The 225,771-nt window shown below is 39.5% G+C and overlaps 1 protein-coding gene across 8 annotated transcripts; it reads right to left on the bottom strand.

Moving 5' to 3' along the window:
* Positions 1-210: 210 nt before the first annotated feature.
* RASGRF2 (Ras protein specific guanine nucleotide releasing factor 2) lies at positions 211-223,615 on the bottom strand. 8 transcript variants are annotated; one of them, XM_074328774.2, is made up of 28 exons: positions 222,761-223,185; positions 148,758-148,864; positions 131,177-131,324; positions 127,956-128,045; positions 120,613-120,866; positions 117,572-117,651; positions 116,960-117,153; positions 111,979-112,088; positions 111,201-111,319; positions 104,346-104,506; positions 103,345-103,411; positions 102,444-102,580; positions 95,670-95,752; positions 89,871-90,119; positions 88,861-89,249; positions 81,519-81,647; positions 78,878-78,967; positions 50,671-50,712; positions 42,622-42,728; positions 26,845-26,957; positions 20,464-20,524; positions 20,060-20,163; positions 17,854-17,938; positions 11,148-11,345; positions 9,755-9,834; positions 8,152-8,269; positions 7,493-7,561; positions 2,892-4,544 (listed from the first exon to the last, which is right to left on the bottom strand). In XM_074328774.2, exons 1-28 carry the CDS (start codon positions 223,046-223,048, stop codon positions 4,452-4,454), a joined length of 3,765 nt encoding a protein of 1,254 aa, XP_074184875.2. In that variant the 5' UTR covers positions 223,049-223,185; the 3' UTR covers positions 2,892-4,451. The 8 variants fall into 8 exon arrangements, with proteins under 8 accessions (XP_074184882.2, XP_074184881.2, XP_074184875.2 ...); XM_074328775.2 differs by having other exon boundaries at positions 81,519-81,644; XM_074328778.2 differs by having other exon boundaries at positions 88,987-89,249.
* Positions 223,616-225,771: the final 2,156 nt, after the last annotated feature.

The following is a 225,771-nucleotide window of genomic DNA, read 5'->3' as shown; positions in this document are numbered from 1 at the left end:
TGGAAAGACAGTAGGACTAGATGACCCTTAATAATCTCTTTTGAGGTCCCTTAAATTGTCTGATAGTTGAGTGCCTGCAACGTGGACTTCTAAACTTTTTATTCTCCCTGAACTGTAGAAGTAAAAAAGTATCTGAAGGAGCTCATGGCTACGAAGAAGACAATGTAGAAAAATATGAAAATAATTAAATGAAGAGTCGGAGATGTTGGATAATTCAAGAAAGTTAAAGTTTAATTTGTATATAGGTATAGCCCACACCTCACCAGGCACGTGTTAGGCCACAGCACAAACCCCTCTGTCGGAATTACAAAAGTCAGCAGATTTGCCAAGTAACTGGACACAAACAATGTACTTTGCATGGGTTTATCCATTACACACACACAAATAACAAAAAAATACATTTAAATCCTCTGCAAAAGAGAGATGAGGATGGTAATCATGTTACCTAACATTTGGACTTTATAGTCTAACCCATTTTGTCCTGATAACCATGTGAGGTAGGGAGCACAGAAATTACTATTCACTCCATTTTGCGGGTGAGGAAACTGAGGCTCAGAGAGGTTTCAGAACTGGCCTAAGGTTTCCCAGCTTGTCGGTGTAGATCTGGGCCTAGGACTCAGAGCCAGGGAGCCTAGCCCAATGCTCTTTGATAACTGTCCTTCTAGGGGAAAATGAAATGGGTTGTGTGAAAGACTGGTTCCACATCATTAAGTAAAACTATTATTTTTCTTGAGCAGATGAGATCAAGTATAATCAACCAGAATGTGACTGCCATGCTGTGTGGTAGCCAAGATGAACTCTGTGAATCATTCATGTGTTTACACCTCCAACACAATGATTGTTTTCTTCTTTCTACTGTTGTCTGTGTAGCTCTGTCCTGTGTTAATTTTAAGTCGCTAATAGAAATGAAGAAATGACACTCTGATTAGATTTCAATGACTCAAGTCTTACTACCAGGATTCACATTGTGGCATCTGGAATCAAGTCATTATTCAAACTTGCAATCTGTTGTCTTCACTGAAATGAGAATGAATCTTATTCATTTATTCCTTCTGGCTGTGGGCATTAGCCTGGATCTATTCTTTTACCACAAATAATAGTCATCATTTTATCCCATTTCAATAGTAGTAAAAATGATCAATTTTACAGGTTGGATTTTTAAAAAATCTTACATTTTCAAGCAAAGGGAAAGATTTTTTTCAGGAAGAATCAAATCAAACTTTGAAAAGCTAAATAAAATCCTTCATTTTAAATAAAAGTTAATTTTATTGAGAATAGCCCCTCTTATTGCATTACTCTTTTTAGTTAACAATTTAAAAGTGGCCTAGTCATTGCTGACCCAAGTTCTGGTCTTGTATAATACCGTGAGAGAAAAAGAAATGTTGGGCCATCACCACATGCACTCTCCAAATCGGAATGTAACAGATTTTCCTCTTTCAAATTATTCAGTATCTATGAGTTTCATTTGTTTTTAAGTAGTACTTTAAGATGTACTGAAATGTAACAAATAGTAATGGGGACTTTGTGTGAGAGCCACTTTAAATATCGCAAGTCATTTAAAATTCCCTCTTTAAATTCCTTCAGAGAAATACTAAGGAAAAGTGACAACGTTCTGCTTTATGCCTCAATCTGTCACATAACATATTGGCCTAAGTAAAAGATTTGTCCCTGTAGCAAAACTGGATGTCTTAGTTAATAACCAATGGCATTCCCTAAAAGCCCCAAGATAATTTCATTGACAGTACAAAATGTGGGTATTCCTATGCAAGCATGAAATTGCGTTTTATTTCTGATTTTCTAGGTTAATTTTGCAATAATATAAGTGTTTGCTACTTGGTTGTTAGAGGTTGACCTCTCATCTACTCTTAGAAAGGGGTCTCAAATAGTGGAATTTAGGCAGCGGCAGCCTCATGTAGCTGGGAATGCATGCTCCAACAACACACACAAAGCTTGCAAAGCAGAAGAGGATGGGTACTTTAGCAACTGGAAAAAACATCACAGATTGCTCTTAAGGATTTTAAATGAGACCAAACTGAGGTTTGTAAAATGCCCATTCCTACCTCTGCTGGTCCAGAAATGGTGCACGTCATTAAAAGGAACTCCCTTAGAGGCAGAGTTCTCTTTCTTATAGCTCCAGCAAGGTTTCAGACTCTAGGAAGCTGGAGGGACTTGTAAAGCTCAATTAAACACTACAAGTCAGCATAGCAATTGACAGTGCCCATAGCTGACCATTGGGGGGCGCTTCCAACATTCTGCAGGAAATACACGTGAAAGCTTTGTCACTACTTGAGGAAAATCTGCGTTCCAAAGAGGGAAGAGCATTTGGAAATTCCTGTCTTCAATTTTCCTTTAATAAGAATGGCTCTGGAACATTTTGGTCACAGAAATAAGAGTCTAAACTTCCAGGGAAAGCGCACACAGAATCATCCCCTCCCTTTTGGAAGACTTTGGGGACTCCAAGGCAGAATCATATGACCTTTCCATGTGTTGTTTTGCCTGGAAGTACTATATGTTTGGTCCTTTCACTGATTTGTCCTGGTTTTAATTTACCTTCCAAGACTATGTAAAGTGAACCTTTACATTCCTTTTCTTCTGCAAGACCTTTAGGTGCTTGGTGCAATTGACATGTATTAGTTCAAGCCCTCAGTTTCTGAACACTGAGAAATATATTGCAGTTATGCACTGTTAAGATCCAAACAATCATGCTTCTTATCATGCATCAAGATGCATCAACCTCTTATTTGGGACTAAAGAGAACAAACAAGCAACCTTGTGTGAAAAAGAAAAATAAAGCATCCATAAGTAACCCTCCTTGGATTTAGTGCTACACTTTTGGCTAATATGAACTACTGGAAGTATTGTTTTTGAATGGTCTTCAAATATTATAAATATTTTCTTTTACTTATTTGATATTTCACTATATAGTTATGTACAGAGATGGCCCTTACCATGCAGGAAAAGTGTACATTCTCCATCTCTATGGTATGTTATCAAAGCTGGTGCTTCCAATGGGTCGTATGAGCCAGCAAGTTGAATTTGTCAGCTGTTAGCTCTAACAACATAATTAAAGTGCAAAGAAAGAGGGAAAACAGCCAGACAGATCGATTTTTTTTGATTGTCAGCATCAATATACTTCATGCCTCGAAGTGAAAATGTCAGGTGCAGTAGGCTCAGGTGACAATAACTGTATATATTTTCTCTTTCTCCTTTTAAAGCAGAGCTCTCTGTAGGGTGGCAGGACTAAGCCCTGCAGTTGGTCTTCTGATATAAAGGCTGTTGAGTAGTTGCACCCATTTCTCATACACGTACAACCTTTTCACACAGAAATACCTCAAATTTTAAAAACAAAGATGGTTGGGGAAGAACTGCCTACCAATAGCACATGCAACTGTGGGTTTTCAAAAGAAAATCCAACTAAACAACTTAAAAAAAAATACAACCAATGCTCATAGTAAGCCTACAAATGGTTTGTGTAAATCAAAATCGATTCCCACATTACTGTGGGGGGGGGTGGTGAAGAAACACAGCAAGGTGCAGAGATGACTTATGAGTACTGTATCTTTTCACTTACTGAAACCCACTCTTCCCCACAGCGCTTTGTGGCCTCTGTCTTATTCCACAGTTTTGTCGGTGAGGTATGCGGACACCTTTCGGCAAACTCTGAACCTGCCCTTCTGAGGGTGTTGTCTTCTTGGGCAGCACAGCCTCAGTTAGAAGCCCCCACCCTACCTCACGCAGTTACTGGCTGGAATCCTCTGGGGCACAGCCTACTGACTCTTAATTAAAGAAATGTTACATACAAATCCAGTTGACTTTCATCATGGCTTTCTTACCCTGTTGCCTAAAGACTGAAAAAGCAGGTTCAGAACATGCCATTACGCCTCCATGCACTGAAAACCATGCACATGCTGTAGGCTGAAATTGCTTCTATGTTGGCCCATTCCTACAAAGGAAGCCTCAGCTTTTCTGGAAGCTTGTAACAAAGGAAATGTAACGGAAGCAGTTAAATCCTAGGAGAAGACTGGTAGATATACCCAGGCCAATAAAGTGCCAGAGAAACATCACAAGCCTTTTTCATGAATCCTTGTCCCCAAGTTCTAACAGAACCTGGGGCAGAGTTTGCAAGTAACCTTCTTGCCTCCTTCATTAAAATGGCTACCACATCTCCCATCTTACATTCTCTTATGCAAAATGTGCCATCAGCTTTACCAAATATCACTCTTTTCACCTTCCCACCCAAGTCTGAAGCATCTGTCTTTGACCCCGAACAGCTGGGCTTCCCTGGCTGGAGACAGAATTCCAGTTTGGTTCCGTCTTCTTCCGTGGAGAAACGAGAACTGGCTTCGTCTCCATCCCCGCTGTCCTCACTGCACTGTGGGAGGCATGGCATGCAGTTCTGTCCATCCCGCTTTCCATGAAAATTCCACAGACTCAGGGGCAAGGCCAAAGTTTCAAGCAGGGAGCCGAGGTTCAATTTTTAGCGACAGCTCATACAGCGTATCTTCATCTATGATGAGGGCTTTGTCAAGCAAGTACTGAGTGACCTGGAGAAAAAGAGAAATGTTCACTTTCAGTTTTTTTAGAACACTAGTACATATATTTTCTGAATGGAATTTGACACTTTCTCTTAAACATTTAAAAATTTTATATAACTAAATATATATATATATATATATATATATATATATATATATATATATATATATAGTCTCAGTGTAAAAAAAAATAATCAAATTTCTAGTTCTCTCCCAACTCTTCGGGTACTTTCCTCAAGAGGCACACTGTTATCGTTTGGTCTGTATTCTCTCAAATGCTTCACTGTCTTTCTAGATATTACATGTACTTACAGAAATCTCCCCCCCCCCATCATGGGTGGTATCATACTGTATATTTTATTCTGCTTTCATCTCTTAACTAGACGTTGTGGTGAGCTTCCATGCCAACCTGCTCTCTAGTACTAAGAGTGTGATACATTAGTGTGTATTTCATGATCTCACGTGGATGAATGTGCAGTTACTTCAATATTTCACTATTACACAAAGTCACAGTGAAATCCTTGTTCGTACACTTCCTAGTACTCACATGGGAATGTTCCCTTGGGGTAGAGACTAGAAAGGAAATGGGAAAAAAAATTACACCGAAATAAAAATGTTGGGGCATGAGGTATTTCTACGAAGATGGTTCTTTATTTTTTTTGAGAGAGATAACTTACGTAAGTAAAATTAGTTTGATTAGTTTTGACAAATGTTTACACCATACAACTCACACATACATATATCACAATAGAGACTAGTTCCACCGCCCCAGAAAGTTCCTTCATGCAGCTTCCCAGTCAAATCTGTTCCCAGAAGCAGCCACTGATCTGATTTCTATCACCATATATTACTTTGTCTACTCCAGAATATGATGTAAATCATACAGTATGTTCTCTTTAGTGTCTTGCTTCTTCCATTAGCATAATGATTTGGGACTCATCTCCGTGTGGTATGTATCAGTAGTCTGCCCTCTTTCACTGCTGAATGGTGTTTCATTGTGTAGATAGAAACACCACATTTGTTTATCTATTGATCTATTTATGACACCTGGTTGTTTCCAATTCTGGCTGTTATTAAGAAATGCCATGAACATTTTATACGAGATTTTTAATGGGCATGTTTTCACTTCCCCCTTGGAGATTGCTGGGTCATAAGTAGATGCACATTTAACCCTTTAGGAAACATCCAAATGACACAGTTTCCGAAGTTGTTGTACCATATTACTCTCACCAGGCCTGTGCAAGAGTTCCGGTTACTCGGTATATCAATTTTTAATGTTAAAAGATGATGTAAGATGTTGTTTTCTTGGGCAGCACAGCCTCAGTTAGAAGCCCCCACCCTACCTCACGCAGTTACTGGCTGGAATCCTCTGGGGCACAGCCTAAATCTGTTGTACCTACAGTACATGAGAGTACCTGTTATCTTACTAATATCCAAACTAATATTTGATATTATTAATATTTGAAAATTTTGTTTATCTGATAGGTGAAAATGATGCCTCATTTTAATTTGCATGTTTTTCCTTCTTACTAGTAAAATTGAGCATTTTTCAATTATGTATTGGCCATTTTAGTTTCTTCTTTTGTGAGCTACCTGTTCATAGCTTTGCCAATTACTCTATTGAGTTGTTTATACTTTTCTTTGGCTTTATAGGCATACTTTTATTCTGTCTCTTTGTTTTATATGCTACAAATATCATCTCCTAGTTTACTGCTTGTATTTTGATTTTTTAAACAATTGCCTTTTGTCATGTAGAAATTTTTAATTTTGGTGTGGCGAACTTACCAGGTTTGTCTTTCATAATTTGCATTCTGTGCTGAAGAAGGTCTTTCAAATCTAAAGATCATGACTGTTTTGTCCTATATTTCATTCAAATAATTTAATATTTCTTTTTATATGTAGGTAATGAACTCATCTGGAACTTATTTTTGTGAATGGTATAAGATGGAGAGCCAAAATTCCTATTCCATTTACTGAATAATCAATTTGTTTCTGGCACTTTTTAAAAATGCCTCCTTTATCTCCTAATAGATTTTTATATAGATAAAATCTGTATCTGGACTCTATTTTGCTCCATTTCATTTGTATTCCTGTGCCTGTAAAGTCCTGTTTTATTCATTATGGTATAGGATATGTGCCTGTATCTGATGAGAAGAATAAGGAAGAGCTTTGTCTATTTTAAAAAAGTCCTTGTCTGTTTTTTGTTTTTGTTTTTTTACCTCTCTAAGTTTCCTTATGAGTTTTAGGATAACTTTGTCAAGTTCCTTGAAATAGTAAGGAAAACTGGCTGTAAGTTATATGGGAATCTTCTGTACTGCCTTGTCAATTATTCTGTAAAGTTAAAACGATTCTGAAAAATAATGTCAGTTGAAAAACGAAAGGAAGGGAGGGGGGGAGGAAGGAAGGAAAGAAGGCAAGCCACTTGTGGCTGGGATGGAGAGAGGAAGGGGGAAAGGAAGTATTATAATATGAGATAAATCTTGAAAGGTGAGTAGGAGCCACATAATGCAAGACTTCTGGGACACGAGACTTTCCTCTTTCTTTATCCTAAGAGCAACGGGAAACCAATAAAATAGTTTATGCAAGTTTCAGACATATTCTACTTTGTGTTTCAAAGAATTCTATCTGGCTGTAATTTGTAGAATGAACTTTGTATTCCAGATTGAATGCAAGTAGACCACGTAACAGATATCAGTAGCTTGGACCAGGGGTGTTGGTGGTGTAGACAGATTCAAGAGAGATATAGGATGTAAAATCGACAGAACTTGATGATAAATTGGTGTTTCTTGCCTTCTTTCTTTGCTTCTTAATTAGAGTTGCCAAAGATTTGTCTGCTTTATTGGTCTTTTCTGTGTGTCAGCTTTTGGTATTATTGATCAAATCTACTGCTGTTTCTAATTCATTAATTTCTTCTTCATTAAGTTACCTTACAACCATAAATATTTATATAATATTACCTTTGGCTGATGGTCTATTCGATAGGAAGTCTGCTGGAACTGGCGTATCTCTCTGACAATATGCGATATCTAACGGAGAAACAACAAAAGCAAAGCAAAAGTATTTCCCTGTATCGCAGCACATTCTTCTGGGGGGCTATCCTAGCATAGTCAGAGACTTTCTCCAGTGAGGTATCTAGAGCCCTGCCTCATCATTCTTTATGCCCAGGGCTTTACAGCCATTCTGTGAGCCATAGGAAATGCTGACAGCAGGATGACAGCTCAACTCACAATCAAGGAAACAGCTGGTGCTGGGTGGCCTCAGGCTTAGGAGTGGCAACCTCTGCGTGCTACTGTCGGTGGGCTCCTTGCCTCTAACTCGGTACTCAGAACCCGGTTGTCCAGCAGGAAGCCTTCACTGCCTGTCTATCACTGGTCAGTCTCAGACCGTCATCCCTAGAGCTTTATTTCCCACCCCATTTGCCCAGACTGCCAGCTGAAATGGCTCAGCTGAAATCTCCTCAATTGGCCCTCTATGGGCCAACATCAGGTACCAGACCCAGGGTCCACCATCTGGTCTACCTCAAATTAAAAAGCAAACAGTGACTTTCATGACTTACTCTCTTCTCCATGAGCCAGTGAAGTCATTGAAACAGGCTGATTATTAAATTATGACCTACCATTCTCATTTTGGAGAAATTGACAAGGCCTTCCTCAGTAAAGTTTGGTGTCCCTTCTTCAATAAATGCCAAGTCCGTTAGGTACATCCCCAGATAAGGAACGGTTGGAGGATTACAACTGCAAGACCAAGAGGCACTTTTCTGAGGCTCATTCACACAAATGTTGACTTCCCTCCCCAGTTTGACAGGAAGCAGCTATGCTGTTTCAATCCTCAAGAATAAAGTCTTTTAATTCCATTTTCAGAAGCACACTCATGACATGCAGAGTTTTAAATACATCTCACAATAGAATATAATACAAAATTATGGCCCATGATTTACTATGTGTTTGAGATAATGGCATGTTCAAACAACAGGATATTTTATAGACAAACACAAAACATTTGCTAGCAATTCTTGTTGGCAATATTTGTTTGCAGTACTTGTAAATTGGTCAGACTCCTCTGAGGGGTAAAAGCATGTATGTAGGAAATCCCTATGTTCTCACATTAAAGTGCAAACATTCAACCTTAAAGAACTAGGGGGAAAAATCAATGTGATTAAAGCTTGTAAAACTTGTTTTCTGTTTCAGTTAGTACTTAAATGTTTTAGAAGGTATAGATGTAATTAATATCACAACTGCACCCTAAAGTGAGACCTTTATTTTTTGTTTGTTTATTTGTTTGTTTGCTGAGGTGGGGTACACTGGGTCTTCCCAGAGTCTACATCTGAGACCTCTGATCCAGAGAGAACTGGGTTTGAGTCCCAACTTGACCACTTACTAAGTGATGCTGGGTCAACTCTGAACCGCAGTTTCCTCATCTGTAAAATGAAAGCAATTAAACTTCTCTCTCTAGTTAGTTATGAGGCTTAAATAAAATACATCAAACACTTAGCATGGAGTCTTTCATTTAGTAAGTATTCAGCGAATAGTTATTGTACTATTATTATCACTATGAGTCTTTCTTTCACTTGCGGCATCACAGGACTAACGTTTTTCCCAAGTAAGTCAAGTACGTGTGGCAGATCATTAAGAATAAAGTCTGTCTCCTCCCCTACCTCTCCTCCCGTTCTCTTTTTCCCTCTCTCTCTCTCTCTCTCTTCTTCTCTCTCTCTCTCTCTCTCTCTCTCTCTCTCTCTCGCTCTCGCTCTCGCTCTCGCTCTCTGTCTCCTTCTCTCTCTCTCCTTCTCTCTCTCTTTCATTCTTTCTCTCTCTCTCTCAGAATGATCCAGCAATAAAAGGCCAAAAATAGATAACAGTAATCAATAGGTACTATAACATTTACATTTTAAAAATCACAGAATAACATTGTGCTTAGATTAAGAAATAGCGAATCAAATTTTTAATAGTAAAAGATTGTTTGATTTACTATGGTGATATTTTCTTTTTATTTCAAAATCTCTGCATACCATGAGTACATCCAATAAGACACGTACTGTGATATATGCACAGCATTCCAGGTGAAAAGGAAAATAAGAAAAATACCTAGATGATGGAAATTGTTTCCCATTTGGTTTTTTCTTTTCAAGGCAAAGTAGGAGGTAGACCACTATTTGTATACTATATAAGTTATTTAAATATACTTGTGAATTATGGATAATTTAATAATTATTATAGACATACTTTTTAAGGGTTTCTCTGAGATTTTTAAATCTTCCTTCAGATGAAACAGTCTTCTGAAGCTTGTCCATTAGAGCTTTTGTCTAGAAAGAAACAAATGACTTAGTATGTTATGAAAATTCTCCTATGGTTTGATAAAATAACGAGTTACCACAACATGCTCCATTCTCTTCCATAGTGTCAGGTGCTAGTACCTCTGCCAGACGGTTGTGATGTGATATGATTTTGTATGATAAGAGTTTCAAAGTACAAAGATGGGGCATTATGATTAAATATGGTGTTCAAAAAAGAACATGTGGGTAAGAGAAAGTGACTAAGCTATTCATTTAGCCAAAAAGAGAGGAAAATGTGTAGAAAAGAAAAATTGCAATGCACGAGAAACTCAGGGACTTAAAGAACTGAAGCACACGTGTGAACAGGGACTCTTAAAGGAGAAGTGTCACATCAGGGGGGTTTCACAATGAATCTTTTTGAGTGTTAATTTCCAAGTCATCAAAGCACACATTTGGTTGCTTGGCTATTAACTGAATAAATACCCTCTACACCAAATCCTTTCTTTTGTGATTATCTTCACCAATTTGTTAGAAAAGTCTAACTGATACTTACCAAGAAATAAAATCGTTGACATTGGTCTGGACTTGTTTCCATGGACATGGGAGAATGGGAGGGTGTCCCCTGAGGATGATGAGCCACTCTTGGTGACACCCACACCCAGGCAGCTGCGAGAAGCAGACCACCCTGTCCCACAAGCCTGGAAGGGCCCTCGGCAAAACCCACCGACACCCACAGAGAAGGCCAGGAGAAAAAGCAGGGAAGTTGTGATTTCATTGGAATCTTGAGGTGATCTGAATGAAAGTGATAGGTAGGAGCAAGCTGAGTCCAATGAAAACAAAGTTAAGAAAGTTCTCTTTCTGCGCATAGAAGTCATCATGCCAAAACTTTAAAGTGACAGCATGAATGACCAGGGAAGAGGTGAATATGGAGGCCCTTGGTCCCTGGTGTTTGGCCCGAAGGCATCTGCACCCTTACTTTGGGGGAGAAAGAATGGATTCACTCGGTATCACTGTGTCACTTGGCATCAATGTGCCCTCTCTATAAATGACTCAGGGGACAACTCCTGTCTGTCAACCACATTGTTTGAGGTTCTCCCTGAGTATGTTATAATGAGTGTTTGGGGTTGTATTTTCTTTTCTAAATTAACCATTGAGAAATGCACATGAGTGGAATCAATTAAGTGGTAAGAACACAGTAATTACCCACATTGACATCTTCCTTTGGTAAGTGAGCTGCTCATTTCAGTTAATTATTTCCTAATTAGTACTATTTATCTTGGCTCAGGTCTCCCTGCCTCTCCTCTTCTCCGTGGCAGCGGGACGGGTAGTTGGCTGATGCTCACCTGCTTGGACACCTTGGCCCAGGTTTTCTTCAGCCTGTAGATGGCGCTCCTGTTTAAGGCTGAGGTGATCTCCAGCACCCCATTGTAGTTGTGCAGGCACCGGCAAATGTCCGCCACCGCCACCCACTTCTCAATAGCGATGGCACGCGAGCTGACATCTGTGTAATTCATTATCTGGGAGGCCACCAGGTTACTCATCTGAGACAATGGGAAAGCCAAGAGAGGTGGCTAAGAGCCAAAGCAATGCATCAGGCCAAATACCCGAGTTACCTACAGAGATGTCAGGAAAGCAGGCTGCAGAGGGATGTGGAGATCATCGTTGGTGTTTAGATAACTTTCTGAAGAGATAAGAGTCTGTAACAATAACAAACTAATGAACAACTGTTCATCCTCAGAGTGAAGATACGCATTGTTTGGAATCAGCTTGGTGGGAGCAGAGGTGAGTTTGTTAGTCATTTTTTTTTAAATTCAAGTTCATTTGGGTGACAATTGTTAGTAAAGTTACATAGATTTCAGGTATACAATTCTGTATTACATCATCTATATATCACATTGTGTGTTCACCACCCAGAGTCAGTTCTCTTTATATCACCATCTATTTGACCCTGTTTACCCCTCTTCTAGAGTTCTCCCTTCCCCCTTACCCTCTGGTAACCACTAAACTATTGTCTGTGCCTATGAATTTTTGTTTCTTCATTTGTTTGTCTTGTTCTTTTGTTGTTTTCAGTTTTATATACCACATATCAGTGAAATCACATGGTTCTCTACTTATCTATCTGACTTACTTCGCTTAGCATTATAATCTCAAGATCCATCCATGTTGTGACAAATGGGACTATTTCATCTTTTCTTACCGCTGAATAGTATTCCATTGTGTATATATACCACAACTTCTTTATCCATTAATCTATCGAAGGACATTTTGGTTGTTTCCATGTCTTGGGAACCATAAATAAAGCTGCAATGAACATTGGAGCACACATGTCTTTATAGATAAATGTTTTCAGATTTTTTGGGTAGATACCTAGGAGAGGGATTGATGGGCCACATGGTAATTTTATTTTTAATTATTTGAGGAACCTCCACACTGCCTTCCATAACGGCTGCACCAGTCCGCATTCCCACCAACAGTGTATGAGGGTTCCTTTTTCTCCACAGCCTCTCCAACACTTGTTACTATTTGTCTTGTTGATGATAGCCATTCTAACTGGGGTGAGGTGATATCTCATTGTGGTTTTTATTTGCATTTCTCTGATGACTAGTGATGTTGAGCATTTTTTCATATATCTACTTGCCATTTGTAGGTCCCTTTGGAAAAATGTCTCTTCAGGTCCTCTGCCCATTTTTCAATTGGGTTGTTTGTATTTTTGTTGTTGAGTTGTATGAGTTCCTTATATATTTTGGATATTAGCCCCTTATCGGAGGTGTTGTTTGCAAATATCTTCTCCCATTCAGGTGGTTGCCCCTTTATTTTGTCAATGGTTTCTTTTGCTGTGCAGAAGCTTTTAAGTTTGATATAGTCCCATTCATTTATTTTAGCTTTTACTTCCCTTGCATTTGGAGTCAAATTCATAAAATGCTCTTTGAACCCAAGGTCCATAAGTTTAGTTCCTATGTTTTCTTCTAGGCAGTTTATTGTGTCAGGTCTTATGCTTAAGTCTTTGATCCATTTTGAATTAACTTTGGTACATGGTGACAAATAGCAGTCCAGTTTCATTCTTTTGCACGTGGCTGTCCAGTTCTCCCAGCACCGTTTTATTGAAGAGGCTGTCTTTTCTCCATTGTATGTTTTTTGCTTCTTTGTAAAAAATTATCTGTCCATATTTATGTGGGTTTATTTCTGGGTTCTCAATTCTATTCCATTGGTCTGCGTGTCTGTTTTTCTGCCAATACCATGCTGTTTTGATTACTGTTGCCCTGTGGTACAAGCTAAAGTCAGGGAGTGTGATACCTCCAGCATTGTTCTTTTTCCTTAGGATTGCTTTGGCTATTTGGGGTCTTTTGTGGTTCCATGCAAATCTGATGATTTTTTATTCTATTTCTTAAAAAAAAAAAAAAATGCCATTGGGATATTGATGGGGATTGCATTAAATCTGTATACTGCTTTGGGTAATATGGCCATTTTAACTATGTTGATCTTTCCAATGCATGAGCATGGAATGTCTTTCTATTTCTTTGTGTCTTCTTCAATTTCTTTTAAAAATGTCTTATAGTTTTCAGCATGTAGGTCTTTCATGTCCTTGGTTAAGTTTATTCCTACGTATTTTATTCTTTTCGTTGTAATTGCAAAAGGAATTGATTTTTTTTTTCTTTTTCTGAGATTTCATTGTTAGTATATAGGAATGCAATGGACTTTTGTACGTTGATTTTGTAGCCAGCAACTTTACTGTATTCGTTGATTATTTCTAATAGCTTTTTGGTGGAGTCTTTACAGTTTTCTATATATAGCATCAAGTCATCTGCAAAGAGTGACAATGTAACTTCTTCATTTCCAATTTGGATGCTTTTTATTTCTTTCTCTTGCCTGATTGCTCTGGTGAGGACTTCCAACACAACACGATGTTGAAAAGCAGAGGGGACAGATGTGTCATGTTCCTGAACGTAGAGCAAAGGACTTCAGTTTTTCACTGTTAATTATGATATTAAATGAGGGTTTGTCATATATGGCCTTTATTATGTTAAGGTGTTTTCCTTCTATACCTATTTTATTAAGTGTTTTAATCATAAATGGATGTTGTATCTTGTCAAATGGTTTTTCTGCATCAATTGACATAGTCATATAATTTTGGTCCTTTATTTTGTTTACATAATGTATCACATTGATGGATTTGCATATGTTGAACCATTCTTGTGCCCCTGGGATGATCCCCCCTTGGTCGTGATGAATCATCTTTTTAATGCATTGTTGCATTCGATTTGCTAGAATTTTGTTTAGGATTTTTGCATCTGTATTCATCAGAGATACTGGTCTGTAATTTTCTTTTTTTGTGTTATCCTTACCAGGTTTTGGTATAAATGTAATGTTAGCCTCATAACATGAGTTAGGGAGTGTTGTCTCTTCTTCAATTTTTTGGAAGAGTTTGAGAAGGACAGGTATTAGATCCTCTTTGAAGGTTTGGTAGAATTCACTAGTGAAGCCATCTGGTCCCAGACTTTTGCTTTTGGTTGGGTTTAGGTTTTTGATCCCGTCTGCTACTGTGCCTTTTTATTGGTGAGTTCAGTCCATTTACATTTAGGGTGATTATTGATATGTAAGGATTTCCTATCATTCTATCTTTGGTTTTCTGGTAAGACTGTGTCTCCATTGTTTCTTTGCCTTTTTGCTGTTGTCTATTATTTCTGTGTGGTGGTATTCTATGATGTCTGCCTGTTTCTTCTTTTATTACGTTATATTTTCAGTTCTGGAGTTTTTTTGAGTGGTTACCGTTAAGTTTATGTAAAAGAAAGTTTCATATTTAGAGTATTCCATTTTCTTCAGAATGCTTATTTTCTCCATTCTCATATTCCGGTTCAGGCCTTTACTCTCCCTCTTTTATATTTTGGTTGTCACAAATTATCCCTATTTATGCTGGTCGAATAGCCTCCTTCAGTATTTCTTGTAGTGCATTCCCTCAGCTTCTGTATGTCTGGAAAGGTCTTTATTCCTCCTTCATATCTAAAGGATATCTTTGCTGGATATATTATTCTTGGCTCATAATTTCTCTCTTTCAATAGTTTGAATATTTGATTCCACTCCCTCCTGGCTTGTAGAGTTTCTGCTGAAAAATCTGATGATAATCTAATGGGCTTTCCTTTGTAGGTTACTGTCTTCTTTTCCCTGGCTGCCTTGAGGATTCAGTCTTTGCTCCGAGGGCTCTGCCGTGAGCGTTGGGTTCAGCCGTGTTATATGCTGTCCCTTCAGCACTGTGGGCCATAAGTAGAGCCCCAGCAGTCCGAGTTCTTCCCTCTCCCACAGCTGTGGTACTTCCAGGATGCAGCGAGCTCGGAGCACTGAGCTAGGTCTGCATCTTGCACCCTTGCGGCTCCATCTCCACACTTCTCCCTTCCCTCCTACCCTGCTCGCGCAATCTGCCCACCTTTAGGTGATTTCAGTAGTGAGCCTCTTCGTCTTGCCTGTCTGCGGCACTGGGAGTCCTTTGTGGAATTATAGTTGTTCAGTTTGTTGTAAATTCCAGGGGAGATTTCAAGAGGCTCACCTCACACCGCCATTTTTATGATGTCTCACTAATCAGTAAATTTGATGCAGTTATTTCCAACAATTTTCCAGGAAACGGAATAGAATGAGCTAACCATTGAGGAATGGCAACCTTTGTAGATCATGGGTTTCTCTTCTTGGGGCCTCTCCACATTCCTTGCCCCCACACCCCAATAGCCAATCTAAGAAGCCTCGATTATCACAGAGAAAGAAAACATTTTATATTACCCTTAATCAAGTCATTTCTAACCTAATCAACTCTCAAATCAGAAACACTCTGGTGCAAGAAAAGAGAGAACATTTTCTCCTTTTCACCTTGCTAAAATTTTTTCCACCAGCAGTTTAAAGGACCTGCAGTTTCAAGGCTAAGTACTATAATTCTGTTAGTTAAAGCCAAGAGAAAAACAGGCAACTTAAGAAGCTCAACACTTAGATTATGGAAAGGAAAAGAGCAGAATAGGATTGGTTGCTGATAAAAGAATATGTGGTCTAATCTTATATCCATACGTTAACTCTGATGGATACAAGCATTGTTTGATTCCTTAGGTACTGAAGATCTCACAGTGCCTCAGAATTACCATTCTGCATATTCATTTAAAAAATATTTTTGTATTGAGCACCTACTATGAACCAGGCATTCTTTTAGGTGCTAGGAACAGAAAGGCAAATAAATCAGCGTCCCTGACCTTAGGGCACTGAGCCTAGCTAAGTGGGAATGTATGTGGGGGAGGGGGGGGCAGACATAAACAAGTAATGCCACACAGTGAAATGCAAAGCCAAGTCTGCCTGTGTTGGGGGTGAGGGGGTGGTTGGGGGGTGTTGAGTACATGGAGGCAGCATGCAGCATCTGGTCTAGTACAGAGGGGGCTTCTGGAATGAGGTTGTGGCTGCACTGAGTCCTAAAGGATGAGAAGGAGTTAGCCACTGCTTTCCATCAAAGTAGAAGAGCATTTGCACAGGGACAGAGGTGGAAGGCGTGGCATAATGGAGGATCTGGCAGCCGCCTGAGAAGCTCAGGGGGTCGTGAGAGACAAGGATGACAGGTAGGCAGGGTTCCCAAAGACCAGGTGGAGCAGCTGGAACTATATCTGGAAGGTGAGGGGAGGTCACTTTGACAGATTTTTGTCAAAGAAAGTGATATAATTAGATTGGCCTTTCAGAGAAGCTATTGCCGTGACACTGCACGAGTAGTGGGTGGAAGGGCAATGAGTGAGGTAGGAGCTGGAGAGAAAGGATGAAAGACCAAATCAAGGTTATGGCAATGGGAAATAAGGGGGAAAAGGGTTTGAGACATACCTAGATTTAGAGTTCACGTACACATTGGGTGGTTGAGGGTAGGTAAGGGAGAAGGAAGAGTCAAAGGTGACCTCTAGCTTCCATGCATGGGCAAGTGAATGTAGGGTGAGGCCATTACCTGAGACTGAGAACAGAGAAGAAGATGGAGAAGCAGGCTTGGCATGTCTGGGGAGCTGATGATAAGTTCATTTGCAACCTGTTGAGGGCGCAATGCAAGTGGCCATCCAAGTAGAGACATGTGGGTCTGTAGTCGGGGACTGAATCTAGGATTTGGATGCCCATTATACTCCAAGTGTATGTATGGCACAGGCAATAGAGGCTTATTTCCCACAACAGGTGCTCTGCTTCTCAGAGAGTGGCCTCGATGGGTCACGTGTCCTGTCCTTTAGGCAGCAGTGGCATTGATCCTCATTATGTGATAATGCCAGTCAGCATTTAAGCATTCTGCAAGTACCCTGTGCAAAAGCACTGTCTTGGGAGTCTACACTGTTGTTTTGTATTTTGCTTCTAAATGACTTATTAATTTACCTACAGGGTTCTGGTAGTTTTTTGTTTTTTTAAATTATCATTATTCCTTTTACTATAGTTTAGTGGAACTGCAAAGCAAGCCTTCCCTTTGCTCGGAAAGGCCTGAAGACACTCCCACATCTGTGGTTATATTACAAGACTCAGACCATTAGAACAGAACAAATTAAGAGTTAGTGGGTGTAAAGCAACTCCATCTTGCTGCTGGAGAAAAGCAGAGTGGGAAGATGGACTGATAGCTGGTCACCATTGCACAGTCACAGCAACACTGGAATTATGCCCAAAGAGGTCCTTTTTAACCCTGGAATGTAATTTGGGCTCAATGATCAGTAATGATGATGAGGAGTTACAACAGCCCAATGTTACTGTCACCAGCACCACCAGGGGCCAGTGAGATACGCAGCTCATTCTGCTAGAAGTAGTCAATCTATGACCAGGACGTAATGATGAGTATGATGAAAATAAGAACAGCACCCTATGCATTTCTGAGCACTTACTAGCAAAAGTGAACCTCTTACATCTAGAAATGATGACATCATTATGAGCTTTTAAAGGAGATTTAAGCTTGCCTTTACTGTTCCATTAGTTCTGCCTTAAATGTGGGTGGCTTTATTTTAGAGAAGGAGTCTTAAGACCCTGATAGTCATCTTCCTGTAACGAGCCCAAGGTTTTATTTTTATGGTTACTCACATCATTGAAGTGCTGGCTGGTTTTCATAATGTAAGGTGTTCTTTCATTTTTATCCAGCTTCATCCACCCCTGCCCAAGAAACTCTCTGAAAGCAGAAAGAAAAATAGAAAACCAATTAATTTTTTAAGTGGTCAGTTATTGGTATGAATAATTATTATTAATATTACATGCGTTAAACTTGACATTCCCCAACACCTGGTGCTACGGCACATCTCAGATGAATTTTAGCTCAACTCTAGCATTTCACCACTCGGAAAAAGACAAAAACAAAAACAAAACAATTTTTCAGTTTCCAGCTTTTTCTTATAAATGTTTGAACTTTGTCTCTATTAGGATTGTTATAAGGGCTTCTCTGAAGTTGGAAAACAATGACCAACACAAGAGGAATAAAGAGGTTAAGTACGAACTGAGAAACCAAGACTATTTTCCTTGGATCAGCTTTTTATTTTATTTATTTTATTTTTTTATTTATTTTTGGGTCCGCTTAAAAAAAAAAAAATAGTAAGTCTTAGTAGAAGGTCCAAAAAATCCATCACTACCAAAAATGCTAACCAAGAACAAACAGCATGGTTTCCTCCACTTTGCTCTGACATTCTCCAGGCAAATGTCGATGCCATGGGCGGGGACTTTCCCTTGTCCTTCCCCGAGCCCAGCACAGTACACTGTGGGGAGGGCTGCATACATGTGATGAAGGCAGTTACAGTGGTGGCCGCTCAGCCTGGGGAAGGTCTGTCTTCAAATAACATCCCTGCTCCTTCACTTCCCCCATGAGCAGGGCACCAGCTCCCCGCAAGCAATGGACAATCAAGATGGAGCATATAGGAATTATTTTATAGAGCCAGGAAAACAACTTGAAATAAAATTACTCTGACATATTCTTAATCCAGAAATATTAACTGAGTCCCTGTGCAAGTTTCTTTGTCCCTTACTGTCAGTGGTACTACTCCCATCCTGCAAGGCTGTGGACATAAATGTATACCAGGTGCATGGAAGAAAATAATTGGTAGATGTTCACACCGGCACAAAGGGGCAGGGAGGAGAGGTGGGGAGGGTCCCAGGAAGAGACCACACCAAGAGCCACCACAAAGGTTCCAGCTTTGCTTTCTCCTCCTCCACAGAGATCACGCTCTTCTTTCCCTGGAATCCTCACTGCACCGGAGGGTAGTCACGAGTAGCGGGGAAGAGGCACTGTGGTTCCTAACTCAAGTCCTCGAATACTCACGGGGTTCACTGGTATGACCAATGGACCACATTCCTATTTTATTTTATTTTTTTCAGGTTTGTGGATCGGTCTATGAGTGCTGGAAGAGGAGAAGGGAAACAAGATAAAATACATAGAAGTTTGTCTCTGCCCCTGATGTCTCTCTGACAGAGCTGTAACTCTTACCATCTAACCATCATTTGACCCTCCACCTTCACAGACGTCCTCTTTGCTGGATATGACATGTTCATATCTCTTGTCCAGTCCTTCCCTTATCTTCAATTTAGTTTTTAGTTCACAGAGGACATGTGCCAACAGTTGCCACTTGTCTAAACAAAGGCCTTGCTTGTTATAGGCTACGGAATATAACAGCTGGGGTGCCAGGGTTGGGGTGGGGTGAGGGGGCTTAAACAGCCTCCCCTTACTCTATGAATGAGGAAATTAAAAGGCTGTGTGATGAGCCCATGGTCTCAATGCTCAGCAACTCTTGTTGATTTATGCAAGTGGGTAGCAGAATTTACAGAATTTACTGAAGATCAGTCTTTTTTGAAGTCTTGGACCACCCAGAATTATCTGTGCTTCCTTCTCACATAAAACACAGTTTCTGGGCCTCAAACCTACCAGAATCAGAATCTCTGAGGGAGGTATCTAGGAATGTATATTTTTAACAAGTTCCCCAAATGATTTTAGACACACTGAAATTTGAGAACCACAGTTACAGCTGTATTGAAGTTTCTGTAATGCATGATGTGAGAGTAAAAAGAAATTTTCATTCTGTGGTAATCATACTACATATAGAAACAGAAGAGTGACCATCTTGAGAGTCTCCAATATTCTCAAATCAATATTTCCAACATAAACTGGAATCAAGACATTCAGTGGGACCAAACTATTTTAAGACTAAGGCTCACCCCTCTGCATACTCATCTGCCTTAGTAATAACGTCAACTCTAAGCGGGTTATTCCTGCCTAAGGTGGGTCTGCTGCTGTGAGGGTAGCACTCACTCATAGGGAATGCTTCTGAAGACGACGTGGTCCAGAAGGGTAATCTGCTCAGCCAGCTCCATGGCTGACAAGGTCTCAAAACACTCAGCCTTCGCACAGTCCGTCTGCAAGAGATGAGGGGGTGGGGGGAATGAAACACACAGGAGCAAGGCTCCTTCACTGCAGTTGCTGAAGTGCGAAGTCCATCAAAGATTCTAGCTATGAAGAGAATGGCAGAAAGCTCAGAACTCTCAGCCAGCATCATGGACCAACTGTTCAACCCCAGGCCAAATTTGGTGCATCTCTCAGAGCTCCATGGGTCATATGTACAGCCAAGCACTCATTTATCAGTTACAGCCACATTGCTTGCGTTTGAAAGGTAGTTTGCACATAATTGTGCTGGATAAGACCACGGCCAAACTTACCAGTTGAATGATATCCTCTAATTTTAGATGGATGTCATCTTGATCATCTTGTGAAAGAGCCCTAAAAAAAATAAAAATAAATAATAATATATATATAATATGAATCAGAATATCCTCCATGAAAAGAAAATAGGCAAGCCATGCACGAAATGACAAAATGCAGTTCAGTGTTCCCTGGGTAAGAAGTCGGAGCGTTTGGGTCTGCAAGGCTGTGCTGCCAGCTGGAGGCTGTGGGGCTGTGAGCTGGAGACAGGTGGTCAAGGAAACAGAAAACACACATGGTAAAGGCACAGGAAGATCATCAAGAGAGCTGACTTATAACAAGGAGCTGACTTGTGACATACAAGGCTGTAAATAAAACACCCACCATCAAAGTGAACCTGAGGGTGAGCTGCTGTGCTCTGTGTTACCACGGGGATCCCTGCTGTGAATTTGGGGCCCCTGCAGTACTGTCAGTCAGGGAGTCTAACAGGCCTGAGTGCTCCATCCGTGCGCCTCTGTTTCCCTGCTCTTCCCTGCTCATGCTGACACAGAGCAGGCCCCACCCCACTCATCTGCAGCCCAGGAGCTCAGGGGACTTCCTAGGTGGCAAGAATTCAAAGAACAACATGAGATAGAAGCCAGCAGGTCAATTCTTTCCCTTTGCTTCCTAGGTGGACTTTCCTGAGATTTGCTGCTGTAGCCCCACACATAGCATTATTTAGCTCTCAATAGATGTTTTCTTTTGATACGTGACGAATGAATGGATAAATCCCTAAGTTAATTAATACTGAAGTGGGTGCTGGTTTCAGAGTGGGAATGATACGTCATATCCAAGAGCAGTTCAGAGTCCAGAATTATAATGATTATGTAACTTGCCATCTGAGCCAAGCATCTTCAGTTTTCCAAAATGAAGGAAAATATTAAAAGTATTAAAATATTTAAAGAGTCCCAAACCATGTAGCCTGTCTGCTGGAGGAAGCCGGTTTCAAAAGAAATAACGATGCTATATTCTGTTGTGCTTTGAATGGATGAAAACAAAACTACCACCGTCCAAAACACTACAGCAACAGAAATGGGTTACTGTGTGCCCACAACATGCCAGGCATGTGCTAAGCATGTGACACACACAATCTCTTATATCAAAAAATCCCTTCACAGTAAGCATCATTACCTCCATTTTACAGATCAGGAAACAAAAGCTCAAAGAAATTGACTAAACTTGCCCAGGCTTCCGTCCAAATCTGCTCTCCTGTTATTCTTGCTTGTCTTAAGCAGGCTTATGGGAGGCACCTCTTCAAGGGTCCAGCATAGAACACACATCAATTCCCTTTCTATCTTCTTCCTCTGTTACAAAGGCTCCCCGCTGTTTACCAGGGAGCAAAATCCTTTTAGATTAGAGGAGGGGCAGTCTTTTTGTCAGCAATTAGCCATATCATTTGTGAGCAGAAAAAAATTGTCCTCATATGATAAAGGGCAGGTTGAGGTGAGGAAAAACTAAGTAAACACAACTCTTTCTCCAAAGACTGTTAAATCACCCCCATGGGTTACACACAAGGCATAATGTGACTCTTTCCTAAAATGTATGTCATTCTTTCCACTGTAGTCTAGGTTCCTGGAGAGAGCTCAGTGGCCACGAAACTATGTGTACTTATGGAAAAGATCTTTTTTTTATGAGACTGGACAATATTCTTCCCTTGGAAAGAAATGGTCAAGAAATCAGTTAACTTCTATCAAATGTTACTCTCCTCAATGATCTTACCCTAATGTTCCAAGATATAGTCTGATCCCATTAAGTTATTTGACATTTTCTCTCTTCATAAGAGCCTATTGATGCTGCTTGGGGATTTGGGGGGTTGCGGGCGGAGGGGGGCGGTCACCTTTTTGTGATCTTAACTCATTCCAGGTGACAGTCCAAGAAGTTATTGTTTCTTTTCATTTTGTGGCATGTTTGTTGTCTACAAAAACACACACACAAAAAACACACTACACTACATAGATTCAGAAACCAGCTAGTCAGACAATATAGGGAGGGGGTTGGTATTTTAGAAATACAAACGTCTTGAGCAGAGGGTTTATTCACAAACAGGGCAACAAACTACCTGTGCCAGTTAAGCTTAAAGTAACCCCTGTGAGACTGTATGAGGCAGGGATGGCTCGTCACCGAAAGCTTTCACTTTACTGTATTCATGTAATACATGTTTAAATATATGTTTTATGTTAACATCTCACTGTTACATGACTTGAACGCATATAAATCTCTAATGTCAGGGCTACATTTAACTACAACCTGATATGTTTTTATCTCACAATCATAACTCATATTCACTGGGAGATACATTCAGAAATGTTCTCTTCAGATGTGAAGTCCCCTGTACCTCTCTGGTCCAGTTCCAAGAGAGGAGGAATTCGCTCTAGTCTGACTATTAAAGCTTTGATGAACACTCCAGGATCCTGCGTTTCCCTCACATCCATTAATCAGTACGATAAGTTTAATATTTTATAATGAAACACGAGATTTAAAAAATGGGATCACCCACGTTCTGTGACTGGAAAATTCCTCCTTCAATTGTAGACATCAGGTAGTGTTAAAATCAGAGCCAGGAGCAACGGGCCTCTGTCCTTGCGTGGTTCGCACTCTCTGGGCTACTTGCGTGCTCCTGTAACTGTCTGGCTTGTGCTGTGCAGGGCCTGCCCCAGACTCAGGGCCTGCCCCAGACTGGGCCCCTCCTCACCTTGTGACTGGTTTAATCGCCTGCTGATTTGCCTGCTGGGCCCTGCCAGACCATCTCTTTCCTGTGCTGTCTCAATCCTGGTTTTCCTTCTCTCTAGGTTTGCTTGAGCCCATTGCTACCTATGCTCTGCCACATGGAAAAAAAAAAAAGAAGTAGATATCTATAAATGCATGGATACTAAAATCCCCTGGGTTTGGCTGGAAACAATCCTTTGTTTTCCAAATTAAGAAATGAACCAACAAGAAAATATTTATAATGGTCAGGTTGTTAAATAATCCTTTTAATTTCTATTTCTTTGTCAGGTACTCCATGATTTTTTTCCACAAAGAGATTTCCAAAGGATGGCATTCCTTCAGTTGATGGTTATATCTAGGCTTACTTCCTACTTTACTTTCTAATCATTCTGACATGATTTTTAAAAATATAAATTTCATACATAAACATAAGTATGTGATACGGCAAATTATCAAAAACTCTAAGAACTTAATGTATCATTTATTTCTCCTATAATTACAATCGTATGTGCCAGAGCAGGGACTCGTCAGGATAGCACGGATGGAGTGAATTACTTGGCAGGGGACATTTGAACAAGGATCAGTAGGGTATTTTTTCTGCACCAGGATTTTTTGTACAAATCTATTCACTGGCTTGTTGCGCAGATAAGTTAGTGATTCAGAGACCCAGCTGACCCAAACTGGGACTCAGGGTCTAGCTGTCTGCTCAACTAATGGGCTGGTGACCTCCCTTATATCTGTCTGCTTCCATTGATACACTTAGGGCTAAACAAAGACTTGTTTTGTTTTGGCTTCACAGGAAGAAAGATAGTCAGAGGTGGGAGAATAGATGGTGTCACACTATGCCCTGCTTGGCTCTGCGGGTGGGTTTTGAACTCTTATGGTGAAGGATGAGGAACCAGTTGCTGAAGGAGAGTCTGAGGCTCTGGGTTGAGTGAGGCTGCTCTGGAGCCCAGGTGGCACAGGGATGGAGCGGTGGGATCTATCTGAGGTTTTTGAGAGGGAAATGGTGGTTTCAGGAGACTGGCGGGCAGCATTCGCCACAGAAAGAGTGGTGGCACTGATAAGGTCTCTCCTTCAAGTGGCCTGGGGGCGGTGAGCTTGAATGAAGATGCCGAGGCAGGAAAAATGACTGGGTTTGTTCCTGAGCATACATTTCTTGGGACTTTTAGAATGCTTTGGGGAGACTTTGCAAGAGACCAGAATTCTGGGTGGGCAGCTGGGGCACCCCCTCAGTGAAACTGTTTTTCTGTTTTTGACTTTTTTTCTTTTACAAAATAGCAGCAAGTTGGTTATGACTGTGAGTCTATATTTCTTTTATTGTAACAGCTATATTAAGATTTAAATCACATACTAAACAATTCATTCATTTAAAGCAGGGGTGTCCAAACTGCGGCCTGTGGGCCAACTGTGGCCTGCAATCCATTTTTTAATTGGCCCGCAGCAAATTCCAAAAATATATTTAGTTTACTTAAATAAACCAGGTGAGGCAATACATACTTCACCTTGAGTGAGTGGACTGGCTGTTTGTGTATTTTACTGAATATGGCCCTTGGTGAAAAACGTTGAAAAAAGTTTGGACACCCCTGATTTAAAGTATACAGTACAATCTCTTTTGTATCAACAAGGTGATGAAGCCCAAGGAAAGCTGAGTTTGACTAAGAGCTAGCCTGGTTTAACTGGGGCCATATCACCTTGATGGCAGAAACTCTTTTTCCCAAGAGCTACTCTCAGTGCTTTCTAATGCTAATTATAACAACAAGCATAGCAGTCATATGAATGCTAATTATGTTTTAGGCATTGTGTTAGCCTCTATACAAATTACATCACGTATTCTTCACAACAACCCAATGGTGTAGATATTATTAGCCCCATTTTATAAATAAGGAAACTGCAGTTTAGACTGGATAAAAAACTTGATAGCTGCAAGTAGCTGAGCCAAGATTTAAACTTGTGACGTCCTGCAGAAGTTAAAATCAGGCAGGCTCTGCTAGAATTACACTCCCAGGCTGTGCCATTTCCTGAAATTTCTGTTCCTTCTTGATCTCACACCTCTAATTTTTAGGTCATCTATTTAACAAAGAGAATTTGCACATCTTAAGCCTGATGAATAATAAAAACCTGGGATGGTAAATAGGAATCATGTGAAGTGCCAACTTCTATTAACTGGTAGTGTCAAGTCAATGAATTCTGCATGTATTGGTGCAGGCAAAGAGCTCTCATGATTGGGTGGTAATGCCTAGCATGGGGTGCTGTGAGGGGATGGCAACATGAAGGCTTCGTATTCCCAATCCTCACAGTCTTTCCCAGCCTGAACGCCCCCATTCCCCTGACAACTATCCAGTCAAATGTCTGGGGACACAAACTTCTAGAATGTGGTTTTAAAATAGCAGTGTTTTAAATACAAAGAGCATAATAAAGTGTTTCTATGAAGAGAAAAGGAACAGTCTTCTCTCACAGATATAACCACTCATCCACTGAAACCAGGCTTTATCTAAAAACGTATTTATAATTTTAAAATCTGAAAATAGACATAATAACAGAGTCCTTAAATTTACCGAGATATTTTCATAGAATGAAAAAAAAAATGAAGGCCTAGTTTCCTAGGGTTGCACTGACAAAGAACCACTGACTAGGTGGCTTCAAACAACAGAAACTTACTGTCTTAGAGTTTGGGAGGCTAGACGTCCAAAATCAAGGGTCAGCAGGGCGAGGTTTCCTGAAACCTGTGGAGGAATCCTCCCTTGCCTTTTCCTAGCTTTTGGTGGTTTGGCTGCAATCGTTGGCATTTATTGGTTTGCAGCTGCGTAACTCCAACCTCTGCTCCATCTTCACATGGCATTCTCCTGTCTCTCTGTCTTGGCATGACCATCTTCTTATAAGGACACCAGTTATGCTGGCTTAGGAGCCCATCCTACTGCAGTACAACCTCACCTTAACTCATTACATCTGCAATGGCCCCATTTTCAAATAAAGTCACATTTTGAGTTACGGGGAAGTAGGTGTTCAACATATTTTTTGTGGGTCGTGGGGGTATAATTCAACCTATAACTGCTCCTAGATCAAAGAAGGGGCTGGTGATGAGATCTTGAGCTAATGGGGCTAAGAATGTCTTGTGGGCAGTTGTTAAAACATTACAGACCCAAATCTGTCCTTGCTGCATCAGGGAGGGACTTCCAAAAATATGGTGGACTGAGCTAAAATGGACTCCCCTCCACACACAAGCATTCTGGGCAACAAAGAAACAATATAGCCGAGCTTGGAAGAAAGAAGGTTGCAAATGAATAGGGAACTAGAAGTCAGAATAATGAAAAAGTACCACATGAGGAAAACAAATCTCTCTGCCAATGCCTGCTGGGCTTGCAGGAGAGGATCCTCAAGGCTTCCTCCCTTTCATTTTTGGTTCTGTAATAAACCACTGTCTGCCCACACAAACAGGAGCAGTCACACGGCACACAAGTTGTGTTGCCCAGTCTAACATCTTCCTGAGGCAGCAGGAAAAAGGTGACAGGTAACACTCTACCAGTGAGAACAGAATCCTTGCTGCCCCCAGGAGTCTAAGATGTATCCTTCTGGTTTGACAGAATCTTATTTTCTATGAACATGGCACAAATTGACCAATGTAATTAATAGGCACCTGCAATTGCCTTTACCTCAGGATATTTGCTGTGGCTTTCCTTTCTTGGGGAAGAAGGTCTGGGTCTCGCAAAACTTCTTCGAGCAAATTTAGGACATTCATTTTCAGTTCGTTGTTGAGTTCAAAATCCTACAAAATAAAATGGATTATTAAAAATTTTAGTTTTAAAGGGTTTTGCTCCATGATATGTGACACTGTTCCTTGAAACAAATTCTCTAGAAGCTATGTATGGAAGAGAATAAAATGTATGGACCCTAGACTTCCCCCCAGAGATCCTGATTTAATGGTTAGAGATGAGGCCCCCGTTGTTGGTATTTCTGACAGGCCCTCCAGGAGATGGGAATGCCTCAAAGAGATATGTGCTTCCCTTAGCTTGGAACACTGTGCCTTCTCCCCACTTTTATTTCCATTCAAATGGTCCAGGAGGTGATATATATTTTTTCCCAGGAGCCTTCTTTAGCTGACCCAGTGGGGTAAGGAGCTTTGCCTTGGTCATGGCGCCCTCTATCATAACGTACTGTATTGTAAAGGCTGATTTGATTGTCTGGTTTCCCATTGGATCATGAGTAAGATCAATAACTGGGGCACAGCAATCGCTCCATAAATGATTTGCTGCAAGAGTAAAATCTGTCACGTTGACAGTGATTTGAATGAAGAAGAACTTCATTATAGATACACTAAGGGCCAAAGAACAAATGATCTCCACAAACTGATGGGGCTCAGTCAGACACAGGAGACTGAAGGGACACCCACTGGGCATAGTGGGGACAGTATGCACATGAAAATGAGAGTAATAAGTAATAGCCAACTGAATCAAAGTCCCTACTGATGCTCCCAAACAAATACATAAATAAATATATAAAGAGGGTGGAAGAGAAAACTATCCTTTATAATGGAATTCCAATTAATAAATGCAAAGGAATAAAACAATTAGAAAGTCACCATTCTTGACCAAAGCAGTAATAACTGATCAGGTGAGGGTCATGAATGGATGCTGGACTTTATCAGTAAACAATTAATAGTGTCAGAGTACTCCCTTCCCCGCGCCCCATGCACCCACACCAAAAATTATTAATTACACAGGGAACTCTGGAGACACCACCTTAACCAAGTGATCAGAGTTACCACCACCAGTGTTGGAACAAACCAACACCATGTATCCACTAATGTAATGCTCTGTCAAGAAGCATCACTCAGCATGTTTACTCCAAATGCATAACTTCTCATTTGCATTGTGAGGAAGCTTTAACCTGTATTCTTCAAAAATGTTAATGTCATGAAAGGCAATGAAAAACTGAAGCACTGTTCCAGTTTAAAGGACACCAAAAGGACCACAGCTAAATGCAACATGTGAACTTGGATTAGATCCGGGATCAAGGGGCAAATGCTGTCAAGGGCATTACTGGGACACTTGGCAAAAATTGAGCCTGGACGACGTACTAGTTTAGAACATTCTATTATGGTTAAATTTTCCTGAATTTGATCATTTACTGAGGCTATTTAAGTGTAGATCCTTCCTCATTTGGGGGCGGGGGGCGGAGAGAGAAGAGAGAGAACACAAACATGATAAACATATTAATTATTAGTGACTCTAGATGTGTATCTGTACTTTTTTTTATTCTGACATTTTTCTCTTGATTTGAAAATTTTCAAGGTAAGAAGTTAAAAAAATGAATAAAAAGGTAAAGTTGTAGTTCTTGCACTCCATGCATTCTTATAAAACACCCACAGGCAGCCTGCTGGGATTGTCAGGTATTCGGGGATGACCTGAACACAGCAAAGTCCTGTTTTCAACTTACTCTGTTGGACTCTCTCTGTGCAGTCAGTCATGAGCGTGTCTTTTCCCTCCTACATTTTAACTTTAAGGAAAGTAATTTTGAAGCACTGATATTCTGAATTATTTTAAATGATTAGAGAGAACATTACTAACTGCAATGAATCTAATTAAAAAAAAGCACACTTTTATTATATCTAGTAAAGTAGGTGCAAAAAGTTCCATGATTTCATAAAATATAGACAATGCAAATTCTAACTTAATTTGAATTGAATATTTTTGTGTCCCAGTTTGGCAGAGAACTGAGTAATAAATTTTCCTTAATATTCACTTTCACTGTTTGACAATCAGTATCATTTCTTGCCACTGGGGCCCGGGGCGACACAGATGTTAGTTATCTCTTATCAATCTTAGGCCTTCAGATATGTTTTCCAAAAATTTTACCCATATTCTCCAACAGCTTCTTGGCTATTGATTTTTTTTTTAAATGTATGCAAGAAGAGAGTAATATCTTGCTGTTTATTTCTTTGTCCCACTCTCTCCCCCAATTCAAGGTAAAGGGAATGATGTTTGTAGATAGTTGATGATCTCACCTACTTCAATCTTCGTATACAAGCAAAGAATTTCTCAGCCATCAGGAGTTGGTCTTCTTAATGAATATTTGATATTTATTAGGGAGATGACAGAGTCTTCCTGTAGGTGTCTCTACTAATGTAAATAATCTGATTATCATAAATGGATTACTGTGAAGGACATCAGGCCAGTGTTTGGACCTTGCTGAGGGCTAATTAGTGGTTTAATCAACAAACATCATTAAGTACCTGCTGTGCCCGTTCCTGGGCTCAACAGGGGTAACATTTTTGAGACCCTCTGAAGGTAAATTGTGTGAAAGGTTTTAAGGAAAACATAATGTAATTTTATTATTCTGAGCTCTGGGAAGACTAGCATGAGAGAGACCATTGAAAACTAGGTAAAATCTGCCCAAACAATATTTGAAACATGATGAATGGTTACAGGTGAATATTCACTCTACTGATGATGTAGCTCATATAAAGCAGATTATCTAATGATGGCTGAGTATGAAATGTAAAACTTCTCACTCATAATTTCCCCTTACATTTGCACAGGCTTTTGTTTTATTTATTTATTTTCCCTCCAAGATCTTGTTTCACCATCGGCCACTGGGCTGAGAGGAGACCTGTAAGGAGGTAGTGGTACAGGGACGCGAACGCAGGTCTGCCATCGGCCTCTGACAAGAGTCCTTTACACCTGCGCTTCTCAAACTGCCATGTGCCCATGAATCACCACAGATTCTGATGCAGCAGGTCTGGAATGAGGACTGAAGATTCTACACTTCTGATGAACTCCTGAGTGATGCTGATCATACTTGGAGAAGCAAGATTTTACTTTTTTTTTTTTTTTAATTCATGCAAAACACAACTCCTTGAAAACTAACTAAAACATCTGAATCCTTTGATGTAATACCTAGAATGTAAACTTTTCTTTTTTACCAATGTGTGTAAAATGCAGAATTGGCCATTCAAAAGTCCCTTTTAAAAACATACTAGCGACTACCCAATAAAATGAAATCTGAAGCATCTAAAAGTCACTTGCCCTATTTAAATCCACAGGTAGATTATTCTTAATAAGCCTGCCTGACAGCCATTTTGTAATTATCTAGAATCTAATTTTTGGCTACATTTCCCTAGGCCCTGAAATGGGAAACGAGATTATCAGGTGGTAGAGGATCTCAGGCTCCTTCTCCGAGGCAGCATTCGGCGTGCCCACAAGATGGCGCTCCTGGGTCGTCTGGCTACCGGGCGTTGGCTTCACCTTTCGAATTGGACCTGGCCGGCTGGGTGCAGAGGGAAGCAGGGCCCTCAGTAGGGAAGCTACCTGCTGAAGGTTACCTCACAAAGCTTCATGCACCAGGTGAGCGATCCCTGTGGCACTAAGAGGACCCGAGGCATGCACTGAATTGAACATAGCAAGAGTTTATTTAGGTTAGTTTTTGTTTTCCAATTTATGAAGCAGGAATATGGAAGGAAGCAGATGATTAGAAAAAAAGGAACCACCTTGCTTTCAAAGGTGGAGAGCCCAGAAAATGCGAGACTTTTACATTTCAATGTCTTAAAAGGAGACCACAGCTCCTATTCTTTCTACAGTTACTGAGCACCTCAATATATAAGGCTTTGGGGAGAGGCAGAACAGCAAACAGAAGTCTGGGCAGAGGAAGGAAACACTACCCAGTGGAACCCAGGGAGAGAGACTTGAGGTAGGGGGCATCTAAACACAGGGGAAAGCATGGTAGTGCCCGACTGAGCCATGAGAGAGGGTCTGGACCTAGAAATGTATGTCTGGGAACTGCCTGCCCAGAGGGGACAGCTCAAGGAAGTGTTAAGGAAAGGAGTATGGTAGACAGCAAATGCTTAGGAACAAAAGTTACTGATGGAAGAGGCTAGAATCCTCCTCAAAAGATAAGCTGTTGAGGATATTTTACCAAGGTTTTATCGACGCTACTCAAACACATTCATAAATGATTAGAAAGTCAGTATTTACCCTAGGTTAGGGAGCAATTCCTGGGGCAATTATAACTAAGCTTAGTTATGAATTTGCCACATGATAGGTGATACTTTAATAATTTTATTATCTAATTTAAGCTTCAATACCAAATAGTTACAGTCCTTATCATTTCCATATTACATGCAAGGAAGTCAAGGTACAAAGAATCTAAGTATCTTGTCCAAAGTCACATGGGTAGCACGTGCCAGACCTAGGACACAAACCCAGGCAGTAATGGCTGAAGCCTGAGTTTTTAACTGCTATCTCACACAGACTCTGCAGAAAAAGTGGCTATCAGTGAATTACTGCTGGTGGCTTGGGCTGAAAGACACCTCAAGTAGTAGCTTGTTACCATGCTAAGTCGGGCACTATTTCTCACCTATGCTAACAGCCATTTGAGATACAGATCTTGAGACTTAGCTCCAGACTAGATCATACAACAGACAAATAATCTGTGAGGCAATAAATCAGATTCTCCATCACTTTAAAACTAATCCCTGCTGATAGTTTAAGCATCTTAGAAATTATATTCATTCTTTCAGGAGAGCAGGATAATCATTAGTAATACGCTATGTATGGCCAAGGGAATTCTAGGACATTGGAAGAATCTGATTCAATAAACACAGTTTGAGGGTAAAGAGAATTATGAGAGTAATTTTCTCACTGTAATCAGTACAGTGCATTCCTAACAGTGGCCAGAGTTTTTAAAAGGAAAGTGGAAATACTGCAGAGTGGAGTAAGACCTCATAAATAATTGTAAAACCTGGAACAAAGGGCTCATAAAGAAGGGACTGAGGATGTGTTAGGCTTAAAAATAAGAACCGAGGGTTTGACTTAATGACTTTCAAGAAAATGAAAAGGATGCTACTGTTTTCTGTCTTCTTTGACTACAGAAGATGAAGAATTTAATTTAAATTGTGGCGTAGATTTAGGTTAGATCTGGGGCCATTTTATCAACTGGGAAACTGGGTAAAGATGCTGAGTGGTCTCCCCAAGATCTATGCAAATTAACCCTGGCAGCCCTAGGCCATGCTTCTCTGGATTCCTCATTTTAATAAACTAGAGGTAACAAGCCTTGATACCAGCATGTTTTTTCAGCTCTTTTGAGGAGGGGAACCTTTATCCAGAACGTTAGTATTGCAACCGGATCCCAGGGGAGATTGTGCTGGCTTAAAGCTGGCAAGGGAGACTCTGCATAACACCTGCCTGGCCTTGTCCACTCACCACCACTCCTGGTCTGCCCGCCTTCTCACCACCCCTGGGCAACCTTGACTCTGAATCTGGGTTTCTCACTGGAAAAGTGAAAGGCAGGGTTTTCCAGCATTTCCCATCACCTAACTACAAAAATATTTTAAAAGCCTCTTTGTTCACCACTATAAAAAAGAATAGCCCTACTGAAAAACACGAAGAAAGGCATTAAGGTTGGAATGAAACCCTACAAAGCAATACGATAGTACTTCTAAACTTTCCAATACCTGTTCAACACTCACTAGTTATTAATTACTCATAAGGTTCTAGAATCTTCCAAGAGGAACAAAACATATAGGAAATGTGTACCTATCATGTAAGAGACTAGGTACCAGGAAAAGTTAGTAAAATCCGGATTTAATTAAACCCCAATTTGGTAAGCACAGGTTCTCCTACTGGGCCCTCAAAATATTTGTTGAATGAACAGACAAAAGTTCATGGGAAGGGTACATGACTTTGCGACAAGTGGTAATAAGCGACCTAATTGTTCTTAAACTGGCAGTTGGGGAAATTATTTTAGCAGATGTGAAGTGGGAAGCTACTAGGAGAAAGCACAATGCAAAATGTGGAAGATATGTTAGAACAAAAATAACTGAGAAGAGGCAAATGGCAATGAAACACACCAACTCAGCAAGATGGAAAAACACATTCAGATCATTTATGCGATCATTTTCTAAAAAATGACTCTGCATTTGAATGACTTGCTAAAATTCACCCTCTAGACCTGAACAGCTGTGCTATTAGGAGTTTTAAATACTGCCCCACAACCTTGAAATCAGATAGCTCCCATGCTTGTATCTTAAGCCTCAAAAGAGAATCAGTCAGTTTAAAAAGAATTTTTCAGGAAAAAAGAGAATTTTCCCAGATGCTGTGTTTTCCATTGGTTTCCAGATTGGTGGTTAATGAACATGGATTGCAGCTTTTAAGACAATGACAAAGACGGGAGGGCAAAAGTAAAGTTTGGAAGGGCCTGCCTTTAATCCTGATTTTTCATTTTTCTTAGTTAATGAATGCCACGTGACAAAAAAAAGAAAAACAATCTTTGAGCTCAACTCGAACACAAGCCTTAGGAAAACTGTAAGTTCTACTGTGTTCTCCATGCCCTGATTCATAAGAGGGAAAAAGACAGATAAAGGAAGCTAGCTGGTAGGCAAACTGTACATCACCCCTTTGCCCATGGAGAAGGGAGACCTAGAATCATAGCATGTGATGGAAGTAGACGCTTTGACGTCCATCTAGGGAGACGTTCTTTACAAAGACATTAAGAGATACAGGTCGATGGCATCTGGGAGCAGAGTGGACAGGAGAAGCACACAAAGAAAAGGCCACAAGTGAGGCAAGACCTCGGGGCCTGCACAAAGCAATGGATGCCCCAGAGTTGGCTCCATGGAGTCCTGAGGTGGCTCTAAAGTGCCAGAGGGGGTGAAGGGTCTGAGGACTCAGTCCTGCATGCCACGGTCTGCAGAAGTGCTTCCAGACTCCTAGGGTGATGGGGAGGGTGCAGAATGTGAACTGGGGAAAATACGGGCTCTCCACAGCACTTTTGTCAGAAATGCTTTACGACAGAGATAAGAGGAGCTCAGTGTACATAAAATCCCATTTGGTTGCTTCTCAGTGTTTTCTCTGTTAACGAAATCCATCCACAAAGGTTAAAGAATCCCATTGACTCTATAGGGAAACCTACATGTCTGTCACGGCAACTAATAGAAACTGAAAATAAGTTCCATTTAAGATACTGGCTTCTTAAACGCTTAATTCTCTTTCACACTGACTTAAGTAAATCCTGTTGTAAACGTCTCACCACACATTTTTTTTTTGAGATAAGCATGGAAGGCTTAAGGAGAGTTTGAAGGATAACAATAGGGTTATATAAAAGATAAGAAAAATCTTAGGTAAGTAGTTAAAGGAACTGGGAATCTTCTTACTTGGTTGTTTACCTGGTCCAGAGAAAAAGAGTTTAAACAATGAAAAATCTACCTTCAGGATTGAAAAAAGAAAACCCATACTTATCAGGTACTAGTTCCTTACATTTTACATTTTCTACAGCGATCTGACACATAATTAATTTGCGCATAAGAACCCCATACAGATCATTTTGCCAGTTTTTCAAATGAGGAAGACAGGAAGCGAACACTGTAATCTAGATAGAATTCAAGTTTCCAGATTTCTCTCCTCACCTGAGTCCTCACCAGGAACTAAAGTGAAATGTGATGCCCAAGGCAGTTTGTTCTGAGGGGAGAAGGAGAGGACAAATGATAAAATAACAAGGCAGGATGAAATACAACAGTGTGAAAATAAGCACCAGCCTGTGTGTCCAGGAAATCAGGAGGAACCAAACAGAGCTTAAGTTGCTGGCCTAATTAAATTAAATACAGCACTCTCTATTTCACTTTGGCGGCCTTCCTGGGAAATGGGAGTTTGTGAACAAACACTGGTTTGTACCTGGTGGACATTTGGGATTTCTTAGCTTGGCTAGGCAGAGGTCAACAGGGAGTGGTGTGGGCAGCTGGAAGCAAATGGGCACTGATGGATAAGCATGAGACTAACACGACAAAGTGTGTGGCCCATCGATTGTCTTCCCATTTGGTGATTTTATAAAACCATTTGCAAGGTTGAAGCAGTAGGCTTCAAATTTGACAAAAATGACAAACAAATTTGTCATTAAAAAGAAATAGTTCATGGCGGCCAGTACCTCACATTGCAACTAACTTCTCTCTTGTTCCTGGCACCCCATCAGTACCCACTGTCCGGGGACAGGCCCCAGGAGACGCATTGCACTTTGGGGCCCCTGAGCTGGGGGGCAGCATCCTAATCCACCTGTCAACTGGGATGTCTGGGGTCTCAAGAAGAGCAGGGGTTTCCTGACCCATCACCATGACAGCACTAGCGCCAACGCCTGCTGGGGCCGGTTTCCCGCGGAGGCTGGCATGGGAGCCGCTCATCGCCACCTGAACACAAGGAGACACCTACTCTACTGCAGTGGCCAACAGAAGGGAGGGAGTACTCTCCCCACATCAACTTTCAGCAATACGAATTCTTTGTTTAAGGGACACAAAATAGACTCTGGGGCGAAAGCAAGTTTTCTAAGCAAAGATTTAGAAACAGAGAGAGAAAGCATTGTCAATGTAAGCGTATGATAGTCTCACTGTTTGGAGTCACAGTGGTTTTTTTTCCATTTTACATAGTGAGTGATCTGCATCCCGGCGATGACCGATGAGCTGGAAAGGCTGTGAGCTTAGCGGTGATGGAGAGCATGCGCTGGGCAGCCAGCAGCCGTGTGTGAAACCTGCTTCTGCCACTGGCTCTCTGTGTCACCTCTCTAGGCTTCAATTTCCCTACCTGTGAAACAGGGATAACAACAACATCTGCCTTCTTTCCCTCCAAAGCCTGGAGTGAGGAGTCAATGACTTCATATTTGAAAACGGCTTAGAACAGTGCCTGACACATAGTAAGCGATAAAATAGTGGTGACAGAATTTTCTTAAGACGGTGGGAGTCTGTTATGCACGACGCATCCTCACAGAGGAAACTGCTTTCTGAATGGGGGGGGGGTGAGGTTTCTTTTTCAGATTTGGAACAAAGAATAATTATGAACGTAGTGTTCTAATTCGATGCTGGATTTTGTGTTTTACTAAGCAATGCCAAAAAATTAAAAGATGTAAAAGGGCCCCCTGTCATCTGTCAAGACAACAAACAGAAGACATGAACTTCATAAACTCCCATTCTGAGACACCCCGATCCAGGCCATCACTGCAGCCCCCATTTTTCCACCTCAGTCAGTCAACAGAGCATGTTCCCACTATACTACTGACCTGGCCCTCCAGGCTCGAAGCCAAAACATGAGGATGCTCATGGGTAACGTTCCCTTACTGGGAAAATACCTTCATCTTATCTGAGATTTATAATCCCAACACCAATGTCACATAAAGGTTTTGCTTTTGTCTACATACACCGAATATAAGGTGTGGCTGTCTTTAACGGGCTTATTGCTGGGGACATAGTGCAGACCACCCCATCAGGTTCCTGTTTCAGAGGAATGGGACACTGCAGGACAGGAAGGAATTCTGAGCTGGACGTCAGAGAGCTGGGTCTGGCTTGCTGCTGTAGTTTTGAGGGGTCTAGAACTGTAGTTAGACCGTCACCATTAGTCACATGTGGCTATTTAAATTAAATTAAATATTATCAAAATTTCAGTTTTTCAACCGCACTAGCTACCTTTCAAGTGTTCAGTTAGCTACATGAAGCTACAGGCTACTATACTGGACATTGCCGACATAGAATGTTTCCGCCATTACAAAATGGTCACTGGGCAGGGCTGACTGAACCTCTCTGAGACTTAATCACTTCACTGGTGAAATAAGGGCAACACCATTTACCTGGGTGTAGCCCAGATGCTACCCTTATAGGGCTCTACCAAGAAGAACCATCCGTCGTGTTTTGAGCCTCCACCTTTAACGGTTTCTCTGATAGGTATTATGTAATCCTCACAATCATTAGACAGAGTGATATCATCCCCACTTAAATAGAGGCTTGCAGGAGCTAAATAGTTTGCTCAGCCACACAGCTAATACATGATAAAGAAGGATCTCAGTCCAGATAGCGGACCCTGATGCTGTCCCACGCTGACCTATACTTCCTTTATCATAAACAATGATGAAATCATCAAGCAACAGTACTACTTCTCACTAAACTGCTCTGTAGACCATCCTCCCCCACCTGACTGTAGTTTGGGGGCTGGCACCAAAGGCTTCCAGAACCTTTTAGTTATAAGAATGATCTTGTTTCTTCAATCAAAATGTCCAGTCCAATATATTAATGAAAATTTCACTTCGGTCCAGAATAAGACATTTCTCCGCTGCCCTAGCCTGGCCTGCTTCAAGCCCGAAAGCCTATACAGGAAGCGCCTTCTCTGTGCACCACCTCCTTTCCTCTTGCTTGTGATCGCTTCTGACCTTCCAGGTTCCGGTCCAGGGGAAAGAACGTAGCCTGACGTGCCGGCGCAGGTGGAGCTGGCTCTGGTTCCCTCTGAATGTGGCAGATGCATAGAGGCGAGCTCTTCCTCTTATGGGTAACTTGGTGGGATGTCTGGAGCCTTCTCTGCTGGAGACTTAAGGCCAGCTACCCTGACTCAGGCAATGTCTGATCTCCTGAGGCTCACTTTCAATTCCCGTTAGGCCTTAGAAGATTTTTATTATATAAGTAGCTCATTTTGGTCTGATCTCATGCTTTCAAAATATTCCCCTTAGCCTACAATTGAGGAAATGAGTGATTGTTTTATTCTCGTCCATTTGCCATTCAGATGGTATCCAGAGTCTGATGACATGAATTGTAACCTACAGGCACAGCTGCAGGCTCCTTTATCAGTGCCATTCCGTGGTCTGTAAAATTCCTCAAATAATGGGGCAGAGTATCTTTTCAGAATTAGTTGGTCAATAAGACAATTCAAGGGAAAAATTGCTGTAGATTACACATACAAGGCCTTCAACAGAGACGCGAGCACAGATATGAATTGTCTATAGCCAGCCTCGAATCCCTCCCCCACCTGTCTGCACAGAAGACAGAAGCAGTCACAGGAGCATTTGGTGACAAGCTCAGCAGCTCTGGAACCTGCAGACACCTTGGAATCATGCAAATGACAAGTAAGGCCTCCCAGCAGGAGACACGCGAGAAGCGAGAAGCGTGAAGCGTGTAGAGTATGAAAACATGTCCTTTATTTACTCTCTATACAAACAGCCCTGATTTCTGGTCTATTAGTGGTTAAAGTCTCTGTCTTGGCTGACTTGGAAACTTTAAAGGCTAGAAAATGACCTCCTGGAGAGAATGAATACCAACAACATTAAAATACAAACTCGATTTGACAACTATGACCAGGCAACTATCATGCACCCCAGGCTAGAGAACCCTGTGACGGGAGGTATCAAACTGAATGGGACAAGCATCGTCTGCAAGGAACTTACGGGCTAGGTGTTGGGCGATGAAATGTGGAAACTGGAAGGGACTTAGTCACACATATCGATATCGTATCTTTCATGCTTGTTAATTCAGCATAGGCTTTAATTCTAACCACACCCTTGGGGGAGATACACAGGGATGGTTGTTCCTATTTTCAGAGAGGAAATTAACACCCCGAGAAGCCAAGTGACTGGCTGAGGGCCCCAGAGACGAGACAGTGGCAGAGCTGGAAGAACACCGGTCCCCCGGCTCTGTGCTGCTGCTCCTTCTGATAATCCAGAAACACGGTATATGGGAGAAACCAAGCTTTGCCTTGTGGCTTCACTTGCAACATAAAAGGTAACAAATGAGCGAAGAAGTACAACAAAATGAGGAGAAACTAGGGCAGAATATATTAACAGGCGAAAATTTTTAGAATCAGAAAAAAAAAAAAAGAAACATTCTAGCTTTACCAAATACTTACTAAAGAAAAGGCTAGAAGTTTCTAGAAAAAGAAATGGCATTCTAGCACCACATTGCGGGGGCAGGGAGCGGGGAAGGGGGGAGTTGAGCATGACATGGAAGGAAATTTTATTTCTCTGGAGAACCAACACCTATACCTCTGCAACTTTTTATTTCTCCAGAAGTAAGTTCAGGGTAGTATCTGCCAATATTAGTAACCATTGATGAGAACTGAATGCATGATATCTAATACTGTGTGGTAGACTCGATTCTCTAGATTATTTGTGGATGAATCTACACCTAGTGGCTTCACGGTGGCTTTTCTGTTTTCTGTGAATTGGTGTCCCTGGTTAGTCTACCATGTGAGGAAAAAGGCAATTGTTCCCATGTTGGGCTGTATTTTTGAAAAATCAAGTACAACCTACAACCTCCTACTCATTTTTTTTTTAAAGCTACTAATTCACAATAATCAAGTTGCCAAATAATGCTCTTCCTTAAATGAACTCAATTGGCACAGAGTGACTCAGATAATGAAAAATCCTCTTGATCAAGCCCTTCATTTTGTGATGTGAAAACCAAAGACAACAAAGGTGACCATTAATTGGCAGTCAGATTACAGCCCAGGTTTACGGACCAGCAGTCTCATCTCACAGCTAGACATTGCCTTTAAGAGAGTAAAGACCTTTCGACAAATTTAGATAAAGCTGAGTTGTTATTGGTTCTGTAAGTACCATAGTGGTCGCCTTGCTTATGTCCATCAACTCAGGGGCCACACTCACACCTCCTCTGAACTCCACTGTCTCAGGCTGAGCCCATAGTCAGTAAGAGGAGGCAGTGGGCACACAACGTGGCTTCCAGGACCATGAGCTGAAACCAGCGCTGTGGGTTCCAGCTGTTACCAATCCATCACTAAAAGTCTGCCTTGACTTCCTCAAACTGATCTCTGAGGAACTCAAATGACAACCAGGAGCCCAAAAGCAAGTCAGTAAAGGGAATAAGGGAAACCCGGATACTGATGCCAGCAAAAACTTGTCCTAAAACAATTGCCAACAGGAGAAATGTTACAGAAACATCCTGCACATGTGTGGTTATACAGAGAGGGTGATGGAGTACTCACTGGGATGAGGAAGGTGACAGAATATACACATGATGAGGTTACACCAGGACAATCAGACACCAACCACAGACCCTCCCAAATCTTCTCACACATGCAGGGAAGGTAAGAAGAGACAAATGAGGTAAAAAGAGACAAATGAAAGTAAGAAGAGACAAATGGTAAGATCTTTCTTTGGCACACTAGGGTCTAAATTTTATAAACATATCAGGAGAATAAACTGAATACCTGAGCAATTTCTACCATCCACATATGCTCCTGAGGGAGGGAGAGTCTGAGAAGCTGGGACTCCCAGTGTGGCCCCTTTAACTGAAAATAAAGAAGTGCTTGCTTCCCTGTGTATGAGCACATCTGAAATAACAGCCCACAAAGTATCTGAACCATCCCATCAACAGCTAACACTTAGGGTGCTCTTTGGATTAGAACTAAAGATCACCAGGACACAATATAAATAAAACACACTTATTTTCTCATGAATCCATTTTTTATTCCAATGATTTGATGCTATTCACCTAATACTGCCTTATAAGCACACATGTATGTATGTATGTATGTATGTATGTATGTATGTATGTTTGTGTGTGAACGTGTATATGTATGTATATACTATGCAGCTATCAAATCAGACGATAACATCTATTGAAAATCTCTTTATTATAAGTGAGGGATTCAGTATGCCAATCTCTCCCCATCTATGAATTCTCTTTACCAAAAATAAAATAGCTGTAGCATATTGTAATTGGCTTTGTGGTACTTTTCAGTTATTATAAGAGTTATATGTGAGTTGTAAGGGGTTCCTGTTTGAGATAATTAGAAAAACAGGGCACTGAGGATTGAGAAAAGGGAAGAGAGGCTGATACGGACACAAGGTTAGTTTTTGTGGGAAGATTTGGAAGAGAGGAGGGAATCTTGGGCCAGGTAAACCTGGGCTTTGGTTTGTACTGTGATGGTGTGAGTCTTGGCATGAACTTGCACAGGCCAAGCTTAGACCAGGGAAGAAAACAGAGCAGTATCTGCTCGGCCCTGTCTATTGAAGTTACTTTGCATTTCTGAAGCTACTGAAGTCAAGACCCTGAGTCAAAAAAACAGACAGGAATGGGATGAATGATCAGATACAGGAGAAACCTCATTATCACGTTTTATCTGCAATGGGCAAAAGGGAGTTACAAGAAGCTCACTGAGACCATAGAGGAGACGCTGGACGTTTCCAATGAGCTAAGGATGGTTCTTCGAATTTGAGTCACAAAGGATCCATTTTTACTTAAGATGTGTTAAGAAGAAAATTTTACCTTTTCTTTAATGTGCTATCTTTGTTGTTTTTACTTAATATTTAAGAATTTGTATGGGCTTACTGGTGGTGAGGTCCAAATTTTTCTTAATTAGCGAATTCTTCTATCACAGGTATTTCAGGAACATGGCCCTTGTGTGACCCTATCTGATGGCCTATCATTACCAAGGCCCATATGGCCGCTGAGAATAGAATGAAGTGAAACCTGGAACTCCTTGCCCTTTTCATTAACTAACTCACATTTCCTATGTTTCACATGGTGTGATCTGAGCCATTCAGGACACCGCTTCTCTCCCTCCAAAACTCTCCATGCAGGGTGCTAGCCAGTCCAGGAGGCCCACCCATTATTTGGCAGTGGGTGAGAAAAGGACAATGCATGCCTTAAACCAATGAGGCAAAGGGGGGCTATGCTTTATTTTAGGAAATAGGTATAAATTCTACAAACTTGCACTGAAAACACACAAATAGATAGAAAGTAAATGTCCTGTCAGTGTGACCCAATTTAAAATTAGGATACTAGGAACCAAAACATCAAAGAGCATGAAGCAAAACATGTCCTGAATCAGGCTGAGAAAACACTACCTGACCAGATACCAGAGTGTCTGGTACCAGGGTGTTACTTCCAGGGAGCACCTGCTGTTTACCTCCAGGGACACCTACTGTTTACCTCAGGGAAGCACCTGCTGTTTACCTCAGGAGAGTACCTGCTGTTTACCTCAGGAGAGTACCTGCTGTTTACCTCAGGGGAGTACCTGCTGTTTACCTCAGGAGAGTACTTACTGTTTACCTCCAGGGGGTATCTGTTGTTTACCTCAGGGGAGTACCTGCTGTTTACCTCAGGGGAGTACCTGCTTTTTACCTCCAGGGGGCATCTGCTGTTTACCTCAGGGAAGCACCTGCTGTTTACCTCCAGGGGGCATCTGCTGTTTATCTCCAGGGGGCATCTGTTGTTTACCTCCAGGGTGCATCTGTTGTTTACCTCAGGAGAGTACCTGCTGTTTACCTCCAGGGGGCATCTGCTGTTTACCTCAGGGAAGCACCTGCTGTTTACCTCAGGGGAGAGAACACCTGCTGTTTACCTCCAGAGGGCACCACTGCAGCTGGCACAATTCCACTTACAGAGAGGGCCCTGTGACCATACGATGCTCCTTGGATGGCATAGTACAGTGACTCTGTTGTGGGTCTAGCACCCACAGGTCCCATCATTTGTAGTTCTGAAGCAGTAGACGTTGGCAATACATGTGTGTTTGCTTTGATCTGTATGGGTATCCTCCTATTTCTTCGCTTTCTACATTCCAATTTCAAGGTTTCAAACCCTAATTCCAAAGAATCAGGAGGTATTTTACATGTATAATGACTTAGCAAGTTGATGTTTTAGAAATCCTTGAAAATAATTAACGAGGGCACTGAATTACCTGTGCGTGCTTTGAGACCCAGTGACGGAGGACATTCAGCACTCGATTGGTGGCTGTTCTACGTATAATAAACTCTTTGTCGCATATTCTCTCGGTGTTGTTAAATCCTTAGGAGGAAAAGAAACATACACATGTTCTAGTTAAAGCCAATCCCCAGAGACCTGGAAAAAGTCACTTATTTTAGGACAGTAGTTAATGAAACTCACAAATGATAGATTTTGGCAGAGAAGTGCAAGTGGCTTCAGACAGTCGTGAACTCTGCCTACTTACCTATATACTCTCAGCAGTGAGTCTGCCACATAGTTACAGGTGCAATTAAATAAATAATGTGCACATATTTATTAAAGGTCACTGATTAAAGCTAAAGCTAGTCTAGTGACACTTCTATTTATGCCTGTCTTGGTGTATAATATAAAGCCAAGAAGGAGTTTTAACAAGTATTTGAGTCAGCATTAGTTTATACTTTTGCCCCGAAGTGATTATATAACCAATAACCTTTTCAATACTTGTAGATGTGTTACCATAGGTGGGAACAATAGGGAGAGGGGGAGGGGGGAGAAAAAAGAGGAGGAGGCAAGGTCATCAGTTAAGGAAAAAGTGCACTACAATCTGGCCAGAACTGGATTTCGGCAGCCAAGAGGGGATCCAGGATGCCAACTTACCACTTCAGGTGAACTTTAGCTGATTCTAATAGATTCTAATATTATTAGCATGGCAGCCAAGAAAAATCTCCACCTCGTCCCCCATTGCCAAGACAGTTCCGAGAGAGCCAAATAAAGACAAAAAACGTCTCCTCTCTACGAGAAGGAGTGGTCAGCAAAGACCCGCCCCGCCTAGGAACACCTAAGACTCCACCCTTAAGTCCTGACTATTCCATCCTTTCATTTTAAGTGTAATAAATTCCCAACCCCACTTACATTTCGCGCAGCTCCTCTTCTCTGAGCCTGCCTGCTCTCACTATCTTGAGAGGGTACTACTATTCTCGCTAATAAATCTAGTGTTTGCTTAGCCTGTTTGGTGCATCCTTCATTTCTTTCCTGCTACGAATACCAAGAACCTGTTGTCTGGCAACAGATGGATGAGCCCATATCTTGGCTGTAGATGACCCAAGTACTTCTTTGTACACCCATGTACTGAGAACCAGTATTGCATAGTGGTTAAGAACATGAACTCCACAGACAGACTATCTGGATTAAATCCCTGTTCTCCCACCGTACAAGTTACTTCACCTCTCTGGTGGCCAGTTTCCTCATGTCCTACATGACATAGTAAGTGTACCTACCTCACAGAGTTGTTGTGGAGAGTAAGTTATTTAATACATGTTAAGCATTTAGAATGGCACCTGGAACAACAGTAAGAGCTCAATAAATGTTAGGTATTATTACAATTGAATATTAGTTCAGTGTGTTTTGAGCTCTCACTGTGCCAGCCTGTCTCCATCTTAGCCACCTTTTCACTATCAAGAAACTAACATTTTTCTACTGATTATTTTAAAGGAGTCTGCCTTCCAATCATAATTAATCATAATCAATTAATTATGCATTTCCTTTAAATATTAATTCAAGCCTTACAAAACATCACTGGCAAACTTCTTCAAAGTTCTCTATACTCACTGATCCCATTTCCTCCTCTCCTACTCCCAGCTTCTCACCCCATCTCACCACCATAGCAGCTGCCATTAAAGTCACCAGTGACCTCCATGTCCTTATATCCAAGGGATATCTATCATCTCTCCATAGAAATCTCATCTAATGATCACCTAGGCGCAAATTACTCACACATTTATATCCCTAGATCTCTTCTTTAAGCTCCAGATCTGCTACAGAAGGTGGACATATATCCACCTTCCTCTTGACATTTTCCTCTTATGTGTTTCAAATACCTCAAACTCAACAAATCCAAAAGAAAAACTCATGAACTTTCCACCAAACTTTGTCCTCTTCTAGTGTTTCTTATCCCAGTAAAGGAACACCACCAGCCATCCAGTGACATAAGCCTGAAACTTTGGAATTGTTCTTGGTCCATCTCTCTGCTGCTTCCTGATAATTTTACCTGCTAAATAAATCTCAAATATGTCCATGTCATTCTATCTACAAAGTCAAAGCTACCAGCAAGTCTCACCTGGTCTAGAGCAACAGCCTCCCAACTGGTCTCCGTTGTCACTCTTGCTTCTCAAATCTGTTCTCTGTGAAAGCCACTCTTGCTTCTTATTTCACTTCTCCAAATAAGCCCTTTCTTGCCTGAGTTGGACAAATGCCCCATAACCCATCTCACAGCACCATGCACATTTACTTTCTGGCACATTTGCAATTTTACTTTCATCTATGTGATTATCTGATCAATATTTGTGTTCTCCACAAAGTCCTGGATCAGGTGTGCTTTTGCTGAGAATGAGCACATACCTGGCATGTAGCTGATTCTGTACACAATATATGTATATTTGCTAAATAAATGAATGAAAACCTGGGTAGTAGAAACTTACTAAGTATTTATTGAATGTGATATGAATGTAAAAATGAGTGAGTGAAAGACTGAACGAACAGTCTTCAGAGCTTATGAATGAGAAGCAATTGATGGGCTGGTCAAGGCAGAGGCCCCTTCGCCATTCTCCTCTTTGAACGCAGATAAGCATCTTCCACCCCATAGCAGACACTGTCAGAGGAGGATGAGTGCTCTTGACAGTCTAGCTTTCTTGAAAAAATCTTTTGCTATTAAAAATTTAGAAATTCTGGGTAAAATGTAATAAATATATTTTTAAATGCACAGCTGAGTTTTCAAGAAAAGGAGGATTTTTCCAAAGTCAAACACCCAGGAAGATCAGAAAACCAGAACCAAGCCTCAGAATTGACGCTGACTACCCTGAGAGGAGGGAAGGGACCAGTGTTGGTAACATGGGATTTGGATTGTAACATCCACATGGTTCAAAAGATGGAGCCCCAGGGCCTTCATGAAATGCAGATAAGGGAATAGGAACTGAAATTCCCACCTTAAATTGGGATTCTCAAAAGATCATCCCCTCTGTATAGATGAGCTAGAAAAAAAATCTCTAATCTGCACAAGGAGATAGTTAAGAAACTTGTCTGCCTCAGCCTGGATCTCAGTGGAAGAAAGCCTCCTTGAGAATTAATAACCACTGACCCAATCATGTCGGTTTAAAGCTCAGAATGAACCACTGTTGTGTGTTCTGCTTTTCTAGACGAGAAGTTTAATTAGAAAGTGGCCCAGGCCAGTGATAACCCCGACAAATGCACACTCAAAATCTCTCTGGAGGGACACACACTCAACCTCAGCCTTATTGGATTACCACCGAGAAAGGCCCTGAAGAAAAACTCACAATCAAAATTACAAAACACAAAAACCATCCACCAAGAAAAAGGATCAGAAGACACCGGGATCAGGAACTCCCCACTCTACCTTTCTACTACTACCAAGAAATTCAGGGACTAGAACTTTAAGCTTCCTAATATTAGGGTGTTTACAAATACTAATAATATAAAATTTCAATCGAAATTAAAAACATGAGAAAAAATAAAATAGTACTTTAAAGGTTAGATTTTATAAGAACCGCATAAAACTTCTTCAAATTAATAAAATCATTCTATAATTATTGTTGAAAAATAGACAAGTTGAAATTTAAAACCCCACAGGTGGATAAACACAGATTAGACTCACTTGAATTAAAAAAGAGCAAACTGGAAAGAGATCTGAAAAATAGATCTGAGAAAACTACCCAGTACAAAGAGTGAAAGGGATAGAAAACAGAAAAAAGGGGTTAAAAAACATGGAGGAAAGAATTAGAATTTTCACCATATGTCTAGTAATGTGTCAGATGAAGAGAAAAGAAATCAGAGAGAAGCAATGTAGGAAAAGGGTTTTTCAGACTTTATGAAGGATATAAATCTTCAGGTTCAGTAATTGCAATGAATCCCAAGCAGGTTAAGTAAATGAAAACCACACATAGAAATGGCAGAACTCTAAGACAAAGATATCTTTGAAGCAACTGGTGAGACTATACATGCTGTCTATAAGGGACAGGCAGAGGAAAAGGATGGGAAATGCTATGGGAAATGGGGAAAGTATACCAGAAGGCTCAGATTAATCAAATTAAAATAGAGGCCTCAACTGGAGTGACAGCTGAGGAATAATAAGGAGTCAGCATTTTGCTGGAGGATAAAAGTCAAAAGCTCTTGAAACACTGAAAAATGTGGGAAGAGGCAGCTCCCACCCACATGTGTAAGTATAAATATGATTAGTCGGTGAGACAAGAACAGGAAGGGTGAAAGATGGGAATGAGGAAGGGGCAGAAAGATGGTAATCAAAGCGAAATGTTAAGAGAGAAAAACAATTTTAAGAGAGCTGCTATTCTTTTCAAGTATTTTAGAAAAGCATTTACCACTACTGGTTCCTTTGTGTCTGTGTCAGGGTTGGGTGGAGAAGGGAGTTTACTTTGAAAAACAGGCAAGAAAGGCAAGGAGCTTTCTTCTGCTCGCCAAATTACTTAGTATCACACATTAAAAGACCACTTAATGGGTTTTCTTTATAAAATTTCCAATGCTTACATAGATTCAAAGCTCTATTATCATTTAGGTTAGAATTTGACTTTACTGCTTGGGTGCTCTTCCTAACCGCTTCTAATGGACTTTCTCGTGCAGACCACAGCTTGGTAAGTTCGCAAACATCTCTTTGCTCTCCAGAGCTCATCACCTTCTGCCACTCACAGGGCTCCAAAATGCTCTTAGAAATTGACCAGGCACTCTCTTAAGCCATTTCCAACAATGTCCATTCAGTCAGCCCAGCCAGAACAATCCACAGCGAGTGGTAAAGATGGCTGGAGTAGAAGGATCAGCCACAGGTAGCACCAGCTTTCCAAATGCTGTAGGAACACCAAGAACCAGGGAGGGAAGGTTCCAGAGATATACCTTCCACTGTCTGCTTCACAGGGCAGGCCACCTCTGATACGGCTCCAAGATGGACCCGAAGTAAAATCCAGGGCAAATCACTTAACCTACAGCTCAGTTTCCTTCCTTGTAACATAAGGAGAACAGTGTTGCCAGATAAAGTTGTAAATAAGAAATATATTTATTACAATTATGTTCTCATCTATGGCTGGCATCATCCATCCATCCCTTTGGCCGAATGGCCCCCACAATATACTTTTGACAGTATGGTTATAAGGATGTGTGAAAATAGTACCAATTTGATGTACATCAAGCTCTTCATGTCCTTCCTGAAGGACCTTTTTCACCATTTGATCAACAGATGGAGGTCTTTGATCTTAAGGAAAAAAATACTCTCTCAATTCTATTTAAACCACCAACAATTTAACCAGGTACATAAACTACCTATCTGAAGGGCATACCTGTAGCAAATCCTGATAGAACAAGTTTTATAAAAAGGGCTGCTGCTTACTCATGAATTGAAATAGCCTTAACTGGGTTCTCAAATGCTAAGATGACAGGTGTGGTCTTGCTGTAAAATAGCATATAGATCCAGGCTCCTGGTCAGACATGCCTGCCTCCTTATTTTTCAGTCTTTAAAGCTATGTGATCAGAGCAGTGATCTTCCTTAACTCATCAGATTTCCTCCTTATTGCAAGACACCATCTAAATTGGGGGCTGCTTGGGCAATATTTACTTCTCAATGTAAACATGAATTACACAGCTCGTTGGTGGCAATATCCAAACGGAAGCCGTTCTGTCCTAGAATCACAGACCTGCTCCCAAGGAGTTCTTGTGCCATGTTTTTGGAATAGCAAACAACAAATCTTTGTGGGGCTTTAAACATCTTTAACTTTAACTTTAAGTGTGACAGCACATCCAAACTCTACCAGGAGAGTTTACTAATATCACATATCTGGAATATGGTTACCCCAAGATTCCTGTCTTTAAAACTTATGCATATTCACTTTTTAGTTGTAAACTCAAGTCAAACTGGCTAATTTGGGCAGCAAAGGCCATCTGGAAGAGTGATAAGAACCAAATCACCATACATGTGAATTTAAGAATGAGATTCAACTTTATGGTTCTGCCACCAGACACCTGGTGAGTTGTTCCATCCCTTATAGCAATGCGCCATCTCTCTCACTAAACTGTACACCCCTTGGTGAAGGGTTTTATCTCAAGTACTTTTGTAGGCCCTTCAGCTACGCACATAGGTACCCAGCAGGTATTTTTCTTAACACAAAATGCATCACTCCCAATAGAAACTATTTGAAAGTGTCTGTAGATGCTCTATAACTGAATTAAGGTCATTCTTTCACTGTATTACTATGCTGACTATGGATCTGAAATCTATCACAGGCAGAACATATGATATGTGGAGGGAGGCAAGGAAGTTGAAAATAGAGAAAAGGAGGGAAATTTTCATTTTATCCTTTGAATAATGTGATGAACAAATGTTGCATAAGCCACTATGTGAAGATACTAAAGAGGCAATGAACAAATGACCTTCAGTTTTTAAGTTCTTCTCCTTACTCAGGTTATCCTGAGATTTTTCTCTAAGTGTGATTAACTGTAACAATGAAAAAAACACATGCTTTTGGCATGAGGAGAAGAAGCTCAACAGGTCTATTATTATTTGTGATGAAAAATACGTGGAAAATTATAAAATCAAAATCTTTGCTTTCATCTTTCAAAGAAATCAGTAACTGTCAGCGGATTTGTTCTTATGGATTTTGAAAAATGTGCATTCAGATTCCTAAAGAAGTGATTATATACTGTGTTTAAAATAAAACTTATTGAGAACCTTTCTGTATTTCTTCTTTTAATTCTCACAGTTCCATAAAACATAGTTCTTGCTTTTTCAGATGAGAAAACAGGCTCAGAGAAGTTCCACAGCCACCTAAGGTCACAGAAAGTAAAAGCAGAGCCAGGATTTGTGGCCAGATTATTTGATTCTAAAGTCCAGACTCTTCCCACAGAAACATGCTGCCTGAGAGGCCGTTCACAGGGAGTCCACATTGTCCCTATTTATTGCTTATAATTTGCAGCCCTCCCGTCACTGCTGTCATCAGGTTTTGTGCTGGTGCAGAAACATAACAAGAATATACTGGCAGAACGGAGGGCGATGGAGACTTCTGCCAAAGTGGAATGGGGGCATTTGAGGAGTTGGTGAGAAGTGAAGCTACAAAGTAAGCAAGCTGAAATGATTTTTCAAGAAAATTGCTGAGGCAAGAAGGAAAGATATAGGCTAGAAACTTAACAGTGACAAACGTTTATGGGAGACAATAACTTGAATGAGTTTGGAAACTAAAATATAGCCATCTATTTTTTTTTAAATCAAGATATACAACACTCTTGGTCAGAGTCTCTTGACAGCAAAACCAGTATTACCTAAAAAGGCCCGTGAAAATACACAGAATGCTCTAGAAATGGTTAACATGAGGAACACCAAAAACAAGAACAAAGTTTAAATTTCCTGATAGTTTTTTTTTTTCTGCCCAACTTGATAACCAACTATGTGAAACTATGTACATTAGTTTGAATTCCCTGGTGGGTACTCACTACCTCTCCTGGGTAAGATGTGACTTAGCCTGTTGTGGGACAATATCCATATCCTTGGCATTATGTTAATTTCCCCCACAAACCCAAATAATAATTTTTAAAATAATTTATAAATTTTTAAAATAAAAAGTAATTTTAAAAATCCTTCTGTATTTCTTTCTACAGACTCTCCCACACACATCTAGAAATGCATTTCCATGGGCTGGGGGTAGGGGATGAATGATAGCTTCTTATCTGGGACGCTGTGTATAACCTTGTGAATAAACATGGAGCTGTGTATTCAGGTAGAGGGTGGGGCATAAAATTATTTGACATATTGTATTCTGAAGAAACCAAACCAGGGAATTTTAGAGATAGTTAGGGAGAGGGCACGAAAAAAAGTATTTCTCTCTCTTAACTGTTAACACACAAGAATTTATACAAAAGCTTTTAATGTATAAAAACAGTAGGTTTTACCACTAAAAAATGAAACATACCTTAGAGGGAAGGAGGATAGAAGCCACAAAACACACAGGTAGCCCATTTTAGTCAGACATAAAATACTTACTAAGCGTTTGTGCCAGTCTCTTTTGTAGGAGCTGGGGTACAGCTGTAAATAAGGAAAACTAATCAGCTACTCATAGGAACCTACATTCTACTGGGGAGACAAATAAATAATATTCAGTTTATTATCTATAAACAAATAAGGTAAATTTGGATTTTGAAAAGAAGAGCTACATGGAGAAGAAATCGGCTAACGTGTGAGACAGCACATTCGCTAGGCTGGATTGAGGAAGGCCTTTCTAAGTAGAGGATGTGAGTTAGGACTTGAATTAGAACCTTGAAAAGGAGGCATTCATCTGAAGATATGGGGGAAACATGTTTCAGCTGAACAGTGAATGAAAAGGCCCTGAGACAGTTCAGCAGGACTGAGGGACAGAAAGCAACCCATTGTGACTGGAGTCCAGCGAATATGGAGACAGGAGAAGGGAGACAAGTTACACAGTGAGAAAGAACACCAGGCATCTTTCAAGCCAAGTTAAAGAGCTGGATTGTTTTTCTCTCTTTTTTTTTTGTTATTACCGGTTTATAATAAAAGGAATAGTCAGATGGAAGAGATGCATACAGCAAGGTGTTGGGAAAGGGCGTGGAACTCTCAAAGCACGCCACTCTCCCCAAATCTTACGTGTTCACCAACCCAGAAGCTCTCAAGAGCTGGATTATAGTCTCTGGTACTGGGAAGTCACCAGAAGGTTTGAGCAGGGGAATCATATAATCTGATTTACACTTTGGAAAGGTTACTATGGCTGCTTTCTGTAGTGTGGACTGGATGGGGCAAACGTGTCGAGAGCCAGGTATGAGGCAGTAACCCAGGTGATCCAGGTGAGGTAGGTGTGGACAACCATTGGGGCAGGGTGGTAAGAATTAAGGAGATAGAGGGGCTAAGGCTTGCTGATGGATCAGATGTAGGGGTCTGTGCTGAACTGAATAGTGCCCCAAATTCATGTCCACTCAGAATCTGTCAACATTACTTTACTTGGAAATAGGGTCTTTGCAAATGTAATCAAGTTAAGATGTCAAACTGGATCAGGGTGGGCCAGTGTGGTTATAAGAGGGAAATTTGGACACAGACACACTCAGAGAGAAGGCGGCCATGTGATGACAGAGGCAGAGATTTGAGACCTGAGGCGTAAAGTGAGCTCAGGAAGCACAACTCTGGGAGTCTCTCCAGAGAACGGCTCCACTCTGTCTGAATACCAAGTCTGTCTGATTTTGTCAATGTTCAGTGATTGTGCTGCTTGCTCCATACTCTATGTCTTTCATCACACCATCAGAACATGCCAGGCGGGCTTCTGCTTCTCCTCAAGTGCCCTGGAGGCGGCCACAGAAAGGTGGAAGGGCAGAATGCAAGCATTCACATCTGCAACTGCTATGTAGACTTTCATTTCAAATTCTGGACCTGCTTTGAAACTTACAGAAAGCACAGTGAGGAGAGTATCTCTGTCATCCAGCTGTGTAAGGAAGTGTGCAGTGTAAAGACCCTCTAGGATTTCAGACAGATTCTGAGCAGCTCACTGTATAATGCTGTTCCAGTGAATCAGTTTAACAACGCTGACTGGTCAATGACTTGCCCCCAGCCCCTTAACCGCCAACAGCTTCGGCTCCATCATCTTATCCATTGAGGGCAATGAGCATAATATGGCAATCCTCTGACTGACACACGCCACCCAGAACTTGAAGATTGTAGTTACCTCGTGAGGGAGATCTGGAGACACCCTAACTCCCCTTTCCTTCAAAATCTCTCTGCAATTCTATCCTCCCTCTCTTCCTTTACTCCCGGAGAGAGCAGCAAGATGTGATATGAGAAATAATGGATTTGGGATTGTTTAATGGGCTTAGCTCACTGAATGACCTTGGAAAAGTCCTTACATCTATCAGAGTCTCAGTTTCCTCTTTGGTAAAAAGAGGTGCTTATTTGGATGCTTCTCAGGTCTCTTCCTCAGTGTCTCCCTGGTCAAAGCTCAGGTCTCCCACTGTGCATCTGATATCCTTGCTTCTCGGGCATCATCAATTACCTCTATGCCATCCCTTCCTCCATCTTTCCTCTAGCACCTCAATCTCTTCAATGCTGTGCTTACAAAGGCCTTTACTCGATGTTCCCACTCCCTCACATGTGACAATGAGGCTGTGTCTTTCTTGCTTATTCTAAGTATCACTAGAGTATTTGTAAGCAGGAAAGAGCTTTTGGCAGGAGGAATGAAGTGTCCCCTTGCCCCAATAATCCACTGGTGCTTTGGTCCTGGGTGCTTCTTGGAAAAGTTGCACAGTACCAATTCCATACATCTGATTGCATCCATGAGATAACCCACTCTATTTTCTTGGACGTTCAATGACATTGAGATGCATCAAGTGGACCCATGTGGCAAAGACAGAACCAGCTCAGACATGGGAAAGGCTGGTAGGAGTTCTTAAGAGTCAAGTTACCACAAGCAAAGAGGAGCCTGAACTGGTGCCCCAGAAGAAGTCCCAGGGCTTAGGGAAAGTGGAAGCCAGTGCTCCAGGCAAGTTAGCAGGGATCTGTACCAGCCCCAGGGAGGGTTATGAGAGTGGGTGAGCTTCAGGAGAGTCACTGTGGACTGAGCAAGGCTTCTGTATCAGTAGCAGAGGCACCTAGGACTAGCAGGTGGGCTCTGATGCAGTTAGGATGGGACATCTGGCCTAGAGGAGCACTTGCAGGCAAGCAAGGACAGGGAAAAACAGCACTGGGAATACTTGGAAATATTCCCAAGGAAGTCTTTAAAAGATAGACTTTCCAATGACAATTAGCTTCGCGAATGATGTTGCTAGCCTTTTTTTGATATCAGAGGGATTAATCATTATGAATTTGTACCAACTGGACAGTTAACCAAGTTTACTATTTGAAAGTGCTAAAAAGGCTGAGTGAAAAAGTTAAATGACCTGAACTTTTCGCTAACAATTCATGGCTCTTGCATCACGACAATGTACCAGCTCACACTGCACTGTCTGAGGGACTTTTTAGCCAGTAAACAAACAACTATATTGGAACACCCTCCCTACTCACCTGATGTGGCCCCCAATGACTTCTTTCTTTACCCAAAGATAAAGGAAATATTGAAAGGAAGATATTTTTATGACATTCAGGACATTAAGGGTAATATGACGACAGCTCTGATGGCCATTCCAGAAAAAGTTCCAAAATTGCTTTGAAGGGTGGACTAGGCCCTGGCATCAGTGCATAGCTTCCCAAGGGGAGTACTTTGAAGGTGACCATAGTGATATTCAGCAATGAGGTATGTAGCACTTTTTCTAGGATGAGTTCGTGAACTTAATTGTCCGACCTCTCATGCATTGGATGCAGGGTGGGGGAGGCAGTTCTTAAATTATTGTAATTCAAGTATCAAAAGAAATTGAGCCCCACTTTGAGATCCCATGTGAAAGACCTGAAACATTGGGTCTTCGTGCAAAGGGTCTTACATGCAATGGGGACTCAGTCAATCTGTTTAATGGTTTTTATTTTTTAAAATCCAAGATTGTTTATCCATTTTCTCATTTGTGGATAAATATACCAAGACAGACTGGTTCTGTTCATTGGAAGACTGGTATTTCCTGAGTCAGGAGGTTCCGGAACCTCCCTGCTTTGGAATTTACCACACTTCTCCTCCCATCCCATCTTCCCTAGGGTCTGTAACCACAAGATTAGAGGTATCATTAAAGTACTTTCAGTTTACCAACTGGGGACTGAGAAGAGAGGCTTGTACGCAGTTGTGGAAACTTCAGCCCCAGGGAAAGTCCCTGCACACGAAAGCAGGGTCACACTGAGCTCTACCCTTGGGGAACCCTCTCGGGACCCTGGCTGGGACCATCTTGCAAGTCTCTCAGAGTATTTCAGACAGTCTAGTTGTATCATTTCAATGACAGATGGCCACTTAGTGCTCAATGTAGAAAACTTTCAAATATTACACATTGTTAACAATACTTAAAACATATTTGAGAGCTTCAAAGTTCCTCTTTGCCCTCCCCAGACACTTTCACCTCATCTACATAGGACTTTGACTCCCATATAAGAATTTTACCCTCCCTCCAGAATCCATACTTTGCTGGTCAGGCCAATACTCACTGATTGGTATGCAACTGCCAGAAGGTACAAGAAGCTCCCAAGAATTTCATTCCCTAAGTCTGTGTTACTGTCACTATTCATCAGGCTGGAGAAAGTCCATTTAAAAAAAAAAAAAAAAAAAACACAAATTCTGAAAGTACTTTCTATTTAACTTTCCAAGAAGTGATTCAATGGTATAGAAATGATCCAAAAGTCTACCAGATACTTGCACAAAAATATTTTCTACCAAATCAGGCCAAAGTATTTGGTTAATAAAAACATGAATTAATGAACCATATTGATTCCTAACCTTCATGAAGGTTGACTTATTTTCTCATCAAACTTGGCCCAATATTAAGGGCAGAGACCTTAATTCACACAGTGAATATGTGTGGTGTGAAGTCATGTTGGTTAGAAAAATAATTTTCCAAAAGTAAACTAACTTCTTGGACTTGAGATTCTCCTGAGTGACTAGAAAGTATATTCTAAACCTTGGGAGTAAATGTGCACGTTGCTGAGAAAATGCCCTGTCCTGAAGAAATGAAAATGGTTCTGGTGTGCTTTGCTCTAATTCAAGCCAGTGACTCTGTAGTAAAAGAGGCTACATACTACAGTGAAAGTATCATGCTAAGAATTAAAGCATTATAATTATTAGTAGTAGCTAAGATTCATTTAGTGCTTACTTATGCCAGGGACTAAACTCACTTAAGCCTTACAACAATCCTATACGTCAGAGCTAGCCTCATTTTATAGAACATAATAATGACATAGCAATCACTTACATAGTGTTTATTTGCCATGCACTGTTCTAAGCACTTTAAACATATTAACTTATTTAACTCCCACAATAACCTCATAAGTAGTAGAGTTTGCACTGCACAATGCCCTCAGGTACCGTTCACATCTACTACAGATGTGACTACAGCAGCCACAGGTTCTCATTTCCCCATCTTATAAAGAGTTCTAAAACGAGCAAACATCTGGTGCTGATGACCAGCCGAGCTCTCTGATTACACAGAACCTCCTGCGGGGACACATATCACATCTGCACTTTCCCCAGGGCGGGGGCAAGTGCCACTTAATCAAAGCAGAGAACTTGATGTTCACTCATATGCACAGCAACTGGGATCCCACAGGAACCCTCTAGATCACATAGCGCACAAAAATTACTTTGCCTGAAGATATTTTAAGTTAGCGAGTTTGGGGGTCAACAGAGATGGATTTAACTGTACAGAGAAGGATTTAACAAATAGGTACCTTCTGTGCCTATTTGACTGTCTCATTTTTGCACGTTCTTGCAATGTAGTCATATTTATATTTCAATTGAGATGGTTAAACATTCACATCTTTTCTTACAAGCATAACTCATTACATGTAAAAGACTAAGATGGAGAGGGGTTCCTTCCTGTACTCTGGGGCTGGAGGGTTCAAAAGCTAAAAAACTGCCTTTCCCAGACTCTCCTGTAACTCAGGTTCTGAATAGAAATGAGAGCATCTGCGCAGGGCCTGGAAAGTGGACGTGAAAGGCATAGCCCTTTCCGCTGGCAGGCCTGACCAGGGCGCTGCAGCGTCCCAGCCCATGAGGCAGCCTCTGGAGAGGCAGCTGCCATGTCCTGAGCACTGATGCTGCGAAGTCGGTCTTGGGTCAGCAGTTTCCCAGCGATCTCCTGCTTGCTCCCGACCCCAGGATATCAGAGCAAGGAGTCCCCTGGGTCAGTTCTACATGGTGTCCCAGAGGTGATTCCTGGAAGCCCAGCCCCAAGCCTAGGTACCCGTGACCCTGTAATGAATCTTTTCCCAAGAAAAATAGCTAATTTGTTCCCCACAACCAAACTTTCATGGGTAACAGATAGCAAGTGCCTGATGCCAAACATCCAGGAATTAGCCCATTCTGCTCAATATTTGCAATCGGAAACCAGGAGCTATCTCTCCTGCCAGATGCCAGAGGAAGAAAGGAAGGAGGGAAGGAAAGAAGAAATCCCAGCAGAGGTAAGGAGAATTCACACAGAAGCCTCTCTCACCCTAAGGACAGTGCTGGGTGAATTAGGCCCTCTTAGACCATGTTTAGAAGACAGTTAGCCTGTGAAAGTTTGAAAAAAAAAAGCTTGTCTCTGTCACTGTTTGCCTGGCAGAACCTGACCTCTTATTTAAATGAAAACCAAACCAAACCAAACCACTGCAAAAAATTGTTCAATAGGTTCAGAGAAAAAGATTGACTAACAAAATGAACAAATTTAAATAGAAGATAATAATGCATATTGGACTAATATACCAGCAATGGGTTACTGGTTAATGTTCATAGTAGTATCTTCATTACATGGATTTAGATAAAGCATTAAATCATTTGCACACAATTCATATGTGGGAATCTTTGTACACTAGGTGAGCAGAGGCCACAGTGGGGACAAAACAGTGTTTATATTTTGTCTAAGAGGTTCTCTCCAGCAACATCATGTTCAGTAAGCTCAGCCACTGATAACAGCCCCTGACTGGTAAATAGCACATCCTCCTGAGGGGACACATTTTCTCCTCTAGCTTCCGAAGATTCTAAAAACTGGCTCTTATACTCAGGTCTAAGGGTGAGGATTTAATAGCAGCATCGCAATCGTACAGTGAAGTGATTCATTAGTGCTTATTCCCTACCATCAGCCCAGAAAAGAGGCTATTTTCTTGTAACACCTTGGAAATATGCTCTGATAAGCAAAATGAAACCAAATCAGCAGACCACTGCCCCAGCCATCACGTGGCCCTCTTTCTCTCGGTCTGACCAATTCCGTCACCAGAAGCATAACTTGCAGCTCTATGACAGCTTGCCGGTGTATCCAAAATCCCAACGGCTCCACACTTTATTAACTCACTCTCTTGGTGAGATGCAGTGGCAATTGGGCAATGATCCCAGAATGGAATTTGAGTTGAGTCCTTGAACCATCTGAGACTCAGATCACATGGCAGGAATGCAATGATCACAGCGGACGACTGGCACACATCAATGCTCTCTTCTTAGCATAAAAGGATCTTCAAAAGGCATGGACAATTCCTTAAGCATCAGATGAAATAACCTACTCCAGTTCTAGGTGAGCTATCATAAGAACTTTTAAAGAAAGCAGGAAGAAAATACATACAATTAGAAGCTCCTTTGTTATCCACCTTTAAAACCACAGTCCCTGACATTTGGTTCTGGATACCAAGTGGCATTGATGATGCTATGCTAGAAAGCTCCCTTCCGAGTTCTAACTAAGATCTTTCTTACAATAAGATGCCTGTGAGAGAGGTCAAAAGGAACTCAGCTAACTCATAGCAACTTTCGCTCTAGAGGGAAGAGTTCAACGTGATAAGACATTTATAAAATTCTCTTACGTACTGCTCTTACCTTGGACATGCGAGTGTCACTAATAAAATACATTTTCCACTAAAGATGAAAGTAATAATATGAGGATAAAATGGCTAAGCCAGTGAAACAACAGAAAGAAAAACAAATGAAAGTACATATAATTTTTAACAGGTTTATTGAGCTATAATTTACATGCCATGATATTCACCCATCTTAAGTGTATAATTCGCTGACACTTAGTAAATGTACAGGGTTGTGCACCATAATCACAACCCAATTACAGGACACTCAATCGCTCCCAAAATATCCCTCCTGCTGATGTACAGTCAGTCCCTGCTCCCAACCCCAAGCAGGGCAATTATGAATGTTTGCTGTCTTACAGATCTACTTTTCTATACATTTCATATAAAAGGGGTCTTTTACATTTGGCTTCTTTCATTTAGAACAGGAGTCCCCCATCTACCTGCTGCCTGTTTTTTTGTAAATAAAGTTTTACTGGAACACAATCACACCTAATCATTAATGCGTTGCCTGTTGCTGCTTTAGCACCACGAGGACAGAGCTGTGAAGTTGCCACGGAGACCATGTGGTCCACAAGCCTAAAATATTAATTATCTGATCTTTAGAAAAAATCGCTGACCCTGACTGAGCATAATATTTTTGAGGTTCATCCATGAGGTAATATGTATCACTCATTCATTCCTTTCTACTGTGAAATAATATTCTATTGCATCACATTTGTTTCTCCATTCACTTGTTGATGGACATTTGATTGTTTCTAATTTGGGGCTATTATGAATAATGCTGCTATAAAAATTCATGTGTGAGTCTTTGTGTGAACATATGGCTTCATTTCTCTTGTGTAGATGCCTAGTACCCTGGAGTACAGTTGCTGGATCCTATGATAAGCTTATGTTGAACATTGTAGTAAACTGTTTTTCCAAAGTGGCTTTACTATTTTATGTTTCCACCAGCAATGTAGGCGAGTTCTTGTTTCTCTACATTCTCACTGTCATTTGTTATTTTTCCGTCAATTTTGTTATAGCTATTCTAATGGGTATTAAGTAGTACCTCATTGTGGTTTTAATTTGTATTTCATCTTTTCATGTCCTTTTAAGCCATTTGTTTATCTTCTTTGGTGAAATATCTATTCAAATTGTCCATTTATTTTCACTTTGAGTGTTTGTCTTCTTACTATTGAGCTGTGAGAGTTCTTTATATAATCTGGATAGAAATCCTTTGTCAAATATATGATTTGTAAATATTTCCTCCCAGTTCTTTATGGGTTATCTTTTTCACTTTCTTGACGGTGTCCTTTGAAGTAAAATAGTTTTCAATTTTGATGAAGTCCAATTTATCAACTTTTTTTCATTTATGAATCTTGCTTTTGATGTTGTATCTAAAAATTTTTTGCCCGATGCAATGCACTAAGATTTTCTCCTGTTTCTTATTGAAGTCCATAATTTTAGCCCTTACATTTAGGATTAAATTAATCTTTTTCCTTGTAGCCAGCCAATTGCTCCAGCACTGTTTGTTGAAAAGACTATCCTTCTTCCCATTACATTGCTTTGGTACCTTTATAGAAAATCAATGGAACATAATGTAAGGATTCATTTCTAGACACCTACTTGTCTTCCACTGATATGTATGAATATCCTTATGCCCGTATCATACTATCTTGCTAACTGTAGTCTTCTATAAAGATTTTTTTTCTATAAAGTTTTGAAATCAGGAAGTAGAAGTCCTCCAACTTAGTTCTTATTTTTCAAAATTGTCTTGGCTATTCTGAGTCCTTTCATTTCCATAGAAATGTTAGCACTCTACCAAAAAAAAAAAAAAAAAAGGAAGAACCTTGCTGAGATTTATGCATACGAGTATATTTAGAATCAGCTTATGAATTTCTTCAAACATGCCTATTGGTATTTTGATAGAAATTGTGTTGAACCTATAGATCAGTTTTGGGGAAATTACCATCTTGACAAATATTGAATCTTCCAATCAATGAACTTGGTTTATATCCCTATTAATTTTTCTCAGCAATGTTCTGTACTTTGTAGTATACAAACCTTTCATTTCTTTTGTTAAATGTATTCCAAAGTATTTGACTTTTTGATGCTCTTTTGAATAGAATTGTTTTCTTAATTTCATTTTTTGATTGTTCATTGTATATAAAATACAATTGATTTTTACATATTGATCTCATGTCTTGCAAACTTGCCGAACTTGTTTATTAGTTCTTGCAGTTTTTTTGTGGATTCCATATGGTTTTCTATATACAAGATCATGTCATCTGTGAATAATGACAGCTTTACCTCCTCCCTTTCTTCCAATTAGAATGTCTTTATATTGTCTTCCCCCCTCTTATTGCACTGGAAAGATACTCCAGTGCAATGTTCAATAGAAGTGGCAAGATATCCTTGATCTTGTTCTTGATATCAGGAGGAAAGCATTCAGTCTTTCACCACTGAGTATGATGTTAGCTGTACAATTTTCACAGATGACTTTTGTCAGACTAAGGAATTCCCCTTCTATTCCTACTTTCTTGGTTGGATTTTTATACAATGTTTTATCTGTTTCTATTGAGACAATCATATGATTTTTATTGTTTATTATATTTATATATGTTATATTAAGTGATTTTCTGTTGTTAAACCAATCTTGCATTCCTGGGATAAAATACACTTGGTCATGGCATTTAATTTTTTTCACCAGTTGCTGGATTTGGTTTGCTAATATTTTACTGAGAATTTCTGTATTTATATTCATAAGCATTATTAATCTGTAGTTTTCTTCTTATGTCTTTGTCTGGTTTTGTTATCATGGTAATACTAGTCTCATGATTTTGTGAAGGATTAACATAATTTATTCTTTAAATATTTAGTAGAAATTACCTGTGAACTCATATAAGGCTGGGGTTTTCTTTGGGGGAATATTTTAAATTACTAATTCAATTTCTTTATTTGTTAGGGATCTGTTCAGATTTTCTTTCCTTTTTTAGATCCGTTTTAGCCATTTCTGTCTTATAAGACTATTTCATATCAATTGTTGGCATAAAGTTGTTCATAGTATTTCCTTATAATTGTTCATTTCTGTAGAATTGGCTGCAGTATCCCTGCTTTCATTTCTGATTTTGGCCGTTTGTGTCCTATCTCCTTTTATTGATCACTCTAGTTAAGGTTTGTCAATTTTGTTGATGTCCTCAAAAAGATAACTTTCGGCTTTATTGGTTTTCTCTAACTTCTTTTTTTCATTTATGCTACAATCTTTCCTTTCTTCTACTCATTTTGGGTTTAGTCTGTTTCCTTTTAAGAGTTTCTTAAGGTAGAAGCTTAGATTGTTGATTTGAGATCAATTTTACTTTCTAATATAAGTATTGAAAGCTATAAATTCCCCTCTAAAGACTGCATATTATAAATTTTAATATGTTGTGTTTTCATTTTTATTCATTTCAAAATATTTTCTAATTTCTCTGGTGATTTCTTCTCTGACTTATGAGTTATTTAGCTATGTGTTAATTTCCAAATAATTGAGATTTTCCCAATTTATTTCTGTTAATTTCTATGTTAATACCATTGTGTTCTCAAAACATACCTTTTGTAACTTCAATCTTTTAAAAATCTCAGACTTGTTTTATGGCTTAAAGTATGGTCTACCTTAGAGATATTTTCATGTCTGCTTTAAAGAATGTATTTTCTGCTTTCATTGCATACAGCATTCTACAAATGTCTGTTAGGTCATATTGATTGACAGTGTTGGTCAAGTCTTTTATAGCCTTTTGATTTTCTACATAGTTATTTTATCAATTATTTAGAGTACAGTATTGAAGTTAACAATTATTGTTGTTGAATTGTCTATTTCTTTCATTTCCGTCAGTTTTTGCTTCATGTATTTGGGGCTGTGTTGTTAGGTGCATATACATTTATAACTATTATGTATTCTTAAAGAATTGACCATATTTTTATTATAAAACACCCCTCTTTGCCTCTAGTAACACTTTTCTGTCTTATATTCTATTTTGCCTGATATTAGCAGAGCCACTCCAGTCTCTTATGGTTACTATTTACATGGAATATTTTTTTCTATTCTTTTATTTTCAACTTATGTGTGTCTTTTAATCTAAAATGTGTCTCATACATAGCATATGGCTAGATCTTTTTTTATGTGGTTTGACAATATCTGTCTTTTGATTTGCATGTGTCATCAATTCATATTTAATGGAATTTGATACAGTTGTATTTACATCTGCCATTTTGCTGTTTGTTTTCTATTTATTCTGCATTAGTTTCCTGCGGCTGTTGTAACAAATTACCATAAATTTAGAGGCTTACCACACATAAATGTATTATCATACAGTTATAGAGGTCAAAGCTTGATGCTGGGTCAGAAGTAAAATGTTGGTAAGGTTGTGTTCCTTTTTTGGAGATTCTAAAGGAGAATCTATTTTCTTGCAATTTCTTTCTTCTGGAGGCTGCCTGCATCCCTTGGCTCATTGCCCTCTTACATCATCAAAGCCAGCTATGATCAGTTGAGGCTTTCTTACATCTCATTACTCTGACATAAATCTGCTGCCTTCCTCTTCCACTTCTAGGAACCTTATGATTATATTGGGCCTACTGAGATAATCCAGATAAGCTTGCTATCTAGAGGTCAGTTGATTAACAATCTTAGTTTCACTGTAATCTTAATTCCCTTTGTCATGTAAGGCAACATACTAACTACAGTAATTAAGATGTGGACATATGGGGGGAGTCGTTATTCTGCCTACCACAATGTCTAATAATTTTGTTCTCTTGTTCATCCTTTACTGTCTTCTTTTGTGTTGGATAAACATAGTATAATGTACCATTTTGATTCTAATTCCTTTGTTGTTTTTACTTCTATGCTCTAACCTGGATCACAACCTCAGGCTAGCTACAATGTGGGTGTTTCTGTCTGTTTGCCATTGAGTTCGAGATCACCCAACATTGTGGGTTTTTTTCCTACTTTCTTTTCTGTTCCAAATGAAATCATCACCCTCTGACAACAAAGTTGCTGGTTTTCATAGCTTGCCCCACACTGAAGGAGCTGGGAATGAGGGGAGAAGAGCATCCCCAGGCTTCAATGCCACAGACTCCCACTGTTCTTATCTGAAGTTCAGGAGTTTTTCTAGGGTAAAAGCTTATCAGCTGGTTTTATGCCTGTGATTTATTTCAGGAGTCTATGAATGGTTGGTTTTGATAACTTTGTCCAATTTTATCATTGCTTTTTAGAAAGAAAATTTGCCAAGCTCTTCACTCTACCATTCCCGTATTATTTCTAAGCACATAAATTTTCAAAAATAATACATTATAAAATCTTCATGTGGAGTAGATAAAGTCACCCTTTTTCTGAATCTGATAGCTTTGTAGTAGGAAGAGAATCACACACTACCCAAAAAATCTACCTATATTTGAAGGCAGAAAGGATAACTTAAATTTGAACATCCTTTTCTCTTTTTAGACACATTAAACCATTTCATATATTGGCAAAAAAAAAAAAAAAAAGAAGTGTTGAGATTTTTGGTGACAGCTTCAAATTACTAGCAGTAATTGTCCAAAGGTTCAGTTTAGTACCCATAATCTTTATCTGAATTTGAACAAAAATACCTCTTTGTTCCATAGATTTAGCATTATTTCTCAAGATCCTTCTGACTATAAAAAACAAAACAAAACAAAAAACCAGTGTGTCCAGTACTGAAACATAAATGAATCAAGTATTATAATCATTATGCATGAAAAGTTAATCAGGACTGAAAACATTATAAACTGAATTGTACCACACTGGAAACTTTACTAGAACATGTACATTATTATAGCACCTGTATGACTAAGTCCAACTCTGAATATGGTTCTGACATTCCCACGAGAATGTCAGTCCCAGCAGCTGGACCCATAATATACTAGTATGGCTAGGGCAGTGTCAGGGGAAGCCTCAAGGAATCCCTGCATAAGAAAATACCAGAACTGAACACCGTTAGTAAAATAAAGCTGCTGGCAGATATTCAGTCCTATTGGAGATGTTCTCCTTGATCTCAGACTTCCTGCCTTTCCGTTCTCAGAATTCTCTATGTCCAACAGAACCACCTTCTTGTGGCACAAGTCAAACTGACAGTAGGAAAATGCCAATGGGCAGCAAACAGCCATAAGTTAAGTCCTGGGTGCCAGGACATGGGGCTTAATTCAATGTCATCCTGCAACTCATGCAAATTTGTCCTCATGTAGCACCTTTCCTTCTGATTATCACTGTGCTAAAAAAAAAAAAAAAAAAAAAAAAAAGTTAATTCTCAAAATATCTAGTAAATTTGACATGATTATTCCTTTTTGGCGATGAGGAAACTAATACTCAAAACAGCTAGTAAATAACTTACCCTGGAACTGGAGGCTGCACACAACAGCCTGGAGCACTGGCCCTTCAACCCACTGAAAGTGCAGCCCAGCAGGAAGGCAAAAGCCATGTCAGGTGACTTTGTTGTTGACAATGGGAACAATTTGCACCGAATTTGTTCACTGGGGTGTGTGATACCTTCAGGATACAAGGTTTTAAATGTAATTTTCATTATTAAGGTACCAGTGCCCTATGGACCAAAAACTCAATCTCCCTTGGACTCTCTCCAGAATGCAGCCCAGGCAATGTCTTCTGACTCGCAATGCAGCCGGGGATCTGCCTCAAGCCCTTTCCAAAATGACCACCAGGCATAAATAAATAAACTCAGGGGATGCTATTCCAGGGCTGAGAGAGGCTGGACAAGCTCATCTTGGAAGAGTGTCTACTCCCCTCTTCCATTCTCTCTACTTAAGATTTCTTGCTGACACTCAACAGTTAGCTAATTGTGAAGTGAGATCATTATCGTATTGTTAACTTAGCTTTTCAGGACTTAGACTCACAATCACCTGCAGCAATTCTTTTCCCCCCCCACCATGTCCTATAAATAGTCCATCGAAAACGTGTACCCTAAGCTTCCTCAGGCTCTTTCCCCTTCCAGAATAGTCCAGCGCAAGTCCTAAGCATCTACCATTAGTACTATAAAAACACACTGGCGAGCCTCTAAGCCTTTTCTCTCCCAAGTTTCCTCACTATACACAAGAGCCTGCTGTATGTAGCAAGAGCCATTATTTAGCACGGATTCACTTAACAAAGTTCTTTCTAGGTCTCTTGATAGGGCCCAGAAACTACACGCCTTTCATCAAATGACCAGAGGATGGCACATAATACATTTTTGCAAATATTTTACTACTTCTTGCCCAGTCAGTGTGGGGGGTAGTATGCCCATATGTGCGTTTGTATATGTATGCATATACACGTGTGTGCATGTAAGTGAGGTAGGAAAAGACGGAATAAATGGGCAATAGGGGAATGCATTTATTTCAGTTCAACACTGGTCTGACACGATGCTAGGGGCTGGAGATCTGATGGTAAACACAGCAGTCCCTGTTCTCAAGAAGCTTACATAAATCATGTGGAGGAGACAGCCTGTAACAACGGCAGGAAATATTCGTAGGGTGCTTAATTGGTTTCCAATGCCGAGAACTAAGCTGTGAACAAGGATCGTCACCTTTAATCCTCATAACGGCTCTAGGAAGTAGGTACATTACTTCCTTTTAAAGATGAGACTCAGAGAGGCTGCCCTCGATCACGCCGTTTATTTAGACAAGTGGCAGAACTCAGACGCAGGTTTATTTGACATTGAAATCCACTGTCGACCACTTTTCAATCCTGACTCCTTAGAGAGTCATCATTCTTCTCTGCCCTCACCAACACCCAATTCTCTCTAAGGACCTCATGGCCCCTGTTCCCTCAGTAATTTCTTTTCCCACTTCCAGATCACCAAATACCAGCAATCAGAAGCCACTTCTCTAGCAAGCACTGTCCCCAGGAAGGGGCACCACAGCCTTTGTTACTACTCTCAGAACAGAAGCTCAAACCCTCAGGACTGACTGCTAACTCCTGAGAGAGCAAGGAGGTTTCTTAACTGTATCCTCCACCCACCCCATAGTGCTGAGCAAGACCTAATTAAATAACTAGCCTCAGAGTCTTTGTCTCAGACACTCGGAGTCCATCATAGTTCCCCACTGAATTCTTTTCCACAGCAGGCAGCCTGAATGCTTTCAAAATTAAGATTGGAAGCCCACTAAAGATGGCAGGGCAATACTAAAAGCTATCAAATTGTGTGCTTTAAATGGGTGAGTTGTATAGTATATGAAATATATCGCAATAAAGATGTTTAAATTTTAAAAAATAACAGGGCAGTCAATCTTGAAAATGAGAAGCTTCTATCTCTAAGTCCTCATCGAAGGTAGTTGAATGGCAGAATGCATTTCAAAGAAATACATGGTTGGTGGATTTTAAAATGCAAAAGTAAATAAGTAGAACATGGTGGGTGAGTTCAGGGATTTCTTCTACTTGCCATGATGTTTATCTGAAGAAATGTTTAGGAGAACAAGAAAGATGTTCAAATCCCTAAAAATGTGTTTCTGGGTGTCAATCAATATCCAAGTACCCTCCTCAGGAATGCTCTGGTGCTCCGCCCTGAGCCCTGCTAGGAAATGAAATGCAAACTATGAAACACATAAGGGAAATCAGGAATAAAAAGGCAGTCCTTGAAACTTCCTTATGTACAGGAAGTGACTGAATCTGAGAAGGAAGGAAGCTGAGATTCATATTTGAAGATGGCCAATAATTAAAATCACTGGAGACCAATTAATTAACTGGATACCAATTAATTGCATACCAATTAATTGTTCAATTGTCTCGTGAAATATCAGCGATCTATGGCTCTGAAATACTACTTTACAAAAGCAATCTGGTTTAATAGAACAAGCATTGGACTGCTTATTCAGAGACCTGAACTCAGGTTCTATTCTTACAATTTATAACTACCCATGAGTAAGTCACTTCACCTCGCTGAGCCTGTTTCCTTATATATTAAAAGAGGAAGACACTACCTGCCTTCCCATTTTCCAGGCTTGTTGGGATGGACACACATGCCATTAGTTATTAAAGGGCTTTGGAATTGTAAGGCAATATACAAACATAAGGCATAAATCGATAATGCCAAAATAGAAAAAAATGAATGAGAGCATCATTTACAACTCTAATATTGCAGTAAGGAAGGCAAGTAAGATGGAGGCAGGAGACTTTAGTCTTTGCCAAGACTATTGGCATTTGGGTGCCTGCCGCTAAAGAGGCTTGTTTTATGCAAATTCACGGGAATCGAGAGAACTGACTCTGGGTAGCATAACATTATTTACCAGAAGGAGGTTTATCCTAAGATTCTCTACTGTTTTGAATTAATTCTGAATTGTATACAGAATCTTGAAAATTGGAAGCAAGCACAAAGAAAAATCTGTAAAGAGGAGGAGGATTACAGGCAGGTAACATCTGTGCTGTTGCCACTCAAATGCTACACATACTTAAATATCTAGCCTCAGAGTCTGTACAGCTGATGATCCAATAATATCATCTGAAAAAGGAATTGCTTGGCCCTCCATGACTATATGCCACATTTATTTTAAAAAAAAACCAACACAACACATGCACACATCACAATACTATTATTTTACTCTATTTCAACTAGTCTAATTTGGGTTTTCTGTGGATTTATGGCTCCTCATTTTTGAAGCCGCTGAAATGTAATTTGATTCAGTATAAATCTTTCATCACTTCTCGTTATGATGCACATGTAGAAATCTTGGCAATATTAATTTAGTCCAGCATGACAGATGCTGTCTGCACTAGATCTTATAGCAGCTAAATTTCTAAGACTATTATACACACCAGGAAGTGTACACCCATAAAGAATAACTTGCAGATCCAGAGGAAAAAAACTGTCTCAAAGTTTAAAAAAAACACACTGCTTTTAGAGAAAGCTAATTGGAAGAGTGCATGAAATACTTTGAAACTATATTAACCTTTTCTTTCAAGGTCATGCACTGAAGCCTTGTTATTTTGCTAATGTGACATTTTCTCTTGGCTTTCAAGTCCAAAGTTTAACAACATGGCCAATAATTATACTGACGATTATCAATATCTTGTATCTCAGTGTTTACATCTTGATCATTTGAGATTTGCTTTATGTGCCTGTTCATCTAATCTCCTCAATTGGATTGTTAGTTCTTAGACAGTGGAGGCGATGCCTCTTATTTCATTTTTATCTTTCCAAAGTATCTGGTATGGCACTGGGTACACAGGGAAAGACTTATATAACTGATCGAAGATTGCACAAAATCAAATAAACTCATGCATCATTTAATCTGAAGAGTAGGAAAGAATGACACTTTTAATTCAGGCAGAGATTTCTGAGTCTCTAAACCAACCTCTCTGATGAACAATCAAATATAGACCTTGCATTTAAAAATTCTAAGCAGCTAAGATTTCTAGGAGCCTTTCCAAAAGAGCTAGGTATTGAGGTCAGTTGTAGCTAGACTTCCCACCCTCTCTCACTTACCCAAATTTCTTTGAAACCCCCACACCTTCATAGCCCTTCCCTAACGTCATTAGCCCAGTTGCTAGTCACATTTCAAGAGCCAAGTTTTCGGCCTCAGAATCACAAAGTCAGTATATAGGGAATGCAAACCCCCTACCAAGGAAGAATTTACGAGCTTCTTTAGAGCTTTGTTTTTGACATCTAAATGCCCCATAATTCCAAGAAACCAGGTTTTCCGTAAAGGGCCCTCAAACTGGGACAGTACAACTCCCTGGGTAGCTGAGATGCTAGGATACGTATAATGTGTCACATAGGCCAGCTTCAATTTTATCCTAAAATGATCATTACAATTTTAAATTCAGTATTACAGACAGACAATAGCTACACAGGGAGGCCCCTCTCAGTTTGCAGAAGAGAGTAGAGCCATTAAGTTACTTCTTATTGCTAAGCAACAGTTGTGTTAAAATCAAACTGCTCTCAGCTTCCAAATAGCAGGAAAATCATTCAATTCAATTCAGAGCACTGCTGGTGAAGGAAGAAGAGAAAGACTGTTCAGAGATCTTGAAATACAAGGTAGAGTTAAGCTACATGTTAATTTTAGATATAGTCTCTTGATTTCAAAATATTTGGTAGGAAATATGCCCAGGGTGCTTGCTCTGTCCCACAGGGAACAGCCCAGATAGGCTTCTCTTTCCAAAATGAAAGTATGTTCCTGAAACTCAATTTGATTATGAATATATGGCCAAGGTTTACCGGCCACCGTGATACCACGTATGGTAGTTATTTATTGCTGCATAAAAAATTACCCTAAAACAGACAGACCTGAAACAGTGAACATTTATTATTGCACGGTCTCTTCAGGACAAGCTTTTGGAAGTGGCTTAGCTGGGTGGTTCTGGCTCAGGGTTTCTTATGAGGTTGCAGTCTAGATGTCTACTTGGGCAATAGTCATCTGAAGGCTCAACGGGGGCTGGAAGATCAACTTCTAGCTCACTCACAGGGCTGTTGGAAAGAATCCGGCTTCCTAGTTTCTTGCTGGTCTCATGGTCCTCTCCTCAAGACACGGAAGCTTATTTCCTCCAGAACAAGTGATCCAAAAGAGAGATCGACCAAGACAGATGCCACGATGGCTTTTGATGACTTAGGCTACAAAGTCACACATGACCACGTCTAATTTTATTTGTTGGAAGTAAGTTACTAAGTCATGCCCACGCAAAAGTGAAGAGAAATTAAGCTCCGCTTCTTGAAGAAAGGAGTATGAAATAGCTTGTGGGCCTATTGTTAAAACCACTGGACCACCCAATAGAAATATTCATGTGTTTTTCCAAACAAAATGGCGGCACTGCAGAAACCTAAAGAATGAAGTTCCAGCTCTGCCCTCTATGTGTAAGGCACAAACTGGGATTGGTAATAGATCCCGTAGGTCCTCTCTTCATTAGCCAAATGATAGGATTCAAATCTGCTACTTACTACCTATGTGACCTTAGGCGATATACTTAACTCTCTATATCTCAATTTCCTCTACTGGAAAGTGAGTATAATAATTGTTTTTTTGTTTTTTGTTTTTTTTAGTATAATAATTGTTAATGACTTCACATGTCAGTTAGTATATATAGAGCTTAGAATAGTGCATGGTATATAGAATACCTTATAGAACTTTATTGTTGATAATAAGTGCAATCACTCAATCTGTATACAAAAATGCCCAACAGGGCAGCAAAGGACAAGGGTTTGCAAGATGTGGGTGGGACTTTGTGAGGCCCTCTGCAAAAACTACCCACAATTACAATGTATTCACAATCAATAAAACAGGCTAATTGCATGTTATCAAGTTGCCTCTTCTGGTCTTCCCAGCACTTGTGAAGCCATAGGCTGCAAATGCAGGTAAGAGAAACAACCTGTACCAAATACTATTTGGTTGTATAAAGTAAGGAACACATTTAGGCCCTATACGCTGAGGGGATAATATTTCCTAGCAGATGAAAAGCCCATTCCTCACTTACCATAGATTTCAGAAGTTTTAAGGCTGAGGTTACCTGAGCTGACTTGCACCACTAACTACGCAAAAGCAGTATTTCTACAGATCACCTGGACTGATATACTTAACCTTTGACTACTTTGAAAGATGTTGTCACTAAAAGCTTATCTCATCCTTTTTCATGTGTGGAACTGATGCAATTACACACAATCACAACACTATCATGAATTGTTTCTCCCAATAGAAAATTCACTGAGAAATTTCATTTTTCATTATATATTGCTTAGGCTGTCCACTATTCCTAACTTTGTTCAGAAAGTAGTCACTCCAGAGGAATGGTTTTCAGTTGTTTGTAGTGTGTTGACATGCCTATTGTTTATTTCCCTTATCGCAATCATTACCAAAGTTCAAATAACCAAAAAGTCCAGGAAACCAGAATGTCTTTTAGTCTTCATGATGCTTTTTTTATGATTATTCTGAGTCATCATTAGATAGTGAGAGTCCTTCTGACTCATCAGAGATGATGTTTTCTCATCATTAAAAGTATTCTATTGTGTATTAACTTTTTTTTAATTTGTAGTCTCTTCAGAGAATCAAAACTCCTGGGTTTAGATATTTTTTTTTCTCTTTTTAATTAGTTTCTCCTAGCCTCAGATTTTGCATCTTTAAAATAAGAGGCTTGTTTTCTTTTAGTATCTTTTTCACCATGGGAAAGTTTTACGGAACCAGGATAAAATCCTGGAAATGCACTGAAGGGCACATGCTAAACATTTGGAAACTATTGGGCTCCTGACTGGACTGCAAGAAGTAGGGCTGGCTTCGTGGTGTGCAGTTCATGTTGCACAGTGTCCCGAAACTAGAAGAGCCCACACATGGTCTAATGCTCAGCTGTCCCTGTCTTGAAATTCTTTGTAATTTTTTAAACAAGGGGACCTGCATTTTCTTATTGCCCTACAAAGGATGCAGCCAATTCTGGCAAAAGGACATACCCCTGTGAAATAAATGTAGAACTCTAAGAGGTGAGAACATACCAAGAAAAAGGACAATAGGACACAGGGAAAGTGGAGATGAATATGAACTAAGACAGGTGCGTTGCACAGAAAATGAAAAGATGGCCCATACAAGAAACACTACGTGCAGCCAACATTTTGACCTTCGACTTCTGAATGCCATTGCTAATGTGGGTGAGATAGTCAGCCAGTTTCCTGCTATCCCCTGACTAACCAGGAAAGAGAGGACGAATCAGAAAAAGTGAGCAGTCTTTCCAAGGCTGGCAGAGAGCAGAACACTGATTCTTAGCCTTATTTCTGTCTTCACACCATTCACATGTATGGCATACTTCCATCAATAACATCTCTCTTTCTTGGAGTGCCTGCCTCTGGGAGGAAATGGCTCAGAATCCCCAGGAGGAACAGTGTGTTTTGAAGTCCGTGGCTATTCTCATTCCACCCTACCCAGACCCCACTGAGAATCACTGCAAGAAAATATCTACATGACATTAAACTTCTGAGTTTGAAATAGAAAATCAACTTGTGATTCCTGCCAGAAATTGCAATTGTAGCTTGTAAGATAGACATTGGAAAAAGCCCATATTCTGCGCCTTTCTTATAAGTGTATTCAATAACTAGATAAGCTATTTAAACAGAGCTGACTGTCCTCACAAATCCTGAAAGAGACTACAGACAGCAGGGTACAGATGTGACATTAACTTAATTCATGGTAATCAATAACTATCTTGCTGCAAATTTAATCCAATTCTCAATTGCTTTCTCTGGATAAATGCTTTCTCTGACCAGATTATATCATTGTACTAAGGCCCTAGTTTCTGCAATCCTGTGAAAGAAATCACAAATCCCTCAGTGCCAACTGCTTCCCAAGTAAGAATCTACCCACGGATTACTAATTTCACCAGGGCTCATCTTCTGAAGTTACCATGCTGCTGTATCTGTGAAGTGAATGCTGGGTGGACATAAAAGTGGGAAGAAGATGGACAGAAATGAGCGTGCTGCAGATGAAGACAGGATCAAGAGTCAGTAAGAAAATTAAATAATTCAAGTTTCCCAAGATCTTGTTCTTTTTGAAGTAAATGTGGCATTAGAGGCAGTATTAGGGCAAAGAAAACAGCAATTTGGCAGTGGACAGATCTGAGCCTCATTCCCAGAACCTGGGCAAGGCCCTCCACCACTCACTCTGGGTCTCATACTTGCTTCAGAATCTATAAAATAAGATAGAGAAAGATGGTCCCCACCACCCCTTCCATGGTAAGGGAGGGACAATGAGGCATCCTCCAGATCTAATATTATCCTGTGAAAGCAAAAGTGGTCAAGCCACAGTGAATGGGAAGAGATGGACTTCTCATAAAGCAGCCCAGCCAAAGGAATTGGAAATAGTGGGGGTGGGGACATGAGAACATTCAGGAGTGCATTGCTAAAATGTAGGCCCATCTCGGGAAAGCTTATCTGTGTGAACCTACACTCCAGCTGTAAGTCATTGCAGTAAATCTAAGATCACATACTGGTGGCTCACAGCCAAATGCAGCCCATGGAAGTATTTTGTTGGTTTGGACAGTAATTTTTAAAGAGTATGTATTCACTTCCAACATTGAAAAATAGGAGATTGCACACAAATATCCGGGTTCCTGAACTGTTTTAAAAACGAAAAGAAAGAAAGAAAACAAAGCTAACAGCCCTAATCCGTGTTCTGTCATGGCAAAACACCAGGGGAAGCTGAGCAGAGGCTGTCCCCGTTACCCATGGAATCACTGGTTAATTGCTACTTGATTGCATTAGGTTCACCCATTTCAGGGCCAAGCAGGTAACTGAAGTAGAAAAGAATAGTCTGTGTGGAGCCCAGGAAAGGGCAGCACACAGTAAGAGAATGTGGCAGTGTAACACAGTCAGAAAAGGGGGCACCCGAGACAGCTGGAACAGGATCTGGGTCTGCTTGGAAGCTGTGTCAAAGACATGATGAGCAAAGGAAGTGCTCCAGGCCACCTAGCTTGCTGTCAGGCATCTTCTCGGAAGAGAAGGCAATGACCACCTGACAAGAGCATTCCTAACTGCTTCATGGGCTCGTACCAGTTACACATGGAACTTTTCCATTCCCAAATTCTAATTCCAGGCTCTGCGTGTGTGTGTGTGTGTGTGTGTGTGTGTGTGTGTGTGTGTGAAATTATTGTTAATTTAAATTTGATTTGCCAAAGCTCTTTATTTTTCATTAATAATAGTGATAATGTTTCTATTTTAAAATCTAAATTAGATATATCCTTCCCCCAAAACTTCAACTAGCTTTTGATGAAATAATGAAAAAAATGTTTTTTTTATATATACTTTGGAAAAAAACAACAGAAAATATGTCCCAAACTAGGATACCAGCAGTAGGAAAAGAAACTAATAAACAAAAGTCAGAAGCATAGCGCTAAATGCAACAAAACAAATGTAAGACCTACATGCTGAAAAACATAAAATATTGCTGACAGAAATGAGAACCGATGTAAAGAAATCAAGAGACATTGCAAGTTCATAGTCTGAAAGACTGAATATTGTTAAGATTGGCAATTCTCCCCAAATTGACCTGCAGAATCAATAGAATCGCTATAACAATCCCACCAAGTGAGAATTTCAGTTTCAGCTCCAACATGTATAGAAGTTGGAAGTTGACACATCTGTCCTTACAATAAGAAAAAGGTGGACAAACTGAAAATCAATGGCTTTTCCCGAACACGAAAACATTGCGGTTGCAAGGCAAATAGCCATGCCCTAGTCTGGAGAGACGGGTACATCCAGAGAGACACAGCTAAGACCTGCTCACCAAGTACAGAAGTTGCTGCAGCCAGAAACTGGTAGCAACACTTGAATGGTCATCTTGAAAAACTGCTGGAGGCTGAATGTGGCCTAGTGTGAGAGTGAGAAACTGCTGAGGACCACACTCTTAGAAAGCCCCTGCGCTTTTTGTGAGCTTTATCTCCAGGAACCACACCAGGTTCTCCAGTAAAGAGTACAGAAAGATCTCATCATGGCTCTTGCAGGGAAAAGGAAAAGCATCAGTGTGAAATATGCCCAGAGCTTTTTTCTCCATAACCAAGGTCAATGGGGGGAGATAAAGGGGGGGGGGGGGAGGGAGAGACTGTCTGAGACTTACCCAAGGAGAAATTACTTCCTTACTTAAGGAGAAATTAACAGTCTACTGAGGTCAGGGCTTCAGTGAAATAAATTGGGAATTCTACAACCTGAGAAGGAACAAACATACCTACTTCCTTCATCTGGTGCAGTGGTTTCCCACTGTGGCTCCACTTTAACTATCATCTGGGGGGACTTTAAAAAATCCTGATGTCCAGCTGTACTCAGACTAACCAAGTCACAATCGCTGGGGGTGGGACTGGTATCAGTATTTATAAAAACAGGTTCAAACCCAATCCACACCAAGCTCAGATCTACTATTGACTACACAAGTCTGAGTGGTTTGCGAGAAGAGGAAACAGATTATGAATTATCTACTTTACAAGTCCCAAGTAATCACCAGTAAAGAACTCACTATTTCTCTAAACAATTGTAACTGTGCCATTAATTTTCCTGTAAGTGCATTCAACCACGCCTCTACTTTGTTAATTTCCTTTGCCTTGCAAAAAATGGTGAAACACATAATCTGCTCATAGATAATCAAGAGTTACTTGTCATATCTCCACGGCCACAATTCCTGCTCTCATAAAAATAACCCACCTCACACGTTCATATTTCATTTTAGATCATTTCATAAACTCTATCATTAATTCTAGAGCTTCAGGTGTATAGTAAGCGCCATGATGTGCCCTGATGTGTGTATTCATTGGATTTGCATATCTATTCATATCATAACTATATCCAAACTGCACCTGCAGATTCCCTGTATCAGCAGCCGTCTGAAATGCACACATTTTAATTTCTGCTTTAGTACAGAGCTCCCAAATTTGAGCAGGTGCTTGAAAAATACACTGCAATCAGTGTGGGGCACACAAGGCCCCATCAATTACCCTTTATCTTCATCTAGTATAAAGTTAAAGCTCCCACCACAGAAAAGGGCACTTATGTTACTGATGGATGGTCATTGGTCCACCTCTGGCCCCACTCCCCAACAAACAAAATGTCCTATAGCTGCTGTGACTCCAACAATGGTCTGGACGGGACTATTAGGCAGATTTACCAGGAAGCCGATGAGGCTTAAGCTTCGTGGCCTCTCAACATGTGTGGGTCCCTTCCAAAGCCCTGGAAGGTGCCCTAAATGCTTATATTTGTAATTTTATATTCTTTTCCTTGTGGCAAACTGTGTAAGAGTTAGACCCCACAAATTCTGGATCCATCTATAAGCGGGACCAATGTAACTTGGCTGCCAATCACAAGGCAAACACTAAATAATCTGTTGAACCTTTATCATGTGACACTAACAAGAAGTGGTTTAGGGTTGCAGTCGTAAGCACAGAATCAGGCTTCCCTTCCTTGCCAACAGAGGTACTATTGTTGGTCTACAAGCAAAGGGGGCATGATATGGAAGGAAGAGACTCATCCACCTTGAGAAAGGTCAGGCTCTAGGTCCTGAAAGAAACCAGGGAATAAAAACTCAGGCTTTTCTAGTGTGTGTAAAAATTAGGCACGACCCCCAAAGCAGGCCTGGAGACCCTGTGGAGATTCCAGGTCACCTTCCACAAATAAAATCTGCCTTCACGGATAGCCATGAACATCGTGTCTGCCCTCTTTGCAAAGAAAAATTTCTGTCCACCCTCTTATTAAATTTGAAAGTCCTTTTAATACAGTAAGAAAACCTTCCAAACAATAATTAAAGAGAAATGGCTTAACACGCAAATGCCTGGAGTGAAGATTTCAAAGCACAATCACTAATTGACAATTCTAACCCAGAGGAGCCAGATTCCTGTGGTATTTGATGGAGGTAGAGGTAGAGGAAGGAGATGGGAGAGGATTAAAGCAGGAGAAACCCTGAAGAGGAGCCTGAAATATGGAAACCCCTTTGCGGACCGCATGGCGTGGCCAGGTGGTACCTTGTTTCCCGCTACGGGCCAGGACACAGCATAGCTGCACCACCAGGTTGGCCCATACAAGCAGACAGGAGGCCTGCAAAGACTGAAGGAAGCGTGATGTTCACTTGTTTACACAACCTTCCCTCCTGCTCACCTTCACAACTCTTCAGGCGCTAGGGTGCACTCAGGTCAGTGACTCCTCTGATTCAGAATGTAGATGCCAAGTCCAGTTTGGGAGTTTCCCATTAGCCAGCACTCCTCTCCTTTGAACACCTGTCCATGTAGCCCTTCCTGGGGCAGCACATCCTCTCCCTGACGAGCCTGTAAGTCCACACCACCTTAACACTTTCCTGTTTCTGCTCCGAGTCCACCTTCCTCAGCAACCTAGGAACCCCAGTTCTCCTGCCGAGTTCTCCCAGACAAATGGAACCCCCACAGGGCCAGCTCCACTGAGCGGCTATGCCCCAGGGACATACTGCTCTCCCCTCCAAAAGAGATCCCCACCTTTTTAACCATCATTTGCCACTGAAACGGACTCATATGCAACTTGCTGCCTTTATAGCAGAACCATAGACGCTGCCAAATCCAGTCCTTTATTTCCTTTATTTCTAAAATTGAATCATGTGGCTCCAGACCACACTATAGGCAACATCAACAGCACTTTAGTAAAAGAACAGGAGCAGGCTACCCTGCACCTAGCAACACTGGCAGGGGTCAGTCAGCTGTCTGCTCCTCCTCAGCCACTCACTGAAGAGAGCGTTCTTCCTAAGCTATTTCAGCTGCAGGAACGACGCAGGAAGAAAGGCAGCAGAAGCAGCATGTTCAGATGGTGAAGAAGACTTGGCTGTTTGATTGCTTTATCTTCTGGTCCATGATGCCAGGACAAGCCAAGGTCAAAACGCCATTCCCTAAAGCTCATCAGAACTTAGCTGCAATCTCTGGTGAAAAAACAAAAAGACCTTCCCCTCCAGCAAATAGGGAACTGGGCTCATCCTGAATTAAACTAGAAGCTATAAATCACATCTAAATTATGAAACCTGTGAGGAAGCTCTGTACTTCACTTTTTCCAAAGATAAACTAGCTTGTGAGAATGAAAGACAGGGGAAGGTCTTAGCAAATCACAGATAACCAACTTTGCTGAAAGCACAGTAAAGAGTCCTTTATTATTTCACCAAAGAAATGTTCATTATTATAGAATATAGTCAATAATAGAAGTTAACTGGATTGATGAAAAATCAGCATTATTACCACTACAGGCTGTTTTGTGTTATGCGGATGGGACTTTGGGGGTAAGATTTTGGGACTATTTGGGGCAGAAAACATCCCGATATGCCAGACCACATCAAATGCAGTGGGTGTGGCAAAAATCTGAAGAAGTGGGATATGATCAATCTGCAAATACTTCCATTCAGATGGACTACATATAATTACTATGGTAGTTCATGTTCACCATAGGGCATCTCTCTTTGTTCTTACTTCAGTGTAGAAAGAATTCACACAGATAGTAGCTACTAGCTACTATTGTTGGAAATGGACTCCTTTGTGGTAGGTGAACAATGGCTAGTTAACAAAACTACACCATCACTCCTGGTTCTAGAAGGATGATGGTCCATACCCATAGCGTTAGTTTAGGTGAAGACATTCACAGCAACAAGGCTGTTGAAACCACATACAGATTTATTTGGACACAATGTCCTCCTTGCATGTGACTGAAGAGGACAGACAATGAATATGATGTTCATCTATTAAAATACTGTGCTTTCAAGAACTTCTTCTTTTCCCTGAACCTGACAGCAACTCAGAAAGCACCGTGGAGCTACTGGAAGGAAATAAATTATGAGTCAGCTAAAGCAATAGTTCCCTCCTCCTTCTCCCTTTCACAAGCTTTCCCTCCCACCCTGCATATGCTTTTAGCATTATACTCAATTAAAAGGGAAATGTGTGTTCTTAGTAACGTAGCTAAAAAGGTTACAGAACTCCATAAAACACCATGGGAGGAACAACACATCCTTCTCCGATACATATGTTCTCAAAAGTGTTACCCACACACCACCTGTGTGAGACTCACCTCAAGGTGTTTATTTAAATGACAGTCTTACCCCAGACTGGCTTAGAATGAAAGCTGGGAATCTGCATGCTTTTTTTAGTTTTCAGTTATAGTTGACAAACAATATGATATTAGTTTCAGGTGTACGACATAGTATTTAGCCATCTATATACCTTACAAAGTGATCACCCCAGTAAGTCTAGTAACCATCTGGCGCCATACAGGGTTATTCCAAGAAGGGAATCTGCATTCTTAATAAGCTACCCAGTGCATATCAGGACACCGGTGGGCAAGGACCACTGATTTAATATAAGTTGCCATGTGTCTGTATTTAGTTGCTGGCCCCCACTCACCTGGCGGACTCCCGTGTCCTGCTGCAGCTGTGGCAATTGCAAAAGCAGAAGCAGGCGAAACGGAGCAGTGGGAGCTGTCAGCTGCCTGTCCTGGTTACATAAAAAGAGTGGAAATGGCGTGGTGAGGCACATGGATAATATTCTGTAATGAAAATTCTCATTTTCATTCCTGCACTGGATGAAGGGTTGGGCTAACTGCTCTGTATTTTTCTTGCTAATAGGCAAATAACAAAATTCTATATCAGCAAGCCCACTCTAGATACATACCCAAGAGAAATGAAAACATATATCCACACAAAAACGTATACATGACTACCCAGAACAGCGTAAAGGAGAAAAAAACCCAAATGTCCATCAACTGATGAATGGCTAAACCAAATGTGGCACATCCATACAGGGAATATTATTTAGCCACAAAAAGGAATGAAGTAGATACACACTACAACATGAATGAACCTTGAAAACCCATGCTAAGTGACAGTTACAAAAGGTCACATATTGCCTGATTCCATTTATATTAAATGTGCAGAATAGGCAAATCCGTAGAGACAGAAAATAGATTAGTGGTTGCCAGGGGCTAGGGGGAAAAATAGGCAGTGGTAATGGGTACCAAGGTTTTTTTTGGGAGGGGGCATGAAAATGTTCTGAAATAAGATAGTGGTTATGGCTTCCCAACCTTGTGAATATATCAAAAACCACTGAACTGTATACTTTAAAAGTGTGAACTTGATGGTACGTGAATTATATCTCAATATGAAAATAATTTTTAAAAATTTTCTACTTCAAGTTGCCGATAGAATTTTCTTCTCAAAACACCTTTAAAAGTAGGACTGCATTCTAAAATAAAATTTTTTTAAAAAAGTGCTCAGCACCTTTTTGCAGTCCCTCTCACTCCTCAGGCATTTTACACACAGCATTTGATATTATTGATGCCAATGTCACTGTTTTTCCTGACTCAGGTTTTTAGTGAAAATAGTTCACTGTGATTGCGACCGGAAGGGCTTTTATTAGCTTGCCCCTAAGTTATATAGTGATACTTAAACGAATACGAGGGGAAGCAAAGATCTGGTTAACATGCCCACGGCACGAAAGCACAAAACAGTTCTACCCTCTCCTCAGCAGTAGCCTTAAAACATTTATGCAACAAGGTGGCAAGTAGACAGACGAACACGCAACATTTCAGCTACACAGTGAGAAAGTGTGTGATAGCGCCCCCATTTGGATCTTCCATATTATCACAGATTTCAGCTGCCTTCCTATGTTCCTGTGTCTGTATGATTTAGTCGTATCAGGGTAGAAACAAAAGACTTTGTTCATCCACAAACAGGATGAGGCTTTGCAAAAAATGCTCATATAAATTAAAAAGTTTATATGTGAATATAAATATACGAAAAGAGACCATAAAACAGAGCCCTAATAATAATAATAATAGCCAAGTGAACAGCATTTAACTCTTGCCTTGGTAGAGTTTTGCTTCCATGGGCTTTGGACCCAAACTCTTCCAAGTTACAATGAATTGAAGGGGGTCTGTCCCATGGGCGATGGTCAGGGAAGTAACTCTAAAGGTTCTAAGAATAGCAAAGATATTTGGCTTAGTCCACAGTAGTCTTATGACAAACCAGGAAAGTCTAGTTTGTCATTTCATTTATCAAAACCACCCAGATGTCAAGGTGACCCATAATAGACCAGGAGCCTAAAATCAGTCCATTCCCCAAGGGTTAACAGGGTCAATTTGACAAGAGCCTGACCCAGGCTAGCTGATCTTGGAGCTGATGGCAATGACAAAGGCTTCTACCACGTGGCAAAAGGCTGCAAATACAATGACTACCTAGAGCCAAGCACTCTACCTTTTGCTGAACTGCACTACTTGAAGCATAAGTAATAAAGCCAAAAAAATGTCTTTACATTTTACTTCGGTTACTTGGGGTGAATCTTGTTTCATAATTGTATATTTTTTCCCTTCCAACTTGAAATAATTGGTCTTAGGAGAAAAAAGGAAACATTTCGAAAACAACTGCTATTTGGATATACTTATTTGAACAATGGGAAAATGGGGAGATAGAAGATTTCTATCGTTTGTTTCTCCAATTGGAGGACACTTGATATGTCCCCAAACAAATTATGGGGTAGTACTTTATAATTTCATAACTATAGACAGTATACCAGTTTTTGCCACTAGCAGTAATAAAGATTGGGGTCCCATGCAACTGAATCATATATCACATGAAATAATGTTCTTAATATGGTTACCCCAAAATTGTGGTGTCCTAGATAAGCCTATTTAATACAGACTACCCTGGGATTCATGGTAAGGTATCAGAATCTGGGAACATTTGGTAAAACAAGCACCAGATTCTTCAACGGGCAACCAACTAGTACAGGCCTCCTGATTCACCTCACGCCACACAAAGTGCAATGTAATAATGGGGTCAAATAAATCCTGGTGATACTAATGGCATATTTTCTAATCATTTATTTTTCCACTACTTGGTCCTCTCGAAACATTAATTGCTTCAAACTCATTTTCATAACTGAGACTAAAAACATATTTTGGGAGTGAAACAGTAAGGCAAACAAAAGATTTAGAAGCTAGAAATCATCTTTTGTTTTTATATTTCTGAGTCCCTTCCTGAGCTCTTACCTCCGGGCTGGCGGTAGCGGAGGTGCCGAGGAGTCGAGGGTGATCTACAAGGTGACAGTTCTGTGGCGTCGGCCGTAGGGGAGCTTTCCACTCCTGCTCGGTCCACTGCTGTAGATTCTAGGACTGCTGCTTTAAAACATCATGAATGTTAACAACCAGGCCATGAATTCAAGAACTTCTTGTCCGTATCATGCATGGAAACACAAAAGTGCATTATAGATTATAAGCACCTTCTATTAGTCTACATTTTTAGAGGGCTTTAATATGAAATCGAGTCACTTCTCCTGACAGAATACTAATGACACTTAACCTACATGTAGATCGTCTCTACCCCTGTCTTGCTGACCCGGTGGAGCCTGGCTGACTCTCTGCAGCCCCACCTGCCCAACAGATCAGCAGATATTAAAAACAACAGGAGATATGGAGCCGGTCCCCTGCCCTCCAGGAATGTTTCTGCTTTCTTGGAGTGGGGGAATAGGGACTTTTCTAGAGCATCAATCAGACTGGGATCAAAACGGGTCTTCACTATTTCTTTGCTTAGGTAGTCCCTTAAGCCAACTGAAGTTTGAATCTCTACCAATGTAGCCACCCAGCCAAGAAGGTTGGGGACTCCTAAGGATCTAGAGCTGCACTGTCCAAAATGGTAGCAGTAACCAAATATGGTTATGTTCATTTAAATTAAAATCCACTAATGTTTCATTACTATTTCAGGTCCTCACTTGCACTAGCCACATTTCAAGTCTCAGTAGCCACATGTGGCTAGGGGCTACACCATTGCACAGCACAGATATAGAACATTCCCATCCTCCCAGGAAGTTCTGTTGGTGAGGCCTGACCTGGAGTTGCCGATCAGCAAGACGCAAAAGGAAACTCTTCCCAATGAATAGTTGGGAGGTTTTAAGATCATTTGAGCCTCTTCACTACAGCTAACATCCCACGGATAAAAGCCGCATCATTCTAGGCTCACACGTAGGCTATTATTGATGTTTCCATACCCTTCCCACTGGCTTACGAACTGGGTAAAACTACAACTTGGTTTGTGTTCTTTCAAGGAAAAACCCTAAAAACATTTCGTAAACTTTCAATGAGTCTTCCATTTCTTTTTCCTTGGGCTTTTCATTAACTAATGAGAACTGTGTCACCTCCACTAATTTCACAATACCCCTGTCAGCAGAACTACTCTCAACTCAACTCTCTTTGGCATTCCATTAAGATTTCACTCCATAAATTTTATAAAATCCCAAATGACATTATATAAAGCCATTTTTACAGTTGCATGCAATTTATTCCCTTAGAAATATAGCCACAATTTTGCCTTTTTGAAATACAGAAATACCAGGGAAGGGAAATGGCTGGAATCTTTCCTTGAATGACATAATTACAGTAAAGCTGGCAATGATGCCGGATACAGACAAAAAAGAAAAATCAGTGCTTAGCTGTTAGTTTTATTATTTTCTAAATAACTCCCTTAAAATTCAGTAATGGAAGGCATCTGCTCTGCAAGAACAAGCAGAATATCAAATACATGTCCTTGGTCTGATCCACCCATTCGTTCCTCTGAGGCAAAAGAGAAAACCATTTAGTCAGCAATTACATTGAACCCAAAACACTTCCCAGTGAGAGAGCCGGACAGGCCCCGAATGTCCACTGAAAGAAAGCTAAGCATAACACAGTCAGCAAATAGGCACCTATAAAGAGACGCGGCTATGCCAGCATGGTCGGGGGAAAAAGCATTTCCTTCTGGCTTGTTCACTTTTAACCAAGTTCCATGCAAAACAGCTTTGCCTGCAGGATGAGTGGGCAGATGTGGGCTCAAAACAAATGTTAAAATTGGGAGCACTTTCAGCCCACAGGCAGGCAATTTTCAAACTAAGCACACAGAAACAGACACTAGTGATGTGGGCTATGCAGCAATGCTTGGGATAGGCTGCACAGCAAGGCCCAAGTGAACACTGATTGGGTAAGGGGCCCAAATATAGTGGGCCGCCCTCCCTGGGGCTCTCCTTTCTTTTCTGCCATTGGTTTCATATTACTAAGACTCCACCATTGGGTGGAATCTGGATGTGAGTTGGGCTGATACTAGTGCTTTTTAGAAGAATGCAGGGTATAAGAAGGTGGGACTGCTTGATAGCAATAAAGGCGAGGTGGGGGGGCCACTGATGAATATTGAGTGAGCCTGGAACACATCTAGGGACTAGGTTGGGGGGAAAATAAATTGCGTTATTTTTTCCCTCATAAGTTCATAGTCTCACTCATTTTTGAGGGATATTTCCTGTTTTTCTTCTTTTCCTTCATGTCATTTGAAGTTCTCTTGCCAGGAAATATTGCAAGGCCGGCATTAGAACTGCAATGACAATAAAATTGGACAAGGGTTACTAGCATTTTTCAAAGAACGTACCCTGAAACTGTCTAGCTGGACAGCAGCGAGAGAGACCCCTGGCCTCAGTGTGGACCTAACGGGCAAAGCGGGTATTATGCAGTGAGGTTGAGTGGAGTTGTGTCCTGAAGTGAAAAGCAGAAAATGTACAAACTGTTGGTACAGGATTCTTATTCAAGTTTACCAACTGTTTCAAGTGTTAACATTATGCAAAGCACATGCAAACATCTTTCAAATTAAAGACAGATCAGCGTCTCCCTTTTCTTTGCCAATTTGAGTTTTCGAGTATTAGACAGCAGAGTTAACACAGCAGTACTCTTGGCTTCTACAGACACGCACACAAGCCCATGTGCATGGACTCACATATGGACGGATGGACGGACACACACACACACACACACACACACACACACACACTGAACTTGTCAGACTGATGGCCAAGTAAAGTGTTTCATCCTTGATTTTTCTAAGACTGTGCACGATCAAAATTGCCCACATACCAATGCAAAATAAAAGAAAAACTAAGTCTGGATTCCTTTGTTTCAGCTATTCAGAAAAAATGCTAAAGAGCTCCCTGGTCCTCCCTGGTCCCAGTATTAATTCTAAGCTTTCTATCCGCAGTGTTTCCTTGACAAGGATCCACAGATAAATTATTCTCAAGTCTTAGTAGGAAGGAAAGATGTGCCTGCACATCTATCTTAGGTTTCGATATGAATCATGTAATTGATTACATTCAGAACCAAAACTGGAGCAACTCTGGGAACTGCAGAGGACCACACAATGTTCATTTGTTCACTAACCATATCCTTAGCCTCCCTCAATTTTTTTTCATTGACTGATTTCCTTCTCTATTTTATTTTTAATCCTGTTTTACCATGTGTCCATTTCAACAACCGCCTTAAATATTTTTAAGAACACGATGGGACGTAAATACACTAAAAGTAGTCAGAAGACAGCTACAGAAAGGGAAAAGAAATAAAGACACAAAGAAGTGGCCAAAAACAAAGTATTTAACAGAAGGGCTAAGGGGACAGTCATAGTGAAAATGAGAAAGAGGGGTGGGACATGTTAGTGGGTAGATGTGACTGAGAAACACAGAAGGCAGAGGTGCTGACATCTGTGGAATGGAGACTTGCTCTAATGTGCTTCATCAAGTCCCAGGGGCCCCTCCCGGACACAATCTTGGAACTTCCCCATTACCCCGAGTGAGAGGAGCTCTGCACGTAGCCATGACCTGGAACAGCAAGATGACATTTCTAACCCATGAACCACGTGGATAAACTAACCTTTGAAAATCTAACTGCAAATCATTTGTTTTGGGGAAATCCAGCAAAAAACAGAGGCATTAAACCCCGAACTTTAGCTTTTTCTCTAATGTGAGAAAGAGAGAACCTCGTATTTTTGCCAAACCGTTATTCATGTGCTCTCTCCATCTGAGGCCCCTGGTCATGAATGACTGATGCTGCCACAGGACAAGCTCTCCAGTCACTGCTAGCTATGTCCACGATGATCCCACCTCTGTCCAGCGTCTGCACTGACCAGTCTTTGTGGCCTTGGTCCAGTTCTTTCTCATTTATCTTGGTCTCCTCAAGCTTAATTTGCTCCAGGGAAAAATCTACTGATTCCTACCAGTGACCACACCTCCATCCTAGATGGCAGGCCAAACGGGCTCTATGATATGGCTCTGGACCATCACTATACACTTACTCTGGGCTTAGGCTCTGAAGATCAGAACTAGGGAAACTGGTGACCAACATGAAACAATCTGCGTGTAACAAATTAAAATGGAAGAATGAATTATGATGGGCAATGGGCAGCTCGACAGAGGGCCTCTAGAACCATGAAATGTATTTGGACTACCATGCAGAAAGAAACAGATTTTCTTTTGCTTCTTTGTTAAAGAAAATAATAATATCCATACTACTAAGACTTAGCCAAAGTAAAATGAAATCTCTGGAAATTACAAAAAGGAAGAAAGATTCTCACTGCCCACCCATTAGGATGGACACTAGCCAAAGAACAGAAAATAATAAGTGTTGACAAGGAGGCAGAGAAACTGGAAACCTGTGTACTGTTGGTGGGAATTTAAATGGGGCAGCCACCATGAATAACAGTATGGAGGTTTCTTAAAAAACTAAAAATTGAATTATCATATGACAATCTCACTTCTGAGTGTTCATCTCACTTCTGGATATTTATCTAAAAGAATTGAAAGCAGGATCTCAAAGAGATATTTGCATTCCCCTGTTCATTGCAGCATTATTCACAATAGCCAAGTGATAGAAGCAACCCAATGTCTGTCAGAGGATGAATGGGGAAAGAAAATATGGAGTGCACATATATAATGGAACACTGTATATTCCAGCCTTAAAATAGAGGGAAATCCAGGCACATGCTACAACTTGGATGAACCTTGAGACATCATGCTAAGTGAAACAAGCCAACCACGAAAAGATAATACTCTGTGATTTCATTTATATGAGGTATCTAAAGTAATCAAACTCTAGAAACAGAAAGCAGATGGTGGTTACCAGCGGCTGGCAGGGGTGGCGGGGAGAGAGAAATGGGGAGCTGTTCAGTGGGTACATAGGTTCAATTCTGCAAGATGAAAAAGTTCTAGAGATTAGTTGCACCACAACGTGAATATACTTAACACTACTGAAGTACACGCTTAAAAGTGATTAAGATAGAAAAGGAGGAGGAGGAGGAGGAAGAGAAAAAGGAAGAGGAGGAGGAGAAGGAAAGAGAAACGATTCATTAGGCGAGTTTTAAAAGTTTCCTTGATGCTAGAAAGTCCTAGGAAGACTAGTGAGAGGGTCTGCTCTGCAGGGCTGCACATGGCATCAGAACTGGCAAAAGCATCAGTTTTTGCCAATGATGTCTCCTGCTCTCAGAAATGGCTTTCACCACTGGGGTTTTGCTCCTATGTTCACGCATCTCCAACCAACTTATCCATTCCGTCAATAACATGTCCTGATTTTGCTCAACCCGCCATGATCTCCTGTGTTTTTCACCTTCCAGAGCCTTCTGTCTATGCCTCTTGTACCACCTGCCTTTACAGTGAGAAGGTGTCTATCTTCTCCACATAACTGGGGTACAAGGGGTCAGGGCACAGTCTTATGTACCATTATAGGTAACAGAGCAACCCTCATGGAGAAGACGGCCATGCGATAACTCTTGAACAGACCTTTACTGCATTGTCATTCCAGCCACGAGGGCAATCAAACTAAAGCCTCAATCACGAATGTCTGACACTAACATGCTTCTTCCTAATGCTCTCCTAACTCAAAGTAACACAAGAATCCAGACTTATCCCAAAATTTCTCCTCTCCTGTTTACTACAATCCAATAAAGGAGGGTTAAGAACTCCCCATATTCTGGGGAACTCCTGTCTTCCCCAGGGCACCCTGTCCCAGAGCAGGGATCTGAGATGAGCCCCCCTAAGTCATTCTCTCTGTGGAGGTGCCCAAGCACCGGCACTGGATCGAACCCCAGATGCACTTAGCTCCTGCACTGCCTCATTATTCCCTAGAAGGACCCATCATGATTCTGCTAAAGCTCGTTGTTCTAATGAGTTTTTAATTATCTTCCTCCTTTCCTCTTCCTTAGTTGCTAACCTGTCAATTTAAAGAATTTCTTGTTTAAAAGGGTGCTACTTTTGATGATGACAACCACTCCAATTAAAATTCCATTAAGTATTTCACTCAGGAAGCTTATTTAAATGATATGCGCTAGAAAGTACACAGCAGCTTTAAGCAGGAATAAAAATAGGGGCCTTTCATCTGGGTGATCTTCCTTGAAATTTGGATGCTTTGTCTGATTAATTGCCCACTATTTATTTTGTTATCGGAAAGTAAATCAGCTGTTATACAGGAAAAAAATAAGTTGTTTGGTAATTTGCCTGTAAAACCTTTTTGGTTTCTGTCACAGCAACACTGGATTCTAACACCAACAAGGGTCACTTCCTGCAACCCCTACATTGTACGAAGCTGAGGAAGGTAAGATGATGTGTCACAGGACCATCAATTAGTTCACAGTGTTTTGCTTGATTCATTCATTTAACAAAAATTTACTACCTCCCAGGCACTGGCCAAGGCACTGAGGTTACAGAGGTGAACAAGATAGATAAGACTGCTGATTTCATGGAGCTTATGTGGGGAAAGACTGTCCAGGCAGAAGAAAGAATAAGTGCAAAAGCCCTGAGGCAGAAATGATTGAGGTGTTTCTGAGACCCGAAAAGGAAATCAGTGTGACCATAGCCTAGTAGATGAGGGAGCATGGCAGGCGCAGGCGTTGGAGAGGGAGACGACATCCAAGTCTCACGGGTTCTGAAGGACTTGGCAGGGAGAATATACTTTAAGTGTGATGGGAAGTCATTAAAGAATTTAATCAGGAAGCCAAATATTCTCATGTATCCTTTTAAAAACCATTCTGGCTGTCATGACAATAAACAATGCCTCAGATTTTATTTTTCTCCCTGTATCTCTGTTGTAATATGGAATGTTGCCTTGGTAACTAAACTGAAGAGGCCATGTTAATGCTTACAGGCTACTCATCCTTAGCAGGGGAGGTTAGAAGGAGTACAGGTGCTTAAAGCAGACGCTGGAGGAGGAGGAGGTGGCTGCTCTGAGGTCCAAGCTCAGAGATGAGGGTGCCCACAACCTGCTACACAGAGTATCATGCCAGGTTCTTTACCCAACCAGCCTTAATGAAATTCCATGAAGAACCTTCCAGTAGTAGCACTCAGATAACACTATTGGCCTTTACTACAGAAGACGTTAGGACAGCTAACCTTGCTCTCCTTTCCACAAAGACTAGAGGGAACTACAGGAATTCTAGCCTTTGTATTCATTCTACTTTCCAAGCAGAAGTGGGAAAGTTGTAAAAAAAGGGAACTAGAGTTCCGGAAGGAATGGTAGGGAAGCAGGTGGCCAACAAGCACGGGGTGTGGCAGGTGGATAATACCTCTTTGAATACTTCGTTTTAGCTTGTTACACAGATCCACGCGGGGGTTATCTAAATGCTCTTCTAAAGATCCCAGGCTTTGTTCTGGAGAAGAAAGGCTTCTGCTAAGATCCAACGGTACTTTACCAGTGTGTGGCGGTGGGGACGCAGCAGGGCTGTGGGTTGTGGTAGGACTGCTGGATGCCGGGGAGGTGCTCAGGTCCAATGCTCCTATCCTTGAATTCAAGGGAGAAGTCAAGGACAGCTTTCTGGCCCTCACTGGGGAGGACGTTCTGGACACAGCCAGTGGTGGGGGGGAGGAGAATTTGCGACACAAGCGTGGAGTCTTGCCATCCACCAAATGTTCACCTCTGTTGTTCTGGCTCGTGGCAAAAAACAATTCCAATGACCTAAAAATAAGAGCAAAAGCTATTAACAGATTGTAGCCAAGTGAAAATGATTCCCCTGATGTCATTCGAGAACACGCTCCCTACATTAAAAGGCCACAATATCTTCACACTTCTCTTGCTGGGTTTTCTTCATTTCAATGCTATCTGTATTCCACGCACTTGCCAAAGGAACACAGACAGGTTTTAGGCCATGTCTAATCCCCTGCTACGAAACTGTGCTCCAAAGACCAGTAGCACTGGTATCTCTGGGCAGCTTATTAGAAATGCAGAACTCTGGCTCCACTCCAGACCTACTGAATCATAGCCTGCAGTTTAACAAGACCCCAGGTGATTCTTACGCATATTAAAGTTTGAAAAGCACAACTGTAAAAACATAAAACAGGAAAATCTAAAACAATAGATTTAGTGTCCAAATACTCACAGAGCAAGTAAAGGCCACTTGGGGACTTCAGGGTTCTCAACTTCTTCCCTCAGGAACTATCTGTGACCTCTACTCACCCCTTCTACTGGTGAGGCATCGTAAGATCAAAAGCAAGGCAATACCCTCAGAGCTGCTCATCTAAAGGGAAACCCAGGGACCAGAAGGGCCACACCGTCATGACAGGAAAGTCCCAGGCCTACCTGACAGGGATGGAGGTAAAAGGCCTCTTGTATATGTCGGAAAGCTTCGCTAGCACCACAGCTGCCGTCGTGAAAATACGATAGGTGTGCAGAAAGGTGTTGAGGAAATCAATACTAAGAAACCTCAAGTCTGTGAGCCGCTCCAAGAGGCGCTCCACACTGGCATAACGGATCTGGGGCACTTTGCAGGAGTTGAGTGTTTTACTGAAGCAAATGTCAGTGTCGTCTTTATGAAGACGGGCATCAGACCTATGCACAAAGCAGGCACATGAGGACAAAACCAGGACGCAGCGTCCTCTGGGTCACTGAGTATTTCAGTCTTGGTAAACACACATTCCTGTGCAGGCCTCCCATTGCATTTGATAAAAGACGTTGATATGACATGTTACAGACAACAAGGCAGAGCTATAGGAATATCAAATATGCCATATAATTTATTTAGGAAGGTCAAAATTAATAGTGGAGAAGGTAATAATAATTCATTTCACTCTGGGAATTCCTTCTGTAGGGGAGGAACAATAATTTTTCCTCTACCCTTCTGAGTTCTTGGCTGAGAGCTCTATAACAAAAGATAGATTAGCAAGAGAAAAACAAATGAATTTATTAACATGGATACATGCAAGATACCCAGGGAGAAATAAGGAACTCCTCCAGATGGCTTAGAATTCAGGATTAAATATCATCTTAACCCGGAAAGGAGAGGGAGATATAGGCCTCTTAGGGGAGAGTAAATGATTTTTAGAAAAGATAAATGGTTCTTAAAACAATAGATGGGCGATTAAATAGATAGTGTGACATTTTGGGTATGGTGTCGACTTCTAGTCTCCTCTCCTGCGATAAGGGTCAATCCTCCCTGGGTGATGAATGTCCTTGGGAAGGGATTTATGACAACTGAGTTCTTTTTGGTGGGTCTTCTTTAGGCAGATAAGGGGAGTTTAGAGAAAGTCTCTCCCTACATTTGCTGTTTTTCAGGTCCTACAGCTCAAAACAATATGCCAAAGTGGTATATTTTGGGGTGGCATATTCTGCTACCCTTTACTTCTCTCTCTAATTCAACCATGTTTTATTAGGAAAATGAGACCAAAAGCCCTATGTAGGAGGGGCTTTGCTTATCCTCTTAAACCAAAGTATCAAAAATGCCCTTAAAAAGTAATAGGTAACATTCTCCCCACAGAGGGGTGAGGGAAGGGGGAGACACAGATATTTCTTTTTCTCACTTCTAATTTTGTGCATTTGTGCTTTCCCCTTTTTTCTTGACTAAACTAACTGATAGATTATACGATAGATTATATTATTAGGTATTTTTCCCTCTAGAACTGCCTCTTCATCAATTCTGTGGTCTTTCTATATCTTAATTTATTAATGTCAGTTCTTATCTTATTTCCTTCCTGCACTTTCCTATAGTTGATTTTGTCATTCTTTTTCTAACGTCTTGAATCGAATGCTTAATTCATTTCATTCTTCCTGGCTTATTAATGCATTTAAGGCTATCCATTTTGAGTACAGTTGAATCCACAAGTTGTATAAAATGCTTTGGTTTCATTTTGGTCTGCAGTATTAAAAATGTCTTCATTTTTTTAAAAAAGTAAAATGAGTAAAGGCGGTCAATTATATGGTAATGGATGGTAACTAGACTTATGGTGGTGATCACTTTGTAGCGTATACAAATATCAAATTATAATGCACTCCTGAAACTAATATAAGTATTATCTACCAATTTTACTTCAATTAAAAAAAATACTAATAGATGAAATATAGGTCATAAACCCTTCCAGAGATTCTTGTGAACAGTTCCCCCACTGGCAATGCTCTATTTGTTCTCATTCTGTAAAACCTCCCAACTGCCGGCTCCTCCACATGACCAATGCAGCCGACGCCTGAGCAGCCTCTCCAGGCGGATGAGCAAACTAAGAAGAAGATGCACACAGCAGCCCACAAGATCCTTGGTCATATTCAGAGCCCTCAGCCAGTGGTGAGCATTTTTTAAAAGGGCAAAAAAGGCGAGAAGAGAAGCAAAGTTTCTAAGAGGAAAAGCTTGGAAGCAGAGGTTGAATCCAAGTGGGGCTCATAGAAATGCACACCTTCTCTTGGACTGCCCACAGCCTGCACATTCCCTTCTGAGACCCCTTGTTCCTCTTCACCGCAGCATCTCAGAAAAGGCGATCAATGAAGTCCTGGATTTCACCACTTGATTAAAGAATATGCTCCTTGGCCAGTGATGTTCTGTGAGGCAACTGCTTGCTAAGAATCAGTTGGCTTGTTGTGAGGGCCCTTAATTATCCCTTTCAGCACTTTGAGGGGTTGTAAATTATATATTTATTTTCTTTTGGATAAAAAGGAATCAATACCTTTCTTAGCTTGCTCTTGGAAACTTCCCAGCCCAAAGTATGCTTAGTGCAGGTGGAAGTGTTTCATTTGTGGGCCTGAAAGGGCATTTTAAATGAGCCGCTAACCCCTGCCAAGGAATTGTCTGAGGGTGGCCGGCTAATTTAAGTCACATTGCTGATCTTGAAAATGCACAAGCACGTCTTTTGAGATTCTTGAAAACAGCGTGGTCCTTCTTTCCACTCACTATGTGACCCTCAACCAACTTTCTTTCGCTGGTTTTTAATTTTCTCATTTGTAAAAAGATCTTAGAAACTTTCATGAATCAAGCAGTCTGTCTAGAAGATGGCTGACCGAGGTAATCATTTTTCCTCCCATTTCCCACCAAAAAAATCTCTATTTCCTAAGGAAGTTGAGGTTAACTATTGTTAAAAGAAATCAAGCCTTAACCTTTATATATAAAATGTAAAACACCATTTAAAGGGATATTTTCACCTAATAAATGTCATGATTTTGCATTCTAACCATAGTTTGAGATTTGCATCTGTTAACTATAATCAATCAAAACAAAAGGAGGGAAAAATATGTTGTAGCCAACATGAAATTAAAATAAAACTGACTAATTACACCACTGTCCTTCAAAATTGTGATTACATTTTTATTTTAAGTAAAGAAAAAAATAGAATTTATGAAATTATTTAATTTTCTTTTATTACACTGTACAAGATCTTTATTTCCTAAGGGACTCTCAAGAAAGATATAATGTGTTACTTAAGCCTCTTATGATAACAACCCCTTTTTGGTAAACAGTTTAAAAAGCAATCTTGAGACATCAAACCCATATTACCTATTATAATTAGTAAGTTTTAAAAGGAAGTGAGTGCCTGTAAAGTGATGCCACAATTAAGATAGGATAACTTTTTCTTTAATGCTCCAAAATGTCTTTTTCCCCCCCCTCATGATATGTAGCCAAGGAGATGCACAGGGAGGCAAGAATATAGAATTTAGGGTAGAATAGAGCCATGGAGGAGACTATCAGAAGGGACAGAAATCGCAAAATCATCTACTTTTCTTTGATTAAGGAGAACCAGGCTCAATGAGGCAGAGAAAAATAGATGGAAGAAATATATAAAATACAGAGGGTGCCAAAAAAATGTATACACATTTTAAGAAAGGAAAACACTGTACTAAAATGATGCTGATGGTAACCACTTTGAGCACCTCTTGTAATTGTAGAAGTTAAACATGTTCATCTTTTGTTATAGGTATATACTATTACAATTTTAATACAGCTTTTTCCTTTCTTAAAATGTGTATACATTTTTTTTGGCACCCTCTGTATATGAAACTCTGCCTTGGGAGTAAATACAGTACAGTATAGATGGGCTTCAAAATGTGTGACTCTAATGTGTGACTCTTACAGCCTGAGATACAGGTTTCTGTCCTGACAAGAGAATGTTTCCTACTCATCCAAGTGCACCTCTGTGCACCCCAAAGTGGGAAAGTCTTGGTCTACATGGGATTGAGATTGGACATGGACATTTGTTAAACTGCCATGATAAGGGACAAAAGATGCATTCGGGCACCAGCCATAATTGGTCGTGCACAATATTAAAGTTTTTATCGGTATTAATTCTTGAAGTCAACAAAATGTATGTACAGTCATCCTTTGGTATCCATGGGGGGGTGGTTCCAGGACCCCTGTGGATACCAAAAGCTGAGGATGCTCAAGTCCCTTACATAAAATGGCTTAGTATTTTCATATAACCTGTGCACATCCTTCCGTGTATTTTAAATCATCTCTAGTTACTTATAATACCTAATACAACATAAATGTTACGTAAATAGTTGTTATACTGTATTGTTTAGGGAATAATAACAAGAAAAAAGGTCTGTACATGTTCAGTACAGTCACACCATCATAGGCCTAACTACTTAGCACATGTCAGCAACAACTAACTTTTTTTAAAAATATTTTTGATTTGTAGAATGTTGAAGTCACAGATGCAGAACCCACAGATACAGCGCACCGCTGTATAGTGGGTTTGGGAGCTTATAACTTAGTTGGCTGCAATGTCCAACTAACATATTCCCATTCTAAAGCAGTCTGAACTTGAATTGAATAGCGGTCTAACCTTCAAGAAAGTACTTTTAAAAATGAATAAAAATATATTTTATTTTGTAAAATATTAAAATAAGAATCCTATGGTAGAAAATTAATAAGAAAATTCTAACCAACAATGTGAATTTAAAAATTCAGTCATAATTTGGACTTTTTATTTAATATTCCATACTTGGTTTTAATCTTAGCATCACACATTTTAACTAATTGGGTTTTAAGTAAAACCATAGTAAATTAAAAACCTAGAAAACTGAATGCTAAAAGAATCTTTGCCCCAGAGTTTTAAAATAATCTTACCCAAAATATTTTTAAATTTGACTAGTAATTTAAAATACTATCATCCTTTGTAATTAATTTTCTGTAGTAATTATGGCACTAGAATAATGCACTCTGCCTTCATATGACATAATAAGTTTTAAAATTTGTATCATTGGGATGATGCTAATTATAGTTAATGCTTACCAGAAGAGAAAAGTTAATGTTATTTATTGCAGTAGCATAAACATCTCAGACCTAAAAAAAAATCCACATAAAAAGACATAGAAGACAAACATTTTCTTAGTTTCATGTAACCTTTTTTTGAGAGATGTAACAGAACTTCTTTTAAAAATATTCTTAGAATTTGGGATGCAAATAACCAAGAAAATAAGAGTAGGGACCAGCTTTAAAAGACTCCCCAATTTCTGAATTTGGACAGAAAAAAGTATATAAAGACAAAAGCATTAATACAGAAAGCTATGGCACATAGTTATTGATGTAACCTCTCATTTTAAGCTATAGTTTCCCTATTGATCATTATAAATTATAGGCTTTGCTTTGTTAATGAAACATACAGAGAGCAGGATGGCACCCCTGGGCAATAGCCTCTACTGCCCTATATGTATAGGTAGTGGCCAGATGGTACCATAGGAAACCCAGATGATTCATATTAATTGTCTTCAACATCTAAACGTATCTCTACAAGCATATCTGAGTGATAAGATTCATACCCACTAAGAAGACGCCAAAAGAATCTGCCATGCTTTGAGCCACCCTCTGACCTTGTACACATCTGGCTGTCACAACTTTTTATATTGAATCTGAAAATCTCCACAGTCTTTTGTTCTGAGTGAAGGCATATGTGACAATATGAAAAACAATTTTTCTATGCTATGAGTTGATAAATCATGAATCTGAAGAAACATTTGATAGTCTTATTTATAATGGCATATCATGAATTATCATATTACTGTCAAGAAACATGGTCACAGTATGAAGCAGAATGCTGCTGAAGCAATATTTTATTCAGGGTTTTACATTCTCTACCAATTTTATCTTGATTAAAATGTAAGGGAAAGGATTATCACACTTACTTAATCATATGTGGCACAGTAACTTTGGAATTCTCTTCAAACACTATAGTCATTAAACCATTACACCGTATATTGTCCACACACTGTGAAATTAAAAAATAGACAATTACAACCCACGTGAAAATCTAGGCAGATTATATATTCACAGAATTGTTTACAGCAACAAAAACAATTTAGTTTCTCATCACACACACACACACACACACACACACACACACACACACGGCAAGTAAACATTATACATTGAGGCACGGATTCAATGTCTAGATACCAAAGCTGTGTACCTGGCAAATTTAAGGACAACATTTTCCTGCAATGAGTTTCTCAAGGATACTGACCAAAATGTCACATTGTCACAATTCTCTGGCAGAAGTAGCACTGCTTGAGAGGTTTATGACCTTTTGATGGTGACTGCCTCTGCTGTGTTCATTCTCTGCCCTAGGGGGTGGTATGGAGCAGGCAGAGGAGAAATGACTTCCTTAGATGAAATTCATCTTCTGTCTCACTGGTCAGCTCTGTGCCTGCTTTTCAGGTGTTTTTTGCCAATAAATTCCCTCATTTTACTAGTTTCTCTAGCAGTTTCTATTGGGACCATGTTGGATTGGTGAGGATACACTGTATAATCTCTCCTGTTTCTGGAACACGTAAAACCCTGTTCATCTTGTTCTCTTCTCTAAGAGAACTTTTGCTACTTTTCTCTGCCTTTTTAATTTATATCTATGCTACATCAATTAAAAACTTCCCTTTGCAACTATTTTGGGTTATGGAAGCATTTATTTTGAATTATACATATTCCCTTTGAAAAAGGCAGCAAATTAAAAAAAAGATTTAAACAATTTTTAAAATCAGAAATTACTTCTAGTTACTAGGCTATCATATAGTGCTTTACGACTGCAATTAAATGGTTTGAAGAAGCTGATTGCTAGGTGTCTTCACACAGGTCCTAAACTCGGTTTACCCTAAACTCAAATGTCTAATAAAAGAGGACACATACGTATAAGAAACTTGATCACTGCCATCCCCGGACTATTAAGTTTACTTAGCATATCAGTCATTTACAAACTTGTTTTTCCTTAAAAGTTTGTTTTCTCATGTCTTATGCCACTATTTCAATGACTAGGTATAGAGGATCCAAAATGCTGGTAATAAAATGGAATACTTTAAAGTTTCCTTCAATGAATTTCCTCAAACTACAGCACCTGGAAATGATATAGGTCTTTTGTAAAAGCAAAGTGATGTAACATGAACTTCTGAGAAGCAAGGGATACCTGTATATGAATGTGTGTATGAATAGATTTATATTAGAAGGTGTGGTATATACTCATGATCACACATGCATGTATCTTGGTTGTGTTGGGGAGAAGAGTTTGAACTCCAACTGAAAACAATTTCAGTTCACTCATTCGATAAGAAATACATGAAAATAAGCAAGGTGTGACATAGCTTCAAGGGCACATTGAATTTATATGAACTACAGTAAACCTTGAAATTACTAGGATAACAAAAACAGATTCCTAAGCCATGGATATTCTAGTTCAGTTTGTGATGACCTTGACTCTAACTAGGGTTGGGCCTGGGAATATGCATGTTCACAAAAGCCCCAGGTAATTTTGATGCAGCTGGTCCTTGGAAAAATGTTGAAAATAACTCTTCCAGCAGGGTTCTTTGAGGGTTTTAGTTCAGGCAATATCTATTCAAAGGTCAGTGGTCTACTGTGTCACCATGCTTTTTACCTTCTTCATACTTCTAAGTAGGAAGGAAGGTAAGTTTCAACTTTTCCCTTTTAATTCACTTTTTTTTTATGTTAAAATAGAAAATTCCCTATTGATTGCAGGGGAGCTATTTTAAGGAATAAAGCATGTCAGCAGCATGCTACAAATTTGTCTGTACAAGGTCTATATTTTGACACATCTGCCCAAAGCAAGAAGCCCAGAGGTGAATTTTAATTCTGCGTTTTAGTTAATACCCATAATTATAGAAAAATCTGTTTAATACACCATTATGCATGACAGTAAGACAAGCACCAATGAATGCACAATATTGAAATGAATGGTCAAATCTTCAGCCTCAAATTTTTCCCTATAAATAGAAGAAAAAGGGAAGAATTATTGGTCAAGACCATTAGCCACTTCACATTTTATTGGAGGAGCCAATGGTTAATAATGACCTTCCTGATGTAACGAAAAGTGTAATTAATCATTCAAGCAATTGTTACTTCTAAAAATTATAGCTTCAAAGACAGAGGCCTGGCAAGGCCAAAAGGCTTAATTTTTGCAGAGAGTGCTTTATGTGAAACAGATTGTTTCCACTCAGGAACGAGTTTATTATCTTAAATAAGAGCCATGTGTGATTAGTGTAACATGGTACAGTACCTTAGCAAGGTGACTTCTAGTCAAATCAAAACAATATTCAGATTTAGCAAAATAAAGAGTAGAAACATAAAAAGACAAAATAATGGAGAACATATTCATAACATGAATTGAAAGAAAGTGTTCATTTCCCTGGTCTGTACAGATAGCTGAAATGAATAAATGTCCATCTGGCATGAACTGACAAGAAACAGAAATAGTGGAACATGTTAATCTCATTGTTAATTACAGAAGTGTACATTAAAACCACCAGAAAGCAATACTTTTCCATTAAATAGGAAAATGTGATAAATATGACAAAATGCAACATTGGCAGGACTTAGAGGAAAGCTGCATAGATACTTTGCTGATGATCTAGTGAAATGATGAGTTGTATACTTCTTGAAGCATTTTGGCAGTCTGTCAAGTTATGAATTATGAAATCATGAAAGTGATCAGGCCCTCTGTACCAGCCTTACCCACTGTGGGGAAGATATACCAGCCAAGGATGAAAGGGAAGGGAAAAAACTCCGGCACTAATGTGTTTAGCACCACAGCATATCTTAATGCTAAAACTGGGAAACTGCCTATATGGTGTGCCTAATTATTCAGAAAAAGCTAGAAAGGTGGTAAGTTAATGTGGAGATGTGTGTGTGTGTATACATACACACACACACACACACACACACACACACACATACAAATATACTATCTTAGAAGATACCAATATGAAAAATACGCAGAAATACAGAAAGACGTAAATGAGATAAAAAAGCAAAAGTGATATATATACACACTGAGAGCCAAACTGTAAAATGATTTCTCTATGGCAAGATTCTGGAGGTTTTAGAGATAGAAACAGTTGATTTTCAGGGCAAAGGTTCTCTAATTTAATTGTACAAAAGTAGTCTGTTGAGCTTGTGAAATCTTGGAGGTGTCTGGAATGTAGGTGGAAGACTCTGCATATTTTAAAAACCCTCAGATAATTCTAATACAGGTATCTGTGGAAAACACTTTGATAAAAATGTACTTTGTATGCTGGGTGTTGGGTGTATTTTTAGTTCCATTTTGTGTCCATGTATTTTACATATACATAACATATTAAATGGTATGTCTTTAAGCATTTAGTAGGCTCATCTTATTAATAATGAATATGTACAGAGATACACTTGAGAGCCTGACAAATTCCATCTGTGTATGTGCAGCACATAATTTCCCCCATAAAATGTTTCCTGCTTTAAGCAGACAACAAAGCCAGTTGAGATGCAGGCGGCTGGGCATCAGGGTAGGCTCAATCAATAGTTCAACACTCCATCCTTACCACTCACCATTCAAATCCCACATCAGAAAAATCACTAAGTATCTCAGAATACTCACTACTTACTCAGCCTGTAGTAGCGGTTGGCACATGACCACTCCCTCCTCCTTGATACATTTTCTTCACTTGACTTCCAGGACACCGTGCCTTATTGGCTGTCCTCCAATTGCACTGATGGTTCCTTCTTAGTTCACTTTGCTGTTCTCTCTGACCCCTAACTCAGGCCATGACCCTTTTCTCATTTCTATTTACAGTTACTCCCTGGGTAATCTCAATAATTTCACAGCCTTAAATACCACCTAAATGGCATAAAGTCTTCTATGTGGACCTCTGTCGTAAACATTGAACTTCTATTCTATATCTCACTGCTTACTTAACAACTCCACTTACATGACTTCCTCATTTTCTATTTTCCACCTCTCACATTCCACTTCAGCCACACTGACCTTCAGGCTATAACTCAAAATATGCAGTGTCCTCCTGCTCTAGAGTCTTTGCAATGGCTCTGTTTCGGATGACTTTCCCTTCCTAACATATCTCCATGTTATTTCCACCACCTGCCGTATTTTTCGTTTACTTGTCTTCTTCAGAATGAGCTGACCACCTTTTTAAAACTGTATCGCCCCACACCTACCTCCAGGAGCTCCATCCTTATTACCCTGCCCAATCACCTTCTAACATAAACTAGTATATACTTATTTATAATGTTTACCATTCATGTTCAGTTTTTCCAATACTAGAATGTAAGCTATACAAGTCAGGGAATTTTTTTGTTATAGTTGCTTCTTTTGTTCATGATACATCACAAGTGCCTAAACAATGACTGGCATATAGTATCACTGCATAAATATATTTGTTAAATGAGTGAAATCATAAATGTCACCGCTACACAATATCAAAGTTCTACTGGACATAGTAATTTCACACAATGATACCGTCACTCAAAAAGATAAAACTTTCTGTGAGGGTCCTTCTCTGATTCAATTGTAGGTATAATCTAATACAATTTGACATAATGGCCATGGTTAATCGGAGAGGAGGAAACTGTACACTTGTGCTGCAATATGTCATTAGTCTAAGTAGAGTCTCCCTTGGATACTTGTGGCAAGCAAAGCATGGAGTACCTTTCTTTAAAGGACCAGGCATAGAATTTTTCCTGCACCCCAAGGGTCTTTCTCTTTTAACAATGCCTCACCAGATGCCCTAAGGAAGGTCACTTAAAGCTGTTTATCAACTGTGCGTCTTAGGAGCCCCAGTTACATCATAAATTAGGAGCTAGAAGCAGCTAGAAAAACTTTTGCCTACGCCTGTTCTCCCCATTCACAACACTTCACAAAATCTTGTTCCATTAAGTTGTTTACTTCCCTTTTTTCTCCACTAGCCTGCCTGTCTCCTTGGGAGCAGGGACCATCACCATATCCCTAAGTACCTACACAATATCTGGCAGTACATAGTGATTGCACGATAAACATTCATAGAATCAGTGAATGATTCACAATTTCATAAGGTAAGAGGTGCATTACAAAGACTAAAGTATTCATTCATCCAGCATAGAGTTAATGAAGGTATTAATAAGTCACCACAAGGATGTAATTACGCAAATATAGAAGATCCTATATTTTCATTCCTTTGTTAGCCAGAAAAGAAGTGTCTTCTGACAAATTCCATCAATGCATAATTCCATCAAATAACTTTTAACTGTTCACCATCAAAGCAGTCATGGCAGTACATAAGTGAAAATCCACCATTCCTGTAGAGGATGTTTAGAGTTCTGATAAAAGATCTGGATTAGGTCTGAGTCCTGACTCAACACAGTTGTGAAACTTTGGACAAATTCTTAGCCTTCCAAACCTCAGGTTTCTCACCTGTGAAATGGGACTAATATTTCTCGTTACCATCAGAATACTGTTGCAAGGGTCAAATGAGACTAAGTTTGCAAAATTTCTTTGACATGTAAAAATAATTATTTTTGACATTTATTCACTTTCTATTTTCCCTCAGTTTTTAGTCACTCAGAAAAAATTAAGTATCTAAAGAACTATGGTATAGTTCAGATTTTTACCTGTTTTATATATAAATTACTATGAGCTCTTCAGAAAAAAAGAGGTGATAGAATCTACAGTATATGCCCTTTCTGTTTGTCCAGTCTTCATTGAGTTAACAACTTTGAAGATAAATATCAAGCCTTCTTTTAATATTTCCCTCACATGAACATTTTTCTCCTACATTGGCTAATGGAGCCAAAATTAACATGCAGCTTGGATTTGGAATGCTCAAGTCTAATCATGACTAATTTTGACATATTTCCACATCCTCAATAAATGCAACAATTCCCTAACTGGACATTGCTGATCAAGAAAAGGTAAGCAAGTCTGTTCCCTATCTTTTCTATATAAAATACAGGAGCTCATTTTCAGTTTTCATACTACAGATAGTATCTCTCATTTGATGTAACTCCTTAATTTGTGATTTCTCACCATAGCTCTTTTTGTATCTCTCACCATTTTTCTACCTCAGAAACAAATAAGCAAAAAAAAAAATCCAGTGGGGTCACTGGAGAACTTATTACTAACGGAGATTTTAACACTGTTCAACACTAGTGTTTATATTTACAGATTGTACAAAAATGCCCAGTAACTAAAATACAATTACTACATTTCACATAAATGTTAACCATAAAAATAAAAACAAATAACAAATGATTCTAGCATATCAAGATACAGAAAGGCAATGATAGTGACCACAGCAACTACCGTGCTTCCCCAAAAATAAGACCTAGCCGGACAATCAGCTCTAATGCATCTTTTGGAGCAAAAATTAATATAAGACCCGGTATCATATCATATCATATCATATCATATCATATCATATCATATCATATCATGTCATATTATATAAGACCCGGACTTATAGTAAAATAAGACCGGGTCTTATATTAATTTTTGCTCCAAAATACGCATTAGAGCTGATTGTCCAGCTAGGTCTTATTTTCAGGGAAACACGGTAGATGTAATTTTTTAATAAAAATAAATTGACTCTAAAAATCCCCCCCAAAATTAATGTTGTGAAGAACAAAAAAAAGACTTATGGCAAAAGCCATTTGCTTACCTGACTTATGTCGCTTGTCCAGGCAGCTTTCTCCTGGCGTGAAGGTGCTAACAAGACTACAGTGAAAGCGGCAGCATCTGGAGGCTCCACCACTATTTTAAAATCCAGGTGTCCAAACACATGCCCAGAACCTTTGGCTTCAACACACGTAAACCAAACAATCAGATGTGAATACAAAAATATAAGTGATCGCTGCTTTCACGTAGTTCTAGTAATACCGTGTTTCCCCGAAAATAAGACCGGGTCTTATATTAATTTTTGCTCCAAAAGATGTATTAGGGCGAATTTTCAAGGGATGTCTTATTTTTTCATGTACAACAACCTACATCTATTCAAATACAGTCGTGTCATCTTCTTCTGGAACATCGTCATCACGTATTAAATGAGTCCGTCTGGCTGACGAGCTTAACTGGGGCTTATTTTCGGGGTAGGTCTTATTTTCAGGGAAACACAGTACAATTGCTGCTCAAGTCCAGAATCTCATTTCAGCAACATGGTGCTTCTCTAGCTTGAGGAGGTTTCATTAAGCTCATAAGCGGATGAAGAAGCTGAGGTCAGTAGGTTACTCAGGACTAGGAGCCTGGTCCTTCTCATTTCATTTTTTTTAAATCTTCGTAATCTACAGAGTTCTAATGCTCTACTCCAATTCCTTTCTTCTCTGCCTGACACTGAAAAATTACTAACACGAGACAAATTCAGTAAAATGCGAATTGCCAAAGATGGTTTCACAAGGTTTATGGGTTAAAAGGTTCAATAGAATTTTTCATATACAAATGACTTCAGGAAGTTTAGTCTCAGAATCTCTACTGCCTCTTTAAGCATTACTTCTTAGTGATAAACAAATAAAAACCACAGGACTTTTAAATTCTAATATAATTCTAAGTGACAGAATGTAACTTACAGTCATCGTCACCTGCATCGGGCTCCTCAATCAAGGTGCATTCTATTAGAGAGAGAACCCCACCTGTCTGGAAACAAACCAATTTTTCATTAAGTGGCTGAGAACCTTGCATAGGTTGGAAAGCTCTGACTTGCAAATCTTATACTCAAGTTGCCACAGAAAAAAAGCGTAGCAATTCTACACCGTAAGTAACTTTTTATAGATTCCAAAATTAAATTTAGATGTGTAAAAATAATTAAACTCATTTAACTTCATGATTCTTCTCTTCCAACTCACCGTCACTCCCAGTGTTTATAAAATTTAGGAAGTCGTCTATGGGAGACTAGATGGCATGTAAGGGGCCCTCAGAGTGAATGCAGCTCAGCAAAGGCTGAAAAGGCTGAGCTCACCAACCAGGAAATGGCTGAAGCAGTCGAAAGCCATCATCGTGGAGGTGAACAATATTTTTAGGCATAAACAACAGAAGGTAGACAGGTGAACTTTTTCTGTAAAGGGCCAGATGGTAAAGCCATATGATTTCCATCTCAACTTCTCAAATCTGCCATTTTAAAAAGCATGAAAGCAGCCACAAACAAAATGTAAACCAATGACCATAGCTGTGTTCTAATACAACTTTATTAACAAGAACAGGCATCAAACAGTGGGCCATAGTTTGCTGACTCCTGGTATAGAGCAAGATAAAATAGCATTTAGCAAACAGTGCAACAGTGCACTATAGTAACTTGATAAGATTTTTGAAGCTCAGTAGTCATCAACTAGTAATAATTTTATCCAGATTATGATTTTAATTGCACTTCTTTACGGTAATACACACTTGAATATCTATTACTTTGGATCCAAGTGACAACAAAGTAAATGCCAAGGTTGGTAACTGTACATTCCTCATTATTCAATTGTGACAATGCTTTAGGATACCAAGCCTGGGGAAGGCATTATTAAATTAACCTCAACGCTCCTTAAGTGCGTGAAACATAAATGGAATGGCCACGTAACACCAGTACCTTGAGCAGATGCAGCTTTCCTCCTGAACTTCTTGTACAAATTAAAAAGTGCTTTGTAAATAAAAAGCATTGTCTTTCTCCTTCCTTTTTCAAAGACAGTGAACCCAGGCGAACTTTACTAAGTTTCCCCTTCTCAACAGAAGGTACTTGAATAAGAGAACCTGGTGATTACAAAGGTGAAGAATACACAGCGATTAAAATTCTGTCAAGAGAGCCATTCCTGCTGCAATAAACACCAGGGCTGTTTCCCAAGATACCAGGGATTGATGAAATGTGCCATTGGGACAAGTAACCCCCTACCCTCTCAGCAGAAGTAGCAATGCATTCTGTTTTTAGGGGCACATTAACTCCTACTATTTTTGTAAAACACTTTAGGCTTGATTATTCATCTATAAGCTAGAAATTAAGTTTGAAAGAAAGCAAAATGGAATACAAAGAATGAGGCACTTCTGTCATCTGTCCTTGGTGATCTGATCTCAATCAATTTATTTACTTAAAATAAAGTACTTGTCATGTAATTACATATGGTAATAACATAATAAAAAGCAAATAGAATTTATTCTTCCCAAAGCACTGAAGGTACATAAATAGCATATTAATAGAGTTTACTTTGTATTTAAAAAATAGAATGTGCCATACATGTGTATCATAGAAATATACAAATTATAGAATTCAATGCAATTTAATTACAGACTATTTTTAAAAGGTAGCTATTTCACATTACGTTTAAATTATATGTGATAAAAATTCTTTGTGGAATCTAAATGGAAAGGAAACCATATACCCAGGCCATTCCTGTGAGCAAAACTGCCTTCCATTCAATGTGAAAAGCTCTGCATAACTTCACACTAACAATCACCTCCCTCACCCCCAAAATAAAATTACAGTCTAAGTTAAATATCAAACCAAAAAGTACTAAAAAGATTCTTGCAAATGCCTTGCCCCTGGCTTCTGAAATGGCCTGAGCCAGTATTATTTCTACTACACTGTATTTGTTTATTCCACCATTTACCCCAAATGCAGCCTTGCAAAGGCTCATATCAGACTCTTAAGAACCATTAAATGCATACTGAATGCTTAAATATTTAACAGTGGTCATCACTAAGAGGTGAGATTGCAGGATTGCAGGCAGCTTTCTTTGCCTCTTCATGTATTTTCCGGGTTTCCTGATTTCTTTTCTTTTTTTTTTTAATGAGCACAGATTACTTCTATAAGTGGAAAAAACTCACTAAAGTTCTTCATATACACAAAATAGTAAATCTATGATTATGGGTCATAAAACATTCATATTAACATATGAATATTCCAAATACTATCTGTTTTGTACAGAGATATAAAGGTGTACAGGATGGTAAAGGAACCAAGCTTCCACCCCCAGATTCCATCTATTTAGGTGTTAGGTGGCACTCCTTGACAAAGAGACTAGGCAGCTATTTGGGGCCTAGAGAACAGCATGGAAGCAGTTCTGGGGGCGGGCGTGGGACTTGAGAACAGAGGGCAGGAGAAGGCGTGATTGCACTGAAGGGAACTGGCAAGAGGAAAGTGAATGAGGGAGGTGAGATAGGTGGGAGCAAATTGGCAGAGAACACAGGCTGCAAGTAATTAGACTTGAAGAGTAAAGGAGGGATGGAGAGAGCTAAGGTAGAACGCTTACAGAAGGAGATGAGCAGATAATAGCAGCAGAATTGTACTCATGGGACTCACGTGGTAGAATTAAAGCCAAAGGAGATCTTTCAGAGGAACTGGATCATCCCCTTTATCTCACAGAAGGGGAAACTGAGGCCTGAGAGGCTAAACAGTGCTCAGTGGTTAGCCTCTCAGGGTGGCATGGTCAGGAGACAGCAGTGGATTCAGCAACACAACAACTGAAACTTGTAAAGGGAAAGGATGGGAAAAGGCAGTAAGTTCCAGCTTTGACATGGGTGGTCAGCAGTCATCCAGGCAGATCAGTTAGGGCAGAGTGAAAACCTGGGGCTTAGACAGAAATTTTGGTGGACAAGAAGGTTTGGGAGTCCTTTTCAGAAATAATATTACCAAGGCTATGCAAACTTAATAATAATATGTTCATTGGTAAATGCTCCTACCATTTATTTTGTAAATCAGAAATTATAGAATATACTGTTCACTCATATATTCGTAAATACTGTAAATTTCAGCTTTGAGGTAAAAAATAAATGTTTCCTTGGCACCACGCTCTAACATGCTTAGTCTATAACTGTTCACCTCATATCCAACTAGGAGATTGGATACAAATCTATACAGCTGAATTAAAAGTGAACAATTTCAACACTATTGTTTGGTTTATAAAATAATTATATTGCAAAAAACATGTTAAGTGGATTTTTTTCCACATTTCATCTTATGTTTGACATGATGTTTAACACAACCATGAGACCTAAAGATTCCTCTCTAATTAAGGCAAATTAGAGAAATAAGTATTATCAAATTAGTAATTCCTATCAGACCATTGGTATGATATAGTCCTTCAAAACTTATTTCCATCACTAAATTCCCAGAGTGGCATTCAAGACCAGCTAAGGCCCTGATTCTTTTCTTTTCTTTTCTTTTTTTGTTTAGTTTTACCTTTTCCCTCTAGTTTTACTGAGAAATAATTGACATACTCGTACATCATTGTATAAGTTTAAGGTGATGGTTTGATTTATGTATATTATGAAATGAGTACCACAATAGGGTTAATTAATATCCATCATCTCACAGCTACAAGAAAAAAAAATTTCACCTTCTGATCTACTCTCTTCATGACTTTCCTATATGTTATCCAACTGTTAATTATAGTCATCATGCTCTACACTACATCCTAGTACTTACTTCTCTTATAACTGCAAGTTTGTATCTTTTTGACTACCTTTCTCCAATTCCGTCTCCCCCACCCCGCTTCTGATAACCACAAATCTGATCTGTTTTTCTGTGAGTTTGACAGGTTTTTGTTTTGTTTTGTTTTTTAGATTCCACATATAAGTGAGATCATATAGTATCTGTCTCTCCTTCTCTGACTTATTAGCATAATGTATTCAAGGTTCATCCATGTTGAAAACGGTAGGACTTCGTCATTTTTTATGGCTGAATAATACTCCGTGGGGTGTGTGTGTGAGTGTGTGTGTGTGTGTGTGTGTGTGTGTGTGTGTATGTGACAATGTCTTTATCCATTCATCATCAGTGAGCACTTAGGTTGTTTCCATGTCTTGGCTATCGTAAACAATGCTGCTATGAACATGAGAGGCAAATATTTTTCTCGTTAGTGTTTTTGTTTCCTTTGGATATAATCCCAGAAGTGGAACTGTTGGGTCATATGGTAGTTCCAATTTTAGTTTTTTGAGGAACCTCCATAATGTTTTCCACAGTGGCTGCACCCATTTACATTCCCACCAACAGTGCACAAGGGTTCCCTTTCCTCCACATCCTTGTCAGCATTTGTTATCGCTTGTCTTTTTGATGCTGTAATGCCCTTATTCTTAATTCCATTCAGCAGTGAAAAGAATGAAGTGCATTGTCCAGGTTATTGAGTTAGGCATTTGAGAAGGTGTAACTATTGCTAGACCCCCTGTGATATGTTCAAAGGACACTGGCACAATGAAAATACATGCCTTTGCATATGGGAATGATGAAGGTACCAGAGATGTCCATGCCTCATTCTCAATGCATTTTGCTCTGAATTCAGTCACTTTTATTTAATTTTCCTGATTCATATTTCCAGACAACACTGACTCTGCATAATGGGTTTTGTACAACATGTCAATTTAGAGTGCCTTTATCCTCGACTAAATATATATATATATATATATATATATATATATATATATATATATATATATATATATATATATATATCATGTTATTGAAAATAGAAACTCATTCCAAAGTTTGGATCTTGATTTTTAATATTTATGTCATAATCTCACAGGCACTAGTCTAGATGCTTTTGCGAGCATTTGCTCATTTAATCTTCACAAGAACCCTAAAGGATAGGTACTGCAACTTAAGGAGAGGAAACTGAGGCAAAGAGAGGTTAAATAAATTGCCCAATATCACAGAGCAAAAAGCGGAGGAGAAGCATTTGACCCCCAGTGATGTGGCTGTACTGTCTTCCCATTATTGCCTCAGACACTCACACATTTGTTCAACAAACTTTGAATAGATTTGGGGAAACAAATGACACTATCAGACCACCGAGAGCTACAGTACTTTGCATCCTAGTCATCAACTGTCTAATAATTGGAATCAATTTATAATGAAACTTCTGTTATTTCAATCACTAAATTCCTGTGGACTAACATTCAAGAGAAGCTGAGGCCTTTCAGAGGAGCTGGGTGACTTATTTGTCCTACTCCTCAGAATAAAAATTCACTTAAAGTTGAAACCATGCACATATTTGCACATATGCACACATACATGTGCACGCACATAAACACACACACACACAGAAACAGACCTCATGTCATCCCTAAAAGGAAATAACACAATGCTAACACAAAATTAGACATAAATTGTAATCTATTGCATAAAAAATAGACTCCCTAAAAATTTAAAAGAATGGAAAAAAAAAAACCCACCTCAATGAGTTTTAAAGCCCATTAAGGGTATTTAGTAAAAGCGATAATAGGAACAACCAAACCACAATAATTCAAACTTTCCAAATTATCTGTAATTGGATTTCTTTCTGCTTTCAGAGTAAGGTATGATTTTTTTAAAAAACAGATTTATTGAATATTTCTTAAACAGACTAACCAAACCACACAATACAGAAAAACACTGCTGAAAGGCAAATCATTGCATCAACATCAATACAATAATTATATCAGACATATTAATAGCTGATAGGAGTGCCTTAAACGTGTGATACAGAACAAACAATAAATAACATTTGGACGTGAATCAAAGGAAGAGGTGGCTTGTCATTGACTTTCCTCCAGGGACAATGGAAAAAAATATGACATTCAATATATTCAAACTTCTGGCATTTTTCATTATAGATGTTTTTAACAAACCTAGATCAAAACAGCCTAAGTGTAGAAATATATTAAATATGTATGCCTAACAATCCTTTTCAATCAAAAGTCTTTTCAGAAATTGAATACTAGTAATTGAAACTTTTGTTTCCACTCTTACATTTTATAAAGCTCAATTCAACAACTAGTCTTTTTCAGTAAATTCTAAACACAAGAAAAACACAAAATAAGACACCTTACAACGCAAACTGCAATTCAACAAGCAATTCAGTTTAATCCAATGCCCATCTTCCAGGAATCCATCATGGAAAGCATCATACTAGGCAAGCAAGAAATCACCAACATTGCCCTCGGAGTTGTAACTCTTGGGAGAGATAGGCATGCAAACACGTGCCTGTAATACACCAGAGGACGAAATATGTGCACCAGGAGCAAAAGGCTTTGGCAATGAGGAGCAAGGTAGGTTCATTCTAACTGGAGGGGAGAGGATGGGAAGATGAAGGGGAAATATTAGAAGGCTCCTTAGAGGTGTCTGACCTGAGCCTGGTAGGAAAAGCAGACCTTTGAGAAGCATGAATGAAAAAGACGAGGGCATTCCCGGCCCCCAGGCTGGGGACAGACAGCACACGGAAAGGCACAGAGGCAGGCAAGTGCTGGCTGGGAAGGCAGGAGCCAGGATGGGGACACAGTTGGTGTGGAGGAATAGAGAAGACATTAGGAAGGCCTGCCACTGTTAGAATTATATTCCATTAATAGTTGAAGAAAAATTAAAGTTGAAATCTAAAAATGAGAAAAGGTCTCATTTCCTAAAATATACTTCCCAACTTTAACGTATGTGTGATGTCTCTCTTGGTAAATAAATAATGGAAAATAGAACAACATGTGCTAAACTTTTTAAGTATCCCGTGCACAAATTCATGTGCACAGCACAGATAAGGTCTTGTTTTGACGAGGCACGAAATATTTTAAGCAGCACATTTTGGTAGGCAACAGAAATGCAAGTTATCTTTAACTAATATTGGCACATTAGAAACAGAAACTACATTAAAGGTAAATTCCAGTTATTGCAAATTTAAGTGCCACTCCTCACCAAGTTCAAAATCATAAATGTGTGCAATATGTTGTCTGAAATCAATTCCATGGGTCATGTTCCCCTCCTAAATGCCTAAGCCCTTAAAAAGAACTTGGGATGTGGCTTACTTCCCCCACTTTGGTTTGAGAGCCACGGAGGTTATACACCGTTATGTTGTTGCTTCTCCAGTTTCTGATACAAATATTTTCGATGCTTCAAAAGCTTAATTTACTGGATGATGCCTCCAAGGCACACCCCATAAACAAGATACCGTCACCATTACCAAAGCGTGGCAGGGTCAAGAGTGAGACATTTCATGGTAACCGAAGTTACCAATCGAGCTAAATCATATCATGTGGGGCCTCCAGAAGTGCTGATGAAATATGGGAACAACAGACAGCTGTTTTCACTTCAGACACTATCCCCACTGCTCTGTGAAAGGGCTTTGAGTAATGCAAGTTTCTCTTGGGCCTTTGCCTGAATGTCATCACCACCTGGCACTGACATTCCAATCAGCCAGACCACTCTGTCCTCCTCGGAGCTGTAGGGAATGTAATCTACATCCAGTCAGAATATAATTTACTGTCCCACTCATGCCTTACTGTTTCTTATAGTGTTGCTGTTTTTCATGGCCCCTGAAAAGAAACAGCACAAAGGTGGGCCTCACCCCCAGCCTCCGGCAAGGCCATGGGGATGTCCTGCATGAACAGCAGGAATCACACAGCTAAATCAAGTATGCTTTCCTGGATCTGCCAGTGACAAGGAGGCAGGAGTAGCAGAGGTCACGAAAATTGGGTCTGCTGAATATGGACTTACCTTGGCGGATGAAAGTTTGGCTGGTATCCAGCAAAATATCACAGCCCTCTACTATCATTCTTTCTATGGCAAGATTCTTCCTTATGTTTTCAGTGTCACTCACTTCATCGTGCATTATCCTGTCAGACACAACACAGACAGTATCAGTGTAAGAGATATTTTCTATTGCCCTAGCAGGTAATCAAAGAAGAGCTCCACCTGGGAACTTGTATCAATGTAACTGGGGCTGTGGGGGAAGCAGACTGGCTGTCCAGGCTTCAACAAGTTATGACCCAAAGCAAGGCCAATGTACATCATGACTCTAAATGATAACTAGGGCAGTGATCAATGAATGTCCTAGGAATGCTGCTTGCAAATGCAACAGGAAAGCAACGTATTACGAACAGCTCCCTTCATTGAAATTAGGATTCCCTTTCTTAGAAGCAGAGTAAACTAGAGACCTTTGCATCATTTATCCCATATAAGCTAAAGAAACACAGATATAAATAACTGCCTGATACACTGAAAAGTCACTGATAAATCCAAAATATACATTCTGCAGCTTCTTGACAAATATGAATACAAAAATGTAACAACAAAAAATCATTTTTCTGTTACTCTGAAAGAAATGCAAACATTCCCAAACTTAAATCAGAATACACCCAATCTCACGAACTAGCATTAAACTTGCAGGTGAATCTAAGAAGCTGGATTGTGTCTTGCCTCTCACTCCACGGACACACAGACTACTAACTTGCACTTCCCCATATCAAGCCTTTATTATAAATTCTCCACATACCTGGACAGTTCCTCAAGTTTTGATTTAGCAAACTCCAGACTTTTCCTCTCCACATGCTCATGGGGTGTATGAGCTAGGAGCTCATGAAGTGTAATGATGTACCTGGGGATCTAAATGCAAAGGCCAGTGTGAGCGTGAGGTTGGGCTGAGAAACACCCGGACGTTCCCTGGTGTGTCGTCATCACATCTGAGGAGCTCATCTCTCCTCTGGCAGTTTTGTTTTACAATTCTATTTTTTAAGAAATAGATTCAAACTAAACTACGCTTCAAACTTCACACACACGTGCACGCACACACACACACACACACTTCACCAAGAACATATGAAAACAGTAATAAAATATTATGCTACAAAGAAACAACTGTTTCTTTAGATTTTTTTAATATAATCATACATTTCTTAATCATAATTTTTGAAAATTGGTTCATAGGGAAACGGATTTAACTATCATCAACTCATTTGAGTCTGTATTTTATGTGTATTTGCCTTTTAGCAATTTTTTTAAAAAAAATGACAATCCTACTGCAATGTTCTCTTTAAGGATTAAAATGGGAGAAGAAGATACATTCACCCTTTTTACATTCTGATCCTGCTTTACCTCAATTCATCCTTCCAGCAGTAAAAAGTATTATTTAATTAGATTATTTACTTATACTTTTGTTTATGAACAGACTATCTGAATTCCATGAAAGGCAGAAATTCCACCAATCCCATGAAGGTTTTAATAGACCACAGTAGAGATTTAACTCAAATTATAGTGATTCAACATATTTATTCTTTTACTGGATTAGAAACTAAATTTTTTTAGAAAGCAGGGGCAATGAGTTTAATTTTAATAGTAACATATGTGAACAATAGCTACCATAACACTGCCCACTGTGGGTCAGATCGGTGCTCAAGGTTTGTACATGCATCAAGTCCTCCAGAAACACAGGATTATTCCCTGTTTTACAAATAAGAAAACAAAGTGTAGAGAGGTTCGGTAACTTGCCCAAGGTGGCCTCATAGTAAACAACAGAGCCAACCCTGAGCCCAGCTCTGACCAGTGCACTAACCCAGTGTGTCTCTTCTGTGGAACTGGGGTCTCACTCAGCACTTGAAAGGATCTCTGAGAACGAAGAAAAGAAAACAGCTTCCGAGGGCCCGTGGGGTAGCCCCTTCCATTCTGACCGGAGGCGTTAGTGGCTCTATATCCACAGATCTACTTTTACTCTCATGCAGGTGGTGGTCTTCATTGGGTTATTTACTAATATTCACTGAGTGTCCACATTTATGCACGAGGCACGGAGGGCACAACCAGCAGCACAGACATCCATCTGAAGCCCCTACTCTGGAATCTCTCCTAGAAAATGTCATCAAGTCAAAGTTTCGGCAGTGTACAGACTTCTTAGCCATAGGAGGGTGGGGCACAGGAGACCCCTCCCTTTGAAGGAAGGATGTAGGATGCTTTCTGCCTCTCTCCATCCCAGAAACTTCTCACTAAAACAGCCTGTAGGGATGTCCCACTTGGCGAAGGCTCTTGGGATAAGGATGCTTTCAAATATCTCTTTTGCATAATCCCATGATTGATAAAAGTTTGGCTCTAAATTAGTAGTTCTACAAGAAAATCAAGGCAACCAACAGCTAATGTGCTCAGTTTTTCATAACAAAAAGGGCAGGAGTGGGAGAGCCTGACTACTTATAATGCACTGAAAACCTACGAAACTAAGTTTAGTCGAAAGTTTCACCATCCTCCCCCATTAATTAAATCTATTTTAGAGAGCCCCTTGGCTAAGATTCAAGAGGATGGATTTGAAATTCAGTAACTGGCCCTTTCCAATTTCTAGTTGGAGGAATAAACAAGCCTGAAACTTCCAAAAAGCAGACCAAGTGGATGGCTCTCCGAAGAGCTCATCTGTATATTCAAGAGCTTATTATAAATCTGTTCCCAAAAAACCCAAGAATCATAGAAAGTGCTGTCTAGATGAATCATAATTCTGCTTTCAATTATGGAACAATACTTGTCAATTTATTAACATTAATTAGCTTGCTCTTCAGTTACAGTAAATAGGTGGCTACTTTCTGGAGAACAAGAACAGTGCTGTTCTTGTCAGAAGCATTTCATGATCCGCTCACCTATGGCCTTATGAGTAGCTGGAGCCCAGTGAAACAGTACCAGCCAAGCCACTGTCTTTGCTAAATAAACATTATGTTAATGACTACATTATTTTCCATAACAAATTTCTTGGCAACACTTGAACTTACTTGTCTGACAGTTCACTTGAGGGTAAATTCACTGCATCATTTAAGTTCTACAATGCCTCCATGTTTCCATAATTCAACATAGTTCTTTAACAGCAGCAATTGACTTACTTGACGAAGGGCACAGAATGAGGTAGAACACGACATTTTTCTACACATACACAGGCAAAAAGTCACCAACCGCCTCTCCTTCTCCCTCTGCCCCACTCCTGCCCCTATATCTAGGCTCCAAAATAAGTCTGGGCAGAGGCCCTTGGTGGTATGAACTAGGGTCAAGGCTTCCATTGTTGTTAAACAGCAAAAATGTGCAACGCCCCAACCTCATCCCCAGGTGTCAGCCTACAGTGGAGCAAGGCAGAAGAACATTTGCTGAGATGCGTGCTGAGGGGATTGGATACCCCTGGATCACGTGAGGGAGCGAAGGCCTTCATGACTATTTCACCTCATTACTGAAAGGACCAAAAAGCAACAAAAAGAATAGAATGGGCATGGACCTCGTAAGAAACATCTTCAAGCATCTAGAAAGGGCCGTTCCCCCCACTGTTCCACATGGTCACTCCAAAGAGAGGGCAAGAGGGAGAGACGCCAACGGAACAAGACAGAGGAGAGACACCGAGGAGAATGAGGTCCATGGGCAGCAAACGCTGATGATTTCCCCTCTTGGTCTATTCAGAATAGTTATACAGCAGCAAGACAGTTATGGGAAAGCAAATAAATAAACAGCGCAAGGCAGTGCTCTTTCAATTTGCACATTTCTTGCAGTTGGACCAATTCTGGCTAAATTCTTTAAGTTGGTGGCTTTTCCCAGAACGATGGCTCTCACAAGCTGAGACCTTTGGTGACCCTGGTGTGAAAAAAACCTGGAAAATCTCAACGTCTGACCTGTTAGCTCAGTTCTAGGCTGTAGGGCCATCACTGTCTTGGTGGGCATGGGGTGGGGCCAGACTACCACCAGGCTCCTTGCAGCACCACAAAGTGATCCAACCCAAACTTTCAGAACCAGTCTAGTCTGTGTCGGATCACAGAGTCCATGAGCTAATGCTCTGGGAGACAACCAGAGGCCTGTTCCCTCAATTTTGAGTTTAAGAAATGGAGATTTAGGCTGGTTCCATATGACTGAAGGGGGAGCAAGACATCCAAGTCTCCTAAAGATTTCCAGTCCAGTGGTCTTTTTCTGACATTATGGGGATTCCTCAGGGTCAATCGAAATGCCAAGTCATTGTTATTGGGCTTCAATGCCAGGAGGAGGGAGGGAAAGGTGGCGGAATCTTAAAACATTGAGAGAGTCACATCAGGGGGATATAGTAGCACTTGGAAAGATATCAGTAGGCTGTGAAAAAGGGAGCTAGGAATCTCTCTGAATGTTCCGTGTGTCTTTCACAACTCTACCTTTGTATATTCACCTGAGTTGAGGTTGCTGAACAGATACAATCTAGGATATTTTAATCATCAGCTAGAGATAACTGCCAAAGATTCCAATAGAATCTCAGAAGAACACTGCATTATATAAAACCTGTTTCACTATAAATAAAATCGTAAATTACAATTTTGTATAAGGTTATCAAAAATAAAAGCCTTTTTTTGCTTTGAAGTTTTCCTTGTGAAATATTTTACAAATATTTCCTCAGAGAGGCAAAGGGTTCAAACAATTTAGTTCCATGAAAAAACCACAATAATATTATAAAGTTTCACTATACTTAAGTTGTTTCAGATGCATCCTTTTGGTTTTTAAAAATCTTCTATGGTGACTTCCAGAATTTCAAGCAGGATTGACAAACGCTAAGATAAACAATTATGAACCAGGGCAAAGTTTCTTTCTGAGGCTATAAAATGATGGGCTGGGGTCAGACATGCCTGTCCAGGGAGACAAAGTTCTCCACAGAAACCCTAACACACGTGATTAGGAGAATCAGTTTACCACATGACAATCTAGAGGGCTGGCTAGAAGCCCCATAAATTCCACAATGGGAACACTCGATGCTTTTCCAAAAGAACAGAATCAACACTTTTCAAAAGAACATGAGCTTCAATTCACATTTTGGCCTCTGCAGTTCTCACTCAAGAGCTCTTAATGGTAAAACCCTAGATGTAGGAAAGAACACAAGTGTACTTGATCCCTTGCTTTGCTCTGCTCTCACAGAGTGAATGTCAGGACAAGCCCCAGCCTCCCTGCAGCATCCTGACGGGGGCCAAGAGTCCCCAGGTCCAGCCAGTGCCTCTGACTCCTGTCTCCACAGCCTCTGTGACTGGGGAGGTCCTCCTTCTGCTCTCCAAAGCTCCAGCCAAGGGAGACTCAACAGCAATCACAACAAAAACAAAGACTTTCCCAGCATTCCACTCCATTCCTTAGGAACCTTTTATGCAACCAGCACACACTGGAACATTTGCACAGCATCCTATTTCTGTAAACCTAATAATATTTTTAAACATGCTGGAGGAGGAGACTTCATGGAAGAGGTCTGTGTGGAATCTTTCTGTAAAGGGAAAATTGTGCTGCTATTCAAAAAAATCATTTTTTTATTTAATTGTCTCAAAAATGCCTGGTTTTCTTACATATGCTGGACAGAGAAAGAATGTGTGGCATAAATTTATTGATCCCTCAAACTCAAGATGACAAATGATACCTAGGTGCCATAATTCCTCACAAAGGATCCCTGCACATCTCACTCTGGTCACACCAGGTATCAGAAACATCAAGCTGGAACCGATGACCTAAACAATACATCCCAGAGGACTTACCTGAAACATTGGATAGGTCAAGAATGTTTCCAGCATCCTTCCCTCGCAGGCAGGGTTGGCTTCATACTGTTTTAAGAGTTTGTCAAAATCTCTGTTTTGCTTACAATTGGCAAGCACTTGGAGACTGTACTGGTGATTACGCACAAATTCTTGATAAATGTTCAGCATGGGGAGCAAAATATCAAACAGATCAGCTGGAAAGAAGAAGTAAACATGGCAGTTTCTTCTGGTGATCGGTAATTTATCTAAGGAATGGGGAGAGGGTGGACTGGCTGTGTTCACTCAACGGGAGTGGCAGAGAGTGGCTCCCAGGACCAGGTGTCACACATGCATGGGGCCCCAGAGCAGATGCCTGAATGACTGATCTGATAGAATGTACCCCCACCCCCGGGGAAACACAGCCTAACTCTAGCCCCAAATAACTATGACAGGCCAGGAGAAAGGATATTAGGACAGGGCCCGAAGGCCAATGTGACAAATTCCCAATAAGTTAAAGAAGCTCACAGGTCAACAGGAAAACGCAACAGCTTCAGCTGAATGATGTTGAAGTTATTTTCCTCTAATTGTAACCATATTAAGAGAAAATCTTGTATCTCTAAAGCACGCACTTACCTAAAATTAAAGTAGGCCAGTTTGCTATCCTTGCCTTCAGTCCTTGATGAAATATTTCATGAAGAAACATGATTGTTTCACTGTAAAAAAAAAAATCAAAAATTATACAGTTTAGTCTTGAGTGGAGCCATTGCCACCCAGTGTGGGAAAATCTCCCTCCTTCACAACAGAAAAGCTTAGCGTTGATCTCATGCTGTCAGACTTCCACTCATGACCTCCTTTTTGTCGTCATCTGCAAACCCTCCAGCCACTCTTCTAACACCCTGAGCTCTGAGCGCCCAGCTCACTGTCAGTCTTTCCTCCAACACTGCTTCTGTCATAATTCTTGGTGACTCCAATATGCACACAAACCTGCCAGTATCCTGGCCTCTCGGGCCTTTGAACTTCTCTCCTCTGAGGATCTTATCCCATCTTAAAATACACACACACACACACTTTTCTATACTTTTTTATTTATCTCCAGGTACTACCTTGTGTCTCTGCTCCTTTTCACATCAACCCTCCTTTGAAAGGGTTTTCTATACCCACTCTGTCCAGTTCCAATTCCCCATTCTCTCCTTCGTTCCCTCTATCTAATCTGGTTTTGGTTCCTCATTAAAATTACCAATAAGCTCCAAGTTGTTAAATCCAGTCAGTTCTCAGTTATCATTCTATTTGACCTCTTTTTGACATAGTTGTTTATTCCCTCTTGCTTTGGTCTCTAGGACAACCCATTCTGGTTTTCATCCTGCAACTCTAATTCATCCTCTTTACTATCATATTATAGCTCCTCTTCATCTTCCTAACCTCTAAACGTTGGAATATTCCAGGGCTCAGTCCTTGTTCCTCTTCTTTCATGCATCTGTATTCACTCCCTTGGAAACCTCATTCAGACTACAGCATTAAATATTATCTTTATGCTATTGGTCTCCCAAATTTATATCTCCAGCCCAGACCCCTACCTTAACTATATTACCCAGACTAATATCCAATCCCTGATCACTTGATTTCCCCATTTGGATGGCTAACAGAATCTCATGCTCGACAGGTCCAAGCAGAAAACTCTTTACCTTTCCTTTAAATCTGTTCTTGCCTCAATCTCCCCCCATTTAGTAAATAGCACCTCCATACTTCGGGTTATTCAGGCCAAACACCTTGGAATCTTATCTGCTTTTTGCTTTACCTCAAAATCCACATCAAACTCATCAAAAAATCTTACTGGCTCTCCGTTAAAAATATATCCAGAATCCAACCACTTATCACTTTCTCCGTTAACAATTATCTATTGGTTGGATTATCACAATAGCCACCTAACAGGCCTCCCTGCTCTAATCATCTCTCACCTGGCTTATTGAAATAGCCTCCAAACTGATCTGCTCACAGTCTATTCTCAATAGAGAAGCCAGAGTAAGCCTTTCAAAAATAAGTCAAGTCATACCACTAGCCTGCTCAAAACCCTACCAGTGTCTCCCTATCTCACTTCAAGTAAAAGCAAACATTTTACGATGTCTTACTGTTAGTGTTCTAACGTCCCCCTTCATCCACACTGACCTTGGCAGTTTCTCAAACAAACAAGCCAGGCCTGCTCCAGTCCCAGGACCTTTGCACAGGCAGTCCCCTCTGTTTGCATCACTTTCCCCCCAGGTAGCCACATGGCTACTTCCTCACCAACTCAAGTCTTTGTTCAAATGTTGACTTACCTTTGAGGCCTTTCTAAAGACTAGCTATATTTAAAAACAAAACAAACAAAAAAACTATGGCACATTCACATAATATAATACCAAGCAGCAATTTTAAAAAAAATAGAATGCTCTTTACATATCAATATGGAAAGCTGTCCAGTATACACTGTTAAGTGAAAAAAATAAGTATATGTTAAAGTACATTGCCTTTTGTGTAATAAGGGAGAAAATAAGATTCAAAATGCATACTTGATTGAACCTGTATCAAAAAACACTGGAAGGTACATAAGAAACTAACTAAAATGGTTATATACATACCATTTCCCTGAAAATAAGACCTAGCTGGACAATCAGCTCTCATGCGTCTTTTGGAGCAAAAATTAATATAAGATGCAGTATTATATTACATTATATTATATTATATAGACCTGGTATTATATTATATTATTATATTATATTATATTATATTATATTATATTATATTATATTATATTATACCCAGTCTTACAGTAAAATAAGACCGGGTCTTACATTAATTTTTGCTCCAAAAGATGCATTAGAGCTGATGGTCTGGCTAGGTCTTATTTTCGGGGAAACATGGTATACAAAGTGGGGGAAATGTGGTGGGCAAAGACAGGGTAAGAGTGAGACTTCTAACTGTTGTTTGATGTTTTCATGTTGTTTTGACCTTTGAACATGGAAATGTATTATCTACTCAAAAACAAATAACTAAAATATTAAGTAAAACACACAAGCACTCTCTTTCCCCTATTACCTCCTTCACTTTATTTTTTCCACAGTACTCATCATCACATAATATACCACATATTCACTTCACTGTTCACTATTAATTGTCTGTCTTCCCTCAGGGAAATTTAAGTTCCATGAAGGCAGGGATTTTTTTTTTCTTTGTTCACTGATGAATCCTCAGCAGTAAGGACACTATAAATATTTATTGAGCGAATAAATTTACTAGAGAGTCTCAGGCCTTCTGTTAGTTTTTGCTCTCCCTAAAGTACTTTTGTATAATTACATGCAAAGACCCATTAATCACTCCATTCCCTCAGTTTGTGAGGGAGATGATCTTCCCCAATAAACACACACACACACACACACACACACACACACACACACACACCACATAATGACAAGAAAACCTATGTCAAATAAAGAAGAAAACCAGAGAGCTGTATGCCAAGATTCAAGATAAAGATATAGAAATTTGGACTAAAAATGAAACATAAATGATAGCTTTCTTATTTTCAATATCATAAACTCATGAAAGTGAATTTATGATACCTATTCTTTTAAGAATAGAGTAAAAAGTCATTTTAAGAAATACAAGTGGCACATGACTCTTTGATTTATGCCAAGACAAACCTGTTGAGAAAAATACTGCTGACATCATCGTGACTGATAGGGGGCTTCTTGGAGCTGGCGGCCATTCGTAGGGGCCGGAGGAAGCCATTGACCAGGATGTAGAGCTGGTGAACATACTCGGACTCAGCCTCGACCATAGTGAACACAATTTGATTTCTCTTCCTCATACTTTCAGCATGAGGAGAACAAATGTAATCCTGCACAATGGTCTTCCATTTCCTTCTACACAACCATCCCCGCATGAAGCTCTGAACCTACAGAATAACCAAAAAAAAGGGAAAGAAAGGGAGGGATGGAGGGAGGGACAAAGGGAGGTAGAGGGAAGGAGGGAGGGAAGAAGGGAGGAAGGAAGAAAAAAGAAAAAGAATCTCAGGGAGCTTTGAGACTGGCTTTCTTAAGTCTCTCAGTAAGAATGACCCTCCTGTGCCATATAAAACACTGTTCTTTCATTGGTGCACTAATGTTCCCACCACTAGAATATATAATGGCAAGCTTCTTTCAAATAGCAGAAAAAAAGATGGTTTAAAAAAATTTTTTTATCAGGCTCACAAGTTTCTTCCAGAAGCTTAAGGTATTTAGGCCTGTCTATGTGGGCACCAGAATATAATAATATTACATACATAAGTACGTAATACTTAGAAGTTAGAAGTCTTGCACTAGACATTGATGTTTCAAGAAAGGAATAAATTGAAAAAGTTTTTTCTTTAACAATAAAAAATCAGATATTTTTAAAAAATTTTAGTAGTGAAAAAAATAACAAAATTTACCATCTTAACCATTTTTAGTGTACAGTTCAGTAGGATTAAGTATTTTCATATTGTTGTACAACAGATCTGAAGAACTTTTTCCTCTTGCACAACTAAAACTCTGTACCCATTAAACAACTCCCAATTTTCCCCTTCCCTCAGGCCCTGATAACCACCATCCTACTTTCTGTTTCTGTGAGTTTGACTACTTCAGATAATTCATGTAGGTGGAATCAAACAGTATCTGTCTTTTTGTGCAGGGCTTATTTTACTTAGTATAATGTCTTCAAGGTTCACCCATGTTGTAACATGTTCCAGGATTCCCTTCCTTTTTGAGGCTGAATGATATTCCACTGTACATATGTACCACAGTACATATGTACACCATCTTTCAGTAGACATTTCGGTTGCTTCTATCTCTTGACTATTGTGAATAATGCTGCAGTAAATATGGGAGTGGAATTATCTCTTCAAGATCTTGCTTTCAATTCTTTTGGATATATATCCTGAACAGGATTGCTGGATCATATCTTAGTTCTTTTTTTAATTTTTTGAGGAAACATCATACTGTTTTCCATAGCAGTTGAATCATTTTACAATCCTACAACAGTGCACAAGAGTTCCAATTTCTCCATATCTTCATCAATAATCATTTTCTGGGGTGTTTTTTTTTTAGAGTAGCCATCCTAATGGATGTGAGTTGACATCACATTGTGTTTTAATTTGTATTTCTGATGTTTAGAGATGTTAAGCATCTTTTCATATGTATATGATGTCTCCAAAGATTATATACAAATGGCCCATTGTATCAGCTTTGGAGAAAAGTCTATTCAAGTCCTTTATCTATTTTTAAATCAGGTCTTTTGACTTTTTTTATTGTTGAGACTTTTTTTAAGTTTAAAAAATAAATATTAGAGATTAGCTCATCCAACTTCTTCCTTTTATACACGAGTAAACTAAATTTTGTGGTAAATTACACAGCTAGGAAGGCTGCAACCAGACTTAAGTGTTCTTTTATCTGCCTTTTGTTAACTGTAAGGACTCTCTTTCCCAGCCACATGGTAAAACACACGTTAACAATTTGCAATGGTGATTATTTTGTGAAAAGAAACATGAGACATAATTAAAAATAAACTCGTAGAAAATATGACAGCCTCTAAAACTGATCTGAATTCCCTAGGTATGGTTTGAAAAATAACAGGCAAACCTGACAAAGTGCACTGGTCTGTGTGTTTTAGCTAACAAATATTGACTCACCATCGTTTCAATGCCCAGGTAAATGTTGGGTGCTAAGCAGACAGGTATATGTCATAATCCTTAACCCAAAGGCTCTGCAACTAACCTGGTGGGTGACCATAAATTCTAGTCCTCCATTTCCTCATCTATAAAATAACTGACCAAAAAAATCTGAAGTCCTTTGTAGTTTTAGAAAAGTTATGGTAATTTATTAGGATTTGTTATATTTAAGTGGCAGATTCAGCAACAAAGCAGGTTGCAAATTCATATATCATTGAAAGCATAAATCACTACCAAATCCTTTTTAGTTATCATTGTTATCTATTCAAAACATTCTTACACTTTTTATTTTTTCCATACTAGTACTTCACCCATGTGGGCTAAATTATCATGTATTTAAACAACTACTCTTCTTTTGCAATTTTAAAATTGTATTATTTACCTACCAATGTTGTCTGCACACTATCAATTTTCATACAGTCATTCATACAGTTGATGTACCCCCCCAAAATAAAAATTAACCACATTTTAATAGAATTGTATCAGAGAAATTATATACATATTATTTAGAAAAATCTAATGGGAAATTTCTATGAATTATAACCAATCTCAATTTTTGGTCTCTTGAAGTTAAAAAAATTAAGTTGATATTTGTCAAGATCAGAATAGAGAAACTAATTCAATTGTAAGCACTCCTTTTCACACAGACATTAGTTTGATTTGAGACCGAAAAAAACAACAGAGTTAATTTCAAAACCTATTTAACAAGTTTACAAATAGTTTTCTGTTAATTACGTCTATTATGAAATAGGAAAAATAGATGATTTCCAGACAAGATGGCAGAGTAGGTAAATGCTGTGCTTGCTTCCTCTCATGACCACATCAAAATTACAACTAAACTACAGAACAACTATCATTGAGAATCACCTGAAGTCTAGCTGAACAGAAGTCCTACAACTAAGGACATACGGAAGAAGCCACCTCAAGACTGGTAGGTAGGAGCAGCTGAGATGCGGAACAGGCTGGTCACAAACCCATGTGTGGCCATTAAAAACTGGGAGGGATATCTCAGCTATGGAGGTCCCTCCCTTGCCCCCAGAGGAGTGAAGGGTCCCATCTCCACACCAGTCTCCCCACCCAGGGTTCCAGTGCTGGGAAGAGAAGTATCCACAGCTTGTGGCTATGAAAACCAGCAGCGATTGGGGCTGAGTACGAAGAGGAAGGCTGCAGTCCCAGGCATTCCTCTTAAAGGGCCCATGCATGGACTTACTCACTGATGGACTCACTTGCTCTGAGCTCCAGCACTGGGGCAGCAGCTTGAAAAATGCCAGGGATATACGGGGAGGAACTGAATTGTCTGGCTTCAGGGTGAGAGTTCGAGAGGCAGCTTTCTCCCAGACAGAAGTACTGGTAGAATCCATTATTGCTCTGTTGAGCCTTCCCCTATCCTGGAGTGCAGGTGCAGGCAGCCACCATATCTGAGTCTCCATCAACCTGGCTAACACTGTTCACCCTGCCTGGGGATTCTCTGAGACCCTACCCCACCCAACTTGCAAACCCACCCATGCAGCTTTCAGTGGCTTTTCCAAATTAAGGGCCTGTCTTGGCTCATGCTGTGGACTTTCCTAAAATCTCTCAAAGGTTCACAAAACCCAAACAGGCAGCATCTGGCCTTGGCATGCCCTGTACCTCGTGCTGAGCAGCTCCAAGCCTGGCATTAATGTGAGCTAGACTCAGTCCATGGCCTGGCCTCTCCCAGGCACCTTCAAGCCTACAGTGGGTGGCTATCACCTGTGGATTGCTTTGTGGCTCATGCCAGGTAGCCCTGGGCAGGTCACAGGCTGTGGCTGAACTTGGCCTGCAGCAGGGCCCCTCCCCAAGGAGACCCTAGGACTGGCATACTTGGTGGCTGGAGCTGGAGCACCACCCAGCTGCCTCCACAGAAAACACACCTAAAGGGAAAACTAGGCAGGCAGCATAGCCCTGCTAAAGCAAACCCTACTCCATAGGGTCAGCCCCTGCACAAAACCTCTTCCACTGTTGTCACAGCAAGTCCTTATAACCAATCAGCCTGAAGGTTAATCCCTTCTATTGATGTACAAACAGCAATCAAGGCTCAACTACAACAGGAGGGTACACACAACCCACACAGGGACACACATGCGGCACCTGGCTCAGCTGACCAGTGAAACTGTGCCACTGGGCCCCACAGGACACCTACTACATAAGGTCACTCTACAAAGATGGGGAGACACAGCAGTTCTACCTAATACATAGAAATAAACACAGGGATGCAGCCAAAATGAGAAGACAAAGAAACATGCCCCAAATGACAACACAGAACAAAGCTCCAGAAAAAGAACTAAACAAAATGGAGACAAGCAAACTACCAGACGCAGAGTTAAAAACACTGGTTATAAAGATGCTCAATGAACTTAGGGGAAGAATAGATGAACTCAATGAGAACTTTAACAAAGAGACAGAAAATATAAAAATAAAATAGAAAACATAAAAAGAAACCCATCAGAAATGAAGAATACAATAACTGAAATAAAAAGTGCACTAGAAGGAATCACCAGCAGACTAGATGGAGCAGAGGATCAAATTAGCAATTTGGAAGACAAAGTAGCAGAAAACACCCAATCAGAACAGCAAAAAGAAAAAAGAATTTAAAAAATGTGGACTGTTTATGAGGCCTCTGGAACAACAGCAAGCATACCAACATTTGCATCATTGAGGTACCAGAAAGAGAAGAGAGCAAGGAATTGAAAAAACGGTTTGAAGAAATAATGACAGAAAACTTCCCTAACCTGGCAAAGGAAATAGACATACAAGCCCAGAAAGTGCAGAGTCCCAAACAAGATGAACCCAAAGAGGCCCACACCAAGACACATCATAATTAAAATGCCAAAGGTTAAAGACAAAGAGAGACTCTTAAAAGCAGCAAGAGAAAAACAGTCCTTACAGTTACTTACAAGGGAGCTCCCATAAGACTGTCAGTTGATTTCTCAACAGAAACTTTGCAGGCCAAAACTGACTGGCAGGAAATATTCAAAGTGATGAAAACCAGAACCTACAACCAAGATTACTCTACACAGCAAAGCTATAATTTAGAATTGAAGGACAGATAAAGAGCTTACCAGACAAGAAAAAGCTAAAGGAGTTCATTAACCGTATTACCAAACCAGTATTACAAAAAATGTTATAGCGACTTCTTTAAGAAGAAGATAACAAAGAAGATAAAAAAATATGAATAATAATTTGGTAATAACTGCATATCTATCAACAATTACTTTAGTTTAAATGGAGTAAATGCTCCAACCAACAGATAGTGTAGCTGAATGAGTAAAAAAGAACAAGATCTTTACATATGTTGCCTACAGGAGACTCACTTTAGATCAAAAGACACACATAGAATGAAAGTAAAAGAATGAAAAAGAAATTTCATGAAAATAAAAATAAAATAAAAAAAATCTGGGATAGCCATGCTTATATCAGATAAAACAGACTTTAAAACAAAGGCTATATATAACAAGAGGCAAAGAAGGACCTAGTAATCCCACTTCCGGTATTTATCCAAAGAAACCCAAAACACTACTTCGAGGTGACTTATGTATCCATATGTTCTTTGCAGCATTGTTTAAAATGGCCAAGATGTGGAAGCAGCCTAGGTGTCCGTCGATGGATGAATGGATAAAGAGGAGGTGGCACATGGAATATTATTCAGCCATGGAAGGGAATGGGTTCTTGCCATCTGCGGAGGCATGGATGGACCTGAAGGGTATCGTGCTGAGTGAAGTATGTCAGAGAGAGAAAGACAGATGCAATGTGATTTCATTTATTTGTGGAATCTAAAGAACAAAATAAACAACCAAACAAAACAGAAACACACTCATAGATACAGAGAACATTTTGATGGTTGCCAGCTGGGAGGGGGGTTAGGGATGGGTAAAAGGGGAAGGGATTAAAAAGTAAAAATTGGTTGTTAAAAAATAGTCATGGGGATGTAAAGTATAGTATTAGGAATACAGTCAATAATACTGTGATTACTATGTATGGTGTCAGATGGGTACTAGATTTATCAGGATGACCACTTCGTAAGTTATATAAATGTCTAATCACTATATTGTACACCTGAAATTAATATAATATTGTATGTCAACTGTAATTGAAAACTAAAAGAAAGAAGAAATAGGAAGGTAGAAAATGTAAAAAGCATTTAGCATTATCTTTCTATTTAATAGAAGTATTTCCAAAATTCAACTTAATTGAATTTTGTGATGAGTAAAACCTTTCTATTTACTTAGATTGGTGTTGCCCGCTGAGCAAAAGCTGGTTCACTCACTTCCTAACAGACCAATTTCTACAACTGGACTGCAAATTGTATTTGATTCATACCTCTGTTTACATGTAACTGCATAATATTAAAAGAAAGACAATAGCATTAATCTTGTAACACAATAACATAAACCAAATTCAATTTTTAAAGTTTTGAATTCTAAGAAAGCAGTAATGTTATTTTACTTTTTTATTTCTTGGAAACTGAAAACATTGAAACTTAGTCCTAAGAAGCATTTCTGTTTCAAATTCTGAGCAATATTTAGTTAAAATTTTGTTACAACTGAAGGGGGATAATTATTTAGAAAAAAACAAAAAACACAGGGTTAAAAAATTAAGAACAAATTAAGATTCGAAGATGTGTAGCCAAGAAAGTTCTTTAACAGTGAGGCTTTTCACATAATGTTAACAAAGTTGAGTAAATGCTTTACACAGGACAATTAAGATTATGGAACTCAAAACCCAGATGACATAAAGCAAACACAGTAGACTAGACTGAGTGCCAGTGTCTGGTTAATTGCACAAGTTGTACAGTTATAAATAACAGTAAGATGGAAAGGACTGCTGATTATGTCGATGTTAAACAAGAAAGAAACAATACAAAACCAGAAATCTGAGCAGATGTAGTGATTTACTCAATCTTCTCACATGTTTTTTAAAAAAAACTTTCATTAAATAAGCACCAGAGACTATGGCTAAAAGAAATATTTTTGAAATGTAATTTAAAAAATACTCCTCCAAAATATGAAAGCGGCACCTAATTAACCCAACTGGAGAACACTGTTATCTTAACGTGCAGTTTTGGCATCCATCCTGCAGAGTCCAAAAGGGGATTCCCAGAACTGCAAAGAAATCTCAAGCTGAAAATTTTCTAGAGAAGTAGCCCTATCTGGCAAGTCTAGAGTCATTAGAATAGAAACACCAAGCTTGTTCTCAGCTCAGGACAGGGAGGCAAAGACATTATTACAGAAAAGACAACTGCTTGTCATGCTCCTCCAAAGCCAGAAACACCCAGCGTCCTACCTTTTTAATCTTCTTGATGTCTGGATCCTCATCCTCTGGATTGCTTTGGTAAGGCCGCATTCGTTCCTTGGTTTTATTAAGAGCAATAATCTATATAACACAAAATAAATCCATTTCATGGTTTAGAAAATACTGGATTATAGCCATAACCCATTAGAAGTTATCCTTACAAGGTCACTTACAAGACCCTCAGGAAACATTCACTTTTTATACACTCTGTCTGCCTTTGGTGCCAAGGCAGGGAAAAAATGACTTTCGTCACCCCAAGCCTGTTTTGTTTTGTTACTAACAAAAGTGCTTATAAGAAGTGGGAGATGAGGATAACGGGGATCAAATATATGGTGATGGAAGGAGAACTGACTCTGGGTGGTGAACACACAATGGGATTTATAGACGATGTAATACAGAATTGTACACCTGAAATCTATGTAATTTTACTAACAATTGTCACCCAATAAATTTAAAAAATAAATTATTTAAAAAAAAAAAAAGTGACTGTGGAAAGTGAGAACTGGGATTTGGGTTAGAAGAAATGTTAGCCCAAAACTCGGCCCTGACTGGGAGTGATGACCAGGCCCTGGCCTTCTCAGGAGCTGAGCAACATGCCAATCATCTTGCCCGAAGGCAGCTAACTATAATGCCCTGTGGTCTCCAAATGCAATGACACTCAGCTCAAAGCTCTTGTTTCCCCCATAGGAATAATCAACCAATGGCCTTCCAAGTACACATAGTACAGCAGGCTCACAGATCTCCCTGGGAAAATGGTAACTGCAAATGGACTTCAGAGCCTTGCGTTGGTCTCAGTGAGCCAAGAAAAGGAAAAGGAGGATTAAAAAAAAAAAAAAAAAAATTGAAACAACCTGGAATTTCTTTATATCTCCAGCTCAGTTCTGTGATCTGTGAGGGGCAACTCAAGACCAGATGGCCTCTCAACTGCCCTTAGCAATAAAATTCACTGGATTACCACTCAATTGTAGGCTCTTACAACCATAAGAACCTATACAGATTTACTAACAAGCACACTCTTACACAGTTAAGGAAACATAATTGCCCCCTCTGCATGTCTTTACATTTTTAACCCCAATACCAAATATATGTATCTGCCATTTTCTGGCAGAGAAGTGGGAAAACAAAAGGAGTAGAAAATTATGGCTCCTGTCAAGCAACTACACAAGACATACCTGCTACTGACAGTTTTTAGCTGCAATCTGTATTCAGACTAGAATAGAACATAGTGGAGACAGATATAAGCACACACAAATAAATACTGGAGAACATCACTTGATGCTGTTTCTCTTATGGAGTAAATGCCAACCTCTTTCACTGAGTAGACAGCATCTGCTCTAGCTTACTGTGGCAAAGAAAGAACACAATAATTTTGTTTTAAATTACAGTGCCTGATATAGTCATGTAAAATGCAGGTTTGTTACGTTTTCTGTTGTTGTTTTCACTATCTCAGATTTCAGGGTTGAATTGGGAAGTTAACAGCACTAATGATATGGTGAACACGTCCTGCAACTTATTATCACTAGAGAAACAAGCAGATCCAAGATGGAACAAGCTTCTACTCATGCTCTATACACTGGAGGTGATGTACACAGGCGGCAGGAGGTGAAAACTCCTCATAGGATGCACAGTGTATGTCTTAGGAGAAGCTATGAGGAAATGAAAAGAAAATATCGAATGACAGGAAAGTGACAAGAAAGTTATCAAGGCTGAGGAGGCTGAATTGTTTCTGCCAACAAGGATACAAGTAGTAGTAGTTTCTTCATTCGTCCTATTCTTCTCTTTCAAGCTAAGCAAATTCTAATGCCACTGCTAGCCAGAAAGGGGGAGGAAAAAACCCTCAATTTCTACATTCCTCTTCAATTCTTTAGTTATTAATCACTTCCCACGAGGAATGACAGTACAAAAAGGAAAGGTATCTATCTATCTTTCTATCTATCTATCTATCTATCTATCTATCTATCTATCTATCTATCTATAGTGGGATCACAAAATACAGTGACTCTACATTCAAAAAATTATTACAGTAAAAGACACATTGCCATTAATACCCCTCAAACTATTCCCCCTCACTTCAATCACACTTATCCCATTATTTTTGCACTTTCTGAAGCAGTTCTGGAAGTCTTCTTTCAACAGTGTCTTTAGTTGCACTGTCATGGCTGTCTCAATGTCCTGAATCAATTCAACACATTTATCTTTCATGGTCATTTTGACTTTGGGGAAGAGCCAGAAGTGCACGGTGCCAGACCCTGTGAATAAGGTGGATAAGGACAGAAATTGTCGTACCAGAAGTGACGTGTGACATGGAGTGTTGTCATGATGGAGGATGAAGTAAAGACACTCATAAAAGAGGACTTCCAGAACTCCTTCAGATAGTGGCAAGAATGATGGGATAAGTGCATTCGAAACAAGGGGGAGTATTTTGAGGAGGATTAATAGCAATGTGTCTTTTACTGCAATAATTTTTTTTATTTAAACATTCACTGTATTTTTGATCACACCATTTTACATATATATATACTTTTATATACTTTTATATACCTTTCTGCATATGGACAGGGGCACCTCAGAGAAAGGGAGGACCCAGGCACACTGCCATGGCTGCAGACTCCTTCTGCTCTCACTTGGCATCAATCTCACTAATTGGGGGTACAGGGCCTAAGAAGCTCATACTGGGTGGGTTGGGGGGGAAAAGTGGAGGGAAACAGGAATTCCAACTTCAGGGAAAAATGCACCCTAGCAAATGTTTTATACTTTAACTCAAATGTATTTTTCAAAATTCTAAAGGGGAGATGGTTGGACTCCTTAGATACAGAAAAAGTAGTCATTCTAAATGCATTTTTGGCCTTTCCTTAATTGTCATTTGGGCTTCAACAGAATCTATGACAGACTCAGAATTATCATTACTACAAGAGTCAGTCTGGAAACAGTTAAATATTATAGACAATTCTTGAATATCTGATCAAATGAAGGACATCAGGGGCATAAATAATTCAAAAATAGCCAATAATCCTGATATTTTATTGAAGTATATTTACCTAATCCTAACATAGACATTAGATTCATTTCTAATACAGATCACTAGCCTGACCATATATGTGTTGATGGAAGAGGAACTAAGTTTGGGATAAAAATTTTGCCTTGATATGTAATCATGACAACATGACAAGAAACATGAAACAATGAGAAAGAATTCACCAAATGGGAAATACCTCTGATTTAAGCCTTTCGATTTCTGTATCTTGATCTTCAAGTTGATGCCGCAGTTGGTTAGCTGCAATTTTTTCTGTCTCTACGATCTGAATTAGATGAATGTACTTCTGCATTAATACTTCCCTCTCAATCAAAATGTCTGCATAACTTGAGAGAAAATTACAGTTAGTCATTGAGATATTGTTTTACTACAATTCCATATAGAAAAGCACACGCTACATTTTTAAAGAAGCCATAAACATAGCTTGTTTGGCTAACTCTATGTAAAAATTAACTTTTGGCTTACATTTGGCAACTTTTAACTATATAGAATTTGAATCATACTTTTACATATTTTTTTACTAAGAGTTCATTTAATAACGGCTACCACCCATAATTTTATCACACAAGTGAGAAAAGTGCAAAGGAAATCTACAGTTTTACAAAGAAAATAGTAAATCTTCTTTTACCAAAGAAACTGAAGTCAAAACAGTACATGTTCTTTTAACAAAAAAACTGAAGTCTTTGAATTGATGGCACATCTTTGGCTTCCATGGATGATATTCAAAATATTTCACTAGTTAAGGCACTAGCCAATCAGAACAGACTTGCCACCAAGCAGACTAAATGCAGTGACCATCAGAACAGGCACTGGCAGGAAAGAACTATGATAATTGGACCAACAACTACCAGCCCTACTTGGCTCTATTTCCAATTGTGAGACCATTGACAACCCTTGTACTTTCTTTCCAAAACCAACTGAAGCAAAAAATTTCATTCTGGAAAAAAGTGTAGATTTGTTGGGCCCTAACTCCAGCAGTCTAACCTGTGTCCATTTCTTTGACCAAATGTAGTAACAGCAAACTCTCTTAGATTTTTATTGATTATGCTATTGTGTAGCACCTAAACTTTTATCTCCAGATTTTCTTGTGCTATTCAGAGTGGTAAAATGTTCCTCCATTCACATAATCTTTCCCAAGTGATATGATAATAGAAATAACAATAGCTTCTATTTATTGAGTGTGTAGGATGTACCATATATATGAGTATTCTCATCTCATCCTCCCAGCAACCCAAATGGATAGGTTTTATCATCTCAATTGTACAGAGAAAGAATTTGTTCCTCACAGAGGTCACACAGCTAGTAAGAGGCAAGGTTGGGATTCAAATCGAGGTCTGTCTGACCCTAAGGCCATGTTCTTAACCATAAGCTAAACTGTCTCTCTAATGAGAAATAGCATACTAGACATAAATATGAATGTTGTAGCAGACATGTTTTAAGATAGCTGCCCAATCTTTCATAATTACTTCTTTTTTGGGAACTTAGGCCCTGGCAGCCATGTTTCACCACAAAGCCTACCCTCATGACCACATTAAAAAGAGATAACTGGCCCAAGATAAACCAATTAGATTCTTTCTCCTTGGAATTGGATTGTGCCTCTGACTTATTTGCTTGAACTGAGATGATATGAGCTTGGAAACTCAGATTGCCATTGTTGGGCAACCATATTTGACCACACCCATGCCAAAGAAACACGTGAGTTTACTGAGAGAGAAAAGAATAGCAGATATTCAGATAAACAGGGACAAAAGAGACAAAAAGTCTGAGACAGAAAAGTAATAACTACCTGGGTTCCTGTCAGTTTTCTAGATTCTGGTTCCAGAACTTTGTGACATCTGAATATAATTTTTACCCTTAACTTCAGTGAGACATTGCAGTTTCCATCTAATGAATCCTCCTTTTAACCTAAACTAATTCAAAAGAGGCTTGTGCTACTTGGAACTAAAATTATATTAAGACAATTCTAAAAATCACAATTTTAGTTCCATTATCTCAACATCCTCAGCACTTACATCATGTGTGCTATTTGTTGGGGGGGGAAAAACATAGTGTCAGAAAAATCTTTAAGTAACTTTTTCTAAGAAATTACCTAAGAGAGTAGAAAGAAAGGCTGTGTAAGTATAAGTGGGAAAAAAGGGGGGAGGGAGAAGCATACTCTTCATAGAAATATACTTTGGGGAACTTTTAAAGGAGGAAGTGAAACAGAGCATGAGAAAAATAGTCGTATAATAAAAATTCTGCTCTTTCTCATAGATTTCATTAGAAATATGACAAATTTAAGAAACAATTGGAGACACCATCCTATCAGAAAACCAGAGATAGAATGATAGGAAATTCTCATATATCAATAATCACCCTAAATGTAAAGGGACTGAACTCACCAATAAAAAGGCAAAGAGTAGCAGACTGGATCAAACAACTAAACCCAACCATATGCTGCCTCTAAGAGACACATCTCAGCTGCAAGGACAAATATAGATGCAAAGTGAAAGGGTAGAAACTGACACTCCAAGCAAATGGTAATCAGAGAAAAGCAGGTACAACCATACTGATATCAGATGAGACAAACTTCAGGATAAAGAAGGTAACAAGAAACAAAGATGAACATTTCATAATGATAAAGGGGACTGTACAACAAGAAGACATAATAGTCATCAATATTTATGTCCCCAATCAGTGAGCATTGAAATATACTAAGCAACTACTAACAAAACTAAAGGGAGAAATTGACCAAAACACAATTATAGTAGGGGACCTAAATTATAGTAGGGGACCTAAATCATTGACAGCTATGGATAGATCATCCAAACAGAAAATAAATAATGAAATAGCAGCCCTAAATGACACATTAGATGAACTGGACATAATTGACATTTATAGAGCATTTCATCCTAGAACATCAGACTATACATTCTTTTCTAGTGTACATGCAACATTCTCAAGGATAGACCATATGTTGGGACATAAAACTAGCCTCAGCAAATTTAAGAAGATTGGAATCATTCCAAGCATAGTCTCTGATCACAAGGCTTTGAAATTGATATCAACTGCAAAAAGAAAGCAGGAAAAACCACAAATATGTGGAGATTAAACAACATACTTCTGAAGAATGACTGGGTCAAAGAAGAAATAAGAGGAGAGATCAAAGAATATATAGAAACAATTGAGAATGAAAATACATCCTACCAAAATTTTTGGGATGCACTGAAAGCAACTTTAAGAGGGAAATTTATATAATTACAGGCCTATCTCAAGTAAGAAGAAAAATCCCAGATAAATAGCATCACATTACACCTTAAAGTACTAGAAAAAGGAGAACAAATGAAACCCAAAGTTAGCAGAAGGAAGGAAATAATAAAAATCAGAGCAGAACTAAATGAAATAGAGAACAAAAAGACAACAGAAAAAAATTAATGCAACAAAGAGCTGGTGATTTGTAAAGGTTAATAAAACTGATACACCCTTAGCTAGACTCACTAAGATAAAAGGAGAAAAGACACAAATAAACATAATCGGAAATGAAAGAGGGCAATGCCACAGAAATATAAGGGATCATCCAAGAATACTATAAAGGATTATATGTCACCAAATTCAATAACCTAGAAGGAATGGACATGTTCTTAGAAACATATAGCCTTCCTCAGCTAAATCACGAAGAATTGGAAAATCTAAATAGACCGATCACAAGTAAGGAAATTGCATCAGTCATCCAAAATCTTCCCAAAAGCAAAAGTCCAGGACCAGATGGCTTCACTAGTGAATTCTACCAAACCTTCAAAGAGGATCTAATACCTGTCCTACTCAAACTCTTCCAAAAAATTGAAGAAGAGATAATACTCACTAATTTATTTTATGAGGCCAACATCATCCTGATACCAAAACCTGGTAAGGATTACACACAAAAAAAGAAAATTATATACCAATATATCTGATAAATACAAATCAAATACAGAGCAAAAATCTTAAACAAAATTCTAGCAAATCAAATGCAACAATGCATTACAAAGATTATACACCACGACCAAATGGGGTTCATCCCAGGGGCACAAGGATGGTTCGACATACGCAAATCCATCAATGTAATATACCACATAAAATAAAGGACAAAAATCATATGATTATTATACATCATATGATTATATGTACATATGTACATCATATGATTATAAAAAAAATCACATGATTATGATTTTATATGATTATATAATCATATGATTATAAAATCATATTACATGTACATATGTACATCAATAGATGCAGAAAAAGTGTTTGACAAGATGCAACATCCATTTTATGATTAAAACACTTAATAAAATGGGTATAGAAGAAATAACATAATAGAGACCATATATGACAAACCCTCAGCTAATATCATAAATAACGGTGAAAAATCATGTTAAAAAACACGACAGGGCTGTCCCCTATCACCTATGCTTTTCCACATAGTATTGGAAGTTCTAGCCAGAGCAATCAGGCAAGAGAAAGAAATAAAAAGGATCTGAATTGGGAATGAAGAAGTTAAATTGTCACTTTTTGTACATGATATGATGCTATATAGAGAAAACCCTAAAGACTCCACCAAAAAGTTATTAGAAACAATATATGAATAAAGTTGCCATTATAAAATCAATGTATAAAAGTCCATTGCATTTCTATATACTAACAATGAAATCTCAGAAAAAGAAATAAAAAAAAACCAACAATTCCCTTTGCAATTACAACAAAAAGAATAAAATACCTAGGAATAAACTTAACCAAGGATGTGAAAGACTTATACACTGAAAACTGTAAGACATTTTTTAAAGAAATTGAACAAAAAATCATCAGATTTGTATGGAACCACAAAAGACCCAGAGCAGCCAAAGCAATCCTAAGAAAAAGAACAATGTTGGAGGTATTTCACTCCCTAATTTCAGCTTGTGCTACAGGGCAACAATAATCAAAACAGCATGGTATTGGCAGAAAAACAGACACACAGACCAATGGGATAGAATTGCAAAACCAGAAATAAACCTATATAAACATGGACAGATATTTTTTGAAAAAGAAGCCAAAAACATACAATGGAGAAAAGACAGCCTCTTCAATAAATGGTGCTGGGAGAATTGGAAAGCCATGTGCAAAAAAAAAAAAAATGAAATTAGATTGCTATCTGTCACCGTGTACCAAAATTAACTCAAAATGGATCAAAGACCTAAACATGAGATCTGAGTCAATTAAATGCATAGAAGAAAACATAGGTACTAAACTTATGGACCTTGGGTTCAAAGAGCATTTTATGAATTTAACCCCAAAGGCAAGGTAAGTCAAAGCTGAAATAAATGAATGGGACTATATCAAACTAAAAAGCTTCTACATAGCAAAAGAAACCATCAACAAAATAAAGAGGCAACCAACCGAATGGAAGAAGATTTTTGCAAACAACACCTCCGATAAAGGGCTAGTATCCAAAATTTATAAGGAACTCATTCAACTCAACAACAATACAAAGACAAACAATCCAATTTAAAAATGGATACCTACCCAAAAAATCTGAAATCATTTATCTGTAAAGATATATGTGTGCCTAATGTTCGTTGCAGTTTTATTTATGGTGGCCAAGACATGGAAACAACCAGTGTCCTTCGATGGATGAATGGATAAAGAAGTTGTGGTATATATACACAATGGGATACTACTCAGCCATACGAAAAGATGAAATAGGACCATTTGTGACAGCATGGATGGATCTTGAGAGTATTATACTAAGCTAAATAAGTCAGACAGAAAAAGTCAAGAACCATATGATTTCACTGATATGTGGGATATAAAACTGAAAACAACAAAAGAACAAGACAAACAAATGAAGAAACGAAAACTCAGACACAGACAATAGTTTAGTGGTTACCAGAGGGTAAGGGGGGAGGTGGGGTGGTAGAAGAGGGTAAAGGGGATCAAATATATGGTGATGGAAGAAGAACTGACTCTGGGTGATGAACACACAATGTGATATATAGATGATGTATTACAGACTTGTACACCTGAAATCTATGTAACTTTACTAACAATTGTCACACCAATAAACTTTAATTAAAATAAAAAATAAATATGCCAAATTTAATATAAATATATTAGATCAGCATTAGGTAGCAAAACAATGTTTTATTTTCTCTTACGAAAAGAAAAAGTCTGGTTCAGGATGTATGGCTGAGTTCATACAGACTCATCGCTGACATCAGGCTCCCTTCAATTCCCAGGTACCATTGAAATGCCATAAAAATTGTTTTCTGTGTGAAGAATGAAACCGTACCAGCATTATAAAACAGGAAAATACGGTATCAACAGACCATAGGTTTTATGAAATTCCATGAAGAGAAAAACCAAGTAGAATCAGAGTGGTGGGAAGATGAGAGGAAACTACACATATGCAGACACTGCATATAAGCATGGTTCCCACCAAGAGAGGCCAGAGAAGCTTCAAGCTCAAAATTTACAACTATAAAGAAAAGGAGTAGGCAAGGGGATGATCGTTAGGCATTTCATTAAAGTGCTTTCAGAACATCTGGAAGTTACGCTCTTCCTCTTCCCAATACACAAAATAAAGAAAAGGCACAACTGGCAACAGTGATATGCCCTCAAATCGCAGCCCGAGCAATGTTCTGTGCAGAAAGGGGCCTCCTTTCCAAGGAAGGCTCCCAACAAAGAAGCTGGATTCAGAGAACAGAGCTTTTTTACTCCAAGCATCCACTGTAGACACAAGGGAGAACCAAAATGTGAAAGGTACTGAGAACGATTAGGAGGGAAATACACTGCATTAATTTTCTATTGTGTAACAAATGACCACCAACTTAGCGGTTTAAAACACATATTATCTCATAGTTTCCATGAGTCAGGAGTCTAGGCTCAGTTTAGCTGGATCCTCAGCTCAGGGTCTCTCAAGGCTGCAATCAAGGTGTCAGCCAAGGTGCATTCTCATCTGGAGGTTTGAGTGGGGAAGAACCCACTTCCAAGTTTATTCAGACTGTTGGAAAATTTCATTTCCTCACAGCTATAGAACTCACGCAGTTTGCTTCTTTTTCAGGGAAGGCCCCAGTCCTTCTTTAAGGGCTTTCATTTGATTAAGTCAGACCCATCTAGAAAAATCTCCCTTTTAATTAATTCAGAATCAACTGGCTTAGAACCATAATTACATCTGCAAAATCTCTTTTCTGTTGTCATATAACGTAACTGAATCAAGGGAGGGACTATCCCATCGTGTTTGCCATATACTTGTGGCTGGTAGCAAATCACAGGCTCCACCCCTGCATACTAAAGGGTTTGGAATTATACAAGGGGGTGTCCCAGCCTGCCTTCCTGCTATCTGCCCACATCTCTGAAAAGGAAACCTACGTATGTGACACAGACTTTACATTCACAGTCACAGAGTCAACCCAGGCCAGCTACCTGTAATAACCCACAAGGTGCTTCATTTATAACAAAGACCACTAGACACTTGAAAAAAGCAACCCCCCATAAGAAAGCCCTTTTTAGTAGGCAGCCCCTACGACAGCCTGTAGTGACCCCTGCCTTCTGTTAGTATTCTTGTCCTTATGTCATCCCTTCCTCTTGAGTGTGAGCTGGACCTATGTAACTCACTTCTAAAGAATCGAATATGGCAAAAGTTATAGCAAAAGTGATGGGATGGTACTTTCATCCCAGATTCTAGCTTCCCTCTTGCTTGCCTTCTTTTGCTACTGTCTTGCTGGTTTGCTCTGAGCAAAGCCAGTGCTATGTTGTAAGCAGCTCTGTGAAGAGGTTCGCGTAGTCAGAAACTGACAGAGGTCTCAGTCCAACAGCTGATAAGGAAGTGAATCTAGCCAACAACCGCATAAGCGAACTTGGAAGTGGATCCTCCCCCAGTTAAGCCTTCAGATAAGACTGCAGACCTGGCTAACTCTTTGATTGTTGCCTTGGGAGAGATCTTCCCACAGAGGCACCCAGCTCAACTAGCCCTTGATTCCTGATTCATAGAAACTGTGGGGAGACAATAAATTGTTTATTGTTTTAAGCACTGTGGATTAAATTGCTAACGAGAAATAGATACTACATACAGCCCCAAATGCACAAACAGAAAGACACTAGAGGATACAAGGCTAATTCAGGCAACAGAGCCTTACTGTCTTCAGAGATATAGGAGGACATCAGAGACATAAGGCAAAAAGGGACATCGACAGAAAAGAAGTCATCAGATAAAAAGAAGAGTTCTTGGCAACAACAACGAAAAACATGATTATTAAAATTTTACAGGTCAATGACTGTGCTAATCAATAAACCAGACATGACTGAAAAACTAACCTATGTGATTGGAGAGAAACAGAACAGTGAACAAAAATGCAAAGAGATTGGAAACATGAAAGAAAAATTGAGCAACATGGAGTATAGATCCAAGAGGTCTAATATCTATCTTTTTTCAGAAGGGGAAAAAAGAACAACAACAAAAACCATAGGCTATGATGAGGAAGAAATAATCAAGAAATGAAAGAAACTTTTCCTGAACTGATCATGGCACAATTCAAATAGAAAAGATAATCTACATGCCATATAGGATAAATGAAAACATTTTATACCCTGACAGATCCTGGTAAAAATATCAGAGCTCTAAAGATGAGCAAAACCATAAAAGCTTCCAAAGAACAACCACCGATTACCAAAAGAAAGTGAGAATCAAGCTGACATACTTCTCAATCAGTAACCTGGGATGCTAGATGACAACAGAGAAGTGAAGGAAAAATATTTTTAACTTCAATTTCTACCCCAGGCAACCAATCAACTGATCAAGGGCCAGTTCCAAACAAAAACAGTTTACTAACCTCCACACATACTACAGGAGAAAAATTATGAGGAGGTTTTCCAACCAAACAAAACAGAAAACACAGACATAGTATGACATGGAATGCAAGACTACAAGCCAGATGAAGCCAAGGAAGCTAAAAGGACTTAGAAGTTAACACATCTGAGATTCTCTTTGAAGGAGCAAATATTCAACTGCATATGAACACCCTTCATTCTTCATAGAACTAAACACCAATCTTGATACTTTGGTACATAGTATTTGTATAACTATGATGTACATGCCTCTTGTTGTTTTTTAGTTTTCAGAATTAACAGAAGTTTAATTTAGAGCAAAGAAGGTAAATGTTTAGAAGTTTATGAATAGGGAATAAATAATGATAATAGTAGAAAAGGGAACAGGAGTCCAAAACATGAAGGGCTCTGTAAGATCAGTATAAAGTCTCAGGTTTTCACCCTGCATAAGATGCCGAGCTTTGATCTGAGAGGCTAGCAAGTTCTGACTTTTTAATAGGAGCACACTAACTGCTGTGATGAGAAAAGATAAAAATAGATAAAAATGGGGGTTCGAGTAAGAGAAACCATCGGAGACTCCAGAATAATCCAGGCAAAATGTTAAAGATTGGTCCAGCACCTGACATGGGGCCCGGCACAATATAGTCATTCCAATGAAAAGTCGTATCAAATGAAAAAAAAAGAAAAAAAGAAAAGTCATCTAATATGATTTATTTTGCATGGTTTATTTTTCTTCACATAGTAATTTTCATTTCTCATAATTTTGAAGTTATTCAATTTATTTCCTTGGGTCTTCTTAGATTACTACTCTTACTGGAATATTCTCTCACCTTTATATCACAAAGCTTTCTTTATGTATCCCATTAGTAAATAAATGTCTTCTCTAGGACTGTGTCAAATCAACTGAACATGCAAGTATGGCTTCCCTTTAATGTAAGAATTTTCAGAGCATTGGTATTTCTATTCTATATTTTCAATATATGTTTTATCTGGTTAAATTTTCCAGTTGCTAGATAATACTCAAGTTTAAGATTTTTAAGTTTTGCCTAATCTGTTCATTATTTCTGTTCTGTTTGTTTTTCAGTTTAATGTTCACCAGGAGGGAAAAATGGTTTCTCACTGCCAAGGGAAATAATAAAATTAAGCCATATAAATCAACATGATGAAAGCCAACACATCTGTTGAGCACCAACAGATGGCAAGTTTGAGGTATCTACTCGTGTGTGTGTGTGTGTGTGTGTGTGTGTGTGTATGTGTGTAATGTTTATAATCAAAACCAAATCACCACTATTCCATACAGGAGAAATGGAAACATTCAAATAAAGTCCTAAAGAGTCCAGAGAAAAGGCACTGTATAAAAACATATGCCTTAATTATTTTGAAAGAAGGGTAAAAATTATGAGTTGAGCAAAGAATTATTGTACAGGCTAGAAACTCATCCTAGTTGCTTTGATTGAAGACATGCTTACTAAAGACCATATATATATCGAGAGAGAGAGAGAGAGAGAGAGAGACAGACATAGATATAGATATATAGAATATATAGATCTATATATATATATCTATATATATAATAGAAAAACCCAAACTGAAAAGTCATATAACAGGTAACTAAAGAAAAACTGCTACTAGCTCCAGGATTATGCTCCATTTTACGGAGAAAACTCTTAAAAATCATCATTCCTCATATCAGGGTGTCTACAGCATTAATTATGAACACATAGTGGACTCTAATGATTCCGAGAGCTATGGCAGTCATGCCAGAGCATCCCCTGAATGGGGCACCCAGTGAATGCCCTAACCAGATAGCTCCAGACGCACGGGGAGTGTGACCATATGACGACCTCATCGGACTGCAGATGGGGGCACCACACCCAGTCTTGAGCATAAAATCAGAGCTCTCTGATGGCTCCTCGCTCAGGGCTCCACTGCCGAGCTGTGAGCCGCAGCTGCACTCATCCCAGGCAGAGCCCTTGACGCCTCACCTCCTGACCGTCTCACCTGCCCAGCCTGATGCCTGACACTTCGCACCCCAGCGCCAAAGGGACGCTCACTGCACATCGGACTCACGCATCTTTCCTTCGTAAGACTCTGTTTACCTTGCCTAACCCTACTGCTTGCAAACCTATGTGACCCTCTTGTGCGAAACCACTCTATCTCAACTATTGAAGACTATCCTCTGGCTGAAGCCTTGGTTAATGCCTGTGGTAAACCGAGTCAGTAGAATGCAGTCTAATAAAATCTGGCACTGTGGAACGACACAAATGTGTGAGACTGCTACTCTCAGAGCTCCGTCCCGCTCACAGCACAGGGGTATGACGATGATCAGTGCTTTTTAGGCATCACATTCACGTGAGGTTCTAACACTGTCTCACCCCCGCTAATCTCCTCTCTCTCTATGGCCAGGCTCTCCTCTCCTAAGCTGCCCCCTTTACAACGAATGAAAATGTAAGCATCTCTGTTAGGAGAGATTAAAAAGAGGAATCGAATATAAAGACTAAAACTCCCTGTTCTTAACATTGCATCCCAGGAAGGAAGGAGTAGGCAAACTTGGAAGAGAAACAGGTGTGGGGGCTGAGCAATAGCCCACCCGGTCGACACAGAGAGGAACGGCGACTAACTGCTAGTCCAGGGGATGAATCCACCAGTGGCGGCTGACTGGATGTGAGCAGTGAGGACGGAGGGTACAGGATGACATCTGCTGGCCTGCATGACTGAGTGTATGGGGAAACTATTCCCTAGGCAGGAAGAAGGGGACAAGAAGCCACTTGGAGAAAAGCATGAGTTTGGTTTTGGATTTTCTTAGTATCATGTAACTCTGAGCACCCAGGGGGACATGAAAAATGGGTAGTTCAATAGAGAAAAATGCATATTTGCATATTTGTCAGCTTCTCCTGTACGGAAGGCACTATATCTTGGTGGTTAAGTGCAGAGGCCTGACCTGGATTTGAATTCTAGCTCTGCCACTTACTAGATTGGTGGCCTTCAGGGGTTATTTTACCTAAAACCTCACACTCAATAGGAATAGTACCACCTACTTCACGAGCTGTTGTGACCATTAAACGAAGCGCACATGGTGCATGGAGCACCGTACCCAGCAGCGCAAAAGCGTGGAGAAAGGGTGACTTTCCACGTGGTGGAAGCCTTGGGACTCGGTGGCAGTGAGAAGAGAAGAGACCCCACAGCGGAGCTCTGCTGAGCAGCAACATTAAAGAAAGGGACAGAACAGAGGAGCTGTGAAAGAGGATGAAAAAAAATTATCAAAGTAGTAGGAGAATCAGGAGTGAGTGACATCATAGAAGCAAAAGGAAAAGGAAAGGAAAGATGTAGGTCTCTATACACTGATACGCCTATTTAAGAAACAGACTTCAAAATTAATGTAAAAAGAAAAGTTGAGAATAAGGTGAATAGTAAATAAAGAGTATGTAATTATATTATCTATTTATCCATCCATATTCAAATGTATAGAAAAACTAAATACCAGATTATTACCTATAAATACCTTTGAGGAAACAGGGGGGCTTGGGGAATGGGGGGGAAGATGGGGTGGATATGAATGGAGACCATAACTTTTTACCCTATAAAATATTGTTGGACTTTTCTTTTTTAGAGAGCTTGTGTTTATGAATTACTTGCAATTCAAAAATAAGGAAGTATTAACTATAAATGGAAAGGTGAAGTGATATATGAAGAAGCTTTGGAAGTCATTGCTGACCCAGGTGATAACAGTCTCAGTGGGGTAGGGACTGAAACCCACCACAAAGGGCTGAAAAGACAGCAGGGGCTGTGAACAGAGGGAGAACAACCAAACCATTTCTCCAAGAGAGAACAGCACCGAGAGGAAGGATCAGGGCGAAAGGAGAATTTTCAATTGTTTTGTTTTTAAGGTGGGAGAGACTTAAGGAGAACCTAAGGATGCAGGGGAAAAGCCAAGGTTGGGGGAGGAGAGTAAGCAGACTGGAGCTATAAGAGAAAAATGAAACAACTAATGGAACAAGAAAATCGATGCGAAGAGACTCAGGGTAGAGATTCATTGTGAACCAGAGATGGTCCTCCTGGGGGTGGCAAACAGCCCATGAGGATGCCCCCCGCCCCTGCAGGTGAGCCAGTGTGCAGGGGAGGACAGAGTACCTGCTCTGTGAATGTGGATACGAGGTTGTACTGCAGTGTAAGCTGGATGCGTCAGGAGGAGGAGGAACATTTGAAGTGGAAACACTGAGGAACAGGGAAGGTAACTAACAGGTAAAAGTAAACAAAAGGCTGGAAATAAGAAAATTCAAGCCCAACGTTTCCCTACAGAAAACAAGTTTTAGCATCCAACCAAGTAAAATACTTCATAGTTCACACAAACAGTACCCTTTTCTTTCATGTTGTACTGTGCAGGCTCTAAGGCAAGAATTCTCTTTCATTGTGGTAAATCTGAAGGCAAAGTCCTAGCAGAAGTTCTTAGTAAAATAATATCTCAACAAAATCCACCCTTTCAGCTTTATAGTAGTGACAGTCTTACTGTTACAAGAAGAATACAAAATGTAGCTTCAGGGTTGCTTTAGGCTGTCTCACTGCCTGTTTCTGATTTTCTAGGCCTGTGGTTTAGCTGTGAGATACAAAGCATTTTCAGCCTTTCTATGTAATCACTCTTTTCTGATTGTGAGGAATTCCTCCATGCACATTCCGTGAAGTGTTGATTTTATGGGGATGATATGACACACACAGCGGCTTTTAGTGGTGGGCAGATTTTATACTATACACTTTGCTCTAAGTTTAGTCTCTATCCAAGTAAAAGCAACAAGATTGCAAGCGTTAGGTGTTTGGTACAATTACTGTGGGTACAATTACAGTGTGTGCACGCATGCAGGAAGAGACAGAGATAGATAGAGATAGAGACAGACAGAGACAGAGACAGAGACAGAGAGAAAGAGAGAGAGATGAACAACAGCTGCCTCTGGCACATGCAATCACAAGGTCTACAGATAAAAACAAATCCAAGAGGCTGGATTAGAGCTTTCTTTAGGGGACAAGAAAACAAGAGAAGCTTTCTTTAGTGGACAAGGCTTAATTGAAAGACTTAACTGGAGGATTAAGTCCCTGCTCACCACGTTCTAGACTGACAGGGTGCAGGAAAGGGCTACGTCAAGCCCTTGCCACACCAATCTGACATGAGCATTATGGAATGGAAGTGCACGCCCAATTCCTTGTTCCCTTGTGAACGCTCTCCCCATGGAGGCACGGCCAACATCCACCTGCCACAGGCACACATTGCAGGGAGGAAAGAGAATCAAGGTGGGGGTTTGAGCAGAGTGTCAACTGGAGAAATTGGAAAGCAGGAAAAAGATAGTGGGAGTGTCTTAAACACTGGAAGCACAACCAATACCTTTGCAGGGGGGAAAGCTATGCACATTTCCATGCTATGCTGTACAAGGCGCAATATCTTCTATGTCTGCAACTTTTCACAGCCCTCCCCCGACCTGAACCCAAAGCAGCTGTGCCCTCAGGACACACCTTAGTTCTCTAGCGGCCCCAACACTCATTCTCTCAGACCTTCCATAGCAGGGGGGTCCATCAGTGCTCCATGGCTCTCACTGCCCCTTCCAGGTGATCATACCCTCCAACTGCCTGCAGAAGCCCTTCCTGGCCAGCACTCATCACCTTTGCCCCACAGCCCTGCTCTCATTCATCATTTCTCCTCCACGCCTCCCAGTGAGTGCAACATTCAAGCAAGGGACCTGAGAGGTGTGTTAGATGCGCCCCTGGTCTAATATTGCCTACATCCAGGTGATGACAAAGTCCTTTAAAGTCTACCCGCTACATCTCTGGGATACCTTCCACCTCTCTTCCCATCCTCTCTCCCCAACTGTCACAGACCAGGTCCTTCGGGCCTTATGCTTAGGCCAGATGGGAAGGGCCTTGGAAGAGGTACGCCTGGATCCGATTTCAGGCCATGACTGCCTTCTAACTGCCAAGCCTTCACTTGGTCAGTGTTCCAGTAGATGAAACACGGGAGACAAAGCGCTGTAGATACTGTCTTTTCAGCAGCAAGAATGTGATTTTCATGACACAGAAAGACAGCACATCCAGGCTGGGACTGAGAAGCCAGCCCAGGAAAACAGCAGTGACAGAGACGGATTCTGAGCAGGCCTTTTTCTATGTAGTATCTGCAGGAGGTTTGTAGCTCAGAAAAGAACCCGTCTCAGGCTAAAATAGTCATTAGTTAATCAAAAGCTCAGAGTTTTATAAAGAGGGATCAATAAAACCATAATTATTGAGCATTTTCTATTAGAAAGACAGCAATACCAAATTAATGCCATCAGACTGTCCTCTAAAGGTGAAATGTTTAGTCAACCAACCAGCTGTTTTAATTAGCATAATGCCAAGCAAAACTGCCTGACAAATTCTTTCTCTGAATCAGCTTCATTAACTTTCTGGCTCTGCTCATGTCTGAACAAAGTCAGGATGAATTTCAAAGATCCAAGTTTACACAAAAAACTCAACTTAATGAAACTTAAATGAAAAAGTAATTATCTGCCCTGATTTAAAAAAACAAAAATTTAAGAAGCATCTCAATGCAAAAAAAGTCAAATATAAAAACTCAGGTATAAAGCAGAGAGATTAAAAGGAAATCATCAAAGAAACCAGTCCTGGGCTTCCAGTCAAAGGAAAAACAAACCTAATGGACCCAAAAGTCAAGGACATCAGGAAAAAAGATCAATTATTAACCAAATCTTCAAATCCAAAAGAGAATTTTTACCATTCCATCACCTAAGCCACTCAAGTGATTTCTAAAATCTATGTTTCCTGACAAGATCACACATGCCCTGGTTTTGATCATATGTCAATCAATACCATAGTTACTGACTCACTTCCATATACATAACAAAGTTTTCACGCTATAGAAAAACATCTGTTACTTGAAATCTAACCATTTTTAAAGTCATTCATACTCTGTATTTGGTTCACCATGATATTTGGCAACTATAAAGGCATTTAGGCTACTAACGGTACCTGCCTTTTGTGAAATGAAAAAGATGGGCAAATACACGCTTTAAATCATTTACTTTAACTCCCAGGTAGAAAGGAATAGAAGTGGTGACAAAGATCATGTCTGGAAATGACCCAAGGGCTCTTCTCTTGTCAACCTGATACTTTATTCACCTTTGAAGACATGACCTTCTTTCTATAGCAAGTCATTCCACATTAGTCCTAATCTGGAGCAAAAGCCTCAGACAGATCCCCTGAGAACAAAGGCGGCTGAACACTGTGCCTGGGTCATAAAGTCAGCAGGCTGCCCCCAGGGCCTGCTTGGAGAGCAGCATTTGCTCACCAACCCCGTGCATCCCTGAGAAATATTTTGGAGGGTAGGAAAGTAAAGGAACTGAGATATGTTGAAAAGAACATCTTCTACTCTCACCCTGACCTCACATCAATCCATTTTCATCTTTGAATGGAAGAAGAGAGAAAGAAATGAAGAGGGAGGAACTGAAGAGAAAAAGAGAAAACAACAAAGAGAGGTGCAATACAGAACACTGGTTAAAGGCTCTAGAGTCAGACTGACGCTGGTTTGAATCCCAGCTCTGCAGCTAAACAAATCTGTGTTAGATTTTGGCCAGTCTGCTTAATTGTCGTGAACCTTTGTTTTCTCACCTGTAAAATGGGGTTAATAATACCTTCCTGGGTACTTGTGAGGGATGAAAAACGACAAGTATGTGAAGCAGTCAGTGTGCTGCCTGCCACAGAGGAGGCAGTCAATAAAAAGTAGTTGAAGAAAGAGGGGAGGGCTGAGGAGGGGAGGGAAGGAGGCCTTCAGAGAAAAAGTCTCAGGGGTTCAAAGGAACAGTCTAAACTCACTCAGAACATTCTCCTCTCAGAACACTCTCCTTCTCTTTATAATCCATCTGAAAATATTTCCTGATCACCTTCGTCCTCATTCTCAAGGCGCAGCTCAGGAAGCAGAAATCACACACGTGAAATATGTAAAAAATGGCCTAAATGGTACTACATTGCTAAATATTCCACATATAGTGATGCATGTGCTACAGCACTTTGGAAAGGAGGGCCATTGAGGGCTGACTTGGGGAAAATTCCAGAAAGGGGTGGTAGAAACATGAATGGATATTTAGAAAGGAAGGCGTGTCAGGTGTAGAAAAAGAAAATGTGTCCCAGATTGAGTCTTGCCACTAAAACACTAGGCATATGAGTGGGGAGCTGTGAAGTGACAAGAACCTGGATTAGGGAGGGGACAGGTAAAAAGCAGTGAGCATGGGAGCCATTTGAAGCAAACATGGACAGGACTTTGGAATCAAATATGAAAAATAAAGAGGAGAGTTCTGCCTGCATCTCTTTTGGATTTCTCATTCACTTTCGAGGCCTAGTATGTTCCTTTCCACCTTCCTGGTATTTCTTAGGAGGAAGCAAAATCACAGTCTTCTATTTCCCTACATAGAAGCCAACGTCACCTTCCTTATAACCATGCTGCACAGGTTAGGGTTTACAGATGTGGGCTCTGCTGAGTCCATATCCCAGCTTTCCCACTTTCTAGCTGTGTGACCTCAGGTAAGCAAACTACACTACCAGGACTCAGTTTCCTCTGTAAAAGAAGGGGTAATTATGATACCCCTCTCGGAGATTGTTGAAAGGATAAGTGAATCAATATATTTAACAAATTCCTTAACTGAGAAGCACATAGACAGTGCCTGGCACACAGGAACAAATCCACAAAAGTGACCTAATATCATATTTATTGTTTTATCTATTACCTTTCATCTTTAGCTGGAAAATAGCCACAGAAAGTTCAAAGAATCATCTCACACATGACTAATGAGGAGGTATCAAGGAGAAACTCATCTTGGAATTGCAAGTTCTTCTAAAACTACCACCAATAGTGACACCCCCAATGCAAGCCCCAGACAAGCCAGTGTCACACGGAGGATTTGAGCCCATACCTGGCTTGGTGAATAGCTTCCATCCACTCTTTACCATCCTGCTCCTCCTCACAGCGCAGCTCCAGTGGTTTCTGACCTTCGTGGCCAAAAAGAACGGTAAAGTAATACTGGAGAGAAAAACAAACAAATAAAGTTTAGTTTTATTTTTCAAGCATGACATCATAATAAGACGGTATTTCCCTACAAAGGGTATATGTTTACAAAATGCATTATCCTTATGTAAGTCATATTTCAAAATGTAATATCACTTCCAGTCTAGTTGGTAATGACTGCATTTGAAAGATACCATAGGTTACATTTTAACACTCCTCAGTAAGCATCAACCTGCAGCATCTCATTAGATGTAGAAAAGGTATTTGATGAAATTCTGCACAAACACATGATTAGAATTCCTTGCAACCTACAAAGTGAAATTGCTGAACCTGATAAAGTATATCTGTCAAAAACATACTACAAACATTTTACCTAATGGTGAACTATTTGTTACAAGCAACCCCTCTAAAATCAAAAGTAAGAAAAAGATAGCCATTATCACCACTTCTATTTACCAATTCTATCTGGAGGGCAACGTTGAAAAATAAAGGGGGAAAAAAAGCATAGAAATAGAGAGCAAGGAAAAAATCATTTTTCTCACATGATATAATTGTCTGTATGAAACTTCATTTAAAAACTACTAGGATAAGAACATTGAGCAAAACGGTGGGGTATAAAACCAATATAAAAAAATGTATTGCCTGTTGTTATAGTATCAACAGAGAGGAAATTTAATCTTGAGAACAGCATTGGTGATAACAAAGAAATATAAAAAACTTAATAAATCTAAGAAAATGTTTATCACCTCTAAAAAATAAATTAATCTATAATTTTTATGTATTTCAATAAATCGTTTTGTTGTTGCTATTACTGTTTTTGTGGAACAGGTTTTGTGTGTGTGTGTGTGTGTGTGTGTGTGTGTGTGTGTGTGTGTGTGTGTAATTTGACCAACTGAATCAAATACGTGAGTCAGGGGCAGGAGAAGTTGCCCTTTAAACCAGTCTACTTGAGACTGGATATCTTCACGACCAAACTGAGACTGTCTGGGAAGAAATGGGACTGAATTTTTTATTATGACAATGATCAGAAAATTCACTGGGCCTGCGCAGGACTTCATCCTGGGAACAGAAAGAACCAACCCCACAGAACTGCTCTGAGATGGAGAACCAAAGGCAAAAACACAGGATTCAGTCTATTGTCCCACCTTCCCAGCCCACCCCCAAACGTCTGTGTATTCAGTGTGATACTTACATACTCAAATAAATTAACAACCTTCAGGACATAACCCTGGAGATAAGAATTTTCAGCAAATTTACCAAAAAAGGGGGGTGATGGTTAAGAGCCTTCAATCCTCAGTCACGCCTGTAATAATCCACTACATTTCCCCACAGGCAGTCCCAGAACCCTGGGTCTTTAGTCTTCAACCTCTTGTCCAGCCAGAGGTCTAAATGCTCTGAACTAGGGGGATATAACCTAATGAAAAGGCCATGAGAAGTGGAAGAATTGAGTTTAGCACTGTATTCAATAAAGGTCCATTTAAATTTGAGAGGCAAAAAGTCGAAACTTCATAAAATAACAAATCCGTGGCTTAAAGGGCAATCCTATAAGGGGTGGCATTTCAGTCGCTGCTGGCTATTATGCAAGCCCAGATGCCCAGTCCAGGGAGAGGAAACCCTTGAACCGGCCCGATCTGTTAAAAGACTGCAACCGGCACCTCAACTGCAGCTGCTGTTCCGGGACCCAATTAAAAGCCACCTTTAAAAGACAGCAAGGCAATTATATTAGCAGAGTACATCCAAAGGTTAAACCATGTCTCAGGCATAACAATGATGGAAAGAATTTTGAGAAGTACATGTTACGTTTCCAGGATTTCAATTAACAAATTCAGCTCAATCACAAAAAAATTAAACACTGCCTCTGCATGTACCTGAAAGTTATTTATTTTTAGCCACTCTTCAAAGTTTTCCTTTGTATCTTATGGCCTCATTCTGATGTGAACTCTGTATACCATGGGTCTAGGTGTCAGACCTGGGGCTTTAGAGGTCCCCTTGGGGGTCAAAAGTCACAGCAGACACCCTTGGTGGTACTCTAACCTGGCCCACTGCAGGAACGAGGAGTTCCAAAGTACTGGGTCATCATGAAGTACAAGGAAGGATTAATTAGAGTGATAACTTCGTCTTTAAATTCATCTACAATGACAGTGATGTGTCTTCTTTTTCTCCCTAGATGTCCTTACCTGTTCCCAAATCTACTTTTTCAGAGAGATTCTCTCCCAGGCGCCAACCCCACTTTTCTCCCATTAGACAGCATTTCAATCATGTTCAAAACCGAACTCATGAACTCACCCATTACCTTCCTTCCCCCTGCCCTGCCCCCTAATGCTCCTCCTCTTACTTCCTGCCCTCACAACTAATCCTTCTCCTCCTGTCTTTTCTCTGTCAAGTGCATCTTTATCCAATAGTTGCCCCAACTAGGAACTCCAAAGTCACCCTCAACATCTCCCTCTAATCAGCCCCAAATTTGGTTTCACCAATGCTTCCTCCTAGGACTCTCTTCTGGCTTTTATTATCTCTCACCTAGACTACTGTAACAGCTTCATCACAGGACGACAGATGTGACAGCTTTGACATACTGTCCAATTGAGGTTCCTTTATCTTATAGCTGGTCTTTCTCCCTTCTTGTATCCTGGCTGCTACTACAGCCCAAAGTGGGAGCTTACTGGTCCCCCTTGAAGGAAGACAGGATGACCTAGCGAAGTCCCAGTGAATTGGAAACACAAGAAGTGTGCAGAGAAGAAGTGGCCAAGGTAGACAGAGAAAACAGAAGGAGAAAGAGACCCAGATGGTACAGCTTCTCCCTACTCAGGGCAAAGGGTGAAGAGTTAAAAGGGTTCATGACAAAGCCAAAAGCGAGGGATCTTCAGTATCATTTTTCCTTTGGGATCTAGAGATGTCATCTCACAGAATGTCCTCTTGCCCCACCCGACCCTGATGACAACATATGGTGGTGACCCCATGGCTGGTGACCATTTCACATAAATCAGTAAAATTGGTGTCATGGCAGTTAGGTGAAGAAAGGGCCTGTTTTCAGTTTAGCTATCCATAGCTCCCTCGCTTCTAAGCGGTGTGGACATCCCCAAGTGTACAGTGGAGGACTGTGGGGGAGGGGCACTGTCAGACCTCATAGTGTGGGGAGCTATGCCGCCCCAGCAAGAGCCAAGGAGGGACCACGTAAGCAAAATGGACCACCAGGTCCTGATCTGAGAGATAACGGACCACAACTTACAGCAGCCACACACTTCAGCAATAGATGCCAACAGATACCCAAGGCGGAGCCAGAACAATGCCAGACCACAGTTGGCACCAGCAAGGGCAACACACAACAACCCAACACACACACACACACACACACACACACACACACACACACACACACAAAATCTCAAAGACATGTGACCTCCGTGAGGTGCAGAGGGAAGAATGAATTACCAAAAGAGACCTTTTACATTATTGAATAGACTGAGTTTATTACTGCCAGCTAAATGTATTTTTTTCTCTCCACTTGTTAAGTGGGGAGGGGGTGGGTTTTAAGAAGTCAGGACAAATTTAGAAAAACATTTTCTTTGCATATCTAAGTATATTGAGGATAAACCTGTGACCTTACCGCTGGTCTTACCCAACTCCCTCCAACCCAAAATCGGTGGTCAGAGTTCTCTTTCTAAAAAATAAATCTGAGCTTTAATGTCTGCTTATAAACCCTCGCTAGTATTTTCAAACTCTAAGAGCAAATCTTACAGAGGCTTCAGGAACTGGACCCATTTCCCATTTTTAATCTTGCTTCTGCCTGTTTCCTCGAATGCATTCCACACTGCAGGCACACTGACCCATCACTGCCCACAAGAAGACAAGCTCTTTCCTCAACCTCATACCACTATGGAGTCATCAGACCTAAGTGTGAGTCCTGGCTCCTCCACGTGGTAACTCAGGTTATGAGACCTTGGGCAAGTCACCTAACCTTTCTGAGAAGGACTTTCCTCATGGGCAGAATGAAGACAATGATATAAACCTTATAGAACTGAATCAGCTGACATGCAGTGCCTGGTACCCAGTAGGCACTTAGCAAAAGTTAATTCCATTCTCTCTCAGGGTATCTCATCGTCTTGACATTCTTCCTTCAACTCCCAGTCCCTTTTCTACCTACAAATTCTGACTGAACTTTCATGACAGGTCACTGAAATGTCAGTTCCCCTAAGAATATCCTTCCCTGGCAAAAGGAGTCACTCTCTCCTCTGTGTTTCAGGAACCCCATGCACTCTTCTCACATCACATTAGAGTTGTCCGTGTCTGCATCTCTCTTCCCTACCAGCCTTGTCCTTTGATACACTTGAGCCTAACGCTGTGCCAGGCATACACAAAGCCCTCAATAATGTTTGGTGAATAATCACAGCAAAGAAACTTGAGTTGTAATTAACATAATAAATTTGCTTTGAATAGCCACACATGATGATCAACTTCATGCCTATATAATCACATTCAGGTAGGCACCCAAAGAAAGGATAACTAAAGACCCCTTAAGCGATCAAATATATATTCTTAACATAAGATGGAAAACCAGAACATTATGCTGAGCTCACAAACCACTAGAAAAGCAATAAAAAACAGATACTGTAGGTAGGCAGATTCACCAAAGATTCTTATCTTTTAACTATAATGACCATAAAATGCCAGAAAGACAACATAATAAACAGATTTAGAATTTTAAATTTTTAGGGTCTTATTGGTATCTATTGCACATTTGTATGAATTTTCAGTTTTCTGGTTTTTATTATAATGGGTTGGCTCTGCCTTGGGTTGGCTGCTGCTTATACTTATGTGCTTTTGCTGAGAGAACAAATGTAACCCAATATGAGAACACAAGCTCACTTAAAACTCTGTCCTTAAACTTCTGGCAGTTAGAAACAAATTTATAGCTAACAGTGGCAATTGCTGGGGGATGGTATTACAGGACCACTTCCACTTTCTATATTTCTATATTGTTTGAATCATTTACAATAAACCAAATATAGCCAATAAAAATATGTTCATCCCATTTTTAAATTGTTTGAATCATTTATAATAAGCAAATATTGCTATGTAATCAATGAAGATATTTATCCATTTTTCAAACCTAATTCCAGGTTTCTATAATACTACTTATGTACCAGAGACAGAAAATGATGTTGGTCAAATAAACGATGTTCAAAGGAAGGTTAAAAACCACCAGGGGAGTTCAGGTCAAGATGGCAAAGTAGGTAAACACTGTGCTTACTTCCTCTCAGGACCACATAAAAAGTACAACTAAACTACAAAACAACCATCATTGCAAATCACCTGAAATCTTGCTGAACTGAAGCCCTACAACTAAGGACATACAGAAGAAGCCACCTTGAGACTGGTTAGAGGGGCAGAGATGCAGAATGGGCTGGTCTCACACCCTTGTATGACCATTAAAAATCAGGAGGGATACCTTGACTGTGAAGGTCCCCCCAAAAGGAGCAAGGGATTCCAGTGCCACACAAGGCTCCCCACCCCAGGGTTCCAGTGCCAGGGAGAGAAGTCCCCATAATTTCTGGTTGTGAAAACCAGTGAAGATTGTGACTGAGTGAGAGAGAGGGTGACTGAAATCCCAGGCACTCCTATTAAAGGGACCACGCACGGCCCTACTTGCCAATGGAATCACTGGCTCTGAGCTCCAGCACTGAGGCAGCAGCTGGAGGGGTGACCAGGACATAAGGGAAGGAGGGGGTGGAGTGAGTTGTCTGGCTTCATGACAAGGGCTGGAAGGGCAATGTTCTCCAGGATGGAGGAACTGATAGAGCCATTGTTTCTTTGTTGAGCCCTTCCCCCTCCCAGCATGCAGACACAGGTAGCTGCTGTACCTATGTCTCCATCAAGCTGGCTGAAACCATTCATTTGCCATGCCTTGGGGATTCTGAGCTCCCACCTCACCCAGTTTTCAAGCACATCCAAGCTGCTTCCAATGGCTTTTTCATACAAACCACCTGCTCATGCTATATACTTTCCTAGGGTTTCTGAAAGGTTTGCAGAGCCCAAAAAAGCAGCATCTGGCTTCAACATGTCCTATACCACTAGCTGAGCAGCTGTAAGCCCAGAATTAGTGGCAGCTAGCCTTGGTTGGCAGTTTGGCTTCTTGAGGCACTTCCAAGCATGGCACAGGTAGTGGCCATCTGCTGATTGTTGCGTGGCTTATGCTGGGTTGCCCTGGGTGGGGCAGAGTCTGTGGCTGAACTTGACCTGCAACAGGTCCCCTTCCAGTAGCCAGCTTCAAAATGAGCTGAAGAATCACCCAGCCACCTCCAAGGATGATAAATCCAAGGGGTAGATTGAGCAGGCACCAGAGCCCTGCTGAGGCAAATACTGCTCTGTAGAGTCAGCCCTTGCACCATAACACCTTCCCTGTAGTGACAGCCAGTCCTCACAACCAATGAGACCAAGGTTCAATCTCTCCCACTTACGTGCAAACAGCAACCAAGGCTCAACTACAAGATGAGGGTACACATAACCCACACAAGAGCTACAACTGGAGTATGTGGCTCAGGTGACCAGGAAGACTGCGCCATTGACCCCACAGCACACCTACTACATAAGGCCACTCTACTAAGACCAGGAGACATAGCAGCTCTATTTAATATGTAGAAACAAACACAGGGAGGCGGCCAAAATGGGGAGACAAACAAGCTCCAGAAAAAGAACTAAACAAAATGGACATGAACAATCTACCAGATGGCAGAGCTCCAAACACTGGTTATAAGGATGCTCAACAATCTCAGGGAGAACTTGAATAAAGAGATAGGAAACATAAAAATGGAGATGGAAAACATAAAAAAGAACCAGTCAGAAATTAAGAATGCAATAACAGAAATGAAAGATATATTACAGGGAATAAACAACAGATTAGATGAAGCAGAGAATCGAATCAGCAATTTAGAAGATGAGGTAGCAGTAAATACCTAATCAGAACAGCAAAAAGAAAAAACGAATCCAACAAACTGAGGAGAGTTTAAGGGGTCTCTGGGACACCATCAAGTATACCAGCATTTGCGTTATGTGTACCAGTGTCCCAGAAGGAGAAGAGAGAGAACAAGGAATTGAAAATCTATTTGAAAAAATAATGATGGAAAACTTCCCTAACCTGGTGAAGGAAATAGATATACAAGCCCAGGGAGTGCAGAGAGTCCCAAACAAGACGAACTCAAAGAGGCCCACACCAAGACATAACATAATTAAAATGTCAAAGGCTAAAGACAAAGAGAGAATCCTAAAAGCAGCAAGAGAAAAACAATTAGTTACCTACAAGGGAGCTTCCTTAAGACAGTCAGCTGATTTCTCAGCAGAAACTTTGCAGGCCAGAAGGAACTATTCAAAGTGATGAAAAGCCAGGACCTACAATCAAGATTAGTCTACACAGCAAAGCTATCATTTAGAATCAAAGGACAGATAAAGAGCTTCCCAGATAAGAAAAAGCTAAAAGAGTTCCTCACTATGAAACAAGTATTATAATGAATCTTAGAAAGACTTCTTTAAGATGAAAAAAATATATATATATATAAAATATAAATAATAAAATGGCAATAACTTCATACCTATCAACAATAACTTTCAATGTAAATGGATTAAATGCTCCAATCAAAAGATAGGGGGGCTGAATGGATAAGAAAACAAGACCCTTACACATGCTGCCTACAAGAAACTCACTTCAGATAGAAAGACACACAGAGACTGAAAAGGGATGGAAAAAAATATTTCATGAAAAAAGAAGAAAAAATCCAGGGTAGCAATACTCATACCAGATAAAAGAGACATTATTATAACAAAGGCTGTAACAAGAGACAAAGAAGGACCTAGTAATCCCACTTCTGAGTATTTATCAGAAGTAACCTAAAATACTATTTCGAGGGATGCTTTTCCATATGTTCATTGTAGCATTATTTACAATAGCCAGGATATGAAGGCAACCTGGGAGTCCCTGAATGTATGAATGGATAAAGCAGAAGTGGTACATATGTACAATGGAATATTACTCAGCTGTAAAAAAGAATGAAATCTTGCCATCTGCAACAACATGGATGGACCTAGAGGGTACTGTGCTGAGTGTAATAAGTCAGACAGCAAAAGACAAATGTCATATGATTTCACTTATAAGTGGACTCTAAAGAACAAAATAAACAAACAAATGAAACAGAAACAAATTCATACAGAGAACATTTTGATGGTTGCCAGATGGGAGGCGGTTGAGGGTGGGTGAAAAAAGGGAAGGGATGAAGTACAAATTGGTTGCTACAAAGTAGTCACGAGGATGTAGGGTACAGCACAAGGAACATAGTCAATAATATTGTCGTAACTATGGATGGTGTCAGATGGGTACTAGATCTATCAGGTGATAGATAGGAGGGCGTTGGAGGCACAGTAAATAAAGGTAAAGGGATTAAGAAATACGAATTGGTGGTTATAAAATAGTCATGAGGATGTAAAATAAAGCATAGGGAATATAATCAATAATATGGTAATAACTATGTATAGTGCCAGGTGGGTACTAATCAGACGGATCACTTCGTAAATTATATAAATATCTAACTGCTATGTTGTACACCTGAAATTAATATAAACTAATATTGAACGTCAACTGCAATTGTAAAAAAAAGGGCGGGGAAGATAAAGGGGAATAAGAGGTTCAAAGTTCCAAGTATAAGACAAATAAGTCTTGGGGATGTAATGTACAGCATAGGGAACATAGTCAATAATGTGGTGATAGTGTGTGTGGTGTGGTGTCAGATGGTTGCTGGACTTATCATGGTGACCACTTCTGTAGCATGAGGAATACGAGGATAATCAATACTACGGTAATAACTATGTGTAGTGGCAAGTGGGTACTGTTGAATAACTATGATGTACACCTGAAACTAATATAATATTGTTTGTTTGCTATGTTTTAATAAAAATCACAAACAATAACAAAAAAACTACAATGGGTTTTCTTAAAAGTATACAGCAGAAAAACAATGTTTTAAAAAATGTTGTGCCACACGTATTACTATTTGGATGGTACTGCAGAGTTTTAAGTTATTACATATATTCTTGAAAAAGTTTAGTGTTAGATTAAGAGAACTAAAACCAACCCTCTCTGCACCACTAAGGCAGAAAATCCTCTTTGAATCCTCTTCCAGCACTGCCCCTGTCTGGGAGAGGCGGGTGAAGCCCTACAAGAAGGCCCCAGAGTCTTCTCCTCCCAGGTAACCAGCTTTCTGACACCACACATCAGACTCTGGCTGGACAAAGAAATGGATGCCTTCTAAACTGTCCCTGGCTTGGTGACTTACACACATGGAGCTAGTGATCACGATAACACAGTAGCCTGGGGTGACAGTGCCTCTGGGACCACAGCAGGGCTCTAAAGGTGGGAGAGCCCTCCATCCCCACCTGGGCCTTGGGATCTGGCCTTCCTAGTCCCCAGGAGTGTAAATAACACTTTTCAGTGGCCCTCTAAAGTCCTGAGCATATTACTCCCCCAACGTGGGTTCTCATGACCATCCATCCCAATTAAAAGGGAGACTGAAAGTGCCTTATGATGTGGAGATGGCTAAAAACCATGGATAGCAATTCTCTAGTCTTGGTGCGTTTCCAACACAATATTAAGTAGGTGGTCATGTTATTCTTCCTCTGACTCAGTACCCCCTCCTCTTTCGCCTTTTTCCCTTTCTCCTTCTTTCTGTAACTGCTTGTAAAGTGGAAATTAAATACATTTTTAACATTTGATATACTGATAAAACTAAATTTTATGTATCCTTATACTAATTTTGACTCTGAATTTAATGTCATCCAAAATGACACTTAAACTACCTTTAACATTCAAGGGAACTAGTTAGTTAATGATTTATTGGTATGTGACCGGCCTTTTGTAAGAGAAAAGTATCCCATCCCTGAGCCCTCGAGGCACAGACAGATCACTCTAAATCTGATTTACGTCCACCTCTCTGGCGGCATGTCAGAGAAATAAGAGAAGACAGACTGAAAAAAAAAAAAAAAAAAAAAAAACACAGTAAAGTGGGCATGAAAAGGGGGGACAACACTTCCTCTTTCTTGATACCATTCCCTCTGCTTCTCTGCCTGGCATTCTTATTCTTTTGTATTTCCTGTCATTGAAATGTTACTTGCAGGGGACGTCTCTGCCCATTGCATCCGGCCACCATTGTGCCAGTTGGTGTGGCACTAACTGAAGAAAAGTCTAAAGCATTATACCCTTTACCCCACTCCCTTAGTCTCCAGGACACAAAACATTCGATTCTCCTGCCTTAGAGAGACTGTTTTTATATACTAGGATCATTTCTTTACCACAGCCCTGTCTCATGGGCACTTTTGGCTCCAAAGATTGTGTGCAAATTAACAGAGATATTTTACAACTACTCCATCTTTTCATATCATGGTTATATGCTGAAGCTCCTTTAAAACGTATGTCAAATCATCCAACTACCTCCTCCAGGCCTTCTTAGGAGTTGAAAGGAGCACCCTAAGATGCTGAAGGCTTTTCTCCTTCCTTGTTGGTTCACCTCCTTTTCAACTCCAAGATTCAGAGGTCATGCTATGGGTGTATTTGCTTCAGCACAAGCCAACCTCACAGATTCATACCAGCACCTGAGAAAGGGGTGTGGTTCAGCAGAAGGAGCCCCAGGCTATAAGGCAGGATAGGAGGTCAGGATCTCCTTCTGCCTCTGTGGACAGCCTGAACTCTGGCAAGCTCCTCTTTGTGTTCAGTTTGCTCCTGGGCCAACTGAAGACAAGACCACCTTTCCTATTAATTCCCAAAGTGAAGATGAACTGCAATAATACAATTCAAAGTGCCTTGAAAACTGTGGAGTGTCTTGTTATTGCCATTGGGTGGAACTGCCAGATCTCACAGGGGAAACAGTCACCTCAAGTCTGCCTAGGACCTTGAACTCCTAGATCTGCAAAACTGGGTAACTGGAGTGTTCCTTCTTTCTTCCTCCCTGCTTTCCTCAGCTAAAAGTGTGTGTGAAAAGAAGAAAAGGATGTATTAAAATTATACAGCAGCACACTGAGTGTCTGGTAATTAAGAAGAAAGCGTGCCGTTTTGTTGTGGTGGTTGTTTGGTGGTTTTGTTCTTGTAGATTTTTTTGTGGTTGTTTGATATTCACGATGAAAAGGTTTCTAATTCTTCCAAAGGCTTAGAGAGGAGCTGTATTTTGAAGCTTCGGTGTCATGCAAGAGATTGCTGAATGATTTGTTCCAACATTTCTTTATGTTGGACCCAATACATAGACTGTAAATTTAAAACTATGACTAAAGCAATGCATAAAGTCCACAGTACACTGCAGTACCAGCTTTTCAGATATATTCTTCTATTAAACATAGTTTAGATTTTAATGTAGCAAGAATTTAACTTAGAGTCCAACTCAAGGAGTAAGAGTTTAACTGCCTCCTACTGTGGTTTTCTACAACAACCAAAAAACTACATTTTTCTGGCTTCCAAATTTCACACACACAAAAGCTGAAATTAAACAGTGTTCATTGGAGAGTGACAAGGATAGTGGCTTAGAAAATCTGTCATTTTAAGAATGGCTAAAAGAACTTGAGATATTTGGCTGCTCTTCAAATCTCAGAGGTTATCATAGAAAAATTAGAACAGAGAAACTTCATTGACCAAAGGATCTGAACTCCCATAAATCACCAAGCATATTGAAATTTCTGAAAGCGAAGCATGATGTGTGGTGGCTCAAGCCATCATCCCTGTCTGGCAGGAAAAGGAAAAGATTTCTCTCCATGTTTTGTTGAATTCTCATACTACGTGTAGTTCCTGTCTTTCTCTTGTATTACCACTCCAGACAGGGACCGGTGCTGTGGAAGACAGCGCTTGATCTATGTGATTGGCTCCACTCCACCGCTAGCCCTCCCGTTCATTTTTCTCCTCTTTTTAAATTAGTTTCAGGTGTACAAAACAATGTAATAGTTGACCATATACACCCCTCACGAAGTGATAACCCCCTCCCACAATCTACTACCCCTCTGAAACTGTATACAGCTGTTACAATTCCACTGACTGTATTCCCTACACTGTACTCCATATCCTGTGACTAAATATACATGTATGTATGTATATAAATATATAAAATAGTAGTTGACATTAATTATTATTCAGCTTGAACCTCAGGTGTACACTGCAGTGGTCAGGCATCTACACTGTCCATGAAGTGGTCTCCCTAATAAGACAAGTGCCCAGCTGACACCCTACAAAATCTTTACAACATTATTGATTATGTCCCGCAAACTGTCTTTCGTATCCCCGTGGCAATCTTGTGGTTACCGATTGTGCTTTCTAATCCCCTCACCTTCTCCCTCATCCCCACTCCCCTCCCATCTAGCAACCCTCAGTTTTTTCTCTGTATCTCTTACACTGTTCCTGATTAGTTTGTTCATTTATTCTATTCTTTAGATTCTACATATAAGTGAGATCATGTGGTATTTGTCTTTCTCCATCTGACTTATTTCACTTAGCATAATGTTCTCTAGGTCCATCCATATTGTTGCAAATGGTAAGATTTCATTCTTCTTTATGGCCGAGTAATACTCCATTGTATAAAGGTACCACAACTACTTAATCCAGTCGTCTACTGATGGGCATTTTGGTTGTTTTAATGTCTTGGCTATTGTGTATAGTGCTGCAATAACCATTTCATTATGGCCAGCCTCGAAACCACTGATTGAGCACACCTATGAATTCAGTCACCTCTGTCACAGCTTCTCTTACAGAGAGGAGATAACTTTATCACCACTCTAATGTCCATTTTATTCTGGCCTCTCCTGAACTAATCCAGAACCTCTAACTTCATTGGTTCTAAAAGATGAAACCTCCAAACCTTTCTCTTTGTGCTATCTTCATCATTTTCTCATTTCAACCACTGGTTTTATTTAATTTCCATTTTCCAACCATAATCTCATTTTTTGCAAAAAGTATGTACGATGAAAATGGATGCTGTTAACATCAGGACAATTAGCACTTAACAAAAAGACTACTTGGGCACAGAGACTTGAGTGAGGGTTCAAGTTCCTCTGCTGCTACAGGCAAATTCTTGAGGTGCCCTGTCAAAGACGGACCATGGTTGGGCAAAAAAATGGGTGGGGAAATGTGCACAATGAGATAGACTTTATTTATCTATTTATTTATTTTTATTTTTTTAAGTAGTTCGCAGCTCACAGCGGCCCATGTGGGGATTGAACCAGCAACCTTAGTGTTATCAGCACCATGCTCTAACCAACTGTGCTAACCAGCCACCTGAGATAGACTTTAGATTTACACTGTGTGACTCCAGAAAACACAAACAGGAATAACGGCTTTAAGTTAGAGATTTAGAAGACCTTTCTGAAAATGGAATGGGATGCCGTAACGGGTTGACCATCTCTCAGTGGTGTTTCGAAAGGGATTCCTACCCTTAGAAAACAAAACTAGATGGTCTCTAAGATCCCGCATTACCAAAATGCTTTAGTAGCTATAGCGTAACCTAGAATTTTACCATTTACCCTATATAGCACATAAACAACAGTTAGACCACTGTTCTGATGTTGTTGTTCAATATCTCAATTTCTATTGCATAACAATCTACCAAAATTGGAATCAAAGAAGATAGATATGTCAATAAAGAAATAAGTAGTGCCTTTTAAGAGGGAAAATCTTTTATGGCATTGTGCCTGGTTTACATTGATAATCATCAGTTACACTTATCAAATTAACTAGGAACCACTGTTGCATTGATGGTTTTTAATCAGAAGCACTGGGTCCATAACATTATAAAAGAGACAGAAAGAATCCTTTGAAATGTGGTTTCATTTTTACATTTAAAGTGCTAACTACTCAGCAATAATTATTATTGGCACTTAAATTCATTCAGCAATCCTCAAACCTCAAAGATGAAAGCCGTAATAATAATGATCAAATTATATATATGTATATATATCTCCATCCAAAATGGCATATGATCATGAAGCAAAAACTGGACAATATAAAAGGATTAATTAATGTACTCGATATATAAAGAAGTTTTCTAAATCAATAAGAAAAAGACAAATACCCTAAGATAAATGTGAGAAAAGGAACAGAATATTCACATGCCCACAAAAACAAAAAATGACACAACCACATGAAAATATGAACAAGAAATGCATATTAGTACATTAAGACCATTATTTCATATTGCAGTTTTTTAAAAATAATAAAATCCAGAGTTGGAAATATAATGTGCTGATTGAAATGAAAACAATCAGCGATGACTAGCAATTTGTATCACACACTTTGTAACAGTCCGTTTCTATATAGGAATCTATATCAATGAAATAATTAGAAATATATCCAAAGACGTACATCCAAGACTGTTTGTAGCATCATTAACAATAAAAATGTCCAACAATGGGGGACAAATTAAATAAATTATGGGATATTTGAACCGGAACATTCTGAGCAATTTAATTAATAATCACGCTCCTTAAGACTATTTTCAGGAATACTCTTTGGAATATTACTTATTTTAAACAACAGTGTATAAGCAGGTAACAAAATAACACATTAGCACATTTCAGTTGCTGACTACCACAGGAAGATAGAGTTTGGAGCCTGAGTACGAAACAAATTTTGTAAAAAAAAAAATTAGTAACTATACCTAGAAAAGCACTGGAGTAAGAAAGCAACAGACATAAAGGACAGATAAATTATACATAAAAATATAATACTTGTATAGGATAAAAGACACATGAGCAAAGGTGAAAATAGACTATTAGAATTTATTTGCCAGGTAAATAGCTAACAATTAATTATAATTCATATGTATTATCAATAAGCAAAAAGATAACTCATAAGAAAATGGGCAAAACTATAAATAGGCAAATTATTAATGTAAAACAGAAAGTAGAACTTTCCAGTGGAATGAAAATCTCCTCAGGCTCACTAGAATATAGGGAAATGCCAATTAAAACACTGAACTAACATTTTCATCCATCAGGTAGGGTACTAGGAAAACAGCTTTACAATATCAATTATCAAACATATGGAGATATGGAAACATCAACACAACACTGATGAAAGAACGTTGATAAAACTGACTTAGAAAAAAAAAGAAAACTGATTTAGGAGAGTTGTTGACAATATCTATTAAAAATTTGAATGAGTTTCTGGTTTCAGTACTGGCAGAGTAGCTTTTATCAAACTAGCCCTCTCGCAGAGAACAATTTTAAATTTGGGATAACATAAACTATACAAATATATTTGAGATGACATACATAGATAACATAAAGTAGATCACAAAAAATATATATACACTCACACATATCACACAAATATATTTGGAATAATATAAATAACAATTTAACAACAAAATTTAAGAGAGGATTTTATTCTTGAAAGAAAAGAACGACACCACATGAGATTCACATCTGTACAGCTTTTGTATGAGGCCACACTACACTCCAGATGGTACAGAGCAGCTATAAATCCAACAGGACGCTGGCTTGAGGAATAAGAGGACAGAAATGAGAAGTACCAGAGCAATAGAAATTAAGGGAGAAAACACTGGAAAAGGGAGGAACCACAGAGGAGATATCCCAACATCTGCATTAAAAACTTTGCTCAAATCTTTAGCTGCCTCAATACAGTCACAGATAGCTGACAAGGGGGTGCTGGTGTAACAGTGGTGGATACCACGGAAGTCAGGAGAAAAATGCATGTCAGAGCTGTCCTGCCTCAGGCTGCAATGGTTGGACCGTGAGACCACTGCCTCTCTCAGGCACTGCATGTGGGCTGCCTCAGGAAGGGCATAACCTTGGACAAGGCAGCGCTCTGCAGCTGTGCCAGGAGACTCAGAAGGAGGAGACAGCTAGAGGCTGTCTGCTGACCACATTCTCTGCAGCGGGACAGCGGCACTTCTTTAAGAGGGGATCTGCTTGATGCACCCCTATGTCAAGCAAAATCCCAAACGTCTATCAACAAATGAATAGAAAAGCAATGTGTGAAATATTCATACAATGGAAAACTTTCAGCAAGAAACAAATAACTACAGATACATACATCAATGTGGATGAATCTCTCCATAAATTAGTAATAATTACACTGGAAAAAATAACTTTTTTAGTGGAGAACTCCGACAGACACCAACATAATCAAGTGAACAAGGCAAAGAAAATTTATGAGTTCATACATAGGAAACAGAGAGAGAGAGAGAGAGAGAGAGAGAGAGAGAGAGAGAGAGAGAGAGAGAGAGAGAAAATGGGGGAAAATGTTCATAATTAATGAATCTGGGTAAAGGACATACAGGAGTTCTTTGTACTACTCTTGCAATTTACTGAAGTTTGAAATTATAACAAATTTAAAGTTTTTTAAAAAGTTAGGTTGCTAGAAGACAGTCAGTCATATCACCAGGTGTCCGTGTATCTGCTATAAAAGTTCAGACCACCCGTAACATTGTACCACTTTTGTAAATATGACATGGAAAGAGGTTAATATTATGTCAATAAGTCAAAAACACAAGATTTAGAGCAATAGGACTAATGCAACTAACACTTCACTCTAAAAGAAAAATAAATATCTCTAACATCTATTTATATATAATGTGTATGTTTATAAACGGATAAAGAAATATACTAAAAACACATACTAAGTAAAGAAAATATAAAAGCAAACCCCATCATCCAGTATTTCTACTTCTTAGAAAAACACTCATGTGCTCAAAACACATACAAGGATATTCATTACAATATCATTTTAACAGCAAAAAAATGACAACAATCTAAATGTCTATCAATCTAGGTTGCTTGACAGGATAGCTAAATATACTACAGCGTATCATAAGTAATGAATTTAAAAGAATGAGTTCTACGTGTACCAATATGAAAAGGACAGGCAATAAAAGCAACCTAGAGAATAAATACAGAATTGGTAACATTTATGAAAAAGTATTAATAAAAATAAGTGGAAGGAAACATACCAAATGTTAACCAGTAGTTACCTCTGAGTAATTATCTTCTTATTCATACATTTTATGCATTTTTCAAAATAGCCATATGAGCCTATACGTTTTAAATACATCAATATAAATAGTTCTACGTGTGGTAACGATGTGAAAAATACTCAGGGCCTATTTTCCTGCTCTTTAAAACAAACAAATATGCTGAAGCACAGCAATGTGAAAAAGAGGGCTATTGGTATGCATTTATTTGTAAGTAGAAAAATATACACTGAATTGCTGGAAACATCCATGTAAATAAAAGGACTTGGAGCACATCTGGTGGACATGCCTGAGCAGGATTAGGACGGGAGCTTCACATGTTGCCTCACTGTGAACTATTAATGATGGTTTCGCTGGGCCTATTTCCCTAAAAAGATGTTTGATACTCAAAATATATTTTTACCTCATTTACTGATAGCTGAAAGCTTATAGCTGTCAAACATTTAAAAGAAAATGACAGTCTCAAATCTCCAACAATAATAATGGCTAAGAATACCCAAGTTTAGTTCTGGAAAAGAACACTGACACAGCACATACGCATTTGCTGGAGCTTTGTATTTCTGCTGCTTTTCCAAAGGCCTCCAAAAAGCTAAACCTCTCTCAAATTCTCCAAAGCAGTGTGTCTTTCGTTTAGCTTAAGCCACACTCTTATTTGTCTTTGAGGAGTACATAGCAAATAATTCAGTTAGTGCCTCATGCATTTGATTTTTTTCATTGTGAAAATCCAAGCCAAATACCATGGTTTTTGTCTACCAGCTATGTACATTACTTATCCCCTATGAAAAAATCTAGTTTTCGGCCCATAAAAATAATACACATATGTCATATGAATACAGCAAATATAAAGCAGCAAAATTAGAGGGGCAAATTTACCCATAATCCCAACGTCATCCAAAGATAACCGCTGTTAAATTTCGATGTACTTCAATCCAGTCTATTTTCTAAAACCATGCTAATACAGTTGAGCTCATGCTGCACGTGTAGTGTTACACTAGTGGTTTTCAAATCACATGATAACCTAAGTATTTTTCCAAGTTACTTAAAATGTGCTAAACACTTATAAAGCCTGTATAACATTGCACAGAGAGGATACACTACAGTTTACTTCCATTTATGTGCCTATTTTTTGAACTATTTAGAAGGTCTTTATTCTTCATAACATCTTGATACATAAACTTTTTTATTTTGAGTTTTGAGTTAGTCCGTTGGTTGAAATTCTCAAGAGTGGGCACAAGTTATAAATAGTTTGTTTTTCTAAATTTGTTTTCAGATTTTCTTTATGGATCTTTGTTCCACATGTCTGTCAAGGGTGATGTATCTAATAGGCATGCTAATCAGCTATTGACGACACTCAGACCACAATTTCTGCAACTGAGCGAGCCCATATGTGATACCATAACTGGAAATTATAAGCAGTCGAGCGGTCTCCTCTAGGACTTCACACTCCCCAGGGAGCTTCTCTAACCTGGACAGCATACAATGGTGTCCGTGCCTACGTGTCTGAGCATAATAATAACTAACAGATGCCAGGCATGGTACTAAGATTCCTCCTGCATTTTCTTATTTACTTCTCACGATGACCACATGATTTATTCCCACATTACAGATGAGGAATTAAAGAGGCTTAAAGAGGCATGACGGTCATCCCCAGTCCAACAGGACATGTGCCCTAGGCTGTGGGCCCTGGGGTACTTACACTCATCCGCCCACACTCTGTTCCCGAGTCTTTGCTGTGAAGTTTTTTATGTGACAAAGCTAACCAGGTCATAGGATTCCAAAATCCAGGATTTTGACACAAAAGTCGACTTTCTGAGCCAACCCACCACAAAAGGATGGACCACATAGGAAGGAAGAAATATATAAACTGGAAAATAAATTTCCAAAAATCAACAAGTTTACACAGTTCTATTCTGCCCTTGAATTTTATAGTGCCCCTATCTGCTGCCCTAACCATTTCTATCCTCATTTCCAATCTTTACATCAACAGCCTAAGAGATAGGAGGTACTACAAAAGGAAAGGAGAGAAAAAGAGAAAAAAGGAGGCAGGAAAAAAATCCATTAAATATTTTTCAACCACCTTATTTTTAAAAGTCACATGCTGATATGTATAATAATATGTGTATAATGTATGGTTCTATAGAATAGAGAGAGAGAGATCACTCGTTGGTCTTCAAGACATTATAATTTAGCTAAAGAGCTAAATCAGGCACTCATAAAGCAATCAAATAATAATATAAGATTAAATAACAGTACAAGGTGTGTCAAAGTGATAAAATAAGCTATACAAAAATAGTAACAATCACCATGCATTTTCTTCAGATTCTACACTTTTGAGATAGTTGGTCCTGTATATCAAATCATGCATCCTGATTTTGACATATTAGAAAATGTTTACTATAGATGAATACAATAAATACTATAGAAGATCATTGCACAGACAGATCAAAATACACGTGAGTCACTCCCGAAAGCTAAGTCCCAGACGATTGAAGCATCCAGACAAAGACAGTCCAGAATATAGAAAGAATAAGTGTGAACAGACTGGCAAGTATGAGGCAGAGGTCTCTTGCTGGATGACATGGGGAAGTTCAGGACCTTTAGAACCTCTATTATTGCCCATTATTGCCACTGCCAAGGGATGTGGACAATTCTGTTGCTCTTCCCACTCACGTGTCCTATTCATCCCCTCCCAAATGAGCAGCAGCATCTGATTTGCTTGCTCAGCATTTCACATTCAATGATTGGTTTTCCCTGTGGGTGGGGTCACTGCTTTGAAGAACACCACGCTGGTTCCTGAGACACCGCTCTGTACAGTGAAGCAGGCCCAGAATCAAGGAAGCTCCTATTTGTAATGTCAAGCTCCGGCCATATTGTCCCACATAGTCGAGGGGTGAGGTGTGCCCTGATTAATAAACTAGCCTTTTGTTTCTCATTTGATTAACTATTCCTCTATACTTGCTTCATTGAAGAGAGCCCTTGAGGAGAAAGGAACCCAAATCCCTAACAGAGCAGACATAAGGGTGACTCAACACATTTATCTGGTTTGAAAGAGACACAGAAATCATTAGAAAATAAAATAAATTTCATTCTATAGGCAATAGTGATTTATTATATTTTCTTGAGTTGGAACCATGAGATAATGAAAGCTGTGTTTTACAAGGAATAACCTGGCAGCCATCCATAACCTTCTGCAAGATGTCTCTGTATTCATTCAAACTAAATTTTAAAAAAAAGAAACACTCATGATTTTTTTCACATTTTTCTAGCCAGATTTTTAAGGACTCTGCATATAGTACAGTATTTCATCAAAGCAAGAAATGTGACTTTGATCTCTTTAATCCCAGTGCCTGCCAGTATCTGACACATAATAGCTGCTCCATAATGTTGGTTGAATAAATACTAAACGATATTTACTATAACTAAAAGGACCACTGTGAGAAAGTGGAGTTTGGTGTTATGAGTTAAAAAAAAGGAAAAAGGAAAAAGTGAGGGAGTATATGCTCAGCTAACACCCACTGCAACAGGAAGAGATGGAGTCCTGGGGAACTCGGGAGAGGATGCTTCAGCATCAAGGCCCAGCTTGGAACCAGTCCCAGGAAGAAGTGGACCCTCCATCCCCCAAGGAAGAAGGGCCTGCTTCACTGTACAGAGTGGTCTCTCAGGAACCAGAAAGAGTCAATATAAATTTTCAAGCTGCTGAGATTGAAACCAGCAAGTAGGCAAAAGGAAACTCAAGTTCACCCTTCCTTCCAACACAGGAAAGAATCTTGGGAACGTGTTTTCTGGGAAGACTTGGTCAATTTGAAACCACAATCAACTACTTTTTGAACAGATTACATGGTGGAAAAGAATAAACACATGATTTTGATGGCATCTGAAACAGTCAAAACGCAAAAAGAGGAAATGGATTAGCTGCTTCATGGCATGAAACTACTGATTTTAACTCTTCATCTCTTTCTGCTATGTACAAATCTTGCTAACTGAAACACACTTTTGGAAACATCTTATGCTTTCAAAACTGTAATGGCTTTCCCCAAACCATTTGAATCAAAATACTTTCCACTTTCAAAGGTCCTTCAATCAGAGTAAGAAGCATCAAAGTGAAATCAAAACGAGTCTGAGGGGCAATCAAAACAGGATCCCAACAGAATACTGTGAAGTGAGTATGACTGCAGCTCAGTAAACAAGAAGACAACCTAAAGTAGAAAAACATGGACAAGAAATACATCAAAATGTTAAAGCAGATTTCTTTGGGGAACACAAATTTGAGTAATTTTGGTTTTATATTCATCCAATTTTTTAAAAGAAGCATTTCTTTATTTTTACTGAAATATATACAAACATTTAACTAAATATATATTTAAAGTCCAAGTTGTTTTCAAACTAGGAAACAAAAAAATAGCATCTAGGGACTTTAGTGGGGTGTGGTCTGTTATTTAGACCTCACTGGAAACATTTTCCTTCATATTTGAAAAGTCTTTTATTATAACTCAGGAAATTTTTTTAACTTGGAAGAGATCTTAAAGATTGTCTGATAAAAAACTACTTCATTCTACAGCTGATGAAACAGTGAATTTCCTAATACAAGGCCAGTCAGGGACACACCTGAAACACTGACCCATAATTCCTGCCTCCTAATCAATGCTGTCTCCAACACTGAGACTATATCACCAAGGAAAGCACCCCTTCCATTTTCCAAATAGAAAAAAAAAAACCACTGCAAAATATAATGCCTCTCCACTCCTAGGTACATAGCCAAGAGAAATGAAAATATGTCCACATAAAAAAATTGTATATTAATGTGCACAGCAATATTAATTATGACAGCCAAAAATTGGAGACAACCGAAATATCGATTAATTGATGAATGGATAAACAAATGTGGTATATCCATTAAATGGAATATTATTCAGTCATAAAAAGGAATAAAGTACTGACACATTCTATAATATAGATAAGCCTTAAAATCATTATGCTAAGTGAAAAAAGCCAGTCACAAAAAAAGAACAATATATTATATGATTCCATTTATAAAACATTTCCAGAACAGGCAAACCCATAGAGACAGAAAGTAGACTAGTAGTTGCCTAGGGCTGGGGGAAATTGGGGAAGTTAGGTGGTAATAGCTAAAGGATGAGAAAGGCTTCTTTTCTGAGGTAATGAAAATGTTCTAAAATTCACTGTGGTGATAAATGCAGCTGAAAACAAATACTAAAAACTTATCAGCATGACTGCACTTCTGTTCCAATTAAAGAACAATACTGATGATGTCACACTGAGGAGAAAACAATTATCCACACAGATTATGATTTCCATCAAGGTATTTATACCTTTTCCACATTTGCTGCACTGCATTGCCAAGACTTTGGGACTCCTGCATCTCTCTAAAATGGGAAAATCTCAAGTACCATTTCAACTGATGAAATGAGCAATATAAATAGTTGAGTATACCATCTCACGGAAAAAGCCAGGCTTGCTCAAGAAAGTTACCTGCTTTAAAGAATAGTACATTATACAGACATAAAAATGGATCTGCTTCAAATGATTTGACCAAGTAATTAGATGTCTGGTGGTTCTCACACATACGCCAGTTGGTGGAATGTTGCTGTTGAACTTGCAGCCTCATGGCCCAACAACACAACCAAAACAGCTTCTTAACAAACCCCACTTCCCACCCACAGAGAATCCACAACTCACTGGTGGGTAAACACCACTCTGTGATCAGTAGATGGATCACTGCCTGGAAACAAAAGGGCATGCAACAAGTAAGGGTCACACCCTATCACCTTTCAAATCAAGGAGAACTATAATCCAAGTACATCCAAAACTCAGTAGCTGAGCACTATTTTTTTCCCCCGTTTAATAACAGGAAACTGCTCATTGTGTTTAGAGTTCAGAAACAAGTGAGAGCTTTATTCTGGCTACAGGCCCCAAATCATTCCAAAGAAGCTTAGCTGCTCTTAGGCTCTGCCCAGGCCAGCCTGCCCACATTAACACAAACACAGGCACACCGTCAACTCCCCAGGTCTAGTCTCACCAACAGCTCTGGGGCAGGGACCCTGCTTTCAGGCAGGAATCTTTAAAGAAGAGAGTGGGGATGTGTGCAGCTGACCAGCACTCTTGTTAGCACCATTGATATAAAGATAAATGAGCACCTCTTTAGGCAAAGCCTTTGTCTTTGACTCTCATCAAAGACGTAACACAATGGTAAACATGTCAGAAGTCTGGGCTCACCACAGTTTGGGGAGGAACAGATAGGCTTCTTTTCCCTAAAATAATTTAGAAAAGGTAGACATTCTGTTTCTTTAGGTCTATAATTCAGCCTTGACCTTGTATTATTACATAGATTTCTATTTTGATGTCTGAAATCAAAACAAATTGTTTTTATAAAATTTTATTTGTCGATTATACCTCAATAAAGCTGAAAAAAATGACTTTATGAATAAACTTCAAAATCCAAAGCAACTTACTTTTCCTTTTTTTAAAAAAAAAAAATAAACTGTCTTTTTATGATCTTAAAAAAAGTTAAGAGTGTTTCTCTCATCTAGCAAATAATCATTACTTTGAGTAAATTCATGTCCCCAGGACAAAGGAGTTCAAGGGACTCCCTAGATTGAAGATATCTAAAGAGCATTTTTTCCACAAGTAGCTCAATGACCAAAGCCAGTTCTGCCTTTCTACTTGCCAAACCTATCACAATAAGTGTAATACAATGCTGACATTTTCTTGTCAGGGAAAATGATAATCCTATTACCAAATATTCCGTTTCACTCTGTCCAGTGAGATAACATCTTGCAATGTCCTGAAAAACGATGGCTCAATTACAAAATTTCCAGGTCTACACATTATGTACTTTTAATTATGTGATCTTGATATTGTACAAGTACAAGTTCATTTCAAAATCTAAATCATTACTAAGTAAAGGTTCAATGAGGATTTTTTTTTTTACTTCTTCCACAGATACCAATTTACCCAGTAGTAATCAAAGGCCCTTCATTTTAATATCATATACTCATTTGTTCACAATGACAAAATCGCACCTCTGAGCCACAGAAAATATTAAGAATGGATAGGTCACTACAAATTATTGTCCAGATGCTTCTTAACTATAACTAAGTTGTTTTTTTTTAATTATCCATCATTTAAAATAGGTAGCAAATAAGATTGAGAGCCAAGATGGCAGAGTAAACGCTGTGCTTGCCTTCTCCCATGAACACACCAAAATTACAACTAAACTATAGAACAATCAACCTAGAGAACCATCTGAAGTCCAGCTGAACAGAAGTTATAACTAAGAATATAAAGAAGAAGCCACATTGAGATGGTAGGAGGGACAGAGACTCAAAACGTGCTGGCCCCAAACCTCCATGTGCAGGATGAAAATTGAGAGGGATATCTCAGGCTCAAAGGTTCCCCACAGAGCAGCAAGGAAACCCGAGCCCCACATCAGGCTCCCAATCCCAGAGTACTGCTGCTGGGAAAAGGAGCCCCCACAACATCTAGCTTTGAAAAACAGTGGGGATTCCGACCATATGGGAGGGACAGAGGGCTGCAGGAAACCCAGAAATCCTCTTAAAGGGTCTGCACATCCTCTTAAAGATTTGCCCACAGGCACGCAACCTGGGCTCCAGCAGAGGGATAGTGACTTGGGGGACATCAGAGACATACAGGGGACAGACTAAGGTGTCGCGCTTCAGAGTGAGAGCTGGAAGATAGTCACCATCTTTCCTGGAAAATAGTGAGCCATCCCCCACACCCATGGCCAAATCTGAATCTGAATTGGTCTGGTGAGCTCTGCTTGCCCCACCCTGGTGACTCACTGAGACCCCACCACACCCAACTCAGTACCTCATAAGGTGTGATCAGTGGTTGAACTGGCAGGCAATCGGCCTCGGTGTGCCCTGGCTTTTTGTGGAGGTATCCCAGACACGGTACTGGTGGCAGCAATACTCGGTTCACAGTGTGGCCTCTCCCAGGCATCTCCAGGTCCAGCACAGGCAGCAACCAACTGTGGATCATTTTGTAGCTCCTAACAGTAGTTCCCAACCAGTCACAAGCAGTGGCTGACTTTGGTCTGCACTGGAGCCCCTCCCAAGGTCCCAGAACAAACATACTTGGAGCTTGGCTTCAGACCAGAGCAGAGTACCATCCAAGTGGCAAACCCAAAGGGTGGTCTCAACATGCTCCAAAGCTCACTGCGGGGAATCCTGCTCCATGTGATAAGCCCCTGCACAGCAGCCCATAAGCTGTGGACGTGGCCAAACCCCACATCCAGGCAGCCTGAGGGTCACTCCTACCCACTGATGTACCAATAGCAACAGGAGGGCACACAAAACACACAAGGGACACTCCTGGAGCACCCAGCACAGGTGACCAGGGAGACAGTGCTACCGGGCCCCACGGGGCACCTACTACATAAGGCCACCCAGCAAGACTGAGAGATGTAGCAGATCTACCTAATACATAGAAATAAACACAGAGAGGCAGCCAAAATGAGGAAACAAAGAAATACATCCGAAATGAAAGAATAAGATAAAACTCCAGAAAAACAACTAAATGAAATGGCAGAAATCAACCTTCTAGAGACAGAGTTCAAAACATTGTTTATAAGGATGCTCAAGTATTTTAGTGAGAACTTCAACAAAGAGACAGAAAGCATAAAAAAGGACAGAGTAACCATAAAAAAGAACCAGTCAAAAATGAAGAACACATAACTGAAATGAAGAATGCACTAGAAGGAATCAGCAGCAGATTAGATGAAGAAAAGGATTGAATCAGCAATTTGGAAGACAAGGTAGCAGAAAACACCTAATCAGAACAGCAAAAGAAAAAGAGTCAAAAAAAAAATTGAGGATAGTTTAAGAGACCTCTGAGACAACATCAATCCTAACAACATTCGCATCACAGGAATACCAGAAGGAGAAGAGAAAAAGCAAGGGATAGACAACCTATTTGAAGAAATAAGGACTGAAAACTTTCCTAACCTGGCGAAGGAAATAGACACACAAGCCCAGGAAGCACAGAGAGTCCCAAGTGATTTGAACCCAAACAGGCCCACACCAAGACACATTATAATTAAAATGACAAAGATTAATGACAGAGAGAGAATCTTAAAAGCATCAAGAGAAAAGCAGTTAGTTACCTAGAAGGGAGTTCCCTTAGGCAGTCAGCTGATTTCTCAACAGAAACATTGCAGTCCAGAATGGATTGACAGGAAATATTCAAAGTGATGAAAGACAAGGATCTATAACCAAGACTATTCCACCCAGCAAAGCTATCATTTAGAATCGAAAGTCAGATAAAGAGCTTCCCAGACAGAGTTTCCTACCACCAAACCAGTATTACAAGGAATGTTAGAGGAACTTCTTTTAAGACCAAAAAAATATGTATATGAATAATAAAATGGCAATAACTACATATCTATCAATAATTACTTACAATGTAAATAAATTAAATGCTCTAATCAAAACAATAGGGTAGCTGAATGGATAAGAAAACAAAATCTTTACATATGCAGCCTATAAGAGACTCACTTCAGATTAAAAGACACACAGATCGAATGTAAAGACATGGAAAAAGTTATTTCATGAGAATGGAAATGGGAAAAAAAAGTTGGGGTAGCAATACTTACACCAGACAAAACAGACTTTAAAACAAATACTATAACAAGAGACAAAGAAGGATCCAGTAATCCCACTTCTGAGTATTTATCCAAAGAAACCCAAAATGCTACTTCGAGGGGATGTGCTCATCCATATGTTCATTGCAGCACTGTTTACAATGGCCAAGATGTGGAGGCAGCCTGGGTGTCCATCAGTGGATGAATGGATGAAGAGTAAGTGGTACATATATATAATGGAATATTGCTCAGCCAAGGAAGGGAATGGGTTCTTGCCATCTGCAGCAGCATGGATGGACCTGGAGGGTATTGTGCTAAATGGAGTATGTCAGACAGAGAAAGACAGATGCAATGTGATTTCACTTATAAGTGGAAGGAATCTAAAGAACAAAATAAACAAACAAACAAAACAGAAACACAATCATAGATACAGAGAACATTTTGATGGATGCCAGATGGGAGGGGGGTTGAGGTAGTGGGTGACAAGGGGGAAGGGATTAAGAAGTACAAATTGGTTGTTACAAAGTAGTCATGGGGATGTAGCGTATAGCATAAGGAATATAGTCAATAATATTCTAATAACTATATATGGTGCCAGATGGGTACTAGATTATTGGGATGATATATGGGAGTGGGGAGTTGGTGGACAGGGTGAAAAAGGGAAGGGATTAAGAAGTACTAATTGGTAGCTACATAATAGTCATGGGGATGTACAGCAAAGCATAGGGATTATAGTCAATAATGGGGTTATACCTATGTATAGTGCCAGGTGGGTACTAGACTAATCAGGAGGATCACTTCTTAAATTATATAAATCTCTAACCACTACGCTGTACACCTGAAATTAATATAAAATAATGAATGTTAACTATAATTGAAATTTTTAAAAAGGGGGAGAAAAGGTGAAGGGGAATAAGAGGTTCAAATCTCCAGGTATAAAACAAATAAGTCATGGGGATGTAATGTACAGCAGAGGGAATTAGTCAATAATATTGTGATAGCGTGGTACGGCGTCAGATGGTTGCTGGACTGATGGTGATCACTTCTTTAGGTCTATACATGTTGAACCACTATGGTGTACACCTGAAACTGATATAATGTAGTATGTTAACTATATTTTTAAATAAGAATCTTAAAAAAACAAGTAGCAAATGAATTTATTTTAATCACCATCTAGCTATTTTATCAAATACATTGATCAAAACATAACACTAAACCAGTATCCAAAATGCAAATGCAGGAAAGAAAACCAAGTTAATAATTAAATGTATTACAGGGAAGAAAACGTCCATGAAAATGAAGTACACAGATTAGATAACTACCCCCTCCATACATGGGAATGGACGTTAAATGCTAAACATGCCACATTTACTTTCTCCAGTGAAGCGAAATTAGAAGGAAAGGTTGGTTGATATGGCTTTCAAAAATATAAACTCTCCACTGAATAGATATAATAGTTCCCAACGGGACTACTGATGCAAAGTCATTTGCTAAAAGACTATAGTGGTAACCAAATTATCTAATTCCACATATAGATGTCTCTTCATAAACTGATCAGATGAACCCATTTCCAATGGAAATATTTGGACAGTTTCCTTCCACTCCCTAGAGGCCACCAATTCTGTCATCATTCAAGAGGACACAGAAGACAAAGACTTTGTTCCGATCAGTGGATGAGAAGCCCAGATTTCCCTTCAATGAAACACAGATTTTTAAGTGTCTACCATAAGACCAAACTTAAACTAAACTATTAATCTATTAAGATGAAAAACTCTTCTTCTCAGCCCTCAAGGAGGTTACAATTCTACAGCAAGACAGAGGCAAGAAAACAAGCAAATAAACACAAGTCAGGGTGAAATTTGGGGTCATGAGGAAGTTGCTCTGAGTTTTCAAAGAGGAGAACAGTATGTGTGTGTGTCTGTGAGAAAGCCCTATGGACACCAAACATTCACATCATACCCTTTAATTGCCCCAGAGTAGCATCTGTGCTCAAGAAGAAGGGAATTCAGGGTGCCAAGGAGTGTCTTCATGGTCCCAAGGGAAAAGTAAGGGGGTCTGAGGGTGTTACAGACTAAGTGTCGGTGTTTCCCCAAAATTCACATGTTAAGTCCTCATGCCCAATGAGGAGGTATTAAGAGTGAGGCCTTTGGGAAGTGATTAGGTCATAGGTGGAGCCCCCATGAATGGTGTTAGTGCCCTTATAAAAGAGATCCCAAAGAGATCCTTCACTCCGACATGTGAGAACACAGTGAGAAGCTGGCCATGTACGACCCAGGAGGAGAGCTCTCACCAGACACCCAATCTACCGGTGCTTTCATCTTGAACTTCCCAGCCTCCAGAATGTGAGAAATAAATCTCTGTTGTTTATAAGCCACCCTGTCTATGGTCCTTTATTACAGCAGCCTAAGCAGACTAAGACAAAGAGAGCCCTAGAATGGCAATGAAAACTGAGATGCTCACGTGTCAAAAGAATAAAACATACCAAGAGCGCAGGGAAGTACTTTGCAGGGGGATACCGAACAGTGCACTAGAAGCCTGTGGGCTCCTCCAAACTTAGACAGCAAAGAGACTCAGCAAAGGCAAGTAATTCACCACGTGAACCATCATTAGCTCAGAGCATCTTATCCTTCAATAAAATTATCCTACAGAAGACCTGTGTAATAAAGAATAGCTTCACTCGTAAAGCCAATAAAAAAGACTGCTGGTGGAAGGCTATTGTCTGTGTGAAAATTGTATTTCCCAGGAGCGAAAGCATACTAACAGCACAGAGAAAGAAAAGAAAAAAAGCCTGTCGGATCACAAATATTAACTCTCTCTCTTTAGAACAGTGTTTCTTAACTAAGGATGCATGTATTCTTGATTCTGGTATGCTCAATCTATTTAAAGTGTAAATGAGAAAATATGTAAAATAGCTGTAATAGCGCTCACTAGGGCACCACCCTCACAGCTATGGATTCTCATTTTTGAAGCACCCGGCTCCAGGGTTACAGAGGCGAGTACAGCAGCCAGTGGCTGATGTCCAGTCATGCATGTTGTCCATGTCTGTCTGTGGTCTTGGTGTTTGCTCAGATGAGACAGTATTAGGGCTGCAGTTGTTTGAATTTAGGTGGCCTACAACATGGCCAGCTGTAGGTATCTGTATTTTGGGTACCCTGTGGAAGGAACCCCAATTGAACAAAGCCCTCTTGTGTTGAGTCACTAGGATGCAGCGGCGCATAGAACACAACATACCCTGTGAAATTTGCTGTAGTCCAACACCAGTCTGACACCGTCAGAGCTGTCAGCACTGCTTTGACAAAGCAGCATTGGGTAAAGTCAGATACGCTCTGGACACTTGAGTTTTTACTAGGAAAAAAAATCACAAACCATTGCTAATGATTTAATTTACTAACATTATTGTGTTTAAGTAAGTTATTCAAAAGTAAAAGCTAGATTCTGCTTTTCCCACAAGGGAAAAGAGAGTATAAACGTAGCTCATGGTTTAGTTGTGACTTTCAAGCAAAGTGGGGACTTGTCGCCTCTCCAGGGTGGCATCAGCAGGGTAGGTGGACGTCTGACATGCCAGCTCAGGGCTCTAAAAGCGAGTCTTCCTCCAGCCACCTCAGCCCAGGAAGCAGACACATGAATCAAGAAACCCTCTTGAAAGTGACTCCTTCAGGCCTAGCTGGTACAATCCCAGCCATTGCAGGCCCCGATGTACTCGCCCCCAGCTGTTCCAGGGCCCCAGACATCATGGAATGGAGAAGAGCCGTCCCCACTGTGCCCTTTCTGAATTGCAGACCCACAGAATCTGTGAACATAATAAAACGATTGGTATTTTATGCTGCTAAGATTTGGGCAGGGAGGGTGTTATGAAACAACCTCTCGCTGCTTTTCCCAGCCCAGGGCACAGAGCTCAGGCAGTTTATTTGCAGGCCCAAATAACAAAACAAACCAAAATAAAAACACAGAGGCTGTTCTTTAAAGAAACTGAACTGAAGCAGCCAATAGGGATACACAGGTACACCCAGAATGAAAACTGTTATCGTTTTGGTTTTTAGGGGGAGGAGGCTACGAGGATAGTGTGCAGTGTGGCAGCGAGCTCTCTGCCTCCTCACCAGAAAGAGGAGACTGCCCCAGAGCACAGTGAGACTTCGTGGTTCTGCCATGTTCGATAGGTATGGATAAACAAACCTCACCTTCTGGATCAATCTTGCTTCTTCTGAAAACCTACTGCATCAGTTAAGATTACAACAGGAAAGCAGTGGAATCTTCAGATTAAGATAATTTAGGGCCTATTTACAAAACTGAGGAAAAGAGAGTGCAGTAACTGGGGGGGGGGGGGCGGGGGGGAGGCTAGCAACAGTGGGACTGCACCCCTCTCCAAGCCTAAAGAGAAAAGGGAGTATTTATCCAAATCTAAAGGTCAGAGAGTCTGCAAGAACACTACCTTGAGAGGAAAAGTGACCTGGAGTAGAAGCACATAGCCTAGCCAGACTGAGGCAACCTCACAGAGAAGGATCCAGCAGAAAGAATACTCTGACTCCATTCTCCCCACTCTTCCTCATCTCTTGTTCGGCATTTAAGTGGGCTGAACTCAACTACCCAGTTACCCCGAAAATAAGATCTGGCCAGACCATCAGCTCTAATGCATCTTCTGGAGCAAACATTAATATGAGAACCTGGTCTTATATTATATTATGTTATATAAGACTGGGTCTCATATTATAGTAAAATAAGACTGGGTCTTATATTAATTTTTGCTCCAAAAGATGCATTAGAGCTGATGGTCCGGCTAGGTCTTATTTTCGGGGAAATACAGTAGAAGCCACCAGGCATGGAAATCTGCTGACACAATCCACAGAGGTAGAGAGTAAGGTGAAGAAGGGTGGAGAGAGGGTGCACAGGGGCATAGCAGAGGCATTCTATGCATCTCTCAATGAGAAAAACAGAAGGCAATAAGGAACCCCAGGGAAGGGGAAATGCAAAAGGATAAACAAACCTCAGAAGGTGGGTTTGGTGCAAATACGAAACCCACTAAAATGGGGCCAAACATGGTGAGTACATTGGAAAGAGAATTTATTTAAACTTATTTCTTGAAAACAAACAAGTTGTGGCATTGGAACCACAGAGAAAGAAATCTAATCACAATGTATCTCTGCATGCTACAATAAAATCTACTTCCAGCTTTTGTCTTTCAAAAAACAACATATACAGAGGGTGCCAAAACAAATGTATACACATTTTAAGAAAGGAAAAAACCGTATTAAAATTGTAATACTCAATATATACCCGTAACAAAAGATGAATACAAGTCATGTTTGACTTCTGCAATTACAAGTGGTGCTCAAAGCGGTTACCGTCAACGTAATTTTAACACAGTGTTTTTCTTTCTTAAAATGTGTATACATTTTTTGGGGACCCTCTGTATATAAAGCACAGATAACTGTTTAAATTTCAGAGTATATAATTTCAATCATAATAATTTCACACTAAACATTCAGGGAGGAGAGGAGGAGTAAGGGCTGAAAGTGGAGAATCAACATATACTGTTGAAAGTTGAAACAAGAAATAGAAATTTATAATTATTAAAAGTTATAAAATAGGACTACAGTAACCAATCTGTGGGACAGTTACCTAAGGGATTATCTGCCTAATATGTGAGCATCTTCCCCTGGGTATTTCAGCTTCTGGAAAAAAATAGCTCAGCAAACATTATGTCTCCTTGTTCTGGTCATTCAAAAATTCTCCTTCAACACCAGCTCTTATGCTACATTCCTACTGTCATCTTCCTATTTTAAAGATGCAGCTGTTGTCAATAGAAAGATGGAAGCCTTGACACCTTTCAAGGGAAATACTTGCTGATTTTCTTCTAGGCTTTGGATTTCACTTTTGTATAACTACAGAAATTATTACATTTTGTGACAAAATAAATGCGTCTCATGATATGAACTATGAAACTATTGCTGTTTCAATGAATTCCCACTTTAGCCATCTTGCCTGGATAAATACAAGAAAGAAAAATGGTTGTTTAGGCCCCATTAAAATCATATTTTGCTGTAGTTGTTGTTGTTGTTATAGTTAACTAAACACATTTCTTGAGATTGTGGTGTAAAAGGGGTCTGTTCTTGTATTAAGAAGTCTCTTCACACTCACCTTAAGTGAGTCGTCAAGCATTTGCGAGTCACTAGTATCTGTGAGCACAGAAAAGACCCTTGGTTTGGTGAAAACATTCTAGTTTGCAGAGTCCATGGGGAAGTCTAACCTGCAAACTGGACGGCAGATGCTAGATGATGAAGTCAAATCTGATGGTTTCCAAAAGAGTTCGAGAAGGTAGATTAAACCATCTGGTCTACATCTATAGTGCCTCATACTAGATGTAACCCAGTCAGAAACCACTTTTATTTTTTAACTAATTAAAAGTTATTGGGGTGATAATGGTTAGTAAAATTACATGGGTTTCAAGTGTACAATTCTGTAATACATCATCTATATATCACATTATGTGTTTACCACCCAGACCAGTTTTAACATCTCAAAGACAACTGTTTATAGAAATACAAAGAAAGTATGCGTGTGTTCAAAATATTACTCTGGAAGGTTTTGTTGGTGTGTGTGTGTGTGTGTGTGTGTGTTTTCTTTGTTTTTTTTGTTTTGTTCTTTTTGGTAACATTGGCTAAGAATATTTTAACTCATTTACTTGCCAGTACAAGGAGTCTTTAGTTGTAAAATCTTTATTGCTAGCTAATTTTTGTCCTGTACCACAAACTTTTCAATTTCATGTTCTTGCTAGGAGAAAACATCCTTCTCAGTTTGCTTTGCTGAACTCATATGCACCAAAGAAGGAAAACAAACACTTAGAGCTTTTGTGAAGCTTCTTGCAATTTCCTTCTGAATTTTCTTTATGTTGACAAAAATTACATTTTTAACATCAGAAGTTGAATTTAGCTGTTTTGCAATGTGTCCATCCCTGAAATTTGTGATTTATGTAGTTATCTTACATACACGATAGTCTATTAAGTTCAATAACTATAATTATTTTCTTCTTCTAAGTGCTAGTTTAATTTCAGGTATAAAATCAAGAATGAGAACTCAAGATACAAAGGTAAGCAATAGGGGAAATAAAAATAGTGAGTTGACTAATAACTGTCGAGAGGAGGGGAAAGGAGGTGGAAGAGGAGAGGAGATAATGTAATGAGCAACAGCATCACCTCTCACTGCACGCTGTCAATAGCTACTGTCAAAAAACAGTGGTTTGTCTGTCAATTAAAACCTCCAGAAGAACTAACAGGAGACAGCTAAATACCGCTGGCTCTGAGAAGTGGGATTAGAAATGAGAAAGCGTGGGTGGTAGATTTGTCTTTTAATTTTAAACGTTTTTATATTACCCAGATCATTTCTACCACATGCATATGCTTGGGTAAATGTTAACTTGTATAAAGGTATACACACAAATATACAATAAAACCCCAGAAGATTTTGTAGACATTGAAAAGCTGATTCTGAAATTTAAATACTACACATATGATTCCATTTATATTAGAGATTGTCTGGGGCAGGAAGTTGGGAAGGGGATCGACCACAAAGAGCCCCAAGTCAACTTCTTGGGGCGATAAAAATTTCTGTATTTTGATTTACGGTGGTGATGGCCCAATTGTACGCCTGTGCCCACACTCATAGAAATGCATATTTTAAATGGATACATTTTATTGTATATAAACTATATACTCCAATTGAACTTTTTGAAAAAGTAATAGTTATTTGAGAAGCTGGGGGAAAATCCACTATTAATTCCCTCAAGAGAATATATTCCCATACTTAATTTTAAATCACACTTTTGTGGCATAACTGACTTTGCTTCAAGCTATCATGTCAGTGAATACAAGCGAAGAGGGTAGTTCTTCACAATAGAGGCTGTCACAGAGGCAAGGCCACCGTGCCATTTGTCATTCATCTGTGGGATCTATAGATGCAAAAATGCATTTTGTCCTACACTATTAACACGTTGCGTACACATCACGAGAATCTTCATGAGGGATTTAAACCCCACCGTATGCAACGTGTTAAAATGAAAGCAATAAATGAAAATTTATGAAGGTTTTATTTTGTTCTGAAAACTATTCTCACAGATTTCACTACGAGTAAGACAGCAAAGACTTGAAGGAACCTGACAAAGCCATCAGCTCAGCTCTCCATTTCTGTCTCATTTCTTCAGCACTGCAGTTTGATTGTTGCCACTTACTGCCCCTTGTTTTTTGTTGTTGTTTTTTTCTAGAATTTTGTCTTTATTGTAAACATATTACTGCCCCTTCTTAAGGAGCACTCGCTGCCCAGCAGCGCTTTATTCACTGAATTCTACCAGAGCCCAGGTCCTATTTAAGCCCTGGAGCTACAGCAGCAAACCAGAGATAAGGTCTCTCATGAAGCTTAAATGAAGACAGAATGTCTACCTTGAGAAAAACTTCAAAGCATTATGTTTAAGAACATGAAGTTAGAGAAAGTGCTGCTTGCTTTCCTTCCATTTGCCCCTCCCGCTCCCCCCCCCACCCCCCACCCCCACACACACACTGTTTCTCTCTTCATCATCTTGCTCTGTGCTCCTGGAGGCAGAGGTGTATGGAAACCCTGCGGGTTTCTGCTGGGTTTGGCCCAGGGGAGCCACCATCAGGAGGTAGGATGAGAAAAGAGTAAAGTTGAGGTAGCCATCCCTCCAGCTCAACTACCTACCAGGATTGGTTGTATAGTCTATAGCTTTTGTGAAACAGACAGTTCTCTAAAGCTAATCTCTTCAATTTCTGTAACCACTTCCCCTCCCTCATGCCTTCAGACCTAGACATGGTAATGACTCCCTGCTCTAGCTAGCCCTGCGTTTTGCACTGCACACCTACCTGTTGGTTCCTGAAACCCTGCCCTCACCATTGTAAATAGGCACTTTACTGAAGGTGCCTCAATTACTCAGTTTGAGAATATCAGCTCTTACTTGCCAAGACTATGTTTAATATAGAAGACTCAAGCAACAAAACGGACCTTGATGATATATTTAAACCCTTTCACTATACAGATTAGGAAACTGAGCAATCAGTACAGCCACTGGATTTAATCTATTTTGTATATACTTTCTCTGAAATTAAAATTGATGATGGCTCCCTTGCCCCTTTTGACATGTGAGGTTACATACAGCAAGATGGCTGGCCATTGATGACCCAGGAAGTGGGTCTCACTAGACACCATATCTGCTGGTGCCTTCATCTTGGATTTTTAGCCTCCAGAACTGTGACAAATAAATTTCTGTTGTTTATAAGCTATCCAGTCTATAACATTTTTTATATCAAAGCCAAATGGACTAAGACAGGCTGTATCAAATCCTTTTTGAAATGAGGCAGGGATGAAGATAATTCAGAACAGATTTTCAAAAATGACTGAAAATAGTGATCTGTATATTTCCTCATGAATCATAATCTATATTTTAAAACTCCATCCAAACCATGAAGAAGCCAAAATTAGGATGATAACCGTTTTAACTTACCCTGAAGCTTATCCTGGAACCAATTCCTTCCTACCTGTTGAAGAATTTCTTCTCTCTTTCACAAGTAAGACCCTGGCTGTACGTCTGTCATAATTTCTTCTGCAAATTAGAATACTAATTCTCACTTTGCTAACCAGAAAATAAAGTGGAATGGATAATAGAGTACATTGGATGAACTTGCAGAAACCCTCAAGAAAGTCAATTCCCTGTGACCTATCTCTGACAGGCATGTGAAGGCCACTGGTGTTCCTGAGTGGGACAAGGGAGACAATTCCTCCCGCAGCCGCAACTCCAAAGGGACATTCAGATCTAAGAGGCAGGGTCCTACCAAGGACGGTACTAGTTTTCCTGAGGGGCGTGGTCAAGCTCAATCAACCTCTCTCTCTCTCTTTATGTAGGTATGTATGTGTGTGTATAAAAAGTGCTATACTATTCTCTAGGTTAAAGGCAGTGAGACTTCTCTGGTTGAGGATGAGGGTTAGGGAAGGGGGTGTGATGAGCCCAAGAGAGGCTGGGAAGCGATGTGACAGGTACTGCCATGGAAGATGGTCTGCACTACGACCATCCTGATGAGAATTTCCTCCCAGGACATCCAATCCAAAGATTCATTCCCTTGTCCACAGGGTCCATCAGCCTGTTAAATTTACCCACTGTTGCACTTACTTATATAAGGGCCTTCTGCCTCCAGAATTTGTATCAACGCTGTTTGTTAGTCAGGTTAGAAGACACCTCCTTGGTAATGTATCTATGTAAACTGCAGGCATTCAAAATATTTCTGTAAAATTCGAAGAAGTTTATATAATTTAAAGGGAAGACTTTTTTAAAAAACTAAAAGCAACTATGATTCTTTTGTATATGTTATCTTGGGAACACATTCAATAGATGAGAAAAGGTTCCTCAAATGTATATCAATATACATCTCAGACATAAAAGCAAACAGGCACACCAAAAATAGCTCTATTAATAAAATAAAACAAAACAAATTATAAAGGAGTGTGAAGGTGGGGCTTTGAGGTAAAACTGGAAACAGCGAAAAAGGTCCTGTGAGGGGAAAGCTTAAGGTCTTCCTGAGCTTGTTGGAAATGCAAAATCTCAGGCCTTGCCCCAGACATACTGAATCACAGTCTGCATTTTCAAAGGTTCCCGGTGATTTGTAGACCTTTATAAGGTTTAAGAGGCCTTGCTCTACGGTCTCTTCAGATAGTCTATCAGTGAACATATAAAATTAAGAGGCACTGATAGAAACAAGGGGTCTCGGAACTCCACAGTAAAGTAAAAAAGAGGTTGTGATATTCCTGAAGGTGAGTAATTGTGGGGACAGAGCCCCAGAGAGTAGTTTACAGGCTCTCGGCCTCACGTGAAGGGGTACTGGCTCGGGTGGTGAATGGTCGTCGGCTGTGGCTGATTGGCCGTCGGCTGTGGCCGGTTAGCCGATTGGCCGCTGGTATAACTGCTGCGGCTACAGAGGATTGCCGAGAATTGCTGAGGAGCCCAGCAGAGCCGAAGAGAGCAGAAGACGAGAGCCAAGAGAGAGGAACAGAGGAGAGAGTGGAGAAGAGTCCTCGGTCGGTCGGTTGGCAGAAAAGCGGACGGCAGGTTGGCGTCCGGTGGGCCCAGCCTCCAGTGAGACCGCGGTGGTATGGCTCCCCTACCTATGGCTCCGTGGGTGTTCCTTGTTGGCTTCACCGTATCCTGCGTTCTTATGTGGGGAGCGGGACCAGAGACCCCGCAGGCTGCCCCGCACGACAGTATTTTTCCTGCTCTAGTCTTATTTACAAGCTTCTCTGACCCACAAAGTACCATCACTAACCTGAGCTCAGGCAGCTCTCCGCGTGAACTTTCCGCGTACTAAGACGGCACTCCTAATGCAAATGCTCTGCTCTTTCCCAGAGTCATACCATGTAATTCCCACAGAATAAAGGTTAGACACCACCACAGTGAGGGACATACCAGCCAGCAAGTCAACCTATGAGAAGGAAAGCCTTGCTGAGAAGTATGAAGGACCAACAACAGGGGCCCAGAGTCCCTGAGAGCTCAGAGTTCAGGTTCGGGGAGTTGGGGGGTCGAGACAGTTGCGGGATCAATGGCTGGCTGCACAACCAGCACCCTGCCTAGATCCAGTCCCCACCAGGCTTTCACCTGGACCCACAGACCTGCTTAATAAAGCAAGGCCACGACCACCAAGAGCTCCTAGTGCAAGCCAGCTAGAGAAGAGGAAATGCCCTAGTCAGCAGACAGAAAGCCCCAATCTCAGAACTCCTTTGGCCCAGAATGGAGCTCCCTCCCCACTCCTTCCAAGGGCAATAAGACAACAGGAGTGGGCAGGAGGATTCTCAGAACTCCAAAAACTGGCTCTGAGTAGGCATGAAACTGGCTGTGAAGGAGCTCACCTACTTCCTACAGAATCTGGAAATCAAGCCGCTACTAGACAATACAATGTGCCTTTGTGCAATTTGGAAAATGGGGCTCTAGTGAGGCAGAAAAAGACAAAACTCTCTGGCAGTCAAATTAGTAAAGGGCCCTTTCTTTGGGCAATGGAGGACTGGATTTGACACCTACCTCTCCGCTGAAGAAAGGGGGGGCCCTCATTTCTCTAGGGGATATATCTCCTACTCATCCTCCAACATAAACATGTATGCAACATTTATCTACAAAGCTATCTGCCCTCCCCACCTTGGCAGCCTCTAAGGTAGGGTGGGAAAGAGGAGAAAGGGAGACTACATAAGCATAAGAATCCCGGAATCCAATAAACAATCCAGACAAAGAATAGTATTCCAGAAATGAAGGACTAGTTCCCAGAAGACATAGCCATCCCTCTTATCTCATTATAACTCTTATTGTAATTGTATTTTACCACAATATGATTATATTGAGTTTTATAAATTGACTGATGGCATGATTAACAACAGTATAACTACACTGTATTATGTTGGCAGTAATGGAATACATTTCCAAAAGCAAGAATATAATAAAACCCATGCTTCAAAAATGGAGCGTTTATTTCAGCATGTGAGGGGTGTAGGGTAACTGCTCTGCTCATAGTCCAACCCCACCCTCCAGTTTTCATTTGCTAATAGGATGGGGAACTTTATGAAAACATTTTCTCACCACTCTACCACCCAAACTGCAACATTATTAGTTGTTCCAATGATAAACTTTGCTCCAATACAGAATTTCACACAAAGGAGTCTTTATGGAACCCCCACTACAATAGAATGTCTAGACTAAAAATGGTTGCACAGAAATGAGCAAACTAATGAAAAACATTTCTGTAAGTATGTTTTTGCTCAATTCTTTTTGGCATCCAGTATCTTTAGGCTAGACTTTACATAGCAGACTTAATCTGATTTTAAGTATCAACACACTAAAAGAGAGTTCTTTTTCAAAACAATAGTAATATTGTTCAACTTTCTAATTCACAATTAATGTCACCTTAATTTTTTTAATGCCTGCAACAAGTCAATTTTATAATCATTAGGGTATATTATATATGCACAAACTATACCTATTTTATTTTTCTGTTTGTATATAAAAACTACACATAATGACTAATATTGATCGAGCACTTATTACGTGCCAGACAGTATCAAGTGTTTTATACATGCCTTCTCTCAACATGGCTATCCCTGCATCGACCCTGTGAGGTAGATGTTACTGTTAGCCTCATTTAAAGATAAAAACCTGAAGCACAGAAAGGTTGGACTGCTGATATCTGGCAAATTCAGTATCCGAACCCAAGAGGAAAGATTTTCTCTTAACTCCTGTCAAATAAATGCAAACAGTATCTATCAGTGTCTGGACTGTATATACATTAATTAAGATTTTAAACACTTAAAAATCACTTAATTCAGCAAGACTCTAACATTTAATAACAACCTTCACAGAGCATTACTAAGAACTCCAGCTAATGTAAAAGAAAAATAAGATATGGTCCTTGGCTATAGGAACTTTAGACTAATTAAAGCGACAAAAATATATACATAAAGTACATTTATTTCAAAGCACATCTAAGTAAAGATGATAATGTATGAATGAAATAAAGGGAAAGATGACAGATATAACAAGAAGTGATGTGGGGGTGATCCCTAATGTAGCTTTCTAAGGAAATACTGCCTGGATTGGCAGAGTGATGGGAGAAGAGAATTTCACACCATGATCAAAAACAGAAGCAAAACGCAACAGAAGAGACGGAGGTGGCAGTTGGAGAACAGAATGTATGCCATGAAGTATTTCAAGTCATATGAAAACGTTATAAGCTATTTCACAGTGATTTTCCTTTAACCAAGAATCTACATTTTACACTTACAACCATCACTATTCTGATTTTATTTTCTTTTTCTCTAAATGTTCTGGGGCAAACTTCTCAGTGTTAAGTGGAAACCATCACCCTGTGTTCCCTCTCTTATCTGCCTCCTACCAGTGTACAATGATTTGATGAAAAACAAGCTAGCAGAGTAAATAAGTGATGTCACTACACAATCACTCATCACTCACTTATTTCCAAAAATTGTCTTTGCATGAAGCCAAAATAAAATAAATGCTAAATTAATTCAAATGACTTAGGCTACATGCCTATTTATTTTAAAAGACAATGGAAAGATCTACATTCCACAAATATGTTTTACTTAGAGAGCCCCTACCCCACTAGATGTTCAGCTCAGGGTAAGCTGTGGTTCCTGCCCCAAGTACTTTTGGATCCAGTGGGAACCAAGTCTACATAATGCCTGGTACAGTCAGCAGTCAGTAAACGGAGCTTCCATTTCTTGAACATCATAGCCAAGCAATGAGGCATTCATTGAAGAAGTAGATGTCAAGAAGCAAAAGACAAATACATAAGGTAACTGTGTATCAGAGAGATGATAAACACTGGACAGGGGCCACCAGAAGGGTGTGGCAAGCTCCCTGAAGGGGTCAGAAAGATGGTCTACTATAGAAGAGGAGCCATCTGGCAGAATACGAATCTGGAGGGCATTTTAAGCACAGAAAACAGCAAAGCACATGGCCTGTTAAAGAAGACGACTACTTCTGTATGGTATGACTGGGGCCTAGATATGGGGAGAGTAGAAGTAAATGAGCCAGATAACAGAGGGCTCCAGTGTCCTGCAAAGAAGGCAGGAGTACCTAGCAGTTACAGGAGCCAGTGACAGACATGAAGCAGGAGAATAATATGATTATACTCATTTAGGGAGACAGATGTGATGGCAATGTGGACAATAGATTGGAAAGGAGGTATGGAGCTCACATAGAAGTTCAACTGAGATAAGATGGTCTGAATTCAAATAGTGATGAGCAAGACAAAAAGATGGGTTTAAACATACTAACAGATTTCTCCCTGCAAAATGTAGCTTAAACTCCTAAGTTAGAGACTGTCAGACGTCATCAAAATGGCGGCGTGAGGTAAGCCTCTGGAAATCTCCCCTGGGATTTACAACAAATTGAAAAACTATAACTCCACAAAGGACTCCCTGCACAGCAGACAGGCAAGATGAAGAGTCTCACTACCGAATTCACCTAAAGGTGGGCAAATTGCGTGAGCGGGGGAGGAGGGAGGGGAGAAGTGTGGAGACAGAGCTGCAAGGGCGCAGGACGCAGACCTAGCTCAGTGCTCCGAGCTCGCTGCATCCCGGAACTACCGCAGCTGCGGGAGAGGGAGGAACTCAGACTGCTAGGGCTCCGCTTATGGCCCACAGGGCTGAGGGGACAGCATATAACTCAGCTAAACCCAACACTCATAGCAGAGACCTCGGAGCAAAGACTGAGGGAAGAAGGCTGAAAACTGTGGTTTAAGCCTTCACTGCTGCAGAGAACAGAAGAACTTAGGCACTGAGACTAGCCGCCCCCTCCCTACCCACCCAGAGCTCACCCTGCCCCCACGTGCCCAGTGCTAGAAGCAGAAGAGTAGCAGTGTCAGATCAAAAGAACAGAATATTTGCAGTTCTGAGAACTGCAGTCCACAGACTCGGACTCACAGCACAACTAGTTCTGGCAAAGGGGAGGGAACCATGGAAGAAGGACTGGCTGTGGTGGTGGTCGCAGCCATTGCTCTGGGCCACCTCTCACAACCCACCCCGCCCCGTCCCCACCTATCTGGATGGATCCCTGCAGGAGTAAACAGAGCTGCTGAAGCACATGGGCTCTGAATCTGGAACAGGAAGAGCTTTGGAACTTCAGAAGCTCTCCACATCCCCCCATGGAGGTGGTGCCATAGGACCAAGGCCAACTGTTCACAGAGGAGAAGCCCTCCTTCCAGGGAATCCCCCCATTGTGTGAGAAGCCGGAATAGTGAAGAGAAAATATAACACTACAGTGTGAGAGACAATAAAAGGCTGTAGTTGGAGAGAAAATAAAACATTCTACGAAAACCTACTGGAAAACAAAAGAACGACCTCTTTCTATCAACCTGTTTCAGAACCCACTCCTGTAGATGTCTAGGAAGAGAAATAATAAATCATTAATAGCCATGAATAACCAAGGTAACAAGACAGCTCAGGAAAAAAATGAAAAGTCTCCAGAAAATGAACTTAAAGACTTGGATATATGTGACTTAAATGACAGAGAATTCAAAATTGCAGTTCTTAAAAAACTCAGTGAGATACAAGAAAACACAGAGAGGCAGTTTAATGAACTCAGAAACACAATCAAAGAACAAAATGAACATTTTACCAAAGAGACTGAAATTTTTTAAAAGAACCAAATAGAATTTCTGGAGATTAAGAACTGAATAAAAGAAATGAAGAACAAAATAGCCAGCTTAGGTAGTAGAGTTGACCAGATGGAGGAAAGAATCAGTGACATCAAAGACAGAAATCTGGAAATGACATGGATGGAAGAAGAAAGAGACTTGAGACTTAAAAGAAATGAAAGAACTCTACAAGAACTTTCTGACTCCATCAGAAAGAGCAATATAAGAATAATGGGCAAAGCAGAAAGAAAAGAAAGAGAAAAGGGAAGAGAGAGTATACTCAAACAAATAGTCGATGAGAACTTCCCAAACTTGTAGAAAGAACTAGATCCTCAAATCCAAGAAGCAAATAGAACACCCAATTACCTCAACCCCAACAGGCCTTCTCCAAGGCACATTGTACTGAAGCTGTCAAAAATTACCGACAAAAAAAGAATCCTCAAGGCAGCCAGGGAAAAGAAGACGGTAACCTACAAAGGAAAGCCCATTAGATTATCATCAGCTTTTTCAGCAGAAATTCTACAAGCCAGGAGGTAGTAGAATCAAATGTTCAAACTATTGAAAGAGAGAAATTATGAGCCAAGAATGATATATCCAGCAAAGATATAATTTAGATATGAAGGAGGAGTAAAGACCTTTCCAGACATACAGAGCTGAGGGAATTTTCTAACACACAACCTGCACTACAAGAAATATTGAAGGAGGCTATCCGACCAGCATAAATAGGGATAATTTGTGACAACCAAAATATAAAAAGGGGAAGAGGAATATGGGAATGGAGGAAGCAAGTATGCTGAAGAAAATGGAATACTCTAAATATCAAACTTTCTTTTACATAAACTTAAGGGTAACCACTCAAAAAAAATCCAGAACTGAAATATATACTGAAATAAAAGAAGAAACAGAGGGAAACATCATAGAATACCACCACACAGAAATAATAGACAACAACAAAAAGGCAAAGAAACAATGGAGACACAGCCTTACCAGAAAACTAAAGATAGAATGACAGGAAATCCTCACATATCAATAATCTCCCTAAATGTAAATGGATTGGACTCTCCAATAAAAAGACACAGAGTAGCAGATTGGATCAAAAAACTAAACCCAACCATATTCTACTTCCAAGACACACATCTCAGCTACAAGGACAAGCATAGACTCAAAGTGAAAGGGTGGAAATTGACACTCCAAGCAAATGGTACCCAGAGAAAATCAGGTGTAGCCATAATGATATCATATGAAACAGACTTCAGGGTGAAAAAGATAACAAGAGACAAAGATGGACATTTCATAATGGTAAAGGGGACTATACAACAAGAAGACATAACAGTCATCAATATTTATGCCCCCAATCAGGGAGCACTGAAATATACCAAGCAACTACTAACAGAACTAAAGGAAGAAATTGACCAAAACACAATTATACCAGGAGACCTAAATACATCATTGACAGCTTAGAATAGATCATCCAAACAGAAAATAAATAAAGAAATAGCTGCCCTAAATGACATATTAGATGAAATGGACATAATTCACATTTATAGAGCACTTCATCCTAGAACATCAGACTATACATTTTTTCTGGTATACATGGAACATTCTCAAGGATAGACCATATATTGGCACATAAAACTAGTCTCAGCCAATTTAAGAAGACCGAAATCATACCAAGCATATTCTCTGATCACAAGGCTTTGAAATTGGTATCAACAGCAAAAAAATAAAAATAAAAATAAAAATAAAATAAACAAGGCAGGAGAAACCACAAATATGTGAAGATTAAAAACATACTTTTAAAGAATGACTGGGTCAAAGAAGAAATAAGAGGAGAGATCAAAAGATACATAGAAACAAATGAAACCGAAAATACAGCCTACCAAAATTTTTGGATGCAGCAAAAGCTGTTTTAAGAGGGAAATTTATATAATTACAGGCTTATCTCAAGAAACAAGAAAACTCCCAGATAAATAACCTCACGTTACACCTTAAAGAACTAGAAAAAGAACAAATAAAACCAAAGGTCAGCAGAAGAAAGGAAATAACAAAAATCAGAGCAGAACTAAATGAAATAGAGAACAAAAAGACAATAGAAAAAAATAATGGGACAAAGAACTAGTTTTTTGAAAAGATTGATAAAATTGACAAACCCTTGGCTAGACTCACTAAGATAAAAACAGAAAAGACACTAATAAACAAAATCAGAAATGAAAGAGGGGAAGTTATCATGGATTCCACAGAAATACAAAGCATCATCCAAGAATATTATGAAGGACTATGTGCCACCAAATTCAGTAATCTAGAAGAAATGGACACGTTCTTAGAAACATATAGCCTTCCTAGACTGAATCACAAAGAATGGGAAAATCTAAACAGACTGATCACCAGTAGGAAAATTGCATCAGTCATCCGAAACCTTCCCAAAAGCAAAAGTCTGGAACCAGATGGTTTCACTAGTGAATTCTACCAAACCTTCAAAGAGGATCTAATACCTGCCCTACTCAAACGCTTCCAAAAACTGAAGAAGAGACAATACTCCCTAACTCATTTTATGAAGCCAACATTACCCTGATACCAAAACCTGGTAGGATAACATGAAAAAAGAAAACTACAGACCAATATCTCTGATGAATAGAGATGCAAAAATCCTAAACAAAAGTCTAGCAAATCGAATGCAACAATGCATTAAAAAGATTATTCATCACGACCAAGTGGGGTTCATCCAAGGGGCACAAGGATGGTTCAACATACGCAAATCCATCAAATGTGATACACCACATAACAAAATAAAGGACAAAAATCATATGATTATATCAATTCATGCAGAAAAAGCATTTGACAAGATACAACATCCATTTATGATTAAAACACTAAATAAAATAGGTGTAGAAAGAAAAATATCTTAACATAATAAAGGCCATATGTGACAAACCCTCAGCTAATATCATAATTAATGGTGAAAAACTGAAGCCCTTTGCTCTACATTCAGGAACAAGACAGGGCTGTCCCCTATCACCTCTGTTTTTCAGCAGTGTTGGAAGTCCTCTCCAGAGCAATCAAGCAAGACAAAGAAATAAAAGGCATCCAAATTGGGAATGAAGAAGTTAAATTGTCACTCTTTGCAGATGACATGATGCTATATATAGAAAACCGTAAAGACTCCTCCAAAAAATCACTAGAAACAATGAACGAATACAGTAAAGTTGCCATTACAAAATCAATGTACAAAAGTCCATTGCATTCCTATATACTAATAATGAAATCTCAGAAAAATAAATTTAAAAAAATTCCTTTTGCAATTGCAACAAAAAGAATAAAATACCTAAGAATAAACTTAACCAACGATGTGAAAGACCTATATGCTGAAAACTATAAGACATTTTTAAAAGAAACTGAAGAAGACACAAAGAAATGGAAAGACATTCCGTGCTCATGGATTGGAAGAATCAACATAGTTAAAATGGCCATATCACCCAAAGCAATATACAGATTTAATGCAATCCCCATCAAAATCCCAATGACATTTTTTAAAGAAATAGAACAAAAAATCATCAGATTTGCATGGAACCACAAAAGACTCTGAATAGCCAAAGAAATCCTAAGGAAAAAGAACAATGCTGGAGGTATCACACTCCCTGACTTTAGCTTGTACTACAGGGCAACAATAATCAAAACAGCATAGTATTGGCAGAAAAACAGACACACAGACCAATGGAATAGAATTGAGAACCCAGAAATAAACCCACGTAAACAAGGACAGACAACTTTTGACAAAGAAGCCAAACATACAATGGAGAAAAGACAGCCTCTTCAATAAATGGTGCTGGGAGAATTGGAAAGCCACGTGCCAAAGAATGAAACTGGACTGCTATCTGTCACCATGTACCAAAATTAATTCAAAATGGATGAAAGACATAAACATAAGACCTGAGACAATAAACTGCACAGAAGAAAACATAGGTACTAAACTCATGGACCTTGGGTTGAAAGAGCATTTTATGAATTTGACTCTAAAGGCAAGGGAAGTAAAAACTAAAATAAACGAATTGGACTATATCAAACTTAAAAACTTTTGCACAGCAAAAAAAACCATCAACAAAATAAAAAGGCAACCAACTGAATGGGAGAAGATTTTTGTAAACAGCACCTCTGATAAGGGGCTGATATCCAAAATATACAAGGAACTTATACAACTCAACAAAAAAACAAACAACCCAATTGAAAAATGGGCAGAGGATCTGAAGAGACATTTCTCCAAAGTGGTCATACAAATGGAAAAATAGACATGAAAAAATGCTCAACATCACTAATCATCAGAGAAATGCAAATAAAAACCACAATGAGATATCACCTCACCCCAGTTAGAATGGCTATCATCAACAAGACAAATAGTAACGAGTGTTGGAGAGGCTGTGGAGAAAAAGGAACCCTCCATACACTGTTGGTGGGAATGCAGACTGGTGCAGCCACTATGGAAGGCAGTGTGGAGGTTCCACAAATAATTACGAATAGAATTACTATATGACCCAGCAATCCCTCTCCTGGGTATCTACCCAAAAAATCTGAAAACATTTATCCATAAAGACACGTGTGCTCCAATGTTCATTGTAGCTTTATTTACAGTGCCCAAGACATGGAAACAACCAAAGTGTCCTTCAATAGATGAATGGATAAAGAAGTTGTGGTATATATACACAATGGAATACTATTCAGCAGTCAGAAAAGATGAAATAGTACCATTTGTGACAACATGGATGGATCTTGAGATTATAATGATAAGCGAAATAAGTCAGACAGAAAAAGTAGAGAACCATATGATTTCACTGATATGTGGTATATAAAATGGAAAACAACAAAAGAACAAGACAAACAAATGAAAGAACAAAAACTCATAGATACAGACAATAGTTTAGGGGTTTTACCAGAGAGTAAGGAGGGAAGAAGTGGTAGATGAGGGTTGAATTGCACCATGGAAATAAACAAAATGTCAAAAAACATCCAAACACCTACTGGGATCAAGCACACACTCTGTATTTACCCAACACAATAAAAATCTTTGCTTTGTACATAGCAATCTCTTCAGACTCCTATTCAGGCAATCTATTCAGGGTCAAATATATGGTAATGGAAAGAGAACTGACTCTGGGCGGTGAACACACAATGTGAGATATAGAAAATGTATTACAGAATTGTACACCTGAAATCTATGTAACTTTACTAACAATTGTCACCCCAATAAAGTTTAATTTAAAAAAAGAGAGCAATTGTTGGGTCTTTCTTATGTCCCAAAAACATCTTCATGGAGCAATTCAGACTACTATGTTTTGAACACAGGGACTAATTAATAATTCTATCTCCCAGAACACTCCTGTCCTACTTGCCTTCTTTCAATAAACATGTGCTAAGCACTACCTACATGTACAAGTCCCCTACTGGCAGTTAAGGATACAAAAGCAAGTAAGACACAGTTCTGGTGTCAAGAAGCTCAGAGCTTAGTAGAAGACAGATGGATACACAGATAATAACCACAATAAGCCCGATGCTCTAAGAGGTGTTATGAGGTAGAAGATGCACAGAGAAGAATTACAGACTGCCTGGTTGGGACGGAGGAGGTTAACATTTGACTCCATTGGTGTCTTAATAATCTAAAGGACTTGTCATCCGTTTTTTAATGATATACATATTGCCAGTGACACTTCCCATTAATTTAGCTGAAGCTATATATAAATTGTCTAAAACATGTAATTTCAGATGTAGAATATAGGGTAGAGTCTAGGCAATGTTTAATATTGTAAATGTTAAAGGTAAATCCCATTTGTAGAGCTGTTTGCTAAGCTGGGGCTCACCTATTAACTACTATGGTGAAAGTCATGTTCTTCTTAACCTTTCTAAGTTTTAACTGTTCAACTGACTCTTAGGGTTGAATTGCACCATGGAAATAAACAAAATATCAAAAAGTATCCAAACACCTACTGGGGTCAAGCACACACTCTGTATTTACCCGACACAATAAAAACCTTTGCTTTGTACATAGCAATCTCTTCAGACTCCTTTTGGTGGCCTTAGTTCACTTTCAAACAATGTTTCCATGAACTGGCAGGAGTTCCCATCGTACTCCACCCCCTTTACATCCTTCCTGTACTGGGTCACTTAAAAATAACTACCCATGAAGCATTTAAAAATTTCAGGAAATTATTTTAGCGGAAAAAGTCACTGGCCATCACAATTGTGTCGAGGTGGGGAACGCAGGGTAGATCTCGGGAGATTTTCAAATAAGGAGAACTTAATTTTTTTTTTTAGATAGTACAAACTTCTTTACTCCCCACCAATGACTACTTACCCTATTATGAGAATAATTTGTTTACAATATGTGACTTAATCTGGGCCAAAATGTTTTTTTTATCTAATATCTCTTATTATATGACAATAAAATCTATTTTTATGAATTCCCATGCCACATAAATATGTTCCCTTAGAATTTTGAACTTGTTTTCAAGGAACTATTTCATACATATTTACTAAATGGTTAAATAATTGTTTTAATTAATTACATAAGTTATACAAGTCTATTACAGAACATTAGACCATATAAGTAGGCATGAAGAAAATTAAAATAATCTAAAATCCCCAATCAAAAAGAATCAGTATGAACAGTTAGAATCTGTTTTATTTCAGGATTTTTGAAGTATAAATTCATATATTTCTCTTTAAAATACTGATTGTCTATCAATACTCTTTAGTAGTTCATTGTCATCATTTATATTGGCAATATAATTACGTAGATATTCCATAATTTAAGTAATCAATCATTATAGTTGGGCATCGAGGCTGTTTCCAAATTTTTCATTATCAAAGGCAAGGCTACAATGAGCATCTTTATATGCATATTTTGCATACTCATCCAATTGTTTCCTTAGGACAGAATCCTTGAAGTGGACTTGCTGAATCAGAGAAAACATGACAAAGTCATAATTTTTACAACACAGGAAATACATAGCTCACAGATTTTAAAACCGCAATAATAAGAATAAGAATAATAAAAAATACTTGATTTAAAATATAGCATAAATTAATCAGTATATCTATATTCAAAAAACAAAGGAAAATAGGTATCATTATTCAAAGGTAAGCATTTACATCTATTAAACTATATAGCTTAGCTATCAACAAAACACAAAACACTCAAAATAGAGTATGTGTAGGGCTCTGTCATGTTTGTTAAACTTGTACCCCAGGAAAAACCAGCTAGGTTTATTCAAGAAGTTCTTTGAAAAAAAGAGCTGTATGAGCAATAAACTTGGATGCTACACTATAATCAGTATTGTACAATGGAAATGTATTGTGTGTCATAAATGTAAGCCACACCTATAATTTAAAATTTGCTAGTGGCCACATGGAAAAAAGTAACAAAAATCAAGTGAAATTAATTTTAATAATACATTTGACCCAGTGTATCCAAAATATCCTTTCAACACCTAATCAAATATAAAAAATTATTAATTTTATACATTTATTTATTTATTTATTTATTTATTTATTTATTTATTTATTTATTTATTTTTAACACCAGGTCTTCAAATTCCAGTATGTATAAGTGTAAACAATTACAGCACATCTCAATTCAGACTAACCACGTTCTAAGTGCTCAAAAATCACATATTGCTGGACAGTGCAGGACTAAAGCAGATGTCTGCCAACTTTTTCTGTAACGGGCTAGAAAATACTTTAGGCTTTGCAGGCCAAGTGGAAAAATCGACAATATTGTGTAGGTACTTACATAGTACCCTTTGCATGGTTGGCCCATCCAGGATGGTGAGCAGCTTTGCACCCAAATTCCCTCAGGTAGAGACATTCTCAGACCAAGAGAAAATGGCCTAAGAGTCAGCTATAGCTCAGATGCCAAGGAACCCGGGTCATTGCAATTTGGGCAAGTGGGCAGAGAAGAGGAGACTCCGACTGAGATTCCTAGACAGAGATTCCACCGTTTGGCACCCTGCCCTTGCCAGAGCAAAGACCCCAATATGTCCAAGGCAACTAAAGCAGGCCAGTGAGGGAACAGAGGCCAAGGGGCATGCCGCAACTTGGTCTCTGCAGCTCACTGTGCCAGCCCACCCTGGTTCTAGAACAGATTATCAAGTAAGGGAAGATTAACACAGCAATGTACATAATAAAGGTTCTCGGAAATCCTGTCACAAAGAAGTCTGCTTCACTTTGGGTAACTGAGCATTTCCCTATACTCTTTTGGTACGAATCCATTTCAACAAGTAACAAACACCAAAGCACACAAGTGGATATCCCTCATAATAAGTGGTCCCTTTGAGACAAAAACTTCTAGGTGAATTTTTTGAAAAGCCCTGTTTGATATCAGGAAAAAATCCTCACAGTAAACTGTATTAATAATAGAACCAGGGACGGCCAGATGGCTCAGTTGGTGAGAGGGTGAACTCTCAACAACAAGGTTGCCGGTTCAATTCCCTCCGTGGGATGGAGGGCTGTGCCCCCTGCAACTAAAGATTGAAAACAGCAACTGGCGTTGGAGCTGAGCTGCACCCTCCACTACTAGATTGAAGGACAACGACTTGGAGCTTATGGGCCCTGGAGAAACACACTGTTCACCAATATTCCCCAATAAACTTTATAAAAAAAAAAACAGAACCAAATTTCTAGATTCCTTGTCAGGCTCCCTCCCATCTTTCCTTATTCCAATTTCCCCAAACACCATATCAGATTATCTTTCCAGCTACCCCGGCCCCTCTCTACACTGACGTCCCTCAGGGCTCCCCATGACTCACAAGCCAATGAACGTGGACTGTCTCATCTGCCTTTCCGGTCTTGCCCAGATGTTACGTCCTATTTGAACCTACATGTCCCTAACTTAAACCAAAATGAGCTTAGTTCTTCTTCTTCCTACCAGTTCAGCTTAGTCCCTCTGTCAAGGGCCAATGACCTCACATGTTCCTGCACCCCTCCCTGATCACAAAGCCAGAAAAGTCCTCGTCCCCTGAACATGTATGTACAGCCTTTATTAAGCTTCACACATCAGAGAACTCCTTCAAATGCACAAGCTAATGTCCTCCATACACAGGCACTTTCAGGACTGCAGAAACATGACCTTGAACTTCTTTCCTCAGCCTCAGTACAGTGCTTTGCAGCAAATAAGTGAGGGAATGAAGTCCCCTGGCTCTGATGAAGGCGATCTGGATTATGAGCACCTGTAAAGCTCCTAAAAGCCACCAGAGGTGAGGATATACAGTCAAACCTTCACAGGCAGAGAAGCCACACAAATACCCATCCTGATGTACCATTTCAGGGCACGAGCCACATCAGTGTGGTGCTCCACTGCTAGTGAATTAATTTATGGTCAAACTTCTGTTCCCCTTTATAACACACGTAATTGCTAATGCATAATGGTTCTCTAAAGATAAATTTTATACATTGTAATTTTCCCATTGAAACTAGATGCTTTGCTTTAAACAAGCACTTTTTAATATGAGAAAGGAATTGTCTAGTATACCTCCTAAAAAGAGGTTAGTTAATAAAGCACAACACAACAAAAACAACACACACACACACACACTCACTCACAAGCCTCAGCAACAACAAACAACAACCCTTGTTGTAAGAAAGTCTCTTTCCATCTCAGTTGTACCACATGGACTGCTAAACATGCCACCTAAGAGTCAAACCAGCATTTCGTAAATTGTTTCAAAGTTATCAGGAAGTACAGACACCATAATTTCCAAAGCAAATCATGACCCCATGGCCTGAAAACCCAAATGCTCTTATAAGACTGTAGAGATAGAATATTTTAATCAAGATTGTCTTGGAAAACTTGGAACCCATGCTGTGGTATCAGTTGAGCAGTGAGAAGCCAAATAATATTAACAATAACAAGTCTTAATAAAATCTAAAATGGAAGATTTTCATTTCTTAACAGCAACTATATAAGTAACAAGTGTTGGTATATTTGAATTATAGTAACATGGTCACTATATAAATACACAGCTCCAAAACTTAAGTGACTTTTAGAGAAATGTGCAAAAGAGATTACAAAGTATCTAGAAAACATTTGCCTGGATTTTACTATGATGTCATTAGCAGCAATCCAGAGGAATTTGGGAACTGGGCTCACAAGGGTTGTGGTGAGTGGACTCTGGAAAGATCCCATTCCGCTGGCCAACAGGCTGCCAGGTGAAAAGCCAATGGAAGTTCTTCCCTTACTCAAAATTACAGAGAACCTAAAAAAAACCTGCCTTCCAGGTTTGTAAACTAATCTTCAGCTAAAATGTTTCGTCTAAGCATCAAAACTAGAAAGACCATTTATTGAAATTCACAGTGGAAAGAAGTTCAGTGGTATTCTTTCAGAAGTTCTGTCCGTGGCCAAAATTTCAGTGGAAAGGATGACAATAAGTCAAGGAGGAAAGGCAGCTGTTAGCAACATCAGTGGAGGAAAGAATGAGTATCCTAACCCAGGAGGATTTAATTGTTTTTGTTTTGGTCTTCTTAAATCACAAAAGGTAACATAATCAAATTTAAGGATGGGCTAAAATTACCAGTCAAATTTGCCATTCTCTAACCACAATAGAAGGATATGAAAAATGAAAACCCAATGCCAAAAAGTAGATAATGTTGTAGTTGTATGAAGAAGCAGCTCCTTGAATTTTAGTGACCAAAGATCGTGTGGCCAAAAAGGGGGCTGCAGGGAAAGATAAAAAGCAATCACAGTAAAGAGCGGCTGGTATGAACATCTGCCACCTTTTCAAGTAGATTTGCAGAGTAAGAACTTTGAAAACCAAGCACTGAATTTTCCTTTCTCACATGGTCATGATATTCTCTATGCTTATATTTAATTATTACCAAAGGTCAAAGGCCTATAGGATATAATGCAATACAGACATCCATATGCCACTATGTTCTTGCAAATACACATGCAACAAAGAGCTTTGAAAACACAAATAAATGCCAGTATCTTAGTTTGGAAGCTACTACTTTTCTTTGTTTCTATGATGGTATTGTAAAATGCAACATAAATTGGTGAAAGTTTTTAGGAAAAGAATTACTGTATCAATCAAATGTGCACACTGATTGAAATCACATCCTAATTTTAGAAAATGGAAAATGTTGTAATCCAAGTATGTTTAAAATCAATGGAATGTGGTAATTTTAGGCATTCCTATTCATGTGTTCAAATGGAGCTCTCTGATCATGGTTACAGACACTCTAATCTTGACAAATATCACCACTAGGGAAGCAAATTCCACCAAAAACATTCCTAGTTTAGTTTTATTTCCAGAAATTAGACTACTTATTTGACCATATTTATTTCTGTATTTTATTCGCAGATGAGATTGTACTTTCATTCACGTTTTACGTTGGGTTTTCAACCAGTTACAAAACTACCTTGCAATGGAAGTGGAGTATTTATTAGAGAGCACAGTTTTTAATCGAGGTGGAGAAGTTGGGGAAATATCCTTACTGTGGTGGTTTACAGGATGCCTATCACTTCCTGCTTTTTTGTTCGTTTATTTGTCTGCATGTGCCTCCACATGCCTGACAATTTATTCACACTCACTCACTTCCCTCGTCTTCACTGCAGCATTATTTACAACAGCAAAGCAAAACTTCATATTATTAAAACAACCCAAATATCCAACAGTAGAAGAAGGTTTATTGCACATCTGTGTAACAAAAAGAATGCTGTGCAGTCATTAAAAATAATGTGTTGACAGAATATTTACTGGCAAATAAAATGCTGCAATGAACATCGGAGCATACATATCTTTACGGATAAATGTTTTCAGATGTTTTGGGTAGATACCCAGGAGAGGGATTGCTGGGTCATATGGTAATTCTCGTCTCACCTATGTAACTTTACTAACTATTGTCACCCCAATAAACTTTCATTTAAAATAAATAAATAAATAAATACAATTCTCATAATGTTCAATTAAAAAATCAGGATCCGAAACTCTACATACAATATGATTCCAAGTATGTCCCCTTCAAAAACATCCATTTATCATGTGCACATACAGAAAACACCCTTGAAGGAAATCCTCCAACAATTCAATACATAGTGTTCTCTGAGAAATACAGTTTCAGGAGATTTTAATTTTCTTATTTTATAGTTCTCTGTGATTTTCAAATTTTATACCATAAACAGTACTCCTTGTTTGAGAATAAATTTAAAATTTAATAATGTGTCTAAAAAAGTTAGAAATTGTAAAGGAAACACAAGTAACAGAGTTATTAAGAAATCAAATGAATAAAATATGTGAAAGCATTTTGAAAACTAAAAAGAATTATACACATACATCATTATTTGGCTTTTAAATATTAATAATAATTATTATTTTAATTTCTATTGCAACTGCATAAAAATAGGTTAGATAGTAGTTAAGAAAGAGGGTTATTTGGGTTTGTGAGCTAGTGTCTGAGATACCAAGACAGATTTACGATCTCAAACTTCAGTCCTTCATACTCAATTATTTATAAACAAACAAGCTCTTTTTTTCATTCCTAACCAAATGTTCAAGAAACTAAATAGTGCCTTGGTTACTCTTTCAAAGAACTGGAATAAGGATGCAGGTCTTCTGACTGGTATTCACTTGGGCTATAATGGTGCCAGAACAACCAATCACTTCTATATATAATTCGTCAAATCAAAATATATACACTATCTGTATCCACTCACTTCCCCCCCAGCTTTATTAAGATATAATTGAAAAATAACATTGTGTAAGTTTAAAGTATACAATGTGATGACTTGGTACAGATATGTTGTGAAATGGTTGCCATAATAAGGTTAACAAATCCATCACTTCACATAGTTACCATTGTGTGTGTGTGTGTGTGTGTGTGTGTGTGTGTGTGTGAGATAAAAATATTTAAGATCTACTCTCTCAGCAAATGTCAAATATACAGTACAGTACTGTTAACTATAGTCATCATGATGTACAAGAAATATTACTTTTCTACATAAAGCTACTTTTAAAGATATTCTGTTATCATGGCAGTCTATACCAAAAGGGAGAAAAATGAGTAAGCTGTGCATTTATTTACCTTTCAGTATACATTTTAAACCTTCTCTATAAAAAAAAAATTGAACTTTTAAAACACAAATATTAATTTTGCTACATTTTTCTTCTAAATAAATTACCTATTAGTCTCACTTTAATACATCTAATATTTATTACAGTTGGAAGGAGCTATACAACAGAAAGGATTTAAATGACAAAGAAAAACCCCTTCACTGATCTATCCTTTTAACATTTTCCTGCACTTAGGAAAAGCTATCTTCCAACTATTTCTTCAAGATTTGTCATCCACTAAATAGTCTCCATAGAATTTTAAAACCTTGGACTCATAAAGATGCTTCCAAACTGGTTAGAGAAGATATTTGGTTCTCAAAATGGACCATAAAATGAACAGAATACCAAACTTTCAACTGATTGGCTGTTTAAATCGCCCTCCTTTAAAAGAAAAAATGTAGCGTTCCAGTCAAAATGGCAGAGTAGAAAAATGCTGTGCTTCCCTTCTCTCATGAGCACACCAAAATTACAACTAAACTACAGCAAAGCAATCATTGAGAATTACCTGAAATCTGAAGCCTTACAACTAAGGACATGCAGAACAAGCCAACTCGAGACTGATAGGAGGGGCAAAGACACAGACCGGCTAGTCTCACACCTGCATGTAACCATTAAAAATCAGGAGGGATATCTTGGCTGTGGTGTCCCCTACCTCCAGAAGTGAGGGGTCCTAGCCCCTCCCCAGCCTAGGGTTTCAGTGCTGGGGAGAGAAGGCCCCATAATTTCTGGTTGTGAAAACCACTGGAGATTGTGACCGAGTGAGATAGAAGGTGGCTGGAGTCCCAGACGTTCCTCTTAAAAAAGACTGCACTGGACTTACTCACTGACAGAATCACCGCCTCTGGGGCAGCAGGTGGAGAGGTGACAGGGACATATAGGAGGGAACTGAGTTGTCTGGCTTCAGGAGGAAAGCTGGAGCAGAAGTTTTCTCAGGATGGAGGAGCTGGTGGAAGACAGTTTCTTTGTTGAGCCCTCCCCCTTCCTGTGGGCAGACACAGGTGGCTTTCATATCTGAGTCTCCATCAAGCTGGCTAACGTGATTCGTTTGCCACGCCCATGTGATTCTAGGACCCCGCCCCACCCAACTTGCAGGCACATCCAAGCCGCTTCCAGTGGCTTTTTCATACAAACCACCAGCCTTGGCTCATGGTGCAGACTTTTCTAGGGTCTCTCAAAGGTTCTCAGAACCTAGACAAGCAGTATCTGGCTTGATCATGTTCTGTACCTCTAGCTGAGCAGCCCTAAGCCCAGAACTAACAGCAGCTGACCTTGGTTCACGGCTTGGCCTCTCGAGACACTTCCAAACAGGGCGCAGGTGGCAGCCACCTGAGGATTGCTTTGTGGCTCCTGCCAGGTGGCCCTAGATGGGACACAGGCTGCAGCTTAACTTGACCTGCAACGGGTCCCCTCCCAGTTGGTCCTGGGGCTGGCCCACATAGTGGCCAGCCTCAAAATGAGCTGAAGCATCACCCAGCCACCTCCAATAATGACACACCCAAGGGGCAGATTGGGCAGGCACCAGAGCCCTGCTGAGGCAGACTCTTCTCTGTAGGGTCATCCCCTGCACCACAGCTCCTCCAAGTAGTCATGATCAGTTCTTACAACCAATGAGCCCAACGGTCAATCCTCCCATTGACATGCAAATAGCAACCAAGGCTTAACTACAAGAGGAGGGCACATACAACCCCCACAACGGACACATCTGGAGTTCATAGATCAGATGACCAGGAAGACAACGCCACTGAGCCCCACAGCACACCTCCTACATAACACCACTTAACACCGGGAGACACAACAGCCCTACCTAATACATAGAAACAAACACAAGGAGGCAGCCAAAATGGGGAGACAAAGAAACATGTCCCAAATAAAAGAACAGAACTAACATCCAGAAAATGTTCTAAACAAAATGGAGACAGACAATCTACCAGATACACAGTTCCCAACATTGGTTATAAGAATGCTCAATGATCTCAGGGAGAACTTCAACAAAGAGATAGGAAGTGGAGCTAGAAATGGAGATAGAAAACATAAAAAAGAACTAATCAGAAATGAAGAATACAATAACAGAAATGAAGAATACATTACAGGGAATCAACAGTAGATTAGATGAAGAAGAGGATCCAATCAGCAATTTAGAAGATGAGGTAGCAGTAAACACCTAATCAGAACAGCAAAAAGAAAAAAGAATCCAAAAAACTAAGGAGAGTTTAAGCAGCCTCTGGGACAACACCAAGCTTACCAACATTCACGTTATAGGGGTACCAGAAGGATAAGTGAGAGAGCAAGGAATTGAAAACCTATTTGAGGAAATAATGACTGAAAACTTCCCTAACCTGGTGAAGAAAATAGACATACAAGCCCAGGAAGTGCAGAGAGTCCCAGACAAGATGAACCCAAAGAGGCCCACACCAAGACATAACACAGTTAGAATGCCAACAGTTAAAGAAAAAGAGAGAATCCTAAAAGCAGCAAGAGAAAAACAGTTAGTTACCTACAAGAGAGCTCTCATAAGACCATCAGTTGATTTCTCAACAGAAACTTTGCAGGCCAGATGGGATTGGCAGGAAACATTCAAAGTGATGAAAAGCAAATATCTACAACAAGATTACTCTGCACAGCAAAGCTACCTTTTAGAATTGAAGGACAGATAAAGCGTTTCCCAGACAAGAAAAAGCTAAAAGAGTTCCTCACCACCAAACAAATATTATAAGGAATCTTAGAGGGATTTCTGTAAGACAAAAAAAGATAAAAAATATAAATAATAATATGGCAATAAGTACATACCTAGCAACAATTACTTTAAATGTAAATGGATTAAATGCTCCAATCAAAAAACATAGGGTGGCTGAATAAATAAAATAATAAGACCCATACATATGCTGCCTACAAGAGACTCACTTCACATGGAAAGAAACACACACTGAAAGTAAAAGGATGGAAAAAGATATTTCATGAAAATAGAAACAAACCAACAAAAAGTTGGGGTAGCAATACTTACACCAGACAAAATAGACTTTAAAGAAGACTATAACAAGAGACAAAGAAGAACCTAGTGATCCACTTCTAGTTATTTATCCAAAGAAACCCAAAATACTACTTTGAGGGGACATGTTCCTCCCTATGTTCATTGCAGCATTATTTACAATAGCCAGGATATGAAGGCAACCTGGATGTCTCTGAATGGATGAATGGATAAAGCAGAGGTGGTACATATACACAATGAAACATTACTCATCCATAAAAAAGCATGAAATCTTGCCACCTGTGACAACATGGATGGACCTAGAGGGTGTTGTGCTTAGTGTAGTAAGTCAGACAGCAAAAGACAAATGTCATATGATTTCACGTGGAAGTGGAATCTAAAGAATAAAAGAAACAAACAAATGAAACAGAAACAAACTCATAGATGCAGATAACATTTTGATGGCTGCCAGATGGGAGGGGGATTGGGGATGGGTGAAAAAGGGGGCGGGATTAAGAAGTACAAATTAGTTGTTACACAGTAGTCATGGGGATGTAAGGTATAACATAAGGAATATAGTCAATAATATTGTAATAAATATGTATGGTGTCAGATGGGTACTAGATCTATCAGGGTGATAGATGGGAGGTGGGTTTGGGGTCAGGGTGAAAGGTGAAGAGATTAAGAAATACAAATTGGTGGTATGTAAAAGAGTCATGGGGATGTACAGGGAATATAATCAATAGTATGGTAAACACTACGGATAGTGCCAGGTGGGTACTGTTGAATAACTATGATATATACCTGAAGCTAATATAATATTGTATGTTAGCTATATTTTAATAAAAATCTTAAAAAATAAATGAATGAATAAGTGTAATTGTGAAAAATTTAAAATAACGTTTTTGTAGAATTTTAATACAAAACACTTTTCACCTAGATTACCTCAGTTAATATAATATTACCAACCACTTTCTTTACAAGGTAGGAATTATCATGCCCATTTTCCAGATGAAGAAATGACTAAACTTGAGAATCCACAGCTTATTACAGGTGGATCCAGAACTTAAACTCGGAAATTTCACTTCAATATACTGGGCATTCTGTACCATTCAACCAGACGGGGTGCCACTGCTTCTTCAGCGTTAAAAGACATTTACATGGCAGGTGAACAGGAATGAGGATGATCTCAGCTCAGACTGGGAGGTTGAAAATAAACTTGTATAATACTGTTCACAGGAGGAAATTACAGCGAAGGTACTACAGTCACAGGACGCTACTGTTCAACCCTTTGACTCCACAGTTCCAGAGACAACAGGTGAAACTTGCCAACCAAACAATTACAAGAAGATACTTTGGCTCAGAACAGAAAGATTGCCTACATATAAATGCCCCTTCTAATTTGGTAACATTTATGTTGATAGCACAGGTTGCAGATATTATTCTCGGTTGTCCAACGTTTCAGTCTTCCTCTGGATCAGGGAAGACTACAACCTATTTAGACCTAGTGACTAAAAAGTGGTAGCATAAATCAAGAAACTGAGGATATGGACTGTCATCAAAATATAAGAAATTTCTCAGAGCCAATAGTCATAGCACAGGCAAAATCTGAAATGGCAGGAATGCTGTGTCTTCCACATTTTTAGTGCTGGGCCCCTTATGGTGCTGGGAGATACCAAGAAGGAAGCCTACACTGGAAGTCAGCTGCACAGGAGAAAGACAGGGGTGCTTTGGAGACAGACTGACCTGTTCCCCAACAACCCACTCTCCACCATGTCCCAACTCTCAGACCCTCAGCACAGGTTCAAGCACACAGAGATCATGGAAGTTACATAAGCTGGTAGTAGTGCTTCCCTTAGATAAATATGGGCCGGCAGCTCTGCTTTGTGGACTTACTCTCATGAATCTGGGGTGATGATAATAGCTTGTCTTATGGGCTTTAGGAAGGTGGACAGATTAGACTGAGAAGTTTTCCTCTCAAGCTGCAAATGTACCAAGACAGAAAAGAGTGAGACTGAAGACAAAAGCTTTTCCCTTTTGGTTATATGTATCTAGCTCCTAGGTAAGGGCCAAGCTCAACAAACGCTAAATTACTAAACTAGGCCCTATTAACCAAGTTTGTCACTTATTAAAGGTTTACCCTAGGTTAATTATTAAACCACTCTAAGCCTCAGTGTCCTTATCTGCAAAACAAAGAGGACAATGTCATCTCAGGGTGGCCATGAAGATTAAATGAGATAATATATGTAAAGTGTTTGGCTCTTTTACCCGGAATTAGCACTCAATAAACAGGAAATCTTGCAATTGTGTAATACAAAACAATGTCCGCAAATATCTAACAAGTTAGTATCCTAAATGGAATAGTCTGATTTTATTTTGTTTTACTTTCTAAAAAGAAAGGGCTGACTTATGCCTGGAGAAAGATGATTGCTTTAAATTAAATGCTCATCAATTAGGATTAGATAGATAGATAGATAGATAGATAGATAGATAGATAGATAGATAGATAGAGACAGGCAGATATCAGATATGAGAAAGCTATACAAAAGAGAAGTTTAAACTAAATCCACTATGTAAAGAATAAAATGGAACGTACAGCTTGGTACCCTCAAAATATACCTCACCACTCAGTAGTAGGATAAAAATAAACATCTGTAAGAATCTTATGACTACAATATGACATTTTTTTTATTTTGTCCAAAAACACCATATTCAAAGATGTTCAGAATGAAATTTATAATTAATAAAGATTAGTTGTGATTTGACATCTTAGTATTTTCAATACTGAGTTATTAAGTTGGTGCAAAAGTACCTGTGGTTTAAAAACTCAAAAACAATTGCAAAACCTGCAATTACTTTTGCACCAACCTAATAGAAGTAATTAACAGAGAAATTTCTAGAAAAAAATCACCAACATACCTCTTCCACTATTTGAAGAGTGTCGCTCATTTTGAGTCTATTAAAACTTATTGCTAAGTGATAATAGCCAAGTAGCCTGTTACAGACCATCCCTGCACCTGACCCCACCATGCACACACTAAGAACAATTAGAAAACCTGGACGCAACATAAAAAATAATCTATTTGAAAGTATCCGTGAGCTAACAAGACAGCCAAGACCTAAGAAGTAAAGACAACTTCGAGAAGGAAAGTGAACTAGTGAGTTTGAGTCTTGGGAGTTGTTCCTCTCAAGAAATTTGCCAATTTCTAAATGGTAGAGAACCAAGAGACTAAGAGGCCAAGCAGAAACCAGCAGCTAAGAGGCTATGTATTGAGTTATTTCACTCACCAGCATTGAGTTTTTGGCAGTCTCATGGTACTGGGGGGAGACCCAGGGGTAAGGAGATTTTCAAACACCTGGAATTACAGATAAGACACTGGAAAGGCTACATTTTAGAAACTAGGACAAATTGGAAATAGACAATTTCTCACAAAGCCTGAAATCTATCTTTCACCAGTTCAATCCCAGAATGGATTAATATAATATAACCTCTACAATAATGCCTGCAAGAAAGCAAAAGTAAATTCTCTCTGAAGGAAAAACATTGTGCAGAGACTCAAATTATGTCTTTGATTTTTCATACACAATGTCCAGCATTCAAAAAAAATTACAAGACATACAGGCAACTATTAGCTTACTGTTGAGTCCTTGTCAAAACTAACCCAAAGAGACCTTGTAACTTTCCAGCCAGAAATTCCATTTTAGGATGAATCAACTCAGGCTAAAGAGCTAACAAGGTAGGAAGAACCAAACCTTGTTTGTTAAATGGAAAAAAAAAAAATTCAAGAATGTAGCTGGTCTGACCCCAGCAGCATTTCAGGTTTACACTGAAAAAAAAAAAAAAAAAAAAAAAAAAAAAATTATAGGAAGCATCCCTCTGGAGGAATCTTCATCTGCTCAGCTACCTCAAGCAAAGCCACCAACTCAATGAGGCTCTCGATTCACAGAGATTTCCTAAATGTCTGGGCCTGTTCACTGATGGTTTGGCTTAGCTGAAACCCAGTATACGCTGGAGTGCTGCGGCTATTCAGCCTCATTGTCAGCTACGCAGAAGCAAAAGCAGACGTCGTTGCGCTGGTCGGGGGGCAGAACTGAGACTTTTGGGCTGTTGCCAATAACACAGCTGTTTGGTCTGCCACTTGGAAAACTACGGGTTGGCAGACTAAAGAGCCCTTCTTTGGAAACATGAACCTGGGAACAAGCCATGGCTGCTGACTGAAGTCTGGAACACTCTTGTGGATGCCCATGGGAAGGGGTGGTTCTCTACTGAGACTGACTGGAACCGAGCTGCTGATTTCTACCGCAAAGACTACCACAGCAAGGAAGACTTGTGACTCCGGCCAAAAACTGACCTATTTGTCTCATAATAGGTGAGACCATGTCTCACAGAGTGTTACCTCTCCTGCTCCTGGCAGATTGGCTATGTCAGACCTTTGAACCTCTCTCAGGATTATCAGTGCTGCCTCACCATTATCAATACTTTTTCAGGTTACTGGTTAGCTGTTTCCAGCCACATCATTTTAGTCTTTGAAACTAATCTGTGTATTCAGCATAGACTGATCTTCCAACTCTCTCTCCGTTACTCCCTCCTGGTCCATACACGTTAGTAAGGCAGTTTGATCACTGAAAGATATTATTACGGGAAAGGGGTTATCATTACTTCACCACTAGCTAGGTAATGATCAGGACAAAATGGGGAAGGGTTATATATAGGGCATTCTATAGACATATGTTGAAACTGAGGGTTCTCTCTTGACCATTGCAGGCATGGTGCATTTTTCTTTCCCTAACAGTACCCCCAAGCCAGCCTGGTTGGCATGCCCTCCAGGAGACAACATAGCCGAAGGGGGTTGTCAGGAATTCAAACTTAATCCTGGTTAAGTTTTATGAAAGTGCCCTTGCCCCTCCTTCACCTGACCCTTCCAGATAAAAGGTGCAGGTGTGAGACGGGAATGATTGAATAAAAATACTGAATGTCAATTATAATTTTATTTATATATATATATATATATATATATATATATATATATATATATATATAGTCACAGGATGTGGAGTACAGCATAGGGAATAGAGTCAATGGAATTGTAACAGCTATATACAATGTCAGAGGGGTAGTAGATTGGGGGAGGTTATCACTTTGTGAGAGGTGTAAATGTCTAACTATTACATTGTTTTGTACACCTGAAACCAATTTTTTTTTTTTAAAGGGAAGCTAGAGCTACTGGAAGGAGACACCCAGACTTTGTGGATAATCTTGCTGTGAAAATTCTTGTACAAGTCTTTTGGTGCATACATTTGTGTATGCATTGGTGTATGCATTTTTAGAGGAAGAGCAACAACCCAGCAGCATCTGGGAAGGGAACACCTCAGACCCCAGGAAGCATGAGGGAGGGAAGAACATTACAATTTTTTATCTTTTAGAACTGCCCTTGGAGCCTTCCTCCAAAGGGAAAACATCCCGACGTGGCAATGCAGAACAGATGCAAGCGCACTCTGTTTTACTTACTGCTGCATCTTTTTGGGATCCACTTGATTGCTCTGACCGCAGTGCAGCAGGGGAGCACCTCAGCTCCTGCACCTTCTACACAAAGCACCTCTCGATGTTGTGCCCATCCCCATCCATTTCATGGGCAGACAGATGCCAGAAAGAAAAATATCGACAGCTTACACTACATTAAAGTTTTAAACTTCTCTTGATCAAAAGACACGTTTAAGGAAGTAAAAAGACAAGCCAGAGTAGGAGAAAATATTTGCAATACGTATAACTGACAAAGGACTCATGTATGTATTAGGATGAAGAATATGAAATTCTGATATTCAATCATTTTTTATGTACAAAAATGGCAATTCACATAGTTTAAGTTTAACATTAAAAAAAACTCTTAAAGATCAATAGCCAAGACAACTCAACAAAAAAAAATGGGCAAAAGGTTGAACAAGCACTTTGAAACAGAGAACAATCAAATGGCCAATAAATACTTGAAAAGGTGCTCAACCTCATTATCAGAGAAATAAAAAACAAAAGGAGATACTACTACACACCCATTAGAATGATTAAAACTAAAAATATTGATAATACCAAGTGTTGGCAAGGACATAGAGCAACTGGAGTTCTTATATGCTGCTGGTGGGAACACACTGATGTGACAATTTTGGAAAACTGTTTAGTAGTAATTATTGCAGCTGAATACATGTATGTCTTATGAACCAACAATTTTATTCCTGGGTATATACCCAACAGGAATGCATACATGTATGTTCACAAAAGACTTGTACAAGAATTTTCACAGCCATATTTTTTGTAATAGCCTCAAATTGGAAACAATCCAAATGTCCAACAATAGTAGATAAAGAATGGATAAGGAAATCGTTGCATACGCATCTAGGGAATACTACAAAGAAATAAAATGGAATGAACTGCAACACCCGACAACAAAGATGAATCTTAACAACATGATGCTGAGGGAAAGAAGCCTGACACAAAAGAGAACTGACAGCATGAGTCTACGTTAAAGTTCAAAAACATACCAAAGCAATCCCTAGTGTCAGAAGTAAGGACAGTGGCTCCCCATGGTTAAGAGTAGTGAAGACGAACAGCCATGTGGTTAGTTTCTAGAGGGCTGATCACACCAACTGCTTGATCTGGGTGCTGCTCATAAAAATATATTTACTTTGTGAAAATTCATCAAGCAGCACACTTAGGATTTGTGCACTTTTCTGTATGTATGCTATATTTGAAAAAATAGGTTTAATTTAAGTTATTGTTAAAACGACAATGTTCAAATAATGTTTGAATATTTAAAAAGTAAGGAAAAAATATGACCATGAACCCTAAGCAATACAGGAGGTCAATCAGGACCAGAAGCAATTGTATTACTGGAAAGATCTTATTGATAAAGTAAAGGTGTAAAACTGCTACTGAAGGAAGAGAATGTGGCTTATACTATTAGTTTGGGGAAAATAATATTAACTAGCTTGATGAACACACTAGACACGTCAATAATCATATCTATCACACCCACCAAACTTTTTATGAAACTCCCTTACCGTGGCCCCTGCTGTTTGACAGCCAATCCATGGACTGGTCAGAGACCAGTGGTTTTGTCTAGCCCCAAAATGTGAACGGAGCCAAAGAGATTCTTTCACAAGAAAATGAGTCGGTATATACTGAGTAAATAAGAGATGCTGCAGTGCAAATGAAACAAACAAAGGCAGAGAGAAAGGGCCCACAACATACTGAGTCAGTACCATGAGAGGCATGGCAACCTGAAATTAGGGAAAGCAGAAGCTGTGAGAAAACAGAAGCAGTGAGGAACCAAAAAGGCATAAACATGTTGAAAAACAGGTCAGCCAGTACCAACGTCCAAAGAATAGCTAGGTCACAATAAAGGAGACTTGCCATTATATTGCCTTACAGTATTCCCACTGTCCCCCCACCACATACAGAGGTGACCATTATTTAAGAAAACGTAGTTTCACATCTCTCCCTTACAATCAAAAGGGCCTAAAGTAAATATTCATATGACAGAAACCAACTAACCCTAGAAAAGTTTAGCAACACTAGAAAAAGCAAACTTCACAGTTGATTAATGAATCCTTAGTAACTGCCTTAAAAAACATTGACTAGCTGTTGGGTCTCAGAATTGATTTTGAAAGATGGACGAAACATTGGTATATGGATGACGTCCTGTCTGTTGCAAAACTGTAAAATCCTGAGTGAGAAGAACCATTAATGGCGTCAGAAGGAAAACCACTCATTCTTGACTCTCTGCAGCTAGAAGAGTTTGGTAAATGAACTTCAATAAAGAAAAGAAGATCCCTTAGTAAGAGAATCACTGATAATACAACTTCTCCTAGAGTGAGGACAAATCATGAAAATACCTTTAAACCATGGTCATAATTAAACAACTGATTTCAAATTTCTTAAGATTTAATATGCCAGAACTTATTGAAAACTGAATTCCACCACCTTTATGTTTTCATAACTACTGTCTTAACTTTTTCCCTTTATAGTGATATCAAAAAAACAAAAAGAGTACAAGCATTATAACACACATTAAAACAGAAACACATTACAAACTCTTTCCAAGATCATTCTTTTCAGAGCTACATCTAGCACAATCTTCAGTGCCAAAAAAGGGCTATGCCAAAAAGAAAAAACATCCTTATTTATGAGTGAAATAATATGATATCTTGGACTTGCTTTTAAGTAGTCTTTAAAAAAAAAAAAAAAGTGTGGAGGAAACAGAGATAACAAGAAAGCAGAAAGTTGATTCTTGAAGCTGAGTGATGGGTTATTGGCGTTCCATGAACTATTTATTCTCTATTGTGAGTGTTCAATTAAAATTATTTTTTAAAGAGGAAGCAAGGAAAATACTTTCTGAGTAACCTTAGTAATGAAAACAAAAAGAAGAAAGTCAAATAATTATATTAGAAAGGGGTAATAAAAACACCAGCAGACAAACGTGCTAAATATTCACGTGCCAGGCCCTCTGTTAAGAGCTTGGTGGGAACTACTGCTTATGAGCCTCGAAACAACCCTATGACGTAGGTACTATCATGATCCCCATCACACAGGAAAGGAGGGGTCCAGGCTTAGAAAGAGAAACTGTTCAAGATCATGTATCTGGGAAGCAGCTGAGTCAAGACTGAAACCCCCGCAGTTTAACTCCTGAACTGAATCCCACACAATACTACCATCTGACCTGGAACTGACATTCTTCAAGTTAAAAGAGGAAGTTTGTATTGGATATGTGCGGCCTCCTATTCCTATGCATCACTGACATTGTCTCGTCATGACTTCTATAGTGAGTTATGGGGTTACATAATGAGCCTTAGGCCAGGGTACCACCGCCCGTCTCCCACATTGCTAACCCCAGGAAACCTCCTACTTCCCAACTGTCCCTCTATCTGACAGCACTAACCCCACTGTTTAAATGAGTCACACAAATGGCATGGCTCATAAATACAGTTAAGGAAATGAATCAGGCATTGTCTAAATTAAATCAGACAATGACAAAATAAAACATTTCGGAAACCTGAAAAGAATGCAAAGTACCAGTAACCAGATTCCCTCAGATCCCTGCTGTTTCTGTCACATAGGTCTCAGCAATGTCACACTGGTAAGTATGAAAAGAGATCATAAAAGAAATTGTGGCCTACATTTTAAAAAGCAAAGCACAAAAGGGTCAATAAATTTTATTCTTAAGCATCGCTTTTTTTTTTTAAACCGTCGTTTTATTTGTAAGTTCTCAGACCTTAGGAGAATTCTAACCTTCATTAACTTGCTCTACTCTGCTGCTGTAAGCTATGCTGATATCAGCCTCCCCAACTTCCTCATTTCTTCCTTTACAGTTTGAAAAGAAAAGAAATATTACTCAAATAAACACAATTCAACTTAAACTTGTTTTGTTTTGCTTTGTTTCTGCCATCTCCCTAAAAGTATATTTGGGGAATTTTGCATTCACTGTGAGGAGGTTTAGGAAAAATAATTTGAATCCTTATTTTTCATTGAATCATGTTTTCAAATACTAGCAAAAAGGAAAACTGTGAGAACATGTGCTTTCTTCATCTCCATTCCACCTACTACTAATATCAATGTTTTCTCAAATAAAAAAAGAAAAACCTATTACTATATTTTCCCTAAATATACATACAATTATATTTGAATTCCTTGGGCAAAAATGTTGAAATATACCCCTTGGTGGAGCCAAAATAATGTATTTATAACTTCTCAATTAGCCAATATTTGAAAAATTACACCAATTGAAATGTAATGAATAATTTTGTAATAAATTGTTAATTTTTAGAGTAATGGCCAAATGTTATAAAATAACCAAACATTGATACCTAACAAATATCATTTCAGTTTCATTTAAATATTAACTAAGATTTTATTATTTACAGTCTTACATTAAGGGAAATTCCTCTAATTTCAGAGAGGAATTTATACTGTGATTAATTTAACAGGATCACTACACATCCTAAATCTTGAAAACTAACCCTACCCAAATTGTAGGCAGATTATATTTAAACTGTCATGTCTTGAAATATTAATGATAAAAATAAAAATATGTAAACTCCAACATAAGTAACTGTATAACACATGTTTAATATTTAATGATAGAAAATAACTAACTCAATAAACACACACACAGATACACACATATCTCTTTCGTATAGGACAAATGAACAGGCATAAAAAAACAAAGCTATTTTAAAATTAGGATTTAAGACCTGAGGAAATCCATATTGTTTATCAATCTGCCTTATTTCATTACAAAATAATTTTAAAGGCTAAGTTTTTGTATTCAACAAAATTAAAATTATATTGACTGTAGAATGAATATTTATTGGAAAATATGTACAAAATCACCCTTAAAATATAATCTGCATTACACAAACTGCAATATCAAAAAATTGTTTTAACAAACCATTAATATTTGCTTGCTAAAACCAGAAACATTTGGTTATCACATTTGCTTTAGGGCTTACCATCACCCAAGAAAAAGGAATATATCTTGATTTTTTAATTCTTCAAAGAAGGAGAAAATTATGTTATCACACTACAAATATTTCCACCATTTAGCTCTCACTTATTAAAACACACGGAAAGATACTTGTCACAATAAAAATGTATTTTCATGTACATATGTCACATCTAAGATGGAATTTTCTATGTTGAATTCTTAATGGTAAGTATAATAATATAAATAATAAGGTTTAGTGTAAAAAATAAAAATAACTAAATTTTGCTAATCCATAAACCATTTTTCTTCATTTAAATTTAAATGGAAAAATGACTCCAACGTGTAAGTTTTTCTTCAATAAATTATATTTTAGAACCTTTTATAAGATTCTTATTCCATTTTCCCTTTATTTGTGTTCCATAGCAATGGTTCAAAAGAAAATATTACACATCAACTAAACATGAACTAGAATGAAAATATACCATCCACACTCCCTACCTTCCACAAACATTTCAGGGCTTGCATGCAGCTCTGCCTAATTCAATAAAATGATTAAAATCTTCTTTAACTTGGCTACAAGTTAGGAAGGCTAAAATGCCTAGCTAGTAATGAGGTGACAGGGAAAAATCGCATAACCTTTAATCCCTTTAAAATTAAATCAACATGTTTTATTCAGTGCAAATATGACAAGTATCTAATACTTGAAACCTGCAGAACTAAGGAGATATTGTCTCCAAAAAAACAGTTGAAATCGGACTGAATAGAACACTTAACATTAACAGAAAAATAAGAATAAAGATGGCTTTATCCCTAGATGTCTCTCCATCCGCTTAAACAGACCAGATTCACTGAGATGTGTACTGTCACCCTAAGGGCAAACATTTTTAAAGATCCCCAACTGAAGTAAGTGAATACCATGTAAAAATGCTTGTTTAAGCATAAATCCCATTTTTCTCTGAGAATGTAATGATCTGCAATTGTATTTCTCACCAAACACAACTGCCCTGTAAGTAGTTTGTAAAGGAAAAATAAGAATAAACAAAACAGTGATTCATATACTACAATCCCAACTCCCATTCCACCCAGATTTGAAATTTCTTGAAGCTCAGTGGATTTAAATAGTCTCCTAGGCAAGGCACTCTTCAAGATTATTCTGTTTTCATACTTGGAGTAGGATTTTGATCCTCTCCCAAGAACTCTTTGAGCCTCAGTGCTGGCATAGGTAAAAATGAAAGAAAAAAAAAATACTACCAATCTCCAAGAGCTGAAATGAGGTTCCAATTAGATGAGATACTAAAGGACACCACCAAGCCCGGCACATAGAAGGTGCTTACTAAATGCAAATTCCCTTCTTTCTTAAACACCTTCACCTGGAATGAAAGCCAAGTTTTTCATTTTCCATAAATGGAGCTTTCTTAGAAAGAAGTACCAACAACACACATTTTTGGGAAAAGGAGCATCACTTAAATTTTTTAACTGAACTCATTTTGATTATATCACCATAAGTATCGCTAAGAAGCAGCCACTATGGAAGGTTGATAAGAGAACCTTGCAATCTCCCAAGAACCTACCAAAGTGAAATACTGGAACATTATTTTAAAAACGAAGCAATGCAAATATTCCTTCAACCTAGGCACATTTGGAAAGTGTCAAACAACTTTCTTTTTTCTTCTTAACAGTTTAAGACAAAATGGTTAAAAAAACTTAATTCTTTTCTTTTGTCGATCAACTTATTTTGAATTATTATTTAGATGAAGCAAATCAATGGGTGTCTTCTTATAACTTACTTAAAAAACAATTAATTACAATTTTAAAATGATTTGAAGGAGTAGAATTTCAATGGGCAAGAATGACTAGAGGCGTTTTATAGCAAGAATTGTATCAACTATAGTAACTGTCAGCGACATGACAATATATGGCTCTCCGATGTGAATAAGAATATCTCTGTCTCAGGCAATCGTGACAATAGGTTTGCACATCTGTTGACCTCAATGATTTATCAGAACGTCCACTTCAATCACCTGCTTGTCCTTCGATTCCCAGATGCAGTATTTATCACAGAGACCGGTAATCTTTAAATCTTGTGAAATTATCTTTCACATCCTCTACACAGCTGAAAGCTCACACCGTCTGTTATAGCCTTAGAAATAGGAGACGTCATTATTGGAAGGCAACTTGGAAAACATCTTAGCCAAACTCTTAGTTTTCACATCTTAAAAAATGGATTTCATTAACAGAAAAAAAAAACAAAGGACACGTTAAGAGATTTGCCTAAGGAAGTCCTGGTAAAGGAAATCCACTCTGTCTCCTTAAGTCCTGTTTCAAGTCCTAACTTTCAACTATGTTTATGGGGTTGATGGAATACCTATGTGGAAAGCTCCCGAAGCATAGATGGAGAAGCAGAACTTGAGGTTATCCCTGCTCCGTCCCTCACATCCACCCTCTATCTCACCAGTCTCACAGTTGCAGCAATCTAGGTGCTGAAGATGATGTGAGCCAATTAGCAACACAAATTAACTGAAAGGGAACCAACTGCATCAACTGAGGACTTGTTTCTTACCTTCACAGTTTTGCCTTAATTCTTCAAACACTCCCAGACAGGCAGTGATGGAGAAAAGCGTCAATCTGCTAAACTAACCCAAGTCACAGAAGCATATCTAACAGAAGACAAAAATTTGTCAGATTTCCCAGGCCAACTCCTAATCCATTTGCAAAGCTTGTTCTCTACATCTCAGGTTTTCTACAAAGACCAAAGATTCTGATTTCTAACCTCTTAGAGATGTATAAAATGATTGAAAACTATTCATTCATCACTTGTATGATAGACAGAAAACTTTTTTCATAGGATGACCTGTCTGGGATATCCAGTAAAAAGTGGTATGAAAGTCAAGCTATCCAGAGGTTACAATTCTTTATTAAAGTGTGATGTAAAGAAAACTGTCCTGCAGATGAGAGTCCTGATATTTTCCAAGTAGAAAAATACTGGTTTCGTGTAATGTTAACTTGATAGGCAGCCATATAAGTTGCAACAGGTAAGAACTCAAAAAAAAAAAAAGTGGTCGTCTCTTGATATTAGTAGTATAAATACAAAAAGAAAAGATAATTTGGAATTAAGTCAATGATATATATTCAGAGTAATTTCATATTAGACATACACTTAAAAGCCCTTTAGTTTTGGCTTCCATGGGGCCTTGGAACACACACCTTGAATCTCACCACTAGGAAAAAAATCTGTTTCCTCAAAGCCCTTCTGCTCGCAATAAAATTCTAATATTCATGACTTGAAATTTAAGCTTGTATTCCTAATATCTACTATACCTACAAAATTGGAAATCAGTTTTTCAATGACCCTCAACATGCCCTTAAAATCAAAGGGCATATTTTTTAAATTTCAAATTCATAAGCTTCTAACAAGTTTAATTAGTTAAATCTATTAATGATTTACAGTGAAACCAAAGTGAAAGAAAAATCAAACTTCGGGTCGATCTAGTTTTAACTCCTCTTAATTCTCCACATTGTTTCATGAGCCCCCCGGGGTTAGGTAGGCATCTAATTCATCATTCCATCTCTAGCGCCTCCCACAGCCACTTCGTCGGTTTGCAGTAGAAGCTGTTTGGTCAGACGAGCACACGGAAAATTCAGCTGCGAAATATTTTTATGCAACAGCAGAGACAATCAGCCTTTTTTTTTTTTTTTTAAGGTGGAGGTCTAGAAGCGAAGTGAGAACATTTGGGAGCATACAATTAGTCTGCTTTAACTTTAATAACCAAATGATGATTGAAAAAATACAAATTTCACATTTGCAGGAATTGGGCGCCAGAGTTACTAAATCTAGAGAGATTTTTTTCCTCCCTGAGTACACACATAGCAAAACTAATAAAATTATGACCCAGAATAAAAAAAGGTCACATTCGTTTTCAAAAGCATTCATTTAAAAGTACACAGAAGTGGTCTTTTTAAATGCCCACATGTTTAAACATAGCAGGAATGTGGCTACCAAATATGAATCCTGAGGGAACTGGATACACATTTACCTTCGAATTAGACGCAGTAGGTCAAATGTTAGCAAGGTAAACTGACATAAACGACAACACAGATTGAAAGTGGCCAACAGAAAGTGCCTGTCTGTCCCAGGAGTCCCGCTTGTGTCCTGCACAAACATCTGCGTGCAAAGAACCTACACGCACCAGCCGGATAAGCGAGAAACCAAACTTTCCGAAATAAGTTAGTTCCGTCTTGCCTATCTAAATCCAACAGGTGTCAACACCCGTCACCACACTAAATCCTTCCGAACAAGGTCTAGAGAAGCAATGGATGCTTGTCAACGAAGCGGGAAAGAACCGACCGCTGTCAGGGTCGCAAAAGAAATAAAGCCCAGTGCCTATTCCCAGTGATTACATGAAAGTGGGGAGATGGGAGATGGAGATGGGGAGGCGCGTGGAGACGAGCTGTCACTAACGCCCAGAGGAATCTCGGATCTCGAGAATGGACTCCGTGCGGTCGAGCCCTATATCTCTAAGGTTAGAAGAGTTAGGGACCTAAGGCAGGGAGACTGGGAGAGGTAGGGCGCGTGGTACCTGCTTGTCCAGCGCGTCTCGGGCGCCACCGGGCCCGGCACCAGCCCTGGGCGGCGCGGGCGCCCGCTCGCAGCTGCAGCCCTCCAGGAGGTACATGCCCGCCGGGCGGCCGCTTTGCTCGCCCTCGAAGTAGAAGAGCACATTCTGGTAGAGGGCGAACCACTTCTCGTGCCAGCGGCTCGCCTCGGCTGCCTTCTTGCTCAGGAAGCCGCGCTTCGTGCCCTCCTTTCGGGCCAGGAAAGCCAGGTACAGGGCGTGCCCCTCGTTGTAGCGCACGCTTTTCTGCATGGTGAGGGCGCGAGAGGCTCACTCCTGCCTGGCGGCCATCTCCTGGCCGGCTCCCCCCCAGGGCGCGCCCGCTCGGTCCCGGCTGGCGTATGGCGCCCCCTTTCCTGACGCTGCGCACAGGGCACCCCCTCCGGCCTGCCGGACACGGCGCCGCGCGGGTCCGAGGGGCGCCCTGCTGTGGCCAACGCGCGTTCTCCTGCACGACCGCCGCTCTGCTGGCCAAGCGAAGCCCCCGATACCCGCGCGGACAGTGGCCCCGTGAGGTCACCAGGGCTGCCGGCTGCTTCGCCCAAAGTTGCGGATGCCAGAGCCCCCGAAGCGGGCTGGGGCGGCGCGACGCGCGGCCGCCTGAGAAGGACTGTCCTCGGGCAACTCGCTCCAGGAGACAGAAGGTAAAACGTCACGTGGGAGATCAGCTGTAATCGGCTTGGAGACTGATTTAAAGGGCAAAGTCGGCGCCGCGGCAGTGCCTGCGGCGCAGCCCGCTCACTCGGGCGCGCGTCCCTCCCTCGCCCGCCCGGCCCCAGACGCTGCTTCTGCAACCGTGCGGATGGGGCCGATTGTGGCGGGGTGGGGGCGCGCGGCGACAGCACACACCCGCTCCCACGCGCGCTCGCGCGCACACACAGCTGTATGTACTCACACACAGACAAATGCACAGTCACACAGCGCGCACAATCACAACACAAATGCTAGCATTTGCACAATTACACACTCGTACAAACAAGAATACATACACAAAGTCATAAACAACACTCATACAAATACATTCGCACAAAGACACACACAACGAAATACTTATACACACAGAAAATAACTTATATACAAATACACCCACAATATGTACTCCTACACACAAAAGTACAAACCCATATACAAATACAGACTTCCAAGGCAACTGTACACAGACACTGATACGCTCACCCAAGCACACATATTTACACACACAAATCTCACACACATTCATCTAAACACACAACACATGCACACATTTGCACTCAACACACTCATACAAACTACACACAAATATACACCCATATACAACACGTTTATACTCACACATGCACGGTCCTACACACACACAGGCGAATAGTCAAACACATACACACGTGAACACACAGACAGATGCATAAAAATACACACAAATACAAGCACTCACAATCATACAAATACACATTCATACAGATTCATACACTTTTACAACCAACTCACACATACAACACACTTACCTACCACATCCATGCACTTACACTCATCCAGGAATGCATATCCATGGCAGTGGCTAGAGTCACAGGGTGGCTTTGCATAGGGCAACCTTGACTTTTCCCCGTGTACTTTCACTGTATATAAAATGAGGGTGAAGTTTAATGAGTGCAACTCAGCCTGTTCCCAGGAAGGTATCAGACAGAGGCTGTTGGTTCTGAAGGGGAGCAAAAAACGTATTCCTTCTACCCTTCTGTGTTCTTCTGGCTGGTCTAATAATCACATTGGCATGAGCTAGATTAACAGGAGAAAATAAGCAAATTTATTACTTATGCACAGATAGGGGCTCCCTAAGAATAAGGGACCCAGCAAAATCTGGCTGTTCCGGCTTACATGCCATCTTGAGCTAAAGAGAAGAGGGGGATGGACTTGTGTTGTGGTTTGGGGCTTCCAAAAGAAGGAAAGCAATTTACAGGGAGATGAAAAGAGTTCATCTTTAGTAAACAAACATTTGTTGGGCCACCTTGAAACAATGGGATACAGAGAGTTGTTCAAACGGGCTTTGCTAGGTTCCTCCCTGTCTATCACACCTAATTCATATTAAATTACAGTTATCTATGGCGATAGCTCCCTTCCTGGAGCAGGTCCTCTATCTAAATTCTTTTAGGCAGTGAGGGAGATGGTCCAAGTTTCTTCCTGAGTTTTTTGTTTCTTGAAAATAACCAGCTCAAAATAATCAATATCCTAAAAGGGCATATTTTTGAGGTGGCAAACTCTGCTCCCCCACTCAGTTTCCTTTCAACTACTGACAGTGAATTTTCAGGAGGAAGATAAAAGAAGCTAAAATTTAACCACGGAATTTTCAACCAGGAAAAAAATACCCAAACAAGGGAGTCCTGCTGCCTCTGGCAGAATCTACCCACCCCAACCCCCCCCCACCCCCCCCCCCCGAGACTATGCTGTCATAGGTTCACTCAATACCCTTGCTAGGACTGGAGTTCATTTGATTAACAAATCTCAAGGGTACGGCCAGCAAACCAAGACCCCTGCTATAAAATATAAGTGGAAGAGGAACGAGGTGCCCAGCAGCTGTGGGAGAAAGCTGGTAAAAGCCCCGGGGAATATCAGTATTTGATTCTACTATATACATTTTTTTATTCCCCTTAGTCACTTATAAAAATGGTTTGCCATAAAGTGTTTATTGTTAAAAATAAAAAAATAATAAAATCATTTTCTGGGCCATGAAACTGTGACAATACACCTGTCTTGTACTACTAGTTGTGTGTTCATAAATTGGTAGCCCAGGGGTTCTGCCTGTTTCGTAAGTGCTATTTTTGCAGAATATTTTAACTCTGCCTCACTGAGCAGCTGAGTGTTTTTTTCCATTAAAAACAAAACAAAACAAAAAAAACCCTTTCACTATTAAAAACTATATAAGCTAAATTACCATTTGATATTAGTGTGAGAGGAGTAGTGGTCATTTCTTTTTACATATTTTTAAATGTCTAAGAGACAGTTTA

This window comes from Rhinolophus sinicus, chromosome 3, assembly GCF_057876585.1.
Source record: "Rhinolophus sinicus isolate RSI-liver-muscle chromosome 3, RSI-T2T, whole genome shotgun sequence".
NCBI lineage: Eukaryota > Metazoa > Chordata > Mammalia > Chiroptera > Rhinolophidae > Rhinolophus > Rhinolophus sinicus.
This window is presented reverse-complemented; position numbering and strand designations above follow the sequence as displayed.

Coding starts and splice junctions, on each gene's coding strand:
- RASGRF2 (XM_074328774.2), bottom strand. CDS start 223,048: ATGCAGAAAAGCGTGCGCTACAACGAGGGGCACGCCCTGTACCTGGCT. Junction 112,089..116,959: donor TGACCTATCCAATGTTTCAG/GTAAGTCCTCTG, acceptor CTTTGCATTTAG/ATCCCCAGGTACATCATTAC. Junction 95,753..102,443: donor GGACAAGCGACATAAGTCAG/GTAAGCAAATGG, acceptor TTAATTTCACAG/TGTGTGGACAATATACGGTG.